Genomic DNA, 233,575 nt, shown 5'->3' with positions numbered 1-233,575 from the left:
TTTCTCCTCCAATGGCCGGGGGGGCTGCTAGAATTTGATAGTCTTATTTAATTTACACTGCATATAGGAATTTATTGTGTGTCTGATATTTGACCTGTGTTTTGACTTTCATAACCTTTTATGTTTTACTTATAGTCAATGTTTTCTTGTACAGCTGCTTTGTAACAATGAAAATTGTAAAAAGCGCTATATAAATAAAGCTGACTTGACTTGACTTTATTCGGTGTTCGTCGCCATGGTGTCTTACGCTACACGGCTAACCTGCTCCGGGGCAGGCTATGTTCTGGATTCGAGATCTCAGACTGAAGTTTGACCAATCAGCTGTGAGCAAAGAAACATATAGGTGACGTAACTGACTCACAGTGCGTGTTAGAATGGCTAGTTATTTTTTACACTGTTTAATAAAATAAAAATACTAATATAAAAATATATATTACAAATATAAAATCAAATATTGTTTACTATATAGGTAAAATCAGATTTTACAGATTTGCTGGCTTTCCCTTATACTCACATGAAATTCAATTTACTTTACTTATTGCGTCATCGGGGTGTTGGTTGCCGGTGCTCGTTTGCTCAGGTGCGAGGTATGTGTTTGTTTGTCATTAGCAGGGGTTGGCGTCTAGATGGTGTGGGTGTTTACTGACTTTTCTGTACAGCTGGTATCTGTCTGGAGGTATGAATCGTACTGCTGGAGGCTTTTCCCTTTACCTTGCTGCTAGAGTTCCAGGGTAGAAAAGCGACCGATCGCGCGCACACACTATACATGGTGCTGCAAGTGACTGACGCTCTACTGCCGGTGGGTGAGGTAGGTGGTTGGTTGCTATAGCTATGGGCTAGCATCTAGATCGCGGGTTTATTAACTTTTCCACTCAGTGTCTGTTGGTGTCTGTCGGGAGCTACAGAGTGTATCCGTTGAGGGTTTCCCTCTACATCGCTGCTGAAGTTCCGGGGTTTTTTAAGTGAGATCTGATCACGCGTGTAAAAATTGCGTGTTGGGAGTGACTGCTGCTCTTCTGCTCGGTAGTACCATTTTATGGTGTGTATGCGGGTGTGGGACTGTATTTGTTGCATACGTATGACCCGTGAATTCCTCTGTACAGCAAATAGGAGGAAGGAATGGTTTGCCGGATGTTTGAGCGGAGGTCCTGCTCATCGGGGGTTAAAGGGGGCGTTGATCACTACGCTGGTTTGCCTCGACGCTGCTGTTTTGCTGTAGTTTATTTTGTTTTTGTCAATTTGTTTTACTTTTGTTTATTTACTTTAGTTTATTTGTTTTGGTTTATTTGTCTGGGTTATAATTTAATTTGTTCTTATTCGTTATAAATTGTTTACAGCCGTTTTTGATAACCGTCTGGCCTACAACTGTTTCAGACAAGGGTTTATGTACAGCTGTTGCCTACGGCTACCGTACGTTTGGATGTTTTGGTTTTTCTTATTCCGATATTTTGCTTGTGTTTAGACGTTGATATAACGGATGTGTTTGTGTGTTTTGCCTGGCTACTATCGGTAAGCAACGGTGTCCTACTTGCCGTAGATCGCTTCTTGCCGGCAATATTAACAGTTAATACTGTTTCCTGAGAGGCCACCATTACATATTTTAACAGCTTTTCTTCTCGTTTTCAGGAGCGGGGTGACCCAAAGGCGGGCAGGCTAGCCATCATATGCCAGGTGACGGAAATTCTTCTTTCAGTGTGCGGTAGAGGTTTTCTTGTTGTGTATCTCACTAGTGTGTGTGTGTGCTTACGAAGTTGTGGCACGGTGTCCTCATTGTGGGCTAATTTGAGGCCCACCGCTTAGCCTGTCCAGCTAATGGTGCACCCCAGCTCCGTCACGAGATCCTGCATGTCTGTGTACTGATCGAGCTTTGTTGCTCATATACCAGCCAGTGGCCTGGCCAGCTAGCACCATTGTTTTGCTGACTCCAGTAGTTTTTTTAAGTATTTATGATTATTAAATAAAGAATTCTATTTTTCTATACCTATTCACGTCTCATGTTCTTGTGATTTGGAGAGAGAGGAACGAACTTGTGTGTCCTAGTAGGGGTATTTCCCCAGCTGATTCAAAGCTGGGGTAGCGTAGTCGTGACATTTCAGTTTTACCACTGGAGAGCGTGCTCTCAAGTACCAGTAGCGCCACAATAGAGATGCGCGGATGAGCTAAAATATCACCCGCATCCGCTGCTTCAAATCAATCGTTTAACAAAACGGTGCCAATTCAGCTTAAATGCAATAGGCTTTTTCTTTTGCACTGTGCAAAAACATCTACTGTGCCAGGATTCAGACGATTCCGCCTCGCCTCTAAAACCCGGCCTGCTGCACTAAATGAGCGTTCGCTTGCACAGCTTGTTGCAGGAATGCACAATATTCTCCTAGCAAGGCGCCGCAGTCGTGGGAATAAGCGATCTTGTTTGACTCGACTTGCCTTTCGAATTAGCACACACATGATGGACCATATTCGAGGTACCAGTTTTGTGGCTTTCATACACATACAGTGCATCACAGCTGTTGCATTTCACATACCCAGCACTTGAATCATCTTCGTTGTCCACTTCGCTAAAGCGCTCCCACACAGCACTTTTCTTTCCTACCTTTTGTTTGGTTTTTAATTCTCCCTTTTTAAGTTTCTCCCGGATCTGTTTCGCCTCCATTTCTGCATTTAGAAAAGGACCCCCCCTCCACTGTCGACACCCGCGTATTTCTTTTACATGAGTGAAAATTGCCATTTGCCTGATTGAAACTGCTATTAAAACACATTCGTCTTTTAAAGAAATGTTGTTATAAATAATTATAATATTAACGAATGATCTCATCAACCCGCGACCCACCCGCAATTAATCAGAATATATTTTTTATTACCCGACCCGCGGATCATCCACAGCGCCCGCGGATTTAACCGCCATCCGCGCATCACTAGTGTATGATACAGTCACAGCACTCATTCATGTTACCTGAGAAGGCCACAAAGCAAGTCTCGGCAACAGGGGCGGCTCCAGGATGTTTTTCTTGGGGGTGCAAAGGGGGGGCTTAACAGTTTAGAGACTGGGCTAATAAAATTATTAAATTAATAAATGCCTCAGCTAGACAATATGCAATTTTGACATTTAAATACAGAACAGCTTCTTAAAAATATTGTTGTAGTGCATTAGCCTACACTTTTCCATTGGCGCACTTAGTTATTGTTATTATTAATTAATTAAGCTTACATTTGTAGCGGAGTGTACAGATCCAGGATCCGCTTCACCTGGAAAACAGCCCGTGGTTTTTATACCCGGCAGCTAAAAACCACGCACACACACCATTCTGGGGCGAGATTGCCGAGAGACTAACACTGTGTCTTTTCTACTCTGCAGAGTGTAGCGAATGTTCCACAGAGGAATCCTTTTGTATGAGCACGGATTGGCAGTTTCATCAAAACAAGCACCCTGGGTTGTCACATTTGGACATTGTTTACCACTTGTCACAATGAATTCCCCTCCGGGGTTGTTACACCAGCCGTCTTGTGTCTGTAGTGTCTCTACAGTGTCTCTTGTACCCCCCACAAGTGGTGGAGAATGCGGGCATAGTGGTAAGAGACCTCCTTGTCATTTTCATCTCTGAAACTACGGATTCGATCTCTCTCTCCGTGGCCAAAATGGAGGAACTCCTACGCTGACTCACGGAGGTATCAGTCCGCCAGCAGCAGTGCTACGACCAGCTGGTGGCCAGACAAGAGCGAGCCGACCGAGAGATAGAACAGCTCCAGGGGACCACATGTAAAATTAGTTTGCATGTTTGTTTGTCTTATGACTTTTTTTGGTTTTTGTAATTTAGTTATTTTTTGGGAGTCATTTAATTTAGTTTTTTTTCATTTTGGCAGTGACAGTATTGTCATCAAATTTGTCATGAACTGTGGAGGGTGGACGTGGACAAGCGCAGGCAGACACGGATGAAGGGGTTAACAGATATACTTTAATTATAAATATCAAAAACAAAAACAAACACCCACGATGTGGAAAAACTCTAATTAGACAAAATACAAAAACAGAAAATAAATCCTTCCCACAAGGGGGGCAAAAAGAAACAACCACGAATGAAAACAAGAACCATACATACGCTACAAACAAGACCGGAGAACTTGGAAACATGGCAGGAAACAAGTACAGCGAACGAGCACAAGACAATAGACATGAGGGCATCTTATAGGAAAACTAACAAAGGAGATAACAATGGGCAGGTGTGAGTACTGAAACACTCAGGGAAGGTTAACGAGACAGAAGGGCGCGAAACACTGACGAGACACGAGAAAGCACATGGCAAGTCAGAATCAAAACAAAGCCATGTCTTTCTCACACAAAACCTAAGGCTATGCCATGACTCCGCTGTAAGACCAAGAATAAACATGACATGATAGCGGAATCATGACAAAATTAAGATTTTCAAGTATGATTATGTCAAAGGGTTAAAAAAGAATCAATTTCAGAAGTCGTCAGAATGTATTTTGTGTATGGATTGATATACACTCACCTAAAGCATTATTAGGAACACCACACTAATACTGTGTTTGACCCCCTTTCGCCTTCAGAACTGCCTTAATTCTACGTGGAATTGATTCAACAAGGTGATGAAAGCATTCTTTAGAAAAGTTGGCCCATATTGATAGGATAGCATCTTGCAGTTGATGGAGATTTGTAGGATGCACATCCAGCAGGGCCCAGTTTTTCAAAAGTAATCCACTAGGATTTTGGATAACGGATTGGATCAAATCTTGAAAATGTGTTTTTCAAAAGAAAAAACGGATTACATAATCGGATTAGATCACGTAATCCAATCTTGGTTTTGATCCGTATCAAACCTTTAGTTTGGGTTTTTCTGAACTTTTTTGTAGGATTTGGATCACTTTGATCCAAAATATCTGGATTAAACTGATCCCATCAGAAGGGTGGATTCAGCGTGGATTTCATGCCCAAAATGTAATGAAAACTTAAAAAATTTATCAAATAATACTATATTTGGATCATGCAGTATCTTACAAGATATCCTATTAATTCATAAGGTTTTAATTGTATTTGTTCATCCGTCAGGCTACAGTGATTAAACGTATTCAGACCAAACTGCAGCAAACCAAGGCCAGACTTGAGATACGCCTCCTAAAGGCTACTCTCAGACAAGCTGGTCTCTCCACATCAGATGAGGAAGTCTGAAATTATTGTGGAGTATTTGACATTAAGTCTTTTTTTTAATTCAATATATCTATACTTGATGCTTGTTATAAATATCCTCAATGTACAGTGTTTGTGTTGTAGGTCTCAGATGAGCGGACTGCAGGAAGAGGATGGGGTGGGGTTTTTCTTGTTTTTAGTTTTTTTTTTTTAAATGCGTGTGTTTTCATTTCAAATAAAAATAAACTTATATTGACCCCACATTGGCTATTCCACTTGTTGCTCTTTACATTTCTATAGCTCTACATTGTGATTTCCTATCCTGTTTGAGCACTGGTTATCCAGCACTGGTTATTCAGATTTGGTGATCCTGAAAAGTTCCTATCCGGATCAGATTGATCCAATCCGATGTTGCTTTAAAAAACTGGCACCAAAAGTAAGATGGATCACGTGATCACGGATCGCAAAAAAAGGATTACTAAATCCGGATCAATTTTATCCGGATTAAACCTTTTGAAAAACCGGGCCCTGGGCACGAAGCTTCCGTTCCACCACATCCCAAAGATGCCCTTTTGGGTTGAGATCTGGTGAATGTGGGGGCCGTTTTAGTACAGTGAATTAATTGTCATGTTCAAGAAACCAATTTGAAATGATTCGAGCTTTGTGACATAATGCATTTTCCTGCTGGAAGTAGCCATCAGAGGATGGGTACATGGTGGTCATAAAGGGATGGACATGGTCAGAAAACATGCTCAGGTAGGCCGGAGGCATTAAAGGGCCTAGAGTGTGCCAAGAAAACATCCCCCCCACCATCACACCACCACAAGCCTGCACAGTGGTAACAAGGCATGATGGATCCATGTTCACATTCTGTTTACGCTAAATTCTGATCTACCATCTGAATGTCTCAAAAGAAATCGAGACTCATCAGACCAGGCAACATTTTTCCAGTCTTCAACTGTCCAATTTAGGTGAGCCACCTCTCACTCTTAAACCTCTTCTGTTTCCACTGCTCATACTTCTTTTTTTGTCTTACTGTATCTCCTCATTTGTCTTCTTTGTTCTTTTTTCTCTTCAGTTGAATTTTTTCAGTTGAACAAGAGCATGCCATTGTTGACATGGTGGTCCAGAACAACACCCTCCGCCTCAAAGAAATTCAGCAAAGAATAACACAGGACAATCAACTGTTCCACAATATCCACCAATGCAGTCTCTCCACAATTTACCGTGTTCTAAGAAGAAATGCTATCCGAATGAAGCAAGTATACGAAGTGCCCTTTGAGAGGAACTCCGTTAGAGTGAAGGAGTTGCGATTCCGGTTTGTTCAAGTATGTTACCCAATTACTGCAATTTTACTGTCAACTCAAAGATATATTTTTCCTGAATTTTAAGTATGTGTCCATAAACTATTCCATGCTACTATATGTGAAAAGATTTAGGCATATCTATGTATACTTCTGCTTCAAAGTGTAAACTCAAACTTCAGCAACAATTTCACAGTAGTATTGACTGCAATCAATGCCATTACTGTAAAACACAAATTTACCATATTTTACCTTGTGTTCTTTTTACTCTAGAGAATATTGGAGTTAGATAGCAGTGCAACTCATTATGAGTACCTGTATATTGATGAAGCAGGCTTCAATCTTCACAAAAAAAGGAGAAGAGGGAGAAATGTGATTGGCCATCGTGCTACAGTCAATGTCCCTGGACAACGAGGAGGCAACATCACTCTCTGTGCAGCAATTTCTACAACTGGTGTTGTGGCACACAATGCTGTCTTGGGACCATACAACACAGCAAGGCTCCTACATTTTTTAAACCTCCTCAATGAAATCCTCTTTCCGCAGGGTGATCAGGAGCAAATGGTGCGGAATTTTGTAGTTGTTTGGGACAATGTCCAATTCCACCATTCAGCACTAGTGCGAGAGTGGTTTGAGAATCACCCACAATTCAGGATGGTGTTTCTTCCACCATATTCTCCTTTCCTGAATCCAATTGAGGAATTCTTCTCCTATTGGAGATGGAAATTACATGATCGCAACCCTTACAACCAAGTAAGTCTTCAAGCGATGGAAGAGGCCTGTGGAGATATTGGGGCACAAGCATCTCAAGGATGGATACAGCATTCAAGGCGTTTTTTCCCACGATGCATGACTCGTGAAAATATTTTCTGTGATGTTGATGAAATTCTCTGGCCAGATGTAATTGAAAGGCATGATCAATAAAATAATTGATTCAAATGAATGCAGTACATTATCACTTTATTTGTTATTTCCCTATGTACTTATTTGCATAATATATATATTTTTGTGTGTGTTGGGTGACAACTTATTGTTATACAGCTGAACTCCTCATTAAAGAACTTAATGGAAAACATGTATTTTCATTTCTTTGTATATCTTCAGCTGAATTTGTTATAAAATCAACAGAGAACACACTTTTAGTTTTGATGTTAATATTGAATTTTAATAAATGCATTAGAATAAAATGCTGTGTTTCATCGTGCAGTGACAACTTAACGGTTTTGCCAGCATAATAGCGTGTTTAGTTTGCAGTGTTAACTGTTTTGAGAGCTGTTACCTGAGTTTGGAGAAATGTACCAAATCGATTGAGAAAAACTGTAACTCAACAGATGACATGAGTGAGCTTATTGATGAGATTGTAGGCTGTGGACACACTGGAAATGTGTCCGTTGACATGAAAAGCAACATCATCAGGTGCACTATACTTTTTATTCTCTAAAAAGTACAGAAACGGTGAACCTTTTTCATATGGATACATAGTTGAACACATGGATAGTACATCAAAAGGAGTTAAATTAATTCATACATTTTTTTAATGAGTTTCTACTAAATTAATGGAGTTAATGGTTTAAATGACAACCACAAATATTCCTTCTAGGGCCATTGTTCTACATTCCACTATGAGAGTTCCAATGCTAGAGCAGCTTCGAAAAGGCCTACAGCTCTATGATCTTCAGAAGGTCATGGGAATTGTTACGAACCCCTCTTTAAAGATGGCTACGTAAGGGTTACATAACATAAAAAGACACATGAAACTTAAGTGCGCTGCGTCAACATTTATTTTAAACTCAATACACGCAAAAAACACGTATCTAAACAAATAAGCAAAATAAGTAAGACAAATATCAACTACCAATACAAATAAAAACAAACGGATACTTCACAAATATAAAGGCGACAAGCATTAACAAGGACGGTAACTTAAACAAAAGAGGACAATAAACGAGAGCTTGTTTGCTGGTCTCTCCTCTCTTCCCTCTGCTCCACTTCAGCGTCCTCTTAAAGGATCAGCATCAAGTCCAACGAGATGCAGGTGTACAATGACCCGCAGGTGCGCACCTAGCAATCAACTCAGACACAGAGTAAAAGAGTCATGACGTCATCGAAAGTAGGGAAAAACCCAGTCACAAACCGTACCGTAACAGGAATGCATCCAGACCTATGCCAGACACTGTTTGTACCAGGGGAAAAAGATGACCGGGTAAGCCATTTTTGTTCTGATGGTGTCTCCATAAAGGGGCATCTTAAGTGTGACATGCAGAAATGCTAACACAATCTCTTATTTAAGGTTGATGCAGCCTTCATTCTGTAAAATTCCCACCCCGTCTTCAGTGAGAAGGGTTCTGTGAAATACAGCTAAGAAATCAATGTAATGAACTTTCTCCAGGACTTCCTACAGGAAATTGAAGATTGTGGTATGTATATTATAATAGCACAACATACTTAGTCCTGTTAGTCTAGTTTTCATTCCACAAAGTTTTTTCTCCTTTTTTTAAGAAGGTGAAGGTGAAAAAATGACTGCTGGTAAAGTTATGCAATGGATGACTGGCCAGAGACATAAGCCTATTCTCCCCAGCAGGGACGTGCACAGGAATTTTGAGGGGCAGTTGCTCTGACCTGAAAAAAGGGCAATCCCCCCCCCCCAAAAAAACTCACAGGCTATATGAAGGACTGAGAATAACAGGGTCTTTATTAAAAAATATATATAAAGAAGTAAAACACTGAAATACAGCACTCAATCACTGAAAAACATAACTCCCTGAAATATCTCTCCTGAATCCGCCTCTCTTCAGTGGGCATCTTGGCTTCAAACATTATCCAAAATAGTGATAGGATTTAGGCATTTAACCATTTAGAATAAAATAATTAATGTGATGCATTGCTTCCATCATTCATTCTTCTTACTAAAACGAAATGTGAGAAACTAACTTTCAGCAGACATGTAGCTTAGTTTTAACTAATGCCTACCTACCAAAAAAATAGTAGCAGGCTGCTTGTCTGCAAGCTATCTGTCTTATTATTTAGGCTAAACGTGGCAAACTCAGCCTGGATTTATGAAGATTTTAATTCATTTCACAAAACTTGATGATGATGATCGTTCGTTTGTTATACATCACAAACTCACCTTTTCTGACAACGTAATAGTGGCCATTTCCATAACACCAAAAAGGAGGACACTTTGCAGCATTAAGTGAGGCAAGAATAACTGCATAGGACTCTGGTGTACTCGCAACTACAATACAATTTTGTGCATCATATCGCCTACTCTGTTTTTTCAAAAATTGTCTGGCAATGAATATTTGACCTAAGCTTAAGGGAAGATGTACCTGCAGCTCGTCGGTTACTTTTGTTTTTCTGTGCTGGCATGTCGCATGTCCCTTGACTACAAACGTCCACTTCACAGCGACATCCATGAAAAGTTGTATATAAAGTTGTGCTCTTTTGTCCATTCCAGATTAAATGAGGTTTCAGCAAGTTACCGTTATGATGTGACGAAGCCAGCACGTGGACTCCACTTCCACGTCGTGGAAGCTTGTTTACGTTATTAACCAATGATATATCAGATATTTATTTGACACCTCTTTCAGCCAATCATTTGTTTGACCGGAGATCTTACGGCGTCAGACGCAATGCTGCTGCGTCCCAATAAATGTTCTAAAGCGGGTTTTGTTTAGGCCGATTCAGGACAACTCCAAAAACGAGTACAAATGAGTGTCCGGTTTGAGGCTGCCCCGGACGCGGTGGCTTAAAATCCGGACTGTCCGGCCGAAATCCAGACGTATGGCGTTGAGTCGTATCACCCGATAACCGCGACAATCTCCTTCTAGGGCCGCTCATGCAGGCTCAGCTCAGGTGCCGGTCACGATGCACTTCCTACCATGTGTTTTCCAACTGTAAGCGCATGTACTCGCACAATTACATTTCCCACAGCTCACCTGAAAACACTGAATGAGTTTAAAAGCGTTATGGGAATGGCTATAAAATATGGCGAGTCATTTGATAATGTTTAAAATGTCTTTGTTGAAATCAATGTTCAGCTTCTCTTTGAGTCACTTTTTTTGAAAAAAACAGTATACTGTTTCTTGGAGAGTATGTGACACGAGATTTTTCATGTTAATGTTTTAACGTTAAAGTGTTGTGACATTTCATTTACAAATTCAATTTGTAAAATGTTTATTGGCGCAAAAGCAGTATTTGACAAGAGTATCTTCATGTTAATAAAGTAATTCAAATTCAATTCGTTTTTTAAAATGTTAAATTAGAAATTACTTCCATTCATTACAGTCACAGTTGTTAACATGTACACAAATTGTTAAATAAACATTTAAAATGGTCTCACACAGCTGTTTGCGTATTTTAAAGACTTTCAAAATATTGAACCAAATATATATAAATATCTCTGCCATAACAGTCAGATGTGGCAAGAGGATTAAACATGTATTTTACTGTTTCCATCAGAGCAGGAGTGAGTGGGCACTCAATTTCTGGAACTTGAACTCCAACATCATCATCTGTCACACTATCGAATGCTTCCCAGTCTGTTCCAAACAGTTCCAAATTCTTAAATGAAATAAAAAAATACTTTATGCTCGAGTCATACTGTCAAATTATGTTTTTGAATGATGCAAAGAGAAAAAAACAAACCTGCAAATTCTCTTCATCGTCACCAGATGAGTTGTGCATGTGTCCCATTATCCACAGCTGGTTAGGGGTGAGCCCACTTTCAGACTGTAATGGATGATTGTCCCAGCCTTCAGAAAAAGTGTGGAGGTCACGCTCCAGACGTGGGAGGAACACGTAATGTGCACAGAACACATGAAGGGAATCCAACAAGTCCAACAAGCCATCTTCCTCAAGGCTGTGAAGTATTTCGTAATACAGCTGGGTTACACTGACCCAGACATCTCGCCACAGTCGTTCGATTCTAGAGAATACAAAATGTACTAGTTAACAATAAATTAAACAGAAAGTGTGACATCCTAACTCATTAAAATTTACAATAAATCTGCATTTAATATAACCTTTGGTTATGTACGCTTTTCCCAGAAATGAAGCTTCCTCTTCCGGACCCTGTCACATTAAACATGGTTTCTGCAATTGCGACATTTTCCACACCTTCATCAGCCCGGACCCAAAAATGAAGGGATGGAGAGAGAAGTTAAATCTACATGACTGCCTTAGAGTGGTTTCCTTGACTGAGATCATCTTAAACCAGGACTAGACCTTGGTTCATTAGAATATTTAAGTAGTTTTCAAAAACATACTTTACAAAAAACATAACTGGTGTACATTTTGAGACAAATCAATCACACGGACATATTTTAAGATATTTTAAGGGAAACCTCCCCATTATGTTAAGAAAATAGAAATACACGTTTAACTAAACAAGAAAGTGAGGAGCAGGAAAACTATTTTCTCTTACCTTGAAGGCCAGAAATGCTTTTGCACAGACTGCAGAAAGAATGACAGGGCAGTGTTTGAACGGTTGTTTGTTGCTGGTTCCAAGTACATGATCTATGCAAAAAAAGGATTATATTCCATACATTCAAACATAGATAGATATTTATATTTTATTTATCGATCTACATGCATCCCACTGGGTTGAAAATAAACGTGTTCACCTTTCGTGAGAACCCATCTATACCACCGAATATGATGATGTTATACCTTGAAAGTAAAACCATGTTTGAAATAATATTGCACTTTTGGTACATAAAATTATATAGGCTGACAATACCTTATGAGCTTGTGGTTTGTGTCAATATTGACTAAGGACAATGGACTTTGGACAAAATATGACCTTCTAACAATGCACCCCAGCTGTGTCATCCTTTCCAAAATTCCAGGGGCATCCACTGTGCATGGATTCTTTTATACGGTTCCATTGAACTCTATGTCCGTCTGCTTGCAGGCAACCTTTTACCATTCTATATCCAGCATTTGGTAGTCTTCTTTTGATGGACAAAATGGTATTATCCAATTCATTGTCAGACATGGTGCTATACGTTGTTTTTACAGATAAACCCAAGTCACGCATTCGGCGGAAGATTGTTGACTGGCTCACTCCTAAAAGGTTTGCAATACAAGAAACTGGTAGAGACATCTCGATGAGCCGGGACAGCATTTCCACGGAAACAATAAACTTAGGTCGACCTCGTCCACCACCACATTGCCTCGTAAGAACTGGGACCATCTCTTGAGTCAGCTGTGGCCTAATGGTTAGAGCGTTGGGCTTGTGATCAGAAGGTTGCCGGTTCTAATCTCAGTGCCAGCAGGTCATGACTGAAGGGCCCTTGAGCAAGGCACCTTACCCCTGATTGCTCTGCAGTAATGTGCCACTGTATAAAAAAACTACTTGTAAATCGCTTTGGATAAAAGCGTCTGCCAAATGAATAAATGTAAATGTAAAGAACTGAATGAATTTTTCATTGTAGATCCATTAGGGTATCCAAAATATAATTTGGCACGTCACAAATACTGGAGGCAGATGACAAAATAAACACTTCTTGATTGACAACATACTGAAAGTAGTCTAAATTCAGCTGATGGCCATCTAAAACTGCACTAATTCATAACCTAAGGCGTTCTAGCAGGTGCGTCATCAACGGTCCCTGTAAATCAAATAACTCATTAATATGAACGTACTCGGCGAAAGTCCTTTCTGTTACTAGAAATAAGTAACTGTTAATCGTGTCCGAATTAAAAGAAAATCTTACCTGAGGCGATGAGTGAGCGCTTGGCTGTTGAGCTGTCATTTTGGCGCTAGTTGTTTAAGCGGGGGTGCATGCGCACTACGTGGAATCGATCAATCTTCCTTCGGATAGTAATGCCTGTGACCTGATGACGTATTTTTGACAGTCTCTTCGCACACAGTGCTTCGTGTTCGTAATTCGCACTTCGTGCATGTAACGGAGTTGTGGTTGTGTCTGTAAAATGTCATAGTCATAGAATTTGACGTTGTACTCTAACAAATAAAACAAAATGTCGTACTTGTAAATTGTTGTGGCTGAAGATTTTGGAATAAAAGTCTCACAAAAAGTTGAATTACATACATTTTTTTAAATTACGCACAAATAAAATAATATTACACACAAATTCTTTCAGTTACGTACATTTATTTTTGACAGTGATTTTATTTCATACTCAGCCAAGCACACATATTTGAACACATATTAAGATACTTTAAATGCAAGGATTCAGTCAGAATTTAAAAGCAATCATATTAATGCAATAATACATATGAAGACTAATGAAACAGATCCAGAGATGGGAATTTAAAAAGAAGCATAAATAGTCTGTGTCTGTATAATTCACAGAGCAACTTGGTAGGAAGAGGAAGTGGTGGGTGTGACTGCTGGGTGATGGTCAAAGCTGATTTTGTATATTTTGTATTTGAGTCTGTAAGGGAAGCAGGTGGGTCACATCAGATCAAATTGCAAGAAACACATTTCAACTTAATTATGATTGCAACTTTTCCTTTGTGCAATCTTATTTTTTGTAGAACCACAAATGAAAAGCTCTAAAAGCATTTAGATGTCCAAAAAGTCTTTAAAGTCTTTTGTTCTTTCCTAAGGAATTAAATGTAATGTACTTTGTATAAGCTGAAGGTGAATAGAGAGTGAAACATCTAAAGCAAAATAAATCTGTTTGTGGTCGGTAAACAAAAGTACATATGAAACATACAAAACAGAAAAACAAAGGAAATAAGGATACTTTTAGTTAGTAAATGCATTCTACAAGGGGATCCTTGTAAACTTGGAACACTGTTTCAGAAACGTGATGCTGGTTTGCTTATTACCCAATTAGCTCAACACCATGTAAAAGGCAACTCCTTTAATGTAGCATGTACTATATTCTGAGCGATTGACAAGAGGTGAAATACGTTAAGTAGAAATGTGACATCAGCTGCCTTGAGTCAAACTGGAAAGTTGCTGTTAAAGGGCTTTGGCCTTTATACACTCTTACATGTGAAATCAAGCAACATTTGCAATGGCTCCTGCATTACATTGCATTTACAAATGTTATAAGATTTCTAAAGCCACTTACAGTAAAATTGATAGAAATAATTTAATTTGTTTAATTAATTGGCAAATTGTGAGATTCATTATTTTATTATCATCATTATCAACATTATATTCAGATTGCTATAATGTTGTTTATATGTGTGAATACCCACCAGGTTTGGAGTGACTTCACTCCATTTCATAAATAGACATTCCATGTCTCATACTCTCTGACCGCTTCTGTAATACAACGAGATTTAGATAGCAAAATAAATCCTTGTATCTTTATGTTAAATATGTCGAATGTTTATTTCAAGGGTTTACTTGACACATTTTAATATTTTCATGTGTGGGAAAAAGGGGATGAAATTCAATTGTTTCACCTTTTTAACAGACTCAGGATTTACATCTTCATACACTGTAATTCCAGCCTCACCCTCCCCTATACCTAAAAGAATAAAAAACTGTGAGAAAAGACCTTAAACCATCCTAAAAGAACAGTACATACCTAATGTCTGCCATCATTAACCTCATATCGTTCCAAGTCTATAAGGCTTTTATATGTGATAGCTCACCCAAAAATGAAAACGCTGTAATAATTTCAAACATGTATAATCTTATTTCCACTGCAGAACACAAAAGATAATAGAATGTTGGTTAACATGTTGGTAAGAATGTTTAAAACGTACTCTGTTACTAACGTAACCTCAGTTCCCTGAGATACGGGAACGAGTACTACGTAGCAGGACGTTATGGGAAAACTCCTTTTCTCCGATGACTGAAGCGTTTTCAATAGCGCAGTAACAATTGCAGCAAAGCTGCACGGACCAATGGCAATTGCACTCACCAAAAGGGGCGGGGCTTATGGCTATATAAGCAGATACATCGCCGTAGGGTCCTCAGGATCAGCTTGTACGTTTACATTTAGTCATTTACCAGACGCTTTTATCCAAAGCGACTTACAAAGAGTTCGGGGAGTAATAAGCAATATGTCTTACAAAGAGCAATAGCTGAAGCTGAAGCAGCTAGGAAAGCATTGCAGTAGTCCAACCTTGCGATTACCAGGGTCTGGACAAGGAGTTGTGCCGCATGCTCAGTGAGATAGGGTCTAACCTTGCGAATGTTAAAAAAGGCATTTCCCCTCCATGACACCTTGAATGATCTGCCGGAGAGGTAGGATTGGAACCAGCGGAGAGGGAAGCCAGAGATTCCTAATGTGTTTCAGAGAATGCTGGGCCTCATGGCTTCCGCTTCTCAAGTGCTGAAGTTAGGGCATCTTTCGGGTGCGCCCCCTTCAATACTGGCTGAAACCGAGAGTTCCGCCACACGTTTGGCGTTTCGGACACCTATGCACCTATTGTAGCACGGCCAGGAACGCAGTACTCGTTCCCGTATCTCAGGGAGGTTCCTGTAACAAAGATCCATAAAAAGGAAGGAAGGAGATGGGAACCGGCCAACATAAAATAGACTTTTAATTAATAAAATCAAACGTAAATATGCAGCCCCCTCACAGGCGACTGCCGGCGACACACACAAACCATATCATAAAGTCCAGGCCTGGACCTCTCTTACTGACGGTCCGGTTGCTCGCTCTCTTATGCTCCCAATCTCCTCTGTTATATGAGACTGGTGTGCGTACAGATGACGCTCGTAATCACTCATGCACCCGCCTAGAATCCCCGCTCCCGCCTACCTCACTACATAGCCCTCACCCTCCCTCGGGATGGGGGGTCTCCCAGCCTCACCGGACTGTCCCCTGGGGGTATGCACCAACGAGACGAGAGAACGGAGATGGGAGCACTCCAAGCGACCGGAATGGGAGAGAGGAAAAAAGTCAGGTTCCCCCGACATGATTATACATGTCGACTCTCGTCTCCTTTGATTTCATGCCCAACATCTGTTCCCCTCTTGATTTAATCCCTTATTTAATGCCCTTGTGTCTTCTGTCTTGTGTTGGTTTATTGTGGTTGTGGGTGAGTTACCGTGTCTTGTTCAGCGAGTCTAGTTATTTGTATTTATTTCAAGTGTTGTCTAGTCTAGTCTAGTCTAGTTAGTTAGTTCGTGTTCCTGTTTTCCTGTCATGTTTTATTCCTTTGTTCCTTTTTATGTTAGCCCATTGTGGGTTTTTGTTTTGTCTTTGTATTAATACATGTCTGTTAACTCCTTACCTGCTGTCTGCACCTGGGTCCTCTGTCCATGCTCACTACCCCGTCCCAGATAGTAGCAAGCTCCTATAATTCCAATAATCATAACAATACCAACAATTCCCGTCCGAACTGCAATGAGCAACAAGTCCTGAGGAATACCTGCAATGTTTAATTTCACCAGATTATAATCATAACCAATACCATATCCTATAAACACTGTCACAATATTTGTTTCAATGATCTAAAGCTAGTGATTACCAGTACAACAGCTAATTTATAATAATTATTTACTAAAGCTAGAATGTATTAATTAGAATGATACAATGTTTATTTATATGAACAATTTAATGCTTAAGATCTCTATATGCAATAACAAACATGGGGCCAGATTCACAAAACTCTTAAGACAAAATAAAAGATTTGTCAGAATGTTTTATTGTTTTTTGTAAGAATAAATTACATATGCTCTTTAAGATTACACTCACCTGCTTGTGTGGTAACTTTATATATTCATCTATACAACAAACTATATTTATTTGTGCCTCGCATTCTTATCTCTATATATTAGCGTGTGATGTGTATTATATTTGTCACAATACTTTTTGTGTTACTACTGCATTATATTTGTGACCCTCTCCGTTTTGAGTCGCTTTGTCCCAGAAAAAAATTAAAAAGCACTCTAGACCTCATCACCAGTATATCAATATTGAAATTCAATATTAAAAAAAAACACATGTGAAAAAAAATGTATGTATTAAATCTCAAAACGTAAGATGTTTAAGACAACTGTGAGGCTGTGAATTATATTTACAACAGCTTTTGTTTTCGAGAATTTGGATTCCTCGATTTTCTTCCTAAGAATGTTTTGTAAATTCAGCCCCAACAAACCCACCTGATGTCACGTTTGTTCTATTTTCCTTTTTGCACATCACAGTTTCAGTAATATACTTAACGCTGATGATGTTGCTGGCTGTGCAGTTAAATGTGGCTCTCTCTTTTGCCGTGAGATTGAAAGACAGGTGTGATCCGTTTCCCACCTGATGGCCACTCCAGTGAAAGGAGGCATCCACATTCACATTCACACGGCCAAACGCCAGACAGTGAAGATGAAATGTACACATGTTTTGTGACTGCAGCCAACTTACATTGTTCTGAATCTTTACATCTCCGATAGGATCTGTTACAAGAAAATCCAACAGAAAACAAATTAAGACGCTATGAAATGGCTATTAATGTAAACATCATTATTTTTATAATATGACCTTGTTTTATTTCTTTTTAACTTCTGAATGTTTGTGCATTGATTTAGTATTTGCTGATTATTGTTGTAATGCCATTAAACGTATTACATTCAAGATATTACTCTTACCATGCACATGTAGCTGAATTACTTTTGCTTTAAATTGTTCTTTTTTTCCTTGTTGAATAATATTGAAGATTCCAGAATCATTGAGCTGAAGGTTTTTAACTGTAACACTTATATCAGTCTTATTAGTGTGTAACCTTCCAACAAAAAACTTTGATTTAACTGTGATGAAATTGGATTCATCATACTCAGCAAAGGTCTCAGTGAATTTCCACTTAACGTGAGTAAGATTTACTTTTGCATAATCCGTCATTAGATGCAGGGAACTCCCAACAGCTTTGTGTACAATCTCTGGCTTTGATTCAGCACATGACTCTACAATAAAGAATAAATAGTTTATATTAGATCAATATATTATAACTAAACAAAGAGTTCTTTCTTTACTAATGGTTTTACATGTTCATTTTAAATATTAATCTAAATTTCATAATAATTTTTATAGATCTTCAGACTAACATTTTGATATAATTATACTTTTGTATTACAAATTAGGTAAACACATGAACACAATAAAGAACACTAGCTTCAAAACATTAATTAACATTTATAAACAACAATATTGTTGTAGGAACTTTTACACATTTTTTAAAATCCTTTTGTGAGCTTAAAACTACAGCCCCTTTATCATTATAATACCATCAGTAAAACAGCCATCAGTATATTTTCATAACATGAGAGTGAGTGAAATAAATCCCACTGGCAAAATGAAACAATGCTTTCAGATCATATACACTAGCCAGTAAATATACACTGTAAAAAAACCTTTAAATTAACAGTTATATGACTGTATATTTTACCGAAAATTTGTTACAGTGTTTTTACATTAAAATACATTTTCGAATTGCATTATGGGACCGTGATCGCACATTCGACCACTTTTGATGGTCATGGACATACAAGCACAGCCATAACACAACATTTTACCCAAGTTTTCCACTGGTAAGTACTGTTGATAAAAAAAGAACACGACATTTCAATTAAACGACTGCTTTATTATCATTATTACGGACCGGCCATGTAAAGAAAACCAATGAATTTAGTTGGATATTCAATCAGCATTGATGACTTGATGGCTACATTTACATTTAAGCATTTGGCAGACGCTTTTATCCAAAGACACTTACATTGCATTGTCCTTTACATTTGTTTCTAAGTATGTGAAATGCCTGGGATCAAACCCATGGCCTTGGCATTGCTAACGCCATGCTCTAATCACTTTCTGCATCTCTAACATTTTAAGTTTTATAAAAATGTTCCAAGCAAAGTAAGATTATACATATTTGTTGTGTTTACAACAGGAGCCTGGTGGGTATAAATCCAGAAAGTGGGTCCAAAAAAGGACGCCAAGATGTACAGGATACCACCTATGTAAACTCCTTCGATCCCTGTCAGACCTGAATGACTTTCAGAATTCTTGGAAGATTTAAATGTAATTAAGCACACATTTTCACTGCTTCTCTTTTGCCACCCATATTGTTCCAAGTGTTGTTGTCAAAAGTACCTACACTTTATTTAGTTAAATCTTAAAGTGATAGTACACCCAACAATAAAAATTATGTCATTATTTACTCACCCTGTTGACATTTCAAACCTGTATGACTTTCTTTCTTATGTAGATGACAAAAGAAGATATTCTGAACAATGTTGGTGACCAAACAGCGGTGGCACCTATTCACTTGAAATATTCTTAAATAAACAGAAAGTTTTCAGTTTATTTTACTGTGGGCACACTGTCAATTAAAGGAAAATTTCCTCTATTTCATGTTCTGCTCGTGTGTACCTAATTCAGATTCTAGTTATTCATGTCGTGGTCGTTTGGATTCTACACCTGATTATCACACCGGGGAACTCTACACAAAGTCATAACTCATCTGTCCTCGATGACCCATCGAAGTCCCTGCATCACCACTCTCCTGCTGGCTGCAACGTGTTGGACTTTCATTGTCTTCTCAATAAAGAGATCTTTTACTTGCAACTTGCATTCGCTTATTATTACCGTAACAGAACGGTCTGACCACGTGATGGATGCAGCAAGTTCCGCTTCACTGACTGAGTTCATTAACCACAGTATCGCTTGTATGGATCAGCAGCAGGAGAGTATCACCACCACAGGGCGCGCTGTGCAAGCGCTTGTGACGCAGGTGTCCGAGCTCTACCAACAATTCCAACTCCTGGGAAATCCCACTGCGCCGCCCACCCCGCCAGTCCCCCCCATACCACCGGAGCCTTAGTAACCAACCTGAGACACGCCTACCTGTTCCTCAGAGCTATGCTGGTGAGCCCAATTTTTGCAGAGCCTTTCTTACACTGTGTTCCATGCACTTTTCCCTACAGCCCAGTAGCTTTGAGAGAGAAGAATTCATTTATTCACCCCCCTCACGGGTCAGGCGGCACTATGGGGGACGGCAGTATGGGAGAACAAAGACCCATGCTGCACCTCGTTCCAGGCATTTGCCGCCGAGATGAAGAGGGTCTTTGAACGTGCGGCAGGCAAGAACGCTGCCAGACTCCTCGCAGATCTAAGACATGGTGATTGTAAGGTAGCCGACTACTCTATTGAGTTCAGAACATTGGCAGCAGAGTACAGACGAGGAGGCGCTGTGGGACACGTTCCTGCATGGGCTGGCCGACTGTGTCCAGAGGGGAATAATCAATAATCACCTCCCCCAGAGTCTTAACGGACTTATCGACCTGGCATAGCGAGTGGATGCTCGTCTTAACCGCCTGGAGCGGTACACTCATCCTAACCAAGGAATCAGAGGCGCGGAGGGCCGATCAACCAGCGAGGGAAAAACGGTCGGCCCCGTCGCCGATCACGAGCCCATGCAGGTAGGGAGAGCTCGGCTTTCCCGGGAGGAGAGAGAGAGGCAGAGATCCCGAGGACTATGTCCGGTAAAATGCGTGTCCAGTAAAAGAACAAGCCGATAGTAATAAAGAGGCTACTATCGGGTGGGATCTCTGCCAAGAAGTCCTCACCATCCACTTTCCTTCCGGTAAGACTAAGATGGGCCAACCACACACACACCTGCCAAGCCTTACTGGACTCCGGAGCTGAAGGTAATTTCATGGACATTCACTTTCGCTCGGAAATTTCATCTCCCCATCACACCACTCACCAGACAGATCTCCATGAATGCTCTCAATGGACAGGGACTCCCCAGCATCTCCCTTACTACCGGTCCTATAACTCTTACCACGTCAGGCTAACACACTGAGACCACCACGTTTTTCCTCATGGACTCCCCTCTAGCACCCATAGTTCCTTGTCACCCCTGGCTTGATCAACACAACCCCAGGGTGGATTGGCGCCAGCACTCTATCGCCGAATGGAGCACTCAGTGTTATGAGTCTTGCCTTATGTCTGCCTGCTTGTCTGTCTGTGTCTGGTTCTGTGTTTTCAGCGGATTTATCAAACGTGCCCGTGGAGTACCTGGATCTGAAGGAAGTGTTCAGTAAGTCCTGTGCTGCTTCTCTCCCTCCGTATTGTCCCTATGACTGTGCTATAGATTTACTGCCAGGTAAGTCTCCGCACTTCGAATACTTGGTCATGTCTTTCGGGCTGTCCAACCCCCCGGGGTTTTTTCAGGCACTTGTTAATGAAGTGTCGAGAGATATGGTTGATCAGTTCATATATGTCTACCTGGATGACATATAGATTTTTTCATCTTCTCTCCAGGAACACGTTCAGCACGTCAGGCGAGTGCTTCAGAGGCTGCTAGAGAATGGGCTTTTTGTCAAGGCGGAGAAATGCAATTTTCCATGCACAGTGTGTTTCTTTTCTAGGATACATCGTCTCATCTGAGGGAGTATGTATGGACCCTGACAAGGTTAAGGCTGTGGTAGATTGATCAAGTCCAGATTCCCGTAAGGCCCTACAGAGGTTTCTGGGGTTTGCCCATTTTTACCGGCATTTCATTCACAATTTCAGCCAACTAGCTGCGCCTCTGACTGCCTTGATCTCTGTGACAGAACAACGTTCAGGTGGTCAGGCGATTTGATTTTTCACTCTAGTACCGCCCGGGTTCCAAGAATGTCAAACCTGATTCTTTGTCATATGTTTTTGATCCTGCCAAACGCCCGTCTATTCCCGCGTATTTTGACATTAGTGATCTCCACTCTGACATGGGAGGTCGAATCGAGGGTCAGAACGGCCTTAGAAGGGGTAACGCCTCCGCCCGGTTGCCCACCGAATCGATTATTTGTGCCGGAGGGATTACAGTCCGACGCTATTCAGTGGGGGCATTGTTCCAAGGTTGCGTGTCATCCAGGAGTTAATCGCACCAGTTCTTTGGTCAAGCAACGATTCTGGTGGCAGTTGATGGCTCACGACATTCGCATTTTGCTTTGGCTTGGTCGGTTTGTGCCACTGGTAAGAGTTCCAAGCGACCCCAGATGGGCTACTCCTACCTCTGTCTGTCCCTTCCAGACCCTGGTCCCACATTGTGCTAGATTTCATTTCCTGAAATCCGAAGTCGTGGTCCACTCCGCTCACGCCTTTGTCCAGACGTTCTGCTACACTTGGAGTAGAGCCTGTGAGACTCTTCTTCAGGTATGGCGCGCTCCAAGGCTAAGACCGACCGCTACCGGTCGAAGCCTCCAGTATACGTTGTGGGTCAAAGAGTGTGACTTTCTACCAAGAACATTCTGCTCCGCTCCGTATCTAACAAGTTGGCTCCCAAATTTATTGGCCCGTTCCCGGTCACCAAGATCATTAGTCCGGTGGCTATCCGACTCAAACTTTCTCAGGCGTACAGGAGAATACATGTCGCCTTCCATTTATCAAAGATTAAACCAATGTTTCATTCACACATTAATCTTCACTTCATATCCGCTCTTTGTGTTCTGCGTGTTAAATTTCGTGCAACGAGGAGTGAGTAATCCGTCACTTCAGATGATTCAGAGCATGCTGCGAACAGAACACATCTTTTGAACTGATTCAGGAGCCTATTCAATCAGTTTTGCCCATGTTCAATAAATGCTTTCAAAAGAATACATTTGGGAATGCCCGTAAAAGGAGGCAACCTTGAAATAAACAATGCATTTTATAATGCATATTTAAAAATGAAGCAACAAAGGAACGTCACGCAGTGTAATAAAGTAAAAGTACTGATTTATTATTAGAAATATACTCAAGTAAGAGTAAAAGTACCTGTCACCATTTGGCCGGTTCTTGGCCACCAGAGGTCCCCAGGGTGCCGTATTTCATTTTTTGAGGAATTACTCTTCTTTGGATTATCCTTTTGGGACAAAATTTTCGTTGTGGATTATCTTTTCGTTTTACAATTAAATCTCTATTCAAGCATTGTTGTGTCTGCCTCACCTTTTGGGTTCAAACAACTCCTAGTGGCTCAGTAAGGAAAGTTACCAGATTATTAATCACCCTGCTGTCAGATAAAGCCCTGGCCTGGGCTACTGCTGTTCTACCCTGTTGTGCCTCATACGTAGCCTTCTCCGAAGAGTTCAAGCGAGTGTTTCAGGATGCTGTCAGTGGTCCTGAGATGACAAAACAACGTCTCACTCTCTGGCAAGGTCGGCGCAGCGTGACTGACTATGCCATACAGTTTCGTACGGTAGCAGCAGCAAGTGGCTGGAATGACAAGGCATTAACGGTGTGCTTCCTGAAAGGTCTTTCAGACACAGTCCAGGATAAGTAGGCTATGCGGGAACCACCAGATATACTCAAGACTCTCATCAAACTGGCCTCACACATAGACCACCTTCTAAGAGAGAGCAAGGCCAGAGATTCGTCACCCCAGCACCCGTCCATCCCAGTTCCGGGCCTCTACCACTACCTGTGCCGAGTCCTACGGAGCCTATGCAAATCGGGCGCATTTCCCAGTCCGAGAGAGACTGCCGTTAGAGAGAACGATGTTGTCTGTACTGAGGCAAACTGGGCCAATTCAGCACTACGTGCCCTGAGATCCAGGGAATACAGGCCGGGAGACACCACTTCCTCCCATCCCAGGGAATTTTATGGACGGCAACTGGGCAAAGGAAAATGGCGTTCCCTCGGGTCTTCTCAAAGATCCTGTCAGAGTTAACACATTGGATGGGAGACCTCTGGGTTCTGGACTAGCCACTCGTGCCACTGCCCCTTTGCGACTTTCAGTTTCGTAACATCAGTAAAAAACCACAACCTTCCACCTCATTCTGTGTTTAGAGTTTCCCCTCGACTAGGCTACCCCTGGCTACGCGATCACAACCCTCACATTGACTGGTTCGTGGGGTCGATCAGGCAGTGGGGTCCTACATGTCACCTGTGTTTTCTTGAGTTCCCCTAGTTCCCCTCCCAAGCTTTCAGAGCCCATCGATCTTTCCCATGTTCCCAAATGCTACCATGACAAACAGTCATTGCAGTAGTTCACTGCGAAACACCTACAGTAACTAGCTGGCAACCGTGTTGCCAATATATAACTGTAGAAATAGCCGATAAGGGCTAACAGTTTGTGTAAACTCAATATTTTAAGTAAACAGTCAACTCAGGAGGATGAGCTGAGGTTGCTAAAACCTCAAATCATGTTTGCAGTGAAGAACCTTGTAATTTCATGCAAAAAGTGACTTTTTATGTTTGCCAAAATGGCAAATTACAAATTTGAGAGGAATTTAATTTTATATTGTATTGTTTTATAAAGATAACTGAGACAAATCGAAATAGAAAATCTGCAAACATTCACTGACGTTAAAGAAGGCTGCACATTGAGAGCCATCTGTGTAAGATTGAAAGGAGCCTGTTTTGTTACCGCAAAATCAATATGTCAAGATAGGATGATAGGTTTTGATTTAAACTACAAATGGGGCACATTTACTAAAGCTCACATGTACCAGATTTCCAACTATCACCTGCCTTATCAAGTTGCATGATCATGACTAAAATAACTATTGTTATGTTTCTGAACAAGCATGGGGCGGCCAGACTTAATGATATTAGTTTACCAGGCAACCTCTGACTAAAGATCAGAACTGACAGTTTTGGGACTGTGAGATCCACATACTCTCTGAGACAGCAGGTCCCAAATGAAAGGATAAGTATAAATAAAGTATGAAGATTAACAGATAATATTGGAAATGTCATATAACGTATATTATATTCAAATTGGAGTCAGATCAGTCTTAACCACAGAGTAATGTAAATTTAAATTGGAGTCAGATCAATCTTAATCAAAGAGTAATGTAAATTTAACCAAATTGTAACAATTCTGTTTTAAATTACTTCATGTCGAAGCACTGGGGAGAAGCAGAACACAAGATCCCTTTAACGCCATTGGATTCTGTCATTGGGCCAGTGGGGGGTCTTTTACAAATCAATATGTTTTTTAAACAAAATACCAGTTTACATCCATCTGGCTTCAATGCATAATGTTGTTCCATAAGCATGAGTGAATTTGAGTGAGTTTGCATCTTCTGTAAGTTTTGTGTCTCAACTGTCTTCGGTGTGAAATGATCAATTTAAACGAGTGACCATACATTCACTGTTGGGAAGGGGAACCATTTGTAGAAGTAAGATAATATATGTGATTGATTTGAAACATGAAGTTTCAGCCCTTAGTTAATTTAAGCTATTTATGTCACTTTTGTTGAAATTTTACGATATATCCCAGCAATTTTATTCAGTTAAGACAGCTCAAAATTAATTTTAGTCTGGTACAAGTCTTTCTAGGTTTGTTTTTCGCAAATAAAGCATCCTCGTCGCTTCAAATATGTTTTACTGAGCCACTATGTGCAGATGGACCAATTTATGATGTCTTTAGTACTTTTCTGGACCTTGGCAAAAACTGACACCATGATGTCTATGAGGACGCTTGGAAATCTCTCAGATTTCCCCTAAATATCTTCATTTGTGCTTAGAAGACGCCAGAACTACAGACTACATTTACACTTCAGTACATTTCGGTTACTTGTCATGCAAGAGAAAATTGATGACGCTCTATTAGAACTGGCCGCATTGTCTGTAGATAAGGCTTGAGGTTTCCTGAGCTCAGCTGCCTTTTTCCATTGACTAAACTGATACACACACCATGCATAATGAAAATTAATTAAAAAATACAATACATGTCTTATAACTTCAATTTTAAAAACGCAACAAAACATGCAGACCTATTTCTTTTCAGTGACATTACATTATTATGTTACATAAAAGTACATGTGCTAAAATTTAACAGAATAAAGTTACATTTTATTCGTTACAACAAAGTTATTTCTTAAAGTACTTACCCTGCTGAAGTAATAACAATAGAACTCCTAAAATGGAGCAGGTCGTTTGAATGGTGTTCATGTTCAAAAGCTAAAAACAAATGACTGAGGCATCGGAGACAGCAGATACAGCGAAGAGATTATGAAAAACCTTCTTTCTCACACACAAATATCTTTTCCTCTGTTGATTTGATATGCAAAAAAGTCTGTAACATAAATAACATGACACCAGAGCTATTGTGACGCGACCTTTAAAATGCACATCATCAAGGTTGTTTGAGTTTTAGGAGCTTTTTTCAGCAAAAAATTCCGTCTCCACCTCCCACCAGGGTCTGTTTCGTCACTGCAGCATATACGTAGTACATTCTGTTGTGGTGTTTACAAACCCGATTCCAAAAAAGTTGGGACACTGTACAAATTGTGAATAAAACTGAATGCTATGAAGTATGAAGTTGTTGTATGTATGTAGTATGTTGTTATAATTGCTTCCAATGTTTCCTCATCTGTAAGTCGCTTTGGATAAAAGCGTCTGCTAAATGACTAAATGTAAATGTAGATATTAAAAAGTGGATGAATAACAATTTCTTATTACTGAACTCAGAAAAATCAGGAGTGTTACTCATTGGACCCACAACCGGCACATGTTACAACCAAGAATACTGCTTAACTATTGATGAATGTTCCATAAAACCCTCATCTTCAGCCAAGAATCTTGGCGTTTTATTCGATAGTACTCTGTCTTTTAGAAACAGGTCGCCAACACCTGTAAAAAATTGCTTTTTTCCATCTTAAAATATATCTTAACTACATCATATGCTGTCACCATCAGATGCAGAGAAGCTAATTCATGCCTTTATTACATCAATACTAGATTATTGTAATGCACTATTAGGTGGTTGCCCTGCAGGCCTATTACAAAAACTCCAACTGGTCCAAAATGCGGCAGCTTGACTTCTGACACGTACAAAAAGCATATTAGCCCGTTTCTGTCAACCTTGCACTGGTTCCTAAGCATCGTATTAACTTTAATATCTTGCTTATTGCCTATAAAGCCCTGCAGGGTTTATAAAATTTCAGCCGCTATTAGATTATTAATGATCATTTTAAATACATTTTATTTTAATTTTGCCTTGTTGTGCAAGCACTGCCGAGCTTGTGCAGAGGCTGCAGCTTTTGCCAAAGGGGAACTGGAATCCCCTGGTTAGGCCTAGTTTTTTTTCTCCACCAATGGAGTTTTGGGTTCCTTGCACCTGTTTGCCTGGCCGGGGGGGCTGCTAGAATTTTATAGTTTCATTTAAGTAACACTGCATATAGGAACTTATAGTCTGTCTGATATTTGACCTGTGTTTTGACTTACATAACCTGATATGTTTTGCTTAGTCAATGTTTTCTTGTACAGCTGCTTTGTAACAATGAAAATTGTAAAAAGCGCTATATAAATAATGTTGACGACTTGACTTAGTGCCTCCAATTTGGCTTGTGGCCAAAGATGCCTCAGCATCAAAGGAAATGGGGCTGAGGGATGCTGAAAGTCGTAGGATGATGCAGGTAAGGCAGCTGCCTTATTTATAAGATAGCTCCTTGGGCTGATAGGGTGGAAGCCGTGTTTGTTAATTCGGATCAGCAGGGCTTGTTTATATGCTCCGTCTCCTCTACTACTTTGTTAATAAAACATAATTTAATGATACTCTTAAACCTAATATCTATGTTTTTACTTTGTTTATTTACTTTTTATGTAGCTAGTTGTAAAAGCACTCTCAATCTTGTAGAGATTTTTGCCAGAGGGGAACTGGTTGGTCCTGGGTTTTCCCACTGGAGTTTTGGGTTCCTCACCACTGTTAACATATTTTTTTGCTCTCCATGGTTTTGTTTTTCTGTGTTTTGTGCAAAACTTTTTTAGTTTTTTGTGTGGTATATGAAATGGGAGTGTATTTATTGACTTTGTTCTTCTTACTTTCCTTTTATAAATTGAATGTGTTGCTTACAGTTAATCATGTACAGCTGCCATTTTTAGAATGGTCGCTCTGTGTAGGAATTTGTGGAGGAGTTTCTCAAATACAGTCATCAGGCTATTTGGGCGGAGATAATTGGATGGACTGTTTTTGGAGTGGGCTAGACAACAACATAGGCTGGCTGATGTCAGGGGGAGACTCCTGCTGGACCCTGGCGGAGTACCACGTCCCTGTGTTCCCTGCTTTGCCGAAGATGGCCTCCTTTGAGTTCTTTGTGTTCGTTGTCTCAGCCAAGATGGCTGCCCTGAACTTTACTGTGCTCTGGCCCCTGACATCACCGGCTCCTCCCTGATCGCCAGCTCCACCCTGGCTCCTGATGCCACCGTCTCTGCCCTTGATTCCAGCACCACTCTGGTTTCCAGCTTCACTCTGGCTCTTGACACCGCCTGCTCCACCCTGGATTACAGCCCTGTTGGCTCTGCCCTAGCTTCCTGACACCACCTGCTCCCCCTGGCTTCCAGTAGCCACCGTTTGTTTCCTGGCTCCATGTAACATTAGCATTGACCTTGCTTTGTTCTTAAATTGGCCGTGCTTTATATTGTGCATAGTTTTAATTCATAGAATTTAAATAAGAAACATTAATATTGATCTTATGTTCAGGTTGCCCTGCAGGCCTATTACAAAAACTCCAACTGGTCCAAAATGCGGCAGCTTGACTTCTGACACGTACAAAAAGCATATTAGCCCGTTTCTGTCAACCTTGCACTGGTTCCTTATAAAGCATCGTATTAACTTTAATATCTTGCTTATTGCCTATAAAGCCCTGCATGGTTTATAAAATTTCAGCCACTATTAGATTATTAATTATCATTTTAAATACATTTTATTTTAATTTTGCCTTGTTGTGCAAGCACTGCCGAGCTTGTGCAGAGGCTGCAGCTTTTGCCAGAGGGGAACTGGAATCCCCTGGTTAGGCCTAGTTTTTTTTCTCCACCAATGGAGTTTTGGGTTCCTTGCAACCGTTTGCATACTGTCTTGCACTGTTTGCCTGGCCGGGGGAGCTGCTAGAATTTTATAGTTTTATTTAAGTAACACTGCATATAGGAACTTATAGTCTGTCTGATATTTGACCTGTGTTTTGACTTACATAACAATTTGTAGCTTTGTAACAATGAAAATTGTAAAAAGTGCTATATAAATAATGTTGATGACTTGACTTGGTGTGTCATGACTCTGGGTCTGTGGTTCAGTTTTTTGCCTGCGTGACTGTGTTTTGTTTCATGTTGAACACGTGGGGAATTGTTTGACAGTTTTCCGCGTGTTCTGTGTCTGCGTCACCAGCCCCGCCCCCGTGTCTCCCTCACTGGGTTTCCCTCACGACTCCGCTGATCACCCTGTCACCTGTAGCGAGTTTCGCTAGCGCTTCCCGCTCGCGGGTTGCGCTACGCGGCTGTTGCCCATTACGTAATTAAGAGGTTTCCTATTTCATTCCCTCGTGTGCTCTTGTTCTTTGTCAGTCCGTTGTGTGTTTATCCTAGCACTGCCGTTAGCTGACTTCTTGTCCTGTCCAGTCCAGTCCAGTCGTGTCTAGACTTGCGTTACAAGCTTTCTTCTATCTGTCATTAGCGTTATTTATTTATTTAGTCTAGTCTAGTTTGGTTTTTCTAGTATTGTTATTTTCCCTAGGTAGTTTTGTGTTCCTCCTATTATTTTCTCATCTTCATCTGCCCGCTAGTTTCCCGCCGGCGCTCCAGTGACTCCCTGCATCGGCTGTTCACGAAGCTCTCCCACCAGCTCCCCGGGACTTTACCCAGCCACGCCGTCTGGGACCCTGGAGCATACCCTGCCTAGCACCAGACCCTGCCTCTACCGTTGCGGTCCGCAGCCGCCGTCTAGAACCCGGAATCTCCGGGTGTGACAACCACCTGTGCTGCAGACGCTTCGATAGAGGATCTCCTGAGAGTTCTCCCTTCGGGGTCATTCATCTCTCCCTTCGGGGTCATTCATCTCTCCCTTCGGGGTCATTCATCTCTCCCTTCGGGGTTTTTGTCTCTCCCTTCGGGGTTGTGTATGCTCTCTTGTGTCCCCTGTGGGCCTCTCTCCGTTCTTCCACCATGACAGAACGGACTGACCAAACCCGAGGCCCAGCGGAGACGGACCCTGTCCGGATGGCTATCCAGCAACAGGGGGTCCTGTTGGGACAACAGGCAACTCGCTTAACCGCAGCCTCCCAGGGGATGGAATTCCTATCCGGGCAGATGACAGAACTGCGCGCTGCCCTGCAGGAGGTCCAGGGGGCTGTCGCCAGCGGTCGAGGTCCAACCATCACCAGCCCGCCGGAGCCGGAGCCTCATATCAATCTTCCTCCCCTCTATGACGGAGCGCCCAATGCCTGCCGCCCTTTCTTGGCCCAGTGTGGGCTCGTGTTTACCCTGCAGAACCGCCGCTACGCCCGGGAGGACACAAAAGTGGCTTTCGTCCTGAATCTCCTCACCGGGCCAGCCCGCGACTGGGGAGTTGCCGTCTGGGAGGCTGAGGCTCCCTGCTGCTCTTCTTTTGAGGCCTTTAAGGCTGAGATGACCCATCTCTTCGACCGGTCAGCCAGAGGTGATGAAGCGGCGTCCCAGCTCTCTCGTCTTTCCCAAGGGAGGTCATCCATCACTGACTACTCCATTCGGTTCCAAACCTTGGCAGCAGCTTGCAGCTGGAATACAGCTGCCTTACGGGCACGGTTCTTAGAGGGACTCCACCACTTTATCGCCGACGAGATGGCCACCCTTGACCTTCCCGAGGATATGGAAGCGCTCACCAACCTGTGCCTCCGAGTGGAGAGCCGACTCAAGCGCCGTCGCCTTAGACAACGCTCACCACCCCCTTGGCGTATCCGCGACACACCGTCCCTGCCGGTCACAGCCCCTCCTGCCGAAGGACCCGAACCCATGCAACTGGGCCGCACCCGCCTCACTCCACAGCAGAAGGAACACCGGATTTTGCATGGGCTATGCCTATACTGCGGAGGTCCGGGTCATCAAGCCATCCAGTGCCCAGTAAAAGCACGCGCCCACCCGTAGTTCGGGGAATCCGTGTGGGCGCCATCCCTACTTCCTCCCCGACCTCACGCACCGTCTTGGACTTCCGTGTCTCCTACGGGGGACAGGAACACAGTGGACAAGCTCTTCTGGACTCGGGTGCGGAGGGCAACTTCCTCGACGCCTCCACGGCTCGCCAATGGGGGATTCCTCTTCGAGCGTTGCCTCAACCCATCCCGGTCTGGACGCTGGCGGGTCCATCTTTTGCCACCATAACTCACGTCACCCCCCACGTAAGACTCTTTCTTTCTGGTAACCACTGTGAGATGATTGAGCTGTACATCCTAGAGTCCCCCAAAACACCTATCATTTTAGGGCACCCATGGTTGTCACAGCATAATCCTCACGTGGATTGGGTTAATGGTTCCATTCTGGCCTGGAGCCCCTCTTGTCATGCATCTTGTCTTGGTCCTGCCCTGTCTCCTGTTTCTGTCTCCCCTGTTTTGCAGGTAGAAGCGGCCGACATAACCGGGGTCCCGGAGGAATACCACGGTCTGCGCTCGGTCTTCAGCAAGGCACGCGCCACCTCCCTACCTCCGCATCGCCCCTACGACTGCGCCATTGACCTCCTTCCAGGCACTTCTCCGCCTAAGGGTCGACTCTATTCCCTTTCCGGTCCTGAAAGAGAGGCCATGGATAAGTATGTTCGTGAATCACTTCAGTCTGGGCTCATCCGTCATTCCTCCTCGCCGGCTGGAGCGGGCTTCTTCTTTGTCCAGAAGAAGGATGGCTCCCTACGTCCCTGTATCGATTACCGAGGGTTGAATGAGATCACGGTTAAGAACAAATACCCCTTACCTCTCATGTCCACCGCTTTTGAATTGTTACAGGGAGCCAAGGTCTTCACCAAGTTAGACCTCCGCAATGCCTACCACCTTGTCCGCATCCGCGAGGGGGACGAGTGGAAGACGGCCTTCAATACACCATCGGGACATTACGAGTACTTGGTTCTCCCCTTTGGGTTGACCAATGCTCCGGCCGTCTTCCAGGGCCTGGTCAACGATGTGTTGGGTGACATGATCAATCGCTTTGTCTTTGTGTACCTGGATGACATCTTGATTTTCTCCCCTTCTCTCCAGGTACACACCCAGCATGTTCGTCAGGTCCTCCAGCGTCTTCTCGAGAACCAACTTTTTGTTAAGGCGGAGAAGTGCGAATTCCACGCCGATTCGGTTTCGTTCCTTGGCCACATAATATCCCCTAGAGGCATTGAACCTGATCCGGTCAAGATCAAGGCCGTTGCTGAGTGGCCTGTCCCTGACTCTCGTAAAGCGTTGCAGTGGTTCCTGGGGTTCGCCAACTTCTACCGGCGATTCATCCGGGGTTTCAGCCAGGTGGCTGAGCCGCTCACCGCGCTTACCTCCCCAAAGGTTCTGTTCAGGTGGAATCCTCAAGCACAGGTAGCCTTTGATAATCTTAAGTCCCGGTTTGTCTCTGCACCTGTGCTCTGTCTTCCAGATCCTGAACGACAGTTCATTGTGGAGGTAGACGCGTCCGATGTTGGGGTAGGCGCAGTTCTTTCTCAGCGAACGGCTAACGATGGGAAGGTGCATCCGTGCGCCTACTTTTCCCACCGCCTCAGCCCTGCAGAACGGAACTACGATATCGGTAACCGGGAGCTGTTGGCGGTTCGACTGGCTCTGGGGGAGTGGCGTCACTGGTTGGAGGGGTCGACACAACCCTTCTTGGTCTGGACGGATCATAAAAATCTTGAATATATCCGTTCGGCCAAGAGGTTGAATTCCCGACAGGCTCGGTGGTCTCTGTTCTTCGGCAGGTTTTCCTTCACCCTCTCGTACCGGCCCGGTTCAAAGAACATCAAACCTGATGCTCTCTCTCGTCTGTTTGGGGTTCTCGGGGAGGAGCCGGCGACTGAGTCCATCCTCCCCAAGGGGAGAGTGGTCGGGGCTCTTACCTGGGGACTCGAACGGCGAGTAGAGGAGGCCGGACGGGGGGTGCAAGTGCCGAGGGGATGCCCGCCGGGTCGGTTGTTCGTGCCGACTGCACTGCGCCCTGAAGTCCTTCAGTGGAGCCATTCCTCTAGGTTTGTCAACCATCCAGGCAATCGGGGCACCCTGGCTACGGTGCGCCAGAGGTATTGGTGGCCATCATTGGCCAAAGACGTCGGGCAGTTCGTGTTGGCGTGCTCTGTCTGTGCTCAAAATAAGCCCTCTAATCGCCCTCCTGCTGGTCTGCTCCGCCCACTGCCCATCCCCTCTCGTCCCTGGTCACACATCGCTTTGGACTTTGTGACTGGCCTTCCACTCTCCGGGGGAAATACGGTCGTTCTGACTGTGGTAGACCGCTTCTCCAAGGCAGTCCACTTCGTTCCCCTCCCCAAGCTTCCCTCCGCCCGGGAGACCGCTCAACTGATGGTGGATCACGTCTTCCGGCTCCATGGGTTACCAGTTGACGTTGTATCCGACAGGGGTCCTCAGTTCACGTCCCGGTTTTGGAAGGAGTTCTGCAAGCTGGTTGGAGCCACCGCTAGCCTCTCCTCCGGATTCCATCCACAGACCAATGGGCAATGTGAGCGCGCCAACCAGGATCTCGGTCGGAGACTCCGCTTCTCTGGGTTACCAACCTCCTCTGTTCTCTTCCCAGGAACTCGACTCTTCCGTCCCTTCAGCCCTAGCTTTCGTCCAACGTTGCAAACGCACGTGGAGTAAGGCTAGGAGGATCCTGGCTCAATCCGCTAGCCGTAGTAAGACCGTAGCCGATCGTCACCGGTCTTCCCATCCTACCTATCTGTGTGGTCAGCGGGTGTGGCTCTCTACCTTGGACTTGCCTCTCCGGGTGCCTTCTCGCAAGCTGGCTCCCAAGTTCATTGGGCCATACCGCATCACCAAGGTGGTCAATCCGGTGGCTGTCCGGCTCAAGCTCCCACCCAATCTTAGTCGAGTTCACCCTGTTTTTCATGTTTCCAGGGTGAAGCCTGTCTTTGTGTCCCACCTGAATCCTTCTGGGTCCCGCTCCCCTCCCCCTCCCCCTCGTCTGGTGGATGGGTCCCCGACCTACACGGTCAGGAAATTGCTCGACGTGCGCCGTCGTGGCAGGGGCTTCCAATACTTGGTGGACTGGAAGGGCTATGGCGCAGAGGAGAGGTGTTGGGTGCCGTCTCGCGACATCCTGGACCGTGCGTTGATCGTGGACTTCCACCGGCGACGAGGTGAGCCCCCTCCCTAAGCGCCCAGTGGCGCAGCTGGGGGGGGGTTACTGTCATGACTCTGGGTCTGTGGTTCAGTTTTTTGCCTGCGTGACTGTGTTTTGTTTCATGTTGAACACGTGGGGAATTGTTTGACAGTTTTCCGCGTGTTCTGTGTCTGCGTCACCAGCCCCGCCCCCGTGTCTCCCTCACTGGGTTTCCCTCACGACTCCGCTGATCACCCTGTCACCTGTAGCGAGTTTCGCTAGCGCTTCCCGCTCGCGGGTTGCGCTACGCGGCTGTTGCCCATTACGTAATTAAGAGGTTTCCTATTTCATTCCCTCGTGTGCTCTTGTTCTTTGTCAGTCCGTTGTGTGTTTATCCTAGCACTGCCGTTAGCTGACTTCTTGTCCTGTCCAGTCCAGTCCAGTCGTGTCTAGACTTGCGTTACAAGCTTTCTTCTATCTGTCATTAGCGTTATTTATTTATTTAGTCTAGTCTAGTTTGGTTTTTCTAGTATTGTTATTTTCCCTAGGTAGTTTTGTGTTCCTCCTATTATTTTCTCATCTTCATCTGCCCGCTAGTTTCCCGCCGGCGCTCCAGTGACTCCCTGCATCGGCTGCTCACGAAGCTCTCCCACCAGCTCCCCGGGACTTTACCCAGCCACGCCGTCTGGGACCCTGGAGCATACCCTGCCTAGCACCAGACCCTGCCTCTACCGTTGCGGTCCGCAGCCGCCGTCTAGAACCCGGAATCTCCGGGTGTGACAACCACCTGTGCTGCAGACGCTTCGATAGAGGATCTCCTGAGAGTTCTCCCTTCGGGGTCATTCATCTCTCCCTTCGGGGTCATTCATCTCTCCCTTCGGGGTCATTCATCTCTCCCTTCGGGGTTTTTGTCTCTCCCTTCGGGGTTGTGTATGCTCTCTTGTGTCCCCTGTGGGCAGGGTAAATAAAACCAGCTGTTTCACCGCAATTGGGCCTCTCTCCGTTCTTCCACCATGACATGGTGCCTCCAATTTGGCTTGTGGCCAAAGATGCCTTAGCATCAACGGAAATGGGGCTGAGGGATGCTGAAAGTCGTAGGATGATGCAGGTATGTTCAGCAGTTTATTTAAGTTTCTGTTTACAATATTTATTTAATATATATTTCTAATCACCTTTTATAGTCGGATAATTACAAAACACAAATATGTCCTAAACCAATTAATTGCCTAAATTGAATTACTTATCTAAACGAAAAATGTTTTATGGAAAAGGAAAGAACAGATGAGCAGAAAGTGAAGTAAAATGAGAGCACGGGCAGATAACATTTGGACAACGTCCATGTTAACACATACTTGGCACATACCAAAACATCACAGAAGAGGTTTTCTCGTGTTATTTTTAATACTACAATAGAATGTACACTCACCTAAAGGATTATTAGGAACACCTGTTCAATTTCTCATTAATGCAATTATCTAATCAACCAATCACATGGCAGTTGCTTCTATGCATTTAGGGGTGTGGTCCTGGTCAAGACAATCTACTGAACTCCGAACTGAATGTCAGAATTGGAAAGAAAGGTGATTTAAGCAATTTTGAGCGCATGGTTGTTGGTGCCAGACGGGCCGGTCTGAGTATTTCACAATCTGCTCAGTTACTGGGATTTTCACGCACAACCATTTCTACAGTTTTGTTACGTCCGTAAGGACGTTTGTAGTATTGTGTGGGTGTGTTGTATTGTTTTTCCGTCCTGTCTGTTTCTCTTACGTTCACTTTCTTAGGTTGTTGCTGATTGGCTATCTTGCCTGTCAGTAAAGACTAATGAGATGAGTGGCCGCGCCTTGGGAGGCGGGAGCCGTGAAGCAGCTATTTAAAGACCGTGCTGCTGCCAGTTTGGGAGAGAACCTTTACCAGAGAACTTTGTATTGAGAGAACCTTTACCAGAGAACCTTGTATTGAGAGAACCTTTACCAGAGAACTTTGTATTGAGAGAACCTTTACCAGAGAACCTTGTATTGAGAGAACCTTTACCAGAGAACTTTGTATTGAGAACCTTTGCTTGTGTAGAGAGCGGGCGAGAACTATTTGTATGTTTTATTACGGTGTTCTCATGTGTGTACATCGTTCCTTGCTGTGGCTGTGTCCAAACCCTTCTCACTTGTGAATGTTGCAGTCCACAAAGGAGAAGGGGATAGGTAAGATGTCACGTGACGTACATTGTACACACATAGTAAATTTGTTGTATTAAAACACTAGTTAGGGATTTGTGCCACCCACTGTATTTACGTTTATAAGTTAGTGTAGTTTAGTTACGACGTCACGGACATTGAAGTCTTTTCTTTTGATCTTTTTTTTTTAGTTTAGTATTAGAAGTTAAATGTGTTAGATAACTGTTTTTGCTTACATTACTTTTGTTTGTTTGGCACAGTCCGTTTTCCCCTTTCCTTTGTGGTTGGGTTTTGTTATAAACATACTTTCATTATATTTATTAAACTCATATTCACTTTATTCAGTGGTCTCTCGTGTTTTCTCACCTCACTCAGTGTTACATGTTGGTGTGTGTCGGAGGTGGTTACACATGTTCCCCTCCTAAAAACCCTAGACGGTTACGAGTCATAGGAGGGTCGTAACAGGTTTACAAAGAATGGTGTGAAAAGGGAAAAACACCCAGTATGCGGCAGTCCTGTGGGCGAAAATGCCTTGTTGATGCTAGAGGTCAGAGGAGAATGGGCCGACTGATTCAAGCTGATAGAAGAGCAACTATGACTGTAATATCCACTCGTTACAACCGAGGTATGCAGCAAAGCATTTGTGAAGCCACAACACGCACAACCTTGAGGCGGATGGGCTACAACAGCAGAAGACTCCACCGGGTACCACTCATCTCCATTACAAATAGGAAAAAGAGGCTACAATTTGCACAAGCTCACCAAAATTGGACATTTGAAGACTTATGAAAATGTTGCCTAGTCTGTTGAGTCTCGATTTCTGTTGAGACATTCAGATGGTAGAGTCAGAATTTGGCTTAAACAGAATTCGAACATGGATCTTTCATGCCTTGTAACCACTGTGCAGGCTAGTGGTGGTGGTGTAATGGTGTGGGGGATGTTTTCTTGGCACACTTTAGGCCCCTTAGTACCGATTTGGCATGGTTTAAATGCCACGGCCTACCTGAGCATTGTTTCTGACCATGTCCATCCCTTTATGACCCCCATGTACCCATCCTCTGATGGCTACTTCCAGCAGGATAATACACCCTGTCACAAAGCTCGAATATTTTCAAATTGGTTTCTTGAACATGACAATGAGTTCATTGTACTAAAATGGCCCCACATTCATCAGATCTCAACCCAATAGAGCATGTTTGGGATGTGGTGGAACGGGAGCTTCGTGCCCTGGATGTGCATCCCACAAATCTCCATCAACTGCAAGATGCTATCCTATCAATATGGGCCAACATTTCTAAAGAATGCTTTCAGCACCTTGTTGAATCAATGCCACGTAGAATAAAGGCAGTTCTGAAAGCGAAAGGGGGTCAAACACAGTATTAGTATGGTGTTCCTAATAATCCTTTAGGTGAGTGTATATTAGAGAAACATGGGTGTATCTATGTGACAGACATCAACCAATAGGCAAAATACAGACAAAATAATTATTAGCACCGGTTTATAGTCAATAAGCATTTTTCTGTTACAAAAAGAACATTTTTGACAATGGGAGGTGTGAATGGGCCTGTTATTGACGAAAACACATTGAAAAATCACAAAGCTGCTGCATTTCTTTAAAAAATATATTTTTAACCAAAGCATATAGCCCTACAAGATAAAAATTAAAATACATTAAAATAAAAAGCTCTGAATGTGCTGTACTTAAAGAAAATTGAAAGTTTTGTTTCATGTGCTGTTTACTTGTACAAAACCTTCATTACATTACATGGCTAATCTCTGGCCCACACTACAATACAGTAGGTCGCGGAAATGCACGTCAAACGTATGTTGCCACCCACCATTAAAAAAGAAAAGAAAAAAAATTACATCACAACGCCCGATCGCATTCATACTACACCCCTTCAGGCAAAACGTACGTACTTACTTACGTACCTACTCATTGAGTATGCCATTATGGATTCAGCCAGGGTGCTACTAAAACACAAGGACAACTAAACATGACACAGGTGTAAATTATTGTCACCTGCCAGGGTGTAGGTTTTAAGAATCTCCGTCTCAGTGTTGTCGTGTAGACGGCGAAACCAGAGTTTGGGTGTATGATGCTGGACTCCGCGCCACTAGCTCCTTTGTTTGACATCAGATTCCAGGCTTCTGATTGGCCAACACAGCTTTATGGCTAGGGGTTATATCACCACGTGTTGGTTTGGCATGCTCTTGACAGAGCTTCCTAACATGTTTTTGCTTTTTGTGTGGAGGTGACTTTTATTCAAACGAAGAAGGAACAAATTACTCATGAGTGTTCTCATCCCGAATTGTGACCTTAACTGAAATGAAACTAAACTAAAATGTAATTTATTTTAACTGAAAAAACACACAGCAAGTAAAACACACAGCAGGAAAAGAAGACATAATCCAATAAATCATATTTCTCCCAATTTGCAGTAAACTGTGTTTATTTGCTCCGAATCTGGTTCCGACGCTTGGTGGACTGTAGCTCTTACGTTTACAGTTCTGTCCTCTTGAGGGAGCTGTTGCTCCTGATTTACTTCCATGCTGTTAGCGTGATGAGCCTTTGGCTAAAAACACAAACAAAGCAAGTGAAACAATGTTTCTTTATCTCAACTTAGGTAAACAGAGGTTCTATTTAAATTGGAATGTTACAGTTTTGAGTCTGCAAATATTCATTCATATTGCCTGAATCTTTCTTAGATGCATCATACATGTTTTGATGGGGTGTCATATATGGTTGTTTCTATACTGTTGTCAGTGTTGTTTCCTGGGGTAGTTTGGAAGGAGTTTGGATTCTGAACTGTGCTGTAGATAGTTTCAGGACCTTGTTCATTTGCTGTACCATCTACCCCGGTGGAACGAGACTGAACAGAAAGAAAGGGGTTAAAAACGTTTCCATGAAAATATTTCACTTACATTAAGCCCCAAATGACCTACAAAAACAAGTCTATGGAATTGTATGTATATATTCAATATATGAATAAATAATAGATATATTTCAATCAGAGAAAAAAAATTCAACCTGTGGGAAAACTTTGGAAGATTTTTTCTTTTTGAATAACACTATCATCAAACCCAACAGCAAACTCAACACAACACCAACACAAAGGGTGATGACAATCCAAAACACAAATCTTGGAGGTGAGTGAAAATCTGTTTGTTTCTCCTGGCCTGTGAGAAGAAAGAAAATATTTAAAAACAAACATTTATCAGAATTTTTGAAGGAAACTGTCAACTTTGTTAAAAAGACTAACAACTTTCAAATAAAAAGTGATGCTTACACATAATTGTAATTGTGGATTTGTTGGCGCTCACATTGTTGTTGGCCATACATTCAAGATTTCTGCTGTCTAGTGCAGTTACAGTGATGTTAATAGAGGTTCGAGAGACATGTGTTTGTCTACAGAGACTTTGGTCACAGTCATAAGTGGCCCAACTTCCATCAGCTGAACAGTTTACTGTGGTCTGACACCCTCCAGTGGAAAAATTTAAGTCGTGATTCACGATTGTAGGTTTAGGGACTGCATCTGGGAAGAGTTCAGACACGGGTGAGTTAGCGACAAGATCTGCAGTAACAGCGAAATCAGTGATGATAAATCAACACTGCTCAGTGTTCACAGTTCACACTACAGGCAGTAAAAGTAGCATTAAAATATGTCACATTTAATAAAGTTGATTCCCTTTATATTGATGTTTGACAAAATAAATAGAAGAAAGACCACAAAGATTTACCCACAATTCTAAATATATTTTCATAACTGCTGATAAAGGACCACAACAGCAATGGAATGGCAAAGCTTCACAGATCTTTTTTGTTTTGGTTTTTGTGGTTTCCCCCACACATGTGTGTTATCAGCAAATAAGAGAAAGAAAATAGAAAATGTTATTAACTTACTCTCCACTGTTAACCTAATTTCAGCCAGAATTTGGTCCTCCCAGTTTGTGAGGGCCTTATATATCCCACTGTCATTTTTCTGAAGGTTGAAAATTGTCAATGACTTATTTAAGTTCATCGTCATTTTATTCTTATAAAATGGAGAAACGCCATTTGTATCGGCAATTAATTGCTTGGTCTCGCTGTCAGTTCGTCGCCATTTAACATTTGACTGATTTGTGTCAATAATGTTGAATTGTATAGATCTTCCTTTCAATCCATATTTGTCCTCCAATGAGTCAACGCTAAAATCTGCAGAAATAAAAGAATATAATGATGTCTCTTCACAGAATATGTCCTATTCTGTTAAAATTAGTAATGGTGCATGGAGTTTTATTTAACGGTGCATTTTAGCAGCCATTTATGAAGCTAATAAAGTATGTCACATTTGACATATGATATAAGCAAATGTCAACATCCAACACTCACATCTTTTTCAATTAATATACATTTAGGGTGGTTTCCCGGACAGGGCTTAAGCCTGGTTCCAGACAACCTAAATGTTAGAGGTGTCTTGATCAAAAACAACTTGCACTGACAGATCTTAAATTATACCATGGTCTGTCTGAATACTTGATTCTGATTGGCTGGAAGTTGGTCATTTTAACTGTTTAATGCAGGGGTAGTTCCAGTCAGATAATCATTTTCATTTTCACCTGTCTGATAAAAAATGACACTGTAAACATCAATAATAGCTTTAACTCAGCTTCACGTCGGTGGTCCTTGGCCTCCACGTCGTGCATTAAAATCCTTTAATGCACGGCTAGCCTTGGATTATCCCTTACATGTATATGTGCAATTGTGTTGTTTTAAGAATCCCTTTCCAGGAAACCACCCGTTAAAGAAAAAAACTATAATTCAATAAAAAAGGGGTCTAAATTTAGATTAACTAAATACGTAAAAAAAAATTCTAAATCAAGTAAAGCAATGTAGAAACACATTGAGGAGAGTAAATTATTCATTTTATTTATTGTAAGACGAACATTTAAGTTAGCCTGTTAAAGGACTGCGCAGATCTCTTTATTTAGAGAAGTGTAAAAAAAATTAGAATATATAAATACAACGCACCTTCAGCAAAGCTGAACCAGAAAAGGAAGACCACAATGAGCCCCATAACTGTCAGTTCAAGTTTGAAGATCGACGATCTGACAACAGATTTCCTGTTGTACACCTGCAGGATGTGCATGTGGGAGTTACCGGTAAATATTGAGAACACTTTTCTTTTTTTCCCAATGCAAGACAGAAAATGGAGGAAAAGTATAGCACAAATAATTGTACAAGAATTAAATTACATTTTCTTCACAGTTTAGTTAATTGGAATAACATTTGTACTAAAACATCCAAATGAATCTACTTTATATACTCTGTGCTCACATAAAGGGGCTTTAAGATTTTTCAGAGTGAGTTAACCCCAAATACTTGAAAATGTCACCTCATACCATTGGGTTACATAATTCTATTTTAACCATGCACAGAACCTTCCACATTTGTGATTTACACTCTTAAAAATAAAGGTGCATCAAAGGGTTCTTCTGTGCCATAGAAGAACCTTTTGGTTCCATAAAAAATTTTTAACAAACGAAGAACCTTTCTGTTTCACAAAAGGTTCTTTCTGGTGAAAAAGTTTCTTCAGATTATGAAAAGGTAAGAAAGAGATTGTTCTTTGTGGAACTAAAAATGGTTCTTCTATGGCATCCCTGTGAAGTATGGGATACATTTCCTGCCAAGAGTACTGCGGGCATATTTAAAAAAAGATTTAGTATAAATACGAAAATAAAAGCTGTGAGTCTGAAGTTTAAATACATTTTAAATTATATTGCACAAAATTAAAACATAAAGACAAAGTTGTCCATGTCGCACACAAAATAATGTTTTCCTATATGGATAACGGATTCCTATACAGTGACGGATAACCGTCAGCTTCAAATCCACGACAATCACAAGTAATTGTGTTGTGTCACAAGTAATTGAGTGTCAGATGCACTTCTTATTCTCTGCCAGGTCTATTAATTAATTGAATGTCCAATTCGACTATCAACAAATTACTTAATAGACCTGCCAGAGAATACTCATAACAGATATAAGAAGTGTACCTGACACTCAGTAGCGATATAATTATGTTCAATTTCTTGTGATTGTCCTGGATTTGCAACTGACGGTTATCTATCTTCAGGTGTATGCCGCGATACCATCAGTCTTTGACTGTTTGGCTAGAGGAGGAGCTATCAATCTAGAACTAGTGGACCAATAGTGACGCTAAAGCCCGCCCTAATTACCATGAAACTTGAACTGCAGCATTTGGTAAAGCAAGCGCAGAATGTGGAAAAACAAGCGAGGGAAAAAATTACTTATGCGTAGAAAAAAATAAAATAATAGCAGAAATGATCAGAGAACACAAAAAAAATTAAAACGTATGTTTGTGAGAAAAGTATCTCGAACAGACACTGTGTCGTCATATATAATGCCTAACCTAAAATAGACATCGATAAATTCGTGCACATCCATGCTTTCTCTCCCCTTAGTTTACGCAAAAAAGATGCCAGGAAACAAGGTACACTTAGGCCGGAAATTGTAATGCGTGAGCACGCGAAAGTTTCTCGTGCGCCCAAGATACTTTTTGCGTGCTCACGAGAAACTTTTCGTCTTCTGTTTTTTTTTTAGCTTTCTGTTTTTTTTCCACCAATGTCCCTTCCACGGCTCCATAGTTTAAAGTTCTAGCTCGTGGTTTTAATTTTTTGAATTACGCTCATCATATTTTTAAATATGCCCACAATACTTTTGGCAGGAAATTGCCAAATGATGAGTGAATTATAAGTTACCCAGTGATGCAACGTATGATGAGAAAAATGTCGGAAGGCTAGTGTAAAACAGTCGGGTCTTTTTCTCATGAAAAATATGTCTGACTATGCTCATTTAGGTTTAAAAGATATCCTCTGTCATTTTTCTTATGAGTTAATCTACAGTCAAGATACACATCTTTAACAATTTAGATTACAGATTTAAAAAAAGAAATGTTTTAATCATTTAGAATTTTTTAAGTAAACTAAATTAACTAATGCAGTAGAATACATAAATTTGTTTTATTTTGTAAACTCATAATATTCACTGTACTAAATGTAAAATTAGCAAAAACAAAATTCCTGTGAATTTGAGCCAAAGTGAGCCAAAAAAATAGTGGTGGTATTATATTTTATTTGTGGTTTGCCTTTACAACAGAAGAGGAAATACCTGCACTATTTTAAAAGTAGCTGCCAGTTAATTTCTGTTGTAGTTAGCTAGACGCAAACACTTGTGAGTGAACTGTGAGTTACGTTGTTGTATCGGAAGCGCACCCCTTATAGGCCTCTTGACCACTGACCGCGAACCACACTTGTATCATTCCAATGATTAAAGTTATCCATACACTCAATAAACAAATAAATGCAAGAATTCTTACCTGTGAGATGTCTTGTAATAATTGTTTTTCACAGTATGAGAGTTGGCTGTTTCCGTTCACAGATCTGAACTGTAGGCCTACATTTGCATGTTGCTTCCTGTTTATGCATGTAAGGCTTAAATGAAACGAATGAAATGAGGTTTCCGTTGAGTTTCTATGCCACTTTAGCAAAGTGATGTTACACGGGAACCTTTAACGTGCACGAACTGATTTGTCACTGAATGTCAAAAAAAGAGTCTATTTTCTTGGATCTCCGGCTCGTGGTTAATATCTGTATACAGTCTTGATGTTTTCCACATAATGTGAGAAAAAATTATAAAATAACCAATATAAGTAGTTATATTAGAAAACAATATTTATAAATTGTACGCATTGTTGTCATATCTTTCCTATCAAGTTTAATGAAACATGTTATCTCTACTTAAAAACCTTTAGGATGAACTTAATTTATTCAAGTTATCCGCACATCGTTGTTTAAGTTTACTCTATTCAGTTTAGTTCATCATACATTCAGAATTTGAGTAGAGATCACATATTTCTGTTGTGTGGAACCACTGTCCATAATTTAATTAATTTATAATTTTTTCAGTGCATATCGTAAAGCCCTTCAGCTTAGATGCCATAAGAAATTAAAAATATATATAGTCAGTATATTAACAGAACAGTAAAGAGTATAGACACTGAATAGTCATGCTTGAATGTTTCAGTTCTCCACAGACACTGTGTGTGTGTGAAAGTTCATTTATGTCAAAAATAGTTTGTTCTATTTCTGTCTTACAGTATAAAAATCAAGTGACTTCAGAAGAACCCTAAATTCCCTGGATACACAAATTTGCTTCACATGCATTTACTTTCGTGATGGTTTGTATACTCACAGACCTCACAATCGCACCAGCTATTATAATCTGTTCAATTGAACTTGTTATTAAACACACTGATAAAGTAACTTCTTCAAAACTTCTCATTTATTAAAAACAGTCATTGTAGATCATTAGCAGTTAAAATGATAAAAGTCCAGTTGTCGAAAGTGAATCCTGTCTAAACACAGATGTTTCCTTACAGCCACAGTTTCAGACAGGCAAAATGTGACAAAGTCAATTTTTTAACAACAGACAAAAGCAGCCTATACCTGTAGATAGAAAAACACAATTTCACCTTTTTCTCATGTGGAGAACACCTCACTACGTAAATATCACCACGTTTCACATGCGATCGCTGTTTTTGTACATGTGAACATCGTGTGGCTTTCTGTACAAAAACTATGACAAATTATTCATCAACTAAATGAACACCACTGAATAGTATGATCAGATTATTATAAATTCATTTTAGAAATCATTTATAACGGAGAAGCTCTTTATTACCACGTGACACATTCAGAGCAGGAAAGATTTTATAGAATTACCATCAGATTTTCCCTTAAAGAAAAAACACGTGAATTGTAATGTTTTTTTCACATGGGATTCACCTGGAAATTTTCCAGAACCACATGCTTCATGTGTCATTGCACATGTGAAAATCATGTGGCTTCTCTGTCATAATAATAATAATAATAATTTACATTTTGTAAAGAAAATGTTAGGATGCTTGTAGGTTGTTGTCAGGACGTTGCCATTTGCTCCCTTCGTTTGATGTCTCTAGGATTTTGTCAAAACTTTAATCATACATCAGGCAAATATTATACATTTGATCATGTAACAAGTAACAGTATGCCTCTGCTCAACAAGTTAAGCAATCTGAGGGGTAATTCCTGTTCATACCACAAATAAGGTGACACAACCAGATTTTTATGTTTAAAAAGCCTGTGTGCATTTTGAGCCACAGTAATACATTATTATTATTATTATTAAGTGACATTGCAGGCACATTGAATATATTAATAACAATTATTCAAAATACATTCTTTAATTCTTCATTTGAAATGTCTTTATAAAAAAACAGAACATATACAGTTAATCTGGACCCAAACAAAATATAAAAATATACCCTCGTTGTTGGTAAAGTGCTTTTAGTATTGTTAACAAACATCTATGTTTATTCCAGTGACAAAAGATAAACTATGGGAAAAAACAAAACTTTCACCCAAAATAGTTCTATACTGGCACTGTTAGTTTAAAATTCCAAAGATGGATTTCAATGGAGTCCCTTCATAAGACAAGAACAAGTTATTTAATCCAGTTGTTGTACTTTTGCTCTATTGTTGACTACAGTACAGTGGTTTCAATATTATGATTTATGTGACCCCTGGGTCCACTGTAATCATTCTGTAAAAATACATTATCGTCCATGTCTTTATAAAGTCAGCTCTTTCCCATCAGAATGTTATGTTCTTCTCTGTTCTTCGGTCTGTGGCACTGCTTTTCTTGGCCACAAGGTGGTGAAACAATCATTTCCAATAGACCATCTTATGAGCCCTTGTTTGTTTTGTGTGTGTAAAATCAGTAATGTCATGTGTAAAGCAGCGAAAATATAATGAATCATCATTTGATTCCACGTGGTCTAATAGTTTAGTCGTTTACAGTAATACAGCTCCCTCTGGCTATGTTCGGAATGAAAAACTAACCCTTCACCCAATTCTGTGCATTAGATTTCGTGTACTGCCTTCTATTTTCAATATAGTATACAGTTCAATACAGTTTGCATGATGTTTCAAGCAGTAGTTTACTTCAATGTTGCCACATGATCACAACATCAAGAGAAAAATTCTGTTTTTAAAAGCTTCTCAAATTCAAAAAAAATAAATAAAGGCTTGCACAGTTAAAGATGGTTAAGCATCTCTTCACGTTGCCCATTGTATGCTAAAATTGTATTATTTCCAGTGTCATCTGCATAAAGCTGCGCTTAACTCTACTTATACGGTGTGCTTCAAACAGGATACAGTTTTAGACCCAGTGAGAGTCGTATGCTATACCGAACATAGCCTCTTTCTCTTTTCTGGCTCCTACATTTTATCATTCTTGGATATCAGTGTCTTTCAGCCCTAGCCAACTCTGCTGGCACGTTGCCTGGCAAAACAGGTAAACTTAGTGGCATCAAAAAAAAGAAAAAGTTGGCTAACGCTGAATCAAACAAATACACAGGCGGTTTATCTCCATCAGACCCTTTTTTCAACACACATACACCTCACGCACACCCAAATCCCTCTCACTCATCTCTGTGTTTTATTCTTTCTACACATTACTAATGCGGACGCTAAGCTGCTCTCGCACCCGGCCCCTGTCCCGTCCCCGTTCCTCCCGGTAACTCTCCTCCAATCTCATCTTCTCTGTGTCTGCCCCTTGTTCTCCGCCTCTACTGTCTTGGTGATGGGGGGACTGCGTGTTATGAGGTGGGGCTTGTTTGAAGAGGGGTGGTGTCTTGGTCTTGGCAACCTTGTCAAAGAACGTAAAATCAGCTACATACTTTCCAGAGGGGGAGAGGGAGACGACAGGCGGAAACTCATAGCCCCACAGGATCTCGTCGGGCAGGTAGGAGGTGCGAACCTGGCAGGTTGCCGAGGTGGGCTCCACTGTAGCACTCATGATTACTAGCAGCTCAAAGTCAGCCAGCTCTGGGTCCGTCCACCCTCCACCTTACAACAAAAGACACATAGAAACAGAGAACAGTGAGAGACAATAAAAGAGTGCAGCAGACTTTAGTCATTATGCAGAGAATGTTAATATTCACTTTGCATTCAATTTTGCGGTCACAGTTTAAGTACATTTTTTGAGAGGATCTATTGACAGAAACGTAATGTGAATATATATAACTTTGTCTTTGTAACGACAGTACATAATAAAGCATGATGCTTTTATTAGAATAATAAATTATGATTATGCCTTAGAACAGGCTGTTTCTATATACAGTACACAGACGTTATATGGAATTCATCATGTTGTTTCTACAGTAGCCCTAAAAAAGCCGAATATTTTCGTAATATGTTATTAAAACTCATTGCACTAGGATTTGGCCATAAGAACACTGAACTCAAACCCTTCATGTTTAAAGGAATTTTTCACTTTCAACATACATTTTCATGATAATTTAACTTGTTGTCATCCAAGATGTTTATGTATTTTTGAAAACATCCCAGGATTATTTACCATATAGTGGACTTCAATGGACTCCAAATGGTTGAAGGTCAAAATGACAGTTTCAGTGCAGCTTTAAAGGGCTTTAAACAATACCAGATGTTGAATAAGGGTCTTATCTAGCGAAACGATCGGTCATTTTCTAAACAAAATTAAAATGTATATGCTTTATGAACACAAATGCTCGCCTTGGTCTGTTCTGCGCTGTTCTGCGACTTCATGTAATGCGTTATTTCGTTGAAAAGGTCGCGCTTGATGTAGGCGGAGGAACCGAATAAAACAATGATGTCGGATTATTTGGAATTTGGAGAAGATGAGATGGATTTTTTCGCCCTGCCCTACCAAGGTCAAGTGTGACCTTTTCAACGTAGTTACGTATTACGTAAGTACGTATGCCTTAGTTATAGGCTACATCAAGACTAAATAACACAATCCATGTAAAGTGTAAGTTAAATGTGAAAGTACATGTAAAATCAATGGTCATACCACAATTTCCACAAATCCAAAGAAATATGAATACCATCAATTGTAAACATGTCATTCACCCACTGACACACACACTCGCACATCACACCTGCATCAACATTCCACATTCAGAGCGAGAGACCATCATCTGTGAAAACAGTCCTTCCTCCAACCCAGACCCAGTTGTGCATTTTGGGAGTAAAAAACATGGGGTTTCATAACTCACAAACATACACACATTTATCTCTTAACGTTCAGAATCATGTAATTATAAATAAAGGGTTTCTTGCTTCTTATACACACCAAAGTACAAGGATCCGTGGACCACAAACATATGTTTCTACAGTAGAAAAAGAAACCACTGTCATTTATTAAAAAAGAAAAGATAAAAAAGAAATAAAAGATAGCATAAGCAGAAAATAGCCATGCTAGAAACGATGAAACAATAGACAACTTTTTTAAATGAAGGCAAAAAGTATTGTGACACATGGAACATGTCTGCATGTGATGAAATGCTGCAGTTACACACACTACCATTGTGAAAATATGAGATCTGAATTCATCTTTTTAAAACCACCTTGAGTTATTGTAAAGATGTCTCAGACAAAAGACTGTATTGACAAATAGTTCTATATTGTTTGTGTACACTTGACATCTAAAGTTTTGTTATGTTGTAAAAACATCAAAATACATTTAGAGTCAAAGTTGTATATTTGTGTAGTGATTTTGCCAACTTCTTTCAATTTTACATGCTGTATTTTATTTAATTATCATTTAAATAATTTAAATTCACGATGTATGGAACGTCTTTTGAAAGCTAAAGCTGTTTTAAGAAATGTCTCAATGGTTTTGTTTTCATACAGTGGAAGTCATTGAGGGCCGGTTGTTGTTTGGTTACCAACAATCTTCAAAATATCTTCTTTTGTGTTCTGCTGAAGAAAGAAAGTCATACCGGGTTTAAAATGACATGAGGGTGAACTAATGATGAAAGATTTTCTTTTCTCGGTTATCTATACACTTATAATACAATAATATTCACTATACTTTCTTTACTATAAATAACAAATTCTCCACCAAACTACTGTTCTAAGATCTGTAGGGTTCTTCAAGTTGAGTTGTCATTTGGCTCTCTAAGGCCCTATTCACATTTCACGTCTTTTCAGCACGCATATTCATTATTTTAAATGTAGGCGGCGCATCGAGATGGAAGTACTTCTACTTCACGGAGTACTGCGCGTGCACCATGGGACATATGAAGAGAGAATGTGGCGCGGCTCGCCTTTTCTGCACTTTTTTTAGACGCGAAATGTGAATCGGGCCTAAGAGGTCGATTAGCTTCAGTTAGCAGGGAGCGTTTTGCGTGCTGCTTATGTGCGCCAGGCGCTCTGCGTTTTTGCGGCCTTCTGCGCCTCACGTTTTTGGTGGAGAGCTCTGTAAACCGGAAGCTGAAAAGAACTCAACTCTGAGCAGAAAAGCGCTTGATGCCCTTTTTCCTATTGTCCAATCGACTGAACGGGGAGGCGGATCTTCCGTTGTGATGACGGAACTTTACAGTTGCTTGAAACGTCCGGAGACTGCAATGATGAAGGAAAAACTTGTGTTGGCTGATGCGGCTTAAGGTCAGAGGTCATATTATTAGAAACTTTAAAAAGGTTCATTAACCGCAACTAGAGCGCTCGCGCTATAATCCTTGACTATCAGGATAGCTGTTTAGGTGGTTACCTGGCAACAGCGCTGCTTTTTCTAAAAAGTAAACCAAAAGAGCAGCGTGGCGCGCCTCGCGTTTTCGAACATGAAAAGCATGTTCTATGTGATCGCCCCCCTTAGAGGCCCACATATGTCCTCCCCAGACCACTACACAAACACAATGCCACATTCAGGAGCCTGGCACACCGTATTTCTCTCTTTTTTCCCCTATAGATTAATACATTGGTCCACTGTGGATACACACATACATATTGTGGATACACACGTACACATACACACATCACTCATGCACAGGCTTGAACACACACACATATTGTGTTGACACACACTGTAACAGAGGGACACGCTCTCATACACATTTTTTAAACCTGTGCCAGTTTCTTCGTTAAGCCCCATTCATGTGCAAATGGTGCTCGGGTAAAGCTAAAGAAATGGTAACTAGCACGGAAGCATTCTGAATGGCTGTTTCTACCCCCAATAACTTTATGGTCAATGTTCAATGCAGAGTTAGGATGTAGAGAGTCATCGAGGGTTTCATTTGGATTAGGTAGTATTAGAAGGTAAGTTGGCTCTATTAAATATAACCCTACACCGTATAATCGGAGTACGGTCAATTACACTGGATCATTCTGGTATAAGATGATGAGAATGAAACAAAGATGGAGAGAAACAATAAACCGATACAGAAGGAAATGCACGTACGAGAAAAAACTATGTGAGATGAGAATGTTCAGTGAAGGGCAAAAGATGATGTGGGGATCTGAGGGGCTGATGATTGGGCCCTGGATGGGGAAGTTTCTGGGACCGTAACTGGATCCACAACCTTCGTGTCAGCACCAGGAACTGGGCTGCTTTGTGCTTCTAATGAGACGCTCTGGCATGCTTTTATACACGCATTCTAGCCAAAAAGAGAGAATGTATAAGCGGGGGGGTGGGTGCTGAGGGATCGGTAAAGAGAGAAATGGAAAGAGGAAGAGAATGAAAGTAAATACCAGCTTTTTGTTATTAAATTAACTACAAGTCACACTAAAGCCTTGAGTTGACTGCATAATTTTTTTTCAATTGGTTCTTTAACCTCCAAAACTGAATTAAACTTCAGAAGTCTTTCCCATTAAAGATTTCTATAATGAATGTGACACCAGAGCGATGACCTTCACCTTTAAATCTGCAAAAACAGAGCTAGCACGTAGTGCCCACTATTTCACACTCTAGTTTAGAATAGGATCTGTTTATCACAAAAATGTGACAACTACATTATTATCCAGCACATACTCGACTTACAACAGTTAAACAGATAACAGGTATGAGCTACAACGGACACCACCTAGTGATATAAATTAAAGTACTGTAAAATGACTGCTCATATTTAGTGTTTCAATAACTCTCCGACCCTAATACATCTGGCACACAAGCTATCTGGCATCACATGTATGTTGTTTATGTGATGTATCCTGTTATATTAATAATATTTTTTGGAAAAACAAGGGTGAAAGCTCGAGGGACCACCCTACCAACCATATAACAGTACCCTGGTAACCAACCATTAAAAAGTTTAACTCAAATGTAATGTTAGTATATGTCTAGAACTTTAAACTTTAAAACAAACAATAAACACGGAAGTAAAAGACCGGCAGCCACCTCACAGTAGACTGCCGGCCATAAATCATAAACAAAAACTTGACACATGTTCGGGCCCTGTCCTCTCTCGTCAACCGTCCTGCCGCTCGTCCTTTTAAGCTCCGATCTCCTCCATCAGATATCCGGGACCGGTGCGCACACAGCTGATTGCAACTATCACTCACGCCACCGGCCCCGCCTCACGGCTCTCGTCCCACCTTCCTCACCATAATAACTATATAACTTATCTAGTTTATCTTAATTTATACTAGGTGAAAAGTCTAATAATATTTGGCCTGTAATTATACTCTATTTTAAAGTAAATTTCAGTATTCTACCTGGCCTGTAGTTGTGGTTCTTTTGAGTAGCCTATTTATCATTGAGGACAGTGATATAACGAAACCACTATAGAGGGATAGTACATCCAAAATTTGTAATTGTGCCATAATTTACGCACCCTTGTCTTTCTTGTGCAGTACACAAAAGAAGATATTTTGAAGAATTATAGAGTGTATAAGTGTAGTGTCACAAACTAAAAATGTGTTGCATTGAACTAGTAAACTATCAGTTAATAAGTTGACCAATACAATATTGGCAGAAAAAACATAATTGTAAACTAGTTGTGTACTAAAAGATAACTTAAAATATACTTAAAAGTATTCTTTTGAAAACTAAAAAGCAGGCCAATTTAGCACAAACTAGTATTGAAATAGTACACTTATAAGTAACGTCAAGTATAATACTATTATTATATTGATATTAGTATTCCAACTATATAAAGTATAATTCATAAAATGAACTTGTTTTCTACCTTGTGCAGGACATTGTTTTATTGTGCCAAATGCAAAAAAAGTAGTTCAATTTACTCGCATGATTAATACAGCAAAGGCAAAATGGAAACATGAATTGAGCCACCTTTGGCCAGCCGGTTAGACTTGATTCAGGTGAGAAATGTCAGTGGAAACAGGGCACCAGTATGTGTTCAGATTGCCAGAACTCCCTGAACTTTCTGCCTCCGGTGTGACCTTAACGTTGAAACAGAGCTTCTCTGGTTTCTTTGACAAAACTCCCCACACTGCTGTTTCACATTTCTCCCGTGCAGCATCTCTATCCTCAAAGCATCTCTGCTGGAGCCACAGGGCCGGTACACAATCATGCTATCCCTGTTCTCAGGTGTTCTGTATTGACAGTTTTCATCTGCCATCATAGTCTACACAGCCACAATAACAAAGAATTTAACACTGAATCAAACCTATTACGTATGTGTTTCTGGTGCCATGTTCTATGAGTTAAGCTTCAATATTTTAGTTTACAGCTATAAAGATAATTACGTACAGATGGCAACGCAGAAGTAGCATGCAGCAGCGACTTCAGACAACAGTGCTATTTTTGTTGTTGTATTGTAGCACGTTTTATAGAACATATGGTAATCTGAGCAACCGGTGTACTGGTGTACCACCGCACTGTCTTCTAAAATATAAAAACATCTCAAGAAGCAACATACAAGTTGATCTGCAGGAGAAGCTACGCGACCTCGGTTTTTTGCGAGCACCAGGCCTCCAGACATCAGCGTTGCCTGATGCCGGTGGCCGCCGGAAGAGATATCGAAAGTAGTGCACGAGAAAGGGGAAGGCCAGCTACCCCATCTATCCTGCTCTCCAATGTCTGCTCCCTGAACAATAAACTAGACTATATGCGACTACAGCGAGCTACACTGCATGAGTTTGAGACTGTTGCGTCTTTGTTTTCACAGAGACATGGCTCAGCGACAGAGTTCCGGATGCCGCCAATCAGCTAAACGGGCTAGCCTGGTTTCGTGCTGACAGGAACGAAGCTTTTTGCGGTTTGTGTATTTAAAGTATATAAACATGGAATGGTGCAAGAACTCTGTGCTAGTTTCTAGTTGCTGCTCATTGCTGGTGGAGCTTGTGACTGTACATTCCGCCTAGCGCTAAGGAAATGCTCTGTGAACTGTATGGGAATATCAGTGAACTGCAGAACACACACCCGGATTGACTGTTCATTGTCAATGGAGATTTCGATCATGCAAATATCAAGTCAGTGATCCCTAAATTTCATCAGTATGTGGACTTAGCAACGAAAGGCGATAACACGCTGAATCTCGATTACACAAACATTCCCTGCACAAACCGTGCGGAGCCCCGTCCTCACCTCAGCTACTCATACCACATCTCTGTTATGCTAACCGGCATACAGACCACTCGTCAGACAATCAAGACCAGTTCTGAAGCAGGTTAAAACCTGGCCAGCAGGAGTCATCTCTGCTCTTCAGGACTGTTTTGAGACCACTGACTGTGACATGTTTAGGGAGGCTGCAACTCATGGCATCTACACCAACTTGGAGGAGTACACAGCATCAGTGACCAGCTACATCAGTAAGTGCATCAATGCAGACTACAGAGGTGCATGTGCTTCTAAAGACTCAGCCTAAGAACAGCAAGGGCCAAACTGTCAAGGACCATCAAAGAGGCAAAGCGTGCACAGACCCAGAAAATGCCTAATCACTTCATGGACAGTGGTGACACACGGTGCATGTGGTATGGCATCCAAGCCATCACTACCTACAGGACATAATCTACTGCCTGCGACAGTGATGGCTCCCTTCCAGACGCGCTGAACAGCTACTATGCTCGTTTTGATATGCAGAACCAAGTGACCAGCTGTGTCTTACCACGACTGATGTGAGGATAGCTCTACTCAAAGTTAACCCACAAAAAGCTGTTGCATCAGACAACATTCCTGGCAGTGTGTTCTGAGCATGTGCTGACCAACTGGCAGATGTTCTTACTGACATCTTTAACGTGTCTCTGAGCAGTGCCATCATTGCCAGCTGCTTAAAGGCCACCCCAATCGTCCCAGTGCCGAAGAAGTCTGCTGTGTCCTGCCTCAATGATTACCGCCCCATTGCATTCACACATAACATCATGAAAAGCTTCGAGCAGCTCGTCATGAGGCACATCAAAACCATAATGGCCCTCTCACTGGACCCGCAGCAGTTTGTATATCACCCAAATGCTCCACCGACGATGCCATCTCCACCACACTCCATCTGGCCCTCACCCATCTAATAAAAGCACTTACATCCAAACGTTGTTCATAGATTTTAGTTCAGCATTCAACACCATCATCCGAGAGTTCTCAGTCAATCCAGATCAGAAACAACACCCCCAGCACCTCCACGCTGAGCACTAAAGCCCCACAGGGCTGCATGCTCAGTCCTCTGCTGATATACTGCTAACTCATGACTGACTAGTAATGCAAGGCTCGAACCAAATAATCAAGTTCGCTGATTGTGCTGCCGTGGTGGGTCACATCAGTAAGAACGACGAGTCAGCATAGAGGAAATGCAGAGGCTAACGGACTGGTGTAGAATCAACAGGAGCGATCACTCTCCACTGTACATCAAATGCTCCTCAGTGGAGATCGTAAAGAGCACCAAATTACTTGGTGTCCACCTGGTGGAGAACCTCACCTGGCCCCTTAGAACCAGCTCCATCAGAGAAAGCAGTGTCTTCTTCCTATGAAGGTTGAGAAAAGCCCCCTTCCCCTATCCTGACCACGTTCTACAGAGGGACTATCGAGAGACTCCTGAGCAGCTGCATCACTGTCTGGTTTGGAAACTGTGCCGCATCAGACCACAAGACCCCACAACAGACAGTATGGACAGCTGAGAAGATCATCAGAGTCTCACTTCCCTCTATTATGGACAATTGCACCTCACGCTTCATCCGTAAAGCCACCAGCATCGTAGCTTACCCCACTCACCCCTCATTTTATGTTTACATGTACAGTAGTATGATAACATGGACAATGTCTACTGCTTATTTGCACTCTGATGTTTAACGCTGTGTACTGTGATTTATGTGTCACGTTTGCACATAATAATGTCTGTTTTTTGCACAAAATGTTGTACTTGCACAGTTTTGCACCTGTGCAGTTTAAGTAGTCTGTGTGATTATGTCTTATGTGTGTATGGCACCTTGGTCCCGGGGGAACGTTGTTTCGTTTCATTGTGTACTGTACTGTATACTGTATATTATAAAATGACTTGACTTGACCTGACATGACCACAGAAAAATCTTGGAAACCTTAGAGACAGTTTAGTGTTTCAGACAGTTGTTGGAATTTAACTGTAAAATAAATGACAAAACAAATTTTTTCTCTATACCCTTTAGTCGTCCCAACTCCTGTACCTTTAGCGGCCCAGGCCCGCAATGGGCTGCTGTCATCAATCACATGGTAGAAGGTGAGGGGCAAGATTAGGAAGGGGCTATCACTGGATGTGTCCACTTGAAATGATACATTCCTCTGGTCCAGACGCACAGTCTCACCCTCCTTAGTCAGGGATGTCTGCAGCAGCTTACCTGTTACCTGAGGAAAGGAATTAGAGATGTGATGACTTACATGTGATGATGGAGACTAATTTGAAAGCAGAGAGGATATGAGACCATCAATTATATCAATTACAAAGCAATATAAATTCAACAGTAAGGGAGCTACAGATAGCATCCACCCAAAACAAATGTTTTTTATACAAGAATGTACAGTATTTACCTGGCACCCTAGAAGCAGACTCTTGCGCATGTTAGCTACACGAATCATTAGACAAGGTCGCCCCTCATGATTGGCAACCACAGCATGCTGACTGAACTTCACAGTTTCACCACGTTTCTTCGGGCGAGCTACCTACACATTACACAAAAAAAAAACGAATATCTCGAACTCCACATATGAATTTTCCACTTGAGTAGACATTTGAGTTGACAGTGTATAGGGTGATGCAATAGTGTCCCCAGTAGTGGCTGATATGCAATTATGCCATCCACAACCCAATGTAAAAGTTAGATCTGACTAAGTTCTAAATCTCTTCACTGTAGTGACCTCTAAGCGCAAAAGGCCTAAAGTACAGCTGTATCAATGACACACTACATCACATCAGGTTGAAAGTTGTGTACCTTGGCAAGAAAGGTTCCGGTGATGAAGATTTCCATCACCATAGTGATGACGAGTTGGACAATAAGCAATATGATGGCGAGTGGACATTCCTCAGTGATACAGCGAAAGCCATAGCCTATCGTAGTTTGTGATTCCAGTGAGAAAAGGAATGCTCCTGTCAGAGTTTGGACCTGCATCACACATGGGGTATGGTTGGATGGGGGATCAAACTCTGGTGGGCAAGGAAAAAAACAGATGACATATTTATATGTAACATTTTGTTATGAAAGTAAAAGTTTCTGAACAACATCTGCATTCTTGCTCACCTAACAAATCTCCATGCACGAGTGCTACCAAGTACCAAAACACTCCAAAGACGAACCAAGTGCCAGCAAAGGTGGCTGAAAACAAGAAGAGCTTGTAGCGCCACTGCATGTCCAGAAAGGTCGTCCACAGGTCACGTAGGTAAAGCGCCCCTCGGCCGCTGACGTGTTCGATACGTACGTTGCTCCGCCCATCTTTAGACAGCACCCGACGACGACGCCTTAACGCTGCTGGTCCGTTCCCTGTAGAAGCCCCATTTCCTCCACCCAAAAGTGGCTTTAGAACATCTGTCTGCGTCTGGGAGTGGCAGACCTTCTGTGGGGAGGAGCTACGGGAGGAGGGGGGCGTGGACGAGGTCATAGCTTGGAGTAAAGAGAAAACAATGAAATGTAGTCTGTTTCTTATTTTATAATAAATTAACTTTTAATTAATTCAGAATCAGAGTTGAATTTAAATATGTTCAGAAATAAGTCTTCAAATGCGTTCAGACATAATGCTTTATTAAAAAGAATAGTTCACCCAAAAGAAAAATATGTTGTAGCCTAGTAACATTTTAACTTAGCTTGTGAAACAGTCGTTTTCTAGATTATTTTTTATGATAATTAGCATAAAGAAATTGTTTTTCTATTGTTCCTGTAATTATTAGTAGCATTTTCAAACCTAACTATTACAATAATCAAGATGGACATACTCAATGGTACCAATTAACAACACTAGCAATGGTTTGCAGAGAACAGCACTCGGTATCAGATGGGCTATAATACGACGCAGTTTAAGTTACAAAAGTATTTGTATCTTGATGCTCTGACAAAAAAGGACTTATACCTGATCCAGTAACTTTGCTTTTTTGGTGAGAACGGCGTCCCCTTATCGCATCCGGTAAAAATGAGGTCGTTTCGTAGCAATACAGCAGAAATGTCAAAGGGAAGAGAAAGCGCTCTTTTCGTGTTCTGTCTAAAAGACGTCTCTTGACGGAGGCGCATTAGGGACGCATTAGCAATTCTCAGCAGCATCTAAAAGAACTACTTCTCTTAGGGCTGAAAAGGGAAAGTGCCTTTCACAATGATCCTTATCTTGGACACGTGAGCGCATCTTTTCCTCTTGAGGTTTATGTGAGCCAGCAAGGGGTACAGGGCTGGGTTTTGGGGGTCAATACCAGTGGTCTGTTAGTCTTTTCGACATGCAGACCCTGCAGCTGCCCCAGCACATTAAATGCCTCTCATTCACACAGTGGACACACTGCCCTTATTTTAAGTCTAGTCGCCTATTCTGATCAACTCACATGCCACAAAAAAATAACATGTGACAATGTTACTTATTCACCAGCCAAAAACACCAAAAAGAGGGATGGTTTTCGGGCAGGCCTGGAAAGGATCAAAGCATCACATTTACATGTTGATGTTTTTTTTAGTGTGTGCTTTTTCAGCCTTCACAGCAATGGGTCCATTTTTTGGCTCATATTATTATATATTATGGTGGATTGCATGTAGCTGTTGATTTAAGGATTGGATTCTATTCATACTACTGTTGTTAAACAATATTTTGTTTTATTTGAACTTTATTTCTAGTTTTTTCAAAAACAACTATTCTATAGTTTATGTTATAGTGATTTTAGGAATTGTGATAGATAGTTCCTACAGTAATTTTGGACAAAAGACATATTTTTATATTTATCATGGGCCCAACTGACTTCAGTCACACACATGACACACACAAAATGAGGAAATACTCCAATTCACACATACCTTCTAGGCATGCCACAATATAGCATGTAAATATTTCCAGTAGAAAAAAATATTTTTCAAATGAAACATGACTTTACTGCATAAACCACTGACTATTGCTGCCCTCATTATGATATGCCATTGGTCTATACGAAGGTATTTCTCAGATATGTTATATGAGAAAACACATCCCATTCATTCAGGACCTTTCTATCGCATTATATTTTGTGTGTGTATCTAAATAATATTTGTATCTCACTCAGTATATCCCTCGGAAGCAACTAAAATAAATAAATTAAATGAATTAGTACCAGGGAGATCTGATACGCTCTCCCCACTTTGACCGCTCTCTCTGTCTCTTGTGCTGGACTCACACTGAGAGAATGAATAGGTATCTGTCTGGATCTGTGTGCTCTGAATACTAACGCTGACTGAGAGGGAGGGGGGCGGTTCCTTGCCAAGGCACGTGTTATAAGCCGAGTGTATACACAACCGACCTTTGAACTCGGACGAGTATGCACCCACATGCGTGCACTTGCATACTTTACTCTAAATATGCTTATGCATGCTGAAACATCTCTAGTGGGGTCATAAATCCTCATTAGTGAAAGCATTATTGTTTTGCATTATGTTGATTATTTTCTAATAAACAACTCGGGTGATCCAGGTTGATTTGATAAACCTTTTGTGTTGTTTTTTTAACAAAATGATTGAATCTTTGTACAAAAAAGTAACATAATCACAAAATTGCTTAGCGTGTAGAGTACTTTAATCTACTGTATATATACTGTACATTACTGAACATAAAATTACAATACATCGCCGCTATAATTTGTATTTTATTAAGTATAAATATCCTAAAATGTAATTTTTTTCCAGGTATAAATAAAACCGTGTTGACATAGTCAGATTTCAAGGAGTCTAAATATTGCGATGGCACTCAAGAAACAACGAAGGGTGTCATGGTAAAACTTCCATTGAGTGTCTAGGCAGAGTTTACAAATTGCATTCTGTTTTTTTTGCACTCTTCCTCTAACTTTCCTCCCTCAATCTCTTTCTTTGTTCCTCACTCTCTATCCTGTATACACAAAAATCCTTTTGTTTGGAAATGAGATGAAAGAGACAAAAGAGACCATTGAAAAATACAACACTGCGTGAGTGAGAAAGAGAGAGATAGGGAAAAAGAGTGAGAAAAATTGGAAGAGATTGAGAAAGCAGGGAATGACTTTTGACAGATGGACACAGATAAATTCTGACAAAATTAAAACTCATTCATCAGTATTCTACTATTGTGCAAACTTTTACACATCACTATTCACTAGATCCAATCGCATTCTAACACTTTACATTTAACACTGACCACTCATAGTGCACTTGACTTCTTTGATGTAGTTTACCGCAAAATAAAAAAAACACAATCAAGCAGTAATGTAACTGAACATTTCCACGTTTCTTCTTGTATAAACCCCTTAACCTACTGAAGAATAGAGCCTAGCTTATCCGTTCAATCTGTCAAAGCTGTTATTTGATAGTGGTGATGCTGCCTTCTCTGTCATATCTCATCATCAGTCAATTTTAATTTCCTACAGATTGTAAATTAATAGAAATTATTATTTAACAGTATGTATTGTATGAAAATAAATTGGAATAAAATACATTTTTTATGTTCGGGATATTAAGTACACTTCAAAAACAGTCAAAAACTGATAAAGTATTTGCAGAAAAATACAAGTACATTTTCCTTTATCTTACGGACATTGCTGTTAATGCTAAAATGTAACTTAATGAGGTGCAAAATGTCAAATACAGGTTAAGCAAATGTAAAAATTTATAAGGAACATTCCTTCATATCAATACAGTATATTGTGCCCTATTTTTGAGGATTATTTTTAGAGTGTAATTCTGTATGCTGTATGTTTTTACAGTAATTAAATTAGTTTTTACTGTTGTTAAAGAACTGACAAATACATTCAACAGTGTTAAATGATGACCACTACCTGTCCAACACAACTAAGCATGAAACCCTTATGAAATTGAAGCGGTATGATATTCGTTTTATTGCTTCACCGTATTGCAAAAACCGTACCAGTTCACTTATCATCTTGCCAAACTTTGGCAGGTTGACATAAACCTAAATTGTGATTTATTTTCATGAATGTATGTGTTTATGGTTTGCATTGGAATGTAATTGTAATCCGTGGTCGTTGTTTTATTGTATCATGTTCAAGAATATTAAAATGTAATTACTGTAATAATTACAGGTTACATTACACCTATTAGGAAATACAGAAGAATCGGTCATTAGCCTCAATACCTCAAATATTCAGCAACTCAATTTTCAACCCTGTCTAGTAAACACATTATAGTGCATATTACAAATACATATATTGTACAGTAATCACGGTACATTTGATTCATCTTTCATGTTTCGAGGTGCACCTGTTTATACAATGATGCCCTTGTCATATCACACAGTGCTTAGGATGTAGGCTGCATGATCAAGTTATTGATGATAAATGTATGTGTGCCTATTCAAATCGGGGAAATGCAAAGATCAAATGCCTTATCAGGCCTCACAAAAGCAATACATATGGATTTGAAAGGTTTTCCACAGCACTTACCTTAAGTTGTTCTTGAATGCCGCTCTCGCTTTGTGTAGCCAAATTAAAGTTCACTTCTATTTCCCACTTTTAGGAAACATCGGAAAGAATTTAGGCTGAAATGTTGATAAAGCGTTCAGAGGGCAGAGAACCGCGTTCCTATTAACTTTGTCAACATAATCCAAGTCTCAGAGGAGTGACAAGAACTCCGGCGAGTTTCACATGCTTGTACGTATAAATAAATAAATAAGGCGAATTAAACGTGTGTACATTTATAAGTGTATATGCCTCTCTAAACGCGTCAAAGTTTCCTAAATGAATAAATGTGTAGACCGAGAGTCTGTAGTGTCAGTCGGTGCCGGTCCCGGTCCAACGTTACCAATTTATTATGTAATGCTCTCTCTCTCTCTCTCTCTCTCTCTCTCCCTCCTCTGCCTTTCTTTGCTTTATCTTGTCTTAAGTGGAACGTCTCAATAACTTTTGTGAGTAGTTCTACTGAAATGCTTCTCCTCTAGTGTCAAACATCCCTTTCATGGTGGATGAAAATACGTACTTTGCGCGTCTCAGCACTATTTAATTCATTAATTCAGTTGCCCCTCCGCTCCTCCTTCTCACCCCCTGTGTCTCCGTCTGTAAATAGAGCCCTTGTTGAGCTCCTCCGCTGTTCGGCCTTTGTAAACTTCTCTACTTGATTTAAATGTCGAAATGAAGAAACTGTATGTTGCTATTGTTCGCAGGACACGTGCTTGATAAATGCGACCTCGGATGTAATTTGCTCTATGGCAAGGTCCCCCTCTTTTTCATCGTTTTCCCCCGGCGGAATTTGCGGTGACATCACTTTGAAGTCGACCCACGCTGTCCGCATGAGATTTGAATAGTTGCGCAGGAATACAGGTGCAAAACGAAAAAGGGAGGCGATTGCAGTTAGCATTGCGGTTGATATTACGTGACACTGATGTTGACCAATGTTAGAAAGAAAAACAAACAACAAAAACAGCAAAATACATCGGGAAAGTGTCAATCAAATACGATATTTCTCACCACAATGCAGATATCTTTTCTGAACCGGCGCTGTTTTCACTTTTAAATACGTACATGATTTAATGTATCTCAAACATTTGTAGCATCAATGTTACTTAACACGCTCTTAATGCTTTCACTTCGCATGCAGTGGGCTTGTTTGTCGTTTTGGAATTAGATAAGCCAGCTAGGGGGTCATCAATCCAGTTGGGGGTCCGTGAAATAATTTGTGACCCGTGCATAATGAGTGGGAAGTTAGCTCACCTTTAATGGGTCCCTGGACTTAAAGTTTTGAGAACCCGTACCCTAACACAATGTCTGTCAAAGTGACATTTAAATGAGGAGTTTGTAGTGTGGCGGGAGTTAAATTTACACCCTGGCCTTGTGGACGGGGCAGACACATGAATCTCGGAGACCTGTGTGCGTAACGTCGTGTTTCTGCCGCGGATCGTCTCGTGGAACTCTTTTTCACACGCGCATCAATCTCGAAGTTCCCGCCCACCTGACAAGGCGCGTAATTGTCGGGCCTCACCAGACTCAAAATCTAAATGTTGGTGATTATTTAAAAACATACAGTGAAATGATATTTAAAACCGGTTAGTTTGTTGTTTTTAGTTGGTAAGTAGGCCTAAACAGGTTTTGCTGAAAAAAAACAATAGATAGGCTATCACAGAAATCACAAATTCTAATGTGTTCAAAATACCATTATAACCATCTTCCATTAAAATCATAAAAACGTTACGTGCATTATTTAACAGATTTTAATTGTGTTTTATTGGTTCTCATGATCTGCCAGATAACTTCCCACCAATAGAATCCGTCACACGTCATGACACACTCCATTATAGTTTCGTTTAAAGCTAATACAATTCCCATTAAATCCATTTACATTTAGTCATTTAGCAGACGCTTTTATCCAAAGCGATTTACAAAGAGTTCAGGGAGCAGTAAGCGATATAGTAGCTAATACAAAGTATAGTTTCAACAACAGCTAGACCACTACCCGTTGAGAGAAGAGAGAGGGTTGGTGTACTTTTTCTTTTTCATTTGTCTGTCAAGTATTCACAGAAGAGGTGGGTTTTTAGTAGTTAATTTTCACATTTTTTAACGTTCACGTTTTTTCAAGCAGGATTCTATTGTCTTTTCTGAAGGGCTGTACCTTCATGTTACCTGTCATTCCCAAAAATATTCAGTGGACAAAACGTGTTGTGGAAGTGAGTGAGATTAAGGACATTAACAGGACATTCATTCGTTTTTTAGGGGGGGGGGTCGAGGGTCCTCAATAAATGTGTCGCCCCCAGGATAAAGTATGCACGCTCTGAAGAAAAAAAGCTTTAGATATAGTAAAGAAATTTGTAACTGGGGGATGCGCTATTCAAATGAGAGGATGTAAATACACAGCAGGAAAAGAACAGGATGAAATGGTAGAAGGAAGGAGAGGTGAAGTCAGCCCGTCAGGACACACTTTTTTCTCTACTTCCCTCTCTTTGTTGACCTTTTTCTCTGGCATTACACTTTTGTTGTCAAACACATGGTGCCGTTGCTTTTCCAACTCAACTTCTAACTCTGTCACCTTCTTCCTCTCTCTTCTGTGCCCTTCTTAACTCTTGGTATTCAGTATAAATTAATCAATACAAACACGTACACAACATGCATCGCATATATTCACAAATATTTGACACCTTCGAAGTATATTTTAGAGTAAGATTCAAGGCCGTAGTATTCCTGTCCTTGGACATGCACACAGAGCCGGAACTTTCATTCAGGATTTTTATTCAAAGAAAAAAGAGGAAGCCATTACCATTTTGTTAGTGTTCAGAGTGTTGGGCTCGAATACATTTCTGTCTAAGGGAGCTGCTCAGCCATGTTTTATGGCTTCCCAGTGAGGGAAGATTTGTTTGGTCTGTCAGCAAAATAAGTTATATTAGGGCAATCAGTTTACTTAATGTGTTACCTCCTGTAATTCACAGTTGGCCCTCATCTCATCTTTCAGTCAAGGGATTCTCCCTCTTGTTTCATTCCTATAACCTAATCCGTGGTCTCTTAGGAACCCTTTACTTTGGAGCCCTCATGTGGCTACACTTAGAGCAAATCCCAACCGGTATGCGTCTCTTTCTGTAATACAAAAACAACGTATTTAATATTATCTTATGGCAATACATAATAAGTTGCATTCTGTTTTAGTTGCATAACACAGTGCATGAGTTTCCAACTCATCTGTCTGTCTAAAAAGCTCAACTAGGATGCAGGATATGTCCAGTTGAGGGCAGAATTGCACAAGTCCTCTCCAATATGGGCAGAACAGAAATTACAATGCAGTACAAGATGAATATGCGTTGACGTCAGATTACCACCAGAACATGCCCCCTCAATCGGACTGAGTTGCAAAACATCCGAGTTATAGGGAAACTGCGAAAATGGGACTAAAGGACACAATGTGTCTGCTGAATTTAAAGGCAGTTGGACTTAACAGTAATCCTTATGACATCCTGATGAAAAAAAACATCGGCCCAATCATGGACATTGAAATGTTGCCTGAAATTGGGTTTCTGACATTAATGTAGCTTACAAAAGCCTTGGTGCATGGTTGATTCTTTATTTATTGTTTCTTTCTTCACACCATTCCAGCATCTCATATATACTCAAGGAGAGAACTGAAGTAAATCTATACACAAGTCTATACACGTTTTATTTCATTTAGAATCCTCAATTAACATAACCTTCATGTCTTTGTGCTGTTGGAGGAAACTGGAGCACTCGGAGTAAACAACACACATTCTTACACAAAGCTGGTTGTGGATGTGGGAGACAGAGTTGACATTTAAATTTTATAATAGTGCGTCAAAGACCCATAAACTCTGAGCAACAACAACCAGACAGTGTGTAGTGTGTAGTTTGTGACTGCCTGTCTAACAATTTGTTATGGAATCCAGAAAGACTGGCATCATTTGTAATGCTAGAGGCTGCCAAAATAGTTGGAAGGCATATTTGAGTGGGAACAAGACATTAATACCCTCTATATGGCATCTGGTTAGGATGCCTCCTGGACACCTCTTGGGGTGTTCGGAGCACGTTCGACTGGAAATAGACCTCGGGGCAGACCCATGACGTGCTGATCCAGCTATGGTTGTCCTGAGGACCCCTTGGAATCCCCTAGGAGTGGAAGAAGTGGCCAGGCAAATGGATGTGTGGCCTTCAGAATCTAAAGGATGGATGTGTACATGTTTAATTGCAATTGTTTGAAAATCTTGCATTAGGCAGGAAAATCCTTGCCTGTATCTATGACCAATGATATTGTGCAACTAAAGAAATCTTATGGGGAAATCTTTCGTTTTGAATAGTCAGATTTACCACACAGGCCTGAGAATGATGGTGTAAAATATTTTTATGTTATGATGTAGAGTAGCTGAACATGTTATAATATGAAGTTAAAAAATACAACATATGTAGTTCATGAGTCAGTAACATCAGCAAATGTTCTTATATAAATGTCCCTTGATTGTTTTCCTTTTTGTGTTATCTGTTAAACAATGTATGCCCCTTTCAGACCCAGGTCACAAATTCTTATCTTTACAGTACATATCTAGATCTACAGTTTTACAGCTGCCTTCATTGAGTTACAGATTTATTGCATGTATCGGTGTCATATAAAGATCATAAATGCTTAAATTTAACATAGCATCAAATACATTGAATCTGTCTTTGTTCTGTAGTTGATCAACACCTTGCTACAAGTTGTTCTTCACATTATTGTGAAGTGTTTCCTGCTGTAAATAGTTGCATAACCTTGTAAAGTTACAGATCAGTATGTGTGAAAGAATGAGGAAAGAAAGCTCTTTATATTTGTTTCTCGGAACTGGGAATGATTAGGATGTGTTTGAATAGTTGTATAATAGTGACTCAATATAATAATTTTAAATGAGTAAATAAAGATTAGGAAAAATGACTAAGCAAACCAAATTTGAGGCTTTATATTGTTCTTTCACCTTACATCTCTTTATAGACCGTGCTCGTTTTTTCCATCTGGTTACACCTAATATGAAACGGTATGTGCCTCAGCTCATTCAATTTGAATTTTCACGAGGTCACTCTACTCACAACAATAAAGGCTTTCACTCTCTCATAACTAAATCCGTTCTACAGAGATGAAGCATGTTATGTGTGAGAGTACTAGAGAGTGATCATGAATGATCTCTGACATAAACTCCCAATGAAGTGAGCTGTGCCCCAAGGCTTTATATTAGGCATTGTAGCATTGTGCAATCGCGATAAAATAAAACCTTGAGGCGAGGAAGGGGACTTGTAGGGCATTCTCTGTATGTTTTTCCAGAGGACCTAAAGTGACACATTATTGCACCACCCACTTAATGCGCCAATGGCATACCACATAATCCCCCCCCCCCCACTCTCTCTTTCCCCCCTCAACCTGCATCTACTAGTTGTTATGTGTTCTACGGCCTTGACCCATTTTTTAAAGAAAAAGCTGGATCTGCATATTAATACTGTATGCATGTTGCCTTACTGCCCAATATGTTAATATCACTTTTTATTTTATAATGGACTGTGTTCTTGGAATGAATTCAACCAGTATATGCCGTTGTTGAAAACTGAATGCCTTTGTTGACCGGCTGGTGATATGAAATGTTTTTTAATGCTTTTTTAACTTCTTGTTATGTTGACCTTTGGTTTGACAGCATTTTTTACAGGCATATCCCATTTCCTACCTTTCATTCTCTTAATCCCGCTTGTGGGTAATAAGAGAGAGATTAGATAAGGAGTTCACAGATGGTATGTTCTGGATAGGGGATGGTGGAACTCTTCTGAAGAATTCTGTGACCAGTTCTCCCTGAACCATAAGACTTACACTTTCTATTGCATATCTTTTATTAAATAGAACTGCAGTATTAGAAATGTAAAGTATATCATAGAGACAAATCAAGTCGTACTTAAACTAAAAACGAGTTGTTATTCTCTTATGCAGCAATATTGTTTTAAATATTTAAAATTCTGTTCACATATTTTTTTTGATGTGCCTACATCAAATACTATACAAAAACATTACTATCACCTCCAAATGTAATCTCTCCTCTGCAGAGTGTGGGTTTATTTGAACTGTTTATTTGAATTTTCCCACTGTAAAATTGTGTTACCATTGTGTTACATTCACTAATGTAACACAATGAATCTGCAGGTTTTGTTAAACCACGCAAAGTTAAATCCCAGGAAAATTCGAGATCAGTGACTCTCTTATCAACAGTTTCACTGGTCTTGACAGAGCTTGTGACGATGCTCAGATGATTATTTAACACGATATCATTCAGGGTCTTTCATAAATGAAATACTTGATGCATGCATTCGCAAACCACCGCATATTTGTTAGTCAGGCTTGCAGAAGCGAAACTAAACGTATTAACTTATGGCGTCTCACACACATCACACACTTTCTGAAAGATTAAGAATAACAAGGTTACTGTCTAGGATGACGACATATTGCCTGTCATGATATGGGGCATGTGACTTTATACAAACTGCTGCCCTTAAATGTGTATATTTTGCGATTATCAGTCACAGATAAAATTATTACTTGCATATTGTGTTTCATTGCATACAAAAAATAATTCAAGATGAACTGGAACCTTCTACTTTTCAAAAGTAAAACCTTTCGATTGCAGTTAAATAAGAATATGACCATGTTTGAGAAGTATGTGACACTTTAGCCTACTTTACCCAAACAGATGTTGGCTTTGTAGGTATTTTTAACACGTTACGAATCGTAAAGGTCAGAAATAATATAGGCTTCGGACCTTCCTCTGAAGTTTGCAAGACTTGTTGCATAACAAATGTGGCATGAGTAGGAGCAACATGTAACTTTGGGAACATTTGTATTGATTATTATTGTGGGCTTTAACTCAAAAGGCAGAGGCAAATTTTCTGAGGCGTCACATTCCAGAGCTGCCCTGCTATTGGTCAGGATATAGGCGTGTTGTTTCTAGAAAAGATAATGCTTAACTCTGCCATTTATGATGACCTTCCTTTCTCTGTTTGCCTTTCATTCACAAAACGATATCTGTGCCTTTTGTAACAGTCACAACAATGCCGGGGAAAACGGAGGTAAAACATGGGCCCCAAACAGGCTTTACGTCATTGCTGATACTGTAAATACTATATTTTTGTCATATGGCCTTGTGGGTACATTCTTCTAAGTATTAGTCTGCAGAGCCAACCACAACAACAGGCCGAACTACAACAAAGTAATTCTAGATATTTCAGTGGTGAATCACACAGCCCTGTAGAAACCAACTTACACTTTAAATGTTTGCAACAAAAGAAATTCCTACTATGGTAGTCGGCGATGTTCCAGAAACATCAGAAACATCTGACAAAGATCATTTCACAGTCACACAGGAAGATTCATTTACTCAATGTCTGCTATTAGTACACTTAGAATCAAAAATAATAAGTATACGTCTAGTCTACTTTTATGTACTGTTACGTGTTAAATATTTTTAAACGTTAAAGGTACAAAAATGTCACGATGTATTACGTTTTGACTGAAAGGGCAGCGTGGTGTGTTATGACGTGCTAATGGAAACACGATTCTTGCACCTATGCCATATGTTTAAAACGGGTCAACGGGGGTCATGATCTTTGTTCCTGAGGTGTCCAGAGTCACAAGTTTGGATTCAAATATAAACAAGTATTCGGGATAAATTAGGAAATGTACAAAAGAGGAATAGTGTTACCGAACAGCTGAATTCTTTGCATGCGTACAGTAACTACAATTTCTGTGTTTATAAATATGCAATACAAATATATTTGAAGTTTAAGATATGTTTTTTATATCTCAATTACAGTGAATGGATTTCCGTTTGTGGTAGAAGTGTAGTCACCATGATGGATTGATCATGTTTTAACGATGTTTTTTAAAAACCATGGTATTCATGATTGTGGTAACCATGGTATTACTACAGTGACCGTGTTTTTGTTTCCACTGTGGTAAAACAGTCTTGTCTTTTCTTTTGTTAATGTTTAATTTTCGTAAGGGTTGAATGTACAATACAAATACAAAAAACAGCATGTGTATGACACGTGGTCGCGTTGATGTTGTTCGACCATAAATAACCAGATTGTAAATGTTTAATTTTTGAAAACCTTTCTCACGTTGTCTGGTGCTCACTCGTGACAGCCGTTACGCGAGTTTACGTGAAATTCAGATACACACCCACAGCCCGACATTGGTCACCCTGGCGGGGCTTTGCGTCAAAGGTTGTGTATTCCGCTGTACATTTGCGTCATCTGACGGGGAGGAGCGGAGGAAAAAGCGGATCTATAAAAGTACCGGCGACATGATCAACAAATCAGGAATTTTGATTATTGCACATCTTGGACACGAAATTTAGAACTCGGGTTTTTAATTGATATCTTTATTTTTGCGTTTCTGTTATCGGCGTCTATCTGCTAAGTTCTCAGCTAACAAGTTGACGTTACTTGCGTGCCCTTCTTTAAAAGAGATTTCCATTGCGCTTCTGGTCAGGATTGCACGCGCGATTGTAGACATGTTTCCTGAGAGCAACACTGGGTAAACCTTTTATTCTTTTCTTGTTGTTTGTATGATTTATCGTGTAAGAAGTTTAATACATTAAATAAACCCGTTCCATGACGTAGGTTGGCAACACGTGGTGGCGCACGAGCCTCGTTTGCAGCTGGCATTCTGGCAATGAACTCTAGTATACGTTGATCTGTTCTTTATTTAAGGGAACAAAAACCGCATAAAGATTATATTTATATATATGTATACTGTATATCAGTTTACCTTTAACCTAGACCGATATCTTATAAATGTCATGCAATGCGATATGTTTAGCATGCTTTTCTGTATATGGAAATATATCCTTAATTCCATCACGGTTTTTTGTAATTAATGTAACAACGAGTTTTATCATTTTTATCAGTGAAATACTGAAAACTTATCATTTTTCATATTTAAGCCAATGGGAGGCAGATGTTAAGAGCTTCATCACTAAACTGTATGTGAACTGTGCAGCTGCGTCAGATGATAACTTTCATAACATCATACTATTCATAAAACTGCTTTGTTACAGAAATTTAATTTTACTAATCAGTTACATATTGCTGTAAATGCCAATTGTGCTGGAGTGGCTAAGGTTTTAGTCTCGTCATGATCATTATTTTTGGCACATACAGGTTTGGCATTCTTTTTAGAATTGAAATCAAATAAGAAATGGTCAAAATACAAACATGACGCAATTGTTTAGTTACAGTCTTGCTGTCTTGACAGGTACAACTATGAGGAGTGCCAGGCAACGGCTGACTGGCTTTTGTCTCAGACTGCACTACGCCCTCTGGTGGGCATAGTTTGCGGCTCTGGTCTGGGTGGACTGGCTGATATGCTGAAGGACCAGTTGGCCTTTAACTACAGTGACATCCCAAATTTCCCACAGAGCACAGGTATGTGTTTCTATCTTGTTTTATGTATGATATTGTATAGCTTGTTTTTCATAACATTTTGTTTTGTATAAACAAAGTACTTACTTTGTGTTGAAAGTATTTCATTTGTTTCAACGCTGCAGTGCATGGCCACGCAGGTCGCCTTGTGTTTGGGACTTTAAAGGGGAGGCCGTGTGTCTGCATGCAGGGAAGGTTTCATCTCTATGAGGGATATGCCATCCAGAAGGTAACCTCTAAACAAACACACATTTGTTGTACTAAGTCAAGCTAATTGGCAAACCCAATTATGTTCAACAGTTTCTATAGGCTGTTTGATTTACAGACTTTAAGCAGAACACTTCATCCTGTGGACCAACAAAGACAAAAACGCTTAAAGGATTAGTTCACCATTTTACTGAAAAATGTAAATTCTCTTTTAATTCTTTCCTCTTCATGCCATTACAGATGTATATGACTTATCTTCTTCAGATAAAGACAAAGTTGTTTCAAATAAAGTCACAAAATGTTGATATCTCCTTTTTAAGCAAATTTAGCATTTTGAGCCAGAACTGAAATCAAAGCTTTGCATTCAAATGTGTCGATCATTTCAAATCAAATAGTTTTGCGCATGTCTCATGACAAAATATCACATGACATAATATAGTTAACGTTAATGGTTTGTGTTAGAGCCCGACCGATATGGATTTTTGAGGGCCGATGCCGATATTAACTTGAAAAGAGCCGATTTATAAGCCGATATTTTGATTTTGAAAATAAACTGGCCTTAAAAAAAAGCCTTAGATTACAGTCTCAATGACTAAACAATTGCACATCTAAAGTATATATTTTTCAATGATCACAAAACAGTCTGGTTTTAAACATTTAACACTTTTATTTACTTCCAGTTGAAGCTGGTTTTAACAGTGTGTACTGTAAATAAATTATAAGTTAAAGTAAAAGAGCTATACCAAACAAATTCAATATTCCACAAAACCATAATAAAATTAAAATAAGTTAAATGTATAGCTACATATACAATAAATAAAAATAAAATATAAAATAAATAAATAATACCAAAATATAATTAAAACAATGTAGAATGTTCTCAATATATACAGCACACAGGCAAGAGGTTTTCCTCCTTCACTACTTTTTACAAATTATACTTTTAGACTTTTACTCTGTCTACCTCTGAACTTTAATATGTGAACAGTGTTTTGAAAAATGTCTTGAACAGGGTGCTCCTTAGTACTGCCAGTTGAGAAGTGGCAGGTTGTAGTACAGGAAGCACAACATCTCTGCCTTGGAACCTGTTAGAGAGCTTGAGTGAACATGAGTGAAGCATGAGACTCTGTTTCTCATGTTTTATCGGCCGTTATAAACGCCGATGCCGATTTAAATGCCATTAGCTCATATCGGCCGATAATATCGGCCGGCCGATATATCGGTCGGGCTCTAGTTTGTGTTTTAAGTTATCTCGCACACACCTGCTGTTTCACTTCCAAAGACATTTATTAACCCACTGAAGTTGTTTAGGTTACTTATGATGAATATATGGGCTTTCTGGAGCTTTAACATTTTGAAACCTATATATTTTTAATAATACAAATAAGAAAGGAAATCAAATGCATCTGGGATAGCATGAGGTCGATTGAGATATTTATTCAAGTTACTTTTTACTTTTTAAGTAACTACATTTGAAGTGTATATAATGAATTTTATGCAGTGCTGATGTCTTGTGCGATGTTAAGTGCCCCCTTATGAGTAAGTGTCTGAAACTAAGAGTGCTTTATTTTGTTTCAGATCACTATGCCTATGCGAATATTCAAACTGCTTGGTGTGGAGACGGTGTTTCTTACCAACGCCGCAGGGGGATTGAACCAGGACTATAAAGTGGGAGACATCATGATCATCAAAGACCATCTCAACATGCCAGGATTTGCTGGAAACAATCCTCTGGCTGGACCCAATGACGAGAGGCAAGCTTTAAAAATTTGTCATTTAAGCACAACATATAACCCAATAATAACACATGCAGAAATTCCTTGCATGTGTCTGATGTACATGCATATTATGGGAGCCTTTTTTGACGATCATCTTCATTTAGGTTTGGTGTGCGTTTTCCCTGCATGTCCGATGCCTATGATCGGGAGCTTCAGCAGCTAGCGATGGATGTGGGTACAGAGCTCGGTTACGGTGACTTTCTGAAAGAGGGTGTGTACTGTGTTCTCGGTGGACCTTCGTTTGAGACCATTGCAGAGTGTCGCATGCTGCACAAACTGGGAGCTGATGCCGTCGGTAAGATTTGACCCCTTTCCTATAGATTCTAGGTCCATTCATTATAACTGTTTGCTTTTAGAATGGGGGCTGAATGCACACGGTTTATAAGACTGTATGTTTTTCAGGTATGAGCACTGTCCATGAGGTGATCGTGGCACGTCACTGTGGAATGCGGGTCTTCGCTCTGTCTTTAATAACTAATAAGGCTGTGATGGACTATGACAGTGTGGAAAAGGCCAATCATGAGGAAGTTCTGCAGACTGGCAAACACAGGGCGGAGCAGCTCGAGAGACTGGTGTCCACTATAGTCACCCGACTTGAGCACAACAACAATTACGCCTAAGACTATCCTCAGTTCATATACAACATCAACCACAGACCAAAGAATGACAATTCATTATGAATTGTAAATGAATATGACTGCTATGGTTTCACAAACTGTTTACACATTATTACACAAATCAGTTCAGTTTGGCTTACACTTATAAGATTTGTTAAATCATACTTTACTTTTATCGATCTAATATCGTGGCCTTATCTGTATGAACCTGGTCAACAACAAGAGTGCTTATGTTTTTTTCATCATGAGGATACAAACAGAATTATAAATTTTGACATACCTCAGAATGCTAGAATGTATAAAACTGTAAATGTATAATATTAACTTAACGCTTAGTATTCATGTCTTATTTTAAAATGAGTTTGGATTTTCTGTAAAATGTTGATTGCTTTATGGTTTTTGTACACAACATGTCTGTAGTATGCATTTTTTAACATTGTTACTAAAATTGGTTATTTATTATATATGCATCTTGTATTGCTTTATAGTGGGAGGTTGAGTTTCACGTGTGCAGAATCACAAACACGAGTCATTTAATATCACACTGATGAGCGAATCTCGTGAACACTTTTATATGAATATAGTCTGATCATATTTCTGTTTTAGGAAAATTTTACATTTTGGATTTGCATTGAAACAAGCATATTACTCATACTTAATGTGAAAGCTGTCATACTTGTTACATATTTCATGAAAGTATTTGTGGTATTGAATTGAATTTCCATTAATAAAGCACTTGTGACCATACATGATTATATATATTATTTCAAGGATAGATGTGAAGTTGAGGAAAAATTTGTTTTGTCGTGAAAATAATGATACAGTCCAAAACCTTTTCCTAATGCAGACGTATACTTTCATTTTAGGAATAAATGTTATATGTTTAGCTTCTATCACTTAAACATTTCTTTATAATGTTTTTGCATCCAAGAAAAGTCTTTGAAATCCTTGGTCAGTTTAGAAAGGCATAAATGGAAAAACATATCCCTGAGCTTGCTGAACTTCTCAACTTCAAGTAACAGAAGGGTAGTTGAGATGACATCTTTCTGAAAGAAACACTTATTAGCAACTTATGTTTTGTTTCCTCTGTGAATCCTTCTGTGTTTTCCCAGAGAGCTGGCCTGAGTGAAATGCTTATTGCAAACAGTACACACATTTCTCTTTTCTCCTGTATGAATGAGCTTGTGACGTGGTTCTGTTTTACATCAGCAGTCTGACAGAGCTCCATTGTCTTCAGATTGATCAGATGTGGCAGAGTTCAGATATTTCTGAAAGAACAACTAAGGGAATTTTTTGGCTTCCTCCTGAAAAATGAAACACCTGTCATAACTGAAACAGAGGACACCTTCCACAGCTTTGACATCTTAATTCTGAACCTTTTTTCCAACAGGCTGCTGTTTCTTTTTTATTCTATTGCCTTAATGTGGAGGTGCAAGATCTTTTATTGGTCCTGTTGTGCAGATTTTTTCAGCCATTGAGATTGTTATTTTCTTACTGCAGCTGTCAGAATAAGCTCAAATGAACAATGATCTCAGGTTTTGTACAGACCTCTTTAGATGACGTAAACCAACACTGGTTTAATGCTGGTCCAGCAGAACTTCCCGTTTTAGCCACACAAATGTTTGAACAAAATGCAACCAACAGAATATTTATAACCATTTTAAAATATAAAGATTGAATTATATATGTAAGATGAAATGGTTTAGAATTAACTACTGAAAATGGACCAAGAAAACCAGGACATTCTTTTGACCAAAGTGTTAAAATACTTTTTATATCACGGTATATAAAAATATTTATAGTTTAATCAATTCCAATTATCCCACGTCCTGCAAAACTATATACTCTTTGCATTCTTTCTTTTTCACAACTATATCTTTTTACTACAGTAACTATTGCCGTTTCCTAATTCAAAAAGCTTTGAAAAGGGCTAGATAAACAAAATTGAAACATTGAATATTTTAGGCATAACACCAAAACACTCAAAAATCATGTTGGCATTTTAAACTCACGTCTATTATTCTGCACATTCTGTAGGTTTTCATTTTCTAAAAGACTTGATTCAAAGCATCCGATCATAAGTTCTACACAACAAAATTAACATTGGAATAAAATATACTCAGTGACATAAATCCATTAGGTCAATAATAAAATGACATCCTACATGGAATGGTTGCATCAAGGCTGATAATTCTTTAGCTGGTTCATAAAGCCTGGGTTTGGCTGAATGTATGGCCTGGCAGATTTCGCTGTGCGGAAGGCTTCATCGAATGACATCTTCTCTTGGAACATGAGGAAACCGATGACAACAGAAGCAGAGCGAGACACGCCGGCATTACAGTGCACCAACACCACTCCACCCTAACACAAATGGTGGAAAGAAATATCAGAAAGGCACACTTTGACTTACTTTTACTACATCTGTATCTAACCTATCCACGTACAGACCTGCTGAGAGGCCTGGTTTATGAACTCAAAACACTGAGGAAAATGAGAGGTGATGTCTGTCTCTGGAAGATCCAACACGGTGACAGTCTTGTATGTGAAGAGTTCTGGGAATGCATTATCAACCCCATAGGCCACATTCAGAACATGGGTTACCTTAAAAACAGTTTATTAGTTTTGCTTACGCAATGCAAGCTTGCTATGAGAAAACATAAAATATATACATTACCTTCATTTTTTTCAGTGTGTCTATGTCATGAGCAGCATCCTGTGATGCTTTTAAGTAAAATCAGATTAATTTGATTATACTTATATTTATAATAAATCTTGAACAACATTATGTATCATGATATTTTCGGTAACATGTAGGATGAATGATCATTATGTTCATATACGCAATTCTTATGTATTTCTTATGTCTGGAGTACATTTACCTCAGTGAGGTTAACATGACCAGTGTTTGTCATCGAGTAAACTCACAGAGCAAAAGGAAAGGTCTGATGGTGCCAACATGCAGGTCAAGGCTCAGATCCTGCACGAACCCGCACGCCTCGTCACCGTCCTTTTCTGAATCATCCGCTATTTGAAAGTGTTCACCGCTCCGCGTCTCTATCAGTTTCCTTCCGGTCACCGTGGTCACACGGGTGCTCTGTTTCCTCAAATGACCTTTAGAGAAACCCTCTATCTCCTGCGCAACAGATTTCATCTTTGTATTCTGACAATTTCCCGATTTGCTTCTTAATCGCTTCGCGAAACTAAATAGCGAGATTCCTGAAGTGGAGAATCTTAATATGGGTGCGCTTTTAAAATAAAAGTCCCTGCGAGACACTGCGGCTGTGTCCGAAATAGACACCCTATACCCTTCTATATTGCACTATTTGCAGGCACATCCATTCAATTTCATTCAAGCCCATGATGCATCGTAATAACGAGTGTAGAAGTGGACAGCCGATGTACACTGACGGCTAGCTGCTAGCTATCTATCGTGAGGCTCGTGCTGAATGAATTCCCGTGGAACGGCAGAAGGTGGCGCCCGCAGGCCTTCCAGTGCACTCCCAGCGTCCGATTCGCCTACTTATACCAGCACTAATAGTAGGTGCTTTTGAGTGCATGGCGAAATAGGTTGCACAAATTGGGACACTACCAGGAAGCGGAAGTGGCCTAACTATATAACGAAATAACTGTATGTAGGCTATTGAATTTGATTTTAAGTGCAAACAATAAAACTTCAGCAGACATTTCAGCGAGCTTACAAGACATCTCCAAAAACCATGACTGTAGTAATAACTTACATTAAAAACAGATAAAAAGCTAACTTAATGAATAGCTCAAAACTCACAGATAACATGACTAGAGCCCTATTCGCACAGGATTTTTATCTGGGGACCTCCTCGCATGTGTATTTAATGTGGCGCATTAACACAGGATAAATTAAGCCTGTGATTCATTTACATACATTTACATTTAGCAGACTCTTTTATTCAAAGCGATTTACAGATGAGGAATCTTTTTAAGTAACAACAGGCAACAAAATACATGTGCATCAATACAAAGTGCATCAAAACTAGTCCATTAAAGCCCATCACAGTATACAAAGCTACTTTCAGTTTGAGTAAAATCAAAGTAATAACTCGAAGTTGATCCAGGCACCAAGGCGAGCTATGGAAAATCTCGCGATGCCTATCAGTGATTTGCGGGCGGGGTCGCGCGACGATTGTTTGAGTCTGAATATTATCATATAGACAGAATCGCAATTCCCCTACCTAGACCAATATGATAAAATATATTTGTTGTTTATAAATGCTAACATGAAATGGGGTGTCCAGTGTGGTGGCCGCGGCCACCCCAGCTCCATCACTGACTCTGACCAGATAACATTTTTATTATAATCTAATTATGTCACATAATTTGTTTGATTTGCTCCATCACATCAGTTGTTTAGACAAATGTTGTCTTCCGGCATTTTAAGTGAAAATGTTCTATACAACCATAAATCTGGGATAAATCTTCTACCGATATGCAAATAGATTCTAGAGCTGTCACACGATTAATCGTGATTAATCGAATCCAGAATAAAAATTTGTGTTTGCATAATGTATGTCTGGGTACTTTGCATATTCATTTTGTATTATAAACCCCAAAAAACATACACATAAATGTAAATGTATTTGGGAAATGTATTTAGTTATATTTACCAATAATTATAGGAATTTATATAAATAAAAATAAATATTAATTCATCCGGTAACACTTCAGAATATGGACCAATTCTCACCATTAACTATCTTATTAGCATGCCTATTATTGGTATATTGGATATTTATAAGTACTTATAAAGCACATATCCCGCATGACCATATTCATTAAAAAAGAAAAATCACACAAATCATTTCCTCCACCTCTTTTTATTCCCCAATTTTCCTTTTATTCAGCCTTGTAGTTAATGGGTATCTTGAACCATTCCTTATATAAACTACTGGAATGTATACAAAATAAATGTCCCTTTCAGCATTGTATACACAGCTGCATATATGTATTCAGTTCAACAGATTTAAATTTTCAAGTGCATCCATAGTAAACCAAATACGCTTTTTTGCTAATTCTGTTTACGTTGCATAGAAAGAGCTGCAGAAATGACTTACTACTACTGTAATTGATTTCACCTTTACAGTGCAACATTTATAGAAAAATAAACATGTAATGAGCAAGGTAATTTCACAAAACGCTGACAGAAGGCTGCAAGAATTATTAAAATTGGCAATAAGGAGCTGGTTGTGGCTTGGCACAGAAAGTCTTTTTTTAAGTCTTAGTAAAATAGAAACTATAAAAATGAAGGTACTCTTTTGATGTGAACCCAACCGTAGATCAAAGATGCAGGCACTGGACAAGAATCTGAGTCGATTTCAGGCAAACATGGTCAAAGAGATCCACTGTAAGACCAGAGAGAAAAACATATGATTGATATGACATATGACATTTAGGCTTAAAACATACATAAACATGCAAACACAGATTTACACTGTTAAACAACATTGCATGTGCATTATTCTGCTGTATTCTGTATTTAGTGTGTTCTTGCTAGCAAGATAATAATGGATCTGTTATATATTTATCATATTAAAATGTCAATGTTTTACAACTTAATATTATTTAATGTTACCTGCTCAGGTTAGTCACTACTGAAAGGACATTCTAACTGTGCTGTCAGGCTTTTTTTTGCGTACTTGAAGAGTTAAGTGCTTACTTTAAAGTTATATTAATTCAGTCTAATTCAGCTTTACACCCCCCAGACATGTTTTCATGAACTGTCAATATGTTGTGACTGGCAAACCCCCTCCCAGACATGTTTTCATGAAGTGTCAATCTGTTGTGACTAGGCATGGGCCGATAACTGGTTTCAAGGTGTGCGGTTTAATATTCCCGCGGTTTCAAAACCACTAAAAATGTCCGCTATACCGTCTCTGCGGTATGCACAGCTTTTTCTCGTCCTCATAGACGAAAAGTAAGTTACAGGAATCCCTCAGGTTGTGTGCGAACATAACGAGTCACATGACCCCTCCCTCTCCGGTTGGTACACACAGTCAGAGGGAGTGAGTCACGTGTATGGAGGATGGCCGAAGGAGGTGAATCTGAAACTTTTTCCCCCGTCGAAAAAGACGAAGTCTACCGTGTGGGAATTTTATGGGTACCGAAAAAGGTCAGACGGAAGCGGCTTGGAGGAGGAAGGACATCCAACTTGTAAATTATTAAAAAAAAGAGCGGCTGCTAGGGGAGGCAATACGTCAAATATGATAGCCCATCTACGGGAGCACCACCCATCACTCTTCGCTAAATTCAAGGCAATGCTGTCTTTAAATAAACATTTGCAACCATCTAAGAGAGTTTGCGTGTTTAGCATTGTTAAAATCAAAACTATTATGCTTTCTACCCCAAGCAAATGTAATGGAGGCAAGCTAGTGAATAGCTGTGCAGTGTGTAAACCTCACTCCCCGACCAACAGAGACAGACGCTAGACACTGCGGTTTTTAGCCTCCTCGTTAGAGCGCCCATCTTAACCTGACATGTTTACAAATGTTGTATAGGTTTCTTCAAAATAAAATGTATTATGTTCAGTGGAAAAGTTGTTTTTATTTAAAAAAATAACACATTCAAGAGATGTTATAGTAATACCGTGAAACCGTGGTTATCATACCGTCAAAATCTCATATGGCCCATCCCTAGTTGTGACTGGCAAACCCCCTCCCAGACATGTTTTCATGAAGTGTCAATATGCTGTGACTGACAAACCCCCCAGACATGTTTTCATGAAGTATCAATATGCGGTGACTGGCAAACCCCCCCAAACATGTTTTCATGAAGTATCAATATGCTGTGACTGGCAAACCCCCCAGACATGTTTTCATGAAGTGTCAATATGCGGTGACTGGCAACCCCGCCAGACATGTTTTCATGAAGTATCAATCTGCGGTGACTGGCAAACCCCCCCCCAAACATGTTTTCATGAAGTATCAATATGCTGTGACTGGCAAACCCCCCAGACATGTTTTCATGAAGTGATAATATGCGGTGACTGGCAACCCCCCCAGACATGTTTTCATGAAGTATCAATATGCGGTGACTGGCAACCCCCCCAGACATGTTTTCATGAAGTATCAATATGCTGTGACTCGCAAACCCCCCCAAACATGTTTTCATGTAGTGTCTATATGCTGTGACTGACAACCCCCCAGACATGTTTTCATCAAGTATCACTATGCTGTGACTGGCAAATATTGAGTGTCAAATAATGTGTGTCAAATTTTGAGTGTCAAATAAAACCTGAAAGAATGTGAGTGACATGATTCCATCACCGTCTGTGTCCATAGTCTTGAAGGTCTCTGTAAAAAACAATTCTCAGTAAGACTGGATCAACTTGCTTTCTTTACATCATGTCAGAATTATTGTGTCTAGCCATTTTGCTTTTTTAAATTAAGTGTTAAAAATCCAAAATAATTAATTGTCCAAGTACATATAAAGTCAGTGCCTTCCCTGTCCTGATTTAAAGCGATAAACTTATGATTTATAAATTGAGGTGTTGGGTGTGATTTCACAGAAAATGTGGTCATCCATAATACCAGTGATTTAATAAAGTTTAAAGATCAGTAAAAAACAAATCTATTGCCATAAAAAGACAGCTTACTGAACATGGTCTCCAATCGCACTAAACAAGTGACAAAGTTGTCAAAATCCACAGTGAGGTCTTCTTCTGTGTAGCGAATAATAATCAGCTGGAATAGATGATTGTTGATCTTAAAACCTGCAAAAAACAATAGAAAATTGCAATATCTACGATACAATGGCACAAACGTCCGTGCACACAGACCGACAATGCGGCATGCATAAAGCCCTTTACAAGGGCATCTAACAGATATTTAACAAATAAACAAGCTAAATATATATAGCACAACATTATCCAATGTAATCTTAACAAAAGCAACTGGGAACTAAATTATTAAAACGTAAACGTAAATAAATAACAATAGCATTCCTCAACGCAGGCAATTTAAGTCAGAAATTGTCCTGAAAAACAAACACATCAAGCATTAAAGCTAAAAGGACGGGGAACACTTTGCAATAAAGTTCTATTTGTTAACAATTAGTTATGCATTAGACAAAATAAACTAACAGTGAACAATACTACTAATACAACATTGATTAATGTTAATTCATGTTGATTTCACCATTTACTAATACATTATTAAAATCAAACGTTTTGTCCATTAACATCAAACGCTTTTTCCGTTAACATTAATGCACCATAAACTAACATGAATAACTGTATTGAACTGAACATTAACAGGGATTCATAAATGCTGAACAACTGAACTCTTCATGGTTATCTTATGTATTTACTACTGTTAACAAATAGCACCTTGTTGTAAAGTGTTATCGACATGCTGTATATTGTATATACTGCTAGACAATTTGCAAAACTGTTGTTCTTTATTTGTTGGTACAGATAAAGTATTTAAGGTCTTGTACCTGCCGAGTCCAGAGCTTTTCGCATCTCATAAGAGCTCATAGTTCCAGATTTATCAAGATCATGTTCCCTGAAGATTGTCTGAGGACAAGAGACAAGAGTTGGTGAATGGACAGTGTAGGGTTTTTTTTCTACATAACAATAGGATTGTTAAGAATGTTAAGGCTTCTAGCACTAAAACAATGTTTAGTGATTTCTTTCTTTCTTGACCATGTTCCACCATATTTGAACCCAAGGAGCTGTTCTTGTTGCTACACAAAGAGCTGGGTAGTAATTGATTACTTGTAATCTGGATTACGTAATCAGATTCCAAAATTCAAGTGCTTGTCATTGAATTACGTTACATTTTAAAATACTCATAATCAGATTACTATTTTAGTTACCAATAACATTACATGTTCCTTTTTTCTTTTTTGGTAAGCCTACCACTTTAACTGTTAAGACCAGCCAACCCATGATAGCGAGTCTGACATGTTTTTGTTTATAAATTTTAGTTTATGTTCGCTGTGTATTGTTCAAGAACAGTGTTAATCTTCACAATCTAGCAAAGATAATACTATGGTTTGCGCTTTTAGTGTAAATCACAACATTCATTGTGAAACTGCATTAGTAATAAATCCAAACAGATTTGTGCTGCTGAATATTATTAGATACAGTATATATATTATAAGATAATCACAAGCACGGTGGGAAATGTATTGAATCTTTCACGACGTCATTTTGTTGTTTTGCGACCAGTCATTTGTAATCCAGTCTTTCGGTTGTGAACATTTACATTTGCCAGGTTTCTTACACATTTTCCAATCGAAATTCCCTGAAGATTTTTCAGACCATATTCTACATCTGTAAAAAGTGGTTTACTGTTCACTGTTCCAAATAATCAGTGGACTGTTATAGCTATACCACATACAAATTAATTAACACCAAACCAAGACATGTTCAATGGACATTTTATTCGAATTAATGCAATGTTAAAAATTTGTTAAATTTAATAACTATATACCTTCAACCCACAGCAACAGAAGGATTGTTGAAATATAATTAATTAATGAACATGAAACGAGAACTTAAGTCCATTAACTTGGCTTCTTTCAAAATTTGACTAAATTCAATCCGGCCGTACGAAGGATTTTAGAAATAAAGGTTCCAAAAACCGAGTTTGTACCGCCAAAAAAAGATTTTCTTGAGCTACATGTGTGCATTTTAGAACAATTAGAGTGCAAATTAGATAACAATAGCTAAAACCATGTCTGTCGTTTTATGTTTATCAGTGATGAGTAAACACAATAGATATTTTTATACAAATTACCACATGGAAATACAATCAATCTTTCAAGAGCATTTGGGTTTTAAATGACAAATGTAAGCGCTATTCATTCCACCTTTTGTGTAGCACAAACATGGACATCAAATTACAAAAGTTGCAGATGCTTGTTTTAAAAAAAAGATAATTAAAGAACAAGAATTCTTTGATGCGTTTGAAATATTTGCAAATAATATTGTTGTTTTAATAGGCTAACCACAACCTATAAATGCACCAGAGTCAAATCCAAGCGGTTTAGGAAAAATTAGAGATGGTCTGGTCATGTTTTTGTCTCGTTTCAGAATTCTGTAGTTTGCATTATTGGATATTAAAATCAGCCATTTAGTCAGGTTCCTTATTTTCATGTTGATGCGTGTCTGTCAAGCACGCTTAAATTGGGATTGCCCTGAAAAGAGGGAAAAAGCTACGCAGTCACATTTTGCACATGATGTTTAGACGCGACATGTGCACAGCCATATCCATACTTATCCAAAACGCGTAGGAACCCTGATTTGCTATTAGCAAACCGTTATTAATGTGGCTATAATAAATCTAAATTATGCAGACAAAAGCTTATGGTTTCGATTATAAGCTTATTGTTTTATACTTTTTGTTTTATCCAGTACTGCGTGAATATTACACCCATTTACATTAATTTGGTATCTACACTTGTTATCTACACTGCAAGCCCTTTTTTCTAAACTTTAACCATTTTTATTGTTACTAGCCTACATGTGCTGTTGTATTTCAGTCATTCAGTACAAGGGCATTAGACTTCTCGTTGTCATGATTCTGCCCTCTTTTGTCTTGATTTTCTGGTCTAGTGGCAGAATCATGACAGACCATACCATGTTTTGTTGGATGTTGTCTGTTTCCCAGTCAGTCTTGTCTCGTTAGTCTGCTCCCTTGGTGAACACCAGGGGGCGTTCATTAAGGGGGGGTTCTGTCATGATTCGGCCTTCTTTTATATCAGGGGTGTCAAACATACGGCCCGCGGGCCGTATCCGGCCCGATAAGGCGTCCAATATGGCCCGAGGGAAGATTTGAAAAATAATACAAATATGAAATAAAAGTTTATTATTATTTTAATTAATTTAAAGTTTATTAATACAATCAGGTTTTCGCTGCCATATTATGTTTTGTTTTATTAAATTTTTTATTTTATCATTGATCATTTAATTGGGCTTCTGCCGGAACCCCTAACAAGCATGCGCATTCTAAAGCGCCGCCTACATTTCGAAAACAAAGTCGGCTAAGTTGTGCGGCAAGGACTAGTGATTTTAAAATGTCCAAATAAAGAAAACTGACGGAAGAAGACGTATTTCTTCTGTGAGTTCAACGGTAGGCCGGTTTAATCTGCTCACAAGCCGTGGCTGTGCAAAACGAGTAGAATATTAAACGGCACTATGAGATATACGCAGAGAAATATGATAAATACACTGGACAACTTCGAAAAGTCAATAATTTAACTTTAGCCTCGGAAAAAAAGCAGTCAATGATCACAAAAACAACAGAGACTGATGAAGCTGTAAAGCTATTTGATTGCCAACGAAATCGCAGCGGGATCAAAGCCGTTTTCAGAGGGAGAATTCATCAAGAATCAGTAATGAACATTAACAACCTGCGCTCTCGACTCACAAACAGACAGCTAAATGACATCATGAGATTGATGTGGTTGAAGAAAAGAGATGTCAGGAATTAAAATCATAATGCAGATGCGATCTAGATCTTTTGTTGTTAAAGGGAATTTCTAGTAAATATTTAATGTTCATATCCAAAGTGAAGTTGTACTACTGTACTAATTGTTAAATATGTTAAGGCAGTTTTTCCTATTAGTGAATTATATTGTATAGCTTGTATGGTTCATATTTAATGTGACCGTCTGTACACAAATAGAGTCTGTTGCATTTTTGTCATTACTAGTTTAAAAAGTATCTGACAAAAAATATTCATATTCAAAGGAAAGGGTTTTGATTGCCTTTACCTAAACAAAATAGTTTTTTCAAAGAGGAATAAGAGTGTTATTGAACCGTTCTGAGGATTTATTAAATGCACCTTTTACAGAACAGTATGTCTTTCTAGTTTTTTTGCTAATTCATTTGTAATTTGGTGCAATATGGTTTAAAAAAGGTGATTCGGCCCGCACATTGTCACTTTTCTCTCCATCCGGCCCTTACCCTAAAATGAGTTTGACACCCCTGTTTTATATAGTCCCCTGTTCATTATTCCAAGTTGGTTAATTTTGCCCCTCTTGTGGGAAGTGTTTGTTTCCATCTTTGGTATTTAGTTTGGTTAGTGTTTTCCCCCATTGTGGGTGTTTATTTTGTGTGTTGTGTTTAATATTAAAGTTGTTGTTTAACCCCTTCATCCTCGCCGCCTGCACTTGGGTTCTTCCACTCTGATCATGACACTCGTACTTTCATAATTTATTTTAATATAATTAAGATTACAGATTACGTTACAAGAAATGTGTCATTTGAGGGGTTACGTTACTGACTACAAATTTTGCCATGTAGTTTGTAATCAGTAACCGATTACAATTCCCAAGTAATCTAACCCGCTCTGACTACACAGTACACAACGTCAAACACTTTCAACAGAAACAAAAAACAGCAGCATCTTACCAGGTAACGTTTAATCTTTTCCCACAACACATGGAACTCTGTGAGTCCGAGTTTTCCGCTGCCATCTGTCTATGAAGACGTTAAGGGGTTGAAAAGATAAAGCAAAACTATCTGAGCAGTTATGTCCCGCTCCATGCAGACTGTGTCATAGTCTTATCCGAAGGCAAATGATTAACACAAACTATATGTACATATATATATATATAGTTTTGTATACTCATGAGAAAGTACAGTAGAGATGCGCGGTTGGAGGTTTCAGCCGCGGACTACGCTGATAAACCGCGGGGCGGATGACGTGACGAAAATTATTAAGTTAAATGAAATTGTCCTAGTCGTCACCCTGACATGACAGTGTGTAGGCTATAGTTAATTAGACTATAATGTAAATTACTTGTTATTTTATTCGAACTTTCTATCTATTTGCTAAAAAAAGTAAGTGAAATTGGCATTCATTAGTAGTAGGCTGATGTGCCAAAATGCGTTTTCTATTAGGCTACAATGAAAATATTGTACAGTAGCCTATCAGATAAGGTCAGGTTTGCCGAAGTGCGTTTAATTTAGTCTATTTATTTAGATTTTTTTGTCCATGTGTGCCAATCGGAGTTCACTGGTGATATTCTGAGGTAAGAGCTTTCTACAGCAGTGCCTTGCATCGCCCAATCAGCGGATGGTGGGCGGGTGTGGTTTTGAAAATTGGTCAAAAACGTTGGTGTGGATGTATGGCGGACGGATGATGAGTTTTGTGATGCGGTTGCGGATGAAATAATAGCCCATCCGCGCATCTCTAAAGTACAGATTGCTCCTTTAAGAGTCAGATAAGAAGCTGATAAAAAACAAGCAGACTTATGGTACAACAGAAAGCGTGAAACGGATACATCCATGAGGTTGATCATGCTACGGCAGGCCTCCTTACTAAAACCGTCTGTCTTCAAATCTTTATCTGTGAATGCAGACACAAAAAATGAGGAGTATAAGCGGTCATCTCTCTTATAAGCGTCTTTCTGTCTTTCTCTCTCAAAAGACAGCTCTTTTTAAGGCCAAAATGTTTATGAAAGACATTTGGTCTGTTCCAAAGCCTAATTGGCTGCCTTCCTAAATTATATCTGACAGTTACTAACAGTAGCTGGTGACATTATGTGGCTGAATTCCAATCCGGCATTGCGCAAGTTCTTTAAAAAACCTGCATGTCCACCGATGCGTATTTAAGCAACTGCAAACACCAGATGCTCTACTGAAAATACTTGATGGTGATTTTTTCAGCCGAGATGCTTTGTTGCTGTGATACAGAATATCCCCGAAGGGTTGTGATCTGACTTTGCAAACAGTTTGTTTACTGAACAAATATTAATATTGTGGAAGTCCGAGGATATCATCCGCTAGAAAAATTGATCTTTGGAGGTGGTATTTGATCCTTACAGATGGTATTTCAGACCACTCATGCAGGTTGGATTTAGGTTAGGATGCTACGGAGGATGTGCTGTCTATGTAGGCTTTTGGAACAGTGAAATCAGTGATGCCCTCTATTGAAAACAGGACTCACGTTTGCTGATAATTCTGTTCATTATGGTTTGCAGCTCTGTAAGATTGATTTCCATGTCCTGCAAATCACATCATAGAATCACAGACACAAATTTCATGTCGTAATGCATTTCAATACATAACCTCAGCAAATCAGAGTTATTATTTTGTCTCTCACCGCTCCAGCCAACTGTCTGAAGAGATTCTTAAAGCCAGCATCAATTTGACTCTCATTCAGACATTGCTAGACAGAAGGAAATTGCAGGGTGAATAGTCATCTCTTATTTATATACGAATATATTCAAATTGTTATGCAGAAATGCATGTAGTCACCTCTTCGGGAATGTCAGCTGTGACTTTATCATCCATTTCTCTGAAGGACACAGAAGAATAGGGATTGATCTGTTGTGAGCGGATGGTTTTATAACTCCAAAATCGCTTCAGATTTGAAGTGACTTGGCTTTAGCACAAAATAATAAGGTGGACATTTTGTTTATTAGGTGAAATGGCATCACTTACTCAGAGTTGGCGGGTTTCTCTGAGAATACTCGGAGGACAAAGTCGGCATCTTTGTTCGGCTCAAAGGTGGACGGGACGATGATGTACTCGCCGGCCGGCAGTCGGCAACGAGAGCTCACCTCTCTCAGGTTGATGAAGAGTTCCGAGCGGGCGCTGGACGCATGACTGAGGAAATAATCTCGCTTCAGGTGCGCACTTGTTTGACCCACATACTGAAGGGAAAGCAAGACTACATGAAATGTTTTTGCAAATATGCCTTAATTTTTAAATTGTAGTTTGTTTCAGATATTGACATAATCCCATTATTATGTAATAACTTTTACGAGTAAATGTATTAAATTTATTTATGCCGTTCAGAATGAATGCAGTTCTGAATAATGTCACAATCCAAAAAACTGTCATTATTAAAGTAACACCAGCTTTATTGTACCTCTCTCGGAACCTCGTAAATGGCAAATCCGATGGTCTCCATGTCTTTTCCTTCTTTTCGCTTCTTCCTGCGATCTTTCTGCATCAGTGCCACCAGGAAGCTGCACTCTGATTGGCCGGGAGAATCAGGATGCTGTAGGGTCAACTTGAACTGAGGGTTGATCCAGAATGTGGCTGTTTACCATATTTTACCCCCAAAAAAGATTAAAAACAAAACATAATCATTAAACACGCATTCCACAGAAGAAAAACATAAATGTATGTTTGAACTGAATTTTCATTTGTAGGTAAAGTCAGTTAAAGACTTGTTTGGTGACTCTGACCCACTGATTCACTTCACACACACAGACATCGTACCCGGGAAGTTTCTACAACCGCCGGCCGTGCTGCCCCTCCTCCACTCCCCGTGATAGTGCGACGTGCTCCATTTCTTCACTTGACTTGCCTGCAGAGCATCTGCTGTCAAATTACAAATCTCCAACCGAGTGAACTCGCGTAGGAAGTCACTGAACGCCATCCTAAAGGAAAAAAGTGGTTTTGAATGGGTGTCAATTAGTAGGGGGCTGTAGGGCCATGAGGTTAAAACCTGAAGTATTAGCGTAGATTTAGTTTGCATATTAATCTTTGTGACTTTATTTTTAGGTTTACAAAACACAAAAAATCCAAACTTCGCTTAAGGGCTTTTGTTTGTAACGCTCATACAAAGGAATCCTGTTACTGAAGTGCACTCAAAGGTGGTAAAATTACTGTTTGAAAGTCGCCTATTGTGTTTGTGTGCAAACAAAATATAACTAGATTTATATATATTAGAAAATAATTTTTACCAACATTATTATACTTTACTAAACTAATAAAATATTTGTTACATTAAAAATATTGCAATAAGAAGTGCTTATTAACTGAAAATAATAATAAAATATTAATTGAAAAATAATTGAAAAATAAAATAATGAAATAAAATAAATAGTACTTATAAAACAATATAAAAAAAAAAATGACAAAGGCACATAATAAAACAGCAATAAATAAAACTAAAGTGAACATGACTTAATCATATTTAAAAAGTAAAACTTAACAATAGTAAAACTACTACCAAAAAATAACTCCAGTCTTACAAGAATCCCAAGTTATATTTTGGTTTCTCTAGATAGGATGTGGTGTTAGAATCAAGTCATAATCAAATGCGATGCGATGAGATTTTCCTTTCATCGACTCGTACTCCCGGGTCTGATCCAAAAGTGCAGTTTAAAAACCATTCGTCGCCGTGAATGAGTGTTAAGATTTTGCTGTAGATAAATTTATTTGTCTCTGCTGGTGGTTTTAGCACTGGTGTAGTAAATCTACACTTTGCTGGAGAAGCGTTAACAAACTGTTGCGTACTTCGGGGTTTACACGGAAATGAGAACGCTGTGGTTTTCAAAAACTTGCACTTTGAAACTTTATCAGTCCCCTAAAACGCTGTTTCATTGTAAACGTACAGCCAAATCGCATAAATTGTTTTGTGCTTTTCACTTGAAAACGTTCTTATGTAAACAGTCCCTAAGGGTTTGTTAAATAATACAGTTTGTAAGGTTCTGTGGTCACATATTTTTACTCACCAGAACTCTCCATCCTCACTGCGGTTCTGTAATCTGCCTCTAACTGAGCTGTCCACACTTTCCCATTCTCGAGAGCTGAGGGAAACACATGTAAATTATGCTATCAGAGCAGCGATGCATCGCACAGCGCACAGAATACAGTAAGACTGTAGCATCTATCACTGTGTGTGTGTTTAACTCACTCGTCGCTCCAGGCTCCTGTCCACTCCACTTCACCCCAGGGGTTTCTGATTCGCACCAGTTTAGTCATCTTTCCCCTGTAGACTACCTGAAACACGACACACCAATAAAAACCTGTTAGCACTTGTTTTACCCGAGTTTCCCTTAATGCAACAGTACAACTTCATTAGATTTACAGATACATCTAAGCTGTTATTGCCATAATCTTTGTAACATTAAAACTGCTATTGAGCATTAAATGACTGGGTTGCAAATTTGTAAAAAGGGCTATAAGAACAAATTTCAAATTTTACATCCATCAAGGAGCGCAAGGGGTTTTGGGTTATCTGAGCCCAAAAAACAAACATGTAAAATGGTACATACACGTTTCACACCCTAGTTAAGTAACTATGATTTACACACGATTTTAAGTTACTCTCACTTGGGACAAGAAGTCAAGTCAACTTTATTTATATTGCGCTTTTTACAATTTTTATTGTTACAAAGCAGCTGTAAAAGAAAACTTATTGACTATAAGCAAAACATATAAGTTTATGCAAGTCAAAACAAAAAAGGTGAAAACACAGAAGACAGACACACAGATTCAGCCACACCCAACACAAAACACTCCATAAACGCACACAGACAGACATACACACACACACACACAGACACAAGCACAGGGGTCAAAAATCAAACAGACTATAAATTCCTATATGCAGTGTTAATTAAATAAAACTTAAAAATGCACAGTCAAACAGTGCAAAACAGTATGCATACGATGGCGAGGAACCCAATATTCCATTGGAGGAAGTGTGCATACTATCAAGAACAGGTGGTTTGTGAATTTTGAAGCATCTTTTGTATGTTCCTTGTGTTTGGCTCACCTCCTCCACTCCTGTCACCGAGTAAGCATGACCTTTGACCAGCTTCTTGAAGGTCACTGCCTCCATGTCAAACTTACTGGTGATCTTGAGAAAAACAAAAAAAGGGTGAAACATTATCACACATTGGGGCCCCATTGACTTTCTGTGGTCCACAGAAGGAAGAGTCATACACAGGTTTCGAACGACGTGAGGGTAAGTAAATGATTACAACGTTTACATTTTTGGGTGAACAACCCCTTCAATATGTCTAAAATATTGTATTACCATTTTCTTTAGACACTGGAGCTAAACATGTCAAACATGTTGCTCATACAAAACGCAATAATTTTTAATGAGATAAAAACAATGAGGTAGTGAATCTTTTTTTTTCTTAAACGGATGCTAACTCCGCCCCGCAGTGTCAAACCTTAGTAACCCTGGGTGCTCACCCTTTCCAAAAAGACATGTCTAAAACATTGACGCAGAGTTAAATGAAATCGTAATAAGCCAATGTTATTCAGTGTGAATGGCTGGAAGAGCTTACATCTATAGAGCAGCCTAGAAGTGAGCCTCTCTCGATGGCCCGTCCAATGATGCTGAAGAGATCAGGCGGCGCTTTTATCAACTCGTACATCTCTGTGACCCCGCCGGTAAAATCCTCAAACCCCTCAGACGTGCTTCCACCAGAGAGAGCCTCATAACAGCCGTTCAGCCTGGCACATACAGGTACACACACAAATGCAAATTTACAAATCACTCGAAATATAATAAAAATGAAAGGCTGTCAATCAGAGGTCATCAGAGGGGTTTTTATGTTTTGCTCTACAATTAAAGCTTAAATCTCTAATCCCCAGAATGAGCGACAATAAAAATGATGCTTGCTTTATCAAACACCACTAATAGAAAACAAAAGGCACGTAGTAACAGAGATTTCAGATAAAATGGCTTACTTGGCATAGGCCTTCTCCAGCAGTGCGCTCCAGAACTCTCCACCTTCTGCTGAGTGTACAAACAATAGCTTCCCATCCTTCACAGGCAACCGGTCATCGATCACCACGTCAACCCATTCACCGAACTGCCAAAACTACAAAGAGACAGAAAAAGATAAGCAAAACTGCTAAGACAATTTGAAATACCTTTGTGTTCCAAAGAAGTATGTCATGAGGGTTTTAAACTAAATAAAATTGAATAAATGATATCAGGATTGTTGGGGGGGTTGAACTATCCCTTTAATGCATTATTCACATGCACTGTTTTGAATGTGTGCATTTCTGGAGAATCAAATATTTGACGCTTAATTTAATAGTAACCTTTTAAATGCGCTTTTGTATTATTATGTTGGCACTATACAGAGAGAACAGACTGTCTTCATCTTGATGTGCTTTGTCATTACCCACAGGTCTCTTTGCCACTTCACTGAGGTTTTTTATAAAGAGTGAAATGAGCAGTAGATCTTACTCACTTAAAAGAAAACGCACGCATATTATACTATACATACCATATCCACTAAGATACTCATTCACTAGCATTATACCAGAAGCAAAACAACGTATCGTGTTGAAAATCATTGTGTCGTAACCAGACATGTTTTAGTGACAAGTGATTTGACTTTCCACAGTATCATAAACACATGGTTGCTTAGCAGTTTCTGTACAGAGCAAAGTTCACTGGGAGTTCACAGAATGTAAGCACAGCCAATGTATGAAAGAGAAAGGTGGCTTTTGTAAAACTGCTTTCAGGTCTACAGGATTGATGCTCAGTAAGCTCAGGGCTTAAGCTAGAATACACCAGGCCAAAAAGAATTGTAAATGTAGGCCCTGTCAGGGTTCAGGTTTGACTTACCATTCACTTCTGTGCACGCTCAGCTGTTTCCACTCACGCTCTCTTCATTTCACGCACCTGGTCTTGATTTTCTCATTACCTCCCTTTGCCTTATATTCTCCTTCAACTGTCTCCTCCGTTGCCAGTGTGTTGTTTCCTTTATTGGACATCAATCGGTCGTACCCTGTCTTGTCACTAATCTTGTTTTCCCCAGCTCGTTCTGGTGGTTGTGTTTCAGGAGTTTCCGTTCTACAGTTGTCTTCCCGGTTCTCAGATTCTTCGCTCCGACTAAGAGTTTGCCATCTGTCTCCAGTTTATGTTCGCACCTCGACCGACCCACGCCTGCTTGACTACGCTCTCTCTTCTCCCTGTACGGATACTGCATGCGCCTTGACAGACCCACGCCTGCCCGACTACGATTCCTGTCTTCTCCCGCATTACTCATGCTGTACTGCCGCGTAACTTTGTTTGCCTTTTGTTTCATTCAATAAACTGAACTCTAACGCATCTGCTCTTGGGTCTTCCATCTGTTCGTGACAGGCCCAGCCCCTATTGTGTTTAGTGGGACCCTCTGTGACAGGATTGAGAACTTGGTTCCTGAATGTCCCCTCTAATGACGGCTCTGGTAAATTAGGAATAACGACAATGAAGTACCTTAAGGTTGGGTACTTGGCCCCTCCTACATTTGCATACATATTTACATGCACCCTATATAAGTATTAAGTACATTTGTTCCATGGGAATTAAATCCAAAACCTCTTTGCTGTCAACACAATACTCTACAAACTAAGCAACAAGAATAGAATTACACACAGCTGGAACCAATGATCCGGACACACAAAATGTTCTACACCAAATGTTTCTACATCGGTCCCACATAAGATTACCTCACATTTCTTAATCCAAAATACAACAGCTGCAGTTCACTACACTTTCTACTGAAGAAATCAGCCAGGTTTATTTTAAAAGCCTGCAAATAATACATGATGGTACATCTGAACTCAGAACTTATTTCGATGTATGTGTGAATGGATCTTTCCTTGGAAATATGTTTAGCAGTTTTATTTGTAGATTCAGAAAGAACAGGTCTAAAGCACCTGAAAGTGAAAGATTCCAGCGTAGCCTCTTTCAAAGTTCTGTCCATGAGGCACCACACGGTGCAGGAGGTTATCGTTCAGAGTCAGAGAACCGATGGCCGCCAGCAACCAACAGTCACCTATGAAAATATAAACAGAGGAGTAGATTTAAAGGAAAATAGTTGCTCACTTAACATCAAAGCTTTATTAACAAAAATCTAGACCCATTCAAACTTTCAGCAAGCCTTTTTAATATAGATGGTATGTGACAAGCATTATCACAGGGAGCAAAGAGAATTATGGATATCAAGATTTTTATTGAACAAGGACTTGGTCTGTTTCTTGCGGAGCCCGTCTGGTCACCCGTTGGAGAAAAAAAATCTGTGGCCACAGATTTGTAATTTGTTCCCTCAATTTACAAATCCATGCTCTCAGATTAATAAACTGTACCCACAAGTTTTGCAAACTGTAGCCCACTCGTGGAATTGAAGCCTCTGTCATAAAAACAGATTAAGCTCCTGCAGGAAGATTAACCAATATTGTGTACCGTTTTATTTTAGATTAGATTATAAGGGACCCTCTCTAAAGCTACGTACACATTAAAATACATGTTTTCAACTTCAATCGAATTTACAGGGAATTACTTGTAACCCCAAGACTAACCGTACAGTGTTCATGTGTGTATGTCACCTATAATGCACACATTTTATTGATATGTATTGAAATAAAATGTCAAATGCAAATATGTTTTTAACTACTGAATGGGCTCATACACAAATATACCATTATTTACATTTACATTTAGTAATTTAGCAGACACTTTTATCCAAAGCGACTTAAAAAAGTTCGGGGAGCAATAAGCAATATGTCATAAAAGAGCAACAGTACAATAGGTGCTAATAAAAAGTTACTAGTTTCAACAAAAGCTAGACCACTACCTGTTGAGAGAAGAGAAGAGGGTTGGTGTACTTTTTTTTCATTTGTCTGTCAAGTTTTCACAGAAGATAAGGGATTAAAGTAGTTTTTATATAATGGTATATAATAATGGTATATTTAAAGCTCAATAGTAATTATTGGGAATGACTTATGGCCAAAAGAATGTACAGTGTTCGTGTGTGTGTCAGATATAATGCACACCTTTTAGATTATTGATATGTATTAAAATAAACCGTCAAATCCTATGCAAATAATGCTATGTGTTTCACTGCTGTATTTTCTTATACATAAATATAAAAAATGTAAAACTCAATAGCATTTAAAGGGAATGACTTCCCTGACTAACTGTAAAGTGTTCATGTGTGTGTCAGCTAGAATGCAGACCTTTCAGATTATTGATCTGTATTAAAATAAACCGTCAAATCACATGCTAACATTCATGTGTGTATAACTATTGTATGGTCTCGTACACAAATATACCATTATTTAAAGCTCAATGGCAATACATATAGGGATAGGTGCATATGATTTTATTGTTAATTTTAATACTGAAAAATCCAAAGGTTGTGCATTATAGGTGAAACATGAACATGGTACAGTTAGTTTAGTGGCTATAAGTCATTCCCTTTAAATGCTTTTGAAGTTGGGTTAAAAAGGTTATTTTAATGTTTATGTAACTTTAGAGATGGACCCTAAATTCACAAATATCGAAAGTTTAATTCCAAACCAACTTCATGCCAGTGAAAGACGGCAATGAACGCTATGCGCCACGCCCGTGTGTGTAAACACGAAGACAATTTATAATATAATCTAAAATAAGACAGTATACAACATTCGTTAATGTTCCTGTTGGAGCTTGTTCTGTTCTAATGACAGACAGAGGCTTCGATTCCGCGAATAGGCTACAGTTTGCAAGAATTTGCAAACGGATTGCGAAAGCGTGGGCACAGATTATGAATTTGTGGGTACAGATTTCACGGTAGCCCATATGGGCTTTCTCAACCAACTATACTGTATATTTTTTCAAGGCAAACAAACCTTTTGCAATGTCATTGCAACCTTTGCGAAGTTTGCAATAACATTAGTCTTAGATAATAACAACACAATCTTCATTTTTGGATAGCTAATCTTAAATCATTACTATTAAAAAATTATAATACAAACACAGAATGTGAGTCTATTTACGTGTACTGAACATAGAATGTGTTACCATTTACATGTCCTAAACATAAATAAGACCAGAACAAACAGACATGACAGCACACATAGGTTAGTTCCTTCTGTTTTTGTGTGTGTGTGAGAGAGAGAGTATGAGGATGATTCATATTGACAGTGATTACTCATAGTGGATGGATTATATCTACAAGACTCTGACAAATATAGGACAGATGGAGGGTGAGGAATGGGGTCTTTAAGAGTGCATGTATCTTTGCATGCATGTGTATGTTTTAATCAAAGTCACTGTAGCTGTGACACGTCAGAGGGGACCTATGGTTTATATATGAGGTGGACATGTTTCCATAGAGATGTATTCTATTAATTCATTTTTCCAAGATGCAATGTGAATGGTATTCCTTAACTTCCAGTTCATGAGGATTGTTTTCTTGGCAACAGTTAGCACGACTAGAAGTTGCTGACTGTTTGTATGGTTAGAATTGATAAGTCACAAAGTATGCAGAGGGCGGGGGACACTGGGATGTAACATCCCAATGAGGCAGACAGTGATTTAGTCACGGCTTCCCAGAAATGTTTAATTGGATTGCAGTCCCAAAGTGGGTGAACATTTTGTGTGCAATAAATCCATATTTCTGAGGTGAATCCAATTTTAATTAATTTCTGTCCAGTTAAGTGAAAATCGGTGAAATACTTTATACTGCACGAGTTGCAAATTGGCGTTTTTTTCATTGAGTAAATATATTTGCATATGTCCATCCAGATAAATAAGTAATAGATCATTCAGATTCCCATCTAGCATATGGTATGCCTAATGTGTTATTTTGTATATTTTGGCGAGTAGTTTTTTTGAAGAGGATATAGTTATTTATTCTGAAATGAACGGATGAAGGTTCCAGATTAATTGTTTGGGTGTTCATTTTTTACTTCATGGATGATTTGATTTGCAGATATTGCAAAAAGCAATTATTCCTGATGCCGTGTTTCTGGACCAAGCAAATTAGTTATTTTATTATATATTAAAGTTATTAATATGGAAGATGTGTTGAAGTTGTGTGATGCCCTTTTGTGCCCAAAGTCTGGGTTCCAAATGGGGGTGTACCTAGATGGTGAAAGTGGAGTGTTTGTGATTTGATGAAATTCCCACCAGGATGTCAGTCCTGTTGCTATTGTTGGTGTTTTAAAACGTGGGTGTTTTTGAATTGTCTGACTGCAAAATGGTAAATTCGAAATTTGAATATTCATACAAATGGTTTGTTCAATGTCTAGCCTTATGTCTTCTGATGGGTTAGGATGAATCCATTTGTATACGTTTTAGAGCTGATAGGCCAGAAAATAGTTGTAAGGTTGTTGTAAGAGATTTACCATTACAGCTCTACAAAATATTTTATTTAAGCAGTCTGAAAGAAACCTGTAAACAACCTGCATTTATAGAGCTTAAGGGGGCTATTGTGTATATATGAATATAGTTTACCCACATTAATCTTGTTCATTTAGTCAACTGTTCTGTCCGAGTTCTTTTTTAATTTATAAGGAAACTTAACACTTTTATTGTGAACCTCAATCTAATAAATATTTCCTAACACAAGTTGTTTACGAAGCCTCTAAATCCATTATAAATGTTCAGTCTTACATGTCTGTAAACACCTTACCAAACTCTCTCTCCGTTCTTTCATGTATTTATCTTTTATCATTTTATTTATCATTCTTCGACTATGCAAATTTGTTTAAAAAAACATCAATTTCTGAGAGATGAGCAGCTGGTAACAAAGAACAGAATGTGTAAATAATCTAAAAATATCCACCTTTCAAGCTCAAGAATATCTGACATTGGAGAGGGGCATTTTCATTCTAGATAGCAATCACTGAGTGCCCACAAAATCTTGGCCAAAAATAGTCCTGCCCCTTTATGATGTCATCCTTATGCACTAGTTGCACTGCTGTGAGACAGCTGCTCTTTATTTAATGACCGCAAGGGTCATCGGTTTAATTATATATAAGGTGCTATGTGTAAAGTAAACTTTGTTACATTCTATTATAGCTTTGGCTTACTCTCTGTAAAAATATTTGTTTATAAATGTACAAAATGGTGTTGTTCACTTTCTCTCATCATTCATGGTCTCTCTGTGTGATTCTATGAAATATATATAGTGAAATAAAGTAGGTTATTACAGTGGTTTCTTTTATTTAATTTCTATGTTCTATGACTATTCATTTCAACCTGACTAAAACAGGTTACATCATTGATTATTATTTCTAATGTTTCGACTGGGTTAACACAACACTATTTTAATCTAAAATCTCTAGATCACTCGTCTATAGATGAAGGTTATTATAGTTTAATAAAACGAATACAATTTAACATACATTTTATTTCAAATCAAATAAACTATGTTCGTAAATGTTACTTAAATTACATGAAAATTTGAAATCGTGCCACAGCAATAAACTAGAAATACAATTAGGATGTATTTGCTAACATTAGTAAGAGTATTAGCTAACATGAAATAACAACTTTGGAAAACGTAAACACAGCTGGTCCAGAAAAACTTCTTCTTTACGTGTTTTAACACTACACAAATGTTTGAACAATATAGAACCAAACAACAAATATTTAAAAGATTTAATTACATATGTAAGGTTTCAATTTGATTTCTAAATAAAACCGGATGTGTTTCTGTTTACATCTTGCGAAGTGGTCTATCATTTATGTGTATTTATAAATCTTTGTGTTCACTGTGCATTAACTTACGTTAACAGATAACAAATGTTGTAAAAGTATTGTTCATTGCTAGTTTAAACGACAAAAGCACGTATAAAATAATTTTTTTCGAACACGAATTACAAAATATTTATAAAACTACAAAAAAAGTAAAACACAACTAAAACTACTCATACTACAGATGGTGTGTTTGGTGTAAATGTTTGGTTGGGTTTACAGTTGTAGTGTCGTAATGTAAGGGTTCAGTCATATAAATGTTCTCGTCCCTGATTGTTGCCGTGGTGATGGAAACAGACTTACCCAGAGCTCCCTGACAGATGTCAGTACGAGTAGCTCCATCCATGATAAACTGAGGACGCGTGCAAATCTCCTGCAAACATACAAATACGCAGTTACAAAAAAAGCAAACATACTTTTCAATATTGCATCTTGCTTAAATTATTAAGATAAAGACTCTTATATTTGGTCTCTTTATAATGGAGAGAGACAGATGAATTGCTACAACTCACAGAGCTTTAAAATAAACTTTTTATGGCTGGGGCCCCATTCCTCACACACAGTAAGCTAAATATTCTATTTGTTCCCTTCCCCCGGCATAACAGGTCCCAGGATGGAGTTCCCAGTTGTCCATTACTGACATCTGCCTTGATGGGAAGACTAAACTAGTACCCAAGCTTTAAAGTGTAGGCAACCCTTATAAATGATTTGAGCTCTATTTCAGCTCTCGACCCAACCAAAGTAACAAGCACGAGAGATGTGGCTATTAAAAGCCACACATTAATGAACTGCTTAGAAAGCAAGAAATCCTCTGGGATGTCAATCACAGAGTTGAGATGTCAGATACAGTCAGGATTATTTAAAAGTGTGCTCAGAGGGTGCAAAAAGCCCTGAGACAGGAAATACAAAGAGGCGAGTAGGGAAATGGATGAACATAGGGTTGCTGAAGAAAAGTAGTAAGACAGATAAAACAAATCGGAGATTGAAAAAAAACATGCCACTGGGCTACAGATTGACCCTTGAGTCTAAAGATCAGCTCACCGTTGGTCTTATCCATCGGACTCCATGCGTCTTAGAGGTATTTGGGCCCAGCTCTTTGAAACCCAGAGATGAGCCAGCTGCTGGAAACAGGGAGTCTTCAAACATTGTCCTGTTCTGTAGGCACTGAGCCCTAAGTGACTCAAAATCTTGTCCCAGGAACTTCACGGCATTGTGATTCTGACCCAAACCTTCGTCTCTGTCCCACTGACTCCGGAGTTTGGCGGCCATTCCTGTGGCAATCATGGCCTCCATTTTTCCTGTGTTGTTTTTATGATCTGACTGACACCAAAGACATTTAATGTAATTTAATCATAGGTGAGTGGGTTAAGGTCTGATCTAAAGGTCCTAAAACAGAGAAGAAAATGGTCGTTACGGAAATTATTTACACAGAAAACATATTTTGGATATGTGTATACTCTACAATATAACCTAAATACAGCAGTACGTGCATATATATGCATTGTGGGCACTGTATGCAAATTTCACATCTGCAAACAAATACATGGATGACAAACTCGCAAAGGAGTATTTGCAAAGTGTACAGTAGTGGTCAAAAGCATCAAAGTATTATGATAAATGTTTTTGATTAAGGTATTGACAACATTATTTTGGCTAAGACTTGACTTTAAGCATGCGAAGATCGTTCGTAAGGAGGCACGAAAATTGGGGCAGTCACGATTCCTAAATTTTTCCGATTTCTGTACCGAGAGGTCACGCTGTGAACTTTTGATCTTCTATTGGTCTCACACACAAGAGGCGAATTCGCAGGTCAGAGTTCACCAACCTTGAACTTTTCTACGCAGCGAAACGCTAAATATCATTGGACGGACTTGCATTTCCGGTCTGTCGCATTCGCATGCGTATGAATGGAAGTCAATGAAGGTAAAGGTAAAGTGTGAGCGTGGCATAAGAGGCAAACTAAAGCATATCAGGCAGGGGCAGTTCTATACCCTTTAAGGGAGGCTCCCCTGCCTGTCATCTAAGCACCCCCCCAAACTATCAATGTAAATAAGTAGGCGTGGTAAACTCAGCGCTCTGCGATACTTTCATAAGTGCACATGTCGTTAAAACATTCAGATACGGTAGGATGTCACTTCTAAATACCACGCCGGTGCCACGTAATGCATAGCGTCTGCAAAATGTAACTATTTCCCAGTTTCCCCATTTCCCTCAGCTTTATGTCTCCCCAACCGGAAACTGCCTAAATGCCAGAAACTGACGTGAAACGCAGAAGTGACGTCAGTGGCAGTGCGTAACTCACTCATGCGCGTTGGGTCGGACTTCCCGCCATCCAGGTCCTTCAGGACTTTAGCCTGAAAGACCTGGAGGACTGCCATAGCATGGAGAGCGGAAGTCTAGGTCGATCCCTCCAGGTGGCAGCTGTCTGCGGGCACATGTGCCCTGCGACTGCACATTCCACCTGGGGGATGTCGACATAACCCTGGGCCGCCCCACCATGAGAAGGGTGCATTCCAGGACTTAGTGAGCTCCTCATGCACATCCGGGAAAAATGGCACCGGGGTGATGAGTGGCTTTTGACCACGCTCCGACCCCACAAAAAAAACGGCTGCTCGGGCAAGCATGGCTGACATCTCAGCATCCCTCTCAGCGTGAGCTCGGCCGTCGGGAGGTGGGAGCTCATAGAGATTCTCCGCATCTGATGCCAGAAGGTAGTTGTCCGATGCAATGACAAAAATGAGAGTTTGTCCTCATCCCTCTGGCGCAGGGCGCCTCTCTGGTGGACATTTGTAATGCTCTGGGTTGGGCTCCACACAGTACCTTCACTAGGATTTACAACCAGTTTCAGCCCATGTCCTAAGTACTACCGGCATATAGGAAGGGCACCTGGTTTGGGCGTATTCCTGCGAAAGCGCCTTCTCCCCTTTTCAGGTGAGTCTAGCACGCTATTTAATCTCTCTACTTTCCCCCCTTAGGGCGAAGTACAGGCATTCCATCCATCACTAAGCATTGGCATTTGGTAAACAGACTGGGCAGAGCAGTCTGTTGAAACCAAGTCCAGTATTGGTAGAGTCACCCCTGCTCAGGTGGACCTATTGTCCCATACGTAGTGACTCCCCTGCAGGGTCATCCCGTGTGTTGAATTCCTCACTCCTGATTTCCCTATTGGTGAATCTGTGACCTCCCTGCCGGTGGTTGTCCCACCTGGGTTTTGTCCCTCTACTCCGGCTGAAAAATTCTCACATGTTGTTCTCCCCACCGGTGAGACCATGTTAGTGTCTCCAGATGTAACCTCCCCTTGTGGTGGGATGTGGCCTCCGTAACGCTCTCTTCAACGAGGAGAACAGTGTTTCCCCAGTATTACGACTCAGGACAGCGCAAAGGGTGAATGAATGCCCGCCGCCATCTTCCTTTTATACCCGTATATAAGGGGCGGAGACAGGCGTGCTTGTGCCATGCGCCAAGCCCCTTGGCGTTTTAAAATTCCTCTTAGAGATGATAGGTTCTCAAGATCAAACCCCAGTCTGTCTCTCAACACAACGTCTCGTTCCCTCCATCAGGGAACAGAGGTTACAGTCATTTTTGAGTGTTCTGTTCCTTTAAGGGCGTTTTCAGACTGGGCACGTTTGCTGGGGTGTAAACCCGAGTTGATTGTTCACCGTGAATTCCGGAGCACTGGTTTGGTTTCACACTCAGCTTGATTCTAGTGAACCCGGGTGCATTTGCATCTTACGTCATCATAAACATGCATGGTGCATGGTAGAAAACAGAACACTGCTCAATATTTTGTATTTTTATTCATTTGGTGCTATTATGCGCAATAGATTAAACGGCACTTGGTCTCACTGTATGTACGTTGAATGCAGCCACGCAAATATAATGCAGGCTCACTTTCGTGCGAATTTCAAGGTAAATCATCAACGCTATCATCTCTTACATGTGTTTATCTAAGTAAATATCATAATCGGCTAAAACGCATGCGCAGGTTACTTTACTTTCTGGACAAGCGCGCACCCGGGTCCATGTGGCTAACCTCCTTTAGGGAAGTCTCAGGTTTGGTACCACGGTTCACACCAGAGTTCGCTTGAAAGCTTTCACAATAGCGATTTTTCATCCGAAGCGTGCCCCGTTCCAAACTAAACTTTAAGGGGTGGTTTCCCAGACAGGGATTATTTTAAATCAGGACTAGGCCTTAGTTTAATCAGGAAATGTAAGATGTTTTACCAAACATGCCTTATTAAAAACATGACTTGTGTGCGCATTTTGAGACAACACAAAAGCAATTATGTATTTTAAGATATGGCAGTGCAAGTTGTTTTTGGTTTGGACAGCTCTAGCATTTATTTTAGTTTAGGACTAGTCTAATCCCTGTCCGGGAAACCACCCCAACTGTGAAAGCCACCTAAGTGTAAACTAAATGACATGTTAGCATAGTAAAAAGGAATCTTTATATTATAGTAACAGTCTGAATAGTGACTCGCTAACTGTAAACATACCTCGCAGGCATAAGTTCAAGCAATACAATAACTAGCTACAAAGGGTGTGGACACTTCATGCATCTACAGCCTATATTATCAAGCAGCTTTGCACAAAAGCTGATAACCAAACGAAGCATAACAGGTTGGATGTTTCTGAATATGAGCACATTAGAAAGACATTGTATAAAGGTAGGTAGAGTCAAACAGAAAAATGATTTAAAAGAAAATGATTTACCAAAGTCTTAGGAGAGACAGGGAGATACGTAGGCCTATGTATGAGAGGGTGTCAATTCTAAGCAAGAAAATGAGCTTAGTGGTTAAGCAAACCCGGTGTTCATTTCCCCTCCCCCTCCTCTTGTTCGTTCTGACCGTAAACTCCAGGAAGTACATGATGTTTCCTCATGTCCATGTTTATTACTAAACCGTACACTAATCTTTCATTTGTGTCTATGATTAGGAATAGCTAGGCCTAGTCAAAAACTTACTAGAGATCAAAACATTCTTCAACTAAACTTCCCTTATTGCTACACGACCCAGATTTACTTCACATGCAACTTGTTTATTTCAAATTGTGGGGGTTCATATTACTTGTGTTTTTAGTTTATTGTAGTCTAATAGTGACTGCAGCTTTGTAGCGACATGTAAACGCACTGTCATAAGCTTGATTCTTCATTCAAACTACTGAGAAAGTAGAGCACTGTAAGGGTGTGGTGCGTGAGAGCCACGGAGAGCTGGAGGACAGGCTGTCAAGAGTGTATTAACACTCATTGTTAATGTGAGTGATTGCCAAGTGTGCAGATAGAGCATACAGTGTTTGAGAAGGCACCGGGCTTAAACTCTGGTTTTAAAACGTTAACTGTTCCACTTCTTCTCATCTGTTACTAAACTCTCCAGCTGGGAAAATAAATGTTGATAAAATGTTAAATAAAAGTTACTGTCACTAAGAAAATCTCACCAATAAGTATTTCTCAACTAAATCAAATGCATTTCGATTTTGACAATGTTTTCTTCAAGAATAAAGTTGCAATCTACAACTTTTGCCCCATTTCGCCATCTCGGTTAAACATACATTTCCAGGTTAACTTGCGTACTCGGTGAGAAAAATATTTCAATTACACTTCAAATATAAAATAATAAACGCAACTTCAAAACATATTAATCTCATTTGACTAAGGACTTAATTTACTGGAAGTACCAGCAGAAACCCCTGCAGCTATTGGCTGCCACCAGACAATTTGTTGTGATCATCTATTTCTGCTTATAGGGGGCAATAAGGTCTGACATATCTTAAAATGTTCCGGTAGATGCACAAAAAACATAAATTTTGAATTGTTCTCTGAAAATGGAAAATTTTCTAGACAGCCATGAGCTGATGAGAAATGACAGAAGCATGAAAAACACATCATGAAACTTCAATACTGATCGAAGCAGTCCAACCCACTAGAGAGAGGGTAAGGACATGAACCTGATGAAGCGTTCTGAGGAAGACACGTCCCACAACAGTTTTAGGATCTTTACAGACAACGAAACTAAAACCACTGGCTAAATCATTTGAATAAATTCATCTCAAAACAAGACTAATATTTGGAGACATGCTTTTACCAGTTTAAACATGAAAAAAACGATTGAAAGAACAGTAGTCCTATACTCAAACCAAAACTTATAGAGTGGACATTTACTAAATCATCATGCTTGTTTGTACTCTACGGTATGGTGTAATAATGTGGGTCATGTGGGTTTTGGAATGATGAAGCTTGGTAAACATGAAAGGGTCAGTTAATCAAAAAATGCGTAACTTTTATAATGTTACAAAATAAATAAAAAACAAACGAATAATAACAGACACGTAGAAAGTTATGTAAAATGTTCTTTCCTGATTTGATACGTGGTATAGGGTTATGACATTCTCATTCTAGAGGGCATTTTTATCAGACAAAACTGTTCCTTCTGGTCTATATTTTCCAAAAGATAATGTAAATAAATGCATCCTCTGCAGGCGGGCGGACCAACCTTTAAGTCTACACCGAAACTGACAGTATAAAACAAAAAGTAAAAAAACTTAATGCAACAGAAAAGTACAAATAGTTTTCTTTTCGGGCGAACTGTTCCGTAAAGATTTCACAACCGGTTGGCACCTTCCTGAGGTCAGGTGTGACCTTACAGGTAAGACTGCAATGTACAGTTGGGTTTGGCTGTATTCTCACAAAGAATGTGCATGAACTGTTGAAATTCTTTCAAAGTCTTGGGTGGATAATAATGACCGTTTATCCTGTGGTTAAAATATTACAAGCCCTGATTACAATTTCTAGTGTAAATATGGGTGTAGATGTCCATCTGCTTTTCATTCACATATCAATAGAGGCTTTATGATAACGCTTATAAATGTAACACTTTACAACTTTGGAATCACGTTACATTCCAAAACATTACTGTGAATGAAAGGTGGACCAAGACCGAACGAGCCCCAAAAAGTTTAGATCCAAGTTGCAATGTCATTAGATGATGTTCGTATTCAAGTGACACGACCAAAACAGACAAATCTTATTGGTGTGACAATTAAGCATCTGTTATAATGTCATTGTCTTGACATCCCTTACAGTAACCATTCACCAGTTTATCCATCTATCAAAGTACCAGAGCACATTTTAGTTAAACTTGCGGTTTAATTCATGGCAACAAAGAACACAAATATCTTGCAATGGGGATATTCGCCCACACCACAACAGCTCACCACGTGTGTTATTTAAAAGGCTTTAGATAGAAAAGACCTGCATGAATTCTTCTTTAAGCGATTCTGATTTGGGATGCATATTGCACGATAAACGACCTCAAATCGAAAAGTATCAACTTTGAAAGTTAAACACAGTTTTAGGCCATTTTCCAAAAACTCATAAATCTCTAACAAGTCACTAAATAATCTCTAACGTTTGTAAGGAGGTAAGATTGACATACAGATAGTTTGTGATATCATATTTAAATGCACAATGTAGAATTGTAAACATATATGACTTCAAAGTTTGACAAAGTCTTAAACTCGCACCGATGCAGAATATAGTCGTTCAGACCTACCGTACGTGTCTTGTGTCTCACTTCTCTGTATGGTGAATCAGTTCAATGTGTAGAAAATATAACTGTTGGATCCTTTAAACATCTGGACTTTGTGTTTTTTAATATGGTCCACCGATATAACCTCCGAGAGCTGCAGAAACACCCAGCTGCTCTAGGGCGCGTCTGCGCACTGCGAAACAACAAAGCGACGCCTCTTTCAGAGTTGTGGATTTCAGTAAATCAAAGTTTTATGCGTACGACGCTGCGCAACAAAATTACAATTAACATTGATATATGTATTAAAAATGTATACATTGAAATTATGGTGTAGAACAAATCATACATTTATATATATATATATATATATAGAAAATATAACCTGCATGAATATATATATACATGTACAAAATAAATATATAGCATAAATAAAATGGAGGCGTATTGAAATAAAAAAGAATAGATTAACATGGACTCCATTAACATAAGTTAAAGGTTTTTAGATATTTTGCACGATGTAAAAATATATAACATTTAAGTTATTTACGATTTTAGAATTTGAGTTTAATTTCGGTTATTGAAGTGCGAACGCCACCTTGCGGCATCTTTGGTTTCGGTAAGCTAAGTGACTATTATTTCCAGAACATTGTACAAGCATGTGCCGTAAAGAGCCCGAACGCACAAAAATCCGAACAAAACCTTCCGTATCCTACTTTATCAACAATTCATTTAATAAAAATAAAATTAAAGTTATCGCAGCAACTACGCGTTGAATCAAGCAATGGACTACAACTCCCATGATGTAGTGCGCGTGCACTTCCCGTGATCCTTTGTGTCTGAACGCGTTTGTACCGTAGGGATCATGGCGAGCGACGGACCGCCAGGCTCTGAATCTCAGCCGGATTTTAACACATGGACCCACGGTGACCTACAGGCCAAACTGGCAGAGTTTGGTGCCCCTAATTTAGGTAAGACAAAACGTTTTCAACAGGACAACTTTGCCAGGGTTTGCCAGCATTTTGTTTGAGCTAACTAGCGTTAGCCGGTTAGCTTGTTATTTCCCTGTGCGAGGCCTGCAGTTCATCTACTTTCCTATGTGTGCATACATATGGTATACAGCAAACGGTGTTTGTAATTCGTGTTCTGTTGCACTAGCAAAATGTATATTTATGGCCGAGTGCTGTGTAATTTTATTAATATGTGTAAAGTTAAGCAAGACGCTTGCCCGTATGAAAATGACCCATGCTTTACCACAGTAGCCATAGTTTTACTGTCGTGTTTGTAGTTAACCTACGGTGGTAAGAAATCATAGTTTGACCGTCTGTCTGTAAATAAAAACATGGCGAATTTGTTTGCTTGTATGAGTGTGTTTACCTTTGTTCGTTTTGTACACGACGACTGTCATTGAACATCTCCCCATTCAGAGAACTAAGTCGTTAAAGTTGTGTATTCTCTGTTCTTTCAGGTCCTAGAGAGGAGCTCATAGACAGACTTTCAGCGTTTGCTCAAGTAAGCAATACTTGTTGTTTAGTTAGTCTAATAACAGATCATTTTTTTACTGTTTGTAAGTTTATTATTTGATTTCCTGCAGTCTGGGATGATCATGTCTAAACCAAACATGCCAGGAGGGGACGACAAGGGAATGACTACGGTACATCCATGTGATTTCTTGTTTAGTTTTGATATGCGACCGTTACTTCAGCTAGTAATTCGTATATTGATATTATGCTATGTTGTTGGTCCATCAGATGCCAGGGCTGCCACCCATGCCCCCGATGCCCTCCATGCCCCTGCCGCCAAGTATGACCTTGATGCAGAGCATGAACATGATGGGCGGCCCTCCCCCTATTCACTTGGGCATGGAGTCATCAGGCATAATGCAGCATGATGACAGAGGCACTCAGGTGGGTGAAAGGATACTGCATGTGAAACGCTAGATTTGTTTCCTCGTAATTTTTTTGAACTGTTGAATTAGTTTTAAGTTTCATTTGACATCAAATGGGAAATGTCTCCTAAGTGAAAATCTGTTTAGCTATATAACACGTTTGAATAGATCTAATAGTAAAAGTTGTCTGTTGCTTGCACAAACAGTCCCATTTAAAAAGTGACAGAGATGGTGTTCATGTGACTACAGTTTATGGTTGATTTAAGTGATAATGTGTGTTGTAGGGTGATCCACGAGGGATGGATGAACATATGAAGGAACAGGAGCTTTTGGAGCAGCAGAAACGGGTGAGATAAATATCTTATGTTCAGAATTATGAATGAAAAATGTCAGAGTTGAATGTGTGGCACGGATGGTCTGGTATTAAAGAAACTTAACCAACAAATAGTAATAATAATAAAGAATATGAATTCCAAAAAATGTTACCTAAGTTAATGTTTTTAGAAAAACATTTAATGTTACCCAGCACGAATCAGAGTATCATTGCATCAATTTATGAATGCTGAACATCATAATTTAGTATTACGGAGAGCATTTTTCCCTTTCAGGCTGCGGTTCTATTGGAACATGAAAGACAACAGGAACTTGCTAAAATCCAGCAGGTTGGACCACCTGGGCCCAGAGGTCTCGAACTGGGACCCCGTCCCAACCTTCTTCCCCCCCTTCCCCCTCTCCGAGGTAAGCTGCTCAAGAGTGGTCATACTGTAGTTACCGTATCTTAACTGGTATTGTATTTGTAGCGCATAGGTATTGTCTTTGATTTTCAGTGAACATGCGTACTGACATAATGTGTAAGTTGAATGCAGTGTTAATCATTTAGGATAAAATCATGTGCCGAATGTATAAATATGTGTATAGGAGAAAGTTTTTGCTTAGAAAAATGCTGCTTCCTTAAACACGTTCACATTCAGAATCAGACTCTTAAATGTATGTGTGTGCATCAGTCTAATTGTTTATTTATTCTTGACTTTCTACATGTAGTTGGTACACAGACCGGCCCGAGCCATCCAGGTGCGTCCGTGGCATCTCAGTCTGCGAGGCAGAAAGTCCCACCCCCTCCAGGAGAGGATGGCAGAGAGGTGTGAAACCTTGAAACTGCTAACTCTTAGAAATAAACTTGCTTCTCGGTGATGACTTAAACTATTTGCAAGTTGTTGAATTCTTGTTTGTGGTTTGTTTGTTTGTTTAGGGGTGGCAGGGTGAAGATGTTGGCATCGGACCAAAGATCCCTCAAGCTCTAGAGAAGATTTTACAACTGAAGGAAATAAGACAGGAACAGCTCAGCACTGCCCCTACAGGTCTCAATGAAGTACATTTTGTTTATGCACCTGTGCTGTATATTTAGGAGCTATCACACAGGAGGGACAAATTATAGTTGCTATACGCTTATGACGCCTTTCCGCTGCATGGCACCGTCAGGTTTAGTACGACTCGAGACAACTAATTTCACTTCGACTCATTTTGCTTTTACATTCCAGTTTAGTACTGCTTCAAAGAGGTTGGGGATTTTAAAACTCATGGTCGCACCGCCTTTACCACCGTAGCATCATTGTAAACGTGACAAACACACGCACATGATAGACTGATCGAATGAAATAAGCCTGATAACGTGTATGCATGCCTGAATGGGCAGGATACATGCGTTTTCTATAGTGTAGTGTAGACTGACTAGTTTACTGAAACGCCACTATAAACAAGGATCGTTTTCAAAACAACACCTTAAAAACAGATTGAGCATTTTGTATGTAGCATTCATTAACTAATTATAGTATTGGTTATAATGTAAAAGTTTTTGTTTCTCTGTCTTCAGAAGATGATTATGATGATGATATGGACTTAAAGAATTCTGCCCGTGCACACTCGGATGAGGATGACGAAAACGTTCTTTCTAAAAAAGAGGCAAGTCTCATTCTTGGATGGTTGATTGATACTTTACATTGCAGAGTTTTGCCATTCACATTTTGCAGTCTTTGATTTAACTTGTCTTTTCCTGCAGAAGAACCGCAAGCGCAGGAACCGCAAGAAGAAAAAGAAGCAGCAGCGAGAGCAGGAGAAGAAACGGGAGGAGGACAAGAAGACCGAAGAGAACCAAGAGAAGGAGCCTGAGGTTGAGATCGAGTACGTCACAGAGAACCTGGAGATCTACGACCCGAACTTCATCTTCTTCAAGAGGATCTTTGAGGCATTCAAGGTCAGATGCTGATTAGTGGATACAGTAGGCTTACAAAAATTAGGAAACAGGTGCGTCATAGTAGGATATCAGATTTTGTACAATTTATCTTATAAAGAAAGGACCACGAGCCGGGACTCGAACTCGGAGCGCAACAGCACCATATGTCGGAGCACTTAACCACAAGGCTATCGGCTCAGACAACCTACCTAGACTTATTTTAAACATTGGCACTGTGGATTATGTGAAGGATGTCTCATTATATGATGGATGCTGAATGGCTTTCACTGAAGCCTCTGTCTATTACAGCTGACAGATGACGTGAAAAAGGAAAAGGAAAAAGAGCCTGAGAAACCAGAGAAGCCCGAAATACTTTCTTTTAAGAAGAAGGGATTTGAGCTGGAGAAGAAAGATAGCGATGACAGTGACGAGGTGAGCTCAAGCCCACATAAAAGTCTGAGAGACTTGATTTGTCTCGTCGCTAAAGTTATTGTTTGCTCGCCCTTTTCACCTTCTGTTTGACAGGACACCAGGAAGGACATGCCCAAGCTGTCCAAGAAGAAGCTGAAGAGAATGAACAGACTCACAGTGGCAGAGCTCAAACAGGTAATACAGATTTCTTTGTCTTTAGTTTAATTTTTTTTTTGCTGTGTACACAAAAACATTGATTCCCACTACTGATACAGTTGTTTTCAAATTTAAAACTTAAAAATTCCCAAATAATATGCAGCCTGTGTACATTTTTATGACATTTAACCACTATTTCCCTATTAGTTGGTGACCCGTCCTGACGTGGTGGAGATGCACGACGTGACCGCTCAGGAGCCCAAACTGCTGGTACACCTAAAGGCCACCCGGAACACGGTGCCTGTGCCACGTCACTGGTGCTTCAAGAGGAAGTATCTGCAGGGCAAGAGAGGCATAGAGAAACCACCCTTTCAACTGCCTGAATTCATCAGGAGAACCGGTATCCAGGAGATGAGAGAGGCCCTGCAGGAGAAGGTACTAGAACGGCTGTGGAGGGATTTGTAAGGAAAGCTCAGGCATGCCCAGAACTACTTGGCTTTTGTTATAAAATAGTAAGGTCTGTCACAATTGACTTTAATATTTGAAATTATTGCGATGCAGCAAGTCTGGAAACAAATTAAAATCGACACAAAACAATCAAAGCTAGTACAACTCAAATGATGAAGAAATGTCATTTGAATGTAACACTGAGTGCAGACGGTGGATGTTAAATGCAGCAGATACTGCAGATCACCCTTGTTTTCTAAGGATTCACAAAAATAAAAATTATTTTATAATTTCGACAGTCCCAACAATAGTGGTGGCTTCCTAAAAGCTTTGCACATCTGGATGGTTTCATACCATGCTTATGGTTTAAAGCTGATAACATGTGAGGTCATGTTAATGTAAAACAAAAACGTCTATTTTATAAGAAAAGGTCATGCACAGTTTGGTGGAGGTGTGCAACGGTCATTTGGCTGTAATTGCTTGCAATATTAAAATGTAAACTGACAAGAGGAGTCAAGTTGACTGTCTTGGCTTGAGACTTCTCATGTGCATTTACTGACGTTTCACCCCCTGTAGGAAGACGCAAAAACCATGAAAACCAAAATGAGAGAGAAAGTTCGTCCCAAGATGGGGAAGATTGACATTGACTACCAGAAGCTACACGATGCCTTCTTCAAATGGCAGATCAAACCAAAGCTCTCGATACACGGCGACCTGTATTACGAGGTAAACATCGACCTGATCCTAATATTGGATAGCAAACAACAATTCTTTATTTTAGCTGAATTTAAATTAAAAGAATTGATTTTGCATTGTCAATTTAAATGTCACGTATTCTTACTAAGGTCATTTTAGTTTGTTGGAGCTTTTTTGACTTTTTTGAAACTCGTTTCATGTTTGTCAGGGTAAAGAGTTTGAGACGCGTCTGAAGGAGAAGAAACCCGGGGATCTTTCAGATGAGCTAAGAGTTGCTCTGGGAATGCCCACAGGCCCTGTAAGTGCTTTGACCAGAGATAATTCCCAGTAAATATGCAAGCGTTTATTTTAACATTGTTTTTAAAGAACTGTTTGTTTGTCTCAATCCACAGAACTCTCAAAAAGTTCCTCCGCCATGGCTGATCGCCATGCAGAGATACGGACCCCCACCCTCATACCCCAATCTGAAGATCCCCGGCCTTAACGCACCTATCCCTGATGTGAGACACTTACACCTTACCAAAATAAGAACCTTCCCAGCACTGCTATTGTGGGAGAAGTAGAATATGTTACATGGCAATACTTAACCATTAATGCTGTAATGGTCACATGGTGGGAAGATGGTTGCGTGCTGACATTTGTTTCTTTTTTTAAGAGCTGTTCATTTGGGTATCATGCTGGTGGCTGGGGCAAACCCCCTGTGGATGAGACAGGAAAACCTCTTTATGGAGATGTGTTCGGGACCAACTCAATTGACTTTCAGGTGAGGATACAGACCACTGCGCACGACAGTTAATAGTTAGCCTGAATGGGTACCAGTAGCGTAGCTAGGAGGGTGGTCAGATTTTTGCTGGCTTATAATAAAAAAGGAATTGTTTGACTTGTTACTCTGGTTGATCTGCCAATCAGTGCCCCCCGCTGTTTTCAAAGTTAGGAATTTGCTGTGAAGGGACTGTCAATCGGAACACAGTTCATTCATTGATTACATTTCTTGTAATGATCTGGTGAAGACAGAGACGTAAAATATGCAGAGAGAGGGCATATTTTGTCAAAGTTCAACCCCCCCGGCGATCATAATTATTGGACACATCTTCATTACTTTATAAAAACAACTTTATAATGACTTATTACACACCAATAATAATTGTATTGTTTTATTTGTCTCATCTGTTGATAGGCCAAAGCAGATGAAGAAGAAGTGGATCATGCACCATGGGGCGAGTTAGAGCCGTCTGACGAAGAATCTTCAGAGGAGGAAGAGGAGGAGGAGGAGAGTGACGAGGAAAAACCAGACGAAACGGGTTTCTTCACACCTGCAGACAGGTACTTATTCATCAACAAAGCATCTTGAACGTTCTTCCTCTTGCGCTGGTTCTCTTCAGCATGTTTAATAGTATGTTCAGACCAGGAAACTTACAGAGCTCTTGTCTTTTGTTCTGGCAGCGGGTTGATCACTCCCGGCGGGTTCTCCTCTGTTCCTGCCGGCATGGAAACTCCAGAGCTCATTGAGCTCAGGAAGAAGAAGATCGAAGAGGCCATGGACGGGTGAGTGTGTGAATTCCCTAGACTATGGCAGCCTATAGTTGCAAAAATGATCTGCAATGTGTTTCGTGCCATAGCATCAGTTTAGAGCAGAAGTGAATCAGATTTAAATGTTGACATTGGGTTGTATGCAAATATGATCCAATGGCATGTGATGAATATGCTAATTAGCATATGATGTCTCCTGGCAAGGAGGCCCATCCCCATAGTCTCACAAAATCCTTAGAGAACACTAGATCTAGAATCTGACAAAAAGAAAATAAATCATCCCCATGTACTGTACCAATTTTTTTGTCAGACGTGTTTTAAACTAATCGGAAAGCTGTTTTGAGTTTTTCACGTTGCTGAATATATTTGTGTTTTTTGTCTGTCAGAAACGAGACGCCTCAACTCTTCACAGTGCTGCCAGAGAGGAAAACTGGTCCAGTTGGAGCTGCTATGATGGGCTCCACACATATCTATGACATGTCTGCGGTACGGCCTTTTGCGTTTTTGTTTGTGTGTGAATTGCTGGAATTGTGTGTGAAGTGCTTTTAGGATGTAAACGCATTCAGGAAAATGCTGCCTAAATTTACGAAAACATTCTGTTTGTTACTTTTATTAATGCATTCGCTAACATAAACTAATGCAATATAATTTTTTCCGTCTCATCCAGGCGGCGGCAGCAGCGCGTAAGGTGGCACCAGGGATGGGTGGAGATGTGCAGGGTGTTGAAGTGGCTCTGGCTCCTGAGGAGCTGGAGTTGGACCCCATGGCCATGACACAGAAGTACGAGGAACGTGTCAGAGAACAGCAGGCCCAAGTGGAGAAAGAAGATTTCAGCGACATGGTGGCCGAACATGCAGCCAAACAAAAGGTGGGTAGAGTTATGTGCCCTATAATTGGAGGATCTCAAAATGTTTTAGCTTATTACAAAACTGCAAGATATTTTATATAAATTATCATTTCTGATATGGCAAAACCTTGTTAAAACTCCAACTATAGGAATTTAAATGTTTTTGCCTTCAATTTCTAAAATATATTTTCTCTCCACTGCATCCTCACAGCAAAAGAAACGCAAGGCGCAGCCTCAGGACAACCGTGGTGGAGCAAAGAAATATAAAGAATTCAAGTTTTAGCCCCACAGAGAGCTTTGAAGACCCCTTTTCATCCTTCATTCTTGTCTTTTTTTAAACTAATTAAATGCTGTTGATTCACCCTCATGTTTGTATGTGTAACCATACAACTCTTTTTCATTTAGGGTCAATGTTTTTGTAAATAAAATGCCAGTCTGTGACAAACCTGTTTTCTCAAGCATTTTGTCCACTTTTTAGTAATTTGAATTGTCAAAACCAATATAAAGAACTGTAGGTTATAGATGTAACTTCTTAAAGGGATGGTTCCCCCAAAAATGAAATTCTGTCCTTTCACTTATGTTGTTGATAATCTATATGACACTTTCTTCCGTGGAACACAAAGGAAGGTATTTAGAAAGATGGCTCAGTGATTTAGTGTCCATACATTTGATTTTCAAAATATATGTTTTGTTCTGTAGAAGAAAGAAACTTGTGCATATTAAGTGACATTGGGGGTTGAATCAAATAAAAAAAAATTTACTATTCCTTTAAAGCAAAGAACTTTTCAGTAGCGATCATGCAGTGAAATGTTTTGGCCAGCAGGGGGTGAAGTTAGGATATATGATGGTCACGTGGGGTTTCACTGCCACTTAACACAGGTTTACTAGCACAGATATAAAGAATAGTCAATCCAGAATATCAGAGAATTGAGGTGAGCTTATATTTTGGTCAAGGCAACTTTGTGGAGATGAAATGCAATCCTGTAAATGGCCTTAAACGCCAGAACCCCCAAAAAACTTTACAGGAATCGATTGAATTCTAGATTTATTTGGCAAGGTCAAAGACCACAGAGGTGAGACTTAAAGCAAGGAGAAATTGGGACTTGCTCACAAAAGTATTACTAGGCGGCACAATTGAGAACGGTAATATGTGAGTGTTACCATCATAATCAAACTAGATGGAAAGACATAGAGGTGCTGGTGTGGGGAGATTCCTTTACTAGTGACCATTGCTGATGAAACTCTTAAGAATAAAAAGGAAAATCTTATTTATAATGGAGACAAAATGTAACAAAATTACATTTTGTGTCAATTTCCAGAAAGACCTCTTTGTTGATTTTTGGTCTAAATGGATTGAGTACGTAACTCCTATTGAGCCCTATATTTTTGTTTTGGAATACATTTATTTTATCTTTATTTTCCCCATTAATGTTATTCACACCCCTTCTTTTGTAAATACTTTCAGTGTTGAAATAAAAAACCCAAAGGTGTCCAAGGTTATTAATGTCATAACTTTGATTGTAGTATTGACAAATTATTCAGTATTTAAAACGTGTACTGCGGACTTTATCTGTAAATTTGATGTTATCATAAATAAAAACGTAATATAAAAAATAGCCAGAATCTAGTGATAGATTCAACTAATAAGCAGTTTCATTTGAATGCCCACAGGCGTGGGTGCGCTTCATGATGAGGGCTCTTTAGAGGCTTTACTTAAAAATAAATGAAAACACTCTAGGCCACCTCCACATATACATCCAAATGTTGTACTTCACTCAGATATGTTCACACAAACACAGACAGGAGAAATCAGGCTTCGTCATGTATTGGTCAGCATCGTAGGTCACGCTCTCTCCATCAGACGCCCACAGGGAATAATCAGACTGACAAATATAGACTCATCACCAGCCTCATCTAAGGCTTTTGTGTGCGGGTATACAAATAATATCATTCAATACTCTTGAAATGATAGACCTTGCAGGGAAATATATAGATTGATCATGAAATGTGGCATTCGAAGTCAAACATCTCCAGATTGACATTTTCTGAAAACAGGACTGAAATATGATTTTATAAGAAAGAACAGATCACAGGTGTAAGCTTAATATCTCTATTAAGGACTCTAATAGGTTTCACTTGCTGAGAAAAAGACCCAGATATCTCGCAAGGGTCTCTCATTGAGTTTCAGAATAGATCTCAACGTCACAAACTGAGCTCAGATTTGTCAAGGCGGAATTCAAACGTCAATATCATGAAATATTGTAACAGGAACTCAAGTATTTCAAATCAAATTGACCCAAATACTGATTTTTTTTACAGCTCTATACTCATGTTTTTAACAACAGTCTTCATTTCTGGAGCAACATCTAAGGTGAAACTTAAACGAAACACCTGAGAACTTGAGCAAATCTTCTGAGCAATGAAAGAACAACAACCGCGGAATAACATTTTCCAAGAAATTCTGTTACCGCAAGTCTACGAAGTTGTTTCATTAGTTTACCAACTTTACAAGTTTTCTAAACCTCGTAGAATGTGGAAAAAACTTTCAACAATGTCTTTTTAAAAATAATTGACTTGTGGCCATATGTGCAATTTTCAGTCATGGAAATATATCTACTTGAAGGATGTACCAAGATTACATTTGATCAATATTGAATCAATTTTAAATCTTAAAATAACTTTAGAGTACCATATTCTATAGTACCAAATAGGTTTCAATTAAACACATTAGTGTACAGTTCATCTAACCTGGGTAGTAATTGTTATAAATCTCATCACTGACATTATGAAGTATAATATGACAAGACTTTGAAGTTTCAGGTTTTAAGTAACCATAAATATAGAACCAAAGCACTCTTTTCCTCTATTTATCTGAGTGCTTACGCCAATAAACAGACTTTATATCCTCTGATGAGCACCAGACATGGATAACACTGCACATGCGTGGCACTGACACGATGCTCGGGGAAGCAGTTGAATTTCCCGACAACCATATAACAGAAAAATCATTGCAACAATATTCTATCAATTATGCTATAGAAATGTTTTCGAAAAAGAAGCATTTGAAACAGTATCCGGTAGGTAGTAAATGTTTATTCCAATGGGTGGCTTTTTCTTTCATGCTTTGATTTATATGACAAAATATACAGAAATAATGTCAGTATTCTGGAAGTGGTTTCAGGGATTATTAACCTTTATAATCATAGTCAGGGGGTTTAAGACACAAAGGCAATTTTTAATTGACCTTCTGTTCTGATAATGCGCATGTGTATGTTGGTCCAGAAGAGGATCAGTTAAACACCTGTCATATCTTACCTAACCATAATCCAGACTCATTATAATGTGGCTGACAGGAACATAACCACATGACCAGCATAACAAAGCCAATGTCTGATTATAACTGTTCACTATATCTGACCTCAGATAAAATACATCAGATGGCTGTGGTGACGGCTTTTAGAGACATGCCATGTATTGAATTTGGCAAATTGTGGATACTAATCCCTCGTATTACATTATGGCTCACTTTAGGTTTCCTGTTCAAAGGATAAACCGGCCTTTAAATTGTGTTTTGTTTCACCTTGTGTGCGTCTTGTTTGGCCAAAAGATTGATTCGAATAACTGTAAACAATAGTAACATTTCTAAACAGTGTTTTTAAACATTACTCTAATAAAATATGAATGTCCATTACAATTTACTACAGTGACTACAGAATACAGATTTTTTTCACCTGGTATCACATTTTTTATCTTATTATGGTGAGGGTGGTATGATAATAAATACATCGTTTATTTGATTCTGTGTAATGTTCACATTTTAATCGAGCCTACCACTTTCCCCTGCAATACCCCTACACCCCACCGGGTGGGCGGCACTTTGGAAAGCGCTGATGCGCAGTTTAGCAAGCACGACTAATCGGGTTAAGTAACGCGTTCTATTTTTGACATTTCCCGCAATAATTGAATATGTTATATTTCGGACACGTAAAGCCATACGTTCAACAACGTGTCACACGTGTCATTTAAAAAAGTTGTAGCAGTGCTTTTGTGAAACAAGGACTCGATTCTGCTCGAACTGTCATGTTCGGAAAAACTGATTAATATTAAAAAAATACTCATAATACAATCACCCATACAAAACAGTCGGTGTTGTGTTTGACAGAGATGTGAGGGTGAGGTAAATGCCGTTAAATATGGAGCTAAATAAGAGGTTAAATATAGAATAAAATATAAAAGATAATATATGTAAATAAATACAAATAAATATAGTTCAAATGTACATTCAGGCAGAAATGTTTCTCTCTCTCTCTCTCTCTCTCTCTCTCTCTCTCTCTTTTCTATTTCAATTACAGTATTTGGCATTATTGCTTGTTCTTACAATACCGCCAAAGCTTGAACATATTACAAAATACATAGGCTACAATAAGTACAAAGATTAGTGTAACATTTCAATATGGTGTTAAGTAAGAGGTTAAATATAGAATAAAATATTAAATATAGTAAATGTAAATAAATACAAATATATATAGTTCAAATGTACATTCAGGCAGAAATGTTTATCTCTCTCTCTCTCTCTCTCTCTCTCTCTCTCTCTCTCTCTCTCTCTCTCTCTCTCTCTCTCTCTCTCTCTCTCTCGCTCGCTCACTCGCTCTGAAGGGTTGGGTTTAGCGTACGTCTTTCACAAGAGGCGTTGCTCGTCGGCCGCGGCGCTGCTCTGCAAAGGGGAAAAAGAAATTTCCGCTTCCTGCACCGAAAAACAACTAACGCAACTTAACGAAACATTTGCAGCGAGTTTCTCCGGTTACCGCGGTCACAACTGCACACCCGCACCGCGAGATCGGACGAATCTCGATCCTCGTGGACGGATGTTTCTCGTGCAGTAACTGTTGGAGGATCTGCGCTTCAACAATCGCCGTTTACTGGGCTTTTCTCTGACTGTTTGAAACATAAGGTACCTCCAGCATGTCGGAGCGCGGAGGGCTCCCGAGGACTGGAGGCGTACCGTCTCCGCAGCCCTCCAAACCGGTGGCGATCACCTCCAATCGCCCGGTGCATATGAACCTGTACGCCACCTGGGAAGTGGACCGATCGTCCCCGAGCTGCGTGCCGAGGTAAGGCGCGTGTGCCCCGGGGAGGGAAGAGGCAGTGCACCCGCATTATGTCGAGGCGCATCTCACGTACTTTATATAGTACGTTTATTGATATAAATAAGCAACGCGAGTTATAACGGTGAACACGACTGGAGAACATTAAACGCATTAAATTCGCGCTGTTCCATTTCGGCACGATTTTAGCAGTGAAAGAAGAAGAATGCTTTGTGGTTTTAATCTGTGCGCAGTCAGTCTTTTAAAGAGGAACTTCTTGCTTAACAAAGACCTGGAGCGAATTGTTTAGATGCTTTGTATTCCCACATGACACTGCTCTAAATATTGGTTTAGGATGTTGTCATTGTAATACTAGGGTTTAATGCTTTAGCCTGCCCTGGTGGTCTGTAATGCGTTGGAGTAATGGGATACCAACGTGTCTACATTAATGCACAGTTTACCCACCTGTCAATGGTCTGGAATATGTTGCTTTGGTATTTTGTGTGTATTTTGTGTGTTTTGCATTCCAACCTGACATCGGACTGTACATATGTATAGTCACCTGTGTGTCTGTGACTGACATGATCAGGTCAACATGTATGTGCCATTGTCAAAACAGTAGGCTACTCGTGATCATCATATTTTCATAATATCGGTTACCTGGATAAAGAAAACTAGCACTTGAAATGTCTTCACATTGAAGGTAATCGGTTTATCTGTATTAAACGTGTATTGATACAGCAATTGTTATAGATCAGTGTTACACAGTTTGTGCTTGTGCTCGGTGTGGCATCCTGCTGCTGGCATTGACAGAATAGTCTAAAAATACGCAAAAATATTGATCGACCTTTTGATGTTTATTGTTTGGCTGGATCTGGTGGCCGTGTTTAAATGTAATACGTTAGAAAGAGAGCATGCCGATCTTCTTTCCACTATCGTCTTGCTTAGGACTGGTATTAAATATTAATGTGATGTTGTTTTATATCTTATTCGCCGGGACAATAGTTTTGTAACTCACCCCGGCTACTTAATTATAGCTAAAGATGGCACAATGGGCGGCACTGGACACCTGTGTACGTGTGTGTGCTGCGTGTCTGGTTTCTGCTTGTGTTGTTCGGCACAGTGTGTGAACAGTGTGTAACTAGAGGGCATCGCTAAGGTGTTCTGGTGCGATTGCCGGGGTGTTCTAGTGCACTTATTTAGAGCACTCTCCAATGTCACTATGGGCACAGTAGTCAAGGCACTGATCAAGGAGTCTGCCATTTTAAGGGCTGTCTCATTCCCAACATTCTTCCAGTGCACTCTGATTTGTTCCCTAAAAACATTCCCACAATACAAAGTAAAAGTCAGGGAGCGAACGACAGATATAGGCTGCGTCTGAAATCGCCTATTTTGCCAGACTATATAGTAGGCGAAAATGAGTATGAGTCATGAATAGTATGTCCGAAACCTCAGTATGCAAAAAACATTAGGCGTGAAATACCCGGATGGTCTACAGCTTCCGCCAGGATTCGTGAGTGTGGATCGGATGGACACTTATCTATCGCATGATGCCACGGGCACTGACTTAATGTGAACACTTGAAGTAGGCATACAGCTCCTATGAAAATTGAGGAACACCTTAGCGGAGATGTTTGCCCAATTCTAGCATGAGCTACATCATGCCGGAACTTGACTTTCTTGTGCGTAGCAGGGTCTACCCAAGCTGATGTTAAATTAAAATGTTTAATATATTAATATTTTTCATACATAAACCCATCCTTTCAAGACACGCCTTTAGAGCATTAAAATGGCAGACCCCTTAATAAATAGGGTATTCCAAAACTAAGAAGAGCCTGACAGGCCAGTATATGTGACCCTGGACCTGGATCACAAAACCAGTCTTAAGTAGCACGGGAACATTTTTAGTTAAAGCAAAAAATACATTGTATGAACTTCAAAATCAGTAAGATATTGAGTACAGATTATGTTTCATGAAGATATTTAGCACATATCAAACCGTAAATATATAAAAACTTGACTCTGAAGGTGATTTTCTCAATATTTCGATATTTTGCACCCTAAGATTCCAGAGTTTTAAACTGTTGTATCGCTGCCAGATATTGTCGTATCCTTACAGGCATACACCAATAGAAAGCTTGATTATTCAAATGATGTAAAAATCTCAATTTCGAAAAATTGACCCATAAGACTGGCTTTGCTGTCCAGGGTAACATATTATTTAATATAACCCAAAAGACAATGAGTCATGGGCATAGGTGAGTACATAAACATTAAGAGAGAATTTTCTGTTTTCAGTGAACTATTCCTCTAATACGAACTCGGAAGATACAGTTTAATACTTAAAAAACAGAACCACAACTACTGACAGTTGCCCTATCAAGTATAAGTAATAAGTAAGCTAAGTCTATGTATTGTTATTGTGTGTGAATGTGTACTGTAACAGTTTTGTTGCAGCGTAGCTATAGTCTTGATGATATCTGTTTAGATAAAAAATGGCGCGCGTCCTTTGGCAGCTCAATCTCTGATCCGATGCCAAAGGCCAGCAGGAGAAGAGCTTGACACCTCTTTCAACACAAACAACAACAAACGCATTTTAATGGCCTTCATTTGTGACATTATATTCACACCTCTGTGGCCCTGCACACGTGCAGCTTTGACCTTGACACCTGTAACCCTTTCATACGTAACCAAAAACCCTGAAATGAAAGTAGTTTAGCTTCTTGTTCTTTGAAGTACTCTGATCTCAAAGTGCCTCTTTTAATGTGGTGTTTTGGGAAAGAGAAGCTGAAGCTGGTTGTTTCCTGTTCATCTGCATCTGTTTCCCTCTGCAGTCTGAAGGTTGACAATGTCGCACTCTTTTGTTTTCGCTGCAACCAATTTCAGTGAATGTCTGGAGTCACGCTCCGTTCGCCTGATTTGGTAGCCGTGCATAAAAGAAAAAGACTGAAGACGACAGTCTGAGAGATACAAGGATGAGGATGGAGAGAAATGTCACTCCTTAAAATGTGAGATGGATAGAAAGAGGGTACGGGTGGGGGTAGATAGAGGGTGAAAAGGTAATTGCTTCTGCAGCAAGATGCGAGAGAAAAACGAAACTGTCTGGCATCCAATCAATACATTGAGGTTACTTGGCATCCCACTCTAAACTACCTGATCTCTCTGAATCTACAAGGCCAAATAGTGAAACTCATGCGATGCACCGTATTCAGGAATCTGATCTTTTGGAACAAAATGTATTTTTGTCTCTATAAATAATCTTTATAAATAATTAAAATCCTTATACACTTTGTTTGTGTCAATAACATACACTTTCAGTTTAATGAAACTATCAGGGAATTTTTAACAGACTCATGTTTTGGTTACAGGGTGCCCCAGGCTGACGTGAAGAGAAAGTAGAAAGAGTGTGAGATGCTTGACATACTTTTCCATCCTTTAATCTCTTGAAAGCAATTAGGTGGTGAGGGAAATTCTCATGACTTCACATTGATATCGAGCATGTTGGTACATCTGCGGTTTAGTTATTGGCCCTGCAGGGGCCATCATCTAGAAGTAGGATCCTACTCTCTTAACAGAGTTGATTAAAATGGACTTGCACATTTCTTTTTCTGACATTTCTGATATTCTCATGTGTCTTTGTAGGTATTGCTTTCTGTGTAGTCTTCAGCCACGACTCCCATTATATATACAGCAGACAAGCACACACTTGTCACAACAGATTCATTGAAACCAGGCATTGTGTCTTCGTCTTTCATTTTACAGACATTTCATGCATTGCATTTTCTTGCGTTGCTTTTGTTTCTGTCTGACAGTTTTTATTAACAGCATCTAAAGGGATACTTCAGGCAAGAAACTAAATTTCCCCACGTTTTACACACCCTCAATGTATCTTCACTGAATATGACTTTCTTCTTGAAGAATAATTCAGTTGAAGTTATAATAGCACGTATTGTTTTTCTTCTAAGCGGTAGAATGGGAGTGAATGGTCGTCAAATGAGGCAGGCAAGTTCCTTTTTTTGTTTTGTTCCAATAGGATGCGGTCTCCTCGTCACTGTCTTTTGCCGGAAAAGCAAGCCTGTGGTTTGCGTGCAGCAAAGGGATATTGGAATCTAGACATTAACGTTTAATAGCACTGTCAATATGGAGATTTCTATTAAACCAACGCAACGATTCGTTTCAGAAGACCTTTGTTTTACCACCATGGAGCCGTGTTTTTTATCGTTAGATGCAGTTTTTGGAGCTTCAAAAAGTTCCTCCCATTCACTCTCATTATACTGCTTCAAGAAAAAGGATAAAAAAACCCATTGCATTATTCTCAAAGAAGAAAGTCATATTCAGCGAGGATGCCTAGAGGGTGAGTAAAACAGGGGGAAAATTAGTTTTTCTAATTTATTTCACAATCATCTAATAATTGTGGTTGCTTATAAAAATGAAGGCTAAAGAAACACCTAACGCTCAGAAACTTATTGTGTACACTGACATTCTAAATGGTGCTATAGGATTAGTAGTGGTTCCTGTCTCGTAATCCTAGGAGAACCATTTTTAGTTCTATGAAGAACCATATCTTTAAAGGTACCATACATCACCTTTGTCAAACGGTGCTGTGTAGAACCATAAGAGATGACAAATAACACTTCTTCAATACAAATGGTGCAAAACAGCACCGACAGTGGTTCTTTGGCTCGTAAAGAACCTTTAAAGGGTCTTAACATGTTATTTGTAAGGAAGTGGTGCTTTATTGGACCTTCTCCATCCCAAAGAACCCCTGAAAAACCATACAGGGGCATAACAGGTTCTTTATTCGGAAGCGGTGCTATAAAGCAACAATAGTAGAACCGCAAGATATGGTTAATATTGCACTTAAAGGGGTTCCCCTATGTAGGGCCCTATGATTTCGGCGATGCGGAAAACTTGGATGAGGTTGCGAAGTCCAGGGGCAAAGAAACAAAGTTTGCTTTATAACATGGAATGTCACGGAATCCGGTAAATGTATTTCTCCTTAACGACAAAGTAGCGCTGAAGAGCTAACAAAATCCAAATTGTGCTATGGATGACGTTATATTCAGATACGGTTAGAATAATCTGCTTGTTTTGCTTGTTTGTATTAAAAGTGGTAGATTGCGTGTACTGCACACATAATGTTGGCGTGGAGCTTTCAACTGCATTGAAGCTACTGTCAAACAACCTTTGCAGCGACCCGTCAAAATAAAAGTCTGGTTAACTTGAATGAGTCATAACACCCACATTTTACTACACCATCGCCCTTACATTTTTACATTATATTATTAACTTTAGTAAACGGAAGTGAATGTGAAATTATAAAAATCGTAAATTTCGAAAGATGGCCAGTGCCGAGTCTCCGCAACAGTTACAGTTAAAATTGGCGTTTCTGTGTCTGTGCTCTCATCAATGATTATATGTGGATAAAAGACAAATTAAAATTAGTTAATCATATAAATGTATTAACTCACATGAATGAATCAACAAGCAATACATTTGTTCAAGTAATTATTAATCTCTTTTAAATGTAAGTTATAAAATAAAACTATTTATGTAAGCTCTGGTCCAGTAATATTGACAAATAGCCTACAACTTTATAAATGTATTTGTAAAATTAACATTAGATTACCAATTCATAAATAATATAATTTAACTTATTATTACAAATCATTTCCCTGAATGGTTCAAAGTATTCACTGTAGGTTTTTAAATATAGTTTATAAGTGAATACCATAGATTACAGAAGCATTTTTTCATGTGGGCAAATGTATTACTTACTTTCGTACAGTAAAAGATGGAAAACACGGAATCCAGAACAATAAAAGCAGAATGTGGGAAAAAATAAAATGGAATTTGAGAATTTTTTTTATTTTATAGGGCCCTATGATTACGAGCCAAAGAACCACTGTAAGTGCTGTATAGCACCATTTTGTTTGTGTACACAATGGTGTATAATTTATGAAAAATGTGAATAACAGTCTTGTTTTTCATGCTGTGCAAATGTAAGGTTGACCCTTGATTTACTGATCTATAAAACAGCAGGAAAATAAATGAGAAACACCGTTCTCCGCTTGGTTTGAATGTGCACAGTTATTAAAATGATTATGTATATTACATTTGTCTGTTACTTTTATTCAAAACGACTTGCATTATGCAAAGTGATATATTCTCATTTTGCGTATTTGTGTGAAGCAGTAAAACAGAAAAACTGTGTTTTATTCACTGACATAAAGATGGTGACAATATCATAAGACTTATTTTAGAGGAGAAGATACAGATACAGATTTACAGATCGAGCTGGACGGCTTTATTCAGTCAATAGTATCCTTCACTTCATTAATTTCCTGTCATTGTTCACACATAATTTTTCAGTGATTCACACACAGTCTCGCATTATTTGTGTTCGGTGGCACACTGACCCACTAACACAGTGAAACATCAGCCGCAGATCGGACTCGTGATATTACAGACATCCGGACAGTCCGCCCATATCTTCAGTACACGTTTATACTTTTCCTTTTTCTTACTATTTCACTCATTTGCCTTAAAATAATGTACTCCTTTCTAAATTAGCCATGTCAACGACGTAAAGATGAATGTACAGCAGTATTTTGGGTTTTTTAATCCCAAAAAGAGGTTATTCAGTATCAAAGTAAAGTTGGAATGCGTGTTCTCCTGAAAACATATGGCTGTCGGTTAAAAGTTACCTTAAACAACAGCCAACATGGTCTTTGTGAGATGCAGTCAAAAAAGAAAGTTGAGTCTGTGTTTTTATGATTTAGTGAAGGATTACAAAAACTCCTGTGGTGAATTTATGAACAAGTCTAACACTTTCTCATGTGCTCATGACTATACGTGTGTGTGTGAGAGAGAGAGACAGTTCAAACTAATTGACTGTCATAAACCTTATGTTTGCCTTTGGGATTTGTGAGTCACAGGAAGTGGCTTGAGAGATTTGACATCACAACCATATCAAGCAGGGATGGTTTTTTCCTCTTTCGGTGGTGATATCACCATAAATTATGATGTCATCATTCAAATGGACCTCAAGTTATGATGTCGTTGTTCAAATTAATGCCATTCTGCATTTGTGTGTATATGTATAGGTTTAAATGGGTGCTGTTTCTCTGCAGCGTGAGGCATTCTGTTGTTCTCCACACCCTGGTTTCTCAGACATGCCTCAGCTGGTGATGAAATTGAGCAACAGAGCTGCATTCTTCACTGCCAGATGACGGATGACTGGCACTGCCAGTATTTGAAGGTTAGCTGCGTTCAAAGCGAATTGTGCAAAAAGATTACAAATAAAGGTTAAAAAAAGACAAGTCAATTATGAAAAAGATGAAAAACCAACAATTTTTTATTTTAAACAAAGTTGGCGATATAGAGGCATACTTTACAGATAGCAGCTTGAAATATAATAGGAGCGATAGTAATAATGGTCTCTCTCTCTCTCTGTACATGCACGTTTTGTGTCTCATCTTTAAACAAGATTAAAAGTCTTCAGTCAAGTCTTTGAAGAAGTGAATGAAAATGAGTGAACGATTTTGGACACTGACGTAATATAACTGACAGTACGGTCGCGGATATTTGTCATAACGCTTATATTACACCGGTGTGGCTTTATGGGTTGTTTTGTAAAATTGTTAAGTACATTTTTACCTTTTGTGTCTTGTTTTTGTATTAGTTTTTAATAAAGAGAACAAAGCAACTGTTTTCGGACAACAGTACAAAATGGCGGACAACCGATATAGCGCACTATATAGGAGCTAAGGGGCGAATTCAAGTCAAGTCAAGTCAGCTTTATTTATATAGCGCTTTTTACAATTTTCATTGTTACAAAGCAGCTGTACAAGAAAACATTGACTATAAGTAAAACATAAAAGGTTATGGAAGTCAAAACACAGTTCAAATATCAGACACACAATAAATTACTATATGCAAACAGTGCAAAACAGTATGCAAACGGTGGCGAGGAACCCAAAACTCCATTGGAGGAGAAAAAAAACCTCAGAGGGAGACCAGGCCTAACCAGGGGATTCCAGTTCCCCTCTGGCAAAAACTGCTGCCTCTGCACAAGCTCGACAGTGCTTGCACAACAAGGCAAAATAAAAACAAATTTAGATTTAAAATTATCATTAATAATCTAATAGCGACTGAAGTTTTGTAGAGTCGCCACGTCCTTCGTCCAGCATTTGTCAGGTCTGGGAATGGATTGCGCCCTGCCCGCTCCGGTAACCTTGGACTGCGTCCTGCCCGCTCTGGTAACCTTGGAACAATGAGACAAGACTGTCTGAGAGTAGAGTACTGTTCTGCACTCTTTGATGCAACAAATGCATCAGTTGTTATTGGAAGTGTCCCTGGTTCCGGTTGATCTAACTAGTGCAGCCTAGATCTTTGAAATATATATATTATGATAGTGTAGTGTATGCAAGATTAAAAAGATGCGTCTTTAGTCTAGATTTAAACTGACAGAGTGTGTCTGCCTCCCGGACAGTGCAGGGAAGACTGTTCCAAAGTTTAGGCGCTAGATAGGAAAAGGATCTGCCGCCTGCACTTGATTTTGAAATTCTAGGTATTACCAACTGACCTGACACCTGAGAGCGTAGTGCACGTGATGGACTATAATACGTTCTCTCAAGTAGTGAGGAGCTAAACCATGCAAGGCTTTATAGGTAATAAGCAAGATTTTAAAGTTTATGCGATGCTTTACAGGTAACCAGTGCAAGGTTGACAGAACCGGGCTAATATGCTCATACTTTTTTGTACGCGTAAGAACTCGAGCTGCCGCATTTTGGACCAGTTGGAGTTTTTGTAATAGGCCTGCAGGGCAATCACCTAATAGTGCATTACAGTAATCTAGTCTTGATGTCATAAAGGCATGTATAAGCTTCTCTGCATCCGATGGTGACAGCATATGACGTAATTTAGATATATTTTTAAGATGGAAAAACGTAATTTTACAGGTGTTGGCGACCTGGTTCTCAAATGACAGAGTACTATCGAATATGAAGCCAAGATTCTTAGCTAAAGATGAGGGTTTTATGGAACATCCATCAATAGTTAAGCAGTATTCTTGGTTGTTACGTAGGGCGGTTTTCGGTCCGATAAGTAACACTTCAGTTTTGTCCGAGTTCAGTAATAAAAAATTGCTACTCATCCATTTTTTTATATTGACTATGCATTCCACTATTCGTTGGAATTGCTGTGTTTCATGAGGCCTCGAGGAAATATAAAGTTGCGTATCATCAGCATAACAGTGAAAGCTTACTCCGTGTCGCTTTATTATATCTCCTAGAGGTAGCATGTATAATGCGAAGAGCATAGGCCCTAAGACTGAGCCCTGTGGTACACCGTACTGGACTTTCGATTTGCGTGATACCTCATTGTTTATTGCTACATATTGAAAACGGTCGCATAAATAAGATCAAAGCCATTCCAAAGCTATTTCCTTAATACCGACATCATTTTCGAGTCTATGTAGGAGCATGCTGTGATCAATGGTGTCGAATGCAGCACTAAGATCTAGCAGCACCAATAAGGAGATACAACCTCGGTCGGACGCCATAAGCAGATCATTTGTAACTCTAATCAGAGCAGTCTCTGTACTGTGATGTGCTCTAAATCCAGACTGGGAATCTTCATTAATCTCATTACTTTGGAGGAAGGAGCATATTTGAATTGAGACTACTTTTTCCAGAACTTTAGATAAGAAAGGTAGATTCGAAATAGGTCTGTAGTTAACTAGTTCTCCAGGGTCCAGATGGGTTTTTTTGACAAGGGGCCTTATAACAGCCACCTTATATGCTTTAGGCATATGTCCTAATGTCAGAGATGAGTTAATAATGCTAAGTAGAGGATCTATAATTTCTGGGAGCATCTCTTTCAGTAGATTTGTAGGTATAGGGTCTAGCATGCATGAAGTTGATTTAGATGATCTAATGATTTTAGAGAGCTCATCGTGATCTATAGTAGAAAATAAACGTAATTTCTCCTTAGAGGCGCTGTAGTTAGTCGTTTGTTCAGGGGGATTCACTTCTGGTTGCATAGTTATAATTTTTTCTCTAATATCTTGGATTTTATTTGTGAATTAGTTCATAAAATCATCACTGCTATGCTGGTATACAAAATCAGAAGTCGCTGACGATTTATTTTTGGTTAATTTAGCCACTGTATCAAATAAAAACCTAGGGTTATGCTGGTTTTCTTCTATTAGTGATGAAAGGTAGGCAGATCTAGACGTTTTTAGGGCTTTCCTGTATTTTTTAATACTATCCTTCCAGGCAGTACCAAATACCTCTAATTTAGTTTTCTTAAAGTTGCGCTCCATTTTTCGTGCCGCTTTCTTTAGAGCCTGAGTAAGTTCATTATTCCACGGTGTCGGTCTGTCATTTTTAATCTTCTTTAAGCGCAGAGGAGCATCTATGTCTAGCGTTTCCGAGAAGGTGGCATTAATATTTTCAATGGTAAAGTCAAGATCTTCAACGTTATTACTCATGCTAGAGATTTGAGAAAATTCAGGCAAATTATCAAGAAACGCATCTTTTGTAGTTGAAGTTATTGTTCTACAATATTTGTAACTTGGAGTTTGATTTGCCACCATTGGGTAGTGAAGCAAGCATGATACCAGATAATGATCCGAAATGTCTTCGCTCTGCTGAAGGATATTTACGTCGCCCACGTTTATACCGTAAGACAATATTAAATCTAAAGTATGAATACGCGGGGGGCTCGCCTCCCCGCCTCACCGGGTGAGTGAGGAAACGATAAGAGAATTCAGACAGATATTGTAATGACAGTCCAGAATGCCGCTGAGTTTGTGTGTGTAAAATTATTTTTGCGACAAAACGCTGTCACAACAGCCACAGAAAGCACAGAAAACCTTATGAACGAGTGTTTCCACGTTTCACAACAAGAGCGTAAAGTAAATAACATTTAAACACAGCTCTGACTACTGCACAACAAATTGTTTACTTTGTTATTTACATTATTGTTATTGCATAGTACATCACTACACATGAAGCATACATCCAGGGCTAAGTGACATTGTAATATTGAACTAAATAATGAATAAATGATTATAGTTGCGCTGTATTCAAACAAACATATTCACATTGGACGACACAGGAAATACAGTAGTTTTTTTTTTTAAGTATTTAAGTGGATGTTTGGCCAAGTCAGCTCCATAAATAAAGGCAAGTTTAACAACACAGCAGCTTTATCGCTACAAAACACAGCAGAACCAGTCACACCGAAGCATCCAGATGCGTTATTTTATAATAGTCCAATTTTTCACGGTCTAGGTTAAAAACTTGTGTGGCCCCTGTGAAATAATTTAGACGCTGCTCTTTGACATTATGCTGTTTTAAATGACATAAAAGTATTCTTCTAAAAGTAAGTCAGTTTAAAAGCTTTGAAGCTAACTTTTTAATGCCTAACTAATGGGATCAAGCGGCGAACCGGAAGTCTTAAGCATGAGCCCTAAGCGCATGCGCAAGGTATAATGGGTAATTTTGTGCATTGCGAAAAAAGCTGAACTTGAATGTTCTAAAAAATGTTTTGTAAAACACAATTTTTCCACAACTAAAGTTGAACGTTCTTGCACTTCTAGGAGTATAAGCCTTAAAGCTATGCACAAATACACACTATAAAATTCCCTGGAAATTATGCCATCGGTGTATCACTTCGCATACTATTTTTACAATTTGGGGTTCGAGTTTAGTTTACTGCAAAGGATGGTTCTTATATGAACATAGCCATTTTCTGGTGTTTGCATGACTTATGCGTTACTTTTAAGTGAACGTATTACATTACATACATTACATTTATTATTATATACGACATGATGGTAAAAAACAAGATATACGTTCTTTTGTTAAATGGCACCGATAATACTTTTCTAGAATCCTGTAACTGTGTCAACAAATCGTTTGTTTTGGCTTGAATATATCAGCAGACGTCCTGATATCTCTTTATCGGTCAAGTCATTAGTTAATATGCTGAATTCTGTACAAAACATTGCAAACATTGTGTTAGATCTTATGCTTAACATGGAGTTGCGATAAGCTAAAGTTTAGCACAAATTACAACATCTGAATTGGGTAAAAATCAGTGTGCTAAATAAAGTTACCAAACTCAAAACTATTATGACACCTATAAACTGCTTAACGTGCCCATTTCCGGGCAACATTTTAATATACAAGAAAGGCCAGTTTGAAGTTTGAAATTTGACATCTGCTTCGGGAAACAGGTTTAAAATACTGCCCCTAGTAGACCCTGGGAACTTCAAACAATGATTTTTCAAATGAAAGCAGTGCTAGGCTAAAGCTAAAGGTGTCTTGAATCATGTAGTACGGGTTGTTTTTAAAGTTTACGTTACGAGAGATATCTCATTTTGGTGTGGGAGTTCCATGACGTACGTGTGTCTCCGGACCAACTGTTATCTGTTCTAAACACACCCCTCACTGAATTACATGTTGATAACAGTCGCTTTGTTGAAATGTTACTCCCAAACATGAGCAGAAAAACCTCACAAAGAAAAGTCCGTATTTAATTTCATTAAATATATATATATATATATAAAAAATTTTTTTTGCATGACATTAAAATGGTCCTGGAAAGAAATCGCTAAATGTTTACAACATAAACGCATATAAAAGCATATTTATTTTTCATTATATATACATACATCATATTTGTTTATTTTAGTATTTTGACCTGAACATTTTTAATACAATTTCTTTTTTTATTCAATGTCTCATCAATAAACGCACTAGCTTAATAAAGTTAACATTAGTCTCAAGCAGTTACCCGGGTCAAATACTTTGCTAACCCCATTTATGTGTGTGTCTGTTCAGCCGAGCAAAAATCGTGTGTGTTTGATATGAACATGGCCCAGGGGCTATTGATGTGTCTTGGGAGATGAGTTTGACATGAGTGAAGTGCCACTGAGGTGGAAAGAAAAGGACTCGGCCTTCCCGCGAGCGCTGTTCAAGACAGGAATAAGGTTTATTATGGAAGGAGAGGAGAGGGAAGAGGAAAGGAGGAGTGTGCTTTGTTAACGCTTGGCAAAGGCCACGGGTCTATTGTACAACGTCCATTAAACACGGATTGAGCAAAATGTCAGTTGGACTTGTGTGTGTTCGTGTTTGCCCACTTACTTTATAATGTAATTAGCCTGTTATACTGAATGTGTGTGTGTGTGCGCACTATCCTCGCTACTATAGCTTTTTACATTAGCTTGTTTACGCACTCATGAATGCATATTCTGTTCATGTCACTGAACAAACAACATTTATTGCATTGAGCTGCATGGCTGTATTAGGCCATTTCAGCACACCACATTGAAATCTGCATTTAGGTCAACCAAAAAGATGCACAACCGGTGTTGTAATGTAGCTAAGTAAAAATACTTAAATACAGTACTTAAGTATTCTTTGGGAGTATCGGTACTTTACTCGAGTCTTTATATTTCTGCAGACTTTTACTCCACTACATTTCCTGAACAACATGTATACTTTTACTCTGATACGTTTCCCATAAGCATGTTCGTTACTTCAAAATAAAAGCATTGGAATAGACGGCGATCCGGTCACCATGACAATGTTAGATTAGATTAGATTCAACTTTATTGTCATTACACATATACAAGTACAGTGTAACGAAATGTAGTTTAGGTCTAACCAGAAGTGCAGTAAGCAAGTGCAGGATATACAGTTAGAATAAATACAGGATACAATATTGAGAAAATATAATACAGTGGGCATGGACTATAAAAATATTTTACAGTAGGTATGTTCTATGAAAATATGAGAGTATGTATGTACTATGAACAATATATACAGATGACTATATACTATGAACATTAGCACTATGAACATTAATGTACAGGTGGATATGAGCAGATTATAATTTAGACTAACAATGTTGATCCAATCAATGGTTAAAGCTCAATGTGCAAGTGCAAAAACGTGCTCTCTGCGGTTAATCTCAACACATGGTTTTATTGCAGATTTTTCAGTTTCAATGAATGATCAAATGACTGGGTTGCTACTGTAAGGGAAATACAAGGAAAGAAACAAGTAAGGGCCAGAGAGTAACTTTTCAGATTCCGTTCCGAGTTGTTCTCTTAGAGGGATACTATTGGGGTGGGAGGGAACTATCCTTTTATAAAGTTATAAGTTACAAAGTAAAGATGTGGTTTCTGAACTTTCGATAGTTTAGCAATTTGGCAACACGATGTTCCAGAAAAAAACTGCTGAGCTTGAGACAGAGCTTTTTTGAAGTTGTAAATGTCTATGTATGCACCATTTTTTTTATTAAATCGATAGTTCACTCAAAGATTCTGTCATCATTTGCTCACCCTCATGTCATTTCATATCTGTATAAATGACTTTCTTCTGATGAACACTAAGATATTTGGTCACATTCTGTGACATTATTGACCGCCATAGTAAGACGCATTAAATGGTAGTCAATGTGCACCAGAACCGTTTGTGTTCCTACATTCTTCAAAATATCTTACTTTGTTCAATAGAACAAAAAATACAAATATGAAATATTGCTTTTTAAATATATGTTGAAATAATACGAAAATTGCGTTGATTAACGTTTGTGGTTTGATTCGTTCAGTCGCTAATAAGAACATATTCAGTTGATCTTGTTGTCATGGCAACATAACCGATGATCCAGCTGTGAAATTGCATTTATTGCACAGACGGCAGAAGTGGTCCCCAGGGGACAGGTTTACAGCCACATAAATAGAAATACACAATCTCCTTGTTTCTACCTTGTTTTCTGTTTGTGAATAAATCTGTGTTGTCAGGCTATAATCATACTGCAAATTCGGGTTTACATGTTGTTGCGTGTCTAAGGGGCAGTGTCCCAGACAGAATTTAGTTTAAGCCAGGACTAGGAAGGTTTTAAATTAGTTTTTTTTTTAAAACATTACTGGTATACATCTTGAGACAAAACAATCACACTTAGGCCTACATATTTTAAGAAATGTCACTGCAAGTTCTTTTCGATCAAGAAACTTCTACCATTTAAGTTAGTCTGGGACTAGGCTTAAACCCTGTCCTGCGCCCCTAAATGTGTCAGAAATTCATAATGCAATATGGCAATAAAAGCAGTGCTTCACCCTCGTGTCATTCTAAACCTGTATGACTTTTCTCTGCAGAACACGAAAGGTATTTGGAAAATGTTGGCAAACGTTGAAGCTCCATTGACTTCCATTGGGGAGATGCAAATCTTCTTTTTTAAATATCGTTGTGTTCCACAGAAGAACGAGTCATATACAGGTTTTTAATGAGTTTGGGTGCCTAAATGATGACGTAACTATTTTTGGGTGAACTCTCCCTTTAAAAAAGGTCATTTACACATAGTGTCCTTATCAGTGGCAAAAAAAGCATTTAAATGTTAGGGGTCACATAATTTTAAAAAGTTTTGGACGCACCTTGTCCAGCTGAGGTGTGAAGATTTTGCAAAATTTGAATACCTCAAAGCAGGTACCGCAATTGTATCTGGTTATGTATGGCTGTGTTTGCATGCGTGCGTGCATGGTTGCACGAGCGCGCTTTTTTTTCCGTGGTTGAGTAAAAGTATTGTGAAATGACTGAGGCAGAGATGAGTGTTTGTCACAACCGAAAGAAAATTGCTCTTTCATAGCTCAGTTCTCAATTATAAAACACTCTAAATTCTTAAGGAGCATTACAATATATATATAACTGAGACAAATGTTTCAAGCGTAGCGTTATGAAAATAGTTTACAGTATTTGATGAGGAATGTTCAAAGTGAGATTTCGCCTTTTGTATAAAGGCAAGTTTTGACCACAGAGTCAAACTCTGAAGGTGACAGGTGATATGAATAGTGTGTGTCTTTTGGGAGACAAATCACACAATCGGGACATACAAATTTCATTCTCAGTACTATCTAAACCAAGATGAGATGAGAATGAATTTCATCACTGTCACAAGTGTCTTGGCATGTGTGGGAGAGATCCTGAGAGAGAGAGAGATCTTTCCTGAGACTGGATTGCGGCCAGGCGCACTATTAGAACAGAGCAGCAGCTAATGAAAGAAAACATCTGGGAAATAAGAGGAAGAGGCGCAGGACATCAGACGGCTCGGAAAATGAGACGCTTTATCGGTTTTTGGTTCATTAGTTTGTTTATTAAACAGAGAGACGACAACAACAGCTTAGACACAAACATACAAATTATTTATGTAGTTACTGGATTTATATACAAACGTAAGTAAGTGGTACCCCAATCAAAAGCCACCAATATAGTGTTGTACAGTGGTTTGTATTGTCCTATGTTCTGAATAACAGTTCCATTACAAACGCACACACATGATTATTTTAATAGTTTGTATCAACATGGTACACATATTGAAAAATGTGCAATAATACCATATATTATTATGTGTTTTTACTAATGTCTGTACTGTGTGTTCTAATATGTACGTGCTGAAAGTTGGCAGCAACGAAAACGCTGCTTTATCTGTACCTGCACTGTGTTGATAGGATTGTTTAGGGCTGTTCTAAGTGGTGTTCATGCTTTCCTGTGTTGTTGCTATGGGGTCTTGGGTAAAAGGCAAAACAAGTAAAAATAATAAAGTGAACACGCACAGAAAACATGCACACAGGTTCATAAAACTCCACACGCACATGGCACAAAATACACTATAATATTTGACCTGTGTTTCTCTCTCCTTTATCTTAAATGTGCGCTTCTCTGTGATCACCGTGCTGTACGTGGGCGTGCTTGCGTGTGTCAGTGCGTGTGGAGTTGTGTTTTATTCATGTGGATGTGTATGAACCTGTGTGCATGTTTTTTTCTTTGCGTGTTCACTTTTGTTATTTTTACTTGTATAACTTGTTTTGCTTATAGTCAATGTTTCATGTACAGCTGCTTTGTAACAATGAGAATTGCGACAAAGTTGACTTGACTTGACTTAAAGTAGTGCCTGCCTTTTCAGTTCAGCGTAAATAAAGAATTAATTTATATTTACGGTTTATTAGTAAATATAATAGAACATCAAATTTAGTCTCTGTGACAACCGCACCATCGCATAAAATGCAGCCGGCGGTAGTGCACGTCACACGTTGCGATAAGGAGTGGTGTTTATAGTCTTTTTGATGTGGATGTTATTTTATATTAACAGACATTATTGGCATATGTTTTCATTGGTGCGTTCAAGCGTGGGCCTGCAGGGTTTTGCAATGGATTTACATCAAATCCCAACCGGCTATGACCCACTTGCTTGCCGCGGTTGCGAAGAAACATCTATTCCTTTGCGCTTTTGAGCATTCTTCTGAACGCTCATTTAGTGTGGCTGTACAAATCTTCATATGGACAAAGTCAACATGTTTGTTTTCCATCAACGAATTGGAAAAGTTAGCTGTTTTATTGCGGTTCTGAATAGGATAGCCGAGTGTGTGTTTTAAATGGAATTGTAAAGGGCTGTGAGGGTTAATACGCGCACACACAAGCTCAATGGCCTGCATTAACAGCATATTGATTTTCACGGCAAACATCGTAAACAAACAGATTCAATCACAACGGCAGACACGCAGTGTATTAGTGCTGGTTACTTTGATGAAACACTCACACGCTTCTCCACAGGGGACGGCTGAAGGCCTATTGTCTTTACAGCTTGAAGACTAAATTGCAAAATCATGTGATTGTTTCCAAGAGGCTAATACACACTTGTGCACACTTTAGGGTGATTCTCTTCCAATCAGCCTTGCTCTGGATGTCACCTTGACCCCGTGCCATCTCGGACTCTTCAGTCTGAGCCATTTAGACAGGCTGGAACCAGCGAGCTCTGTTAATAATTGGGGTAAAACTTACGAAGGTATGAACGTTTTCTTGCTGATTGTATATAAGGTGTTACAGTATTTACATGTTGCAGTCTTTAAAAGCTTGACCACATCCAGAAGCAACATGAATTAGATACCTGACAGGGCTCATGATGTCAGGGGTCTACAGCAAGAGGAAATGGGATGGTGGTGTAACAATTAGTGTTCGATTTTTCTTCCACGTGAAGTCCTCTCTTTAAAAGTATAAGAATTTGAGAGTATGAGAAGCATAAGGTAGACGCAAACGTTGTTCAAGCACAGAACATGATAGAAATATAATTAACTTGGAAGGAAAATGTTAAAGGTACTCATTTCATTCCAAACTGTATGGCTTACTTCTTCTGCAAGATAGTTTGAAGAATGTTGGTAACATTGAACCCTATTGACTTCCATTCTATGGCCACTAAAACTTTTTCAAAATATCTTCTTTCGTCTTCCACAGAAGGCTCATAAACCGTTTCGAATGACATGAAGATAAATACAGGATTGTGAACTATACCTTTAAGGAAATGAAACCCTGTCATCCAAAGCGTCTCATAATAAATGAACTGCTTACCTGAAATGTTGCTTCCATGTTGTAATTTATGTCGGAAGTAAATGGGGGCACAAAACTGAGACTGTCTGGAAGAGCCAAATAAGTATGCATACTAATTGTGTGTGTAGTCCTGCAGTTTCAGTGTGTCTGTGCAAGTATGTGACCTGCATACTAATCACATACTCTCTCTCGCCTCTGAAGACATATTGCATTTCTGTCAATAGATCCTCCTAAGAACTTCACACTGGACCTTTAAGAAGATATGTATTAACGCCATTGTGGTATTTCAAAACTAGAAGGCTTTGTATGAGGATAAAACACTTTAATGAAATGAAAGATCTTAAGTCAGATGGGAAATGATCTGTGTGCTGTCATCTCTAGCCTCTTCTGGTTTGTGACAGCATCATGTTCCTCCCTGCAGTCATTTCCCAGCCTGATGATAACATACATAGACGTACACATCGGGAAAGCATACGCTAATGACATACAGTTCTGCGAACTCATATCTTTTCCTCTAATATGAACTCTTGAGGCTCTTCAGGTCGCGGAGGGATATCGTGTTTGCGAGTCTAATTTGTGTAAGGGTGTTAGCAGTACTCACATACTCCCATGGTGTAGCTTGAAATTGACGCTCAGATTTTTCCCCATCCCCTAGTCAAGTTAACACCAAATGGCCTGTTGAAATGTTGAAAGTCGAGGACCGATGGCAGATATTTCCCTTAGAGCCACGGTGGAGTTCACACGGGATGTGTGCGGGAGGTGTCGGTGCCGGCGCGTCACATTCACCCGGAGGTGGGTGCTGTCGGCGGGGTGGGGGGGTGGCGAGGTTAAACGGCAGCTGTAAGTGTGCATTAGATGAGGGCCGTTTGAGAGCCGTTAATGTTGGTGAACGGAGTGAGACAGCAGAAGATCAAAGCTCCGACTGATTCCGATTTGGACGCCAGTCAAACCAGAGGGAAAAGGCTGTTTGGATTAGCCAGAACTGTCCAAAGCATCCAGACTGATGCGTTTGACTGATTTATGGATTGGGCTTTTATCCAGCGACACCTTAGATTGTTTGCTTTGAGTGCGCTTCTTGTGAATCAGACTGGTTTATAAGCCACAGAAACACCTGTGGTCTTTATCACTGATATAACGCTGGAGCGTTCGCTCCAAAACAAAGGCTCCAGCGTTTTTCACCTATAAAACAGGAAGATTTAATTCAACTTATCGCAACTTCTAAACCTACAACTTGCTTACTAGACCCCATACCAACTAAATTATTAAAAGAGTTACTACCTGTTGCAATTGAGCCCATTTATAACAGTATCAACTCGTCAATGAATCTAGGCCATGTCCCAGGACCCTTTAAGATGGCCGTCATTAAGCCTCTAATCAAGAAACCAAACTTTGCGCTCAGTTGTGCTCTTTCTTACAAAATAACGACATGCACGAAAAATTTCAGTCAGGTTTTAGATCACATCATAGCACTGAAACTGCGCTGGTTAAAATTACAAACGACCTGCTTATAGCATCAGATGACCTTAGTGCTGCGTTCGATACCGTAGACCATAACATACTTCTAGATCGCTTACACAATTATACCTGTATTGAGGGACAGGCTCCACAATGGTTTAGATCTTACTTGTCAGACAGACATCAATTTGTCCATTTAAATGGGGAATCATCCAATCTAACGCAAGTAAATTATGGATTACCTCAGGGATCGGTTCTGGGACCCGTGCTGTCTCCATATACATGCTTCCCCTCGGAAACATTATTAAAAAACATGGAATTAGCTTCCATTGCTATGCAGATGATACTCAGCTATATATCTCATCAAGACCAGATGATTCCTCCTAGCTATCCAAATTGGCAGAGTGCATTGAAGATATAAAACATTGGATGACCTGTAATTTCCTTCTTTTAAATTCTAATAAAACAGAAATATTACTTATCGGACCAAAGACACGCAAACCAAATATTTCTGATTATAAACTGCAAGTTGAAGGATGTACTGTTACTCCAACAAATACAGTAAAAGATCTAGGCGTTATATTAGACAGCAACCTGTCATTTCGAAATCACATCTCAAATGTCACAAAAACAGCCTTTTTCCACCTAAGAAATGTTGCCAAGTTACGAAATATTCTGTGTGTTGCTGACGCGGAGAAGCTTATTCATGCATTTATGACCTCAAGACTTGACTACTGTAATGCGCTTCTTAGTGGTTGTCCTGCATCATCAATAAACAAACTACAGTTAGTTCAGAACGCAGCTGCCAGAGTTCTAACCAGATCCAGAAAATACGATCACATAACCCCAATTTTATCAACACTTCACTGGCTACCCATTAAGTATCGTATTGACTTTTAAGTTATTTTAATAACTTATAAAGCCTTACAGGGTTTAGCCCCTACCTACATAACAGAGCTTCTATCACACTACGACCCATCATGCTCTCTAAGATCTCAAAACTCAGGACTTTTGATAATACCTAGAATAACTAAATCTACCAAAGAGGGCGAGCTTTCTCATACGTAGCACCTAAACTCTGGAATAGCCTTCCTGATATTATTCGAGGATCAGACACACTCGCCCAAGCATTCACTTAATGCAAAATATGCTAAATAAACCACCAGGAGATGCTGACATTAGATATTATTTACAAGAATAATTGGATTTATTATATAAAACACCATGTAGTGTGTTTTACCCTTTCTTGGGTTTTTCGTTTTTCCCCTGTAAAGCTGCTTTGGAACAATGCAAATTGTGAAAGGCGCTATATAAATAAAATTGAATTGAATTGAATTGATATACATTCCTCTGACGGGCTTAAATGCGCGTTAGTGGATTTTAATATGCATTACTTGATACTAATACCAAAATAGCACACAATAGAAAAAAGATCATGGTCGATATATGTCGGTCTACTACAGCTGTGAAGTTGTAGAGAATTGAAAAAGAATGTGAGGCAGGGGCTGTTCTAAGGTGTGGATATCCGGGGCTTAGCCCAGAGACCTCCACATATAAGTTTGAATGCAGTGGAGTAGCAAGTCAGGTCCGGACCCATATGCAACATCTTTTAACGGGCCACCTCCGCGAATTACTGGACATCGGTTGTTTACTCAGGTTTGTTATTTATATGTTGATGAGAGCGGAAACTCCCAAGCGCCAAAAAGAGGGAAAAAGAGAAGCAGCCAGCGTTTTGCACGTGTTTTAACACGCGACATGTGAAGGGCCCTAACATATCTATGATTAAACAGTTGTCAAACATTAAACATTTAGCAACTTTCTTAGTTAGAGCGGACCTTAACCTCGGCTTCTGTCCATAGCAAATCCCGCCATCCTTCATTTGTTTGGCCACCTCAATTAGATTGATATTGACAAGCTCATTCAGAGTCCCTATAAATAAATTTTTTAAATAAATGTCTGTATGATCTAATATGTGATGTGTATGTTGGACGGCAAAAGGTGGATTCGATCTTGAATTCATATGTAGCATCAGAACTACTTGTCACGCGTCTTACTCACTACACCACAAATGCTGCTGGGAAGCTGGGTTGTTTTTACACTCTTTTTTATTTTTTATTTACAGAGATGGACCCACTCACAATTGCGCATGGGTAGAGGCGCAAAAGATGCAAAATGTAAACAGCCCCTAAGTGATACACGGCATGGTAGCAAAACATTCAGGGCTTTACTGAAAACCTTCGGGGCTTCATCCCCCTTAGCCCACCCCTAGAGACGGCCCTGATGAGACTAGGAATGCAGGAGGAAAATTATTGAGTGGAAAGCGGAACCGAAAGATATAAAAAATATTTGAAGGGGATTGAAAGAAAAACAGGGCAGTAAAAGAACAGAAAGACAAGAGGGAGAGACAAGGAGTGTGAGGTACCTGAGAGATGCAGAAAACTAAAACACAGACATACTGTATGTGTTGAAACAACGAACCAATCCCCTTCCAAGATCCGCTCTCCTCTCTGAAAGTCATGGAAAATCGGTCATGTAATGAGAGGCCGCTGGGGAGGTGTGTGTGTTTTTTATGTGTGTTCCTTTGAACAGGGTGGTCCTTGACAAGGTCAAATGCTTACATGTGTGTGTGAGCAGAATATCTTAAGAACAATGTTAGGACAACAGACCTACCGCTACCTCTTTATTTATAGATTGACAGATCAGTCTGTCTATATATAAATAAAGAAAGGATGGTCATCTGTGCATGGGCAGCTGTGTTTGATCTATGGCATGTGTTGCCTTAAGCTGAAGGGACAGTGTAGCCTTGGATATATCATTTGAAAGTGGACCGAGACTCATCTTCTCAGCAGTCTCTGTCTGCTTGCCCGTTTGTGGATGGATCTTAACTTTCAGTACACATCCGCATACAATAGAGTACCGGCAGTTTATTTCCGATAACAACTAAAAGAAATCAAGAAGAACCTTTGCTAAACTTGCATCAACAATATTTGGAATTTAGACCGCGATACGAAGCTCAACCGTTACATGTCCCATACATTTTCTTTAAATGCGACAAATTTACATGACCCATTTAACAAATTGGACAACCAAATTCAACAAATCCTTTATTTAATAAAATGATTATACAATAAAGTAATGATATAAATGAATATGAATGAAATTAAATATAAATGGTTATATTATTAGCCACTAGCCAGACCGATAAACAATCAAAGATCGGAAGTTATATTCCCATGAAACGGTCTATATTGTTTATTATAAATGATTTGTTTGTTTATGTCATTATTTTTATGTCATTATTTTTTTTGTTCATGTAACCTCGTAAAACATTATCCCTCCCCAAATAACATCTCTTCATGGCATACAGTATGTCTCATCTAGAGGGTGAGACTGTATTGACTGTCCAATAGCCAGCCTTCCAATGATCCAAACAATTCCCGGAGGATGAGTCCCGCCCTACTTTTTGTTCTTAGTCTCCATCACAATAGGGAAGAAAACCTTTTCAGCTTTCATGCATACAAACAAAAACTCTTATCAGCATTGGCTGAATGCAGTAGCGCTTCACTGTTTGATTTTATGAACCCTCGTGGCCGTTATCTTCAGATTTATTGCTGTAATAACCTGATTTATTTTATTGTTTAGGAGATAAACTCTGATGAAAGGCATGAAGTCCTGCAACTGCACACAGTTCAGTCCACAGACTCCAAAGAGCGGTTAGGCTTATATATTATTAATCAAAGAAACCAGTAACAGCTCAAATGTTCTGTGTCGTTCTTGCCAGGTCATGTGTGCTGTTGTTTCACCGTGTTGTGCTGAAATATACATACAGCTATCATATCTGACACATTTAGAGTCACTTTATTTAAGCATGCTTAATGCAGAACTATTGTCAGTTCAGTAAATACACAAGAAGTTAATCTCGGCAAAGACGCCCGTAGAGGGAAGTGGACGTTCCTCTTCAGTTCCCTTACTAATGTTGGTGTTTAATATTCATTTAGTTCAATGTGGTCATGTTCCTACTTAAACACGCCATACTAAAAGCCCTGTTAGCTTTCCATGCTCGCGCAACATACGTTTAGTTGTGCCATTCACTTCATTTCAAAATCTCCAGAAATCAGTAATGGAGTTTTAGTTTCTATTCGTGTGAGCAAACATCGGTCGGCTTTGTTCTATTCTTATAAACCCATGGCCTCCTTTAGCATGTTAAGGTTGTTAGGCAACTGGAACCATAATCCAACATTTATAAATTCTGCTTTCATTAAGATTTCTCTTTAGTAGCTGTCAGTGAAAGTGTGTTTTTTTGCAATTCACAGTGGATTTCACAATATTGGGCTTGTGATATTGCATGTCTCAACTTCAGTTGCGCAAACTATACTGTATATATATATATATATAAACATCCACCTGACACGTAAATGTATCATCTTTCTTGAGCATCAGTGAGTGTTTTTATTGTTTATGTGGAAGTTGCGTCTCTCAGTTGTCATCAGTGTGAAAAGATGTACCTCAACATCATACAGTCACTTCTGGACAGGCCTCAAATATGCAGACAATGCCGGAAAAGACCCGGAGGATATTTCTGAATACCAATGGGCAGTTTAATGGTTTGCATCAAACAAGAGACTCATGTAACACTATCGCAATGCGTAAAAACAGTAGTACGTGCAGCATATGTAAACTTTTTGGGTTATTGTTGTAAATGCAGTTATTATAGTTATTACATCTGTGATGTGAAATATTCAGTGTATTACTAAATCAAAAAGCTACAATTTCGATTACGCTTAATAACGCTATTTCTGCAAGATGCATACTTTAAAATATGTGTAGTAGACAACAGAGAGGAAACTGTGTGGGATACTGTATCCCACAAAGCAGTGCGCTCATCCTGACCTTTCATAGCCGGTGTGACAAATGAACTGTAAGAAATATATTGAACATTTTGTTGACTCATAATTCATACAGACTGTACTCGAATGCAGGAGTAAAAATGCACATTAAATATTTTTATATTTGTATGCATAGAAAGCACTACAGTAGACAGTTACGGTATCTCTTCAGTTAAAAACAAAAACATAAACTGTCCTATTGAGTGTACATCTGAGAACCTCCTGTATCTTGTTTTTCTTGCCCTAATCACACATAAGAAAATAATCGAGGTTGTCATAATTCAGGCATGAACATTGAAATGTTACACTTGTTTTTTTTTTCATTGGCAGTATACATGAGCACTTCAGTGTTTCGTAACAAACAGGGCTGGTATCATTGAGAAAGCATTTTGTGTTTTTTTAAGTAATTGTGTATGACAATTTGGTCATGTTTTCATGTCGGTTCAGTTTACTTTCATTTTTATCTCAATCAATTTATTGACATTGTTGTTTTATATTCAGTATATCTAAAGCATCAATACATGCACTCAATGACATCACTGTATTAACTTAGCACTAAATTGCATAACTCCAGGATACAAATGAAATCGCCGCTATCCAGTACCTTAGAGATGACCTATTTTTGTAGGCTGACCGCCGTTTTAAGACACAATAAGGCTTCACAGAAATCACAAGCGGTTTTGTTTACCACAGACCTTATTTCGGCCGATTGACCTAAAACCCATTCAAAAACCCATAGACTTGGGAGCGATGGAAACAGAAGTCCTAAAATGCTAACTCGCTTCCGGGGTTTGCATACAAAAATATGTCTTCTCTGAGCCTCCCCATTGTATATGTGCACCTATATGGCACTGCTGGTTCATAAGGGTGTCCGCAGATTTAAAAAAAGTATCATAACACGGCTCGTTGGAATGCTTGATTCTGATTGGCCATTCATGACATTTGCAGGTTCGTTATTCCCAGATAACAACCCTTCAAAAGTAATAACACAAGGTAACCCGGATGCAGCAAATCATTTTGTCTGTTCCTTCAAATCTTGATCTCTAGTCAATGTGTGGATGGGTTGACTCTGGAGATGCTCTGTAGTATTTGCGTTATGTAATGACGTGTTGCTGTGTGTTCGCAGGCTCTTTAACCTGACGTTGAAGAAGCTGGTGATGCTGAAAGAGCTGGATAAAGACTTGACCTCTGTGGTCATCGCCGTCAAACTCCAGGTCCTAACACCTTCCTTTTTCCTTACCCTCCTTTATTTTCCTCCTTTATTCCTTTTTTTTAAAGACAGTGTGAGATCAAAATTGATGATGTACTTTTTTAAACATCTTCTAAACGATGTGTTTTTAATTATAAAATATATTTTTTAAATATGTTTGGCCTTCATTTCTTATACTATTTTCTTTCAAGTGTTAAGATATTTGTCAAGTTATTAATGATCGTCTTGTTTTTGAAAAGAATGCCCTAAAAACAACATCAGGTTGGGCTTGCCTGACCAGCAACTTCCTGTTTTTCGCCTTTTTCTGTTCTTTCACCTCTCCACTCTCCTCCTTACACCCATCTCTCTTGCTGTCTCTGGTTTAGTTCAGGGTGTCAGATGTGAGAGTTGCACATTTATTCACCATCATCTGTTCTTGTCCGTCTATCATTTTCTCTCATCCTTTTCTCTCTCTCGCTTTCAGGGCTCAAAGCGAATCCTTCGTTCCAACGAGATCGTGTTGCCATCGACCGGTCAGACAGAAACAGACCTGCAGCTCACGTTCTCGTTACAGGTGTGTGTGTATTTGTATGGAACCATACATGGATCATCATTTACCTGTATTTGTATACAAAGAAATAAGCATTGTCATGATGTCATTGTTCTGTGGTTTTTAATTGTTAAGTCACATCCTGGTTCCGGAATAGTGACTGGCAGCAGAATCTAAACTGAGTGCCCAAAAACAAAGATGGCCGACCTTAAAATGAATATTTTGGGAGATGTTGTTAGCTAATGGATGTGTGGGGGGGGGGGGGCTGAGTCGTACGTCAGATAGTTGATAACTTTCTTAGTATCATCCAGATATTATAGATTGCATCGATTAAGCTCTAAAAATCTGACTGATGTGAAACTTTCGATTCTCAGTATCCTCACTTCCTTAAACGAGACGCCAACAAACTTCAGATTATGCTGCAGAGAAGGAAGAGATACAAGAACAGAACAATCCTTGGGTACAAGACTCTCGCCCTCGGTCTCATCAACATGGCTGAGGTAAACACCCAGAAATATTTGATCTAAAATGCCCTAGATCAGTCATTGCTTCATTAATCGATTGATTGATTGTTTTGTCAGGTGATGCAGCACCCAACCGAGGGTGCTCAAGTTCTGGGTTTGCACAGTCAGCTGAAGGATGTGTCTGTCCCTGTTGCTGAGATCAGAGTTTATTCTCTCTCCAGTCAACCCATCGACCACGAGGGGCCAAAAGCCAAGATGAATGGTGAGAGAGTCTTGTTATTAAAGACGGTTGTTTTTCCAGGATAGTCCTATTTAGAGAGAGGCTTGGCAATGGCTTGGTGAAAGAGCTCAACAATAAACAAAACAAACAAACAGAAAGCTACAAATGGGTAGTTAATAAATCAATGTGTGAATTTCGAAAATGTAGAAATAGCACTGTTGCTTAAATGTGAATATGAACTTCTTTTCTTTGCAGTATTTGAGGTCTGATAAAATACAGAGCTTCTTTTCTTTTGACCTGTTCCTCAAGTTTTCATTTTCTGCAAATAAATGAAAATAGAAACAATATGTTTGTTCGATACTTGGGAGAAATATTGTTATTAGTTCACAGAATGAAACATAATCATTTTACCTAAACACATACAGTGCTTGACATTAAGCATTGTCAAGTACATTTGTCATTCACTTGTCCGATTACAAATATTAAAGATCCACATATACTACAGTTGTATAGTATAGTGATATTTACTATCGTAAACTGCAGTCAAATTCCTAGATACTATAGTGTTTTGGAACCTTACTATAGTATACTACAGTGTTCACTATAGTTTATCAATTTACTACAATGCTACTACAATTTCCTTTAGCAAATACCGCAGTATTTTTAAGTTAACAGGACTTTTATTTTGACAGGTTGTTGGGAAGACGCTTGAGTTTAGTGTGTGCTTGACGATAGCTTCACTCAAACAGTAAAATGCTCGTAAAATAAACTCTCAGAGCAACTCTGGAGATGAAGTTCATGTCTTCACATCGTCATACAGTGCAGAGGCAGACAAACTCTCGACAAACACTCGTGTAGTATGTTAATCTGTGCACCTCAGACACGTAGAACATGGCAAATCCGGATGGCACATTCTGCAGAATTCAGCGTCCGCATCTAATGTTAGTTATATGGACTCAACATGATGCACCATTGATTATTGTCACACAAACAAGCATAACCACGACAAACGCAATTCACACAAACACGCAGCTCTGTCGAATGCACCTATTCTTATTCTTAGCACAGGCATCGTAGGACTGTTATCATTTTTTCAAGATACTGGTCAAATTCTCTAATGTAGAGCCCTGCCTACAGTTTAACTAGTACATTTTTAAATATATTACTATCAGTTTGTCTTATATATTTTTGCTATGCCACTAAAAATGTATTTTGTTTTACAACACATTCAGTGCAATATAATAATAATGCTCTAAAGGGGAATAGTGTAACTCTCAGGCAACCAACACTTGCACACAGCAATGGAGTAATGCAAACAAAATGAACGTCATGCTTATTCTTTTTCGTCTTTCCTCCGGACCAGATCGATCTCCTGACATCGATAACTACTCGGAGGAAGAAGAGGAGAGCTACTCGTCCGAGCAGGAGGGCAGTGATGACCCCGTTCATCATGTAAGTGAAGCGTGTAACACCTGGTAAACTTTGCCAGTCACGTTCAGCTTTAAAAGAAAAGAACTGCCCATTACATAAAGCGAGCACATACATGCATGACTTCACGCATATTTGGTATGCCTGATATTAATGTGCAGTGAAACAGAACGGGCGAAGAAAATCTGAAGTTCAGTTATAATAACAGAGAATTCAGCTTGAAGCGTTACGTTTGTGGTTCGATTAAAAGATTATTAGATCAGATCATCAAAGGCCGATATTAAGATGGGAGCATGCATGCGTGCGATCTGCAAGGTGTCTGGTCATCCAATAAAATGTGTGTTTGTTAAATCTGTTTTGCTTCAGTATCTAGATGACGAAGAGGACGAGGTTAGGAAGAAGAAACCCAGACGCAAACTCACTTCCAACGCATCCATCACTAGAGTAAGACAGACACTCTCCCTCTCCAGTTGCTCCAGTAGCTTTAATAATGATAATAAATGACTGAACCAAGCTCCGTTTAAATCTTTTTCACTTATGCACACATTTTTACTTTTAAAATGATCATATTCTTCACTTTGTGTGGTGGAATGGAATGGAGAAGGCGTTTTAAGTACGTACGTCTGTCGGGGTTCCTGTCCTTAACTGAAGCTAAAGTAAAAACAAACACAAAAAGACTATTTTCTAAATATGATTAGTAATAAAAGGCGATCATGCTTTACAAACTGATATTAGAAACAATTTCTCATTTGGATCAGGTCGTTCTGTGCTTTGACTCAACGTTTAATGGATTTCATTAATATTAGTTTCCTTGTCTGTTGCAAATACGCAACTAATCTAAAATCATCTCGGAGTTCAAATTAACTTAACAATGTAAAAAAAGTTAAACTAACAAACACGCGTTGAGATACTTAAAGTAAAATACATTCAGTTCAGTTTGATTTACTGTATCTTTTCTCGCTTCACAAATTTGCAGCTTCACATACATTTAGGCAGTAGTTACGTCAACAAAGAGATGCAGTTATGAAAAATGAAGGGGTCTGTTAAGATGAAAATAAAATAGTATGAAGAAAACATTTATGCATCAAAATGCATAATGCTAAAAATCATTAAAAAAATTATTTCCATAATATGACTCTTAAAAATCAACATGAAATTATGTTTGCCACGGTCGGCATTATAAAGTAAAAACAGTTTATCTGGTTAAAATTTATGCTTGTGGATTTTATTGGATTGTGAACATTTTCTCTCTTTTTATGATGGATAGCTAGAGGGAAAGACCTTTTACATTTTGAAGACCAATTACAAAGCCATTTTCTTCCTGTGGAGGCCTTGATATATTGTGCACGGTCACATCATGACCACATATTAGGAAAATAAATGTAGATTTTATGCAGTATTGAAATTTGGAGCCTTATTTAATCTTTTTGTATTCTTTTTTCTTTTTGACCTCCAGCAACCTAACATCAAGCAGAAATTTGTGGCCCTGCTGAAAAGGTTTAAGGTGTCAGATGAGGTAATGTCTCATTCCTTTGGCCTTTTTCTCAGACATATTCTCTATACTTGTGTAGCGTTATTTATTGTTCTGACAGTCTGTGACGTCATTCCCCCTTTAACATTCTCACGTTTTCATAAAAACAATCGTATGGTATACAGAATGTTGCAGTTCTCCGGTCAGACGGTAAATAATGACACTTTATGTATGTGTAGGTGGGCTTTGGGCTAGAGCACGTGTCCCGTGAGCAGATCCAAGAAGTGGAAGAGGATCTGGATGAACTTTACGACAGTCTGGAAATGTACAACCCCAGCGACAGTGGCCCTGAAATGGAAGAGACGGACAGCATCCTCAGCACTCCAAAACCCAAACTCAGGTGACATGCCGCACACGTACACAGGCTGATTACATGATGACTACGGCGCCCTCTGGTGATAAGACTGGGTTGTCTGCCCTTGTCCCATAACCTCCAGCTTTTTAACAAACACTTTACAATGAGACGTCATTGTATTGGATGCAGTCCTCTGCTGATCGAGGCACGAGGCCAATACTGCAGATACTCATTATGTTGTTGTCACTGTTATTTTGGGGGGGATGACTCTTATTAGAACAGTATTAGGGATTTCATACAAATTTTGTTTTACAAAACCTGTTGTTCTGAAACTCAGAAGGTGAGGCAGAATGTTATGCTGCTTTCGTCCATAGGACGAAACAGAATGGGAAGAAATGATGTTGATCTTCAAAAATGTTCAATACGATAGTCCATACTTCTTCTAAAGAAAACCATTAAAACCATTAAAAAAAATTTAAGCCGGATCTAAAGAACTCTTTACTTTATTGAAAACAAATGCTTTTTTGTCTTATGGTGTTTTTTGGTTTAAAATTTTAGCAAGGCTGACAATAACATTTTTATTTTATTAAAGTGCATCCCTATAGCGGTCACAAAATATTAGGACAAAAGCTAAAAATATCATTGCATTACATGACAAAATATCAAACTAAGGAAAATGTAAAAATGGAAATACTGTCATCATTTACTCACCATTTCATTTTAGGGTAAACTATATCTTTAAAAGGAGACTTTTATGTTGTTAGATTTAAAATGATAAAACGGTACACAGTCAAATAAACAATGACAAAAGCGATTTGGTACACATAGTGAACACTGTCCACAGTTCACGGTCCACCATGATGAACACATTTGTAAATGCAGGATCTCATGGGAACTCAAGTTGCCTTTTTATAAAAAAAGTTGAACATTGTGTTTCATTCAGAATGTTACATCTCAAAACTTTCATTATTTTTCATTCCATTTGCTTTTAGAGTCTGTTTTGATTTTAAAGAGCAACGACAAACGTGACCAGTTAGTGAGCGTGATATAATAATGACAAATGAAAAAAATATTTTTTGGATGAACTAACCCATCATTAACATAAGACTGGGAAACCGTCAACGTGGCTTAAATCTTTTAAGACGTGTTCTTAATATGTATTATTTTAACATTGTCTTATTTCTTTCTCTTTTCTCCTCTTTTTGTGTCTCACAGACCTTTCTTCGAGGGAATGTCTCAGTCAAGCTCTCAGACAGAAATTGGCAGCTTGAACAGTAAAGGGAGCCTGAGCAGAGACCCGTTCAGCCCTGTGAGTGTGTGTACAAGAGGCTTAAGCATGTTGTGTGTCATTTCTGTGACTAAACTGGTCCCGACATGAGATTTCCTGAGATTTCCCACTCGACCACCATTGATCACTGGCTAAGCCAGAAGTTAATTTGTTAAAAGTCTTATCAAAACAAACACTAAACTCAAAGTATTTCACATGTCAGCGCCCAAAAAACTGAGCTGATTTCTTCAGAAACTCATTTGCAGGTTTTTCAAACGATCAATTTCTTTTTAAGGAAATGTAGTCCCAGTGTGTTGCAGTGGTGGAGTCCACAGAGTGTTGAAGGATTAAGTTCTCGACAATCTGGAGCCTTTGAGTGAAAAAGGCTTTAGAACCACTACATTAGTCTACATTATTCTTACCATCTTCTAAGTTTAAAGTACACGTCTAATGGCTGTTGCTATATTTGTGCAAACATTTAAATGCACCTGCATTCCCTTTAACCTTTTAAGGGCTTTTTAGGTCAGTAACTATTTGGACTCTAACATTATGATAAGATTAGGCAACCGGTGATGCCAACTAATGCGTCTGATGTTTGTTTACATTTCCTGTCCTTTTTCAACCTTCAATATCAATAATAAGTCCCCAAAGATAAATAGAAAGTTAAATGCCATTGGCGCGTCATCCATTATTGGCCATATCTGAGGTCTAGTGAGCTAAAGCTAAACTCTCCTCGAGCAGACTGAAAAATGTGCGGGTATCCAGCCATTTTGTTACTCTCGATGTCGACCACTGTGCCCGCATGATAATTGTACATGTTAGGCGGGGTTCGAAGTGTTCACTTAATAAATACGGTTCTTGTATATGACCAACAGGGGGAGCAGCCACAATCGGATAAACTCAAACACTCCCGCAGCCGCAACCTGGAGGAGCCGCTGTCTGAGACCGACACTCTGGTGAGACGCTGACCTACATTTTCTCCCCACACTCTCCCATTCCAAGCCAGTGAATGCTGGAATTGTGTTATGATTGGTTGGTCACGTGGCTCATTTGAATTGAACGCTCACGTGTGTGCGCAGGAACTCAATGATCAAGAGTTGTTTACTGAAGGCGGCCCATCCATAACTGTGTCCGTGGCTGAAAAACCCCGTACACCATTAAAAACCAGCAAGAATGAGACTCAGCCCATGCCGTCACCAAGGTCAGAACACAACCAGCACACGCATACACTTGCATTTCTGAACAAGACTTTAGATGTGTTCGTGTGTGTGTAGGCTGGACGGAGTACACACACCCCGGAAGCGCAGCACTCCTCAGAAGGACCGTCAGCTCACGAAACCGCTGAGCGAACGAACCAACAGCTCAGACAGTGAGAGATCACCTGAGCTCAGCCACAGCACACAGGTAACATCCTTTCCTTGCACAGTTTGTTTGCCACAGATGTCTAAAGATGTCGTTGACCTTCACATTGTTCCAAGCATGTATAAATGTACACTGCTGAACACAAAGAAAGATATTTGGAAGAATGTTAGCGACTGACGTTTCTGGGACATCGTTGACTACCATAGTTGGAAAAATTATTTGATCTTTTTTGTTCTGTTGAACACAAAATGAGATATTTTGAAGAATTTAGGAAAGCAAACAGTTCTAGGGCACCTTTGACTACCATTTCTACTATTGTATTCAATGTCCCAGAAATGTCGGTAGCTAACGTTTTTCCCAAATATCGTACTTTGTGTTGAGCAGAACAAGTAAACCAAATAGGTTTGGAACAACTTGGGAGAGTTATTCATGACAATATTTTTCTTTAGGTGGAGTATCACTTTTATCATATATGTGAAATAAAAACCTGAAACAGGAAATGCTTCAGGGCCAGTTTGGTCTTTAGAAATGACCCCATTATAACAAATTGATGAAAAAACCTTACAGTGATAAGACACGTCTTGATTGTTTTAAACCCTGTCCACTCAAGTGTTTATTGTTGTCCGCTTGTGATTGGCTCACCCTTGATACGGTCATCTGTGATTTTCTGTTTCTCTCTCTCTCTCTTTTTCTCTTAGTGGTTTAAATAAGGAATGTTAATGCGCTCTTTCATCTTGTTCTGCAGAGTCACTTTGAATTATTAATGTCTGGCTGACTCATCCTGAAGTAACCTTCTTTATCTTGTTTGTGTGTGTGTGTGTGTGTGTAGGTCCTCAGGAAGGCTGTGTATGATCAATTGAATCAGATTCTGTTATCTGATACAGCTCTTCCTGAAAGTCTAATTTTGGTCAATGGCACTGACTGGCAAGGACAGGTAAATGAGAGTGTGTGTGTGTGTGTGTGTGTTTAATCCTATTTTTTAGTGAAATTTAAATGTAATTTGAATTCATATTAAAACGCAGTATGGATTGTCTTCTGATGCGAGTGTGTGTGTGTGTGTTTAGTATGTTGCAGAACAGTTGCAGGTCCAGAAGCATCCTGTGTTGTGTACGTGTTCTGGTGTGGAGATTCAGGCAGTTCTGTCTGCTCTGCTTACACGGATACAGAAGTTGTAAGTCACACAAGTTTTAAACTTTAAAGCGCAAAGAATTCCTGAATATGATGAGATGTTGTCTCTCTTTGTGTAGTTGCAACTGTAACTCCTCTATGCCACGGCCTGTGAAGGTGGCGGTAGTCGGGGGTCAGAGTTATCTTGGCTCTGTCCTGCAGTTCTTTGTCACTCAGTTGGCCAACAAGACATCTGATTGGCTCAATCACATCCGCTTCCTGGTTGTGCCTCTGGGTGTGTATGCACAACAACAGATGATACAAAATACTGTCTGCATTCTTACACCGCACTACATTTTTATATATAAAAATATATATTTTGGGAAAAAAAACAACAATTGGCCACCAATTCAGATCAGGTCTGTGAGAAAGTGTCTTTCATTTCTTTTTATTTCCGTTCAGGTTCTCATCCTGTTGCTAAGCATCTGGGTGCCCTTGACAACCGCTACAGTGCAGCATTTCTGGATGGAGCGTGGAGAGACCTGTTCAACCGATCTGAACCTCCACAGACGGGTACGCATACACATAATATTTAATTTAGACTGTTGTGATCACTACATTGTGTTCACGTGACCTCGCACGCTGCTTGTTTACTTTTGTGTATTGCATACAGTTTTTATTTCAGTGCATTTTTATTTTCATTCGGTATTGCATTTTTTTATAAAGGTATCTTTTTTGGTCACATTTTTGGTTTCATTGTCGATTTACAAACACTCTTTCTCAATGTGATATAATCATTGTTCCGGCAGATTCGGTGGATGTAGCTACTCGCATCGCTCAGTACATCAGTGGTGCAGTTCTCACTCACCAGCTGCCCATTGCTGAAGCCATGCTCACCTGCAAGCACAGAACGTAAGTCACAATGCATCTTCTGTCCACTTGAAGAATGAGATGATTCGTTCCTTACTGTCCCGCTGTCCAGCTACTGCGTGTGTTTGAATATTTCGAAATTCTCTCTCTTCTTCTGCAGAAGGGATGAAGATTCCTACCAGAAGTTTATCCCTTTTATTGGGGTGAGTGGGAAAATCGTCAATGTTTATGATTATGCATCCCATTATCTGTTGAATTGAGGAACTTTACCGTTAAAAAAATATATATTCTAGTAATCATGAAAAGAAAAATAATTGATGTTTTACAGGTGGTGAAAGTGGGATTGATTGAGCCGGGCCAGTCAGCCGCAGGTGAGTGTTCTCTAGTGTGAGCTTATGTCATTTTTCCTTGATTTTACATTTACTATTATCAGAAGATATTAAGGACATTTGCATTTATGATGTAATCATTTTAAAGGCATATTAAATTTAATTCCTAAAGGAACAGAGTCCACTTCCAGATATTAATTAAGAAAACATTATAATTTGAGTTTGACACAGATTCAGTTAACAGCTACGCACGTGACATTTTGTTTGTGACATCATTTATAAAAACTCATTTTATTGCGTTTATGTTGTCAAGGTGACACAGAGGATGGTGTTGCTGTGAGCTTGTCTGTCCCCTCCACCTCTCCACCCTCCCACGGTTCACCTGCCAGTCTAAAAGAGGCAGCCACGCCCCCTTCCTCTCCATCGATGGGCGGAGGTTTGGCTGTACAGGGGTAAATGTCCAGTCAACAGTTTTATCTGTACTGCAGAGGAAAGAGTTCTGCTAGTTTGGTTTATCAAATTTGTCTTTTTTTAGAAGTCCTAGCACGTCTCACGGGGTGGACGCCATTGGCCTGCAGGTGGATTACTGGCTGGCATCTCTGGCCGATAAGCGTCGAGAAGGAGAGAGGAGAGACACAGGTTGTAAAAACACTCTGAAAAGCGCCTTCTGGTCCCTGCAGGTCACCAGATTGCCAGGAGGGGGAGCCAGTGAGCCTCAAGCCCCCTTCAACACAATGGCCATGACTGTGGTCACCAAAGAGAAAAACAAGAAAGGTAAGCAGACAATAACTAAACATATTAAATAAGCAAATAATAATAATTAAAAATATCATATTACTAAATTTATTTATTGCTACTTGGACCAAATGTTGTGTTATGTGTTGATTTGAGTCAGTGTCGCTCTATATAATCTGTATTACATTGCCACTTAACAGGAATTTTTTTATTTGGTGTCATAACAGTCTTTGCTTTTCTCTTGCTTCTTTTTTTTATTTTGCAGTTCCGACTATTTTTTTGGGGAAGAAACCTAAAGAGAAAGAGATGGACTCAAAGAGTCAAGTCATTGAAGGCATCAGCAGGCTCATCTGTTCAGCCAAACAGCAGCCGACCATTCTGAAAGGTACCAGACTCGATCAGGATACATCAGATCCTTGAACAGATTCACTTTATCAAATTACTTTATATATTTTAGATGCGACACTTTATAATAAGGTTCTATTTCTTAACAATTAGTTAATGCATTAGCTAACATAAACTAGCAATGACCAATACTTCTTCAGCGTTTATCAATCTTATCTCGTGTTTTTTTCAGCATTTACTAATACATTTTTAAAATCAAACAATGTGTGTCTGTTAACGTTAGTTAATGCACCATTTAACTAACATTGATATGCATTGACATTAACTAATATTAACAAGGATTCATAAATGCTGAAAAACTAGATTTGCTCTTTGTTAGCTAATGCATTTATTAATGTTAATAAATACAACCTTTTATGGTTGTAAAGTGTTACTATTATACAATTCAAAAAGATTTATAAATCATATTATTTTTAAGATGATGTAGTTAAATTATTCTGTACTGTATAGGTTAAATGTCATATATGTTTTTGAAATAACTTGCTATCCTAGCTAGTTGTTTTTACTTTTCCTGTATTTAATATTCATGGCGAATGTCGGTAAGAAGGAAAATAAAGAATCTGTGCACATTATACAGGAACCAATCTTAGACCACTGAAATCAAGTAAATGGGAAATGTGATTCATTTCAATTTGAATTGGAATAATTGAGCTGCCATATAAAAAAACAAGACAAAAGAAAGAATTTGACTAATATTCCATTAACGTTTTTCCCTTTTCTCAGTTACCATTGATGGCGGCGAGTGGAATGACGTGAAGTTCTTCCAGTTAGCAGCTCAGTGGCCGACTCACGTCAAGTATCTGCCGGTTGGATTGTTTGGCTACGGCAAACCGCCGTCCTAGCTTTCTAACCCGCCTCTTCAACCCTCAACCTACACCCCATCACCGCCACTCAGAATGCCGGCCAAATACAGTTGTGTGACATGACTGTTATGGCGTGTAGGTGTCGTCGAAGATCGATTCGCTGGGTTCATAGACTTTTATCAGCGCTAGTCACTTTTATTTATCGAAAGGTCCCAACGCCACATATGGGGACCAAGCACAAAATTTTAAAACAACCATCGACCTGATCACTAACAGCACGATATGGCATCAATAACATGAAAACCTGCATATGACCACATTGGATTTAGCATTATTGCATCATTGTTAAAGCATAACTTGTAACAGCAGTTTGACCCTTTGGGAACCATGGTAACCATAGTTTGTGCTAAAATATCACAGTAACTACAGTCATTTTTCTTTTGCTCAAGAAGCTTTTTATAACATCAGAGGCCACTACGCTATAGGGAAAGCTATTATATTTGACGTGCGATGTAACCACTTTGATTGTATGATAGTACAGATTTATTTCACTAACATCAACTGGGATTTTGTCCAAAACTATGGTATATTTTCGCAAGGGACGATTTCATGATGTGTTTTTGTCTCACTTGAGGAAAAAAGCACAGATGAGCATTGCAAAACTTCTCAACCGACGTTTGGAGACATGCCGCCCGTCAGCCAACCGATGAGTTTCTGGCGCAAATTCCATCATTGACCTCTAACCTGCATGTCTTAAACTACACCACCCATAAAACCACTAGCAAAGTTTTTGAACTTTTTTTTACGTTAGTTCAATGGTGCACTTTTTGTATCCGTGCATGTAAAGCTGTGCTAAACGTGCTGCTGTAGCTTGCGTCTTACATTTCCCTCGGTATATGGAAGGTTCACATCAGCGTTTATACGATTCACAGTGACACAGTGCTTAATCGATATAACAAGAACATAAAATAGTTCCATTAGTTTTGTATTACTTCGTACACAAACTATGCTTTAATGTGTCGGTAGAGCTCTTGATCGTTTGGTTCTATTTTGAGTGCTTTTAAAAGTGACCTTTTAAGCTTCGATATATGTAGCTCATCCTATGGTTTTATTTCTTTCCATGAACCATATCTCCAAAGATCACTCCTATCAGAATGTAAACATTGTGGAAGAGTGTCACAGAGTTGCACACATTGAGCTTGTTTTTCCGCGAACGATGTCGTATAGTTAAGCAAAAGGGCTGAAGCAGAGGATCCACAAGGTTGGCAATGAACATTTCAGAAATTGCGATGTTAAAGGCTTGGTCGGCAGAATCGAGGGAAGACGTCGATGTTGCGCTCTCGGATGATTCTTTACAGTTACGGAAAACGGATGTACGTAATGAAACCTGGGTTAGACTTTAGTTGTCAAACGCTATGCACTTGAACTCACCTTTACGCATCTTCGTCCAAAGCACAAGGTTTTTGTCAGCAAGCTCCTCATTCTCTGTTGCAACAAGCGTGGGATGAGCTCACCACTTGAGATCAGTACCTATAAGGTTCATAAACTGGAAGGCAAAACTGATCTCGGATCAGCTGGTTTAGAGCTACAAAGTCCCTTTATTTGCTAGCAGTCGCGTTATTGTCGAAGGCAGCTTTCACTGAAGTAACGTTGTTCTATTTTGTCTAGAACGTTTGTTAGATTTTCTTGTAGGTGTTAGGTAATGCATCTAGCAGAGGTGTTACTGTTTGAAATGTGGTTTTAAAATAATAACAAAACAAACAATCATAAGATGTTATCTATGACATGATGTTGTGCCACAGTTTTAGAGTGACGCAGGTTGTGAGTGTTTGGTCGTGGAGTGTTTTTAGCAGTCACTGGTGTGATTAGTCTGTGGTGTTTCTTCACAACATTCAGCATCTTTTTTACCCAGCTTACAGTACTACTAACCATCGAAACTTGAACGGATTCATGTAGAATTATTGTTACATCATAATTTATTTGTAGGATTCCTTTTATCCTTATGAATTCACGGTTGAATGGCAAGGGTCAATCTCACTTAACGGGGCGAGAGAAATCTGAAGCAAGAAATAAAACAATATTTGGCTTAAGAAAAGTAAAGCCTGTTTAGGAACATGAAAATGTAAAAATGAAATGCACAAAATCGTCATAATAATTGGATATTTTTCAAGGGTGTGCGGTTTTAATGTAAAAATCAGTCTTACAGTATTATTTACTGTAATACCTTAAACATAAATTTGGCTAGCAATGTAGCCCAGCATGTTTTTGTGAGATTCATCCAAAATCCGCCCTCTTTTATTTACTTGTCCATGCCCCCGTACTGGGATGTAAGTATCCTTGTCTTTGTGGGGAAAAAAGTATTAAAAACAACAAAGTATTCAAATCTAAATGGGTCAATTAGATATTTTATTGTTTTTACCTGCTCCTTAAAGTGATGCATAGAAATAGTTCTTTGTTTATTTGTTTAGTTTTGAAGCGCAAATGCTTTCAATTTTTATACATTTTTTAACACAGCCGTCCTGCATCTGCCTATATTTTATCATAAATAAATAACGAAATAAACCACCAAAATGATAACATTTCCTTTGGTAGGCTGACCTGGGAAAAAAATTATGTGCGTCCAGTTTCTACATAGTTCTCTTGGTTTAGTGGCTTTTTGTTAATAACATATTGTTTGGAACACTGTCCTGTTGACATGTTTGAAATAATTGAACATTTTAAAGTTTTTGTAATGCTGTTACACTTGCCGTTCGTGTTTTAATCTTGCAAGATTATCAGACCCCAAATTTGTAACAATGTGAATAAGCAGCAATTACTTAATGGATTTAGGTTACAAATTTTAATGGATGCAAAGGATTGGAAAAAGAAGCATCACTGCCAAAGAGTGTAAGCTTTTATGTTTTGTGTTTGTCAGTTTTTATGGAGCAGTTTGGGATTTGTCAAGCACAGAATTTTTCCAAATTATTAATTTTAGTATAAAATAAAAGCGTTTTGACCCGCTACATTCCATTCTGTTTTTGAACTGTGAAATGTCTATCCCGTCAACATGGAGTCTAGTGATTGCCTGGCTGTATCTGTCCTAGTACCTCTGTATGTACCTGTGTTGATTTGTAATGTGTACAGAAACCCTGAAGTGGATGTTAGCATTCTGATTGGTCAACAAATGATCTGAGCAGCCAATCCAAATGAAATCCGTCCACTTCAAATACTTTGTCAATGTATCACAATCTGTTCGCGGGGAAATAGGCCTGAATTCCACAAGCTTTGGATTAAAACAGCAGATTCGGCCAAAGTTAGCCCATGTAACGATAACAACCCAACAATATTTAGACACGGAAGACCAAGAAGCCAAGCTTGTGGAGAAGTATTTTTGCACATGCATTTATCTTTTAGCAATCTTCAGCTCTTTGCCTCTAGACGATAATGCTTGTACATATCCAAAGTGCTTGTAATATGAACTTGTGTTACTTTATTGTGTTATTTTTTATTTGACGTGTTTTGTAGTACTGCTTTTTCATAATTGAGTTATCAATCAATAGATAAGTGGAAGTGTCACTCGTATTCTTTTTTTATTTAATAAACACACCTGATTTGTATTTTTTTGAGTCATTTGTGGATCCTTTTTGTACATTTTGAACAAGTATATACAAATTGGTGAATTGAAGGTATAAATCAATACGGCCCAAACTATTTTTGTTCTTTGATACATTGATAGATTGCATATTTCACCAATGTCGGGTAACATTTAGCATCAAAGCCATCCCAACTGGAAAATCCAGCAAATACTAAGGCTGGTAGCTGGTTCGAGCTGGTTGTGGCCAAGCTGGTGGGCACCTGGCCGAGCTGGTGGGCTATACCTTTACATGTAGACATTATATCATGGCTGGAAATGACTAAAAAGGTCAAATCTAGCTTAAATGTTCATTGCATGCAGCATGTCCCGTCTCAAGAATGTTTTCCAATCACTTGTTGTCTTAAGTTATTTAATTCCCAAATTATCTTGTAGCCTATTATGTTCAGGGTTGTTGCAAAACTAGATGGTTGTGTAACATGGCCTATATACATTCAAATAAAATGTATATATTTTGAAATAGGATTTAGCACTGTTCCCGCGACACAGTTAAAACAATAAAATGTATAGATCATGGGTCTCAAACTCAGTTCCTGGAGGGCCACAGCTCATCAAACACACCTGATTCAGCTAATCAACATCTTCATGATTACAAGAAACTTCCAAGCAGGTGTGGTTTAGAGCTGGTTGGAGCTAAAGTGTGCAGAGCTGTGGCCCTCCAGGAACTGAGTTTGAGACCCATGGTATAGATCGAGTTCAACTCCGAGTGCAAATTCTTGCACAAACCTTTCAAAGCAAAATGTGTTCGGCTTCATTCAGTGCAGCGCAGACCGGTCGACATGTGAGATCATTCTATCGCGTGGGTTCGGCTCTCTATTCGTTCTCGCGATACTTTGGTGTCGTTCGCGGATCGGTCTGCGCAGCGTCGGTCGAGCACACTCGACCCTCATAAATACGCTCGTGTCCACGCCCGGTTTTGGGAGGGTGGGTGCAGTGATGTCATCGCGCGAGGCTTTGGATTCTGGGAGCAGAAACGCACACAAAACACCAGCCATTTTCAGTTTGTTGTGCTCGTCATCCATCACTTCAACACAAAGATCTCGGATGTGTCCGGTTGAAACGGACAGAAATGATGGACGAAGTGAAAGTCGGTGGTCGCGCGCTCGAGCGTTTGTTATACTGAACCTGTCAGACACAAAAGCGTATCGGACGCCCATCATCTGATCAACACTGTGATCCGTGGGAATTGATCTTTCTTTTACATCTGAAATTCATCGCACTGGACGGAATCGTGTCTCGTCGTCAATCCGAAACATAGAGTCATATTCTTCACGCGTCAGTTTACAGCAAACCAAGAAGAAGAAGAAGAAGAAGAAACAACCTGCACCGGCGTCCACAGACTAAACAAAGGGTGTGTATTTACATTTCACTTGCAAGCCATTCAAATTACGATCACAGTGTCAATATTATTAACACATGTAATTTAATATTGACGTTACGCCATTCACAATGGACCGATCATTTATGGGCAGCTTAAATGCGCGAGTTTAGCCCGAAATGCTAAAAACAGTAGCTGATCAAAGCTGATCTTAAGTCGATGGATGGTGTTTAACGCGTGTATTTATGCTTATATAAAACATGCTTGTCATATACACGGTGTAAAGCTGCTTTGTAAGACCAGGACAGAACAATGCATGATTTATGATCCTCTTTCTGTTGCAGTGCAGTCATTATCACTGGGGTTATGAATCACATATACATTACATTATTCATAATTTTTCTTTTTGTGTGTATTGTATATGAGTAGTTGCGCATCAGAGACGATCTGCTTCGTGAGTTTGTGTGGAAGTTTGTGCTGATGTTGTGTATCGGTCGCATCAGGCTGACATCCTTTTAAATCAATGTCTCTTTTCGCCTGCCACTGCAGCACCAGAATGCGATGATCTTTAGGTCCTTGCTATCCTGTGCTTTTGGTCTGGAACCGTAAACACGCATGATGCAAGTACGCAGGGCAGGTCACCTTGATGCGTTTTTCCCGGTATTCCCAACAGCTGTCAGGCATTGAGAATTCTGGTATAACGTTATGCACGCGTATAGACGTCAGTGACTCTCATTGTATGGCTATCATAAACTGACCATTTCGTGTTTTATTGTGGGACACTTGCCGTCTAGCTGCATTGGTGCATTGCAGTCAATAGACGCGATGAGTAGTCGAGCGCGCGCCTCCTGCTGGGTGCAGGCGGAACTGTAGATGCTGTCTGGATGGGGAAGATACTGTCAAGATGGCACGAATATGCTTGCTACGGTTATTCTGCTTTGCCTTGCAAAGTTTAACTTCACAACTACACTTCCGTCAATTTCAACCCTTATGCATGTCATCTAAACTGAAGGACGGTGGACTTCAGGACAGGGTTATGTTCTCGATAGCATGCTCGCACTATTTCCGCAGCTTGATCTTAAATCAAAATATTTATTTTTCTCATTTCACTTTTTTTGAGTACATATGCCCCTTTACTTTGCTCTTGCTTGAACTCTTTGCAGTTGGCCCAAAAAATACATTTGATAATTTTGCGGTCCATTTAGGACGTGAACATTTTTTTTCATTTAAAATAGTTTATTATTTCTAACCATAGAAACGTCCTAATGGAATGTCTTTGTCGACCTATTTTGGGGCGGGGGAGAGCCGAGTCATGCTCGTGATTTGCTCTGACAAAGTGGCATCATTTCATTCTGTATTATATATTTCTGAGTACGTCATTCAATATATTCTACAAAAAAGCTTTTTAATAAAAGACATGTTTTTCCACTAACACCCATCATTAAAACCACATAGATCGCTCTCAATTGTGTGGCATGTTTTCCTTTTATCTACAGATTTTAAAAATGAATGAACTTTTAATCACATTATATCAAGCCTAAGCAAATAGGCCTCATTCAAATAACGTCATATAAAAGTTGAATGAAAGAAAGTAATAGGAATAATAATAAGTCAAATGAAACATCAGCACTTTTGATGTGTGCGTCGCCTCATTGGCTTGGCTGAGAATTTAGGTGTCAGCTGTTGTGTTTCTATAGTCCAGATGTGGAGTGGATCAGCAGTGATGGATTATGATGGAGGTCAGGGTCTAATGGAGAGGGCATTATGATGAAATTGTGCGCTTCTATCCCTCTAGGGAGTCATGTGCAGGCTATTATGTTATTTGCTATTGTTTTTTAATACTGTTGAAGATGTCAGTGAGCTGCAACGTGGTATGGGTGCTCTTGACACGTTATGAATTATTTACACTATATACCTAAGGAGGGTTGCTTTTTGTTTAGCAGTGAAATCAAGTTCGGAAGACGGTCATAAAACGTATGTTCCACGTTTCAATAAAGTATACCTGTGTTTAAAATTACATTCATTTAAAAATGTTGGTGATGTCCTTGGTAGAATCAACACACACACACACAGAAACAAACTAGCACAATTAGACGAACAATAACAAATTAAATCAATTATTTTATCATAATTCTTTTCCTCATTGTTTCTTAATTATTTTTCTCTGTTCCTGACAGTCAGTGCCGCATCCCCCAGGTGATGTCCACCATGGTGTACCCGCGAGAGGAGACCCTGGAGAGGCTGTCACAAGATGAGATTGTTCTGAACACCAAAGCGGTCATGCAGGGTTTGGAGACCCTGCGCGGGGAACACGCCCAGCTCCTCAACTCTCTGCTAGACTGCGCCCAGCCACCCACCGCCCAGGAGAAATCAACCCTGCTCCGAAAGAGTCTGGAGGACATTGAGCTGGGACTGGGGGAGGCACAGGTATCCACGTTATCTTTTATCTTAAACTTCCCCTGGAGTATTAGGTCTTCTGTACTTGAACAGAAGGTTTTAGGTTCATAAAAAACATTTCTGTCAAGCGACTCAAAGCTTAAAAAGTTGTGCATTCTTGAAAAAGATGTGAAAATCATAATTGAGATTCATTTAGATATTTAGGAAAAGAATAGGGTTCCCAAGAATACGTTGAAGCGACATCCCATAAGTTAAATGTATACAAATGAACATATGTGTTAACGTCGCATGTCTTCTCTCAGGTCATCATTGCTCTTTCAGGGCACCTGAGTGCCGTGGAATCCGAAAAGCAGAAGTTGCGTGCTCAAGTGCGACGCCTTTGTCAGGAGAACCAGTGGCTGAGGGACGAGCTGGCCAGTACCCAACAAAAGCTGCAGAAGAGCGAGCAGAGCGTCGCCCAGCTGGAGGAGGAGAAGAAACACCTGGAGTTTATGAACCAGATACGCAAGCTGGACGAGGACACCTCGCCCTCAGAGGAGAAGGCCGGAGAGAAGGAGAAGGACAACCTGGACGATCTCTTTCCGAATGACGACGACCAGGGACCAGGTAAGACTCAAACAGAGATGTCCTCAGAAAGGTACATTTGAGAAATCCATTAAAAAATATATGTGTAGTAAGCACATTACATTTATTTTCAGCTCAGCCCAGCGGAGAAGTGGCAGCACAGCAGGGAGGATACGAGATCCCGGCTCGCCTCCGGACTCTCCACAATCTGGTGATTCAGTATGCCTCTCAGGGCCGCTACGAGGTGGCCGTGCCCCTCTGCAAACAGGCTCTGGAGGATCTGGAGAAAACCTCCGGACACGATCACCCGGATGTGGCCACCATGCTCAACATTCTTGCTCTTGTGTACAGGTGAGAAGCTGAGACGACTGAGAATCACGAGCATCAGTCAAACATAATGTGTTAGCATGTTTGTGTAGCATAAAGTGAGTAAAAGTGTTCTTCCAGGGATCAGAATAAGTATAAGGAGGCAGCTCACCTCCTGAACGATGCTTTGGCCATAAGAGAGAAAACTCTAGGTAAAGATCATCCTGCAGTGGCCGCCACGCTCAACAATCTCGCTGTGTTGTACGGCAAGCGAGGGAAGCACAAGGAGGCCGAGCCGCTCTGCAAGAGAGCGCTGGAGATCAGAGAGAAGGTATGCATTCATTACAATTCATACATTTAGGATAGTCCAGTGTGGATTGCATATATGTATTCATGTTTGCGTATTTGCAGGTCTTGGGTAAATTCCACCCCGACGTGGCGAAGCAGCTGAATAATTTGGCACTGTTGTGTCAGAATCAAGGGAAGTATGAGGAAGTGGAGTATTATTACCGCAGGGCCCTTGAGATTTATGAGAACAAACTGGGTGCCGACGACCCCAATGTGGCAAAGACTAAAAACAACCTGGTGAGAAGGAATTCTTGATCAGATACTTACTTTCATGTCATTTCAAACCTTTATGACCTTTTCTTACGCAGACTTTGGCCCTCATTGACATTCTATTGTATAGAGACAACTGAGACAAAATATCTTCTTTTTAGTTCCGCTGAAATATCCATTTTGAATGACACAAGGCTGAATAAATGACAAGATTTTCACTTTTGATAATACATTTTAAAGCATGTAAATTAGCAGACCTCGGAACATTTAGCTTATTATCAATATCCAAAAAATTTACAATCAGATTTTTGAACCAGTTCATGGAGTTGAAAGAACAGGTTTGCTCTGAATCTGTGAAAATCAATAGTGAAGGTCATAAAGACCATTGTCACGTTTGACTTGTTGAAACTGGAAATGCTCATAACGGATGATCTGGGTCCTTCACAGCAAACCAAAGATACGCTTTCTGTGTGAATTTCGATATGAAACACGAACCTTTGGCTATAGATCTGAAAACCTGAGAACATTATCCGTCTGAAGCATTTGTCATGATGTTTTTTCTTCTGCAGGCAACGTGTTATCTGAAGCAGGGCAAGTTTAAAGACGCAGAGACGCTTTACAAGGAGATTCTAACCCGCGCGCATGAGAAGGAGTTTGGATCTGTCAACAGTATGTTTTTGCTATGAAGACTTTTACATATACAGGTTTACGTTAAATATGTGTTATGTATAACTCTGGTCACTTTTAGACATTTTATTTTCATCAGGAAATTAAGAAAAAAAGATTGTCATGAAGTCGATGTATGTCAAGTGTTAATGGTTTTTCATTGGTGTTGTGACATGACAGCTCTTTAAGCAGGCTCTTACAGGATTATGGCAAATATACTATAAATAGTTGCTTCTACTCATTCCTTATTGTTAAATGGAAGATAAGTCAGTAGCTGATATAATGTGAAGCGAGCAAATCAGAATTATTTCGTGCAGAATTAATTTCAAATGCAAAAACAATTGCTTTTTATTGGCTGTTTAAATGAACTAAAAATTATTTTTCTTTAACGCAGATGACAACAAGCCAATCTGGATGCATGCAGAGGAGCGAGAAGAGAGCAAGGTATTACACAAGATTTGGAAAACTAGATTAGCATGTAATGCTTTGCATTGTGTTTTGGTTGAAGCAAACATCACTTCTGGATTTTGAAAGATTGAAAATATTAGAATCATAAATCGACTCAACCAGCAAATAAAAATACAATGATATTACGTTTATTAAATAATGTAGTTATTAAGTGCAACAGTTTATATCACTTCATAAAGGTAGGACCAAATTTACATATGCAGAAGAAACTTCCTTGTAAGAACAAAAAAAATACATATTTGTTTGATGTCAAAATTATTTTAATTTCTAGGGCAAGAGGAAGGACTCAGGCCCTTACGGTGAATACGGCAGCTGGTACAAGGCCTGTAAAGTCGACAGGTAAGTGAGCCGATATCCTCAAAGGATTATGGGGAATTCTCAATTTGTCAAATATTGATTCAATTGAACTGGGAAATTCGGTACTGATATATGAGAAGATGTCAATGAAGGAATGGTTTACCCCAAAATGAAAATTCACTCACGATGTACTCACCGTCACAATAAGTGAATGATTCATGTTTTGAACTTCTTTTGCAAAACTGAAACCAAAACACATGGTGCTATATTGCATGCCTAGTGATGAAAGTGCAAGCCTATAAACATTGCAGGAAACTGATCCAAATTAACGGTATCTCTCCAGCCCCACTGTTAACACCACGCTGAAGAGCCTGGGGGCCCTGTACCGCAGACAAGGCAAATTGGAGGCGGCGGAAACACTGGAGGAGTGCGCTTCTAAAACTCGCAAACAGGTACAACACACTTTTTCCTACATGATGGTTGACCTATAACTACAGATCACCTTCCTACGAATGACTCATACAGTTTTTATGAGTCATTCAGAAATTGATTGATCAGTCACCCATTCAAGTTTGTTTTTAATAAAATCAAATTTTTTAAATGTAAATTTCAGGGCATCGATGCCATTAATCAGAGTAAAGTGGTGGAGTTGCTGAAGGATGGTAGTTGTGGTGGAGGGGACAGGCGTCAGAGCAGGGATGGGGTAAACGGCCCCGGTGGACCTCGAGGGGACTGTGATGGCGATGGGGCTGAGTGGAGCGGGGTCAGTCTCTGTGACAAATCGGACACCTAAACACCTTGTCGTTTAGCCATTTTGGACACCTAAACACCTTGTCGTTTAGCCATTTTAAATTGTTTGGTCATTTGTATGTATTAGTATACAAGTTAACGTTTCTGTCGGGCACAGGATGGCAATGGTGCACTGCGCAGAAGCGGCTCCTTCGGAAAGATTCGTGAAGCCCTGAGACGCAGCAGTGAGATGCTGGTTAAGAAACTTCAGGGCAGTGGCCCCCAGGAGCCACGCAACCCCGGGTGAGATTTCATCAGAACATCATAAGCTCTGCATTCTACATAGACCTGAAAATTCTCAGGGGTTTTATGTGGCCTGGTAACTAAATTTGATCATTTAAAAATAAACAAATCCAATTTTTTGGACTGATGTAAAGTGAACCTCAAAACCCGAAACATAAACTAACACAGTTGGTCTGTTAAATGAATGTTCTGGGTTCAGGTTACAGGTACAGGTTTATCAGCAGCATTAGTATTATTACTGTTAATTTGATCCTCGGTTATTGAAAGTGTGTTTAAAATAAAGCATTTCATAAAAATTAACCAAGTTCTTCCACCTAAAATATAGTCCTCAAAAATATTACAAATATTAAAAAAAATATTCAACTTTACACTCCACAATATGCATTTTTAGGGTTTAAAATCTTTTTAAGATTAATGCTGGCTGAATTTTTCTTTTGAATTTTATCGTAACTGTTGATGAGTGTAAATGCTTTTTGTTGTAATCCGTGTTAAAACACAAAGGTGGTCACCAGCTTTACCCAATGCTGGAACCTTTCTTCTATTGTTTTAAAAGGATCCCATAACAGATACACTTAACATAACACTTTTTGTTTGGTTTGAAAGGATGAAGAGGGCAAGCTCTTTAAATTTCCTCAACAAGAGTGTCGAAGAAACCTCACAGGTCTGTCTTTGTTTACACAAACAATACATGTGTATCAATAGGCACATTTTGTACACATTGTAAAAAGCGCAATGCAAATAACATTTTATTCTCTTGAATAAGAATTAAAAAATATTAATAGGTTAACTTCGATGTCCATAATTTGGCTTTGTTAAAATGTATGCTTTTGTGTGTTTCATCAGGAATCTAACAGCGGTCTGTCAGAAACCAGAGGACTGAGCGCTAGTAATGTAGACCTGACCAGACGCAACTCTCTGATCAGTTAGAAAACATCATCTGACACGGAAGCGGGATGGGGCCAATCGGAGAGAGTGTTTGCTACCTACTTGAAATTAAATATCATTAAATTATCCTTATTAAAACCATTTTCACAAAAATATTGTAATGGCAAAAACGTCTTTAGTTTTACATGGATTGCATCTGTTGAGCAAGGTCTATCTGCTGTTCACAACACACGTGAACACGATCACAATGAAACGCAAATAAAGAAAAATAAACTGTAAAGAGCATGTTGCCACCTGCTAGGACAGATTATCTGCTCTAGAGATAACTACTTGTGAATTTGTCGTAGCATGGCATCAAAAAATGCTAGCATAGCTTAACATAAAATCACGTCCTACAATTTGTACAATCATATTTTTGCTTGGTTTGCCATTCAGAACAAGAATAGTTCAAAACATTGTATATGTGGTAAATGTACAGACAAGGAAATCGCTAGCTCCTACAAACATCACCTCGCAACGTTTGAATTGTGCGAAAATCGTGAATGCACTTGAAAATATGTATGACTGGAAGACTAATTTGAAGTAGTAACTGGTACAACTTTTTGCCTTCTGAGTTTTATGTATATATTGGTTTAAATTATTTAAGGTTTTTGTGTCTTGTTATTAGCACATGGGGATTTTGTTTACACTAGAGAGCAGATGGGAATCGTGTCATAATGGAACAGTGAAGGATTTTCCTTGATAATGTATTCATTGAGGTTTGGGATACTGGGAATCTAGAATAATAGTTTGTCGCAGAACTTTCGCAAATGTCTGTTTATTTCGTTCGACAACTGTTGAACGGCCTGATAAGGGGTTGAAAATGGATCCCTGGATGGTAAACGCATATAACTGGAATATTCCTATAATTTAAAATGTGAAGTGAATCATTGTATGTTCTTTTTGAAATCACCTGTAGATCTCTGTTTACTGCGAATCAATTCTTAAATATCTGTTAGATGTACAGATTCGGTCAAGTGCTTTTCTAACGGGAACAACAAATGTCAAAGCGTTCCTATCTGAGAGCTTCTCTTGTTTGTACCTTTATTTGACTTATTTTATTCATTGTTAAAGATGTCTATGTGTTTGGTATTGGGTTCATTTGAATGTCTTAATTTGAATTGTTTCCATATTCTTCAAAAACGAATGATCATTTGCCTCTGTAAATGAACACGGTACTAGCTTTTGGATCCAGCCATGCAAATGGATGTTTTTCACAAACAAATGTCCGACTTATTTCACAGTTAAGTCCAAAGAAAACAAATATTAACTTTTTGGAGTGGAGAAATATGACAAGGATATTTCTTAACTGTTTTTGTGAAATTCACCCAAACAGAATGTACAGCAGTTAATAGATGATGGATTTAGATTCTGTTTGCATGCTGAATAACTATGAAGGGTGTTCAAATATTAGGAGAAATGTAGAGCTTCTGGATAAAGAATGTTCACGGAGAAATAAAATTGCCCCAATTGATTGTATACTTGTGTATGCTTATCACGTGACCGGTGTGTAGTTTCTGAAAACTGGTATTGTGTTTACACAAAAATCGAATGTGAATAGACTTTTTGCTGTCTTGTCACCTTACAATATGTGATGCCTTTTTTTTTTGCCACATGTCCCTTATAAATCTCACTCTTTAGTTTGTGCTTCAGATACACAAGTTGCCATTTTGCACTGATAAATGAAGAGCACCCCATCCATATACAAATCGTGAGCATTATAAAATAAACCTGTTTAGTTGGTTTTGGATTAACTGCACAGCATTACGTCAACCAGCCCTTGTAGAATGTAGCCGTGCTGGCACTCTATGGTTCAGTATGATGTATTTTCCTCAGAGATGCATTTCACTTGTAAAGGGGTCAATGTCTTGTGTTTTAATAAAAGGTTTGAAATAAATTCTGCTTTTCAAACCAAATAAATGTTTCTTTTAAGCCAAACCAGTTTCCTTTTCCAGGTAAAACATTTAGCAACAGTTTAGCAACCAAAGAAGCACTCTAGAGTTGTTACATTATATTACATATGGCACATATAACCTTCAGATTAGAAGGAATGAATGGTTGCCAACTTTTACTCACCTTTGTGTTGAGTTATTTAAACATGACTGACACATTTGTGTATACATTTGATGCGTGTTTCTTTGGCAATCGAACACATGAGCTTTGTACTGTTAAGTCAACACTCCACCAAATGAGATGCAGAAAGAAACATATTCATTTGTTTTTATACATTTTGGCGACTTTTCTTCCTGTAAGCTGTGTTCTGTCCTCTAACCACCCCAAAAAACAGCATTTTGATATTTTCAAATAAACATCATTTAGTTTATTGATTAAAAATTTTTTTAGATCACAATATATAGGATTCTATACACACACACAAATAAGATTTTATTGAATATTTGAAGCTATGGGCCAGACTTTCTATACAGGGCAAAATAACACCAATGGAAGTGGACATTTTTGTGTGATTTACACTGTTGGGTGTAAATAGTTACTAAGTAAGTAGTTACTATAATTGAATTATAGTCACATCTGATGTCTAAATAAATCAGCTGTGGCCTAATGGTTAGAGTGTTGGGCTTGTGATCAGAAGGTTGCTGATCCTAATCTCAGTGCCAGCAGGTCATGACTGAAGTGCCCTTGAGCAAGGCACCTTACCCCTGATTGCTCTGCAGTAATGTGACACTGTATAAAACTACTTGTAAGTCGCTTTGGATAAAAGCGTCTGCCAAATGAATAAATATAAATATATACAATAGTGGACTTGACATCAAAATGAAAAGTCTAACTTTAAAATGCATGCCTGGATGTATTCTTCTCACACTTTGGTCAGTTACTAAGAATACTTAGTTTTATATGAATGATTTGAATGTATTAGGAGAGCCGTTTTATGTCTATCCTTGAATTACTTAACTTATCAAGGTTGAGATGGGAAATATAAAAACATTAGTAATTCAATAATTTTGAGAGAATAATTTGTATAGTAATCTAATAACACTATTGAAAATGTTACTGTTAACTAACTTATTACTTTTTCAGACTGGTGATTTACACATAAAAAAATACAGGCGCCATATCTCATTCCTATAATGACCTACATAATCTACAAAGAGCAACGCAACATTAGTGCAGGCCTTAAAACATGCCTTTTTTGGGCGTTAAAATAAAGCCACAAATATCAGTACAACGACGAGCACAAACCTAAGTAAATTGCGTTGTGTGATTCATTTAAATACTTTCCCCCAGTAAAGTTTGCGTCTGAAGAGGAGACTCCTACAAATGCACATGGAATAAGGTCAGTCGCAAAAACAGCTGTCCATTCCTTTTCAGTGCTAGTTTTACGTCTTTAGTAAATACCGACGGTAGTTTTTTTTTATGCCAAAATAGCCGTTTGCGAGAGACTGTTCTCTCAAAAAACGAACCTATAGGTCGTTTGTACAAGAATCTTGTGAGAGTCTAGGTTCTCCTGTGTCCTGGTTGGTCCCTGTTTAAGATGACATTAAGTACAAAGTGTTCCAGACATCATGACCAAGGAACTAACAATTCTCTAGAGAAATACCCTAGATAAGAATGACTAGATATGGTATGTTGTGACTCTTTGATAACCAAATATTTTGGATCTGTGCGTACTCTCATTTCCTCATTTATGCATATATATATATTGGCATAAAGTTCAAAACTATGCTCCTGGCCTACAAGACCACCACCGGGTCTGCACCATCGTATCTTCACTCGCTAATGCAGACCTATGTTCCTGCCAGATCACTGCGGTCTGCAAAGGAACAACGACTAAGGATACCATACCAAAAAGTCACTCTCCCGTACCTTCTCTGGATCTGTTTCACATTGGTGGAATGATCTATCTGCTGCTACAAGATCAGCAGACTCTGTTGCCATCTTTAAAAAACGCCTGAAAACGCATCTCTTCCGTCAACACGTCGCTGATTGATTTAACCTAATTCTTTTCTCTTTCTTTCTTCTTATTAAAAAAAACTAACCTCACTATGACCCATCCCTAATAAACTTTGACTTTGAGTGAACTGCACTTCTGTGTCTGTGTCATTCTTGGTCCAAACGTTCTGAATTGAAGCCAGAAGATAACTTTATATGGAGATATCCGTGAATGCAATGCATGTAGAGCTTGTTCGCATGTTCAGACGTCATGTTGGAATCGGGAGCCAATGAGATTTCCCTTTCAGTGTTGAAGTAATGACGCAATACAAGAGAACCAATGCTTTCTCACAATCACAGCTGACACACCACTTCGTCTATTTAAATTGAAATCCACACTGCAATACATGTCATCATGACAAAATAATAGCTGCCAACTTATCATGCTGCCATCAAAGACGCTTATTCAGTGAACTGGCAAGTGTGTCGTGTTTGAGTAAAGTGAGAAACGACTTTTCATGTCGTATAGGCTGGATGGCAAGTTGGTTTGGGCTGCCACAAGCTGTTAGTAAATCTGGCCCTATGCGTTCCTTTTTGGTCATTTCTTACATAGTAAAACCGTGGTGTAAAGCCTACTTTCTAGCTTGTTCCACAAATCCAAATCAATCAATCAAGATTTTTCAGACTTTTCCAAAATGTAGACAATGATTTTGCTTTAAAGGGGAAGTTCACCCAAAAATCAATTTTGTGTGATTTTTTTATTCACCCACATGACGTTAAACATGTTTAGAGCACAAATGAAGATATTTAGGTGACATCCGAGAGATTTCCAGGCCTCCTCATAGTCATTATGGTGTCGGTTTTTGCCAAGGTCCAGAAAAGTACTAAAGACATCATTAAATTGGTCCATCCGCGCAAAGCGGCTCGGTTGAATTTATTTGAAGCGACGAGAATACTTTTATCGATATATTCTCCTCTGTCTTGTCAGTGTATGGCGCGTTCACAAGAGCACTTCTTCTTCGTCTTCTTCTTGGACGAGAGCACTTTGACGCATGTGTATTAGTTTTGTGCGCCGAATGATGCATGGGGCTTACTGCTATTGGATGCCGGTGCTCTGACTCACAAGGCTGAAGCGCAACTGTGTTCTCGTCCAAGAAGAAGACGAAGTGCTCTCGTGAACATGCACCATACACTGACAAGACAGAGGAGAATTTATTTTGGTTTTGGAAAGTTCTCTAAACATGTTTAACGTAAACACAAAGTAGATTTTTGGGGGAACTTCCCCTTTAATTAAGAAACTTTCAGTTCTTGAAAAGCGCTATATAAATTATATAAATAAATATAAAAATTATATTTATTATTATTATTTAATGACTGTTAAAGGGAGTTCACCCAATAATACAAATTCTGTCGTCATTTTCTCATCCTCTTGTCATTTCAAACCTGCGTGACTTTCTTTTGCAGTAGCGGCGGTACCCATTGACTGGTTGCCAACATTCTTCAAAATATCTTCTTTTGTGTTCTGCATAAGTCATGCAGGTATGAAATGACAAGAGGGTGAGTAAATGTTGACAGAATTTAACATTTTCATTTTGAAAGTTTGCATTGATTGGTGAGCAGCTCGGCAGACCCCTTCATACGGAAACACCAAAGTGTGTTTAAACTTCCTGTGTCAGCCGCCTCTTGTTTGACAGCAGAACAAGCTCAAAGAAACCAGAGCAGCGGCAGATATCTCTTAAACAGGTCTGCAAAATGTACTAGATTCAATTTGTTAACGTGAGAAAAATGTCTGCTGACACAAAGCACCGTCCAAAAAGCCTTGACATGTGTCATGTTTTCAATGTTGCTGGTAAGTTCATCTTTAACTGAAAAGTTTTTTATCCTTATTTAATAATGTACTGTTTGTTTCAGAATCATCTTCTACGGTTTTCAGGTTCTTTCTCTCAGCTGACCATGGGGTCAGAATCAACTACAACGGGGCCCATACGCATCCAATTCCAGATAGGCCTCCTGAAAGAGGGTGTACGAATACCTGAAGGGCACCTCACCCTCCAGGATGCGAAATATCTTGCAGAAGAAATCATTGAGAGGAAGGTACAGTAGATCTGATGCTTTTTGTGGCATAGTTTCTAAACCATGTTTCATGAACTACTTAGAAGAGCTTACAAGTTACCCATCTACATTTTTCTTCAAGACTGGTCAAAATTGTCTTTTTAAGGTCAGTTACACAAAAAGGTGGAATGGACTCATTTGAATTCACAAAGTAAGAGTAACTCGTAAATTTGTGGCTATCTATGCGTATGCAACCAGCCACAGGTAGTCTGAGAAACAAGAGTGTCTTGGCCACTTGTTTGATCTTTGTGGTGCTTTAAGGAACTAAAAAATTCAAGTAATGATTTACTTACCTGGATGTCATTCCAAATCTAAATAACAGATAACCCTTTCTGTATGATATACAAGTTAATAAATTGTAACTGGGCAGCAGAACTTGAAAAATGGCAAAACAATTTGAGATACATTATTAATATGTGCAACAATAGTCTGTGCAAATCTAAAGGAAGTTTAGATTTGGGCTTGACAGAATATCGGTAAATGATGTCATAAGTTTTATTTTTAGACTTCTTGGTTGTCAACGTTGCCTCCGAAGTCTGGACTGGGACTAAAGCAGCAAACATTGAGCTGTAAACAAAAACAGCTTTAACTTGTTTTTAAATGTTACTTATGATATAAGTGGGATAATCCACGGCTAGCCACGGCTTCGCATCAAGTGGTTCCTCGCCTACACGATGTGTGTTAAAGTCCTTTAATGCACGGATAGGATTATCCCTTACTTGGTACACCATATGGACAAAGGTATTGGGATGTCCTCTTCTAATGAACATGTTTATGTTTAATTCCAATTAAAACAAATATTAATGCTATACCACATGATACTATATTCAAGAATGTATTTCGATCTTTGTTGCAATAGTTTGGGCGAGGAGTGTTTTGCTCGAAGGTGTTCAGATGGGTACAGGTATGGGCTTTATGCGGATCACTCAAGTTATTCCACACTAGACTGAATCAATCATTTCTTCTTGAACCTTGCTTTGTCCACATAGGTCATTGTCATGTTGGAATAGGAAAGAGCCCTGCACAAACTGTTGCTATAGAATGAAAATCACACAATTCTCTAGAATATCATTTTATGGTGCAGCATTAAGATTTGTGCTCACAGAAATGACTAAGGTAGTCAAACGTGTTCATTAGAAGAGGCGTCCCAATACGTTTGTCCATATTTTGTCATCTGAAGTTGGAAGTTTCTCAGTCTACAAAGAACAATCAAAGGACTACAGTTATGAAAGTTGCGATTTGTGCTTGTACAAGATACATTTTTAGGGCATGTACAGAGTGAAGTGAGTTTCGAAATCAAGCAGCAGTAAAGTAGGCCTAAATTAGGACGTGCCTCTTTGAGACTGTTATTGGTCAACGCATGCCTACATCATCGCAGCAGTTACAAAGTTCAATTGTAGTTAACTTCTGGCCACGTGACAGAGCTTTATTTTGCATACCTTCGCATATTTTCCCACCTGAGACACCTGTTGAAATGGATGGCTCAACTGTGTTCTCTGACTCTTACGCATTGTGTAAATTCCCTAAGGGATGTTATTCCTGTACCATGCAGTTTTTATTGCTTGAAAAGCAGACAATGTGAAGTAAATGTAACTTCTGTGTATTTGTACAAAGAGTGGAGGGGAAGTTAGAGGGTGTGAATAGAATTAGGTGCTACTCAAACAGTCTCTCTCTTTCTCACACACATACACAGTCTTTCTCTCTCTGTCCGCTGCGGTTCAGAGCATCTGCATGTAACTTTCCAACCACAGACTCTTCCTCTTACAAACACACACCTCTTTTATTGTCATTGTCTACAGTTTTCCACTGTAGTGAGGCATTACAGACTTGCACACGCATTCAACGGTAACATGAAATAACAGCAGAGCTAATGCCATTTGCACAACGGACTCATGTCATGCATTTGATAAAAGTCCATTTCATGGAAGTCGTGCGACTCGGCGGCCATGTTTGTAATGCCTCTGGGACGCTTGTTCGCTAGAGCGGCCATATTGAGCGTTGCATCCTCTCCATTCATTGTATGGCGTGGCGCATCTTGTTAATATATATTGTCGTTGATTTGATAAAATGACAATGCAAGCACATTACATGCAAACACATTGCAACACATTTTCACAAGTGACAAACAGAGCGGCTATTTTCAGAACATCTGTGTAACGTGCTCTATAATCTGATAATCTTAAAAATGTGGAATAGTATTCAGCAATACACATTTCAGTTAGGTCTGTGAGTCATCCAGTGGTTATCTACATTTAGCTCTCTATATTTAAAATCAAAATGCAGGTTTTGCATTTTAATGCTGGACTCTGTAACTTATCTTGTTAAAACTAAACAAAAATCTGTTATTGAGCAAATACATAAAAATCTGATTGAAAAACAGTCTGCTTAAAACGTTTTTTTGCTACTAGTACTTATTTTAAAGTCTACATTCTATGCACTCACAAATGCATTTCATGTACTTAAATAGTAAGCCTAAAATAAATACTTTAGATCAAATATTTAGTAAAAATGTCATAATGCTTGGAAAACTAAAGAAGTATGGTAGGATGCTTTTCGAAATATTACTTAGGTGTTTCATCCTGAGAGCTCTCTGAAAGCTTCAGTGAGCTGAAAATGAGGTAAACACCTCACACCTGCACAGGGCTATGCTGCCACAAAAAAGCAACACATCGACCGACCTTTACACATGTGTATAAATAGGTTGAGGAAGATACTGTAGGGTGGTACGGAAATGCAAAGCCCATTCACATCATGCATTTCTTTACTATGATGTTTAATAACGTATTCTAAATTTAGACTAATTTGATCAAAACACTATTTCATACCTTCATCAAGATCCATATCAAGATATGTTTTTCATTTTTCAAATCTGTTGACGGCTTTTGTAGGCAAAGCATTTGAATACAGAATGAAACGTCTATTTGCTTGTTCTCAGATGTGCCCTTTGTGCACTGTCATTCAGGAAATTTATTGTTTAGTGCGAGGGGACTGTAATATGTGCCACAGGGCTTGATCGTGGGTGCATTCATGTACTTTTGTTCATGTGTGTATTGCATTGCTGCATAGCACCAATAATGGACTACTGCCTAAAATAAATATTTCAATGCAACATTTTGTGTGCGATAATTTACTCACGTGGCAAAGAGCCGGTCAAGTGACCGTGTAATAAGCAGGTATAGGACATCCAGCATTGTAATTACTCAGTAATTATGGTTTTGTCAACATGTTATAAAGCACTCAGGGCTGCTATATTTTGAATATTGTTCTTATATAGTTATTAGTAGTATTTAAATATTGAAAAAATAAAATAAATATATATATATTTAATACATTATATGTTTGTCAGTTTCATTCTTTCAGTAGAGTTTAATAAACTCAGTAAATAACATTTAATGTGGGTCAAACTCCTTTGCCTGGTTTGACTCACATCCGCTATGTTTGAAAACTAAATGATTGACATTTAAAAAACATCATCATGAGAATCATGCAGACATCAGCCCACTGCAGCTTTGGACCGCTGTGTACTATCGACTCCAGCCCCCTTTCTCTGTCACATGGCCATGTTGACTACACCTTTAGTTTTCTGCATTGACCGCAGCTTGGGATATAGACTGTGTCTATCATATTTGCATAATGTAGGATTGTGCTAACCATGTATCTGAGTGAGTGGGTGTCTTCAGTTAGGTTTCAGGACCGTGTTTTAAGTAGTATACTGCCATACTTTGTTTACTGTTTTCAGTATGTAAATTTTCTATGGGCACTGAATTGCCAGATGGCATATTACATTCGTAAGTTCATTAGCACACTGTGTGCAGGACATAAGGGCAAATCTTGGACTTGACCTATTTCCAGTGTGACAATTGAACCAAATGTAAAATTGGGTTTGTTTGTTGTTAAAATAAAAACATGGTGATGGCAGGATGTTGTTCCACTCATTATTCTTTGATTAGTTCTTATTCTTATTCTTTGAAAAGTCACTCTCACGTACCTTCTCTGGATCTGGTCAACATTGGTGGAATGATCTACCTGCTGCTACAAGATCAGCAGACTCTGTTGCCATCTTTAAAAAACGCCTGAAAATGCATCTCTTCCGTCAACACGTCGCTCATTGAACTCTTTTCCCTTTCTTCTTATTAAAAAAATACCCCTAACCACACTATTCTCTATTCTGTATGTATACTGTGCTAGGCTTTAATGGACTAGTTTTAATGCAGTTATGTATTTTGTTGCCTATATTGTTATAATTGCTTCCAATATTTCCTCATCTGTAAATCGATTTGGATAAAAGCGTCTGCTAAATGACTAAATGTAAATGTAGTTATATTAAATGTAGGGTATAAAATATACAGTGTGTACAGTTTTAAAATCATCATGCCTACGGACTGTCCCCATGGAGATAATAAACAGTGTGTGTGTGTGTGAGCAGTCATCTGAATATTTATGTAAACTATGTTTTTGTCTGAACTTTCTTAAGGGTTCAGTTTTGGAACCCCCCAACAAATTTTGAAAACTGGCAAAAGCATTAGGTGGGTTGCGTTTCAGGTTTGGGTGTAGCATTTAGTGTTAAGGGTTTTTCGAATGCCCCCTATGAGGCACTGAAAGAATTAGTCCAAAATTAAATACCACACAACACCTAAATTATAAACTGTAAATAAAATTTAACAAAATGAAAAACCTAACCCACAATAACCTAGATATCAATATCACAATTAATTCTAATAATAGTTCAATAAAATTATGAAACAACAAAGATACGTTACAAAATTGGCAATAAACATGTTACATTTGTATTATTATTAAAATATTAAAATTGCAAAGCTAAAAATATATAAATAAAAGCTAATTTAAAAAAAATACAAAAGATGCACTCTACAGCAATTTGTATTTGTTAGTTAATCTCTGCTCTTGTATAATACATTAGAAAGAAATCATTTAGCTGTATTTGTTTTGTTAGGCTCCAGATTGCAGTATTAAAGGTCTGGGTGAAAAGCTGCTGTTATTCAGACATGAGCCGGACACAGAGCAGATCTTACACAAACTCACTGACCAGCACCACATTCGTGATGGAGATCTACTGGAAGTGGTGCTCTCCGGTCAGTAAACACGCACAACCACTATCCAACACACACTTAAATACTGCATTAGCATAATTTTGACTTGATTAAACATGATTCACATCTTTCCATATCTTTGAACCCTCTAAGGCACAGCTTCTGTGGCGGAGACAAAATACCGCCCACATTCCTTGGTTGTCCAATCATATCGCACACCTACCTTCTGTCACTACTGCGGTGAAATGTTATGGGGACTGGTCCGACAGGGCCTGAAATGCGAAGGTAGGTTGAGAATATTTATATATACAGTAATGTAACAAATTAGGTTTATGTTTTTCACTAATTCCTTCATGTGTCTTCCTCTTTATAGGATGTGGTCTAGACTTCCATAAGCGGTGTGCTTTTAGGTTACCCAACGACTGCTCTCGCCTGTATCGGCGTTGTGGCCCCAGCCTGTCACTGTTCCCTCCTGGCCGGCCACGGGCCCTTACATTCTCCAATCACACGGGTGGAAGCCTGGAGGAGGTGATGACCAAACTCAAAACCGTTTCTAATGCTTTACAATTATGGAAGCTTTTCCAACAAGGGCAAAAGACCCCTTTTCACCTCCCTCTCTAAATAACCAGTACAATTATTATCATGTACTGTACCCTGTCTCCCTTAGATCAGCATGTCAAAACCATCACGCTCACGGCCTCCATCCTGGGCAGATGTGACTGTGTCTGTGGGGGTCTGCGAGGGAAAGGACGGGCGACCTCGCGTTCCTCACACCTTCCACATTCATACTTACACCAAACCCACCGTCTGCCAGTACTGCTTTCGGCTACTGAAAGGCCTCTTCCGGCAGGGGATGCAGTGTTCAGGTGAGAGGGGTTTAACGTTACAGGGATGAAGACGGATTAAGCGTTAGATTTTGGCTTGCTGCTTTATAATTGCTATGTAAAAACTCACTACCAACGAAAACAAACATTTTCCTAGATAGCCATGATGCTACATATTTTAGCTTAAAGGTCCAATATGTAATTTTATGGAGGATCTATCCACCTTTTTCTTGACGTCTCCATGGAGGGCGCCATTACCACGAGTAACTTCCTGCTTGATGCTCCTCACTTCCGTTTTGTATTTGTTACTATGTTAGAGGACATTTCTGTTAATGGTTAAAAATGAAGTTTCTCAAGGAATTATTGCTGTAAAAGGCTGTCACAACAGCCACAGAATGCTCAGAAAACCTTATGAACGAGTGTTTCCACGTGATACAACAAGAGCGTAAAATAAATAACATTCAAAGACAGCTCGGTCTTAGCTCTGACCACTGCAATCTGCACTCTCAAAAACACCACAACATTTTGTTTACATCATTATTTACATTAGTGTTATTGCACAATATATCAATACACATGAAGCATACATCCAGGGCTAAGTGACATTATAATAATCTATTAATTATTTAGTTTAGTATTACAGTTGTGCTGTATTCAAACAAATGTATTCACATTGGATAACACAGGAAATAAACAATATTTAAAAGTATTTTACAAAAGAAGCGTGTTGTTAGTCACATCACTGGGACAAAAGACAAGATCAAAAGATTTATTACTATAAAAGTTATATACTCAGTCCATTTGGTCCAAAAGTCAAACTATTAATGTTGGGGGGATTTAATATTCATGTGTTATCCCTCTCATACATGGTTAGTGAGTTTCTTCAAATTATTGACTATTTTAATCTGGTTTTGTCTGGGTCTAAAACTGTGGGTTTTGTCAATTTTTGTCTGGGTTTTCAAACTGTGGGTCGCACAAGGTTACTAAGCATAAACTTAGATTTAATTCATACAATGACAAAGAAAATTAAAACAACTCTACTAAAAGACAACAAATGTGTATTTTCTCCCATGTTTCCATTTGAAAATGTTTTGGTGGGTCTAGAGACAGATTTTACCTGGCTGGGTAGGTCCTAGAATTAAAGCGTTTGGAACCCATGGTTTTGTTTATTGAAATTAAATTCCCCAAAGAATCGTAAAACTATCTAATTCGACTTTTTTCCCATTTTTATTTGAATTTATTTGTATGTCTCCTAAGACATATAGTCTGTATTTGATACTAAAACATATATAATTGGAAAAAACATTAAATCTCACCCTCGCTTTCTCTCTCTTTTCCCAGACTGTAAGTTTAATTGTCATCGTAGATGTGAGCCTCTTGTTTCTCCTGAATGTAGGGCTGATAAAGTCAATGGCGAAGGTCAGTTTTTTTTGTTATGGTATTGTCATAATTTTCAACAGTCTGTCAAAAATATCCTCATATGTTTTTTAATATGATAATTTTCAGTTTGCTAAATATTGGTCAGTGAGCATGTTGTACACTGTTTTCAGAGACCGGAGTACCTAATAAGGAGTCACAGTTGGATGTCGCGGTTGTGTCAGTAAACTCTCTATATGAAGAACTGCGTTATAAAGAGCTGCCACAAGAGGAACTGAAGCCACTGAAGCCACTGCAGCCCCCGGCCACGTAATGAAGATTAAGATTACAACCTATCAGTGCCACATTTTAGATGCATGATGAAAATATTAGCCTCTCTGTCTTTCTCTCAGTCCATGTTTCAGCAGTAATATTCCCCTAATGCGAGTCTATCAATCGGTAAAACACTGTAAAAGAAGATCCAGCGGAGTGTTGATGAAAGGCTGGTTAATGCACCACACCAGCACAGATGCACTAGTGAGAAACCTACACATGCATCTAGACAACATTTCAAAATGTTTCTGCTTTTTTATATAGTTTATATACTGTATGTATGTTTTGATTTGATGCATGATTTATCCATTTTGTTTTTACAGAGAAAACGCCACTACTGGGAATTAGATAGAAAAAACATCACCCTGTACCCAGAGGAAAACAGCAACAAGTACTATAAGGTTTACATACGTCTTTACAGTATATGGCATCATTACACATCTGTGACATCAGTACATATGTCAAACTACTAAAATTTCCAATTTCCTACTCCAACTTGATAACTATATAATCTGAATCTTTGACTTTAAACATCTAAATATTCATTTTCACTGCTCATTTTTAGGAGATTCCACTCTCTGAGGTGCTTCATGTTCGAGGCTTATCTCAACTGACTGTACCCGTGTTGCCAGATAATGGCGAGCACTCGTTTGAGCTGGAGACAAGCTCACTGGTGTACTGTGTATTTGCGGCTCAAGAGGGCCCCTGCTGGGAGTCAGCCCTCAAACTAGCCCTAAAACCTGTTCAAGGGACCAAACTCCACACAACAGACACCACAGGTAAAAATAAATGATGTTTGTTTACATTTTTTAAAACGTATTCCAATTTAAGTTAATTGTCATGAACGTGGTGGAAGAACCCAATTGCAGGCAGCAGTTAAAGAGTTAACGAAGACTTAAATAAATACGAAACAAAACATACACCCACAATGGGGGAAAACACTAACCAAAACTAATAATACAAAATTGAAAACAAATACTTCTCACATGGGGGGCAAAAACAAACTACTAACTTAACACAGCACCTATCAAAACAAAGACCAAGGGAACTAGGAACTCTTACATACAGGGCAGGAAACATGTACAAAACTAGACAAGAGGGCATTAAATAGGGAGACTAACAAAGGAGATAACAATGGGCAGGTGTGGGTATTGAGACACAGGAGGAAAGCTATGCTAGGAACGAGAGGTGCGGGGCCAAATGACGAGACTGGAGAGAACGCATATTATGTCCTGATTGACAATAATATGTTTCTCTCCACATAAAACACGAGGGTCTGTCATGATTCTGCCCTAGACCAGAAAATCAAGACAAGAGAAGGCAGACTCATGACAGTTAATAGTAAAGCTCACACAACATCTGTAACTATTACAACACAGAGGAGTGAGGTTGGGAATTTAAGAAAGAGAATACTAAAACATTGACAGCCAGTCAAAATCAACTGGAGGTCCCTCGCAACTATTTGAGTGCTAAACAATGTTATTATATGATATTGCCTAGCCTATGTACGAAATGTTTCTCCTTTTTTTTGACAGGTCAAGGACAGCACAATAAAGAGACCCAGGTGGGAAACCTAACAGTGATACTCACTTATTTATTTGAGAAAGTTTATGGAGTCTTCACTTCCTTTAGCAAATAGCCAAACTACCTATAAAGGTGCTTATGAATATTCTTTGCAATAATAGTCGGTGTTTTAATAAGTAAAGTATTCAAAATACACAACCCATAACTTTACGTTAAAACATGCTAACACCAATTTTTCAATATGCTAGATAAACCTGAGCTATTGATTCTAGTCACGTTTTCCTCAAAAAATAAAGGCTATTGGGTTAGGATGTTATTACTCAGGCATCAGTAAATGTATCCATTTGTGTGTGTTGCAGGACATCAGTGAGTTTTATCAGATCTTTTCTGATGAAGTCTTGGGTTCAGGTCAGTTTGGGGTGGTGTACAGTGGCACGCACAGACAGACAGGTCGCCCGGTCGCCATTAAAGTCATAGATAAAACCAGATTTCCTTCCGAACAAGAGGAACAGACCAGAATTGAGGTCTCAATACTGCAAGTAAGTGTGATCATTTACATTTTCATTTTTTGTTTGTTGAATTTTCCAACAACAAACTTGCTGTTTTGTGTAATCAGAAATTGTCTCATCCTGGAGTGATTAAATTGGAGGGAATGTTTGAAACATCACAACACACATTTGTTGTCATGGAGAAGCTCCACAGCGACATGTTAGAGATGATTTTGTCTCATGAGAATGGGCGTCTGACGGAGCGTACTACCCGTTTTCATGCTATGCAGGTTATGTACAGTTGCTCTTTCTTTCCGTCTGGAATATGGTTTGGTTGCAATTCTTTGCTGTAGTCCTTCATCATTCAGTTGATGTATATTATGTATTGTATCTGTTGTGATGTAGGTTCTGGAGGCTTTGAGGTACCTGCATATGAAAAACATTGCACACTGTGACCTGAAACCCGAAAATGTGCTTCTGGCCTCACCTGATCCATTTTCTCAGGTGTGATACCTTCCCATGTACTCAACATATTTGTAGTTTCCAGAAGCAAATTTTTATTCCAAAGTATTCAAAGTTAATCCAACCAAGACCTATCCACTTCCACTGTAGAGAGGATTAGACCATCTAACCAACATTGTATCCAAGAACACAAACTTTTTCGGATAAACATATCAGCACTTTCTGTTTCTCTGTCTGTCTCAGATAAAGCTATGTGACTTTGGTTTTGCTCGTATCATTGGAGAGAAATCCTTTCGCCGCACCGTAGTTGGGACCCCTGCTTACTTGGCACCTGAGGTCATCAAAAAACATGGCTACAATCGGTCTTTGGACATGTGGGCAGCAGGAGTGATTTTATATGTGAGTTTGAGTGGGACTTTTCCTTTTAACGAAGATGAAGACATTAATCAGCAGATCACCAATGCTTCTTTCATGTATCCACGACAACCATGGTCCCTCATCTCGCTGGAGGGTAAGAGAACCATGCTTGGAATGTCGATATAGATTTAAGAGTTTGTATTGCTTTTAATTTAAAGTATACTTTCTTAAGCTTGTCTTGTCATTTCTTTAGCTGTTAACCTGATCAATAACCTGCTGCAGGTGGTGGTAAGGCGCAGGTTCAGTGTTGGAAAGGCAATGGGTCACCCCTGGTTTCAGGTTTGTTGACTTCATCCCGTTTCTTGCTCCAATCCTGTTACAAACTCAACACCTGTATTGAGTTGGATAATATCGAGGAGGTCAACTTTTGTAAAAAGCAATATCTATACTTTTCAGTGCTTAAAGGCACAATGTGTGAGAATTTTCACTTTAAATATCCAATAACCACTAGTACAGTGTGATATATTTTGTATATGCTTGTACTTTCAATATCCTAAGTGTTTCCAACAATGTTTAAATCCAGAGATAATTGTAGATAAACCGCATCACGCCCATTCATGGGGTCACCTGTGGCGTCAGGTCTGGGTTAACTGGGGTTTTTAAAAATCATGTGCCGAGCACTTATAGTCTTATAAAACATGCAGAAGTAGTTGTTGTACCATGAAGAGCACACCACGCTGACTTGTGAGTCTGGTCAGATGGATTTTTATCGGCAGTGGACACGAAGACTACAACTCCCACTGTCATCAGGCTACTCTATACTATTTGTTATTGCAACCTTCAGTGGCGAAGAAATCCATATTATGCCTTTTTATCTTGGTTGTTTAAGATGTATATTTCTATAGAACTTTCCACAATCTGCATTGTGGCAAAGCAGTAGTAGTAGAAAACAGAGACCGGATGATGTATGAAAAGAATGAGCATAAAGTCTAACCGAAGCTTGGTCTATCAGTCTCCTCGAGAGTCCTAAAGAACCTGAGGATTGGAGGCTAATGTGTGATATGGCAACATTTATGTTCTCTTTGTTCAAGCTAACAAATGAGGCATAAGCATGTTTAGGCAATAAATCTGGTAAATCTTGGTTAAAGAGATGAGTCCACTCTAGACTTAAACCTGACTGAGTACAATAAGTCTCAATACGGCTCGGGAGGTTATTTAGAGATTTAAGAGGCCAAAGTAGGTATATATCTATTCTTCTGCAGAACACCTTAAAATATATTTTGAAAACTTTTACCATTAACTTCTATTATTCAGAGACAAAACCAACGCAAGCCAATGGGTAGTCTACCTTTTGTGCATTGAACTATAATGCTGAAGCTTATTTACTAACTCCGCACATCACCAACTATAAATGAACTTGTGAGGCCATGAATGCATGAATAAGCTTCATGACTTCTGAGGCGCATTAAGAAGAATGATTGTAGACGTCATTTTCAGACAGCAGTAATAGCTGCCTTACTTTTCAGTAAAGTTATCTAATAATTATCCTCTTATCCTTAATCCAAAGCAATGAAATATACACACGAAACATGTAATGCACTTGTAAGTACTCTTATGGTTACTGTCTGAAACCATATGGTTGTTTTAAAAACACAGCTAAAACATACATTGTTTAATGTATAAAAGTTGTTCTTTTGTTTTGATCTTGTTTGGCTGGATTCAAGCCTTAATTATCTATATTCTGACAGTGCCATCTCACTTATGCATTTCTTGTCCTGCTGCAGAACTTCCAACTATGGTGTGACCTCCGTGAGTTTGAACAGCGCATGGGATATCGCTACCTTACTCACGAAGCAGAGGGCAAACACTGGAGATCTCATGCCCAGGAGAGAGGCCTCAGTTTTCCAGAACATTTAGCAGAAACAGAAAGGAAGGAAAATAGTTAGGCTTATAGCCACATAGATTTTACTTTGACAGCAACTGTGAATATTGTATTTTATGAGAAACTTGTGAAACTGCTCTGTTGTATATCTATTTCATTGTAATCAGTCTTTGATATATTTTCTAATAAAAGATCAAATAAATAACATTTAATTGTTTTTCTCAATTCTATGTTGATATTAATGTCAACATTACATAATGTGGATATGTAATTCGCAATTTTAAATGTTAAGTTGTGAAACTATATAATATATAGTTAATCAGGATGTTTCTGAATTAATTTAAATTGTTTGCTTTCTTCGTTAGTTGTATATATTTATATCTTTTCGTAATTTACCTGATTTATTTTTGCTGGATTTGATGTCCTTTGTAATGTAATTGTGATTTGATTTCAGTAATAATGTTCCTACAAATTCAGATTTCTACTTTGACTAAAAAGATCAAATGGATGTCATCAAATGATTAGATATATCATTTATGTACCTACAGGTGCTAGTCATATAATTAGAATATCATCAAAAAATTTATTTAATTCACTTAGTTGTCAGTCAAATTGATTTATAACTGACTAATGATTTAATTCCTAAGTTGTCAGTTATAATCATCAAAATTAAAAGAAATAAACATTTGAAATATATCAGTCTGATGAATGAATATGAATATATGAATGAATATATTATACAAGTTTCACTTTTTGAATGGAATTAGTGAAATAAAGAAACTTTTCGATGATATACCAATTATATGACCAGCCCCTGTATGTATCAAACAAGTCGGATCCTTGTTACGACTGAAACCGAGACTCTTATTTTGCAATCGTGTTGCCTGAGACCGGAAAATCCGCTGACGTCTTATGAGTTTACGACACAAACATGGACGCAAAAAGTACAGCCAAGGTGTGAATATTGTTATTAATGTAAATACTGTCATAATTAATAATGAAATGATTATATAAGGTAACTGCAGGTTATAGATCAGGGAGGGGGGATTCATTCAATTTGATTCGTGGGGAAAATAGGCCATGCGGAAGACGAAGAAAAAGTGCTTTTGTAGCTCTACATAGTTAAAAAGTATGATCGGAATAATATTCCGAATATTTTAAAGGTTTTATAATATGTAAAGGTTCCATATTATTGATTTGATCATAACAATTAGCTTTGTTTTTATTGATGACTAACAGTCAAGTATTAATAGATATTATGTTAACTCCTCGTTTGTGTTGCAGCTTGAGTTTGCAGTGCAGATGACATGTGACAGCTGTGCCAATGCAGTGAAAGAAGTTCTACATAAAGAACCAGGTGAGACGAACATGACATTTTGTTTCTTGTTTGAGTCATATTGACTTTAAATTAATAGTCATTCAAATCATTATTTAAAATACTTTTATAAATGTGTGTTTCAGGAGTGCAGTCAGTGCACATAGACCTGGCGAAAGAGGAGGTTTTGGTTGAAACTGCACTTCCCTCTTTGCAGGTCCAGAGCCTCATCGAAAGCACTGGCAGGCGTGCTGTGTTGAAGGGAATGGGCAGCTTAGGAACAGGTGGGTCTTATGTACTTACATTTTCATATTCTATGTTTTATTTCAGTCGCTGCCCACATGTGTGACATTGTGTTCTTGTTTTGGTCGGGACAATACATCAGTTGGGAGGGAATAATGATGAACCTTAAAATGTTACTCTTTGAGGTACTTCCCCATCATGAAAATAACCTAAACAAACTTGAACTAGGTACTTCTGGTTCACTTTGGTCACTAAGGTGTTAGATAAGTCTACAATTCAGCATTGCGTCCAAAGTGAGTGTCTTTAGTGTTTCCAGATTCCAGCAGAGAACAGCAGGTTAAAAACTATAATCATATGCTTGCATCATTTTACGTAGGAATCTTTCAATAGCTGTTTTTTCTCAGTTGGTTATATATTCTCGAAAACCATTGAAACATCATGAGAGTCATTATTTTAAATATAAAACATATAATTCTGTAATGGACATGTTCTTTACCTTGCATAATGAAACATTTTAACATTGAAATGAATATTTTTGTATTTTATTGCATTTTCTGCTGAAAGTGTTTGAATACAAGATAAGTTGTAATTTATAAACAGTGTATTGTAAAGCATTATCCCGTAAAACATACACGCATACGTACTGTGTACACAACAATACTGATTATCATTTACGATAGGTTTTTAAAAACATAAAAAACAAGAAAAAAAAATTTATCTTAAAATGTACTTCATTAATGTCTAATTATGTATTATGAGTAAAAACTTTAACATGTTATGGTATTGACATTTTTAGGCTGTTATGGTTTTAAAAAAAGTTCAGAAATGTATTTTTTTATCATGTCTGTCGTCTTGGAAATCAATATTTTCACCTAAATAAAAGCTTCCTAAATTAGTGGTGTTCCACAAGTATATGATGAGATTTTATGTGTTTTAGATCTGGGTGCTGCTGTGGCAATGTTAAGTGGAACAGGGCCAGTGCAGGGCGTTGTCCGTTTTCTGCAGCTGTCAAAAGATCATTGTTTAATTGATGGGACGATTGACGGATTGACACCCGGAGCACACGGCTTGCATGTGCATGAACTGGGGGATCTAACACAGGATTGCATAAGGTACAGTCACGCCCGGCCTCTCACCTTTTGATTACAAGATTAGAACACTTATACTTCAATTAAAGAGCAAGTTGTAAAACATAGAGAGGCATGCAAGGCCTTTGTTTAGCAAGCCATGTTGTAAGACAGAGAGGCAGGCAAGGCCTTTGTTTAGTAGACCATGTTGTAAAACAGAGAGGCAGGCAAGGCCTTTGTTTAGTAGGCCAGTGTCCTCTTTACGAAGGCAAGTTAAGACTGCTCTTGCTGCTTAAAATTCAAGTGTTCATCGTTCATAATTACTTGTTTAGGTAAAAAAATTATTCGATTAACATTATACATCTGCACTTTTGTAAACGTGGTTGCGTTCTACAGGGTTTTTAAAATTCCAGTATAAATTCATGTATGCAGCTTCAGATCATTTAGTTGAGCGTGAAACTCTTTTTTCTCATATTCCAGTTATTGAAGCCATATGAAACGGACAAAAATTGTGTGAAAAAGGAGTGTTTAAAGAAACTGCACACTTTTATCTGTGTTTTTACCCAATGTTTACATATGAATAGGATTACTTTGTTCACAAAAAAAGTTGTGCTTTTTCTCTCACAGCTGTGGAGATCATTTCAATCCTTTTGCGAAGCAGCACGGCGCACCCCAGGACTCAGAGAGGGTACAGCTGTCTTCTCTATCTTTTTCAACGAGAGTACATGATCTATTCTTTGCAGTTTCTTCATTGACATTCTCAGATTAACAGTTACCCCTGGAGTAAGAATCAATTTACAAAAAGTTTTGAATGATTGAGAATTGACTTTTAAACTATTGGAAATGTGTTTTACTGCTTATTACTTATACTCTTGATACTCTTATATTTTGGCTAGAGATACAGGTGAAATCAAAGAGTAATGTTGTGTAATAATGGATTTACACATTTACAGCATCTGGGGGATCTGGGAAATATTACTGCTGGTCCTGATGGCAGAGCATCATTCAGATTAGAAGACTCCCAAATAAAGGTAGCCAATTTAGTTTTTATAGATGCAAAGAAGTTGTGAAATGAAGTTCCTTTTGTACATAAAAATGTTATATATATATATACAAATGTACAGAAATATCATAACTACTGATCTATAAATTTGATGCTCATTATAATCAGATATTCTTCTCTTTGCTTAGTTTGACAATATCACGTGTATTGTGACCAATTGCATTGTGGTAAGAACACCCCATAGGCCAGGGGTGCCCAAAGTCAGTTTAGCTCCAGCTTAGCTCAACACACCTATCATATCTGGAAGTTTCTTATCTGCCTCGTGAGATCTTGATTTGCTGATTTAGGTGTGTATGAATGAATGAATGAATGAATGAATGAATGATTAGGGTTGAAACTAAACTTTACAGAACACCGGCCCTCCTGGACCGACTTTGGACACCCCTGGCCTATGGCATCAAACCTTATTCACACTTCTGTGTTCTTCCTTCTCAGTTCCCTTTTCCCCTGAATATCAATATCAATAAATTTCTTTATTACTCCCTGAACTCTAAGTCGCTTTGGATAAAAGCATCTGCTAAATGACAATGTAAATCCACATTTTCAAAGAATTTACTCAACATCATGGTCATAACATCTTTTTTAATTTGAATATAATTTTGGACCTCCACATATTAAAGGGATGGTTCACCCAAAGATTTTACTCACCCTCAGATTGTTACCGAACCTGTATACATTTCTTTGTTCAGCTAAACCGAGAAATATATTGGGAAGAATGTCCCTAATCAAACCAATGTCAATGGGGGTGGGATCTGCTCGGTTACTGACATTCTTCCAAATTTCTTTATTTGTGTTTAGAAGGACAAAGAAATGTATTCAGGGTTGCAACAACTTGAGGGTGAGTAAATGATGACAGAATTTCATTTTTGGATGAACTATCCCTTTATATATGCCAAATGGGCCTTGATTCATACAGGGGCTTTAAGTTATTGGCATCCAACCTAGAAGAATTTGGATTTTTGCGGTTCCAGAGAGGCAAGACACCCATACTGGTTAAGTCTGATGAAAAGAATTACTCTTTTAAGACCAGTACATTCCCTTCTTTTCACCGTTTGACAGGTGTGGGATGTGATTGGTCGATCTCTGGTGGTGGATTCTGGGGAGGACGATCTGGGTCGTGGGAGTCACCCACTGTCTAAAATAACAGGGAACTCTGGAGAGAGGTGAAATATTTTTACCAGAGAAAAAAACAATAAGCACTACATGTGGAGTGTTTGTATATGCAATATAAAAAGACTGAACTGTTGTAGGTGAATCAGCCTTTGTTGTTTTTTAAAAGAAATTCGAGAGTTTATATGCTTGTACTTCATACTCTTCAGTGGACCGTGTGTTTATCTAATAACACCCTCATTCTCTCACCCTCATTTCTCGGACAGGCTGGCTTGTGGAATCATTGCACGCTCTGCCGGGTTGTTTCAAAACCTCAAACGGATTTGTGCCTGTGATGGTATAACTTTGTGGGAGGAGAGAGATCGACCCATTGCTGGGAAAGGACGCAAAGTCACTGACGTACCAGCAGCTCATCTTTAATGGAGTGAGGATGTGATTGTCAATTAGGGACTGCCAATGGATGTGAATTCCAGTGAAGGAAACAAGAGCGAGATGATTCCAGAAAAACCAAAAAACGCCATTTGTAGCAGTCGGACACACCTTCATTTATTGCACGATTAGACCAGGTTCCTAATAATGACACAAATACAGAATCCATTTATAAATGTAAATGTGAACGATGTCCAACGTAAATTTTAACAAAGATTTCATTTACAAGGAATTAGAAAGATATGTTAGAAACAGTTGCTGCTTACATTTCTGTCATTATTCAAAATATTCTGAATGACCACGTCTAGTTTTTCAACATGCATTCAAGTAATGAAAAATCGAAATGGATAACAAATTTTGATAAATTAAAATGAGATTAAAACGGCCGTGTGTAAAATACATTTCTCATGGCTCTCTTAGATTATTCAGAAAACGCATAAGGAGCCATAATAATGTGAACAAAACAGCACTTAAGAGAACTATATGGACACTTAACATTTGATTAAGAGACATTTTTTATTTATTCTTTATGATTTAGTCCAATGATGCTGCTCCAAAGTGCCATATACACACAATGTTTTGTAATGATTGATGTTCAGATAATTGCATTTCTTTAAATAAAATCAACTATTAAAAACGATTGTTCAAATAGTTCTCACTAGCAAAAAGGATCATAATGGCAATTTTCCTTTTTTTATTTTTGGTACAAGCACCATGTCAATACCGTGTATGTGGTTACGGCAGAACTCGGGCAATGTTTAAATGAATATAGTTACGGTGTCTGATAATTCCTTACGATTGTATGTATCATAGTATAATACTATAGTCCGTTTTGTAAAAGACTAGTTTAATTCCGTTTTGTTACATTATTGTAAGTAAAAAATGATTCGCGATGTACGCGCATCGCGCGCGTGTGTGAGAGTATATGCATTCGCATGGGTTCATTCCTCCCTGCTGAAGAATGATGTTAGCGTTTCTAAAGAACGGAAGTGGACCAACCATTTTGAAACCCCGCACCGCTTAGGTAAGATGGAAGATTTTTCCCTCTGTCTGCATGTTTATGTCTGAAAGAATTCGTTAAATCATTCAGCAATGTTGATAATGCCGATTGCGAAAGAAGTAAGGATGACACCATCTGCGACGTGATTTGTAAAGAAGCGCGCAGAGATATATTAGGGTGGATAGACACCCTGAAATCCCTTTACAAAACGAATCGGATAGAATTAATGAGAATGGCAGAAATGCACATAGAACAACCGTGAGGATATACCGACCCGTTGTAAATCGTAAGCGCGACCATCTATCGCAGAGATCGAGAGTGTTGTGTAAACATCTGGTTGCATAAATGTAGCATTCAGAGTCAGACACGCGTTACTCATTTTGTTGACGCCAGGCGGGTATAAAGGAAACGGCGAGTCAGCGTTTTTAAACGTATTTTTAAACCACTGCAGTCGTTTAAAAAACAAACCCACGTGAAATGTAAGATTTGCCAGAGTTAAAGACTACATTTACCCATTAATGTGATGTGTTTGTGCGTGTGTTGCGTACTGTAACACTGAGGAAGTAAACGTGTTTACTCGGCGCGTGCACTGCGTCACCAGATTTCATTGCGTCTACTCGTATTTCTCTTTATTCGTAATAAATGTCTGCTCGACACTTTCCCTTTGGAGCAGCTTCGATTTTTACCTTTAGGGAAATAATCATGGTTTTATGCAAAAGAGTAGTGGCTAAACATTTTTGGAGGACTTATTACCGTAGTATTACTGCAGATTTCACGGTTAAACTATATAGCGAGGCAATGGTTGATTTGTGGTTACTATGGGTTTACTTCAAATACCGTAGTTAAACTGGGTAGCCTACTGTAGTTAGGGAGTCATTTCATAAGGGGTGTCCAGCCCTGTATACCGTCATGGTGCATCATTCAGTGTAAAATGCTGTGCCATAATAAAATGATAAATATTTTTGTAAGCAAGTACTTCCTTGTTTTAAAGATACCATAAAATCACATTTAGAAAACTGACTGTCTATCATTTCTCCCTGTAAGAATCTACAATTTTGCAGGCACAATTCTGCACTTCAGCTTCTTATCGAATTTTCTCTCTAGAATCTGATTATAAAATGATCAAAGACGTAAGAGCTGCGTCTGAAACATGACAAACGGTTAAACATTGACACGTTGCCTTGATATTATAAACTGCACCGATGAGAACAAGATTCATTTGATTTTTAAACAACTGGTGTTGTCACAAGGTGTCAAATGCAGCTTTGCCATGCTGTGACCTAGACAAAGCCCTATTGGTTATTTTGAAAATGGGAGGCGCTGCTGGCTTCCTGTTTTAGTGGTAATTACATCAAATATTTTAATGTACTTTACTGCTGGGCGATATGCTTCATACTCGATCGTTCTATCAGCAGCCTGTGTGATCAACAATACGCTATAGTATGGGGGGAGGGGGCAATTTATCTAAAACAATCTTAAAATAATACTTTAATGGCAAACATGGCTAGAAAATAGCATTGTGTGGCTACAATTATGATTCTAAACTTCAAATCAATGTCATTAATCCGAACGCATCATTGATGGCAGTCTGCGCCATAAAATACTTGTATGCAAACAGGAAGAACTCCTGCTGTCATTTGAACCCCTCTCACGCGTCAATCTCTCTCACGTGCAGAAAACTCATATCCCACACATAACAAGATCTCTCGTGCGAGGGTTGTGTGCAAGGCACGTTTGTGATATTAATTTGCAGCGGTCATTCGCAAACAAGCCGACTATGGTCAAAGGAATCAGTTACCGCTAAATTAATATTGCCGATTCACAATACTAGCATTTATCGGAACAACTGGTGCCCTACCTGCTTTTCCAATCATTCTTCCTTGTCCGGGATTTCATTTAATTCAATTTGTTTTCTTCCCAGCACAATGGATAAGGGCCATACGGTTAAGCTCTTTGTAGGGAACTTGGCCCTGGACACCACGCAAGAAGAACTGTCAGCCATCTTTGAGGCGTATGGCCAGGTGGTTAGCTGCAGCGTCTTAAGGCAGTTCGCCTTTGTACACCTGCAAGGAGAAGGAGCAGCCGAACGTGCCATCCGGGAGCTCAATGGCCGAGAGTTTAAAGGTCGTAACATTGTGGTGGAGGAGTCCCGAGGACGCCCGCTCCACTCAACAAAGGTTTTTGTGGGTAATCTGAGTAGTATGTGCACAACAGAAGACCTCCAGGAGCTGTTCCAGACCTTTGGGAAAGTTTTGGAGTGTGATAAAGTAAAAGGTAAGAGAGCTTGCTGAGTATTTACAGTATTTGAATCGAGCAGATGCACATAGAATCCTACATAACAAGGTGGTCTTCTTACACAGGTTATGCCTTTGTTCACATGGAGAACAAGGAAGACGCATTGCAGGCTATCGAGGCTTTGCATGGGACCTCTTTCAAAGGTCGACCACTATCTGTTGAGCTTTCGAAAGTGCAGCCAAGTAAGCAAGCCCCTACCGGTAAGATACCATGCGTAAGCTGTGGCAAACAAGGTCACTATGCAGGCGAATGCCCAGCTGGAAAGCCCACCATGGAGCAATATCAAAGCCAAGCAGCCGTACTAGCCGCTGCTGCCGCCGCAGCTGCCGGTCTACCACTGCAGGTTCAGCAGAGTGTCCATAATTCTGTATACAACACTACTACCTTTGACCCAACTTATGCTGCACTAACTGGACTAACAGCTGCTGGTGCAAGGGCAGAAGGAGGAACAGCGGTGGCACCGGCCGTCTACGGAGCACTAGCTAGTCAAGTGTATGGAACGGTTGCCAATCAGCTGTACAGCGGGACGGTTGCAAATCAGGCACTAAATTCCAGCGCTGCTGCCGCAGCACATATGTATGGCTCTTTTAACCCAGCTCTGTATGGACAGGTGACAAGTGGTGCCTTTGCTGCAGCTGCAGCTGCTGCAGCAGCATACGGTCAACAGGTTTACTCTCCCGCGGTAGGTAATCCAGTGTACCTAAGCATGGAGCTACCAGCTGCTGCCGCTGGTGTTAACCCAGCCTATACAGTAGCACCGGCTCTCTACACTGCTACCCAAGCTTACGGAGCTCTGGGAGCAGCCGATCCAACAGCAATCTTCGAAGCAGCAAGGGCTCACTACTTTGCACAAGGGCAGCAGGTGCTAGCTGAGCAGCAACATAATAGCTCCAAGTCAGGAGAGAGGGACAGGAGTCCACTAAGAAGATCCGCCCCTCTGTTGCCAGACCCTGTCATGAAACCATTTATGTACCAGCGGGTCAAACGCAGAGCCTTGTTGCCTACACCCGCGGGTCGAGAGGAAGCTGCAGCGCAGGAGGACGACCCTGTAGCCAGGTATGTTTCCTGTTATTTAACACTAAAAGATAAAGCTAAGTTTATTTGGTTCAGCTCATATTGTACAAAATAACACAATTAATGAAATAATTTAATGTGTCAATTGCTTCAGTACTGATTTACTATTGGGTGGTCTGTGTCCGTGTGTCTGTGTGCAAATGTGTCTTGTGTTTCTTTCCCTGTCTAATGGTATATGTGTTTGTATTTGCATGTCTTCGTGATTTTCTTTACTCTTTCCCTGTCTGTGTGGATGTGCATGTGTGTTTCGTCTCCTCCGTCTCTCTCAGATACTACGCTGAATACTACCAGCAATACCAGCAGCTGCAGCAGTACCCACAGTACCAGTATGCCTACCCACCTCCCAACTCCCTCGCAGCGATGCCCACCCTTTCCGCCCTGCCTGGTGTGTCCGCTCAGCAGGTGGCAACCCTCGACTCCCTCAGGCCAGTGCTGCCCGCCGCCCCCGTGCCTGCCGCTGCCGCCATCGCCATGGCAACTCCCCGCGTGTATGAGCCTCCGCCGATTCCGCCGTCGCACAAGGAGCCCCTTCTCCGCCGCCCCGAACTTGCCCTACACACCCCTGAAACACCCTTCCGATAGTGTGCTCCACGTCCTCTCTGCCTCTCCTTTCCTTGTGCTGAGCGCGTGTGTGTGTGTCAGAAAAAACACAAGTATTTGTTTATTAAGTGTGTGTGTGTGTGCGAGTATAGGTTTACGATGGTGGGCATGTTGGTTTTAACTATAGACTGGAATCTCTAACCTTGGTTCTGATCACACACCCGATGTAGTCAGGGCTGAAAAAGGGAAACCGCATGCTATCATTCCTGCACACTTAACCAATGGAACGAATCAATGGTCAGTTTCAAGAAATAAAGGAATAGTTCAGCCGATATCGATATCATCAGCATAAACGGAATGTCTGAGCTTTGTTTCCCATAACAGGAATGTTGAAGGTGATTTATATTGACAACTCCTAACATAACTCCTAGTATACTGCACAAGTCATTTGACGACTTAGATTTTTTTACTTCCTTTTTGCAACTTGTAAATCACCATTGACTTTCATCGTATGGAAAAGCGGAGCTCAGACAATTTTCTGTGAAACACAAAATATCAGACACACAGAAAATAATATGGGATCCGAATTTATATGTGGGTGAGTGAATACAGATCGGTTTATTGGTTGAACTTTCCTTTGAATTCTATTGCCATTTAGTTTTAAGGGGTACATTAGACATTAAGCTTTTTAACTTTTATATTCATAAGTGTTTGTAATCTATGAATGATACTGTACTTGTTATATTTTAAATATTGTTTGATCTAGTTATGTGAACCTAATCTGTTAACGTATTCATATCGTTTTGAGAAATTAGATTTCAATACATGTCAAAAGCATTTCAATAAGTTGAATATACGTTAACTCCAAAGGTGTGTGAAGTGTAGGACCAGGGTTGGACAATGTTTTACATGTCTTTGTGTGCGTTTTTTATTTTTATTTCTGGGATTGTGGCGTAGCGTGTATGCTTTCCGTTGGTTGTCACGACAGGAACGCACACGTGTACACACGCACAGGGAGACAACCTCGATTCACACGCACATGCATACACGTCCCTTAAACCCCAGATGGGAGAAAACCTTAGTGATGACCTTTAACCCCCCCCCCATCCATCCCTGTCCACCCCCATCCTGAAAGCTGAAAGACACTGTGACTTCTCTCCCCTCCTACTTTAATGTAGCTACTTCCATAGACATGATGATGTACTGACACCAGAGGAAGGTGTAGCTAGTCAGCTTTTGCTGGGATTGGCCATCTGGCCTGTCTGTATTATGGGAGTGTCTCTACGCTCACTGACTTAACTGCCATGATGCATTGCAGAATCTGTTTTTGTAAGCGTGTTTTATTAACACTATCATGTTTTTATAAACAGTGGTAAGGGACTCAAATATCCATTTAAAGAAACTTACATTTTTTTGTTTACAGCTGCAAGAGCAAATATATACCTTCTTGTAGCTTTTTCACAATGATTGTTTATAGTCAAAATTATTTCATTTTTTCTAGAAAAAGCAAAAACAGCCAAATTTATAAGTAGCCTGATGATTCTTAATAGTGAAGTGTTTTTAAGATTTGCTGTTTTTTTTCTATCTGTAGTCTAATGTGAAACTGGTTTAAGGCTACACGGAAGTGCTGTATATTCTGTGGTGCTGTGATTTGAGATTAAATGAATTGGGAGAATCCTATCAGTTTCTTTCAGTCTTCCTGCTCATTTCGCTGCTGAAACGGCATATATAACCCTCACTGCATCTCTCTTCATCTCTGTATCTGCCTCATTTAGTGACCCTACAGCCCCTGTTCACTACGTGCTGAGGATGCCAGTGTGTGAATGTTTATCTTAGAAAGTTTTGCATTGACATTCTTGTTTGTAGTTTGTATTTCATTAACTGTTTTTGCTGCAAGTGTTCTCAGAAGAGAAGACTTAAAGATCTCTACATGATCTTTACCGACTATAACAACCTTCAAATAAAAAGCCTGCCTGATCATATAAAGAGGAGAAACGCAAGAGCTTTTGCTTGGAGCATTTGTTTTTTTTTGCCTTTTGATGTTTCTTAATTGTTTTTCCCTTGTGAAACGACCAGACTCGTATGAATGGGAGCCGCGATAAGAAGCTAAAGGACTAGAGATCCCAATCTCACCCTGTCTCTATGGATGGGGTAAGTCTGGGGGCAACCCCACTCTAAACCCACCCCAAGCCCAACATACAATACCAAACCCCCTCCCCTGAAGCAGCACAATACTGAACCCAGATTTGGTTTTTTAGTCAACCACTGTCCTCATGCACCTTCTGCAACAGGAGCGTGGTACCATGAATTTTCTTGACAGTTTTGCAAGTTCTAAAGCATTTGTTTGCATTTGTCAGGAGACATCCGCACTGATAATTCCCTTAAACCATTGTCTTTTCTTAATGGGGTGACAGTACAAACCATAAGTGTAAGACTTCTCCCATGCCTTTGCCCACTTCTGCTTCCTTTTTGTTTTCTTATTTCAAGTTAAAAAAACATACGCTTTCTGATGTGACTGTTCCAACTGAACTAGGTCCCTATGGAACTGTGGACACCATATGCAGTGCTGGTTGGGGGGGAAGAAAGTTAGCATCGCGCAATGCACAGGAAGTTCTCTAACGCTCCATTCAGGTAAAGCACTGTGCCTCCGCCCCCTTTTTACCTGTCGTCCACCCTTATCTCGTCTGCGCCTTGACCGTGTACCTGCTCGGTTTCTTCTCACCACCACCCCACCTATAGGTTTTTCACTTTTCGATACCTTTGCCAGAGCCAGCTGGGTTCTCAACACACCAGTGTTATGCTACTATCTGTTATTGCCAAAGGGGGGTGACGGGAGTGAACCTTTACTGCTTCTGTGGTTAGTGTGTTTTGGAAATGGGTTGAATCTTGCTCGTGTTGCTGATTTGTTGTGTTTTGCTGGTTTAACTTTCTAGAGAATTGGGCGGGAAAAGCAGTTGAAAAAATGGGTTTGTTAATCTATAAGTGAAAGCCAATACTGTCAATATGTATTTGCGTGGCTATGCAAAGTTATCAAGAGTTGGCTGATGAAGAAAGTGTGTTAAAAGGTGAGTGTTTGTGAGTCAACTGCTCTAAGGCTTGGCAGATGTGAACCTTGCTCAAGAGTATCGCCGACCACGCCTAGCCCCCCTCCATGTGCCTTTTTTTTGTTTATTTAATTTTACCTCCAGGCTTCCTCGAGTCTGCTCGCCGTTAACGCCCAGTTCTCCGCCGCCCTCGTCGCTTCTCGAGTGCTAGTTGTTAAGTTTGTTGAGTGTTAACCACTGCCTAAACACATTCCTAAAGCTCTTGTGTCGTTGGACTAGAGACTCAGACGAACTTCAATTCACAGGACTCTCATTTGGACTCCGTGACGCCGTCTGCCCTGGTCTTTGTGGGTTATTATTGATTATTAATATTTTCTGTATAAGCATATGCTCTTGGGCACAGACATCCAACTTAGTTGGTGTTAATCAGTGTTAAACCTGTTATATTGTTGGGATGACCTTTTTAGAGTTAAGGGAATTTTTGGGTTTGATATAAAACGTTTTATCAGCGTTTGTGGCATAATGTTCACAGAACATCATTTGACGTGTACCTCAAAAATTAATTACAGTGAAGTACACCTAGGCAGTTTTTCTGAGGGTTTCAATGCAGTAATGCGAAGCTCATATTCCTTACACTTTACAATAAGGTTGTATTTGTTAACAATAATTAACGCCTTAGCTAACATACGTTGAAGAATATTTTTGTAGCGTTTCTTTTTATTTATTATTAGTTCATGTTAATTTCATAATTTTAGAGAACAATAAAGTCTTATCTGCTATGAATGCAAACCTTCTTCGAGGAAAACCTGTATACTTTCGTTTTGAGGTAAGACACAACCTTCAAATGCCCAGAACAGGCAATCTTGTTTAATCATTTGTATATATGATGTCATATATGTTATTAAAAGACACATTTATATTTAATTGTTGTGTAATACTGTGCCTGTAAACAAAATTAGCAGCGTCCGGATTGCCATTTGTTATTATTTATAAGCGGTTGTTATCTGGGAATATAACAAACCTTATTGTAAAGTGTAACCACGTATTTGTGTTAAGGCACCATTTTTTTCTTTAAAAAATTATTTTATATTTGAAATGTTGTCTAAGTTTAACTTTCCAAAGTAACTTTTCTTGGCTGATCAACTTCTGGTGTCACTAGATGCAGTTTACTCGGTGTAAGAAATGCTTTTCTTCTCTTAATGCATGATTAAGTTACAAAGGTCATACATGTGACACAGACAAGCTTAATATGCCATTTGATCGCAATAGTCTCTCGTCAATACATATAATGTTGTGAGGTCTTAGGATATGACTATATTTCAGGCATATTGCCTGGTCAAGTTATTTAATGTAAAGGCCAACTTAGGGCCCCTTTTCAAATGAAAGTCTTACGTTTGCGTTTGAAGTGACTAAATGTATCACTAGAAGATGGCACAGAGTACAAGAATGTCCTGTAAGATAACGCAGAAAATTAACTATAAAGCTGCTTCAGAGCTCCTATTAGACTCTTCCTCCAAAGGGAGAAGTAAAGTGTAGTTTACCTCATCTCACTAGAAGGTGCTGTTGTCCTCTGTTTAGCCTAGGTGTTTATGCATGCATGTTCAAAGGAAATCTCTTTGCTCTGCCAAGGCATTAAGCATGTATACAAATATTGTAGCACACAATTGTAGACTGCATGTCCCAGTGACACCTTGGGTGTCTGTTTCACTTGCCTATGGATATCAAGATATAAAATAAAGCCATTAGCTCTTGTTCTGGAGAAAGAAAAACTGTCCTTGATCTAAAACCAGCTATTTGTGATATCTGGAATTACAATATTTGACAGATTTCTGTAATGTCAAATGTCTGATATAATAGATGTCAGAGGTGTTTATGAGGAACCTTCCATTTGAGATATATGATTTATGTATCTTTAGAATCTCGGTGAATCCCCATACACTTCCAGCGTAAACACTGTGGTTTTCATAGAAAATTGCCCCCTGACCATTTCCCCTCCCCAATACTGTCATCGTTTTGAATAACTGTAACAGATTTCTTCTGCCGTGTGCATCTCCTTACATTCAGAAAGATCCATGTTTTTCTTTTATCTCTTTTTGTTTTATTTTTCCGTGGATACTTTTTGTGATCTTATAAGGTTGTGACCTAGCTTACCCACTGGGTAAAGGCGCAATTCGAGGACTTTTGAAGGGTAAAGTCCGACATTTTATAACTAATGTATGAAACTGGATTTATTTCCATTGCAGGCGATAGGATTCGAGCTGGTTGTGATTTTTTTTTACCTAACATATGCATGCTTTATTAATGTGTATATATGGCAAAAACTTGCAAACTTGTAACGTGTACTCTCCTACACCAGCTTCTGCATGAACACTGGCATTGCATGCTTATTGCAATAAACTAGTACTACCTGACAGCGTATGCTATGTTGTGCTCATTTACTTGTCATGGTTAAAAAAATAAAATCAGTTTCATAAATATAGTTTGTCCTTCCTTTACTGTTTTTATAACTGATTTGAGCCTTGTGAGGCTAAATATAAATTATGACTCTAAATCGGTCAAAAGCACTTCCTTTTGAGATGGTAGTAACAAATGAAGAAAAAGAAGGGGCAGACACAGAGGGGGGCTAAACGTCTCAAAACAGGCCTGGGAGCTGCACTATTTTCCTCCCGTAGCAGTTAAGTGCAAGTAGTTAAAACTGGCCTCAATACCATTCTTCGGGTAAGAAGATATACTCTACTGCCAAGGACAACAGGTGTTCTTAGCATAGTAGGGGCCATCTTTCCTGCCCTCCACTAAATCGGCCTCTTGTTATTGGCCCCAGTAAACAGTTCGTCCCGCCTCTAACACCTTTTAGGTAGCAGAACTGGATACCCACGCGACTAGTTCTCTTATTTATTAGGGTGCAGTCACGTGTGCTACTCTTGATCAGGACTGGAGCACCGGGCAGCAGAAGTTCTGCTAGCACCTCCACAGGCACCTTGGATGAGTGGAGCCAGACTCTTCCTTCACAGTCATTCACATACACAGTGAGCTGGTGTCCACCAATAGCCCACGGACAGGATTTCAAGTTCACGACTTCAAGCGCGAGGCGCGTAACTTCTAATATTAAGCATTAGAGGGATAAGTGTAAACGATGACGGCTGTTGTTGAGACGCAGGTGCAGTATAACAGCACCTACATGATGTCTACGGAAGCCTACATGACTCAGGAGGAGGACTGGGACAGGGACCTTCTGCTGGATCCTGCCTGGGAGAAACAGCAGAGGAAGGTAGGATCACGTGAATGTGCGGACGTCACTTTGAGGGGAAATGTTAATTAACATGATTGTAACTTCATATAAGTTATACATGTTTACGTGTGAGTGAAATAGCTAAATTGATTTATTTTATAGTAACATTTAACTGCAGTAATGCTTTTTATATGAATGTGTTTTTAGAATATACCTCATTATAAAAATGTATTACCCGTTACTGCAGTTATTGATACGGTAAATCTAGTACCACTTTCACAGTGTAAAATATTTTAACACGGATTAAATACACTGTATGTGCCAGGGTTGAGCTTGATTCTTTACATTATAGTATAAACTATCGGTGTAACTCCGAACAACATTTTTACAAGCTGTCTATTCCATATTTAGTCCGTTTTTCTCCTTACTCACTTCAATATTAATTTATTTTCAATAGCCCCGCAAACACACACTTGACCGCTACGTGACTGTAATAAAAGTATGATATTCATATAAACGTCTAACATCGCGTTCAATAAATGTGGTGCACTTACATTACCTCACAGAATAGCGCAAGTAATTATTCGGTAAATGCGTTACAGGTACAAAAAAAAAAAACGTTTTTGTAAACTTGTAGTTTTGTCATTAAAAAAAGACCAGGCAGAAGGGGGTAATATGACGTTTCTGAGGATCAGATGGGAGACGAAAACGACAGGGGAAGTCACTTGAACTATTGAAGCGCGGTCTGTGAATGACGTCAGCACGCCCTCGCAAAGAACAACTGATCGATGTGTGCAAAGTGAACCAAAGATTTATGGTGTCTCGCACCGGGACGTTTGTCGTGCCAGAAATAGAAAGTTTGAATACACAATTTGCCCTATATTCAGATATTTTTCCACACATTTTTGGAAAATGTTATAGGTTAAATTGCCTCGGGTCTCTTGCAGTCCCCAAAATTGCCTACAGGATAAACTGCAGTTGGAGATGCGTCCCATGTCTTTAATATTAGATTCATGTAAAACATTTAATTTGTAAGAACCTTAATGATGTTGGGCTAAAACACTTGATAATCGCATGGCGATCATGATGGTAAAAAAGCATTTCATTTGCAGACACACAGTATAACGGTATCTCACAAACACTTGGATGTTGGCAAGACCTGACAAGGTTGAAAGACTTCAACAGGTGGTGAGAGAGAGAGAGAGAGAGCAAGAGAAGTGCAAGGAGGTTTCATTTCAGTCTGTGAATAAACATGTCCTAAAAATACTCCTTAACCTCATCTTCTCAATTCTCAAGGCCGCCTTTTCTGACCTCTTTGCCTGTGCAGTTGCTCTCTCTCTCTCTCTCTCTCTCTCTCTCTCTCTCTCTCTCTCTCTCTCTCTCTCTCCCAGAGCTTGCAAAAAACACCAACATGTAAATTTTAACTATTTTAATGGCACAATATTTTTTAAGTGTACTCAGTGGTGTTCAAAGGCCAGCCCCTCTTACCTCAAAAGTGATCCACTCCACTGACTTTACATATGACAATAATTATTTTTTGCCCCTTTGGCAAAAAACTCATTTTAATAGTCCAGTTACAATACTAAAACTATTCCTCCGGTTGAGCAGTGCTTTTGGTTTTGCAGTGGTTTTAGTTGCCATGTATGAAGAAGTTGATAACTTTAAGTTATCAATTCAGTTTTGTTTGTGGTCTTTAAAAGTCTAGACATCAAATGGGCCTATTGGAGAGAGCGTGTGAACATTCTCTGGCATGTTAGATCAGCATAAGGAGCTGATATCACGGCGTAAATATAGAAAGTGCATCATTTTGCAATGAAACAAATATGGATGTTGTGTGGGTGGGGGTGGGGGGCTTGTTCTGCACCTGTTCTGACTCCCCAACGAACATATACCGAAGTCCCTGTAATAAAGTGATTGTCAACATGCTGTTTCATTTGATATGTGTCAAATGGCAGCAGAAAATAGACAAATCGTTTCTCAGCGCCTCTCTAATGTTGACTAGTCAATACTGAGTTTGATCTGGCTTTATATGGTTGATATTCATGCCCACACAGAATCTGTACACATAGAAAGCTTCACAGATTTCCGTCATTCACAAAGTTCAGGCTCAACCCCCTTGCGTGTTTATCACAAATGTTGTACAGTTTAATGGTGCTTGCAGCGAATGGTCAGAGTCAAGTATTGTCAGCTCCAGGACAGCTCCATTTAGGATCATTTGTCAGGTTGAAATTCATTCCTCTCATTTTCACAGACATAACAGAAAAAGTGTCTCAGCACTGCCACCTGGAGGAACATGCATATATTACATTTTCTTAATATGCAGATTAAAATGATTAATATGAATTTAAAAAGTAGTATAATATAAGTATAATAGCATTAGTCTGTTTAAGTCTTCTGTTGAACAGTATAAAGGTGTAGTTTTATACAAGGATTCTCCTTGCTAGTTTTAAGGACTGATGTTTTGAAGATTTGTTTGTCTGATGTTGTGGTAACATGTGGGTTTTGCACTAAATTGTATTTTGCATTGAGCTATTTTAGGGCTCAGCAATCAAGTTTTCGCAGTAAATCTCTAAGAATTTTGTTGGTGATGTAAATAAAGCATTATTTAGGTGTGCATAGTCGTAGATTGTCATATAACTCATTACATTTTTCATGACTGTACATATGTGTTAATTTAGTCCAAGTTCATTTTTTTAAGTTTGTATATACATTTTATTTGCATATACAAATCATTAGTGTTTATTTTGTTAAAAAGAAAACGTCTATTAAACTAAATCTTACATGATTTTACCATAGTTGACATGTTGCCCGCAACACAATAGAATTTTTTTTTGTGTATATATATATATACACAAGATTCTATTTTAAAACTCAATATACCAATTTTAAAACCGATATATCAACCCAATTCTGTGTTTTTCATTCTGAAAAAAGTAAAATATATTATTTATAAATTATTTTCAGCTATATCAGATAGATTTTAGTATACATATGTGCTTTAAAATATACAGCTTCTTTGTTTATTACCTTTAATCCTTGAAATGATCTTCGACTCACATAATAGTGTGAAAAATACCTTAATAGTACAATAAGACAGCATTCTAACAGCTTATGGTTTGGATCAGGTACGCACTACATTAGTAAATTATTAATAACCTTTTATTAACCTTATAAAATGTTACAACAGTTATTCATAAGCCAACCCTGATCAAATTAAGTTGACGTCTGTTAACTGCGGTGTGAAATAGTCTTTTTCTGCCAGTCATTTTGGTGAGGGCCACTTATGGAATGTAGCTGAGTAGAGTTACAATGTTTCCGTTGCCTGTGAGTTTGTTCTGATCTTTTCATGAGAGGTAAGATGTCATACTGAAATTGCAGTCATTCCCGATACTGAAATCCTTTGGCGTGCTTCAAGTATCAGACCAGAACAGATTCAGATCGAGGTGTTGGTGTATCTAAAGCTATTGCGTACAAAAATTGTGGATGCTTTCCATTTTTAGAAGGCTATTTGCTGAGGTTGTGCTCTGTAAAAATTGACCGTGTGTTCTGTATTGGCCTCTGCGACATTTTACATTATAGTGAGCGATAAAACAATCAAATGCAAGTTCATAAGTTACTTAATTTTTGCACTGGAAGTTTTTCATTTAGTACAAATTCCTATCAACCCAATAATGTTATATTGACAGTCACTCTGTGAAAAATAAAATCACTTTTTGTCTTGCCATCTGGACAAAACTATTAGAAACACATTGAGCTGAGGCTTCATTGTTTTTTTATTTCAATCTATCTAGCAAAATAATATAAAAATAAGTCTCAAAGTAAGTACGCAAACCCCATGTTTTTTTAGGCTCTGATGCGATTGTGAAACACTGCCATGAGAATTTTCACGGTCAAGGGACAACGGTTTTCCTGCCTTTATTTTAATTATTTATTTAATAAATATCTAATTGAATTTCTATGTGAAATGTTTTGTTTAGTGACGTTTGCTTGCCTTGATGAGGAACAGTGTTTTAATCACATCTTCCTAACTAACCAACAAATACAATCATGTGACCTAATCATGTGACACCAGACATATTAACATGACAAACCAGTGATGTAATTTAGATATGAATTGTAATGAAATTGATTTAAAAGAACTCAAATTATGTCACAATTAGGTAGAAATAACATAATTGTGATGGAAAGTAAATGATCTCCCCTCAGTTTTAGTGCCTACTAAATGATAGGATAATATAGACGTATACTGTATTCATATTTTAATGTTAACTTAACTTGCCCATTTTCTGAAGGTTAATCAACTCTGTCCACTTACCATTTGATTATTGGAAGAGTTAAGGGAGATAAGAGAGAGAGAGAGAGAGAGAGAGAGAGAGAGATTGTGTGGTCAGATCAGATGGCAGTTGCTATTCCAGAAGCCGTGTCCTTGTAGGGCAACAACTATAAACTACCAAAGACATAGTTCACATAGGCCTCACGACAGATTTATACCTGTGTTAGTGTATATAGATGTGTTTGTGTTCGGATATTCGCAAATATGTGCTGGTTATGTCTCAATGTAGCTGTTATTTCAGATTGTCTGCTAACGGATGTTTAAGCTAATATTATGTGTTTTTTTATGATAATATGAAGATATTTTTAGGCTAAATCAAACTGATCTAACAAACGCCAACATTCTAAATTCTCATTCACATTGATCCAATAAACGCCAATAGGGGTTTCACACTACTCCGAGAAACTTCAATATTGGATCAGTGTGATCCAGCCAAATTTTACATATCATGGAATACTATTTTGATAGCATGGTGTATTAGGAACTATGATGGTGTGATATCATCAATGACATGTGATGTAAAGTTGATATCCTGTAACGTGGTATCCTGTAATGGTGTGTATTTACCGTGAGGATATGAGCCGTCCGCCCTCATCATACACATCATCCATCTGGCCAACTCATTACTCAAGAGACAAATTAAGATTTATGCGCTGATCAGAAGTGTTGCTATATTTCCCCTTTGAGTTTTTTCTCAGCTTCATTTTTCCTCCAATAAATATTTTTCTACCGTCAATGATGTCACGGCAACTGTATGTGAAAATGATGTTTAAATGAAGATGGAACGTATTTTTATGGATATGGAACTATTTCATTAACAGACTCCCTCACACACTGGCCTGAAGTAATGGCAGACATGTAGTAATGGGTCCTTCATTTTGCAGTCGTATCCTCAGAGGTTTTCAGTCTCACTTCTGTGAACACATTAATGAGCGCTGCCACGCTTGATAAATGTTGAAATGTGAGATGTCAGACCCTTGCATGCCTCAAGCGTGTGTGCGTTGGGCGACAGAAGGGTTGCTGGTGTGTCATTCCTTTGGGATGATTTCAGATTTTCCAGACTGCATCACCAATTAACATCCCAAATTTGGGGTACTGTATTATTCAACCCAAAGTCGGAAGAACATGTTACTCATAAGGCATCATAAATGCTCAAAGATTTTGTGGAGGTTCATTTTAACGTACGAACGTGAACGTGCTTTTTGGAGTGAAAGTGTAACATTTTGTTGATGAAATTTTGATCTAGTGAATTCTTTGTGTAATACAGTGTTTGAATAGTTATTGCACGAAAACACATCTGCGTGTAACATTGTACATCTCCTTTAAATGTTAGTCATGTCCAGCAGAAACACCCAAGACATTATATAAAACAAATCACACAGAAACCATGCAGAATAATACCTTTTGACAGATCCTTAAATCATTTCACAAGGTACTAACACATAAAGCAGTTTAGAATATCAACTGAATTTAGCATCAGGGCGGAATCAGATGTTTGTATGTCTTAGATTATTAGTAATTCAGCAGGTATTAACCTGTATTTGCAAGTGAGATCAGCTGTTCATTAAATCCGTACAGATGGATTTACTTAGAAGATGGGCTTTGCATTTAGCACATGCAGGACCAGTAGAACGCAATTAGTGAAGCTGAGTTTTCTTAACAGACCTGCAGAGAGAGTATTACATTCTTATCGATTGCTGAAAGCATGGTTATGAAATGCTTTGATGCCACAGCAACATTTAGTTTATTTTACCTTAAAAATCTCCAAAGACCATTTGATTGTTCGGAATGCAATTTGATTCTTGAAAAGGAAAACGGTAGCATTGTAGTTAATGATGTTTCCCATTGACTACAATACCACAGTTTTCCTTTCCAAGAATCAAACCGCATCATAAAAAATCTCAGAACTTTGCTAACATTCGCTACATTTTTATCAAAAACATTCTCTGTAAAGAATTTCTGTAGAAATTACAGTATTACTGGCACCAGTTTGCCAGTAACTTACATAGATTTACATTTATGTAATTTAATGGCAACAGGCTGTACAAAGATTAATGATCATTATACATTAACACGTCTTTATCCTTACAGACAAAACTATAACAGCCTCATGCATTCTGGGAAGCAAAATTTAAAGAAAAAGGTTTATGTGAATTTTTAGTTCCCAGAATGGTTTGCATGAGGCTGTTATTTTATTGTTGTTTTCTGTAAGAATAAAGACTTGTTAATGTTTAATGTTCATTTATCTTTGGACAAACCCTTGCCAATAAATTAGATAAATATAAATCTATAGTAAGTTACTGGCAACAAGCTGCATAACTACAGCAAAAAGGTTTACAGTGTTGCATTAATGTTAAAAGAGCGTTTACTTAAGATTATTGCCAAGTATTCGAAAGTTGCAAAAACTTTGGGATCAAAACATGATTCTTTCATTGTAAGTGAAACATTTAAAAAACATTCAGTTTATCTGTGTGTGCTTGGCTTGACCTGTGCACTGCATAGCACAAGTTTTTTCATGCACCACAATGTAGCACGAGTGAATGATAAATGTTTTTTTCAAGCACTTTGTGATGAACAGACCTCACAGCTGAGCTCTAGAAACAGGCGTGTTTGTGCCACATACACCTTCATGTGCTCTCATGTCTGCCTCTATTTTTAATTGCATTGCAATATTTGCGCAGCTCCAGGGTTGCCGGATCTGCGCAACCAAAAAAAACAGCCCGATGTCCAGTCAAAGCTAGACCAAAACCACCAACCAAAATTCTTCCACTTTAACCCAAGGAACAGAAAATAACTCATGGCAATGGTTTAAAAGTAGTTTAATTACTCTGGAAATCTACAGATTTGGCAACCCTGCTTAGCTCGCTGATGTCTTTGGTCAATCGCTATGTCGATGTGGTTAATATCTTCTTTTGTGTTCTGCGGTAGAAATAAAGTAATACATTTTAAATGACAACAGGCTGTGTAAATAATGACAGAATTTTCCTTTGTGTGTGAACTGTCTCTTTAATGCAACACATGCAACACTCACAGTTAGCAATGCAATGCACATTTTCAACGTGAGCAGAGTTTATACAAATAAACTTAAAAAAAACTAAGATAGCAACTAGCAACAGTTTGACTTCTTTCTTCTCCTCACTCAAACACAACCCACCTAAAATAGCAGCACAGTTCTAACCACAGCCTTTGGTCATAAGTTGGTTTAAAAGGTCACCTATTAAAGGGCTTCCCCAGACGTCCACTCGGGTTTGGACAAGGCAGGCATCTCCTCTCATATGCTGATAGTGCATTACCTCACTTCTAAAGCTTATCCCCCATATGAGCACACAAACACGCACATACACACACATGTTGGTAACAGGTGGACGCTGTGAAATGAATTTACTTAACAGAGTGGAAGTGGCAGCTGCACTCACAGAGAGCTGTTATTTAAAGGTTCAGGGCTACTTGGTTAGTTGTTAGCCGATATTTATTTTGGTACTTGTGTAATTGTTTTAGCTGTTGTTGTTGGTCTAAATACTTTTATCAGGCAATTCTTTTTGAATAAATAAAAGATAGAATTCAGAAAAAACAGGCTTCTCTCTTTCTGCCTGTTGTGTCCCTTACTTTCCTCCTTAGGAATCTCTCTCGCCTGTGTCTCGGGTGTCCTGTGACATCCAGATTTAGATATTGTCACCCCCTCTCCGCTCTCCTTCTTTTTAACCTCTGTTATATCCTCTCCTAATATCTACATTAAATAATGTCTGAAGGTTATGTTTCTTAGATCGAAATGTACTTAGAACCAAAATACATGTGCAGTTAAAGAATGTTTCAACTTGTTACATTTTTTCTCGATCTTTAGAAAACACATATTTATGTAGTGTTGTTTTAACAACCTAAAACATACCGTATATGCTAATATGAAGAACCTAAAATAGAGCCTCGGAAAACGCTTTAAATGTTTATATTATCTTCAAGGCCAACTATCTTCTTTTTCCTCTTCAGCGCTCTATAGTTTTTGCCTTCTAAATTTAGATTTGGCTCTCTGTGTTGTTGGTTGCCCACCCACTCAGGCCTACGGAGACCCCTAGCTTCCAAAACGATTACACCTTCTCCCATAATCTCCAATCCGATTGCCTTTTCCCTTCTCTTTTTTCCACATTTGTTTATTCATATTTTTATTTTCACTATCTCGGGAGCTCTTCGGAAGCTGGTTCTCACTCTCTCTCAGTTTTCGCATCAGGAACTCCTACATTTCACACTTTTTACCACCTATCTTCCACATTCAAGCAAGTCACCTGCTCTGTGTGAACAAAGAAATAAACACTCACACATTCAGATTGATAAACTTTGAACAGTTTGTTCAAAGATAAATGAATATTAAAACATTAACAAATCTTTATAATTATCTAAAAAAACTATAATATAACAGCATCATGCAAAGCATTCTGGGAACCAAAATTAGAAAACAACTGAAAAAGGTTTATTGTGGATTTCTGGTTCCCAGAATGCTTTGCTATAGGATGTTATTTTATCGTTTTTTTTCTGTAAGGATAATGATCATTTATCTTTGAACAAACTGTTGCCAGTAAATTACATAAATGTAAATCTACTGTAAATTACTGCCAAACTGCTGTTTGTTTTAACACTCTCTATTGGCTTGTAATGCTGTACATTGTGAAGAGTAGATGAACCTGAAAGCGGAAAATCTAAACTTTACATTATACCAAATATTCCCAAAAGCTGGCAGTGAGCGAAGTTTATAGGCGTGTTTAAAAATAAAATAAAGCATTGATATATTAGGAAATACCCAAAAATATCTTCATGGAACATCTTCACTTAATATCTTAATGATTTTTGGCATAAAAGAAAAATCTATAATTTTGACCCATACAATGTATTGATGGCTATTGCGACAAATATACATGTATAAATGGTGGGTACGGGGCTATTATATATAAACAAACACGTTATTTCATGACAGCAAATGCAACAAGCATGTATTTTTTTGTCAGCTATACATGGGGTTTAACTAAAAAACTTCACTACAGCGCTGGCACAAATTACCTAGTACAGGCTCAAATTAGCTCACATTAGGGTTTATTCCAACATAATTGGAGCTTCCAGTAATGTAAATGTACATAGGCTGGCTGAACGCAGTGGTCCTTCTGCCGGTGCGAATGCAACCAGGATAAGGCACAGACCACCTTGAGTTGACATCCTTTAACTAGAGGCCATTTTCACTGCTTGTAAGGTCTTGTTCTTCCTCATGCTCTTCCTTCTTTTCCACTTCCTCTCACCACCATTTACTGTTTTGCAAAACACATGCATCACAAAATGAGAATCTATTTGTGTTTAGGAATAGGTATTGCAAAAAGTCTTTAACTATCAGAAAAAAGGTTTTGCTTTATAGTGAATCATGTCAAATGGGTTCAGAAAAACTGTACAGCTACTCTAAAGTACTCAAGAAATGGTAAAAAAGTCACCAGAATTAAATATGTTGGATCGCCCTAAACATTAAATCTATTTAAATTGAATGCCCAAATCTCATTGAGACTACAAATGGCCCTGATTAATCAATAGTCTGTTTTAGTTTATTAATCTGTTTTTCTTTCTCTTGTAGACATTCACGGCATGGTGCAACTCTCATCTGCGCAAAGCGGGAACCCAGATCGAGAATATTGAAGAAGATTTCAGAAATGGCCTCAAACTCATGCTGCTGCTTGAGGTCATCTCAGGTAACTATGGCCAAGGATAATAGTTATTAACAAGACATGCTACTGCCATAACAGCGAATGGGGAGGAATAGGTGCGAAATCTCAACACATGAGCCCTGTCTTTACCCTTATCCTATCCCCTAACCCTAAACCAGGGGTCGGCAACCCGTGGCTCTCGAGTCGCATGTGGCTCTTCTGCCCCCCTGCTGCGGCTCCCTGCAGTCTTTATAAGTCCCTTATTTATTCCTGGTATTAAGATGCGTTTTGGTCGATCGGATCACATGTGGACGAACGAGGCACATACCCATTTACACCTGCTGTAATCCGTCTATTTTGTCCACTTTTGACCATTTCTGTCCTGATTTCTTCAGGAAACATCTGAAAAAGCATACACATTTACCCAGCTATACACCCTGGCTGGGTAAAATGTATTTTCTTTTTCAGATATTTCATTCGAATAGACGAAATAAGTCCATGAAATGTACATATAAGCGCCAACGGAAATGACTGAAAAAACACAGAGAGCAGCGGTTTTATATCTGCTTTGACAAATGTGTGACAGTGCCGAACATGCGTGTTAGAAATGGAATGCTGTGAAAACATTCTGCTTGGTACTTTTTTCGTCTTTTAACCAAACCTTTAGGCCTTTAGTCGGCATAGTTTAAATCCTGTCTGGCTAGTGCGCTTCTCATAATGTTTATGCATGATGTCCGTATGCGGACCGGAGAGTAGGTGGTCTCTTGTGGCTGTTCATCAAACGCCGCCAAAACACAAAAAAGTTAGAAAAAGCTGAAGTCTAACTAAAGCAGCATGTGCAACTCTCCCACTTATTACCAGGGACAAAAATCTATAAATTGCTAACATCTAAATACAATAAAAATCACGCTATATTGTCACCTAGTGGTGCAACTTGGGTAACTACTTCCTTACATGCATAACCTGTGTTATAGTAATTTAAAGGTTACATATATTTTGCAGCTCCAGACAGATTTTATTCAGTGGGACAGGGCCCAAAATGGCTCTTTTGGTCACAAAGGTTGCCAACCCCTGCCCTAAACCAAAAATTTTTGCCATAGCTTTATCCCATCTAGCCTTAACCGGGGGAATGCAATGCACATTTCCTAGTAAAGGAAGTCCCACCATCCAGTAAAAAGGAACAATCGTCGAGTCTTTGGCGCAGGCCTCTCGTGAGGTTCTTGCCAGCCTATGCACATGCACAGTAACTGAAGCAACCTCGAAAAAGGCTATTTTTAGCACAAAATAAGCTTAAGAAACAAAAGTTATAGAGATGTTCATGTCCGGCTTAATTATTGATTGAAAATATGCTATTTAATTCTGATTTTAGAAAATCAGATAGGACTGTTGTCTTTAGTAAGGAGCTGCCCTGTGGCATTGCGGGCATGGTCTCCAAGTGGCACGACATATGTACTGATCAAGTATGTGTGCATCAGTTGTGAATTTGAAGCATCATCAAATAGCATTACCTTGAACGTGGACATTAGCACCTATGTACATTTTCCATATAAAAAATCTTATAAAGCAGGGTAACATAATTTAGAGTTCAGGGCTTCAGTGTGAACCCCAAATTTTGTGTTATTTTGTGCTGTCATAAAATCTAAAATGAGTGACTAAATGAATACATACTTTAGCAATAACCTTTTACTCCATAACCTGTTACAGTGCAGATGTAAAACCTGATCTCCAGCCCGTAAGAACCATAAAAGAGATAAGAAGGCCGATTATCACAACCGTCGCTTTGGTGTCATACTAAATGTGCCCGAACAGGTGATGTCTATGACTCAAATGATTGTTTTTGCCAGACTTAACATCACAGATGAAACCCTGTTTTCTGAATAGCACCCTGTCTTCACTGAACATGACCAGTGCATTGTGATTTGTCGAAATCAAAATGATCTTAAATAAAATGATCATAGTCTAAAGTACTACAAGTACAGTAGATATCGTTTTGTCCGCGTTTGTGAATGTTTTTAAATAATTGCGGTGTCATGACGTCCAATGTGGACGGACTGGGTTGTGACGTTTGTCTTTATTATCAATGTAAAACACACGAATGCTCTAGCCTAGCACATATATTCACTTCAAAGTTAGCTTCTAATGTTCAAAACTGATCTGCTGGGTCTGACTATGTTACTGGTTGGCAGGTGAGAGGCTGCCCAAGCCTGACAAAGGAAAGATGCGTTTCCATAAAATCGCCAATGTCAATAAGGCTCTGGACTACATCTGCAGTAAAGGAGTCAAACTGGTGTCCATTGGTGCTGAAGGTATGTAGAGTGAAACACGTATAGACCTACTACACTGTAAAGAGGGTGTGTGTACGTGTTTGTATGTGTTGTATATGTTTTCATTTAACTGAAATTGTCTCTGTGTCTCTGCAGAGATTGTTGATGGCAATTTGAAAATGACTCTTGGAATGATCTGGACCATCATTCTCCGTTTTGCTATCCAGGACATTTCTGTGGAGGGTACATACACACTTTGTATTTTTTAAAACCTGACCAGTCATGTTAATAATTAAACACTCATTTACACCTAATAGTATTTCTTCATTTAAAACAAATCCTAATTTTCACTTGTGTGTGTGGGCCCACTCCACAGAGACTTCCGCTAAAGAGGGTCTGTTGCTGTGGTGTCAGAGGAAGACCGCCCCCTACAGGAACGTTAACGTACAGAACTTCCACATCAGGTGAGAATTTAACTATTTAGATTTACAGTGCAGCCGTGTGAGGCCGAACTGGCTTTGTTTTTTCTGTGACATTGAAGGGTAGATTTTCAGATCTCTCTCTATTTTCTCTCTCCTGTTCTCTCTGTGTCTGCTTGGTTCTTTGTATCTCAGCTGGAAGGATGGCCTTGCTCTGTGTGCCCTCATCCACAGACACAGACCAGACCTTATCGACTACTCTAAACTCAGAAAGGTGCTTTTCAGTCTCACTACTTTCTCTAATCTTTTACACCCATTTCTGTTCATTATTTTTCTTTGTTCTTGTTTCTTTGCTTTAGTTTTTCAAGTGAGAGAGATTAATGGGGATTATGAGAAGTGGTTGGAAAATGGAATTAATAAAATGTGGTCAGTAGTAGTGGTCATGATTCATTGGGGGAACTGTAATTGAGAATATTTCATATTTTTGCATTTTGTGTAACATTTGGGGGATAGTATTACATGGACAAAAACACAAATCCTCCGCATTTTAAACTGAAACACCATCCCATTTGAAATTCACGCCCTGGACACACTTGATCTCACGGGAATTTCTTATTCATGAGGTGGCTAATCGGTATGAATGTATGCCTTTGATGCTTGGAAAAAATACCCATCCCTAAATCTAAACATCAATACTGGAACATCATTGTACTTAAATAGCACTTAAACGTACAACTGAGATTGTACAAATTCCTGTTGTCAGAGACCATAGTGAAAAGTTATATGGATAAAACACAGCAAAAACATGCCATGTTTAGCCAGAGAAGCAAAGCAGAGAAGGCAGAAATGTAGACGTGACTGCTATTTATCAAAACAATACTTTAACAGATTTTTGATCCTTGAGTCTATATTCAAGTATTCAACCCATGGATTGTTCATTTTTTAATTCGCAAGTTGGAATTTGAATTGGCCACAGGATGTTGAACTGCAATGAAGTGAGATTTACTATAACATGTTATTCTTATATCATTAAGTTTACATCTTGCAAAACTGCCTTAAGATGTTTGGCTTAAAATATTTATATAATGCCTGAAAAAAGTTATCCGTTAGCATTCACTTTTATCGTAGTAGCATTTGTGCAGGTTGTACAAATGTGTGCACCTTGCTTCCTTACTGAATGCTTGTCAGAATACAACTACAGCACAGCTATATTTGAATGCCCACAATTGAAGAAGCATCCTTTGTGGGTCCACATGTAACAGTATTTATGAGGCTGTTGTTGGATTTTTATTCTGTCATCCTCTAATGTTCTTGGGTGGTTCTTTCTGTACAGGATGACCCTATTGGAAACCTGAACACTGCGTTTGAGGTGGCAGAGAAATTCCTGGACATCCCAAAAATGCTTGACGCTGAAGGTGAGTGAAAGTATTGAAAATCATAGCACCTTTACATTGTTTTGAACTTCAAAACATATCTGTTTAGTGCATAAACAAATGAAATATAACTCACCTTGATCTTCTCTTCATTTACCCCTCAGACATTGTTAACACCCCTAAGCCTGATGAAAAAGCCATCATGACTTATGTGTCTTGCTTTTATCATGCTTTCGCTGGTGCTGAACAGGTAGGAACCATCAATCAATTCAATTGCTTAAACAAATGTACGATGTAGAATCTTCTCTAGTCTGATCAGATGTTTTCATGGTTCTGTACCATCAAAGTACACGCAGGGAAATTAAATGTATAAATTGAAGTAAACTGAGGAAGGACATTATGACATATCAGTTTTCTGCTCAACATCCAAAGGAATAAGCTACTTGTTTTCTCCTTTTCTTCAGGCTGAAACCGCTGCTAACAGAATCTGCAAAGTTCTGGCCGTGAACCAGGAGAATGAAAGGCTAATGGAGGAGTATGAGAAACTGGCCAGTGAGGTGCTAAGATCAGTCTTCTCCTGTGAACCTTCTACATGCATAGAAAGGACTCTCCGTTTGCAAACTCCAGCCCTGTTCCAAACCCTTTTTGTTCATCTCCACCCTTTCTCTCCAGTTGTTGGAATGGATCCGTCGGACTATCCCCTGGCTGGAGAACCGTGTGGCGGAGCAGACCATGCGGGCAATGCAGCAGAAGTTAGAGGATTTCCGGGACTACAGGCGCGTCCACAAGCCTCCACGCGTTCAGGAGAAATGTCAGCTGGAGATCAACTTCAACACCCTGCAGACGAAGCTCCGTCTTAGCAACCGTCCCGCTTTCATGCCCTCTGAGGGGAAGATGGTGTCTGTAAGTCAGAAAAAACCCACCCGCTTTGCCAAACCCTGAAACAATTTCTGTTTGAATGTTGGTCTTAAGGATGTTGTTCATATCTGACTGTGTAAAATGATTTTTTTATGTTAATTTAAACATCAAATATTTAATCTAGGAACTCAATTATAACCACTTTAAATTCAACCATTCAAATCAGCTTATTCAAAGATGTGTATGTGTACGATTGCAGGACATTGCTAATGCATGGAAAGGTCTAGAGCAAGTAGAGAAGGGTTATGAAGAATGGCTGCTCACAGAAATCCGTCGTCTGGAGAGAGTCGACCATCTGGCTGAGAAGTTCAGGCTGAAGTGTGCCCTCCATGAGGCCTGGACCACAGGTACATGAGCCTGAATCCACATGTTTACACAAAATTAAGCAGTCAAGATCTTTTAGCATTTCCATTCATTGTAGTGGCAGTTCCTCAACCGGCATGTTACGTGCATGAGTTTACAAGCACACAAATAATCAGTATATCTCCAAACTTCACACATCTATCTTCCAGTTTAACTTACATATTATTTTCTGCCTTGCCGATTTGATGAATTCTGTTTGCAGGAAAGGAACACCTGCTGTCTCAGAAGGACTACGAGACGGCTTCTCTGATGGAGATCAGGGCTCTTATGAGAAAGCATGAAGCGTTTGAGAGCGACCTGGCCGCCCACCAGGACAGAGTTGAGCAGATTGCAGCTATCGCTCAAGAGTTAAAGTAAGAGAGAGAGAGAATTCAACATACAGTAACGAAACAGTCATGCAGTGTTTTTATCACTGGAGGTTGCTGTATTGTTGGTCATGGTGGGTGTTCCTGCAGGGTGCCTCAATGTTACTGGTGGGCTGAACGACTAACCAAAATTTGACAGAAAAAGTGTAAGTGGTGGTCTGTATATAATCTATAGAGGCAAAGAATGTGTTTTGTATATTGTGTTAGCAGTGTATAAAGTATCATTCATATCAGACATATTTTTTAATGCACCTGTCAAACTCACTTGGGATGATAATAATAATAATAGCATACATCATTATTTATTTGTATTTATTATTACATAGTGAAATTGCTCACAGTAATATTAACTTGTCCATTTCAGTCCAATAGATTACTTAATTTCTGTATCGAACAGGGGATGAATCCTGTGTGCTCATGTTTCTGCTCCAAAAGGCAGTAACAGGTCATTTTCATAAAGTTAAAAGAAGTTCTCACATCATTTCGATCTGCACAGTGCTGGATGCTGTCGAATACACCTCATGGCAAACCAGTCTCATGAAACAATGCAAAGTAGAACTGGAGTTCTAAAGTCTAGCACACCACTTCTATCAAGCGTCTCTCTTGGCTTACGTTACAGTATAGTGTAATGGTTATAGAATGTTATGTCAGCTATGAACATGATTTGTGTGTGGAAGCTTGGCCTTTGTTATTGTTCTGCGACCTCTAGCTGTGACAGTTATACCCTGTGCCATTAAAATGACTCCAAAGAAACTGGAGTAAGAATACATCCTTCTCTCTATCCAGTGAATTAGATTACCATGATGCTACTACAGTGAACTCCCGCTGCCAAGGGATCTGTGATCAGTGGGACAATTTGGGAACTCTCACTCAGAAGAGGAGAGATGCTCTAGAGGTACATTACACTAATAGAAAATACTATTTTACTTTTCAAGCCATTTCAGCTTACATTACTTACATTTTTACATTACTTATACTTGTGTGAGGTGAAATGGCTTAACCTATTTTCATAAGTACATGTTACAGCAACCCACCATTGGCCAACTTTAAAATACAAAAGTCAGTGTAAACGGATACCCTTCACATTCCAAAGTGAAAAGGTGGATTTGAAGCATTTATTCACCCCAAAAAAGTTTATTTGAATGTTTATTGTCAACTTACAATCCTAAAATAAAATATTTAATGCATTTGTATTTCAAATAATATTTATATAAAAGGTTTTAAAGGGCATGTGCAACGGCGTTTCATGCATTCTGACTTCTTTACAATGACATCTCATGCTTGACATGGTCAAATTGTCAAAAACAAGTTGGACATATGACGTAGTATTAAGTTCGTATAGGTTTCGGTACGTTTTTTTCGAACATGAAAAATCATTTAGTATCAACTTTTCTTAGACCCTTACTGGACAGTTCTCCCGGAAAAGCACACCCACGCATCATCCAACTTTCCGAAAACAGTCGAGCTCCTGAAGGCGTGCTGCGGGCGGAACTAAAGCACGAGCACACAATACATCATCGCATTATCCTTGCATAACTGTTAATCCACTATAAGATTGTGCTGTTTACATAATGCACATACGCGCTGATTGCCTACAAAATGCAGACATTTGATTCAGGTTCACTTACTGCACGGGGTGCATGTCTGGCATCTTTTAGCTTTGAGACTGCTCTGTCTAGTAGATTCAAACGATCTGGAAATCCAGGGTTATATACACCGTTTATATAAAATGACTCACCGAAATGCAGCGAATAGACAAACAAAGCTGAACTTCTGTAAGCACATTGATGGGCTTTCTCTCACTCTACCTGGTTGCGCGTCCTCTTTTTCTAGCTCTCGCTGGTTGACAAGTGGGCATGCTATTTCTCTCGCTCTCACTGGTTGACGTGTGCGCATCCTCTTTCTCTAGCTCTCGCTGGTTGACAAGTGGGCATGCTATTTCTCTCGCTCTCACTGGTTGACGTGTGCGCATCCTCTTTCTCTAGCTCTTGCTGGTTGACAAGTGGACATGCAATTTTTCTCGCTCTCGCTGGTTGACGTGTGCGCGTCCTCTTTCTCTAGCTCTCGCTGGTTGACGCGTGGGCATGCTATTTCGCTCGCTCTCACTGGTTGACGTGTGCGCATCCTCTTTCTCTAGCTCTTGCTGGTTGACAAGTGGACATGCTATTTTTCTCGCTCTCGCCGTTTGACATGTGCGCGTCCTCTTTCTCTAGCTCTTGCTGGTTGACAAGTGGACATGCTATTTTTCTCGCTCTCGCCGTTTGACATGTGCGCGTCCTCTTTCTCTAGCTCTCGCTGGTTGACGCGTGGGCATGCTTTTCCAGGAGAATTGCTCAATAAGGGACTGAGAAAAGTTGTTACGCAAGGGAATTTCATTTTCGAAAAAAAACTTAACCAAAACTCTTGGGGGAGTGTGTCGAGCACAAAAATACATAAATTGTTTTTTGACAAGTTGACCATGTTAAGTATGGGAAGCCACCACGTTTGACATTGTAAAGAAGTAAGAGTGCATGAAACACTGTTAAACCACCCCTTTAACAATAGTTTGACTGTACTGTATTTCAGGCCCCGTCTGTGGGCATAGAGGGCTAATGATTCGGGTTATTGTAGCTGATCTCTTGTTGTCCCCTCCCCAGCGTGTAGAAAAGCTCTGGGAAACAATTGATCAACTCTACCTGGAGTTTGCCAAGAGGGCTGCACCCTTCAACAACTGGATGGATGGAGCCATGGAGGATTTGCAGGACATGTTTATTGTACACAGTATTGAGGAGATCCAGGTTTGTTATGACATTTTATGCTATATTGATTTGAAATGCTTAAAGTGTTCACTGTTAATGTTTCACTTCTAAAATCCTCATCTCACATATTTGCGTGATGCGTCCACCATTCTTTTCTGAAGGAAGAAATAACACGTGACATCCTAAGATGAAAAACATGTTACATGAGAAATGGGAAAGAAAAGGAAATACAGAGATTTTATAAACATAGTTAATATTTAACATGTTTCCACCACAGAACATGTGTTTTTAGCTGTTTCTTGAATAATGTGAGGGACATATTCTGTGTTTTGTTTATCGATTTGGCCAGTGGCCAAAATATAACAATTTATATTGAATTGAATTTATATTAATATTTGATTGTATATTAATAGTATTAAATATATGATTTGTTTAATTTTGTTATACATTTTGTTAAATGGTTCGTGTAACTTTGTCACATTTGAAGAAACCTTATGGGACATTGACATTTAGCAATTGAGCTTGGTATCGCAGTCTAAATTGAAAATATTGGAGAGGAAAGTTTAGCAAAGTAACGATTCTTCTTGGTTTCTTTTGATCGTTTTTAGAAATAATTTGCAGGAACTCGATTCTTAGTAGATGTGCAGCAGAAGTTACGTTTGGGCCATTAAAGCACGCATGCGCAGTTACGTTGTTAATGTTGTTGCTTTGAAACCGTCTTTTAAAAATCCTAAGTGAAATTCTATGTTCAGTAGGAAATAAAACAGGGAAAGACTTACAGTATGATGTATAGCCAGTATTTTTCTATACTCACAATGTAACAGTTATATCAGGTAGAGAAAGTTATCGAAAAGCTGCTATTTTATATATTTTTTAAGGACTTAATGCAGGTTAATAAATCTACGTTATCAGGATAGCAAGCATTCTCTCTCCTTCTTTCATCTCTCTCTCTCTGCATCTCTTTTAGAGTTTGATCACGGCTCACGATCAGTTCAAGGCCACTCTACCAGAAGGTGATAAGGAGCGTATGGCCATCATGGGCATCCAGAATGAGATCATGAAGATCGCTCAGACTTACGGCATTAAGCTGGCTGGAGTCAATCCATACACGGTCCTAAGCCCACAGGACATCACCAACAAATGGGAAGCCGTAAGTACAGTGTACAACAACTTGAGGAGAAAGTTTTAAGAGTTTGGTTCCAAAATAAGATAACTCAGAAATCATGGTTTCTTATTGTGCATTTCAAATAATATAAATCAAACTGCAGTAACACAATAAAAACATAATAAAAAACATGATTTTCGATAAAAATCTAATATTGTTACCAAACCCTTCAAATGTACCATATTTGTTTGTGGTAATGTTGATAATGTAGAAACCATTTTTAATGTTGCACTATTTCAGTAAAAAAGTTTATTAGAAGCAGTTTCTTCAGGTGGACTGTCCCTGTAATAATATTCTGATGCTATTTTGTGGCCACATTTTGTGAATGTCTGTAAAATAATAGTTTGTCGCCTCTGAGCTGACTGTCCATATGGTGGTGACAGATGGCTGTAATCTGTTGTACACGCTTCAGTCACACTTTCCTGAAACACTTCATAGAGTTCACCTGATGATCTAGGATCAGTGTTTGCACCTTAAATTGTAATGTGTTACAGTTTGCTCATAAGAATTTAGAGACACATCAGTTTTATGCTGTTCTGATGTTATATTACTTACCATCGCTCCATGTAGGTGAAGCAGCTGGTTCCCCTGAGAGACCAGATGCTACAGGAGGAGGTTGCCAGGCAACAGGCCAATGAGAGGCTGAGGCGCTCATTTGCTGCTCAGGCCAACATCATTGGACCCTGGATTCAAACTAAGATGGAGGTGGGCTGAAAAAAAAATAGAGTGATGATGTATTTTGCTAACCAGTTTGTTAACCAGCTTAGAAAAATCCAAGGTGAAAGAATAGGGTTGTAGACAGGGAACAAATCATCTTTAATGATCTTTTTTGTTGATAGGAGATCGGCCACGTGTCTGTGGACATTACAGGCTCTCTGGAGGAACAGATGAATAATCTTAAAACATATGAGCAAAACATCATTAACTACAAGTCCAATATTGACAAACTGGAGGGAGACCACCAGCTTATCCAGGAGGCGCTGATCTTTGACAACAAACACACCAACTACACCATGGAGGTATTCATGGACACAAGTCTCTTCCAAATTATTTCATGAAAGTCTTGACAAAAAAAAACAGTTTCTTTCAGCATCTTTGAGAGGTTTCTAATCACATTCATAAAGACATAAATCACTAGTACCTTTGCTTTATCATTTTCTTCTTATCTGCCTTTGAATCTCTCTAGCACATCCGTGTGGGCTGGGAGCAGCTGCTCACCACCATTGCACGTACCATCAATGAGGTGGAGAACCAGATTCTGACCCGCGACGCCAAAGGCATTAGCCAGGAGCAGCTTAATGAGTTCAGAGCCTCTTTCAACCACTTCGACAGGGTCAGTGTGACACAAATTTCGACCTCAAGATCTATGTTATATAACAGCGCATTCACCGTTATTTCTATATGCAGAAGAGAAACGGCATGATGGACCCAGACGATTTCCGCGCTTGTCTTATCTCGATGGGTTACGATCTGGTGAGTGATCATTAAACCCCACCTTAAACTACCTATTCAATATGCCACACCCCATCACAAAAATAACAAGCACCCTACACGAAGTATGAATATTGAACTTTTTTTTGTTAATACATAAAATGACACTGGTAAAATACAAATATAACAATAAATACATATGTAACTGTCATTTTCTGTGGCGGTTTTCTGTCAGGGTGAGGTGGAGTTTGCCCGCATCATGACCCTGGTGGACCCTAACAACACCGGCGTAGTCACCTTCCAGGCCTTCATCGACTTCATGACTCGTGAGACCGCTGAAACGGACACTGCTGAACAGGTTGTGGCCTCCTTCAAGATCCTGGCCTCCGATAAGGTGCGAATGAGACTAGTTACTCTTCATATTCCAGTTGTAACACTTCTTTGAGAACTAAGAGCAAACATGGGCCATGAAACCTCAAAGTGTTGATTATTATCCAGCAAACTGTTATCACTTCTTATGAATAATTCTAACTCAAAACCGTGGTACAATTAGTGTAAAACTATTTCTTAGTTGGCTTGTTAAATCTGCATATATAGCAGCAACCGCAGTATGATAAAACACCAGTGTTTGATAAATGGGTCATATTAATAATTGGGATAATTAACTGTAGCATGTTAAATGATGGCTAGCAAATCAGCACTTTTATGTAGAATGTGTAAAATGGACACAGGTATGCGTTTATTGGCATTCTGTAAACTTCAAACACGGCTCATCCGAATAGGAATATAGTGAGAAATGTTTTATGTTTTAAAACATCATAAAAACATTACGACTAGAGAGCATTTGAAAAGTTTCTCTTTTTATTTCTTAGCCTTACATCACTGTGGAAGAGCTTCGTCGTGAACTCCCACCCGAGCAGGCCGAGTACTGCATCAGCCGTATGACCAAGTACATCGGCCACGACGGGACCCAAGGAGCCCTGGATTACATCTCCTTCTCCAGCGCCCTCTATGGAGAGAGCGATTTATAAATGTTTTAAATCATCCTATTTTACTCTCTTTCTCTTTCCCCCCCCCCTCCACTTGGTTTTCTTTGCACCAAAGTTTAGCTTTAAATGAGGGAGAATTTTTCCTCTTTTCCTATTTCAAAAATACTTTTCTACGTTCTCAGTTTTTTATCCCCACACAGCTACACAAAAGAAAAGCTTGTGTCTTCATTTCATTAGCATGTCTTACACCATTCTGCAAAATAGAAAGGAAGTTTAACAAGGCCAGGTCACTCTAAAAGAGGTTGTCCACATTTATAGCGGACATGATATTCTCCCATTCATTTTCTCCATCTGGGTTAAAAATGATTTAGTAAATATCATATGTGAGAACTGTACAACACAATTTGACAAATTTATTGGAAATCTTTAATAAGGGAATTGACTACAAGCCTATGGAACATTTCAATTGATGTAAAGTCATTAAAATAATAATAAAAGTGCAAAATTTTCAATAATACAAAAAAACAGTCAATGTTTGATATCTGGTCTCGATCCAGTGGGAAGCCAGCTCTCTGAGCTTTTGTACCGATTTGTGTTTGTGATATTTTTAAGAATATGGGAAATCAAACAGTTCTGAGGCACTGCTGACTAATACTATGGGGTACTATGGTCCCCCAGAAATGTTTGGTTTCCCACAATATTCAAAATATAATCTGGGGCACCATTGACTACCATACTAGTAATTTGTTTCTACTATGTTTGTCAGTTTGGCCCAAGGAGTGTTTGGTCTTGGTTACGTCGGCTTTTGAACGGACTTATGTTTTCATATAAAAGTTGATTATTTTATTGATGGAATTCTACTAAATATAATAGACCCTGAAAGCTTCATACATTTTTATTAAACATTATTCTTGCCAATGGAGAAAACAAATGGGAACCTGATTTTTGCACTCTAATCTGGATGTTAGATCGCTGTGTTTCCAAAAATTCCTATACTATATGCCTTTGACATGAGTTAACATGCCACAAGTACAACAGCCCCTTCCCTCGTGCCTTAAAAATACGCCATAAAATATACATTAAAAAGAGTGTTGCTGAGGAGCATTTGTGAAAATGCATGCTGTGTGTAAGCAGACATATGCGAGAGACCCCCTTCTCCCATTTTGTCTGCACTGTATTTTAAGACCCCAAAAAGCACTACTGCTGTCCAGTGTCTTCTCAATATGAAACTGTGAGATTAACTGAAAAAGTCTCTACACAGAATGTTCTGTCACCCCGTCCAGTGTTTGTAACGTAATGTTTCATCCTATTAATATTGTTTATTTTGTGTCTTCCCTTACTGTGATGTTCAGTGATAAACACATTATTTGTTTTTCTTCTATTTGGAGAATCTGCGCCAAAAATATCAACCGAAGCCAGTAAAGGAACTTTTAAGAAGATATTGTGGCGATAAGAATGATTTAGATGCTGACTGGGGCGGTTTGTGCTAGCCCAATATTTGAATGAGAACATAAGAACAAGTTTTGCATACAAATCCCTGTCAACTGGAATGTTTCTGAAGTGCATTAGTGAAAGCCAGGGACATACAAGATGAATTCATTACATAAAAGTCTGGATGTCTCTGTCCCTTTAGTGAACCATCTCTCCCTCTCTCTTTATCCAAACAGACTACAGACCGTCCTGTACGCTGATTTTAAGACTCTTATTATCTACACCAACCTGTACTTTAAAAGGATTAGTTCATCCAAAAATCTGATACATTTTACTTTAATGTTATAAATGTTATAAATTTAACTTTAAAGGGCTAGTTCAGCCCAAAATGAAAATGTTGTCATCATTTATTCATCCTCAAGTTGTTCCAAACCTTTACCAATTTCTTTGTTCCATTGAACATATAAAAATATTTTAAAGAATGTGGAAACCAAACAGTTCTGGGACACCATTGACTACCATAGTAGAATTAAATACTATTATGGTCGACGAGTCTTGGTTCCCCACATTCTTCAAAATATCTTTTGGGGCACTACTGACTATAGTGGTATTTATTTTCCTATTATGGTAGTCAATAGTACCCCAGAACTGTTTTGGTTTGTGCTCAACAGAACAATGCATTTTATCCATGTTTGTAACTTGAAGGTGAAGGCAAATGACGACAGAATTATCATAGAAAGAGAAAGGTGGCCTCCCAGGGTCTTTAAAGGGATGTTTCTGAATGTTCTGAATGTTGGAAAGACTGTGAAAGGTTTTCGGGCGAGAACAACAGGCTTAAGAGTTGTAATAACTAAGGGTTTGGTCTAGTTTCTATTGCTGATAATACTTGTACGCACAAATTGTGTTTATTGAAAACTACCCTTGTAATAATGTAACCTACACATTTTAGGGTAAATTCATTTGACTTTTCAGACCGCTCTGTGTGATCTCATTGTGTTCTACAACTCTTCACTATTATCTATTGCACTCAAAAACTCAGTATTAAGAGATAACACGAAAACCCAAGAATAAAACTGTATCTCAAACTGTAGTTTGTTTTTATTTGCAATATATTAAATGTGTTTGTAATGGTGTAGTTCACTCCAAATTTAAGTTCTGTCTACCTCACCCTCAAGTCATTGTAGGTTTGAATAACTCTCTTGTAATTAACACATAATAAGAAATTGTACAATTGAAATTGGGGTCTAAACCTAATAGGGGCAGAGTCAGATTTATGTTCAAAGGCTTTGGTGTAGTTTTTTTAACAGTATTGTGTCCATATCGTTATTGGTGTCGTAGACACATGTGGCACAACATCCAGCAGCAATTTTCATTTTCCTCAAAAGGTCTCCCTTCCAGTATTGGGAAAACAAGCAAGAGTTGAACTCCGAGAGCTGCTGGCTTAACTAGTGACATTCGTTACTTGTATTTGTTCTTGTGTTTCTCCATTCATAAATAATTTTTCCAGATCAATGTCACATCACAGCAGTGAAACAAGACCCAATCTGTTATGTCCAGCCTTCCTTTTATCCTCTTTTCCTTGATCTGAACAATATTAAATATTCTGATCTATATTATCTGATCCACACTTACACAGTGCCACATGTTCAATAGTTCAACTGGTGAAAATGTGGGATTAAAACACCTAGTCCTATTAAGCGAATCTGAACGGGATAGTTCGCCTAAAAATTGACATTTCGTAATCATTTTTTCCCCATAATGTCATTTAAGAACCGACACATGACTCACCACAAAAATATATTTTGAGCAATGTCTTAGTGGTTTTGTCTTCATATATTGGAAGTCAATGGGGTCCTGTTTTACAATGAATTCCTGGTCGAGAAAATCGCCATGAATCGATCCATTGTGTTAAAGAGCAGCCAATTCATCCAGCGGTACATTACGGCACTTGAAGATCTATTGCTAAAATAAACCTGAGTTGAGAGGATTAATTTCAGAAATCTGTGTGGCTAAAGTGGTCTGAAATGAAATTGCGATGATGTGTGGGGGGTGTTTTCATAGATAAGCTGGACCGAAGCCGAGCCTCAAGCTGGATGTGAGATGTGGCACACGCCAGGCTGGCCTTCATTATGAAGATTGGCCATTCTTAATCTAGATTTCCTTTTTTAATCTCCGATCGGTATTATTTGGGTACTATGTGATTGTTTTATTTATGCAATTGAAACATTAAGCTTCTCACAAATAAAACGGCACGGTCACATGGTTTGATGTGACACTAGTGTTTGTGTATATGAAAAACCGAGAACTAATTGTTCCGTTCACTGATAGTGAAGGCAGATTGATATTACACTGCATGTAGAATAATAACATACGACCACGGTCGAATACTGTTTGCCTGTAAACCCAGATATCTGGTGAGATATCTGGGTTTACAGATTTCTCACCAGACACCCCTTTCCCACGGCTAATAATGTTTGCTATGTCATTTTATAAAAGGCAAAAAGACACTGGATCAGAAGTGAATGTGAAGACATATACTTTGATTATTTGACAGAAAAACACTAAATTAAGGTTTACACACATCCTCAGATCAAATGGTCTATAAAATCTCCTTTTCCCCATTCAGTAGTTTTTATTCTCACAGTCCATTATTATTTTCGTCTCCACTTATACACACTGCCCATTCTTCTGACAACCTCATCCTTAAACACACACACAGTGTCTCACCCAGCCCTCATTGTTGTTAACAGAGCCCTGTGTGTGCTGGGATACTCGATCCCATAAGGACAAAGTCACCGCACAGAACTAAAGAGAGAGAGAAAGTGAAAGACAGAGCCTGAGACATAGACGTGAAACCGGAGGAGGACGGGAGGCCATACTTCATTTGAACAACCTCTTTAAGGCGTTCTATTAAACTTTGTGTGGTGAACGTGAATCATCCCACACCGTTTGCGGTGAGCAAAAAATGCTGCTTGTTGAGGATTGGAACGCCATACTTCTAATTCTCCGTCACAACTCCTTCCTGGTGCAACATTCTTCCTAACGCGGTCCGGTCAACCACATCTCTCACAACCGTCAAAAAATACTAAAACCCATCTCTTCTGTGAATGCTTGACAGACAAATGAAAAAAAGGTACACCAACCCTCTCTCTTCTCTCATCAGGTAGTGGTCTAGCTTTTGTTGAAACTAGTAACTTTGTATTTCTATTGCTCTTTGTATGACATATCGCTAATTGCTCCCCGAACTCTTTGTAAGTCGCGAAGCGTCTGCTAAAAGTCTAAATGTAAATTTAAGTTTTTCCATAGTGTCCTAATTTCAACGATCTAATTTTAAGAGGCAGCTCGTGAAACTTGTTTCAGTTAGCAAGAATGTTAGACTTACAGTAGATTTAATGCTTTTTTTGCAAGAGAAATGTACAAAATAACAAAGCAAATAACCATACAGCACTTTATCATCATAGCAATACAGAATTTCAAGAGTAACACAAAAGCCAGAGTACAAAAGTCAAAGTAGGGAAAAAGTAAACAATTATAAATTATATAGGATTATTTATTTATTTATTGATATGGACGATGAATCATTTCAAATATAGACCAAACATATCAGACAAAAAATGTTTGTACTCCGCATAAACATGCAAAAAATAAAAGACCATAACAGAAAAATCTGATGTCGACTGACGAGTTCAATGTTCTAAATGGGAGCAGCACATTCCTGCCATGACCAAATATGAAAATTGGAGGAACAAAATATTCAATCGTTTGTATAGGTCTCCAACTAGCTATGCACAGCCTACTGTAAGTGTGCAGCTCATAATTCTCTCATAACAAACCATATCGATTCACAACAGAAGTATTATTTGCAAAAATATCGCGTATTCTAGTACACATTTCAAACTTCACCGGTTTTTCAAGGTACCCGATAATGATGTAGCTACTGTAAGGGCAACGGGATTTTAATTTATGGTTGAACTGTTCCTGAAAAAATGCCGCATGCAGTATCGTTGCATTTCAATTCATCAGTTTTGGTAAATCTTTGGATTTGTTCAAAAGTTCGTTGTAGCCCCTGCATGATCTGGGGTCGTGTGCGTCAGTCCGGAGAAAGGCGGCGCGATGTAATCGCGTGCAGCGTTGATGGCACAGAGCACTAATACCAGTAGCCCTACAGAAGCATCCGAAATGACCCACCAAACACCTCAGCTTCTCGCGTGTTTCGGGTCCTCCTGTTTTGAACTCAAATAACCGCAAACGAACGAATTCACGGGGCATCGGATTTATTTCACTGCGGGGAACGAAAACTGCTCATTCACTCAATCGATCAGGCGTGAGATGACAAAGGTAGGTGCGAAGATAACCTGCTCCCGTATTGCTTTATCGCGGTTTGTGCTGTAGCCTTTAACCGCAAACGTGTACGTTATTTGATCATAATGCTTTTGTCACGGCTGTTTTGTCACGCAACGCATCTATTTCACGTACGCGTTGCATGATGATGATGATTACCGATGCGTTTCATCAGAAAACCATAGAAACGTCGGCGTCCCCTCGAGCACTTGACTGGTTTTTAAAGATGGGTAGATGGCAACGTGAAACAGATATCGATCACTCAGGCGCCTGCTGTAATCGCACGGTTTGCTTGCGTCTTTATATTTAGTTTGCGTGCGTCAGATTTTTAGTGACGGTATCTAGCCGAACGTTACGTTACCTGCGATGACCCGTCTGGCCAGCAAGACATCTGGATTCATTAAGAGCTGTGTTTGATGGTCTGATCTCATCTGCTGGATTTCAATATGTGGGGTTTAAGCATTATTCATTTGAATCGATCTTAAATGCGAAGCGTGTAAATATGCATGTAAAAGTGTTTGTTCGGAGGATGCTTGTACCTTACAGGCTAAGTTCAATGCAAATTGTCCAGCGCCTTTCAAATCAAATGCAGATACGCAATCGCAGATACATTAGCAGTTTGTGTGCTCACCATTGGGAAATGCACAAAGGTATATGCAAAAGAGCAATGGAATTTATTCATATACCTTTACCCCAGGCTCACTGTAATAAACGTGTAAAGGCAAACATGCACATACAATTAATTTTGTGACCAGTAAAGTAGGCTATCTGATATAATATGGGTTTCCTTATACAAACATTTCTCCTTTTTACATACATTCCTTAAAACACAATTAACAGGGGGCTTGTATTTCTACTTTTTGTATCTGCTTGTCAAGAATAGGAGAGATCTGGAAAATTTGAATTGTAAATTACAATGAATCATCACTTCAACATTTGGCACTTGAGGCTTCAGTACATCGTGAATATTGTCTAGTCCGCTTTATCTTTCCATTACAGGAGCACATTTTTCCTTTTTTTGACACGAAAGGCAGAAGATAATTTGAGTATACCTTTGTCATAGATGCATAACAGGAAATGTTCATCTGAATGAAGTGATCTACAAGAAGTACCTTTCGTTTCCTTTTCAAATAAAAACAAACAAACAAAAACGATCAAGTTTGACTGAGCTGAAATACCACAGAGAAAATCTTCAAATAAAATCTGTAGAAAAGAGTCTAATACCAGACGATTTCTTCCAGTAAACAAAATTAAAGGAACAGTTCACCCAAAAATGACGTTTGGTTCATTTACTCGCACTCATGTCACTCCAAACCTGTACTACTTTCTCTTGCAGAACACAAAAGAAGATATTTTGAAGAATGTTGGTGCCGTTGACTCCCGTTGTACTGATGCAATGACCGAGACATTTCTCAAACAGGTTTCAAATGACACGAGGGTGAATACATGATGAAATTGTCATCCTTTTAAGAGATTATTAGGCCAGTTAACATGGTCCTTGTAAATTTGGGGTTGGAAAACCGCTTCTTATACAAAATATTTTGCTCCTAGCATAATTTGCATTTTTTCTGATGTTACAATTAGGCAACATTATACATATTTGAGGTTTTTATTATGTATTTGGCCATTAAGTCATGACTGCTTCTGACATTTTCATGACTGCTGGTATGGGATTGTTAGGGTGGATTTGTTTTAATAGTGTGTCTGATCAATTCAGTAGCAAAAATGCTGTTAGGGTTGATAAGATTAGTGAATATTAGTATTTTTTGTGAATCACTTCAAACTGTTTGTTTTAATGAATTCAAATGCACTGTTCAACCCTGATTCAACATCGTTCGAAATACAGAAGTTTTGAGATACATTGAGAGGATTCAAAAACAGACTCAGGATTTTTACATATTGTCATGCCCTAATTAATGTTATGTAATATATTGTGAAACAGAGTTCTTGTCGACAGTAGCGGGGATATTTGATCGCTCCTCTCTCTGAAAGTCAATAGGAGAAAGTGTGTTCTGCTAAGATCAATTACATGACTCTGTTACATTATTAATAGACCCTTCAGTCAGCCCTAAAGGGGCAACGTAAAATGAATCCGTAAAATAATTTATGCAGCTATATTTTGAGTTTAATGTCAGGCTATGTTCTTTAGCATTGTGATTGTCCTAGATATTGAAAATGAATTATTTTCTAAAACCCC

At 39.1% G+C, this 233,575-nt stretch overlaps 12 protein-coding genes and 1 long non-coding RNA gene across 19 annotated transcripts; 8 read left to right on the top strand and 5 right to left on the bottom strand.

Annotated features, from left to right (window-relative positions):
- Window positions 1-13,548: 13,548 nt before the first annotated feature.
- On the bottom strand, window positions 13,549-17,196 carry LOC306900721. The gene is made up of 4 exons (XR_013787320.1): window positions 16,619-17,196; window positions 14,834-14,898; window positions 14,624-14,690; window positions 13,549-13,845 (listed from the first exon to the last, which is right to left on the bottom strand). It is a non-coding gene; the product is annotated as an uncharacterized lncRNA (long non-coding RNA).
- A 19,620-nt stretch (window positions 17,197-36,816) lies between these two features.
- On the bottom strand, window positions 36,817-44,005 carry LOC306902399 (uncharacterized protein). Its single transcript, XM_079470921.1, has 7 exons — window positions 43,874-44,005; window positions 41,506-41,608; window positions 40,399-40,689; window positions 39,785-40,030; window positions 39,526-39,674; window positions 39,215-39,367; window positions 36,817-39,070 (listed from the first exon to the last, which is right to left on the bottom strand). The coding sequence occupies exons 2-7, from the start codon at window positions 41,549-41,551 to the stop codon at window positions 38,915-38,917; spliced, it is 1,041 nt and encodes a 346-aa protein (XP_079327047.1). The 5' UTR covers window positions 41,552-41,608; window positions 43,874-44,005; the 3' UTR covers window positions 36,817-38,914.
- An 820-nt stretch (window positions 44,006-44,825) lies between these two features.
- kcnj10a (potassium inwardly rectifying channel subfamily J member 10a) lies at window positions 44,826-61,870 on the bottom strand. Its single transcript, XM_079451125.1, has 6 exons — window positions 61,358-61,870; window positions 57,015-57,374; window positions 56,709-56,920; window positions 56,308-56,439; window positions 55,947-56,124; window positions 44,826-47,444 (listed from the first exon to the last, which is right to left on the bottom strand). The coding sequence occupies exons 2-6, from the start codon at window positions 57,370-57,372 to the stop codon at window positions 47,044-47,046; spliced, it is 1,281 nt and encodes a 426-aa protein (XP_079307251.1). The 5' UTR covers window positions 57,373-57,374; window positions 61,358-61,870; the 3' UTR covers window positions 44,826-47,043.
- A 7,101-nt stretch (window positions 61,871-68,971) lies between these two features.
- On the top strand, window positions 68,972-74,171 carry pnp5a (purine nucleoside phosphorylase 5a). Its single transcript, XM_079459542.1, has 6 exons — window positions 68,972-69,935; window positions 70,656-70,825; window positions 70,948-71,051; window positions 72,608-72,783; window positions 72,912-73,102; window positions 73,210-74,171. Exons 1-6 carry the CDS (start codon window positions 69,913-69,915, stop codon window positions 73,425-73,427), a joined length of 882 nt encoding a protein of 293 aa, XP_079315668.1. The 5' UTR covers window positions 68,972-69,912; the 3' UTR covers window positions 73,428-74,171.
- Window positions 74,172-74,626: 455 nt separating this feature from the next.
- dusp19b (dual specificity phosphatase 19b) lies at window positions 74,627-77,010 on the bottom strand. Its single transcript, XM_079459554.1, has 4 exons — window positions 76,350-77,010; window positions 76,099-76,145; window positions 75,873-76,025; window positions 74,627-75,785 (listed from the first exon to the last, which is right to left on the bottom strand). The coding sequence occupies exons 1-4, from the start codon at window positions 76,573-76,575 to the stop codon at window positions 75,603-75,605; spliced, it is 609 nt and encodes a 202-aa protein (XP_079315680.1). The 5' UTR covers window positions 76,576-77,010; the 3' UTR covers window positions 74,627-75,602.
- A 1,246-nt stretch (window positions 77,011-78,256) lies between these two features.
- capn1 (calpain 1) lies at window positions 78,257-106,377 on the bottom strand. Of its 3 annotated transcripts, none has more exons than XM_079468780.1 (21): window positions 106,177-106,377; window positions 99,671-100,015; window positions 98,933-99,002; window positions 93,823-93,941; window positions 91,855-91,988; window positions 91,449-91,617; window positions 90,926-91,009; window positions 90,062-90,147; window positions 89,880-89,954; window positions 88,639-88,799; window positions 88,283-88,455; window positions 87,853-88,064; window positions 87,667-87,706; window positions 87,512-87,577; window positions 87,356-87,413; window positions 86,691-86,755; window positions 85,816-85,884; window positions 81,891-81,969; window positions 81,049-81,165; window positions 80,688-80,746; window positions 78,257-78,799 (listed from the first exon to the last, which is right to left on the bottom strand). In XM_079468780.1, the coding sequence occupies exons 2-21, from the start codon at window positions 99,920-99,922 to the stop codon at window positions 78,773-78,775; spliced, it is 2,115 nt and encodes a 704-aa protein (XP_079324906.1). In that variant the 5' UTR covers window positions 99,923-100,015; window positions 106,177-106,377; the 3' UTR covers window positions 78,257-78,772. The 3 variants fall into 3 exon arrangements, with proteins under 3 accessions (XP_079324906.1, XP_079324908.1, XP_079324907.1); XM_079468782.1 differs by having other exon boundaries at window positions 99,671-99,949; window positions 106,177-106,376; XM_079468781.1 differs by having other exon boundaries at window positions 99,671-99,945; window positions 106,177-106,370.
- Window positions 106,378-106,923: 546 nt separating this feature from the next.
- On the top strand, window positions 106,924-115,844 carry sf3b2 (splicing factor 3b, subunit 2). Its single transcript, XM_079483940.1, has 22 exons — window positions 106,924-107,120; window positions 107,618-107,661; window positions 107,744-107,803; window positions 107,901-108,056; window positions 108,322-108,384; window positions 108,646-108,775; window positions 109,079-109,176; window positions 109,287-109,395; window positions 109,908-109,996; window positions 110,094-110,288; window positions 110,577-110,699; window positions 110,793-110,873; window positions 111,042-111,269; window positions 111,858-112,007; window positions 112,186-112,275; window positions 112,370-112,477; window positions 112,633-112,740; window positions 113,155-113,300; window positions 113,421-113,522; window positions 113,894-113,993; window positions 114,175-114,375; window positions 114,566-115,844. The coding sequence occupies exons 1-22, from the start codon at window positions 107,015-107,017 to the stop codon at window positions 114,635-114,637; spliced, it is 2,559 nt and encodes an 852-aa protein (XP_079340066.1). The 5' UTR covers window positions 106,924-107,014; the 3' UTR covers window positions 114,638-115,844.
- A 3,190-nt stretch (window positions 115,845-119,034) lies between these two features.
- Window positions 119,035-160,325, top strand: pacs1 (phosphofurin acidic cluster sorting protein 1). The gene is made up of 24 exons (XM_079460446.1): window positions 119,035-119,465; window positions 145,301-145,388; window positions 145,848-145,937; window positions 146,288-146,413; window positions 146,495-146,639; window positions 147,961-148,049; window positions 148,392-148,469; window positions 149,482-149,541; window positions 149,736-149,896; window positions 151,067-151,160; window positions 151,994-152,074; window positions 152,198-152,319; window positions 152,393-152,522; window positions 153,310-153,414; window positions 153,545-153,651; window positions 153,728-153,882; window positions 154,050-154,160; window positions 154,397-154,499; window positions 154,618-154,660; window positions 154,786-154,828; window positions 155,100-155,238; window positions 155,322-155,560; window positions 155,787-155,906; window positions 156,650-160,325. The coding sequence occupies exons 1-24, from the start codon at window positions 119,317-119,319 to the stop codon at window positions 156,766-156,768; spliced, it is 2,697 nt and encodes an 898-aa protein (XP_079316572.1). The 5' UTR covers window positions 119,035-119,316; the 3' UTR covers window positions 156,769-160,325.
- A 654-nt stretch (window positions 160,326-160,979) lies between these two features.
- klc2 (kinesin light chain 2) lies at window positions 160,980-170,825 on the top strand. 2 transcript variants are annotated; one of them, XM_079461831.1, is made up of 14 exons: window positions 160,980-161,711; window positions 163,856-164,105; window positions 164,378-164,681; window positions 164,774-164,990; window positions 165,087-165,276; window positions 165,357-165,530; window positions 166,073-166,172; window positions 166,564-166,613; window positions 166,909-166,976; window positions 167,278-167,386; window positions 167,548-167,697; window positions 167,842-167,966; window positions 168,570-168,627; window positions 168,810-170,825. In XM_079461831.1, the coding sequence occupies exons 2-14, from the start codon at window positions 163,878-163,880 to the stop codon at window positions 168,891-168,893; spliced, it is 1,857 nt and encodes a 618-aa protein (XP_079317957.1). In that variant the 5' UTR covers window positions 160,980-161,711; window positions 163,856-163,877; the 3' UTR covers window positions 168,894-170,825. The 2 variants fall into 2 exon arrangements, with proteins under 2 accessions (XP_079317957.1, XP_079317958.1); XM_079461832.1 differs by lacking the exon at window positions 167,548-167,697 and having other exon boundaries at window positions 161,279-161,711.
- A 3,627-nt stretch (window positions 170,826-174,452) lies between these two features.
- Window positions 174,453-187,359, top strand: prkd4 (protein kinase D4). The gene is made up of 18 exons (XM_079459060.1): window positions 174,453-174,627; window positions 174,712-174,872; window positions 179,845-179,983; window positions 180,095-180,226; window positions 180,315-180,469; window positions 180,609-180,807; window positions 182,107-182,184; window positions 182,316-182,451; window positions 182,535-182,658; window positions 182,778-182,855; window positions 183,020-183,233; window positions 183,990-184,018; window positions 184,338-184,517; window positions 184,595-184,756; window positions 184,872-184,970; window positions 185,172-185,439; window positions 185,539-185,624; window positions 187,070-187,359. Exons 1-18 carry the CDS (start codon window positions 174,564-174,566, stop codon window positions 187,229-187,231), a joined length of 2,466 nt encoding a protein of 821 aa, XP_079315186.1. The 5' UTR covers window positions 174,453-174,563; the 3' UTR covers window positions 187,232-187,359.
- Window positions 187,360-187,996: 637 nt separating this feature from the next.
- Window positions 187,997-193,083, top strand: ccs (copper chaperone for superoxide dismutase). 3 transcript variants are annotated; one of them, XM_079455379.1, is made up of 8 exons: window positions 187,997-188,122; window positions 188,452-188,524; window positions 188,629-188,766; window positions 189,663-189,837; window positions 190,420-190,480; window positions 190,746-190,823; window positions 191,915-192,018; window positions 192,232-193,083. In XM_079455379.1, exons 1-8 carry the CDS (start codon window positions 188,099-188,101, stop codon window positions 192,383-192,385), a joined length of 807 nt encoding a protein of 268 aa, XP_079311505.1. In that variant the 5' UTR covers window positions 187,997-188,098; the 3' UTR covers window positions 192,386-193,083. The 3 variants fall into 3 exon arrangements, with proteins under 3 accessions (XP_079311505.1, XP_079311504.1, XP_079311506.1); XM_079455378.1 differs by having other exon boundaries at window positions 188,078-188,142; window positions 192,232-193,026; XM_079455380.1 differs by having other exon boundaries at window positions 188,114-188,296; window positions 192,232-193,026.
- On the top strand, window positions 193,043-199,301 carry rbm14b (RNA binding motif protein 14b). The gene is made up of 4 exons (XM_079455364.1): window positions 193,043-193,418; window positions 195,316-195,668; window positions 195,755-196,745; window positions 197,033-199,301. The coding sequence occupies exons 2-4, from the start codon at window positions 195,320-195,322 to the stop codon at window positions 197,343-197,345; spliced, it is 1,653 nt and encodes a 550-aa protein (XP_079311490.1). The 5' UTR covers window positions 193,043-193,418; window positions 195,316-195,319; the 3' UTR covers window positions 197,346-199,301.
- A 3,923-nt stretch (window positions 199,302-203,224) lies between these two features.
- actn3b (actinin alpha 3b) lies at window positions 203,225-228,126 on the top strand. 2 transcript variants are annotated; one of them, XR_013786569.1, is made up of 22 exons: window positions 203,229-203,615; window positions 213,512-213,626; window positions 215,768-215,887; window positions 216,002-216,088; window positions 216,222-216,309; window positions 216,460-216,538; window positions 217,598-217,679; window positions 217,802-217,887; window positions 218,102-218,194; window positions 218,310-218,540; window positions 218,755-218,902; window positions 219,121-219,271; window positions 220,070-220,178; window positions 221,920-222,060; window positions 222,989-223,171; window positions 223,757-223,891; window positions 224,026-224,205; window positions 224,373-224,519; window positions 224,594-224,659; window positions 224,853-225,011; window positions 225,490-227,520; window positions 227,684-228,120. XR_013786569.1 is itself a non-coding variant. In XM_079455345.1 (21 exons), exons 1-21 carry the CDS (start codon window positions 203,481-203,483, stop codon window positions 225,646-225,648), a joined length of 2,694 nt encoding a protein of 897 aa, XP_079311471.1. In that variant the 5' UTR covers window positions 203,225-203,480; the 3' UTR covers window positions 225,649-228,126. The 2 variants fall into 2 exon arrangements, 1 of the variants encoding a protein (XP_079311471.1); XM_079455345.1 differs by having other exon boundaries at window positions 203,225-203,615; window positions 225,490-228,126.
- The last annotated feature ends 5,449 nt before the right edge of the window (window positions 228,127-233,575 follow it).

Source organism: Barbatula barbatula, assembly GCF_947034865.1.
Source record: "Barbatula barbatula genome assembly, chromosome: 1".
NCBI classification, from domain to species: domain Eukaryota; kingdom Metazoa; phylum Chordata; class Actinopteri; order Cypriniformes; family Nemacheilidae; genus Barbatula; species Barbatula barbatula.
This window is presented reverse-complemented; position numbering and strand designations above follow the sequence as displayed.

Excerpts from the sequence above, each read along its gene's own strand:
- klc2 (XM_079461831.1), top strand. The coding sequence starts at position 163,878 with ATGTCCACCATGGTGTACCCGCGAGAGGAGACCCTGGAGAGGCTGTCA. Across the intron at positions 165,277-165,356 it reads CGCTGGAGATCAGAGAGAAG|GTCTTGGGTAAATTCCACCC; the intron begins GTATGCATTCAT and ends GCGTATTTGCAG. Across the intron at positions 167,387-167,547 it reads CTTCTAAAACTCGCAAACAG|GGCATCGATGCCATTAATCA; the intron begins GTACAACACACT and ends TGTAAATTTCAG.
- rbm14b (XM_079455364.1), top strand. The coding sequence starts at position 195,320 with ATGGATAAGGGCCATACGGTTAAGCTCTTTGTAGGGAACTTGGCCCTG. Across the intron at positions 195,669-195,754 it reads GGAGTGTGATAAAGTAAAAG|GTTATGCCTTTGTTCACATG; the intron begins GTAAGAGAGCTT and ends CTTCTTACACAG. Across the intron at positions 196,746-197,032 it reads GAGGACGACCCTGTAGCCAG|ATACTACGCTGAATACTACC; the intron begins GTATGTTTCCTG and ends CGTCTCTCTCAG.
- LOC306902399 (XM_079470921.1), bottom strand. The coding sequence starts at position 41,551 with ATGGGGCTCATTGTGGTCTTCCTTTTCTGGTTCAGCTTTGCTGAAG. Across the intron at positions 40,031-40,398 it reads AATTAGGTTAACAGTGGAGA|ATGCAGTCCCTAAACCTACA; the intron begins GTAAGTTAATAA and ends AACTCTTCCCAG. Across the intron at positions 39,071-39,214 it reads ATGACACCCCATCAAAACAT|CCAAAGGCTCATCACGCTAA; the intron begins GTATGATGCATC and ends TTGTGTTTTTAG.
- kcnj10a (XM_079451125.1), bottom strand. The coding sequence starts at position 57,372 with ATGACCTCGTCCACGCCCCCCTCCTCCCGTAGCTCCTCCCCACAGAAG. Across the intron at positions 56,440-56,708 it reads CCGGAACCTTTCTTGCCAAG|GTAGCTCGCCCGAAGAAACG; the intron begins GTACACAACTTT and ends TGTAATGTGTAG. Across the intron at positions 56,125-56,307 it reads GTCTGCTTCTAGGGTGCCAG|GTAACAGGTAAGCTGCTGCA; the intron begins GTAAATACTGTA and ends TCCTTTCCTCAG.
- actn3b (XM_079455345.1), top strand. The coding sequence starts at position 203,481 with ATGACGGCTGTTGTTGAGACGCAGGTGCAGTATAACAGCACCTACATG. Across the intron at positions 218,903-219,120 it reads CCATGAGGCCTGGACCACAG|GAAAGGAACACCTGCTGTCT; the intron begins GTACATGAGCCT and ends TTCTGTTTGCAG. Across the intron at positions 219,272-220,069 it reads GCTATCGCTCAAGAGTTAAA|TGAATTAGATTACCATGATG; the intron begins GTAAGAGAGAGA and ends CTCTCTATCCAG.
- dusp19b (XM_079459554.1), bottom strand. The coding sequence starts at position 76,575 with ATGAAATCTGTTGCGCAGGAGATAGAGGGTTTCTCTAAAGGTCATTTG. Across the intron at positions 76,026-76,098 it reads ACACACTGAAAAAAATGAAG|GTAACCCATGTTCTGAATGT; the intron begins GTAATGTATATA and ends ACTGTTTTTAAG. Across the intron at positions 75,786-75,872 it reads TAAACCAGGCCTCTCAGCAG|GGTGGAGTGGTGTTGGTGCA; the intron begins GTCTGTACGTGG and ends CATTTGTGTTAG.
- pacs1 (XM_079460446.1), top strand. The coding sequence starts at position 119,317 with ATGTCGGAGCGCGGAGGGCTCCCGAGGACTGGAGGCGTACCGTCTCCG. Across the intron at positions 152,320-152,392 it reads CAGCCCATGCCGTCACCAAG|GCTGGACGGAGTACACACAC; the intron begins GTCAGAACACAA and ends GTGTGTGTGTAG. Across the intron at positions 154,500-154,617 it reads CTCACCTGCAAGCACAGAAC|AAGGGATGAAGATTCCTACC; the intron begins GTAAGTCACAAT and ends CTTCTTCTGCAG.
- capn1 (XM_079468780.1), bottom strand. The coding sequence starts at position 99,922 with ATGGAGGCCATGATTGCCACAGGAATGGCCGCCAAACTCCGGAGTCAG. Across the intron at positions 87,707-87,852 it reads GAGAAACCCGCCAACTCTGA|AGAAATGGATGATAAAGTCA; the intron begins GTAAGTGATGCC and ends TGTGTCCTTCAG. Across the intron at positions 81,970-85,815 it reads AAAAGATTAAACGTTACCTG|ACAATCTTCAGGGAACATGA; the intron begins GTAAGATGCTGC and ends TCTTGTCCTCAG.
- sf3b2 (XM_079483940.1), top strand. The coding sequence starts at position 107,015 with ATGGCGAGCGACGGACCGCCAGGCTCTGAATCTCAGCCGGATTTTAAC. Across the intron at positions 109,396-109,907 it reads GCTCAGCACTGCCCCTACAG|AAGATGATTATGATGATGAT; the intron begins GTCTCAATGAAG and ends CTCTGTCTTCAG. Across the intron at positions 110,289-110,576 it reads GGATCTTTGAGGCATTCAAG|CTGACAGATGACGTGAAAAA; the intron begins GTCAGATGCTGA and ends TGTCTATTACAG.
- ccs (XM_079455378.1), top strand. The coding sequence starts at position 188,080 with ATGAGTTTACGACACAAACATGGACGCAAAAAGTACAGCCAAGGTGTG. Across the intron at positions 190,824-191,914 it reads TAGAAGACTCCCAAATAAAG|GTGTGGGATGTGATTGGTCG; the intron begins GTAGCCAATTTA and ends ACCGTTTGACAG. Across the intron at positions 192,019-192,231 it reads ACAGGGAACTCTGGAGAGAG|GCTGGCTTGTGGAATCATTG; the intron begins GTGAAATATTTT and ends TTTCTCGGACAG.
- prkd4 (XM_079459060.1), top strand. The coding sequence starts at position 174,564 with ATGTCTGCTGACACAAAGCACCGTCCAAAAAGCCTTGACATGTGTCAT. Across the intron at positions 180,808-182,106 it reads GCAGGGGATGCAGTGTTCAG|ACTGTAAGTTTAATTGTCAT; the intron begins GTGAGAGGGGTT and ends CTCTTTTCCCAG. Across the intron at positions 183,234-183,989 it reads CCACACAACAGACACCACAG|GTCAAGGACAGCACAATAAA; the intron begins GTAAAAATAAAT and ends TTTTTTTGACAG.
- pnp5a (XM_079459542.1), top strand. The coding sequence starts at position 69,913 with ATGTTTCCTGAGAGCAACACTGG. Across the intron at positions 71,052-72,607 it reads AGGGATATGCCATCCAGAAG|ATCACTATGCCTATGCGAAT; the intron begins GTAACCTCTAAA and ends ATTTTGTTTCAG. Across the intron at positions 73,103-73,209 it reads ACTGGGAGCTGATGCCGTCG|GTATGAGCACTGTCCATGAG; the intron begins GTAAGATTTGAC and ends TATGTTTTTCAG.